The sequence below is a fragment of the Puntigrus tetrazona genome, chromosome 1, assembly GCF_018831695.1.
Source record: "Puntigrus tetrazona isolate hp1 chromosome 1, ASM1883169v1, whole genome shotgun sequence".
Taxonomy (NCBI): domain Eukaryota; kingdom Metazoa; phylum Chordata; class Actinopteri; order Cypriniformes; family Cyprinidae; genus Puntigrus; species Puntigrus tetrazona.
This window is the reverse complement of record NC_056699.1, coordinates 6,123,096-6,411,453: the sequence shown is the minus strand read 5'-3', so window position 1 is coordinate 6,411,453 and position 288,358 is coordinate 6,123,096. Positions and strand designations below refer to the sequence as shown.

At 36.4% G+C, this 288,358-nt stretch overlaps 17 protein-coding genes across 25 annotated transcripts; 10 read left to right on the top strand and 7 right to left on the bottom strand.

Annotated features, from left to right (window-relative positions):
• Positions 1-48,953: 48,953 nt before the first annotated feature.
• uncx4.1 (Unc4.1 homeobox (C. elegans)) lies at positions 48,954-53,626 on the bottom strand. The gene is made up of 3 exons (XM_043242026.1): positions 52,607-53,626; positions 51,745-51,920; positions 48,954-50,194 (listed from the first exon to the last, which is right to left on the bottom strand). Exons 1-3 carry the CDS (start codon positions 52,866-52,868, stop codon positions 49,262-49,264), a joined length of 1,371 nt encoding a protein of 456 aa, XP_043097961.1. The 5' UTR covers positions 52,869-53,626; the 3' UTR covers positions 48,954-49,261.
• Positions 53,627-60,952: 7,326 nt separating this feature from the next.
• Positions 60,953-71,607, top strand: ubn1 (ubinuclein 1). 3 transcript variants are annotated; one of them, XM_043241716.1, is made up of 18 exons: positions 60,954-61,396; positions 62,187-62,469; positions 62,997-63,098; positions 63,184-63,282; positions 63,368-63,508; positions 63,627-63,724; positions 63,851-64,274; positions 64,347-64,417; positions 64,512-64,641; positions 65,627-65,745; positions 65,887-66,000; positions 66,086-66,229; positions 66,663-66,713; positions 66,878-66,917; positions 67,023-67,478; positions 68,041-68,278; positions 68,633-68,731; positions 70,754-71,607. In XM_043241716.1, the coding sequence occupies exons 2-18, from the start codon at positions 62,257-62,259 to the stop codon at positions 70,804-70,806; spliced, it is 2,592 nt and encodes an 863-aa protein (XP_043097651.1). In that variant the 5' UTR covers positions 60,954-61,396; positions 62,187-62,256; the 3' UTR covers positions 70,807-71,607. The 3 variants fall into 3 exon arrangements, with proteins under 3 accessions (XP_043097638.1, XP_043097646.1, XP_043097651.1); XM_043241703.1 differs by having other exon boundaries at positions 60,953-61,396; positions 63,627-64,274; XM_043241711.1 differs by lacking the exon at positions 68,633-68,731 and having other exon boundaries at positions 60,953-61,396; positions 63,627-64,274.
• Positions 71,608-73,134: 1,527 nt separating this feature from the next.
• Positions 73,135-77,517, top strand: zgc:136472 (uncharacterized protein LOC678514 homolog). Its single transcript, XM_043241973.1, has 11 exons — positions 73,135-73,354; positions 73,872-74,078; positions 74,216-74,349; positions 75,097-75,234; positions 75,325-75,432; positions 75,521-75,646; positions 75,754-75,951; positions 76,358-76,478; positions 76,576-76,757; positions 76,953-77,042; positions 77,136-77,517. Exons 1-11 carry the CDS (start codon positions 73,189-73,191, stop codon positions 77,196-77,198), a joined length of 1,533 nt encoding a protein of 510 aa, XP_043097908.1. The 5' UTR covers positions 73,135-73,188; the 3' UTR covers positions 77,199-77,517.
• Positions 77,518-80,926: 3,409 nt separating this feature from the next.
• LOC122342505 (proline-rich protein 18) lies at positions 80,927-81,793 on the top strand. Its single transcript, XM_043236339.1, has one exon. It carries the CDS (start codon positions 80,927-80,929, stop codon positions 81,791-81,793), a length of 867 nt encoding a protein of 288 aa, XP_043092274.1.
• A 1,319-nt stretch (positions 81,794-83,112) lies between these two features.
• Positions 83,113-84,380, top strand: gng13a (guanine nucleotide binding protein (G protein), gamma 13a). The gene is made up of 3 exons (XM_043242402.1): positions 83,113-83,515; positions 83,646-83,743; positions 84,087-84,380. Exons 2-3 carry the CDS (start codon positions 83,646-83,648, stop codon positions 84,190-84,192), a joined length of 204 nt encoding a protein of 67 aa, XP_043098337.1. The 5' UTR covers positions 83,113-83,515; the 3' UTR covers positions 84,193-84,380.
• A 69-nt stretch (positions 84,381-84,449) lies between these two features.
• On the bottom strand, positions 84,450-97,484 carry chtf18 (CTF18, chromosome transmission fidelity factor 18 homolog (S. cerevisiae)). 2 transcript variants are annotated; one of them, XM_043241683.1, is made up of 22 exons: positions 97,268-97,484; positions 96,661-96,825; positions 95,381-95,501; positions 95,051-95,276; positions 94,868-94,960; positions 94,733-94,785; positions 94,426-94,567; positions 94,108-94,320; positions 93,381-93,478; positions 93,158-93,281; positions 92,908-93,044; positions 92,650-92,743; positions 92,462-92,560; positions 92,220-92,350; positions 91,492-91,615; positions 91,009-91,233; positions 89,827-89,976; positions 88,645-88,775; positions 85,847-85,991; positions 85,528-85,644; positions 84,837-84,900; positions 84,450-84,724 (listed from the first exon to the last, which is right to left on the bottom strand). In XM_043241683.1, exons 1-22 carry the CDS (start codon positions 97,353-97,355, stop codon positions 84,594-84,596), a joined length of 2,871 nt encoding a protein of 956 aa, XP_043097618.1. In that variant the 5' UTR covers positions 97,356-97,484; the 3' UTR covers positions 84,450-84,593. The 2 variants fall into 2 exon arrangements, with proteins under 2 accessions (XP_043097618.1, XP_043097625.1); XM_043241690.1 differs by having other exon boundaries at positions 96,661-96,801.
• A 1,196-nt stretch (positions 97,485-98,680) lies between these two features.
• On the top strand, positions 98,681-111,538 carry ern2 (endoplasmic reticulum to nucleus signaling 2). The gene is made up of 22 exons (XM_043241694.1): positions 98,681-99,018; positions 100,628-100,745; positions 100,913-100,946; positions 101,635-101,707; positions 101,780-101,852; positions 102,156-102,278; positions 102,904-103,008; positions 103,124-103,391; positions 103,575-103,653; positions 103,730-103,883; positions 104,833-104,960; positions 105,563-105,691; positions 105,811-106,027; positions 106,253-106,343; positions 106,425-106,614; positions 107,827-107,926; positions 108,106-108,305; positions 108,464-108,611; positions 108,875-109,002; positions 109,082-109,205; positions 109,357-109,424; positions 110,029-111,538. Exons 1-22 carry the CDS (start codon positions 98,959-98,961, stop codon positions 110,197-110,199), a joined length of 2,781 nt encoding a protein of 926 aa, XP_043097629.1. The 5' UTR covers positions 98,681-98,958; the 3' UTR covers positions 110,200-111,538.
• Positions 111,539-111,931: 393 nt separating this feature from the next.
• On the bottom strand, positions 111,932-116,705 carry plk1 (polo-like kinase 1 (Drosophila)). Its single transcript, XM_043241895.1, has 11 exons — positions 116,003-116,705; positions 115,316-115,484; positions 115,063-115,207; positions 114,848-114,941; positions 114,425-114,647; positions 114,193-114,259; positions 113,918-114,018; positions 113,677-113,754; positions 112,903-113,057; positions 112,633-112,815; positions 111,932-112,520 (listed from the first exon to the last, which is right to left on the bottom strand). The coding sequence occupies exons 1-11, from the start codon at positions 116,363-116,365 to the stop codon at positions 112,314-112,316; spliced, it is 1,785 nt and encodes a 594-aa protein (XP_043097830.1). The 5' UTR covers positions 116,366-116,705; the 3' UTR covers positions 111,932-112,313.
• A 2,567-nt stretch (positions 116,706-119,272) lies between these two features.
• Positions 119,273-122,724, bottom strand: rasd3 (RASD family member 3). The gene is made up of 3 exons (XM_043242291.1): positions 122,637-122,724; positions 120,250-120,378; positions 119,273-120,143 (listed from the first exon to the last, which is right to left on the bottom strand). Exon 3 carries the CDS (start codon positions 120,117-120,119, stop codon positions 119,484-119,486), a length of 636 nt encoding a protein of 211 aa, XP_043098226.1. The 5' UTR covers positions 120,120-120,143; positions 120,250-120,378; positions 122,637-122,724; the 3' UTR covers positions 119,273-119,483.
• Positions 122,725-122,876: 152 nt separating this feature from the next.
• On the top strand, positions 122,877-130,281 carry palb2 (partner and localizer of BRCA2). Its single transcript, XM_043241605.1, has 13 exons — positions 122,877-123,117; positions 123,348-123,394; positions 123,693-123,752; positions 123,878-124,013; positions 124,256-125,608; positions 125,903-127,368; positions 127,472-127,627; positions 127,917-127,999; positions 128,180-128,341; positions 128,453-128,569; positions 129,435-129,522; positions 129,602-129,750; positions 129,837-130,281. Exons 2-13 carry the CDS (start codon positions 123,356-123,358, stop codon positions 130,042-130,044), a joined length of 4,017 nt encoding a protein of 1,338 aa, XP_043097540.1. The 5' UTR covers positions 122,877-123,117; positions 123,348-123,355; the 3' UTR covers positions 130,045-130,281.
• A 556-nt stretch (positions 130,282-130,837) lies between these two features.
• Positions 130,838-134,397, top strand: ndufab1a (NADH:ubiquinone oxidoreductase subunit AB1a). Its single transcript, XM_043242379.1, has 5 exons — positions 130,838-131,030; positions 132,018-132,146; positions 133,686-133,773; positions 133,963-134,069; positions 134,156-134,397. Exons 1-4 carry the CDS (start codon positions 130,872-130,874, stop codon positions 134,052-134,054), a joined length of 468 nt encoding a protein of 155 aa, XP_043098314.1. The 5' UTR covers positions 130,838-130,871; the 3' UTR covers positions 134,055-134,069; positions 134,156-134,397.
• A 2,305-nt stretch (positions 134,398-136,702) lies between these two features.
• On the top strand, positions 136,703-143,791 carry si:ch211-14k19.8 (mucin-4). 2 transcript variants are annotated; one of them, XR_006251170.1, is made up of 11 exons: positions 136,703-136,983; positions 137,421-137,777; positions 137,975-140,128; positions 140,243-140,313; positions 140,758-140,816; positions 141,210-141,367; positions 141,481-141,640; positions 142,282-142,473; positions 142,648-142,832; positions 143,394-143,550; positions 143,626-143,791. XR_006251170.1 is itself a non-coding variant. In XM_043241649.1 (11 exons), the coding sequence occupies exons 1-11, from the start codon at positions 136,941-136,943 to the stop codon at positions 143,698-143,700; spliced, it is 3,648 nt and encodes a 1,215-aa protein (XP_043097584.1). In that variant the 5' UTR covers positions 136,704-136,940; the 3' UTR covers positions 143,701-143,791. The 2 variants fall into 2 exon arrangements, 1 of the variants encoding a protein (XP_043097584.1); XM_043241649.1 differs by having other exon boundaries at positions 136,704-136,983; positions 142,648-142,869.
• A 161-nt stretch (positions 143,792-143,952) lies between these two features.
• cacng3a (calcium channel, voltage-dependent, gamma subunit 3a) lies at positions 143,953-149,032 on the bottom strand. The gene is made up of 4 exons (XM_043242036.1): positions 148,814-149,032; positions 147,327-147,410; positions 146,831-146,971; positions 143,953-145,837 (listed from the first exon to the last, which is right to left on the bottom strand). Exons 1-4 carry the CDS (start codon positions 149,022-149,024, stop codon positions 145,071-145,073), a joined length of 1,203 nt encoding a protein of 400 aa, XP_043097971.1. The 5' UTR covers positions 149,025-149,032; the 3' UTR covers positions 143,953-145,070.
• A 1,673-nt stretch (positions 149,033-150,705) lies between these two features.
• Positions 150,706-178,418, bottom strand: prkcba (protein kinase C, beta a). 2 transcript variants are annotated; one of them, XM_043241842.1, is made up of 17 exons: positions 177,861-178,418; positions 177,336-177,367; positions 167,752-167,834; positions 166,132-166,243; positions 165,485-165,613; positions 163,658-163,814; positions 163,428-163,562; positions 163,248-163,344; positions 163,016-163,162; positions 162,065-162,238; positions 161,883-161,974; positions 161,465-161,527; positions 160,847-160,985; positions 160,682-160,762; positions 160,465-160,572; positions 160,241-160,381; positions 150,706-154,297 (listed from the first exon to the last, which is right to left on the bottom strand). In XM_043241842.1, exons 1-17 carry the CDS (start codon positions 178,019-178,021, stop codon positions 154,145-154,147), a joined length of 2,004 nt encoding a protein of 667 aa, XP_043097777.1. In that variant the 5' UTR covers positions 178,022-178,418; the 3' UTR covers positions 150,706-154,144. The 2 variants fall into 2 exon arrangements, with proteins under 2 accessions (XP_043097777.1, XP_043097768.1); XM_043241833.1 differs by lacking the exon at positions 150,706-154,297 and adding an exon at positions 157,757-158,325 and having other exon boundaries at positions 177,861-178,374.
• Positions 178,419-180,271: 1,853 nt separating this feature from the next.
• tlr2 (toll-like receptor 2) lies at positions 180,272-185,056 on the bottom strand. Its single transcript, XM_043241721.1, has 2 exons — positions 184,628-185,056; positions 180,272-184,060 (listed from the first exon to the last, which is right to left on the bottom strand). Exons 1-2 carry the CDS (start codon positions 184,720-184,722, stop codon positions 181,693-181,695), a joined length of 2,463 nt encoding a protein of 820 aa, XP_043097656.1. The 5' UTR covers positions 184,723-185,056; the 3' UTR covers positions 180,272-181,692.
• Positions 185,057-185,339: 283 nt separating this feature from the next.
• socs1b (suppressor of cytokine signaling 1b) lies at positions 185,340-190,850 on the top strand. Of its 4 annotated transcripts, none has more exons than XM_043242322.1 (5): positions 185,340-185,620; positions 185,721-185,791; positions 186,170-186,262; positions 186,418-187,548; positions 190,056-190,850. In XM_043242322.1, exon 5 carries the CDS (start codon positions 190,124-190,126, stop codon positions 190,691-190,693), a length of 570 nt encoding a protein of 189 aa, XP_043098257.1. In that variant the 5' UTR covers positions 185,340-185,620; positions 185,721-185,791; positions 186,170-186,262; positions 186,418-187,548; positions 190,056-190,123; the 3' UTR covers positions 190,694-190,850. The 4 variants fall into 4 exon arrangements, with proteins under 4 accessions (XP_043098257.1, XP_043098240.1, XP_043098248.1 ...); XM_043242305.1 differs by having other exon boundaries at positions 186,381-187,548; XM_043242313.1 differs by having other exon boundaries at positions 185,534-185,643; positions 186,381-187,548.
• A 15,457-nt stretch (positions 190,851-206,307) lies between these two features.
• grin2ab (glutamate receptor, ionotropic, N-methyl D-aspartate 2A, b) lies at positions 206,308-272,831 on the top strand. Its single transcript, XM_043241594.1, has 14 exons — positions 206,308-207,081; positions 207,640-207,824; positions 211,259-211,654; positions 251,066-251,661; positions 260,498-260,612; positions 262,693-262,895; positions 263,168-263,333; positions 264,309-264,462; positions 264,564-264,689; positions 264,890-265,119; positions 266,788-266,948; positions 267,080-267,267; positions 268,131-268,369; positions 268,791-272,831. The coding sequence occupies exons 3-14, from the start codon at positions 211,274-211,276 to the stop codon at positions 270,570-270,572; spliced, it is 4,341 nt and encodes a 1,446-aa protein (XP_043097529.1). The 5' UTR covers positions 206,308-207,081; positions 207,640-207,824; positions 211,259-211,273; the 3' UTR covers positions 270,573-272,831.
• Positions 272,832-288,358: the final 15,527 nt, after the last annotated feature.

Here is a 288,358-nt window from a genome sequence, read left to right as displayed (position 1 = left end):
GTTAAATACTGTAATTACATTACTTTATATAATGTTAATATACCAAGCTATTAAAGTACTAAAATCTGTTTTGTACATTTGAAATATACTGATAACCACCAAATGCAGGTGATGATGAGAAAGTCACTCACTTCCCTGTAAATTTTACAGGAATTTACTGTTGACCGTTTAACGGCTTTTTACTGTAGCATTTTAAAAAAATTTTCAGTTAAAATCACAAATCAGTGATTTTTTTACAGTGTGGGTGTAAATATATATTCAATTTCGAAAATTGTAAGTATATTCAGAATTCCAATATGAACTTAAAACCATTTTATTTTATTATTCTCATAATAGCATTTTTGTTAATTATGACAGGGGCCAATTTAAAAAAAAAAAAAAAAAAGTATAATTTTGCAGACTAATGTTTTGAGTCTGTTTAGATGACTTCACAAATTTGGGGCCCTTCAGGATTGGTTCCTGCACCGCTCTCCATCATTTCTCTTCATGACATCATATGGCCTGGAGCTTCAGGCTAGGTTAAGCCAGGCAATTACCTACCATTTGATTTTAAAGGCTCAGTCTCTCATTTCTCACACGCACGCTTGTCTCATTGACTTTAATGACCCCGGGGCTTTGCTAGTTCTCGTTTCAAATCAGTTCTCCCTTTCTTACTCTCACTTTCTCCCTCCCCCCATCTCTCCTCTACTCTTTAACCCCTCTCCCCCTTCTTTTGTGTGTTTCTCTCCCGTTCCCCTTCTCATTTTTATCATTAATTATTAGTCACTCTCTTTTCTCTGTGGTGCTGAGCTGATGACAGCTAATTAAGTGTTGGCTGGTGCCTCCCTCTCTCTCTGTCTCTCTCATTTCTCTTTTCTCTTATTTGTTTCTTTCTCTTTCCTCCATTTTTTTTCTTGCATCTCATTGTCTTTAGCTCTGCTCGCCATCTTTATTTATTGCAAATGAAATCTCTGTCCATCTGTCTTGTGCTTCTAGAGATCACCAGTTGTGCACCGCACCGTCTCATGGTTAATTACATCTCCTAATATGCTCATTCACTGCTGCAGGCATTGTCAGACAATCTCAAATTAACTCTCACTGACAGTAGCGTGTGTTATACTATCACACTCATTTGTCATGCTAACATTACAATGCCATTTGACGCCATATTACTGATGATGGTGCTGATGTTGTCATAGTTCTTCAAAGAGGTTGTAGATCCTTCATTTCAGGGTGGCTCTGTTACACAAATGTCACTGCGAAGCTTCATCGTTTTCTTTTTTAAATGGGCAACTGACATCCAATTTTTTTCTGTAGTGTGTGTGTGTGTGTGTGTGTGTGTATATATATATATATATAAATGTGCAACTGACATCCATCTATAATTATTATTAATATTATTATACAGTATTTAAATTAAATATAAATTATATATATATATATATATATATATATATATATTTTTTTTTTTTTTTTTTTTGATTGACCACATTGATCACATTTCAAAATGTATGTAGCTATAAATATACACAGTATATAATAAAATATAAATAAACACGCACATAAAAAATATTTAAATGTTTGTACATTGTATATTGTATATATGTATATTATGTATACCTAATAAATATATGCAATGTGTGTGTGTGTGTGTGTGTGTGTGTGTGTGTGTTAACAAATAAAACCAACAAATATTGATGTTTAAATATTCCAAAAAATGTGAAAGCCCAAAAATTATTTTTATTACTCAGAAATTTAAAACTAGGGATGTTTTGTTGAGATAAATTGGAAATGAGACTGGAAAACAGCTTAAATAAATTAAAATAACAGTGTGTCACATTAAGAGCCAACCAAGCATAAGTACGCCAAAGCCAGCTGGACAAACATAGCTGGAGCACAAAACTGGTTTTGGTTAGTTTGGTTTCTGATGGGAGGTAAAAATTCCAAAGGTTGAAAGAAAAAATAAAGTAAACTATGGACCTTTAGTGGGGAAGAAGAACGGCATGTAATGTCTGAAAAAGATTAGAAAAGTTAACATGGAAAAAAGATGTGTAAAGAACTGATTAAATTAAGGACTGAATAAATTCACCAGTGCAGACTGGTTTTCTCTGATCCTCTGTCTTTATTTCATATACGAAAAAGGTCTAGTAATAATAGGAGAGTGCATTAAACTTTATTACATTTGTTAATCTGGTTCGACTTTCCTTTTCTGAGCACAAACAGAGTGTGACACGGAACTGAATGATCAACACTAGTAAAAGCTGCTTCATGTGCTGGAGTGGATTAGTTCTGTGTGTTATGAAGAAAAAGAAGTTTTCCTCATGATGAGGTTCACACTGCATGTAATGTTTTGGATGGTACTAATTGCACTTTCTACCAATTTGTACTCTCGTATGTGTGTTTGCAAGTTGAGAATTTTTTGTCGGATCTTACATTGCAAACTAACACAATCTACAGTAATATTTACACCTTTGGGTGTTCATTAAATGTGAGATAAAATGAAAAAAGCAGACGTCTAGTTGATAATCTCTTAGTTTGTTGTATTGTTCCGTGTTGCTTCATACACATTTCTTTTCTCTTTTACAGTTCCGGCTTGTTCTATTTTTCTCAGACATTTTTTACTGGAATCTCTAATCCCACAGCGTTGGCCCTGAAATGGTTATGGAAATTTGCATTATTTATGGATTAAACTCAAAGCCAAATGAAGCATATTGACATTATGTCTCCAAAATAGAATGTTCCACTATAATTAAGCCCTAATTCTGTCATTTTTCTGTGGTAGAACTTGGAAAACATGGAAAACTGCAGAATTTCTTGATGTGAATGACTAAAAGTGAATTGCATTTGGACTGTTTTTACGATTCACCCTCCTAGTTTTTCAGTGACTCTTACTACATTTTTAGTTCTGTAACTTTTAAAGACTAAATATACTTGTGTTGTAATTTAATCAATCATTTTAAAGTTATTGTTTCACATACGCTGCTTGACTCAACTTTTGGTATAGTTTGGTTTAGCATAAAACTAACAATATTTATTTTTATAAAATGTGCCTTATATGTTTTATTAAATATATTAAGGTATAGGAGATGTAGAAATATACACATTTATTTATTTTTTAAGTTTCTTTAATAAATTATACAGCCTTATAAAGACGTGTAGAAATTTGTGAATTTTATAATACGTTTTAAATAGAGATCTTTAATATTTTATCCACTATATTTAAATGTAATATAGAAATGATACATTTTTAAATATATCATTATACAGTATATACAGACATACAGTATGATGTGGTAATATATTAGTTTCTATTAGTCTTAAAATGGGTTCTTGGTTATATTAAGACATCATGTACTATATATATATATATATATATATATATATATATATATATATATATATATATATATATATATATATATATATATATATATATATATATATAGTAGAAATCTATTATCTATTAATTTTGTATTTTAAAAGAGATCCTTAATATTTTATGCTCCATATTAAGTGTGATTCTTTACATTTTGAAACATTATTAAATTTTGTTTTTACAGTATATAAACACATATTTTATACAGTGTATCTACATTTTAAAACATTACCTTTTTAAAGTATATTATTACATACAGTATATAATGTAGAAATTAGTGCTGCCAAATGATTAATTATTATTAATTGAATCCAAAATAAAAGATTTTAAATAAAAGCTTACATAATAAATAAGAGTGTACTGCATATATTTATTATGTAGCCTTTGTATAAATAAAAGCACACGCATGTATATATTTAATAAAATATTTTGTTTGTATATTTAATATATTTTTATATAATATAAAATGTATACATTTAAATATTTTCAACAGGTATATACTGTATATGTGTGTATTTATATATAAATTACAAATAAAGTACACGTGTACACAGTACACATGCATACATTATGTAAACAAAAGCTTTTTTATTTTACATGTGATTAATCGTGATTAATCGTCTGACAGAACTAGTAAAAATATAGACATAAAAAGTAGGACTATCTTTAATATTTTATAACATATATAAAGACATACTATATGGGTCTGGTTAACAGGAATGACCTGCTTGCGTTGTGTTCACTGACCACAAGATGGCATGAAGCTCTCTGCTCTGCAGCCCCTTGTGAGCCCGAGCGAGAGCTTTTTCAACACCCACTGGTGTCCAGATGCTGCTGTCAGCACGCCCTTACAGCATGTTACCCACCACGCACTTTCTCTCGATGTACTCCACACACACACACACACACTCGGAGACAATGGGAGGGGTGTGGACCGCGTGAACCGTGACTCCCCCATAATTACTATCCGCCCAGTCTCAAGCTGCTCCCACTCTGAAAGAGAGAGAGAGAGAGAGAGAGACAGAGGGAGGGAGGGGTGAGGGGCAGGGAGCGAGAGTCCGACCATTGGCCTGCTTCACCCTTTGTGTGTGAGTTTATGTGTTCATCTGACTTGCGTCTCGCTGTATCTCTGGTCTCTGTTAGAGCATGTTAAACATGCCTGGAGGCAATCAATTCCCCTTTAGCCCTCACACACACACACACACACAGCCCCTAAGCTGCCTTTAATAACCTGAGGCGTTGAATCACTGATCAGGAATCGCAGACAACACTCTATACCTTTACAGCTCCTTTACTGAACAGCAGTGATTGTGTTTTCGCCATTGTGTGCACACCGTTTTAAGATTCACGCTGAATATATTTAATTTTGTTAGTGGTGCTTTCTACAGGGATATGCTAATAGTGATATGCAAGTGATCTTAATTCGACTTGAAATGTCCAGCTACATAAGATATGTAAAAAAAATAATGCAAATGAGGTATTATTATTATTGCAAGGCCATATTATGGTAAAGTTTCAATTAGTATCTTAATTGTCACCGCTGCGTCACAATTAAATCCTTATCTGATCATGACAAATACTAAATAGACATTTTACCACTATTTTTTCTTACAGATTAAGTAGGAACAGATTAATATCTGTCAGAAGTGCACCTCAAAAGAATTCTCACCATTCAGAAATTAAATAACAGTTGCTTAAAGCTTAAAACATCACAGTTCATCCCGTGAAAACCATTTTTAACCGTGGAAACAGCACTTCAAAATCATATTGCAAAATGAATTTGCTGACTTGTAAAAAATTTAAGTTTGGATAGTGGGAATGACAGTTTTTTGTTTTTATTTTATGTTATATTTACTTTATGTATATATTATTGCATGAAACATTGTGCACTCAGAAATCTTTAGTAAATTTATCAAATAATTTCAAAATTTGTACATATTCCAAAAAAACATTTTTACCTTCTTAAATGTATTAATATTATTTCTATCTAGTGACATTTTTTTCCATGTATCCTATAAATTTGTGGCCATATTAATTTTATTTTAGCATAGTTTGGGAATCATGTATAAAAATGTAAATCTTATTTATTTTTAATTAGAATTTTTATTGATGAAATAACCAGAACACTTTACCACAGCTGTAAGCAAACACCTTACAACCATGAACACCGCACCATCGCTTACATTTCCTTTATAAATATAAAGTCTGTTTTATTTTTATTTTATTTTCTATGCATCGTTTTATATTTGTGCACATATAAGATAATTTCCCAGGGAAGGAAACCCAGTAGAGACTTTGAGATTCAGTTTAGAAGTGATTTGCGGTAAATCTACAGTAAAGTACCTCAAACTTCATTTAAACACGAACAAGTGTAATGCGTTCATGTTCAATTACAGTATTTGTTGGCTCATTGATTGCCTGAGCGTAAGACGTCAGGTTTTATGATGAGAGGCCTTCATCTGGGCCGATTATTGTAAGAGTAGGAGTTAAGTGTGTCAATTTGCCCAAGAAAAACTCGGCACCCAAATGGGGTCAAGCCCTGAGATGTGAGACGTTTCCCTCCACTCTACGCATAATTGAAAAATCTATTTTACTGAAATGAAGGGGAAGTGGTGGAGGCGAGGGGGAAGAAAAGAAAGAAAGGACGAGACTTCAGCGGAGCTTTCTCAAGGGGGATGGGCTGAAGGACGGCAAGAAAAAGATGAGGGCGGGGTTGTGTTATCATAACCAATATAATAGCCATAAATTTAGTGTTTGTTCGGGAAAAAACACACCATATGTCATCGTATCTCTTCTGAGTTATTGCTTTTAGGGGATTTTCCAAGAAACTGGCATTTCTAATGAGAGCAAGAAAAGGAGAGCAAGCACGAAAGGGAGGCACAGGGGGGTTAAATACACCTGATCTCCGGCGTTCCCCTGGAAGCCAACCTCATTTGTGTCTTGAGTTATAGAAGCACAACCAATCCATTTATTAGAGTGATAAAAATTCTTTAAATAAACGTTTTTTTTTTTCTCCCTTCTCTAAGAGCCTCCTCTCTCATCCTCTGTTTCTCAGCTTTATCTTCAGGATGTATGATGTGTTTTATATTAAAATAGCGAGAGCCTGAATAATTTTACAACTGGCACATTTAGGTTGCATCGGCCTAAATATAGTAATTCAATAAAAACGTCAAGCATTAATGATTTCGTGAAAGATAAAAAGCGTTTTAAAAACATTGAATTGCAGCACAAACACACACACACACACACACACACACACACACATATATATATATATATATATATATATATAGTTACATAGATATAGTTTTTTTCTGGGACTGTTTCTTTTACTCTTTTGCCTTTGTGAGGGAAAGAGTGGGAGGAGCTGCTCACACCCTGGGCAGTGGAGATTAGTTAACACCTAATCACCACTTTAACATGGCTGGGGAGAGTGAAATGAGAGGGGAGGCTGGAGAAAATTATAGTGTCATTGTCTGCTGATTCCAAACAGATTTCAGACTGCCTTTGAATCGTTTATTTATTTACGTTTGATTAATCCATGCTTCGCGTTTTCGGTCTTATTTATCTTGCTTCCAATTAAATGATACTTACATTTACAAATCACGTTATTTATAGATCGTACCGTTCGTGTGGTGCATTTTAATAATGTATTCATTCTGTCAATAAATAATACACCAAGCGGCAATACAACAGCATGTACCGCAGCTGTTAGAAAAGCACCACTTACCTTTGTGTAAATATGACCATGTTTGCGTAAATAATAATTAGTCAGGAAGCTACAATCAAGTGGGTGGAAACATTTAAACTTTTGTGTAACCTTTATATTTCACTGAATATAGACGAGTAGTCTTTTATTGGTGTAGCCGGATATATTCAGGCTGATTCAGTCTCATCAATATGTTTTGCATTTAACTATGAAGCACATTTTAGGTGAACATTTTTCACTTTTATTTTTGTTTTATCATCCAATCGTCACATAACACAGATCGACCCACCGAGCAAATCGACTGTCAGATTTACTTTCTTTGCACGAGACGCCGCGTATTAACTAATTAATGTTAATTGAATATATAAGCAATATAGACCTGCTTAATTAAATTCTTCCATCGAGCTATTTTAAAGGAAAGCGAATTGTGGCCTGTGATTTAGTAGGCAGGCAAAAAAAAAGTAGAGTTCGCTGGTGTTAATGAACAAAATAGATGGTAAAAAAAAAAAAAAAAAAGCAATGGTAAATGAAGAATTGTTTTTCCATTTGCCAAAGGCAGTTTGATCAGAGGGGGGACAGAGATTTAGAAAACCAGGGAAATCAAATAATAAAAACTAATATTGGCCTCTCTCATATAAGATGTGTTAAAACTTTAATGGAGATGCGTCTCTGTGCCAGTTTAGGAGTGGAGGATATTAAATTACACCTTGAATTTAAGTAATATCTCAGCGTGAGGTAAAAGGCAGCATTTTATTTAAAGGGCGTCTAACATGAACTCAATGACGGATTCACTGGACAGTTAGTCATATAATACACTTAATTGTAAATGCGGGTTCGACGGAAGGCTCAATACTTCTAAATAACGTAATCCAATACGAATTACATTTTCAGGTTTAAATGTAAATTTTATTTGACCTAGTCCTCTACAAAAGATTTGGCTTGCAGCCTAAAATGCGCTTTGTTTGGTAACATCTATAATTGAACATATTTGATTAATTAAGCCGAATTTGTTAAAACAACATATGTTGCTCTTATTTTATAGCAAAACAGTCATTTTACTACATCGTGTAGAAATAGCTCTTTAAGGTATCGACTGCACATTTTTCGCTTTTTCTAGAGTAGCTATTATTAGTATTAAGCCTCAGGCATTTAGACGTACAAATGGCGTGTCCACTAACAAGCCGGCAGACACTTGTGGGCAAACGCAGCGGTGTCTGCTGACGGTATTGTGTCTTAAGTAAACAACAGTTGTGTGTGAACCGGATTTGACCTCATTTGCCAAATCAATGGTTTTAGCAGACACTGGCGCAGTCCATGATAAAAATGACTCAGGTCAACCGCCACAGGTTTCAGGAGAACAAGAGAGAGTGTGTGTGTGTTTTGAGTGGCGCGAGGAGGTGTTGTTAGACTCCTGTGGAGAGAGTTTACAGCTCACAATGAGAAAAACACACTGAATGCTTTAGCGAGAAGCACACACACTCTCGCATCGCAACATATTTACAATTGCGTAAGCATTTACACTAATGCCTGTGATTTTGCATTGATTGCGGACAGATTGCATTAGTGCGAGGTTGAACCGATTACAGATTGACTTGGAATCCTGAGAAAAGAGTCAGAATTCTGATAAATATTTATTTTTTGGATTTTGTGGCAGAAACAAGCTTCCTCCTCCTAACAAAACGTGGCAAAACGTAACCTTTATAGTACCGGAATATTTTTGGAGTACCATGTAATGCTGCATACTTTGTGTCATAAGAATCATATGTGCATGCACAATATTACATGTCCTGCATGTAAATTTGCATTAATCTGTGTTGAACCTGTGCAGTGTGCGATATGGTGTATTTTATATGACATAATTGCTTTGATCTTAGAAGCATGTACTTTCGTAAGTAACTTGCTTGATAAGTGAAACTCAGCTGAACTTAATTGCAGGTATGAACAAAACGTAAAAATGTCATTTGATACTGTAATTATTTTTATTTATTTATTTATTTAAGGCAAGACACTGCAGGTGAACAGGTTATAAACAGGTATAAAAAAATTGTTATTATACATAAGATAAGGATTGATTGATTGCAAAAATTATTACGTTTTCTAAAATGTTACATTTAAATATGCAAATAAGGCATTGTTTAATGAAATATGTGGTAATTTGCATACATTTCTACAAAAATCTAAACACTGATTGAAATCTATTGACACAAATAGATAAAACTCTATAAAAGAAACAGTTAACAGTGTCTTTTGGATGTTTTCTTTTCAATAATAGCTCAAAATCTCAAATTTGAGAGGTGCATGAAAAACCTGCAGTGTTTTTTCTCTCCTTGAACCACAAACAAAAACTAAGAACAAGAACTAAGATGAATGGATGAATCTAATTCAGTACTGCCTCCACTGAGAGCAGCGAAACTTCACCAATTAGAGGAATTTGGATACAGCTGAAAATAATGGTGAGCCCGTGTCTGTTGAGTTGTGGTAGTATTAAACACCTTATAATAATTTTACATTATAAAGCTATACTTGTTTCTGTAGTTTTTGGGTTTTTTTCACGTCTCTGTAAAAAGGGCTGTGGTTAATATGTGAAAACGTACTCGCTGGAAATGAGGGAGAGCTCCACTCGTGTTTTTTTGCCTTCGTTTATTCAGGGAATGGAGGAAAAGAGAGAGTGATTGATTAGTCAGAGCTGTCAGACTATCAGTCGAGTGGAACCCGCAAATCTCCGGTCGCTCTGTGTGTGTGTGTGTGTGTGTGTGAGAGAGAGAGAGAGTGAGTGCATTTCTTTTTTGTTTGTCTGTGTGCATTTCACTGCGTTTGATCGTGTAATCCATGAAGAATCGTCCCTTCCTCTTCCTCTAATGATCAAAGCACAAGCTGTCACCCTTCAAACACCTTCTGACCCCCTAAACACCCTGAAAACACACACCCCTGCATGCGTAGAAACTGTTTTATCCATTTCTCCCACACATTTACATAGCAAATCATTAAGAAAACTGACTATATTTTCAAGCAAGCAAGATTAAAGGCTACACGGATGAATATCGCTATATTAATAATTCAAAGATCAAAACTTGCAGTCTTTGCAGTTTTGCATATCATGTTTAACTGTTCTGATGTTTACATTGCAAAGACGTCAGTTTGTTTACAGAATAAAATGTTACTCTTATTCAGCGAGGGTGCATTAAATTAATCGAAAGTGACGTTGAAGACATTTCTAACGCTACCACAGTTTCCACAAAAATATTAAGCAGATCAAAAAATCAGAAAATCTGCGCGTTAGAATGATTCCTGAAAGATCATTTGACACTGAAGAACCATTTTATGATCTGAAACTATTTGCCTTTGTCATCAGAGGAATAGATTGCATATCAAAATTCATTACATTTTAGTTATTAAAATTCTGTTTGTTTTTCAACACTAAATACCTAAAGTGTAAAAAGTAACCTTATTTTTATACACAGGTTCTACCTGGTCTAACATAATGTGCTCTTGTTGATACAGTGATATTAAATAATATTTTGTCTTGAACAAAACTAGTTCATTTAGATTTTAGCACATGAAGTGCGTTTTTTAGGCTACGTGACAAAACCGTGCAAAAATGTGCTGAAAGGTTTGCTTGCGCTAATGCACACTTTTTCAATTGAATTAAACATAAGGGTCTGTCAAATCGGAATATGTTGACACTTTTCCAAGGGTTTTATGATAATATAACATGCTCTTTCCAATCAGCACACGCTGACCTTCAAATCTAATTAAACCAGAGCGTTATTTAGTGGCAGGGGTTGAGTTTTTATGCAAATAAATGATTCTTTAACCTGTGCGTACATCCAAAGAAATCCACTCTCTGCATCATAACAGGGTTGACCATGCAGCTAAAGTGGTCTAATATGTTACTTATTGGAGTCCCTCTCGTTTTGCGGCTGTGAAATGAAATGTCTTAATGGATGTTTTGGGGGAGGGGGAGCTTTTAAAAGAGGGTCGTTTGCATTCATATACACACTGAAAAGCCATTACAGTAGGAACACACTCGCACAGGTTGGCGTCCCCTCTGCTGGGGCAGTTTTAATGGTGTAAAGCATTCAATTAAGCTCATTTACCTTGTCGAAAGAGTGTTCAACTAGAACCCTAGTTAAAAGGATAGTTCACCCAAAAATTAAAATTCTCTCTTCACTTACTCACCTTCATGTCGTTCCAGACCCATCTGACTTTGATTCTTTAGTGGGACACAAAAGTGAGATATTTTGAAGAATGTTCGTGCTGTGTTCCACAAATAAAAGAATGAGAAAAGATGACATATTAACTTTTATGTCATATTTTACTTTTATATGTATGTATATGTATATGTATATATATATATATATATATATATATATATATATATATATATATATATGTGTGTGTGTGTGTGTGTACATATATATATATACATACACACACACACTGTGCATATGTATACTGTGTATATGTATAATGTATATATAGTATAAAGACACACAGTATATATTTTGAAAATATTTACATCTTTAAATGTATACATTTATATCATTTGTATTATCTAAGAATATATTTAATATTTAAATCTTTATATTAATATACATGCATGTGTGTGTACATAATAAAGATAAACAGTACACACACATATTATGTAAACAAAAAGTTTTATTTTGGATGCAGTTAATCACAATTAATTGTTGCCCAACACTATTTCAGCTTTATTACCATTTAAAAATAGTGCTTTTTAGTTGTAGTTAATGATAATACCCTGCTTGGCACCTTGGAGTTCCATAAAAATACTGTACCATCGTAATTTTATTTTATAACATTATCATTTTTATTTATTTATTTATTTATTTGTAGTTTTACAAATGTACAAAATATAACACTATCTAATAAGTTTCCAAACATTAGGAACTAAAATTCATTTATCTCAGTTGAATTAGAAAAATACAGTTAAAGTATTACATTTATTTATTAAAATTATTTTCAAGTAAAAAGAAATGGACGTGAGGTAACATAAATTAACAGTGAACAATTTTTATATTATATTTTTATGTTTAATTATGTTAATCAAGATTGTATTACTGTAGTAAATGCTGAAGCTAACTAATATTAATAAATGTTGAAGTATTTTTCAGTGTTAGTTCGTTTTAACTAATTTTAACAGGTGAAACTTGCCCTATTTTGTTGTTTGATGATGATGATGATGGTCAAGGCTGCTTTAGGTTGAAGAAAACTTCTTGCGCATGTGTCTATTTTTTTTCTCAGTTTCATGCATGACAAAAGAGGCATTGAGTTTTCGGAGGACCACCTGAAGTATCTTTCTGCTTTTCGCTCTCTCTCTCTCACTCTTCCGCATAGGTGAAAATGTATTATCCAGTGGAGGTATAATTTATTAGACGTCTCTGGCCCCCATGGTCCTGTCCTCCTCTTTTCCTCTTCCGACCGATCCCTCTCTCAGGTTCATCCCTCGCTCATGTTACCCTGTCCAAAAACAATTAGTGTTTCAAGCAGAGGGGGTTACAGCTTCAGGTCTTTGCGGTTGTGTGAGTTTGTGTGCATGTGTGCACGGTTGATGGGATGAGAGACGCTACAGTCTTCATTCCCACCCGGGTCGCTTCCGTCCAGAGATTCGACCCTTTGACCTTTCAAAAGCATCACACAGTGAGGAGTCAAAAAGTCATGAAAAATATCCGGTCGCTGGGACATTTGTCTGCATTGGTGTGCTTGATCTAACATCTGGATTTGTCCTTTTTTATCCTGGATTGGTACAAAGAGCATGTACTATATTAGTAGTTACTAAAAGGGAAATGTTTTGTTAGTGTTCTTGGAAATATCTTGGTGTCCCATAAAAAACATAGAGTTTAGATACAATGGTTTTATCACCCTTACATACAGTATAAGCACTGTGCCATGATTTCAGATGGTAATACTGTGAGGTAGCCTATACCATGGTAATTAAATTTATGTGGAATAGTATTTACATGGTATTTTTAAGAGTACTACCATGGTACAGTCTCAAAATACCATGATATTATACATATAGGTACTTTTTGATAAATATGTGCTAAAAATCTGTGAAATATGTAAATGCTATGGTTTTGTGAATTTAATATTCATTTGAACTAGTGCTTTCAAATGATTAATCGCTTCCAAAATAAAAGTTTTTGTTTACATAATGTATGTATGCTATTTATTATGTATATATTTTAGAAAAATAGGTTTATATATTAAATAAATAAACCTATATAATATATATATATATATATATATATATATATATATATATATATATATATATATATATATATATAATATTTTTATTTATAATATAAATTATAGGAATATAAATATCAACATAAAAACTTTCAAAGTATATGTGTAAATATAATAAATATACACAGAACACACATATATGCAAGCTAAAACTTTTATTTTGTATGCAACTAATCATCTGACAGCACTAATTTTACCATTACATTTGTACCCGCTTGCTTACAAAGCACCATGGTAAAACGGTTGTTATTTTTAAAAATGTAATATATATATTTTCCCCTGTGTCCCCGCCCCGTCCTGAAAGGTCAAGTTAATTTTATTTTCTCTATAGCGCCAGATCACACCAGAAGGCCTTTAAAGTTTCCTTTCCTATAAAACAGGTCAATACCTTGTTCTTTTATTAAACAAACTAAATAGCCTCGTGTTATTTATCTTATTTACACGACGGCATCTCATTTCGGTGTGTCCACATTACATGGTCCCGCTCTCAACCGTGCACGCAGGCAGAAGTTGGGCACAATCCCACTCTGATTTGTAAATATTACGCCACAAAAAAGGCTATTGAAATATAAATTTTGCGTGTCTCTGTGGTGCAGATGCACGGTTTTGTGTACTACTGTACTGAAGCACGCATGAAGCTTCCGCTGATATTAACATCTGCCTTCTCACTATGACGACTTCAATACATGAACAACATCTCCACAGCTGCTCTGAGCGTCACTTCATGAGCATATCCTCATATCATATACACACAGAAATGTAAAGGTATTCCAGGCAACCCATCAAAATAAAAGCTTGGTTTATTTCTTCAGTGTCTTTAATTGTAATATTAAATCCCATTTATTTTCCAAAATAATATTATATTTCTGAGGGGAAAGGAAAAAAATCTATTATAAGAATAAATAAAAATAGTTTTATGCATTCAAATACATAGACACACTAAAGCGCAACATTTTGTAACAATAAAACATAAGGTTGAAAAAAACATTTGACAGCAATTTTATAGTAATGTGATTTTGTTAAACTTTTAATAAATAGATTGTTTCATTATTCTAATTAATTAGACATTTTTTATTAACAAAAAAACCATTAAAAAGGAGTCCAGAAAAAATGTATGATTAGATTTATTATTAATCAAATTATTGTTAATTAAATAAAATTTTATTATATTTATAATATTATAATTTATAATAATAAAAATATGTTAATGGGTTTAGATAGCAATAATGCATTTGCTTACGGTACCTTCGCTTGTACTGTAAATACCAAACAATTATATGTTAATCAAAAAAGTACTAGATATCAGTGTACCATCTTATACCAGTGTTGTACTGTTTCATAGCCAAGATCGGATCAAGTACAGGATATCAGGATATCATCATGCACTCTCATAAATTAAGGTAGAAAAGTCGAAACTGGGGCAGAACCTTTTAAAAAGGTACATGTTTGTACCTAATCAGTTCATTTTGGTACCTTAAAAGTACATATTAATACTTAAAGTGTACATATTTAAACCTAATAGGTACAAAAATAGGTACAAAAGGTACCACCCCAGTGACAGCTTTTGTACCTTTATTTCTGAGAGTGTGGCGTCTCATTGCGTTCTCATTGCCCTCAACACTTACAGTTATGCATTATAATTCTCTTTATGTTACATTTAACGAGATCCCTATACTCTACCACAAATCTGTAAACCTTGATGTCTGAGAAATGCTAGGTATTCCACCTATTGTCACTTTGACATTGACTTCATAACATATATTAAGAAATCATCGAATGAAGTACACACACCGTCATTTCCACCGAATCCCTCACCCAAAGACACACACAATCACACACGCTGCGAGCGCAATCCTCCACCTCGCTGAGATAATGCCATCTCGGAACGTGAGACAAGTGTACGAAATTTCAATTAGAAAAATGCAATTAAAATGACGGAATTAAACCCTGCTAATTACTCCTCCCCCCTTTAACGAAGAGCTCTGATTAATTATGCTCTTTTAATTTGCATTCCATGTGGAACTAATTGACATGAATTGGTTTTAATTATTTGAGAGGGTGTTTTTTCAACGGCAGCAGTTGGAAAATTTATCTGACACGCTCACCGTGGGAGTTAACGTGTCTTCTGTGTGCAACGTATAGGGTGAGGAAAGCCATATTTTCTGCATGCGCTTCTGCGTGATAGAGTTTTTATTGTGTGTGGGCTCTAGACAACAACCTTATTGCATATTTATCTTTACAAACCTAATTAACAGTAGATTTTGATTACGCTTGATGGGTTACATTGTGCAGTTGTTAAAAGTATTCGAGTGTGCATTTAATTTTCAGATTGTTCTATGCACCTACACATATTTGCCCAGATTGCTTGAGCAAGGTAACATCAGTTACGGTTATCTCTGTCAGAAGCTCATTTGCCAGACATTAAACATTTATATAGACTAAGAGAGAGCCGTACACCTGAGAAAAGATGAGTCTTTATTTTCTGCTGAAAGGCTGATTATCTTTTGTTCGGTCTTGAAACAGCACCTCTGATAATCTTCATAGGAATCCAGGGTCCAGCTCTCCGGCGGAGTTCACAGGTCATACAAATAGTTGCTCTTCCTTGATTGAAAAGAAAAGGTTCCCATGAGCCTTATCAAGTGTGAAGAAGTGAGAAGAAGAGAGTGTGTGAAAGACGGGGCGAGAATGCACACATTCACTGAGGTTCATTAGTACTTTAGGCGAAAAAACCGGAAGAGACGGAGAGACAGGGAATAAAGAAAGTGAGAAAGTGACATTTTCAGCTGACTTTTTTTTTTTTGTTAAAGCAGCTTAAGTTTAGCAAGCAAACCTCTTCATTGGCCTTTTGAGACTGTGGCTTTATGGTTCTTTGGAGATTAATTAAGTTATTGATATTACATTAAAGGTGTGCAATATGTAATATGATGTCTGAATCATTAATTAATGACTCGTTTGAACGGTTTTGTTTTAATGAATCAGTCCTGAGATTCGCAAAACATGTACACATGAGGTTTGAGCGACTTAAAGGAATGGTTCATACAAAAATGAAATGTGCTCACGTTTAGGCCATCCCAGAAATGTTGGATTACACCACTTGCTCACCAGTGTTTTTATCAGGTTATTGGACTCTCATTCTGACGGCACCCATTCACTGCAGGAGATCTTTTGCTGAACAAAGCGCTACATTTACTCTAGATCTGTTCCCGTGAAAAAACTAACTCAATTACATCTCAAATAGCAAAAGTTCTATCCAGTAGCGCGTATTGGTTACCATGGTAACAAATATACATTTACGCTCAAACTGTCCACCATTTGCAACTTTCAGATGACATCTTTTTTCATTAACTAATAACACTTTAAAATAAGGTGTACACTCTTTATTGATATTTGTTAATGTTAGTTAATAAAAATACAGTTGTTCGTTGTTTATTCATGTTAGGTAATGGTGCATATACTTATGCATAACTAATGTTAGCAAACAAAACTTGTGATTTTAATGATGATGAAATTAACATTAACATTAATAAATGCTGTTGAAGTATTATTTATTCTTACTTCATGTTAACTATTGTAGTTAACTAGTGTTAACTGATGAACCTTGTCGAAAAGGGTTACCTTTTAACAGAACACAGAATGGAAAGCACAGGATTGTGGGATATCAAAGGCAACGGAGGATACATCTATGCTTCCTTCAAAATTCGAACAGAAGAAGGTACCTCTGGAAACAAGAAGTAAACCAGAATTTGGACGGGTCTCGATGCCTTCCTGCCTTAAAATGCTGCCTCCGAAAGCAGCGTTTTAGAGCTTTGGGACGCAGCCATTGATTGTTTTACAGGAGCTTAAAAATTAGGTTGTAAAATTTGTCTGGCTGCAGAAAGATGTTCTGTGCCGAATTGCTTTATGCTTTGCTTATTAAAACGGTTTGTTTGGTCCAAAAACAATCTGATTCAATTTGAAACAACCAGTAGCTGACATGGCTAGCTAATGTGTATGATTTAACAGCATGCATTAAATGCTAATTCATTTTTCACTACATCTTATGCAGACTTCAGCAAACGATCCAGTAATTGTTGCTCACTCACACACGCAGACACAGATGGCAGGTTGTAAAAAACGATTCCCCTTTGTACCGCCGTCATAATAGATCCTGTTAAATAGATAATTATAATACCATATGAGAAAACTCTCCAACACCCAGCTCATGATATACAGTAAGTGTGAGCAGATGACTCCATGAAGACATGAAGAAGTGAAGCTATAAATCCAGCCGGATGGTTGGGGGAGAGGGGGAACTTATCATTATGCCATAATTCTTCGTCCACTGGGAATGACGCTTCCGATGTTTGAACCTCCAACACCCTCTGCTTTTCCTCCGCCTTAGTTACTCATTCACTCCTTTTAATTGCTTGAGTCAGACCCTCATTGACTTACAAGACCGTAATAGGTTGCAAAATGAGATGTGTTCACTTTTGACAGAGATGAAATAAAATCTAACGCTCACCAAGCTGCATATATTTGATCAGAAATACAGCACCATTGTTAAATAATAACACTACAGTTGAAATAATGAATGATAATAATAATTGTATTAATGCATGTGACTGCAAAGCTGAATATCGAGCATCGTTGTTCTCCAGTCTTCAGTGTCGCACGATCCTTCAGAAATCATTCTAATACGCTGATTTGCTGCTCAAGAAACATTTCAGTTTATTATCTATGACAATGTTGAAAACAGGTGTTTTTGTGGAAACGATAATGCTTTTTCCAGGATTCTGAATAGAACAGAATTTATTTGAAATAGAAATGTCTTCACTGTCATGCAACTTCTAAATTCTGCTGATTTAGCATGTAGAACATTTAAGCGAACGAATGCTGATTGACTCAATTATTTACGCCTTCTAAAATCGTAAAACTGCGCTGGTTGTCTTTGTTAGGGTGGTTGTTTCGAACATGCCTTAGTATGATCTCATGAGTATTTGCGCGTGTGTCGATATGAGAGATTATCGGTGTATGTGTTCATGAACATGCCAGTGCAATTTAAAGCCACCGTATGAGCAGAAAAATTAATTAGACAGCTTAAACACTTCTGATAATGCAGATGTGTGCGTGTGTTCATGTCTGAGCGTGTGTGCATCCAAGCGGCTGTTTGTTAGTTTTCTCTGACCTCCACTTCAGGATTAATATTTAATTAGTTTGCTCAGGCTAGGGAGAGGCACTTATTAACCCAATATGTCAATCTGACAGAGGCGGTGAGGGAGCCTGAGAGAGAGGAGAAGGAGAAGGAGGCCGGGCTGCTGGAATATCACAAGGTGTAGTTGTTTACATGATCCACATAAACACCTCGCAAATATCATTTAATCTTTCCACAAAGTGGAGGTATGTTTTCAAACCGGTTCCACGTGAAGTCTGCACTGTTTTGGCAGATGGACTCAGGTGCAGTCTGAGAAGTAGTCTAAATAGTATTGTGTTCAGTGACTTTCATCTAAATAGCTCTGAAAGAATCTTGTTTTGCCACGCTTACAGGCTCATTATGTGTTACTTTCAGAAGTCCCTAATGTTAATTTATTTATTAAGTATTTATTTATTTTCGCAAAAGACTGTAGTAGATGTATCTGCTTTGTCTGTTAAAAATGGACAATTGTTGAGGTATACAAAACTTAAAAGTATAGTACTTTAAGTATTTTGGTCTTTGATGATAAATGTTTGAGATTATATTTTTTATATTTTTACCTTGGTATTAACTGGTCTCTTAGTGTCAGGGCAATAATCTGAGAAACAATATTTAAGACAAATCTTTATTTGATCTCTAATTGCATTTTTTAAGACAAACAACTGAGATATTAAAGATATGTGGGGAAACATATAATAGTGGCAGAAATTATGCCACTATTATATATTATTATAATTAGCAATACACAATAAAGCACTGTGCAAATGCTTCATTCATTCAATAATGCTTCAAAATTTGTGTGTGTGTGTGTTGGTATTTGTGGTTTATGGGGACACAAGTTTGTTGAAGGACATGGGTATGATAGAGGTATTACAATTTGAAGGTGGTTTATGAGGACATAACCAATGTCCCGTAATTCAAAAGGCTTTAAAAACATACTAATAGCACATATAGTTTGTACAGTATAAACGTATTACACCTGTGGAGAATCCCCATGAACCAAAAAATACCAACATATAAAAAATAAAAGTATGAAGGTAACGGAAGTCTATGGAAAATCACCACCGAAATGTTATGAGTGAGAGTATTAAAATAAAATAAATTTAAAAAGAATGCCACAGCATTCTAATGTCACAATGTTGTGATAAGTCACATTTTAAAATGTTCATGGATAGAAATATTACAAGGATGATGAAATTGCTAACAATCACTTAGCAAAATTATGAAAAATTATAGCCCCATCTACATTTAAATCTACAGTTTTTTTTGATAATGTCAGCAACAACATTTTGTGTCAAAAATATTTTTCGCAACAATTATTCTTGACAAGGCCAATGTCAGCATGAACCTAAAGACTGTGGAATTAAATTAAATTCTAAGGACAAATAAAGAAATGTATCTGTTGAAACGCAAGGATTTTAAAAAGCTGATCAAATTAGTTTTCTGAAGCATTGACATTTTTTAAAGCCTTTTATTGCCTTTTATTCGCATCCGCAATTTCTTTGTTTATCTTATTGTGTACGATAGCATTCACAATATTTCTTTGAATATATTTGCTTTGTTGACAAGTAGTAGTCATTTCTACAAATAGGTAAACACTGCGTGACCCACAGAGGCTACATATCACTCGCAGATACACAGATAAAGGTGTTTTATAGATCCCTGAGGGCAAATTCAGAAGGATCCTATCTGACATTCAGGAGTATCTGGTATCGTAGTAAAACCATGCATGTCTTTGACCATGTGCGTGTATGTTTGTGTGTGTGTGTGTTTGTGTGTGTAGAGACTTATAATGGAATAAACAGATATGGCTGTTTTAAAGCAGTTCAGCATATCCAGATCTATGTTCTGACATTGACATAATCTGACTTCTCCTAATCTGTATCCGCCATCACTCCTTTAGCAGATTTTTTTCTTTCAGCCTTCTGCAGACAGTGCACCGCGACCATGTCTAGGGAATAATTTAAGGATGTCACTCTCCTGTCGTATTTGACAGTGCAAGATGTGTAAAATTTTGACATCTGTTGTGAGATTTACATGCAAAATTCAGTCCCTGTGTGATCCTCACTTTGCAAAAAATAGCACTCAAGAAAACATCTCAAACGCTTAGAATATTATAATACTCTTTACCGCCATATGTGGCGAGGCTATTAAAAAGTTTATTTAAAACATCTGTATTAAAGGTTATATTTCGTTTTTACGTTTTCTATAGCTTGACCTTAAGTGAAATCTAGTGAACAGTCGGGGAAAGATATAGACGTGTAATTTTAATTCATTAGTCGTGTTTGCTAAAGCTTTTTTAAGTGATAACACCTCTGTTGTTGCTTGATGGACAATGAAAGAAAATTGCTTTGCAGGAAATAGGGACCTGAGCCAGTAGGCAACTTCATTGCAATGCGAAAAAAAAAAAAAAAAAAAAAGAAAGAAACGTTCATGCAGCATGGCAAATGCATTGCAGTGCCCTAGCAACCACCACTAACACTTTAGCATATGGCAACAAGATTTGCATGGCAACCACCACTCGTATTTTCTTCAAAAATGTAAATATATAATTTATGCATGCTTTTTTCCTTATTAAGTGAAATAATAGAGTGTTAATGGATATTTAAATCACATTAAATATGCATGGCATATTTTGGTGAGAGTTCATGTGCAGGGGTGCTTGCGTGTGTGTGTGTGTGTGTGTGTGTGTGTGTGTGTGAGAGAGAGAGAGTACACATCAGATAGCATTAGCTGATGATTACTCTCCGATGTTATGAGATTGATGACTGTTAATTATACACACAATTAGTCTCCTAATTAAACATTTATCACGCAGTTCAGAGCGTGAGGGGGAGAGAGAGCTTGAGTTTATGATGGCTTTCATGCGACATCAAGTATGTGTGCGTGCATGTGTACATCTGTTTTTGTGTGTGTGTGTGCGTGTGTGTGTGTGTGTGTGTGCGTGTGTGTGAGGTTAAATTGCTGCTTATTCCCCCCCGGTTGGATTTCTTTTTTCCTTCCTGCAGGTTTCCAGTTTTGCTTTTCTTCTGTGGTGTTTTTGTTTTTCAGGGATGAAACGACCCATCGGATGAATGCATGTCAGAGAAGTGTAACCCTCTCTCTTTCTTTCTCTTCTTTCCCTTTTTCTCACTCTCACTCGGCATCCGGAGTTTGCAGGCCTTTCTTTGTGATCCGTGGTGGATAATGGTCATTCCTGCTGCTCTAGCAAACAGTGGATCAGGAGAGCATTTCCAGGTGACCAGAAAGAGACCACGACCGAGAGAGAGACAGCGAGGGAGGTCGCTGTGGCTGAAATACGTGGTACATGTCGATACCATGACAAACACAGGAATTCAGTATTTGTTGTGCTAATTAATACTGATATGTATTAATAAAGTATAAAGTATTCTAAATGAGATTTTAGCGATTTCAAAAAAGTTAGATTTCATCAAAAATACACGAAGAATGCCGGTGAAGCATTTATTTATTTTTCTCTTTATATGTATATTGATGTTATTAATATTATTCTGTAAGTTCTGTTATCCTGAACTAGTAATACAATACTGGTATTTGACTACATACTGACATCTAATAGCCTGTTTCCACTGATTAAAAAGATCAGAAAGTTTATCTCACAATTCATACTCCAACAATTCTGTGAAAAAAGAATTGCAAGATATAAACAAGAAATTCCGACTTTTTCTCGCAATGTGCGAGTTTCTATATCAGAATTCTGAATTAATATCTCACAATTCTGACTTTTTTAATAGAAAAGGTCATTGTGACACAAATATCACGATTACCTTTTTAATTACGTTAGCATTTAAGTAATTTTGCTGCTAAATGTCTCTGATAAAGAAGAAGTATTAAGCTGGTCATGTGATCTTATTGTATCACTGAAAAGGAATCTTGTGTTTACACAGTGTTTACTAAACCATACCCTAAACCTTACTCATATGGCAATTGCTTAGTAGACTATAACACTTCTTTATAGTATATAATATAAAAATGTTGTACTTTTTAAGACTGTGCAACATTTAAGGTAACTATATTCAGATCTGCCTCAATACAGCTATGCAGCAGCTCAATCAACAACTGATGAATAAAATCAAGTGCGTGCTAAGGTTTTTTCTTGTTCGACAGTCATTCTGAAACCTGAATCACAGCTTCTGTTTTATGATGACTTTAAATCTGAATTAGTCACCCTAATTCATCTGAAGGTCTGGTTAAACATTTTCAGTCACCAGCTGTTTCCAGGGGACTCTTTGTACAAGGCACAATAAAAAATGTCTCTAAAAATTTAGGTTTTTATCTTCTGTAAAATTCAACTTCTGAAAATGTACCGCTGTATCTATTTAATGAGTAAACATTTAGCCAAGATGTGCTGATCTTGTCCATGTCAGTGGTTAAAATGCCTTTTAAGTACCTACATGGACAAGGTTGAGGAACTGTTTCAACGGTGATAAATTAAAATCTTTTATGTTGATCTGTATGTTCTTTTTCCCACAAAAAGAGGACTATCATATATCCTTGGGTGATATACAAAATATAGCTTCAGTCTCTCCGGTGGACCACCTTCTGCACCACCTGACAGATTTAAAGTGTGAGAACAGAGAGATGGCCTTACTATTACTATTCTATCACTGCTAATATTAATATCATTGCACTTTGATATTTCCACCAAGTTGCTCAATGATTGTCTTATGCATATGCATTTATGTAGCGCTCCAAGGTGCTTCAAAAAATACCGTGGTATTTGCCTTTGAAGAACAATCATGTTATATGGTACCAAGTCAAAAAAAAAAATGTAAAGTTATATTAATCGCAGAAAGAATGCATGTCATATGCAATATTGCACAGCTTTTATTTGAAGCTTTATATACTTTTGTACTTGTCTTCAGCTTTTTTTATGAAAGGAAAAGTGTGTTTACACCAGGAAAAGACAGGGGGAATGTGTATGTGGTGTGTGTGTTCGTATCACTGACAGCCGAGCGAGGTTATGAAAACAGTCATTCTTCCCGTCATCGCTCCATAGCCGGTGATTTAGCGGCGAGCCGTCCCGGTGCAGCAGTAAAACGGCAGGCAGAGATTTACAGTGCACTCTGGGATATCACTCAGCCTGGGGGCCACCTTGCCTCATCGTCCCAGCTCACCTGCTACTGTGTTTTACCAGCCAAGCCTGAACACCCCCTAAACCCCCCAGACCTCACACACCTCAAACCCTTTGGACCACATTCAGAGGGGTTAAGCCTCTGATTGAATCACCAATCAGGCCTGATTAATAATAGCTTGTGTGTGTGTGTGTGTGTGTGTGTGTGTGTGTGTGTGTGTGTGTGTGTGTGTGTTGGTATTTGTGGTTTATGGGGATACAGATTTGTTTGATGACATGGGTCTGATAGAATTATTGCAATTTGAAGGTGGTTTATGAGGACACTGCCAATGTCCCGTAATTCAAAAGGCTTAAAAGACATTTTTTTGAAAATCTAAAAATCTTACAGAAATACTTCTAGTTTCCTGTAAGGGGTAGGTTTAGGTGCAGGGCTATAGCACATACAGTTTGTACAGTATAAAAACCATTACACCTATGGAAAGTGCCCATAAAAAAGAAACACTAACGCGTGTGTGTACACAACCAGACAAACAAACTACACTTAAAAGAGTTGAATTAACTTTAACTAATTTTCAACACTTAAAGTGGCATGAACATATGAACATAAAAATACCATGTAAAAATTTTTCATTGCTAATTTCCAACTCATTAGAACTCAAATGATACATTTTCATGTGTCTTCAAATATTACTTTTTTAATTTGACAGGTTTTATTGTCAATAAAAATAAAAGATAATAACATTTGCTTTGAGGTCAGTTGTTTTTACATGCATGTTTTAATACTTAGTTTGTTCGGAATATTTGCAGTTTATATTATTTCAAACTTTTTTTTCTCAGCCCCAGCTCCACAATTGTTTTGAAACCATTTAAAGGTTAATTGTAATTCCTTAAATTCACATTATATTTACCTGCATTCAGACACGAGTGGGAGTGAGTCAAGTTATTAGATGGAAAAACAATTTAAGCATGTTTTTATAGACATTCAATCACGTAAAAACTAGCCAAAGAGCTGTAATGTCTGGGCTTTTGTAATCTGTTTTATACTTAACAAAATTGCTGTTTTTTTTTATGTGATTTTCATTTATAATGAGGTTATTGCGGTCCATATGAATATTGTCATTTATATTTCAACAATGCATAATCAACATGATTTATCTCTTGAAAATGACTGCTTTCATTTCAGTTTGTTTCATCTGTCAGATCCTGAAGTCTCTGTAATATGTACATTCCCGTTCACTGCTGTCATGAACTGCTTATGTAAGTTGCACAGCGTGACTAAAGAATCGCTGCAAATGTGTCATGCATGGCAAATATCTTTCCTCGTGATCTTTTTTATATCTGCTATTTCTATGCTAACAATAATTGATTATGTCATGCCTCAATGCATTGTCTGTCACATTTTCTTCAGGGGCAGCGTAATTGGTTTGGCATGCTTTCTCCTCATGGTCTGAATGCTTACTAGATGACATTACTGGTGTTACTTTATCCGCTGGTATCTCTGAATGTATTCTTTTGAGACAGCAGCTGCTTTCATGTGCTCTGTGAAAAGGTCCCGTAAAGATAACAGCACACATGTGAATGCACAGCATAAAACTGATCTGCATGTTTATAGATCCGCAGCCCAAATTAAAATGTTTTAGCTTTAGCATTATTCTTGATGATTCTTAATGATTATTCGGTGCATTTTTACTACGTTTTTTGCATTTAATGACCACTTTTAGTCACTTTTTTAGTGTGAGGTTTTAGACGCATTAAAAGGAAAATTCTATAATATAAATTTGCTTAAAATGTACTCACCCTCAAGCCATCCAACATGTCGATGAGTTTGTTTCTTTTTCAGAACAGATTCGGAGAAACCGATCTACATCTTGGATGGCCTGAAGGTGACTAAATTAGGATTCAGTACAAAAAAAAAATTTTGGGATGAACTACTCCTATTATGTTTAATACATAATATAGGGTTTTGATTTGTGTATCTAATTGGTATGGTGTTTTTCTCCGCTGTCTTTCTCTGACTGGTTGGTGTTGTTTTTGTGTTGTTGCTGCTGGAGAGAGCATGTGTTTACTTTCCTCACCGTGTGTTTACCTCAAACTACAGGCCCTCTCGTAAATGTCGACATGAGGCATGAGTGTGTGTGTGTGTGTGTTTGCAAAAGTGATCCTCACCAGGAGGGTGTGAACAGGAGCGGAGACATAACCCTTGATACCACCTGTTTCCTGTTTTCAGGTGATCAGTGCTAGATTTGTTGGACAGGGCCGAAGATCAATTGGTCACAGATACCCCCTATCTCCCCTCAGTGCGGAGCGTGGGAAAGTCTGATTAGGTGAGAGTGCTTGCGTTTCAGCACTGATTTTTCTGTTCGAACAGGTCAAATGCATATAGCCTACACATAACAGCCATTCCGTCAATTGAATTATTAACGTTAATACTGTGCATTTATATTGTTTGTGATCAGCACTGCTCGAAAAATACGGTAAAAACACTAGTACTGTGAAATACTAAAATAATAATTTAAAAAAACATATTTTAAATGTTAGAATGTAATTCCTTTGATTGAATTTTCACAGTCATATGATTTTCCAGAAATCATTTCTGATTATTGTCAATGTTGAAAACAATTAGGTTATTAGAAAGTTGAAACAAACAGCATTATCTGCTCTTTTCAACTGTCACTTTCAACAAAAAAAGGAAAGGAAATATATATCTTACTGATCCCAAACCTTCAGTTAGTAGTGTGTGTATACATTTTGGCAAATTGGTAATATGTATGTATGTTAAATACATTTGTACACTGTTACATATTCTGCATTGTGCTGCATTATGTGCAACATCATATGTATTACTATATATACAGTAGGTAGATGTATTTTCTTTACAGTCTTCACAGGTCAAAAACTCCTTGTCTTGTCCTTGTCCTACTTTTTATCTATATTCCTAATATCTCTATTAATATGACCCATTGCTACAAACCACATTTTCTGATAAAAATAACTAATTTATTCTCTTTTTAGCTTCATAAAGAGACAATTATGTGGGATATGTGCTCTTCATTCAAAGATGTTGTACCAATACTGAGACTCTAATAGAAGTATGACGTCGTGCATTTCAACCTGTAGAACATGTCCAGACTTGTTCATTTTGTCTTTTCTTCTCCCATAATTACCTTCGGTTCAAATCAATTTCAAACCGAACACTCAATTTACTGAAGCCAAATTCATTAATTTTGAAGAATACATGAATACATGCAGCACTTCAAGAATAAAGTGCATTTCTAATAATGTCTATATCTTAGTATTGATTATATTGAAGACATTTAAAAGCTTATAAATTGGACAAAGTGATGGATGGGTGGATGGATGGACGGATGGTTGGACAGATGAATGGATGGACGGATGGACGGATGGACGGATGGATGGATGGATGGATGGATGGATGGATGGATGGATGGATGGATGGATGGACAGATGGATGGATTTGGTCGAACTGTGCTACAGAAATGCTAATACCATGGTGTTTACCATGTTCTTCTGAGATACATCATAGAATATTATTGTATTGTCACTTTAATCAGTGGCACATGTCCAAAAAAACATGGTATTATCATGATAATCATTGTATAATGTAAAACCTTAATTTAAGAGAGATATTGCGCCTGAGTACACTATACTGAGAAACAGAAAGAAGTACTGAGAACAAGGTCTTTTATAAATTATGTTACTGAAAACACTATGTGTCAGTTTGGCAGCTGAGATTTAGTTAAGGTAGAGTGAATTGTCAATATTTTGAGATGAATTTCTCATATTCCACACCAAACACACACACACTCGCTCAGCAGGGTGACCATTTTTCCTGGGTCAAGGAGGTACATGGGAATTATCACTTTTGGAGACTCTCACCTGTTTTCTTTGTGACCATACAAATCTCTGTGTCCCACGTCCAGCATGTGAAACTGCTGTGTGTGTGTGTGTGTGTGTGTGTGTACGGACTCAGACATATGTCTTTCAGATGGTGTCTGTCACAGTGATTTAATGTTCAGGAGTGTGTGAACCACAGAACGAATATATCAGTATATCAGACTGCAACTGATATTGGAAATGTATTTGTTGTCAGACAGCTCAGAATCATGGTTATATAGGTTTTAAATTGCTTCAAATGTCTGAATATTTAGAAACCAGACATTAAGGAGAATGGGCTGAATTACATATGCGTTAAATTTACGTTATTTTATAATTGTTGAAATGTTACTACTACTGCTATTGTCCTGTTTATTTCCCCAAATCTGCTTTGAAACAATATGCATTTTTTTGTATATTGTATAAAGCGTGTTATAAATAAAGGTGACTTGACATGAAAGGTTGGCAGTGCGTTCACAGCATGCTGTGATGCAACAGATGGGAAGTTATCATTAGATAGCATTCATTTCTTTTGCATTATCCTCAATAGTTATGTGCGACAAAGAGAGCAGCAGAAAGTCCTCCAGCAGCTGAGTAGAGCATACAAATACTGTGCTGTATATCTGAAGGAGTTTCTCTTCATCATCTGTGTTTCTTTGGCCATTTCCTTTAAAATCCCCTTTTTAGTTGATCAGCTAGGCCTGCACCATCCTGGCTTATCCATTGTGATGTGCTGAAACTACTTCCAGGACAAAAACGTAAGAACAAAAGCTTTCATAATACCATCATAATCGCCAAACTTAGATTACATTTTTAGAAGAAAAAAAAACTGATGAATCTCATTTTTTGAGGGAACATATCCAAAAATTGTCCAGAATATGTCCAAATATTTGGTCATAACTTGTGGAATTTGAAAAGGCTGGCCATTTTTGACCCTGGATCAAGTCTAAGTGGGATAATGGGTGTATGCGAGAGAAGTCAGTAAGTTTTAGTCCAATGCAATAACTTTAACTAGCATACGAAAAATTAAGCATAGAAAAAGCAAATCCTGTCTAGGTCAAACTGGAATACAATATTTAAGTAATACCGTTTTCAAATTCAGAGTTTTACCTGAACCTTCGGAAACGGATTTAATGCGTTTGGTATTTTTTTGAAATATGGATATTCTGCAAATTGCCAATGACCGGGCACTGCGCAGTTTTAAAACCTGAATTGTACAAATCAGGAAGTGATGCGAGTGTTGCCTCTAAATTGCAAATTGGACCGCGCAATTCTTGATCTTGCAAATGTGTTCTGAGCACCTCCGTTCTGCAGAAAGCAGGTGATAAAATCGTAACATTAATTGCAATCTATAATGAGCCCAATTTGCATAAAAAGCAGGCGTGTTTGCATATTTAGCACCTGGTTAAACTTGATTACGAATTAAATTTTGATGCTGTAATACAGCGTGCAACTGCTCACCGAATTCCTTCTTTCGTCTCTATTTACTCGCCCTCTCTTTTTTATATAAATGTCAGTTGTACATTGTGCGAGTGATGATCTAAAAGCTTATAGGGAGAGAAAGGTCAGTCGTGATGGTTAATTGATTTTATAGCGACATTGGAGGAGAGTGGAAGGAAATTGCTGTCTCTTATGAGTCCCATTTTACCCAGGGCTAACATGACACTGTGACAGTATTATTTGGCTCAGCAGTCAGGGAAAGGCGGCTATCATATTGCTATTATATCGCCCATCCACAATCATTTAGATTACACACGCAATTCTCTCGCATCAATTACGTTATTATAGCCAAAGACATTCACAGACAAACTGAGAATTGTAATGCAAAGCCTATAGCAGGAGCGACACACACTCGCGCTAACATATCCACTGTTTAGGGGGAGATTGGGGTTTTATTGGCCGAGCCGGTGAAGCGGGACTGCCGGATAATGGGTAGTTATCCAGGCCGCCGTTTCGGCAAGTCTTTGCGAATAAAACGCAAGAACCGCTGTAATCGGAAGCTAAACAGGACTTTTTTTTCCGGGGACGCAGGGGTGTTTAGCCCCCTGCTGATTGACCTGGATACCAGGGGCCCCGGCAATCTCTTTCCACTTTACAGAGAGAGAGCACTGTCAAGGTCAGCCGAATGTAAAGTTAGATGGAAAGGGAGATTGGAGGGAGATGCTGTTAGATTCACTATATCTTTCTGTTCTCTTTCCATTACAGTGACTCATATTCAGTCTGACACTAGACTTTAAACCCCGGGATGGAGGATAACGCGGGAACAGAGAAAGCTCACAGCTGTCACTCATGGTGATTGATTGGCAGGGGCAAGTATGATGGATCACTGGAGCTCATTTGATCTGAAGCATCCCAGTTGTGTGTTTATGCATAAATCAATACGAAGGAAATTGCTTTAGACATTATGCACTAAAAAAAAGATTATTGGAGTGCATTTTACAAGAAAATACTATTTATTTCTACTTCAATAATTGAACATTTCAACATTAAACACTTCACACATGTTTAAATAACAATAGTACGTTTGTGTCAATAAAATGTAAAGTAAAATAAAAGTCAATAACTTTGTTTATACATTAATAAATATGATTCGATGCAACTGTTTACCTTTGTATAAAACTTCCTAACCAGATAGTAATATCTGAAGTAATATCTGCAGTATTGTTATATCTGATCTTAAATGCGTTTTATGATTAAGATCACAGTGAGTTCACCTTCTGAGCTCTGAAATCAATAGCTGCCACTGTGTATCAGTACAAGATATATGAGCTACTTAAAGCCACACACAATCATATTTAAGCACATGCATTGCCATTGCAGATCCAACAAAGCAAAATGACGATTAGTATTTATTGAATTCAGCGATTTGTTTATGTATGTTCACATTAATGCATGTTGTTACGTTTGAAATGATTATAAAATTCACTGATTAATATAATGTGATGTTATGTGGTACACTGCTTTGGTTGTTGTTGTTATTAGAAACTAATACTTTTATTTAGCAAAGGTCACATTAGATGATCAAAAGTAAATACTTTCACATTTTTAACAACTCCTTTTGAGTAACGGCTGTAGAGAATAAATTAATAAACAATGATTGCAATAAAGAGCAATTAATTTACATTAATAGTGTACCTTATTTTCACAATATTACTGTTTTTACTTTATTTTTTTGATAAAATCAAATATTTAATTCATCCTTGGTGATCATAAGACTTTCAAAAAACTTTGTTCACCCAAAACATTCAAAAAGTAATATATAAAGGTGCGTATGTGTAAAAATATGAAACATAAAATTTAAAAAAAAATTTATTCTATGCTCAGATCACGCGTGCATTAAATGATATTAATGCTTTCTCAAATATCTTAGTTGTCATTACGTTCTGCATGTCCACTGCAAAGATGATTGTTTTCATTGTTAAAAGCAACGATTAACAAAGATGCATATTTTAATGCCATTAAGTCGTCACGACAGCTCTAATATATGTTATGCATCAAGATGCCAAATGATAATTGCGATACCTCAAATGGCAGTAAATTTGAGGCATTTGCATTTTAAACACCATTAGTGTACTCAATTTGTTCTTGAAAGAGATAGGAGGTCTTTTATGTTAATGGAGATAACATTTAGTATTATTGCAACTGTATATAATTGACCTCATATGTGTTTCAGGGATATGTTTAATTTACTACAAACTGGCACATCGTAGGGTTTTGAATCAAACCGAGGCAGCATCAAGTCAATGGTGAGCAGGCTATGCCAAAACAACAATAACCATTTTGAATGCACTTTTAGATCATCGCTACGGCAACATAATTAATCCCACAATGTAGAGGAAAACGTAACCGAAACAATCCAACCTGAATTTCAGTAAATGACGACTGCGATGCTTATCTCCACTTTTGTTCTTCATTTCTGACCAATTCCAATTCCGCCGGTCTTCTTCATTTGGATTTCAGACACACGGCAGTCAAATTAAAGCTTGCTGGAAAGCCAAGTACCTACTTTGATTCGGAGGGAATTAACATTAGCAAATGTGTTTCATAAATTAAACGGCGGATTAATTGATTCATTGATAAATGTAATGACGTTCTTTTCACCAGCGACATCTCTGTGGCAGAGCCTGCGTAGTCTATTCATCTACAGGGATACGAGAACTGACAGTAATTACTGCAGATGAGGCGACTGACAAGCTTATCAAACGGGATTCAAAAAGCAGCAGCTACATCAAAGAGGCGCAATTTATACACATCAAAAAACAGCTTTAGCCCCCAGTGCTTCACTTACACACTTACAGCGCATCAAACAACTTAAGTGCCTGTGCTTCACTCCAACAATGCAGTCTCTCGCTCTCTCTCATGGCTATCACTCCAAGTACCTTGCGGGACATATATCAAATAGTTGTTTTTAGGAAAAGCGTCAAACCACTGCGTGAGGACTTTGCAGTGCTTTGCATGCACCGTTAACGCAAAAGCAACGCAGTGTGTGATATTTAACGTATTTTTGAATTTAAGTAACAGATCAACGATCAATCAAGTGTGGCGGATTTTAATTACTATCTAACTTCCAGTTAATACTTAGCTAATCACAAACGATCTGAATATAAATGACTAAAAACACTGTTTTGATTTGCTCGGCGATTTAGAGACGGACAGATTGGACAATGATTTAATCTTTTGCTTAATTAGCATTTTTAATGAGGCAAATGTAGCTTTGGATCGACATTGGTTTAAGGGACCCTAGTGAAGGGCTTTGTTGTAGGTCCTCAAATGATCTGTCTGCAGTGGTCTCGCTGATTAAGATGGCATATTATATAATGATGACTTTTTTGAAGTTTGCTTCGACATTGCTACCTTAAAATAAAATGTAATTCAAAAATAAGCTGTCCCTTTAAGAAATGTTTTGTCCAAAATTAAATAAAATTGTTTTTTAAAAAAATATGCCTTATACTTACCAGGGTGGCATTTTTTTAAATAAAAGAAATAGTAAAAGCAGTAGCATAGTAAAATATTATTCTAATATAAAATAACTGCTTTCTATTTAAACATATTTTCAAATGAATTTATTCCTATGATCCAAGCAGATTTTCAGCATCATTACTGCAGCCTTCAATGATCCTTCTGAAATCATTCTAATATGTCAATTTGATGCTTGGTTTTTATTAGTGCTCAATTACGAATTATTAATATGAATTATTGATAAAACAAATTAGTTTGTATTTTTTGTGATCTTTTCCGGGGATCACTGAACAGCATTTATTCGAAATAGAATATTTTTGTAACCTTATAATTGTCTTTACTTTCATTTTGATTCAAATAATGTATTTGGTCGGTTTATTTTAAAACTGTAATTTTCCCTTATTTTTTGGTGTTATGAAGTTATGTATCACAGTTTCCATACATGGCAGCGAATATGTTTACGTGCACATATTTCAGAATGATTTCTGAAGTTAATACATAAGTATAATAATATTTAAATATCAAAACATTTAAAAATGTCCTAATTCCAGTGAACTTTTGGATTTTTATTGTTTTCATTTTTAAAAGAACATGCTAACCAGCAGTCATTTATACGGCTCTTTTCCTGTTTACCTCCTGCTTTGGGTTCTTCCTCTGTTTCTGTCTTTCTTTTTTTCTCCCACACTCATGTGGAGTTAAGAGCAGGTCTAGAGTAATCTAATCTGGCAGTCTGTTTCGATGGACACTAACAAGTGAGAGCTAAAGAAAGGCAGCTCTAATGTCTCAATCATTTACTGCTCATTGGATTCTACCTGATCTACTCATGGGGCCACCGCTTAACGGAGGAAATGCATGAGTGTAACCATCCGGATCAACTCATTCATGCGTTTGAGAGCACACACGTGTGTGTACATGATTGACATTGTAAGTCTTCTTTTAATTTTACGCCAAGCCGATTTCCTTTGCGCTACCCAGAAACCATATCTGCACGACGGCTGTCTTTTGAGAGACTAGTTGCGTCCCAATTTACATACTATCCAGCTATGTGCAAGATGAGAATTAGTGCATCCCAAATCATATGAAAATCAAATGTGCGCTTAAATAGCATGCCCGTAAAAGTGCATGGATTGCATGACCTACAATTTGTGATGGATTTGTAAGGTGTGTATCCAAGCATGCTCTTTGGGCTACTTTTTCTCGCAACACCTTGCACAAAATAATTATTTCTTTTGTATGTTTTGAGTGAGAATAAGCAAGTGACGCGACCTCAGTCTGTTACAGTGTATTTTAATGTATATAAAGCTTAGAAGTGAAACAAAAAATTAATTTGTAAGGTAAAAAATGATAATTTTTTACCTTACAAATGAATTTTTTGTTTCACTTCTTTTGAACTAAAACAATATTGCCTCCGTTTTGTGGCAGACATATATATTGACAGCAAAATACATATTCTAAATTGGAATGCAGTTCATGACTTTTATTCTTGAATTTTAAGATATGTTTTAAGATGTGTCACACGTATGAGTGTAACAGGAAAAAAGGATGCTGAGAGTTTAGTTTTCTAATTCATAAGATTAGGAAACATGCACTAATTGATTGTTCTTGATAAAATCAGGAATGTGTATAAATGATATGGTTCACCCAAAAATGAATATTTACTGAGAATGTATTCACAGTCAGGCCATCCAAGATTTGGAGGAATTTAGCATTACATTACTTCATCAATGCATCCTCTGCATTGAATGGGTGCCGTCAGAATGAGAGTGCAACAGCTGATAAAAACACACGCACGATCCACAAGTAATCCACATGACTCCAGCCCATCAGTTAACATCTCGTGAAGTGAAAAACTGCATCATTAAGATGGTTTAACTTATAGAAATACAATCCACTATCCATAATATTTCTGTCTCCAGTCCAAAGTTTATGAGTGAAAACAATTCGAACAATATTAACAAATATGCCAATGGATTTTGATGTGAGACATCCCTAATCCTACCCAATGCCTAAACTTAAATACTACCTTACTAACTATTAATAAGCAGTAAATTAACTCTTTTTTTTTTTTTGAGGGAAAAGTCGTAATTATTAGATAAGTGTTACCTATTTTAAATGTTTTTTATCGGCTGTTTGGACTGGCACCCATTCACTGCAGAGGATCCATTGTTGAGCAAGTAATGCAGTGATACATTTCTTTAAACTTGTTCCGAAGAAAAAAGATTCATTTGATAGGGAGAACGAAAGCAAAGTTTTGTATATCCTGGTTATTCAAAGGTGTCTCAAATATCACCTCACATTCAACTATAGTATGGTAATCCAGTTTCAGAAAGTAACCAACTACAAGGAAGCACAGAGAGCACTTCTTTTCAGCCCCCCTCTCTCTGTGTTTTGTGCCTCGCCGTCTTTTCTTTTTTCACTCTCTGATAGCTGTTAGGTGGTAGATAAAGAGATTGGAGTGTTTTATTGATCTGAGCGTCCAGACTACAGCAAGACCAATGACCTCCAATCAACACCTGCCAAGACAGTTTAGAGCTCATGTTCTGAGAACGCTCACGAGAGCACACACCTATACATAAACACCCCCATCAGTTTCTTTCCACATCGACAAGCGCTCAATGAGCTAATCAGGGTTAACGAGAAAGTATGTACATTCAGAAACGCAGCTCAAACGCCAATTGAAATTGGATACAGCGTTACCACTGGTTGCACTTCTGAAACATGCTGTCCTACATTATGCTCATCTCAGTTTCATCCCCTCCTCCCTCTTTACACATTAGTTAGCCAATTACTGAGTGAGACTGGGGAAGAGGTCATATTCTCCAGAGGAGAGGGAAGTGTCAGACACCGCTAGACTTATATGCACACACACATACTACACACTAGAAAGGCAACCAATAATTCCAGATAGATCCTGTGCCTGGACATAGATTAAGTGCATATTTGTTTTTGTAGCTCATTCATTATATTTTAGACAGTACACAACTTACAATAAGTTACAAAAAAATAAAAATAAATAAATATATATATATATATATATATATATATATATATATATATATATATATATATATATATATATATATATATATATATACTGTTCATTACACTCTTTATTTGTATTTATATTTTTCATCTTATTTTAGCAATTACTATTATATTATATTATAATGGTGCATGCCTCTAAATATAAAATACATTTATTCTGTGAAGATGATCAACTGTACCTTATCATTAGCATTACCTTATTGCAAGGCTAAGAATACAAGCTGTAAATATCAATATGAAATATGATTTTGAGTACATTTTATGTGAGAAGAGCTGTGACTGAGGAATAGAAAAACTAATAACAATTCCATATATGTGCCTGTACATATATTAAGTGTATATTTGGTTTTGTAGTACATATTAGCATTTTTAGACAGTTGCTTACAAAACTTACAAGATATACAGTATATATACGTAATATATACTTAGTATATACTTAGTATATATATTAAGATATATACAGTTATTGGCAAATACCAGGGTTGCTAATATAATATAATCAGCTACCTACCCTGGTGATTGGCATATATTATATTATTTTAGATTTTGATAATAATCAACTGACTGTACATTAGGCTGCTTGCAATAAACACATTTAGTGAAATATGAACTCAGATATATAAGAAGTTGTGATAACACGTCCTATGATGCCTGTATTTATAATACATTATAAGGGTATTCCTAAGGCATTATAATGAGTGCATAGTGCATTATAAATAACTTTATAAGATGTTGTATCATCTGATGAGTATGCATAAGAGCATTTTTAATGTGTTATGATATTTACTTATTTGTGGTTATAACTTTTATGAGAACGATCATTTATAGCGATTCATCCACTAAAGTTACAATAGATTATATTATAGTTATAATGCATTATAATTCTCATATTTTGACGTTTTACTACTGTGCAGATCTTAGATAAACAATGTCAAGATATGATATAGTATATTGTAAATGAAGTAGATTTAATATGGTGTTCATTGTGTATTATAAATAATCATACTCTTATTATAATGCCTTAGGTATACAGTTATAATGTGTTATAAATACAGGCTTCATAGAAAGCGTTATCGAAAAATCGTTCGCATATTGAACAATGGTGAATTAGAAATATATATATATATATATATATATATATATATATATATATATATATATATATATATATATATATATATATATATATGAATCTACTTAAAGTTAGTCAAGTAGTCATGTAAGTTTTTTAATTTTTTTTACTTTTTAAATTAAATATGCAAAATAACTTTTTTTTGTACAGTTTCCATCAAACTCTTTTCTTTTCTTTCCATTTTACACATAATGCTTATTCTTTTTGCCTCAAAAATGCTAATTGTTCCATCAGCCCAGAGTTGGTCTTTTCTTGTATGTTGTAGTATTTTGTGTGTGTGTGTGTGCGTGTGTGTGTGTGTGTGTGTGTGTTTTCTATTAGACAATCAGTTTCTCTGCCTTGCCAGTCCACTACCCACAATTCCAGTGCTGCACTGGGACTTTCCTGATGAAAGAATGTGAGTATGTGGTTGTCTATTAAGATATGTAAATTTCTAATCTCTCAAAGCCCGCTTTCACACCATCCTCTCCCTCTTTCTCTCTCCCACTCTTCCCTCGCTTCTTTTTCTCTGCCTCTCATGTCAACAGCAGTATTATAGTGATTTGTGTAGTGTATTTCAGAACTGTCTTTTGAGAGCACAGCTCATTGCTAATTAGAATCATAGAGGATGAACAAAGCTGGATGTCAGGCTTTAATTAGTACACGCACAAACGTATATTTCAGCGCACACGCTCTCCAGGCAGGTATTCACAAACACTTTATGCACATCAACACTTAAAACGCAATTATACTTCTGCCAATCACACCTCGCTGTCGTCACCGTCGAAAACAGCTGCACTGGGGTCACTGTAATAGCCCTGCCTAGGAAGGGTCCTTCTGATGTGCCTTCCTGGCATCTTACTGGACATCACAAAGTCTGTGAGCCCAGAGCCTTCTCAGAAGGCAACCAACCTCTCTCGGACAGTTCTGGGAAAAATTCAACGAGATCCAAGGAAGTACAAATGAGATTAGGACACGGAGAGGTGTGGACAGTGTATCATAATGACGTATGTGAAGCAAAGCCAAATATGAATGGTTTACGTTAATTACGTAAATGCATTGATTTTAATGCAGATGGTGCTTCGCAAGGGATGGAAGTGCAACAATATGCGGTTCTGGACCACAAAACCAGTGTTATGCTTTTATATGCCAAAAATCATTTTAAGTAAAGATCATGTTCCATTGAGGTATTTTTTCAATTTCTTACAGTAAATATATAAAAACGTAATGTTTGACTAGTAATATGCATCGATAGGAACTTCATTTGGACAATTTTGAAGGCGATGTTCTCAGTTTTTTTTTCATATTCCAGATACTCAAACGATAGTATCTCGCCAAATACTGTTCCGTTCTAACCATGCTTCAAAAGGAAAGTTAATTTATTCAGGTTACAGGTGGTGTATTAATCTCAGTTGTGAAAAATGGACACTTATGAGCGGTTTTGTGGTCCAGGGTTACATATGTGAAAGTGGTGTATATGCACACACCATTCAAAAGTTCTTCGAAAGTCTTTTTATTCACCAAAGCTGCATTTATTTGGTCAAAAATACAGTAAAAACTGTAATATTGTGAAATATTATTACCATTTAAAATAAACGTTCCCTTTGTTAAATGTATTTTTAAATATCGTTTATTTCTGTGATGTTAAGATGAAATAATCCGGTCTTCATGATCCTAGAAATCGTTATAATATGTTGATATGCTGTTCACAATATACATTTTTTATTATTCTTTGATGAACATAAAGTTAAAAAGAGCAGCATTTGTTTGAAATAGAAATATTTTATAATTTGTATTATAATATTATAATAATATTTTTAATAATTCTTAAATTATTATTCATTAAATGCTTGCGTGCTGGATAAAACTTTGAATTTGTATCAAAAATATAACCCCGCTGGCAACAGCCTTTGGAACGATGGTTTATATATAAATTGCGCGTTAATAGAATATCGGCCAATTAAAAACCTTTGACAGATATATTGGTCTATTAGGAAATGATGGAGTTCCACTATTATAATACAACACTCAGACAATAAAAGATAATGCAGCTAATAAAACTGGGGAGAGGAAAATGTAACTCGGTGTGGAGCATTTTAACCAGATAAAGAGTTTGATCCAATATGTGGATAATGTACAAGCTGCTCAGGGAGACATAATGCAAAATTCAATGATGTAGCATGTTCAGTAAAGTAACAGTGTAATCCGAGGGTGTGAAAACAGAATAGTAAAGGAGACCGGGGCTAGTTGTCACGCTGGGGATTTCTCAGAAGGATTATATGTCAGTACTTTGTAAGGTTTTGGAGTCTAGTTACTCAATAAGTGTGATTTCTTCAGCATTGGTTTGCTTCAAACAAACTTCCTTGAATTTTTTGTGATTACATTTACTCAAAATTTGATCTTAAGATATAGGTATTGGTGTAAAATTGGTGTTTTTATTGTCATTTTAAGATGTCAGATGTTTTTTATAAGTTGTTTTATATGTTTAAAAACAATACATTTTAATACATGTATTAAAAAATAAATAAATAAATAACAAAAATGAACCCAGCATAAAAATGTGACAACTAGAACAGGTCTACTCTATATGTAAAAGAAAGAAAAGTATTATTACTAAATCAATGTATGTGACTGCATTACTAAACCACTTTTATATATATATTTTCATAAATATATTTTGTACATTTTTTTTCTCATTAACCATTAACATTTTATTGCAATTTCAAAGCCATATCAAATCTCCATTTTTTCACTCTCTCTCGTTCTGCCTCAGGTCTTATAGGTGCTAGACGGGGAGACATTTAATCGGCCGAATCGAGCTTTCATATCTATTACAAAAATCAAATAATGCACCATGATTTACTCCCCCTAGCAACCAAGGCGCAGAGCCATAGCAACTGGCATAGCCCGAGGTGCTAGGTTTAATCAGGTTGAAAATATTTCAATTATTGTGTTGGTTTTTGTGTGTGTGTGTGTGTGTGTGTGTGTGACCTAACTCAGGATCATTTTGATTTGAACAGGTAGGAGAAATAGTGCGGTAAGAGGAAATAGAATCACTGGCGTTTTACCTTCAATATCTGTTTGTGTTGAAGTGTGTGTGTGTGTCGGACCGGTGACATTTGATTCTTGACTTTTACTGACAGAATCTGTGGACAAAACCGATTTGAAATGAGGCTCCTCGCTCTCTTTGTCTCTCCTTCTCTCACTCTTTCTGTTGTTTAGTGTTAAATATTCACGCAGCTCGTTCACAGTCCCTGGAAGATGCATCAGCTCCCATTTAGCACTCGGGTGTTTAGGGAAATACCATCCGAAACCTGGAAACCTTTAGGGACTAAACACAACTGGCAAAGATAACGCATATAAAATGTGTGAGTGCACGTGTCTGTGTATGCGAAGAAGTGGAACTGTGTGTGCTAGCTCCGTGTCCTTGGTAGGTTGCGCACTAAATGAGCTATGGCTGTTATTACTGTGTCTGCTCACCCTGGCGGCCTGAGCGGAGTTCAACCTGACATTAGTCACGCCTAATACCGCGAACCGCTGGAGTGCTTTGCCTAGAAGTCCAAAAGTGCTGCTGCTGTTGTAGAGCTATTAGCATACAGGATTGGTGATAATTAAAAGTAAAAAATGAAGCGTTCTAAGACAATAACCATGTAAACATTGTTAAGTTAGCTGTTAAAATGACAAAGAGTTGTCATTAGGTGCCTAGTCTGCCGAGTGCTTTTTTTATATAGTTGTTTAAAATTAAGGCACAATTCTATTGGCTGATATTTTAGACTGCAGATTTTAACACTCCTTTTTATGCGCAATCAAAATCGCATTAATAATCAATAAAAGCGGCACGCAAAACAGTTTAATATTTGATTGTGCGTGTGTAATGAATCCTTTGATAACACTTTATTTTACGGTTACACCTATTAGTTGCTTATTAGCATGCATATTACTAGAATATTAGCCATTTATTGCCGCTAATTAAGCACATATTAATGTCTTATTCTACATCCCTAATCCTACCCGATACCTAAGCTTAATTACTACTTTACTAACTATTAATAAGCAGCAAATTAAGAATTTACTGAGGAAAAAGTCGTAGTTAATAGTTATAATAATAAGTGAAATCTATTCTAAAGTGTTACCGATCATTTATATATTTTATATTAACCATGCAATTTGATTATAGTTAATAATTTTTGCTTAGTTGATTAACGGCACTGGCTTAATTATAATAGTAATGTGAAAAGTAAGTATTTAGGTTATTATTTAGCTCGTGATTTCAACAGCAATGGGTGAGCTTAACTTTTATCTTTCTTTAACCATTTGTTAACTTGTAATTGCATTTTTACAAGAACGCAGTATTGAGATATTTCTTTCCCTCTCGTGCATTTTGTCATTTACTCTAAGAGATGCCATTTTTAGCAGATGCAGTAATTGAATCTGTATATCATAGTTCATCATAACTCCCAACTGTCACTGCTTGTAAACAGTATTATTGAAATAGAGCTCAACTGGTTTTTTTTTGGCTCTTATAAGTTTAAGAGAGAGAGAATAAGGGATAGGAATCAGAGAGAGAGCTCACATCAAACCCTTTTTAATTGCAGGAGGACTATGCCCACTGGCCCGCACCAAAGCAAATGGAAACTGAAATAAGATTTGTCAAATGAAACATTGGAAACAATGGACACTATTTAATTTAGCATATGAGTTATGCCAGCTTAAAACCCATTATATCTCATGGACTTGAGCCAAAGTGTGTGCCTGTGTGTGTGTGTGTATCTGTTCTTTTCATATTTTTTGCTTAAATGGATTACAAGAAATATAATTGTTTACTAATGCAATACCAGTGAATGTTTGCTTCATTTTCCCCTTCAAAAGAATTTTATATTAATGGGATCTCAGTCATTGGTTTGAGAAAATTTCTGCATTTCTCTCAACAGATTTTCAGTATATAGCAAGTAAAAATTTCATCAATATCCACTTTACTGTTAGCATGTGACCAATAAACGAATCATTGTGTCTGGATAAATTAATTGCATTTAAACCCAAAATTCTCACAATGATTATATCCATGCACTCATTAAAAAGAGGTTTTTTTGATGGTTCCGTTAATTTGGCATCTTTAATGTCCATGGAAACTTTTCACTGCACAAAAGGTTTTTTATAGTGAAAAATCTGAAAAATCCAGATCTTTTGAATGTTCTTAACATGAACGAAAAAGAGCATTGCTTTTCGCCAAAAAAATTCTTAAGGAAAACTGTTTGTGAATTTGTTTTTCCGCTTTCACTTTCTGCAGCTTCTTTAGTATTCAGGATTGGTGACAAATGTTTTACTTCACTGTGATCATCCCCCACATGCTTCAGACCGGCCGATGAGTCTTCATCATAAAACAGCCCAATAAACTCCTGAATACGATCAGTTGACTTGCGTGTGATTGAGCATCATTTAACGCTGTTTTAGAACTTAAAGGCATAGTTCGCCTAAAAACGAAACTTCTGTCATCAATTATTCATGTCATTCCAAACCTGCAAGTCCTTCGTTCATCTTCAAAAACACAAATTAAGATCCTTTTGATGAAATCCAAGAAGTGTACCGATATAATCCACAAAGTAGTCAGTTCGCAAGTGTGCGTAAAAAAAGTATTCTTGTGGTTTCATACATTTACTGTCACATATTTTGTCCATCATCTTGGTACTTTCCTGGGCTTTTAACATGGTAGTGTCTATGGGATGATCATAGTGCTCTCGGATTTCATCAAAGATATCTTAATTCGTGTTCCCGAAGATGAAAGAAAGACTTATGGGTTTGGAACGACGTGAGTGTGAGTAATTAATAACATTTTTTAATTTGCGCTGCTGGTGTAGTTTCACTTCGTATAGTTTTCTAGACTTTAAAACTTGAAAAGTCTAAAACTTGTTGTTGGCCCGCGAATTCTCTTAGAAGTTTAAAGCCAGTCCCTGAATTTATCTCCGTTACTCTCAGACTTCTTTGTCCTCGTGCAATCACACACACACACACACCTGTGGGTCTGATCTCTCGCTCACTAAAGGGAAGGGCAGACTGAATCTCTCTCTCTTTCTCTCAGCAGATGCTGGACTCGTCTCTCCCTGCTGGTCCTGGCAGGCTTTGGTGTGGCCAGGGGGTCAGTGTAGACCAACCCAAAGTAAATAATTAGTGATACTGGCTGGAGCTCTTTGTCTCTGTGCATGTGTGTGTATGTGTGAGCGTGTGTGTCTTAATTTGGCTAAAGCTTGCGGCCGTGAAGAGAGATGTCATTATTTACGCCAGATTATGGTTGCCGGGTGCCACCAAGGGAGTCTGTTGCCCATTCCACCGGAAAGCAGGCTTAAGCTGTTTATTTACCATTCCTTCTGAGTGTGTGTGTGTGTGTGTGTGTGTGTGTGTGTGTGTGAGCGGAGGTTGGCGTTTTTTAATACGCCTCATCCTCCATTTAACAAGCACTTCAGTGCATTTAGAATGAAATTAAAACTAATTAATTGGGTCTAATGTGATTTTTTTTTTAATCATTGTTGTTTTTGCTGTATTGGGAATGCCCATTTAACAAGCAAACCTGCCAGTGCTAATTAAAAAAATTCTATAATCAAATTGATAACACCTTTTATATGCTATACACGCCGATATTACATAATCAACCATATTTTGCTACATTTTGACTATTTTGCCATCTTCCCATATGACACAAGGTGTGTCTGTGTGTGTTGTTTTGTCCTTCTGAAGCGTTTCGTGCATCTGCCAAGTTTAAAAACGGATGATTACTCGACAGAATTACTAAGGCTTGTTAGAATTCACCCTGGCAGTGAAGTAACTTTGCATTACATAAGCTGTTTCATAACAACTTGCACTCTGTTAAAAAGGCCCCTATGTTTTAATATAGTATTTACTGACGTGTTGGTCATGCCTACGAAAACTGCAACACGCACAAAGCCGCTGAACGTGCTGCATTTCAAATTACGTCTGTTTTTTTATTCAATTTAAGACGCAACATTTCTCGATGAACTATATATCACGTTTGTAAGACAATTAATATTTTTCATGTTTTTGTAATAGTTTAAATGCTCACTAAGGCTGCTTTATTTGATTGCAAATGTGCTAAAATAGTAATATTTTCTGCTTAAGAGAGAAAATATTGCACAATGTAATGTATTCATCCCTGTGATAGCAAAAAACGATTTTTCAACAGCCGTTCTAAATGTACTACGCATATATTTTATCAAGGGGTCATTCTTTCCTTTCTTTGTGCTTTTCCGTTTTCATTTTCTATCTCTCTGACCCATTGCCTTGCATTGATTTCCCCAACTTCATTCCTAGGTCAGTAGATCATGGTTTCCTGGTGACAGATACCAGGCCAGGGGTATAGAGTGGGCATGTGTGTGTAAGACTGGGCCCAACTGCTCTGCTCTGCCCTGCCCTGGCTCTCCCCTGGCACAAAATAAAGATAGCCCAGCCTCAGTGTGTGCCAATCTGCTACTTCTCCCCATGCCTTCTGTGCCAGCACCTCAACAAGTTTACAGATGACTGGTTCACTATCTTCTTTGACATGATAAATCCATAATTTGGATTCCATTGGTCACTTCACGCGTATATTAGGCTACATTCATTTAAGAGAGCGCGGTACGTACAGGGTTAACCGCGTGCGGCCATCTCTCAGGGAGTAATTCTTAAAATTGGAGAAGCTTTAATGAAACACATTTGGTCAGGTGATAATAACAGAATAAGGCTGGAGAAAAAGAATCGCGGGTGTGAGATCGTTACCAACACCAACATGTCCCACGTAAAAGGCAGGGGGGTCAACTTTTAAAGAAGTATATACCTCTCCGGTCTAAATAAAGACTTGTGTTTTTAAACATTTTACATTTGATGTACACTGGTTTGATGAGTTATTAAATCGGATTGATTCACGAGGAAAGGAAAATTGGTTGGGGGCGCAAAAAAGAGTTTAGAAGAGTTTAGAATTTATAATCTTTTATCCCAACGAAACAGCCATGGAATTGATTTAAAAGAAAATCACACCAGACGAACATTTCAATTTATGCAAACCTGTAATAGTGTTTGCAGTGCATCACATTCAGTACCTTGATTCGATTTAACAGTTTTGATTTTTCCATTAGCCTGATGTTCGACAGACAAGTGTTTTTTCCTGGCGTTTATCGAATAAATAAAAGAACATAATATAGAAATGTTTTATATATATATATATATATATATATATATATATATATATATATATATATATATATATATATATATATATATACTATAGCCTATGGGAATATATTTTTTTAAAGTTGGAATTTGTTTTGAAGACATTTTATTCTGTTTCTGTTACGAATTGACTCATTCTGTCGAGTTTCGACTCGCTCTTCGGACGCGTCTTCTGTCGCTCTTTTTCTGTCGCTATCCGGGTTTTTTTGTATCATGTTTTTGTTTTATGCGTGTTCTAATGTAACGTTTGATACTGGAAATACGATGCACTGTTGCTATGGTTACCACTTCAGAGCAAAGCGATTTCTGTTCGCAATTAAAGTAAATTAACCAATGATAGACCTACTTCTTTTTTCTTTTCTTTTTTTACAAAAAAATAAGAAAATGCTTTTTTTTTGTCTATATAGTGGGCGGCTTAATGTAAATAGTTTTAGATTTTTTTTATTGAGGCTAAATAGCCATTATGCTAGGCTAGATAGATTTGAATTGCATTAATCCTTTTAATTCGTTTTTAAACTTGGCAGATGCACGAAACGCTTCAGAGGGATAATCTCAATTTCATCTTGAACAGAAAAAAAAAATTGCTTCTCTTACTCATCTACTCTTAATGTTAATTCACATTAGTCGACCATCTATGAAGGGCATGTTCAAAGCCCTTTAGGCTACCTCAAAATATTAAGTGAAATATTCTTCTGTTGAGCATTGAGCGCCAGGCTATAGATGAATTGTGACAATTTAATATGATAGCCTACCTGTGCTTTAGGTCCAATTAAACAATGAGGACCCATCCGTGCGCAAATGTATGTGTGTAAGCCTGTGTATTTGCACAGTGATGTTGAATCGATTTGACACCTCGGGATGAGGTAGATCTTATTTTTCACGCTCGTTTCAGGCTGTTGAAATAATCTGGTCTCATTAGTCGACCGGCGAACTGGCCTGATTTATCCAGACTGTCAGTGACCCTGTAGTACCTCGGGTCCCGAATCAATCACCGAGCTTGAACGGCTAAACCTGAGACCAAAACGTGCTTGATTTATCTACCAAATTACCGAGGCCTAAAGACACGACCGAGGAAATTGTGCGCTACTCCCTCAAGCGGTGCACCATCGCGGGCCGACCCCCACTCAAAGGACCCCAAAACAAATAGTCGGGGATCTCGCAGAGTGCAATAAACGCGTTATATTAAGTACGTTTCGGACGCGTTTGCAAAAAAGTTACCAAAATATTTCATTTCCATTTCTCACCATGCCATCGATCCAGCGCTTTTAAGTAACGATCAGCATCGAGCAGTGTATCAGCGAGTTGTATTATTTATCAATTTATTACGTGCTGTCATATCGCAGTTATTACAGGGGGAGACCCAAAAGTAAAGGTGAGCCGAGCAGGTTTTGTGTTTGCTCCAGTTTCAGTGTAAATATGATGCCACGTATGCCAGCTTTGAGCCATATAAAGGACTGTAGCTTGGATTTTGTGTAACTGGGATGAGTGATGAGTTCTTAAGGTCTGTAGCTGCCATTGCTAATTATGTAAAATTTGCTTTATATCTCTGTCATTTCATGTTGTCACCTACGTTTCTGTTTTCATGATTTCGTATTTAAAACATCACTTTCGTAACTTTATTTCTACGGTTATAATGTCTCGTGCTTGCCTCTGGATTAACGCGCGTTTTAATGGTATAATTTGCGTTAGTCCTGAGAGCTTGAGATTCTGTGGAATATTTGTACTTTGTGTAATTAAAAAATAATTGTATGTAAAAAATAAAAAATAAAACGTGAGGACCAGAATTAACTCTGGAAGTAAATGGCAGATGAAAAACTGACCAGACACGTTTACGCAGACAAGCGTTTCTCTTAAACATTAACAAAAAATATTAATGTCTAGAAAATCATAACACGGACGTGTTACGTGTCAACTATCCATGCCGCCTTAGGCTTAGATGCAGCTTCTTTGCCGCCTTTGCGGTGTAAATAAACACTGCACGGCCTGTCCAAAGAAAGCAAGAGCGAGAACTGACGTTGATGATTATCCGCGCAGAGGTTTTGCTTTTAACTAAAATTGTGACGTGCAATTAAACGAGAAGCTCAGCCAGCAGTAACGAAACTTGATGCTCTGGTTTCAAAACACAATGTTTTCGTCCGTCCTCCGCGTTGAGGTTTTAATGGGAAGATTTTAAAAAGACAACCCCGTTGTCCGTTGCCTGTGCAGGCGGCTCTAGGGTGGCAATCCCTCCCGGGAGAAAAGAGGAAATGAGATACGGAGATAGAAGGCTACGGGAGGTGGTAAATTAGCTGCCTGATCCGCACTCATTGGCGCATACACTTCCCCCATTAACTCGCCCTGACAGCCGCGCGCTCTCCACCACCCCTCTCCACTCGGCACCCAGGGCATGGCGGCCTTGTAGATTTATCATGCGGAGAAATGAATGTATGATGATCAGTTAAATTGAAAATCAGCAGCCGGCTGTCGATGAGAAGCAACACCTTCGTAATTAGCGAGAGAAATTGCGGCTTACGGACAGATAATAGCGTAAAAACAATTTACACTCCTCCCTTCTCCGCTTATAACGAGTCTCGTGGCTCAAACTGAAAAGTTTTTACTCCCTGAATCTATAAGCCGAGTTCATAACGTGCGCGAGACTAGATTACAGCACCGGGGGCCGGGTCAGGCCTGAAGAGAGCCCGCGGTATCATCAATTCATTTAGTATAAATCAATTCATTGTTTGTCTTAATAAATTATGCCTGCTAGTGCTTGCCGGATTCCCGGCGAGTGGCCGTGCATTGTAATCAGGGATCGCCAGACCCTCATCAACTATCAACTCATAGAAAACACGCCACTGTAAATATAGGCTATACGCTCGTTTCTACCTACGCTCATAACTACACTAAAACATTTATGTTTCTCCTCGCCGAAGTAGCACATCCCCCCAGAGATGATCCCCTTCTCTCATTATTTTTTTCCCCTATAAGCTAGGTCTCATGCAGTGCAAATAACAGTAACCCGAAATAAGAAATTATGTAAATGTTATTAAGGCTGGAAGATGTCATTCATGGGGTAAAGCTCGAGTCCCTCCGTTTACTTTTCATTTATTTGCAAATACAGAGGCTCAATGAGGATGACCGGAGGGTGGCGGTTTTACGCGATGCTGCCCGCTCGTCCAGAATCCAGAACTGTGCGTTGAGAAAATCTTGTTCGGAAATGTGCTAATTAAAGGTTTTGCTTTAAGAAGTCTAATTAAAATCCGTTTCAAGCCCACGCTGCGACCGTCTTTCCTCAGCCCCCCCTCTTCCGATCACCATATAGTTATTGATTCGCTCGAGCCCCCCTAATATTTTAATATGCTTCAGCGTGCCATGAGTATTTAACCCTATAGGAAAGATTATTAGACTAAAATGGTCTATGTGTGTGTGTGAGTGTTAAGAAAGAGAGCGAGGGAGAGCGTGTGTGTGTGTGTGTGTGTGTGTGTGTGTGTGTGTGTGAGAAAGAGACAGAGAACGAGGGAGAGGGGGGCTGCTCTTTTATAGAGCGACAAATGATCAATAGGCCGATAAGGCAGGAACATCAATGTACGCGACAGAACAATGAGGGATATCATCGAACATCTATCTTAATATTGCCGCCTACGCGTGCCCTGACAGGCCCGTGCGCCTCATGAAAATTCCACCCAGCGAATCACCCAGGCTTGCCTCAATGTGCACAAACACACACACACACACACACACACACACACACACACACACACATCCTCACACGTACGCTCGCAGCTGCCTGGGCTATTATTTCCCCATTTCAATCTGACTCGCCAGCCTTTCATGCTAATTCTATTATTGTTGGAAGTTTATGTGATTTCATATCGCAGGAATCGGTAATGTATAATAACCCTTCAGGCTAACAGAAAAAAAAAAAACGTATCCTCCCAGCCGCCACCGGGAAAATAATTACTTTCATATCAAAACTCCACAGGAGCTGACCGGGTCCTACCGCCCGCGGCGCGAGACCTCATTTTAACCGGAGGTTTTGAATGAATGAATTTGTTAAAGCAATAAACACGAGCCTGCTGTACAGCAGCCTCTCAAAGCGATAAACAAAACAGACATGCTTAACTGTAAGCACTGAGGTGGCGATACAGGGTCTTTTCTTTCACAATATTTTATTCTTATTCTTATTATTACTTATCAAAATGTTACATATATAAATATTTTCGATACTTTATAATTTATACAACGTTTGAGGACGCGTTGCTCGTGAGCCGGCCTGTTTCCTCTCAAGTTCCGCGGAGAATCGGAAACAGACGTTTTAAGCCGACAGTTCACCTGAATCAAGGATATCCGTTTTCGAAAAGTATAAAAAAAATGAACGTGTATACAAAAAAAACGTATGGTTATCAGCTTTGGAATCGTGACGAGTCACTTGGCGCCGCCGCTTCTGGCCTATTGATATTTCAGTCCATGTCGACGTCCTCTCCGTCTGTATTCGTGTCAGCAGAACCGCGCGTTTTCGCGTCTGAGTATTCGGACAGGTTAGGAGAGGTGCTTTCTTTCTGGCTAGAGTTTGTGGACTCGGAGTCGTTTTCGAACTTTCGCGGCGAATTCGATTCTGCATAACATTTCTCCGAGCTTGTGTTTGAAGTTTGCGTGGAAGAGTTCTCGCTTTCTCTTTGCAGCTCGTCGTTCGTGGCACGGGCGTCCCTGCACGAGTGACCCATGCTTTTCTGGTTTGAGGTGTCCGTCGTGGGACAGCTGTGAGCCGAGTTTCCTGAGTCCTGACTCGGTTTCATCGCTGTCTGGGGCACAATGAAACCCAGCGGCTGGGTAATGGGATACAGAAGGAAATGGCCTTTGCCGACCAGTGGTCGCTGCGGCGGTAACTGAGAGAAATCCAGGATAGTTTTTCTCCTGGGACTTGAGTCGGCTAGTAAACTCTCCACGCTGAATGGGTTGAGTTTCTGGAGCGTGGAGGCGCGTGTGATGCCGCTCGAGTCCATGCGCTCCGCTGCCTCGTTGACTGCACCGGCTCTTTGGTGGCGTGGATGTTGGTCACACGTATGTTCTGTTTGCTGCCGGTGCGCGCTGGGATGAGGCCCGGGCTGCGGAGTGGACTCGCCGTCGGTGCTCTGCGATACTCCACTGTCACTGTCAGATCCGGGCGTGTGGAAGAGCTCGCCAGCCAAGAGCTTGTTCTGAGATTTGAGCAGCTTGCGTTCCTGTTTCCGCTTCTTCTTTTCCATGCGCTCCAGCTCCCGTCGCGCGATCTCCTCCGGGTCCATTGGTTCGCCGCTGCAGGTCGTGGGGTGAGAGTTATGAGCCGGTCGACCGGGGCCTTTCTTCGTATTCTCCTTTTTGCGCCATTTAGCTCGCCGGTTTTGAAACCAAACCTAAACAGAAAAGGTTGTTTAATCTTCACTCAGTTAAACAAGCGGGTAGGGCAACTACCCAGGGAGCCCTTGTTATACGTCACGTGTAATTACTATTATAACAACAATAAATGATGCATTATTATAGCCTAATCCTATATAGCAAGTGCATTTAATTAATATCACTCACTACTTAAATATACACAAATATAAGTGTGAGCATACATCAGGTTAATGAACATAGATTGGCAAAATGATGTTTGAATAATTGCACGATATTTCGACTCTTCATCACAGTATTATCATGTAATCACAAACGGCATTTGTTTATTGCGTTCATTTAATTAAATAAAACAGCAATAGCCGATTTCTCATTACAAAAAAAAAAAAGAGAGAGAGAAAGGTTTGACAGTCTGACAAGATGCTAGGTTTCTCAAACGTCTTGTGTTTCTGTTTGATATACATCCAAGGCTCTCCAACAACAGACCACGACTTGGACAGAGAAAATGTTTTCATGGAAGCATATTTCATAGAGCCCACAGCCACAGATGCGCTTGTCTTAATTGTCGATTGATTCAATGTAATGGCTCACTCTCGGTCTTTCAATTAAGCCTGCTTCTTGCGTGGCTAATTTGGGCCTGTTCCCCTAAAGTTCATTTAGGCGCGTATAAGCGCTAGGACAGATTTGGCCCAGAAGAGGCAGAGAGCAGCAGGCTCGCACCTCACACCCAGGCCCCTCACATGGCGACCGCCGTCTGTTCAGCGCTGATAACGCGACGGTTAGCATCCACCAGCAGGCTAAGAAGCGCACTAACACAGAGACATCGAGGCTATACATGACAATGGCTGTGTGTATACACGTAAATGTTAATGTCGTTAAAATCTGCGAGCACGCGAGCCCAACGATAACGCGGGCTAATCTTCCCTAAGAAATAAGAATAATGCAAAGCTAAGCTTTTAACTCCCCAAACAAGACTGCTTCTCATCCAGAAAAAGCAGACAAAGGCTGCACGTTCATCGCTTACAGAGTCTTATTTGCAGCCCACTGGCCTATTTTAATTTAATAAGCGTTTGCAAAACTGATCACAAGTCATTTTATTAACTAAAATGTGAACAAAGGTGTTTTAATGCATTGTAAAGCAGGACGTAAGTAGGCTGTCGTTTTAAAACACTATCCAGCATTTTAACAGAAGGAAATTATTAAATTGTTTATAATAATCTGCTTTAAAATGCATGCAACTAGTGATCAGTTAACGTGAATAAATCGTTATGCAAATCAGTCTGTTACGTGGTCTATCAATGCTTTTAGCAGATTATATATTGGTTGGATAATTAGCATGTAGAACTTAGCATTATTTAAAAATGCCTGTGCACTTGGAAAAACGACTAAAGGCCTGTTTAAAATGTTTGCATTTAAAAAATATTATTACACAAAGCTAACACACAAAAAATGTCTATACGACGCATGAAGCGCGGCTATAGCTAATGCTGTGTCTGATTGATAATAAATAGGCCATTATTATAAAGGTCAGTGAAAGATTTTGTTATGACAAAAACAAACCATCGTTTACCTGAACACGTGACTCGACAAGGTCTAGACGCAGAGCGAGAGCCTCGCGCATGAACACGTCCGGATAATGGCTTTCGTTGAACGCTTTTTCTAGTTCCTCCAGCTGCCAGCCCGTAAAATTTGTACGCGTTCGCCTCCTTTTACAACCAGGGCTTTCCTTGTCGGGGTCTCCGGCATCTAGGACCACAAAGTGTGTCAGAACACGCGCGTGAACACGCACATATACACGCTCCAGTACTTCCACTTGGAACCGTAGCCTATGCATTAAATTTCGTTGACATTATTTAAGACATTGCAATTTTACAAAAACCAAATAAAATAAAAAAGCCAATAAAATACAATAATGAAATATCACACACGTGCAGTGTCTGAAGTGCCGGCATAACTAATTAAGTGTGCTTTTAAAAATATAGGTAACAATATATTTTTAATTGCAAGTAATATGAATCCTAAAATACAGGGGGTTATTGTTTAACGTTGCATTTTATTTTACCGCATTTTCAGACGTTTATGAAGTGGCTGTTTTATAATCCGTATACGCTTGTTTACAAAGTCTAGAATTGCATACAGAAATTAAACATAAAACAAACGGATTTAAACACACGAAAAAAAAATCTGTAGTGAGGAAAAATATGACATTTCATTATGTATTAGCGTATTAGATACCTGGCCAAGTAAAACCGGCTAACTTTACAATTTACCTGAACTCATAAAAGTGAAAGCTATTTATAAAAAAATATATATATTTTTTTTTCTGACGAGAGGCCTCGTGTAAATATTTTCCTAAAACTACTGACAATATGACTGTATATAGCCTGTTATATTCTGCATGGAATGGACGAAGCGGATAATCATTCACTCACCGCTGAGTTTATACTGATTATCCCCGTTTACGCCGCAACCAGATCCGAGCAACGGGTTGGAGTTTGCAACAGACGCCGAGCATGATCCGTTTAGTAATCCGTCTATAGAAAAAGGTACAGCGGCCGCCGACTGTAGCTGGTGTCCGGAGATATCGTAAACGTGATGGTGACCGAGGTGATAGGGGAAACCCATTCCAACCATGCCTCCCAAAGAGCCTCCAAACTGGGCATGAGGATGCTCGAGGATCCGGCTATCCATCATTGCATCTCCGGAGTCAGGGAAGCGTTTGTCTGGCCAAAACGAGCTCCGAATCTTCCCTCAGAGCGCACGCAGCAGCCGCGAAGGGACGTACGGCGTTGACATGCTTTGCGCTCCCGACTAAGGAATAAGGAGACCGAGGCAGGCGCGCGAGGTTTTCGCTCTCTCCTACTTTGTCAACATCAACTCTCCTCTCGTCCAAATAACTAGCTCTCGCGCTGGGGAATTCGCGACCAATGAGGAGCGTTAATCGTCGGTGACGTCAGCGCCACGACACGAACGTTTTCCATATCGATTGCTAATTATACCTGACATCCACCTCAATAAACAATACCAGCGCTGTCACAACACGACATGAGACATCACAACTAGGCGAGAGGGAGGAGAAAGGGGAGGAGGCGAAACCGGCAAATTGATTGATTCCCGACTACGTTCTAAACAGCCGCTACATAAACACACAACGATTCCGTTCCGATAGCTAATTGTTCCGCTCTGAACGCCACGCTAGTTCTACAAAAGCAGAATAAACACACTAACAGCCGAAAACGCCAAGTACCCCGTATCCACTTTTCAAGGAACGCCTGGCTCTCTCTGAACGCGTAAAGCGATGTTCTCCTATTACGCGGAGGCATCGTGCCCTGAATAGAGTGATCCTAGAACGGACCGAGCGTCACCCTCCCTGTCGCGAGCTGTCAAGATGAATTTAAAACTACAAGCGCCTCAGCCTTTCTAATATCTACACGCCGGCGCGCTCCGCATCGTTTCAGCTCATTTCCACAGTCCTGATTACTGTGGCCACGATCTTGGCAGGTGTTATGAAAAAATATCTGAAGGTTGAAACAAAAGTGAGTCTGACAGAGTGCGTGGAGGAGGGGGGGGGCTATATGAAAATAAACGTGTTTTCATATTTCGGTATAGGGCTTTTAGATGATTGGGACACCAAAAAAACTGACATCCCTGACATTTTAAGCCATTTTCAAGTCCACTTATCATTTGTATTTGCAAGAGGGGGCTGTGGTGGGAGAGGTTCGCATTCATCAAGTAAATAATAATAAGAAAAAACATAAAATATTATTTCATATAATTATTGCGCCCGTGGGTTAGTGTAAACATGTACAGAACGACAATGCGAACTAAAAGAAACAGCTTTTATCCGAATGTGATTTTAAGTATAATAAAGGTTCCCTGCCTCTATAAATGGTACCTGTAAACCCTGCCCTGTTTTTTTTTTTTTTTTTGGAAAGTGTGTGGTGTGTGGTGTGTGTGTGTGTGTGTGTGTGTGTGTGTGTGTGTGTGTGTGAGAGAGAGAGAGAGAGAGAGAGAGAGTTGGTTCTGAATACAGGATGGTAATCAATCCTGTTCATGTATAAAGTACGTACACGGGACTTTCCCTCTCCCTGCTCTCCTCCTCCATTACCGAGAATTAATTCCACTTTATTTATCCAATTTCTCCAGCTGCCAGAATGTTAATTTGAGTTGAAATTTCTCACCGCTCGCTCGCTCGCGCTGACCCTCAGCAGCACCCGGATGGCGTGTAGTAATAACCTAAATCTTTCAACAGAGAGGCGCGATAATTGTTACCTTATTAGCATGCAAATTGTTTAATTAATATTATTAAGAAGAAGCATATAATCCGTTCGTCACTTGACCCCGCAGTCTGTTGGCTGGCCGCCTCTCTGCATTTCAATGCGTTCATTTCAAACCGGCACTTTCTAAAAAAAAAAAAAAAGAAAAGAAAAAAAGGGCCTCTCTCTCCACGAGCGCCGGTCGTTTTCAAAGCACGCGTTCCCTGTGCGAGCGCGCGTTTGATGCCGCTTGGTTTGTATCTCTCTCCCCTCCGCTCTTTATCCCCAAACATTTCATCACTTCGCATACAGGAATTATGGAAATCGTTTCATTCTGCCCCTCCCCGGACATCTAAGTTCAATAATTGGCTTCTTGTCGTTTGCTTTTTGAAAACCGCTTCTTGAAAGGGCACCCCTCCGGTTCTGAGCGGGCGGTATCCGCGAGACGCGCGCGGCTCCCGGGTAGACAACCCTTGACACGCGGCCCCTGCGAAGCGTTGCGAGGCGCCCGTTGTTTTTAATCCTGCGGAGTGAGTGTGTCAGATGTGCGTGCTTTAATTAACTTGATAATAATACGTACGCGAGCCACGCAAAACCCAGGGTTCAGTGCGCTTCCTTTTTTATCACGCTTTCGCTACCTGCAGGCCTGCATCTAATGGCAATATGATATAATAAATAAAAATAAACTTGCATATGGAATCAACACGTTGATTTAAATTAAATGCAATGCTTATATGATCCAATCGGCTGTATATATATATATATATATATATATATATATATATATATATATATATATATATATATATATATATATATATATATATACTGCATTGAGAACACTTCATATGTGGCTATTAAATACTTTCATATTTGCACGTTTGGATAAAAGCAATTTAAATAAGTTAAAGGGTTTATATAGCCTAGTTATATGCAGCCTGTTAACTTCAATGCAGAGTTCAAGCAGAAAGATAAAAAGGTCTGGGCAATTCATAAACTCTGAAGCTTGAAACAAGGTATTTTTAAACGATAATCGTAAATAACCATTAGGTTCGAATAAAACATTTTAATTAAAAATCAATATACTACTTTTGAAGGTCTTAATTGCTAAATTAACTTAATGTGGATTCATCTGTAGCTATCAAAACCCGAGCCGCACATTAGTCGATGTACAGATAATTAGAGCGCGAAACGTAAATTAATTGTTGAAAGTCATTTGATCCACAAACGGAACCAATTAAAGTGTAAAATGATTTTCCTTTCTGTGTTTGTGTTTCACTCGAGCACAGAGTTTGGTGTTTTAGTAAGAAACTAGGCTATCCCACCAGGCAAATTTCCTCCTAATCCCGCTCAGCTAATCATGCAATTAAAACTTTCCCGCGCGCTAATTATCTACAATTGTTGGGCTGACTGCAGAGAAAGCAGAAAGTAAAAGCGATTGATTCCGAGTTTTAATTTACTGCATTCCTGACTGACTGAGAGAGAGAGAGAGAGAGAGAGAGAGAGAGAGAGAGAGAAAGAGAAGGAAAAAAGTAATTCCCCGCCAAATTACCTTATTCAGCCTTGACAACCTACAAAGCCCTTCAGAAATCTTACCTTGGTCTGCATTTACGAGGAAGGGCAAAATGGAATCCTTTTAATAACAATAACTCAAACTTCTATTAGAGCAATAATTTCATTTCAATTAAAACTGACTTATCACCTTTTGCTAAAACGTGCTTAATATGCCAAAAATTATCAATGCTTGACGGACCCGGAGCAGGGATTGTCTAATTGTAATCAGCGAATCGAAGGTGCTTGTCGCTTCCCGTCGCCTCGCGCTGGTATATGCACGGAAATAGAACTAATTTACTCGCCTCCCCGGGGAAATCCACTGAACAGATTAACATTTTCAAAATATAGTAATGATATCATTTGAGCAACGGCGACGACGCAGGTTTTTCCGAAGCCTTTGCGAGAGCAATTTACATATTTTTACAGTCCACTATTTTCCCCCCGTTAATCACTTTTGAAACTGAAGGACGCGTTAACGCGGTGGCAACTCGCGCGTGGGAGCGCGCGCTCCTGCGTGCCTTTGCGCCCGTGCGCTCTGCTTTCGCGCCGAAAGCGTGTTGATTCTGTCCATCTCCGTGAAAAGCGAGGAAAACGAGCGGAAAAGACCTGCGACACGACTTCGCTTACGATGAAGCGCACAGGTATTACAGCTGTCAAAAACTTCGGCTGTCTTGTGGAAAAAGAAACCGTTCCTTTGTCGCCACCTAGCGTTGAGCGATTTTATGACGGCTGGTTTAACGTACTGTAAAGTGCCATGGTGTCAAAAAGCAAAACTAGGATCCGTGACAAATAAGGATGTCCAAGACAACAAAAAAAGCACACACACTTGTTTGTTTATATGAATCGTGGGGACTTTCCATAGACTTTTATTACTTTAATACTGACCAAATTATATTTTCTATCCCTCACCCTAAATCTGTCCGCAACGGAAGATCTGTTTGCATTTTTACAAAAATCATTTACTATTTTTAATTATTATTTTTTCCCCTCGTGGGGAGCGAGGGCTGGTCCTCACAATGCCTCGTGTCTGTGTTGGTTCATACATTTCAAAATCCTTTACAGAATTTATTGCAAAGAATCAACGTAAAATGATTTAATAACGACCTAATAATTTTCTAAAAAAAAAAAAAAGAAAAAAAAAAGAAAACGTTTTTATCAAATACCATGCATTTTTGTTAACAAACCTGCTTTTTCGTTAAAAAGGAAGAAAAAGAAGTCACCATCCTTTTAAAAGAGACACGACAATATAGTGTATTTTTGTGTAAGTTGGTTACAAATTTTTTTTTTAAAGAATGAATAGCCTAAATTTAAAAAAAAAACTATAAATGGTTAAAAGTGTTAAACGTCCATCTCGTACTTTTCTTTCTGCCAGCAAAGCCCTATTGATGGTGACAAGATAACGACTCTAGACCATTACAATCTATTCCATCAGACAACTCTTCTTCTCTTATCTCTCTAAATAAACAAATTTCCTTGGCGTCACGTGACTCGTGTCATACGCCTGGATATCAATCAGGGTCTCGATGTGCGCTGACCGCGGTCTTTCGCGAGGGCCCTGAATAGTTAATATCTCTTTGTTATCCACGCTGTTCTAATCCCCCGGTGGCTCGCGGGCTCACGGTTGTTCGGGTCTGGTAAAATGAGGCATGGGAGGAGGAGCGTCAACTATTATTTTCGGCCGGCGCGGCCATCTGCTGCACGCAGGAAACCCAAAACCCCAGAGACGCCCCAGTATCCACACTGTAAACTAGCGAAGATGTTTTAATTAAGGCGAGGCAGGTTAACTCTGCTGCTTAATGAATTGCTTTCGTTGGCCTCCCCTTGTCGTCCAGAAGTGCTTCTTGTCTCGGCCTCCTCCAAAAACACTGTAAAACAAAATCATCTAATCCTTGTCCCTGAGCAGGGTACCACAGATACGAATATTTGGGGTTCTTTTTCCTTATTTAAGACACCTATGTAATAATCATACCCTAATATGATTGCTATTGGTGTGTCCGTGTAGACACTCAAAATGTCCACGTCTTTGTAAATGATTATTATGTACAACCTTTAAAGAGTACAGTGGGTAACTTGTCAGTAAATGCAAGAGATTATCACAAGCAAACGACAGGTTACACATCTAATCATTTAATTAGACATAAAACTCTGAAGATGAATTACTTTTTTGTTGTTGTTTTTTACTAATTATCTTTATTTTACTTAAAAACTTCTTTTTTTTAGTGTATCACGTTTTAAATGAACATTAGCCTGATACAAGTAGCCTATATTTTTTGTAAACTTTATATAAATAATGTTACAATACAAAAACAAAAATTATATTTTGTTCTCCAACGTTTTGTTTTGGGAGTTTTCTGTACCAAAAGACGGTCCTCGTTGACGTTATGCACAGTTAAGCAAATTAAAGGAGGTATACATTGTGCGACAGAATAATTAGACGAGCCTATCAATTAAATACATAATTGTGTTTATGGAACCCAAACCTCATTAAATGCACTTAATTTTTTAGCTTAATTAGGCTACTTGCAGAGGACTCTCGTGCTAGTCACAGCGCTTCCTAGTGGAGATCCGAGTCATCCTCCATAAACTTTAGATCGGCCTATGCGTACAGCAAATTACAATCATATCGTAGCTGGACTTTATAGCAATTATGATTATACTGCACACATCTATCCCGCTAAAACGTGGCGTAGCACATTTAGCAGCTGTGGGAGTAAGTCTCTTGGCCAAAACTGAAAAAAAGCTCATTCTAAACCGAAAGTCAAACTTGTTTTACATAAAGCTTTTTCTTGAACCACCCACTGATGGATGCATTTGGCCGTCGTGCTCCGATCTAACTGGTTAATTAAAAACAGCTCATGTTTGCTCAAGTTAATAAAAGGACTAAATTATTCACTTTGGGGACCCGAGTCCCAGAGCGCCTTAAATCATCCCGGGACAATATTGTAACTCTCTCTGCGCTCTGATGAAACGCTGAGGGGTCCTGTCACTGGTCGGAACCCCCTCCTCACTTTCCATCTGTCCCTCTTTGTCCTCCCTATAAAGCGTGTGTATTTTAGCTCATTGTCTTTCGCACATTTATTGACACCTTTTTTAATTCGGCGCTTCTGTCGGCCTTCTCAAGCCGCGGGGCGCCAATCTCTTCCGCTCCATTAGCTCATTGAAACAGGAGTCTGGTTAAACAAAAGAGATGCAATCTGATCCTCTGTCTTCTCTCTCTCTCTCTCCGAGGCCATGCACGTCTCTCTCGCACGCCACGGGTTTTCGCGCCCTGTTTGTCGGCGAGGCTGGCCTGTTCGTTCGCGAGCCAGCGGGGAGGGGGATCTTATTAGCATTAAAAGCCTACACCGTGAAATTCATTTATAATTGCTAGAGAGAGAGAGATAGCGAAAGCATATGCGTCCCGAATTACGTTTGAATAAGTTTGTGATATGTTAACATGGAATGGAATGCGACAGACTGCAATTATGACGCCTTTGTGACTGTCAAATTCGATTCATAAGAGCCTGCTCCACGGCGAGCGCCCGTAGAGAAGGAGCTGAGGTGAATCTTAATGTCGCTAAAGAGAAGGCTTAGACATTTCCACCAGGAGGAAACGAAAAGCAGACCGAGACGTTTTATATGAAGTCCATAAAAAGGACCGCCTTTATTGCCAGCGTTTCTTGATGCTCAATCGGCGTGAAATGGCTTGACGCTTTAAACCGATCTCGTCTATCGTTCGCGTAGTATTAGAGGCACTGGTTGGTGGTGAGGGTGAACCAGGTGTGCGACCATCTGGTCCAATACTCGCTTTCACTCTCCAACAACGAAAAGTTTCGCCCTTTTTAACAAAAAGGGTTTGAGATGTGCAACGTACGCCGTGCTGGACCAGGTTGCGGTTGTGAAATAAAAGAGCTGACAGTGGTCAAGTGTGACATGTTTTACTTCAATGGCACTTCGAAGGCCACCGATTTCCACAGAAACAGATGCAGCAAGTCTCTCCGCTAATTTTTGTCATATCTGCCGCACAGCATGACGTCAGGTTCAAATTATTATTCGGTATTCTGTACATGTCGGTGTGTTTCTCTGTACAAGTCATTGTTTTTGAATTATCCAAAAACGACAAGTAAACAATTTAACAGGGCCTATTTAGAGGGCCTGAGTGGCGAAAGGTTTTTAATTAGTGTCACTGTCATTTCCACAGACTTTATTTGTGACGCCCCACGCCACAAATTAGCAGTTGAACGACCACCGACTCCATTCGGTCTTAAGAAATCTGCTGCCATCTATTGGCCATCTTTTAGAAGCGTTTCATTAATATCAACGTCACAACACAAGTCCGTTTCTTCCCTGAACTGGACCGGATGAGAGTATAACGGGCCATGTTTTCCACATGATAGAAATATATTTATAATGCTTGACATTTAATAACTTAATTGTAATAATAATAAAAAAAAAAAGAAAGATGGAGAGACAACTTCTGTTTGAGTGAAACAGCATCTTATAAACACGTCAAACACTATATTCGAACACATTGCAGTGTTTATCCTTGTATTTTTAGTGCATATATTCAGTGCATAAAGACTTCTCTTCGAGCATTTAGTGGTGAATGTCTGTTAACTTCGGCTGTGTCCGTTCAGTACCATGGACAGCGACAGTGTTGCTTTTGCGCGATAAAACTGCGAATATCGCACACATCAAAGTAGCCTACATATTAAGCCAATGTTAGGTAAAAAGCAAAACGTGATGCCGCGTTGGTTGCGAAATTTATAACGAAGATAGCCTATGGCAAATGAGAAAAGAATGAGAACTCAGCAGTAACTGTCTATTAGCCGTCTATTCTCCAGTCTCAGCTGTTGGCGTGCATCAATGTAACCACAGTAATGACAACATGATTAACGCATCAGTACAATAATGTTCCTTTCCTCATGAAAAATTCAGGCGCAGGATGATGACGACTAGACTGACTAGACCCGGGTCCGTCCAATGACAGCAGGGAACGGTGATTTTGGAAATAGTTGTGGGTGTCCATATCAGTGATGAAATTTCTCTAGTAACAACGCATCGCTACTAATATAACTGATCGTCAATACCACATCGAACCAATACGGAGCCTCGTGATCGCCAAGGTGAACCGTCGAGCGATACAAACCGGAGATTTAAAAAACCAAAAAAAACAAAAACGACTCCCGTCTCCCGTTTGCGCTTTGCATCTGAAAACGACAATTCTCCATTGCCATGATAACTCAAGCGAATGCTTTGTGGAGAGCATCCGACTATCGGCGTGACAACGGCTGCGCGCTTCACCGAGGGCCGCGGAGATAGAATGAAACGAACGCTTCCGAAGAGACTGGACGTTAGAGAATTCATCAGAACATGCCGTACAAGACGGCGCCTCAACGATTCACCGTTACATGACATGGATGAACATCCGTGGTATGTTTTATTTATAGCTCATTCCTACAGATGCGGTGTATGTATCGGTAGTGGAACCAAACCGGTTCCGGAAGACATATTGTAAAACACAAATATATACCCGGTAGCGCACCGGCAAGCGCAATACGCTGTAGAATGTATTAATTCGTAAATATTTAGTGCTAACGTTTTATCGTACATAGTCATTATGACATATATATTTTTAATTATTTAATTATTTTTTCCCCCACTACGCAGCAGTTGCGTCATGGCGTCACGCGAGATGTAAAAAAAACCTTACTTTTTACTTTAACAGGCCTACATCTTTCGAAGTCAGGAGTTTACCAAATGAACAGAGGGACAAGTAGGCTACAGAATAATAGGTCACAAGTTTTAAAGTTTAGCTACTTACCACAAAACATATTAGCAGGCTAATAAAAGCGCTTTAAAATACTTGGTATCTGTGGGCTGATTTCTACTCGTGCGATTTATTTTGTGAAAGCTGATGGTGAGGTTCAAAAAAGTGTCTTCATTCAGTTTTGAATCATTTACGCACGTGACATTTTGACGTTGGCACATATTAGAAATGTAAAAAAAAAGCCCGACACGTGTAGTGCAAGGGGGTTGTTTATTTTGCTTTTGAATAAACAGAAACAACAGAAACCAAAACGTTGTTTACTTCCCTTCGTCGTTACTCCACATCAAAAAAAAAAGTTTGTAAGCTGAAGCGCAGGCCTCCAGGAGCATCGAGTAAACGCCGCGCGCGCTCACCTCCCTTTTAAAGTGACGCTTGCTTCAATTGGCTTCACAGGCTCATAATTAATCAACCAAACGCGCACCTGTTCGGGAAGAATCGCGGAGTGTTGCTGTCGGTCTGAGCAATGGCCGCGCCGAGAAGAATTCATCTCACCGCACTCTCAAGCAATGCACGCTTTCCTCTTCCCACCGTCCCCAGTGCCACCGACCAGCCCGTCAAACAGGGCTTACCGGCGCCGGCACCCCCGCATCCTTCAACGAGAGTGGAATTAAAACTCTTCGAGTCGAATGAGCAACGCTGCCCGGAGTTTAGCTACCCGGATTTGATCAGCGCAAAAGTAAACAAACAGCGACACTGATGTACTTTCTGAATTTGTTATGAAAATCATGATTTTTAGGCATTTATAAGCGCAATTTCTGAACTGTTTGCAAGAAATGCAAACGAATATAAATGATTTAAGTTAAATTATTTTTAATCAAAATATTTTTTTTAATTTTGTGGGAAAATAGTCTCGAATTAAATACCTTTTTGATCCAGAAGTGTTAGCAGCAGTAGTGTCAAAGTAAGCATCTACCTTACTGTTTAAATTTAGAATTACATTTAATCTTTAGTAATTAGTGTGTGTGTGTGTGTGTGTGTATATATATATATATATATATATATATATATATATATATATATATATATATATATATATATATATATATTAGTGCTTTGATACAATTGTTAAAAGCGCTCTATAAATAAAAGTGATTGATATATTATTATCTAACTCTAAATTTATCAACTGATATGTGTATTTTAACAGTAACCAGTTAAATAGGATTTAATTGCATTTTTCAAGTCTTCTTTTCTCATTATAAGGAAACCACTGAGATAAAGAAACCTCTAACGTTAGATGAGGTTGTGGAGAACCAGGAGAGAGATGAACTGGAGGTGCTTGTAAAAAAGTTTGAAGCAAAATATGTGAGTATAACCTCTGCCAAGATTTACCGTGTTAGTGCTGCGGCGACGAAGTACATTTCGAAAGTGACTCCATTTTCTTGTTTAGGGTGGAGCTGGCAAAAGAAAAAAAGACCGTTTACAGGATCTGGTGGATATGGGCTTTGGTTACGATGAATCCGATTCATTCATTGACAACTCTGAGGCCGTACGTTTAGTCATCGCCTCTGTTCCCTCGATAGAACAGCACGCGAATGTTTGACTCAGGTCTTCTTTTTCTGTGCATGCCGCAGTATGATGAGCTTGTCCCAGCTTGTCTCACCACCAGATACGGAGGCTTCTACATCAACTCTGGAACGCTGCAGTTCCGGCCAGCGTCTGATGAGGGAGAAGAGAACGAGAATGACTTTGAGGGCAGCGGTTTTAAACCTAAGGTGTTGTAAAAAAAAAAACCTGCATCTCCAGCTGTATGCAAAAGATTGTTTAGGACATGAACACATTTATTTGTCACCATACTTTATTATGTCTTATTTGGTCCGATCCCTTTCTCAGAAACGAAAGCTTAAGCAAGGAAAAGACAAGAAGATTGGGAAGAAAAAGAAAGAGGAAGACATGCTTGCTAGGAAGGAAGAAGAGGAAGCAAGAAAGAGGTTTTCGCGGCTGGATAGATTAGTGTTTACTACCCTGAAGAAAACACACTTTCCAAAATATCCTATAGGAGTAATCATTGATTCTTTTATAAATGCCCTCATTGTTTGCTTTTTCCTTCTTCTCAGCACCCTGCCAGACAAATCGTCTGCGAAGAAGAAGAAAAACAAGAAGCCGCTGAGCATCGACAAGATGCTGAAGAAGTTCCACAAGGAAAAGCTCCAGCAGCTGCAGATGTTCAACTCTAGAGAGAGAGATGCTCATGCTCTCAACGACGCCATGCAAGCTGAGGTTCAAGAACCGCCCATATCAGCTGACCCCCTTCTCACGCTTATTGGTTCTGCCAGTGCAGATGACCTCCTTCAGGCGGTCAAAGCAGCAGAGCAAGACTTTGACTTAGATGGACTCCTGGGGGAGCCGCAGAACATCTGCTCTCCAAGCCTGGAGGACAACAGAGAGGCTCTGGTAGTGTCCGTCACTGAGAAACCCCCTACATTACTTCCCGATGGTCTGCCGCCTATATTAGAGGAGCACATTAAGGAACTTTCCCAGGTATTATTTGCTCGTACAACTTTTGCAGGGATATGCAACTTGCTCTCATGCATTACTTATTTTGGTGTTTAGGCTGTCAAGAAAATTGAAGGGCAAAACAAGATGGAAACTTTGTCTTCAGAACTCAACAGTGTTCTGCTAGAGTAAGTTGCATTACGTTTACTATATAACAAATCTGACTTTGTATGTTAAGCCGGTGCGCTGTCTTAAATTGATTCCTTCTCTTCGTGTGTTCAGTGTGGAGGTGAACTCTAAACAGCTTAGCGGCAAAGTGCGCTCCAGAATCTTCTCCTATTTGGCATCACAGCTGTCCTGCAGCAAAGGCACTCTGGTTAAAAGAGCCAAAAAACTCCACAGTCTACAGCAGGTCTGTGAACTTACAAAAATGATGCTTCATGGCGTGACATGGCTCTTACTTTTTTAATTCCTTTCTTGTTCTTGTTCTTGTTCTTGTTTTTTTTTTTTATATATCTGATTCATGAGTGCGGTTTAATCCAAAATCTTGAATTTTGAAAACTAATTATAATAGATTTAGAAAAGGTTCCAAAATGTATTATTTAAAGGTTTGAGGTCAGATTTTTATTCATTTATTTTTTTTAAAGAAATTAATACTTTAGCAAGAATGTACTGAATTGGAACATGATAAAATTACGATTAATCACGTTCAAAGTAAATATTTTTATTGGCATAATATATCTGTGTGTACTGTGTATATTTATGTGTGTATGTGTAAATATATACAACACGATACAGCACGGCTATTACCGCTTCACCAAACGGTTCTGTCAACAATCAATAATACAGCATAAAAATGTTCAGTGTGTTATGTATTTCAGCAAAATTAAATGTCTGTTAATAATAACATTAGATATGCTTCGCCAGACACTTTGGCTTTGCGTCGTTCCTAATTTATTCACGATACAGCACAGCCTCTCCTCTACCTTATTGCTTACATATAAATTATATGAATATAAACATTATATATATAAATATTTCAAATATAAACACATTTTTCTGGGTGTGTATTTATATATTCATAAAAAATATACACAGTGCACACACATGTAAACTATCTTTTATATTGGATGCAATTAATCTCAATTAATTGTGTGACAGCACTAAAAAATGCTAAATATTTCATATAAACGTTGTTCATTTGAACATTTTTTCTAAAACCGTAACAATTCTACAAATATGTATTGCGTTTTCAACATTAAAATTACATGTGTATATAAAATTATTATTATTATGTATTTTCATATAACAACTCTAAACATGTAAATGGATGTGTGTGTAACTGAAATCCAGTTTATTGTCTTTGTAAGCTTAATGCACTGGTCATGTGTTATCAGGATGAACAGCTGCGGGAGCTGCTGAAGAAGCTGGAGAATGCGGTTGCCAGGTCCATGCCAGAACAGATCACCCGTTTCCAGAATCACTGCCAAGCTCACTCTGAAGCCAGAGCTGCCAAGTAATAAGTCATTTTTAATGTTTAAAACCACGATCACTTTCACTGCATCACTGTATTTTTACTGACTTTTTATGTTTTGCGGTTTTCTATTGGAATGCAACTTCGATTTGTAGTATATGTATGTTCTTTTTGTGATTTAAGACTTGAGGCTGAGAAAGAGAGGGTGATTGATGGCTCTGATGAAGAAGAAGAGGAAAGGAGTGGAAAACGAGTGTTCGGGCCTCGCAAGAGGTTCAGATGGAACGAAGAGATCAGGTCCAGTCTCTCTTGGGTGTACAATGTATTATTCAATTATATATGTCATCAGTATAACCCAATATCACTGTATGGACTTTTACAGGGAGCTGCTCTTTGAGATCGTCAATTTGAAGATGATTATTTATGATTCCGAGTCGCTTGCGTGCTCTAGTTTGGAAGAGTATCTGAAAGCATTCCTAGAGGCCGATGTTAAACCACTTTGGCCTAAAGGATGGATGCAATCCAGGTATGCAAAGCAAATTATTAATACTTTGATATTTTGAACATAATTAAAATTAAGGCCAAGTTAAGTTGTTCATCGTTTACAATTGACAAGTAATTCACAGTAAACTTGTCTGTTGCTCTTAAACACTGAAAGCTGAGGTTTCCAGCATCATTACTCCAGTTTTCACAGTCACATGATCCTTCAGAAATCATTCTAATATGCTGATTTTCTGCTCAAGAATTCTTCTTCTTCCTCTTCCTCTTCCTCTTCTTATTATTGTTATTAGTGTCTTTACTGTCACGTTTGATTAAGTGAATGCATTACAAAATCAGATCTTTTGCTTATCAGATGAAAAAGAAAGACTCAACCATTACTGTTCAGCCCTTAATATACATGAAACCTTGCTTGGGGATAATTGTTATTAATAACTTTATGTCTGTCCTGTTCTTAATAGGATTTTGCTTATAGAAACACGAAAAGCCCATGGCCACATTACTGGTGTTGTGTAAGCTTGATTCTACTACACACTTCCTAGATACTGTATTATTCATCCCTTCTGAAGAATATTGTTTATAATGTTTTTTTTACTCTGTTATCAGAAAAGACGAATGTACACCTTCCTAGTTAAATAATTAAAACCCAACCAAAACCTTTTTTTTTATTTTACAGGGCAAGGAAAAAGCCAATAGGTACAACAAAACTAAAAAAGGTACATCAGTAAAAACTGCAAACCCCTGCATGATGTTGCATTCTGTAGTAAAATAGGTGGAAGTCTGGTCCTAAACCTTGCTCTTTCCAAATGTTGAATGCACAGGTCAGCTCCACCCCTGAGGATAGTAAGAATAATCCAGAAATTCAGGGCCCACCAGCACTTAAACGCAAACGCTTGAGCGTACCTGTGAGCATGCAACCCGAAGCCACGCTGAGCACCACTGCCAAAACCCCCTCAAACACACAAACATCTGCCGCCTTCTCCACCCATCTTCCTAATCAGAACCACAAGGAAGGTAACAAGATTGAGAACCATCATACCAGCACTCAGAGAAGTCCGGTGACGGCAGAGGGAGCTGGATCAGTCCAGATGATGTGGAGCAGGTCTGCTGTGGATTCGGATTCAAAGCGGCTCCAGACTGGAGAGAGGGCGACTCCAAAACTGACGCTGGTGGCTCCGCCGGATGGTGCTGAGGGAGACTGTCCGTCAGTGGTGCAGGGAGTGGCCAGGCTGCTCACCACGACCTCAGTGGGTGACACGCCAGTTTCTATGGCAGCAGTAAGTCATTTCAAAGAAAAATGGAAAAAGGACACACATTGGTTGCTTCTCGGATGCAAGACATGTCATTTCTGTTTGGAAATCCTTTTTCTTAATCCCAACTTGCGATCTGGGATATAATTTTTTTTGCCTTTCTACTAATAATGATAAAAAGGAGAGAAAAAAAACATTACTTTAACTAAAAAAGTAACAATACTTCTACAGCATTTATTAATCTTAGTTAATGTAAGAATCGCAATTCTTCAGAAATCATTCTAAATATGCTGATTTGGTTGCTCATGGAGAATTACTTGTCAATGTTAATAACAGTTAATATTTTTGTCCTTTTTTTAAAACATGTTTACTGAAAAGAAATTTCAAAACAACAAAATTGATTAAATGTTATGTAACAAATTTTAAATGTTTACTATCAGTTATGATCAGTTCAGTACATATTATGTAATACAAGGTTTTTGGTCAATTCCTTTGGAGCTTAAATAGGAAAGGATTTGTCTGAAGTACTGAGGTTTTTTGCACTGAATAACACTTATGAATAACACAATTTTCTTGACTTGTGTTTCAGGCAGCCGGTGAGATCTCCTGTGGAAACCCAGCTCTTCCCACTCCTTCTCTATCACTCCTTCCATCCTCTTATCCCAGCACGGTACAGCCGGGGGTTTTACCGAGCTTTGCCCCCCTGCATGCTCTCCCGTTCCCTGGGCTCAGCCCTGGCACCAAACTCCCTGGACAGCCTCAGGCCTGCAAAGGAGCTGTTTTTCCTGGCCCAGCAACTGGAAATTTCCAGCATGGTCTCGCACACGGTGAGCAGATATTGATCCTGAAAATAACCATGGAACTTGGTAAGCATCATCTCCGTTTGTTTAAAGGTGGAGTGTGTTATTTATGCTCCAGTTACAGCACAAAATAGAATTGATTCCAGAACTATTCTAGCATTTTTTTTAAATGACACGCTTCACCTTTAGCTACATACAGGGGCTTAATAAATTCATAATCTGTCATGATCTTGTACTCTTGTCTTTGTGTGCAATGGATATGGACGAGCTGAAGCACAACTCTTGTGTGACGTTTAAAAGCACTTTGCACCATCGCTGTAATGTTACATTTGTCATCCTGGTGTTTTCTTCTTCTTCCTCCTCCTCTCTTTCCTGTTTCAGGTAACTCCATGCTGTGCTCTAGCACGCTTCATCTTCTCTCTGTCCCTGTTTCTTCTCCTGCTCCTCTTCATTCTTTAACACCATGGCTCTTTGGTTTAGGTAAATCTACACGCCTTTGGGAAAGCCCACAGGGATGGTTGAAACGGCCTCACATTGTTTGTGTTCATCTTAATTAGGTCTGCACAATATATTGAAATAATAAAAACTATAAAAATACAAAAAATTATTACTATTCTTTAAATTAAATTAAATTTATAGTGTTAATGTAAAAAAAATTTTTTTTCCAATATTGTGCAGCTCTTGTTTTGATGTTTGCTTGCTTTTATGTATCTTTTTTTTTCTGCTTTTTATTTAGACCGTTTTAAATTTAGCTTTTTTTTGCTTTCTTTGAAGTGTGACAAGTAATGCATGAGTCTGAGTTTTAGTTTAGTTCATCGTTTCTAGTGTTTTATATATAGATGCCCTTGGTAAATATGAGTAAAGGCAAATTTGCATTGTTGTTCTTTCATTCAAAAATTTCATTGCAGTAAAATTGAAAGTATAAAATCTCATATGAAAGAAATGTTTTTTTCTAATGCATGTTGGCCAAAATGATTAGCATCCCTAGAAATTCCTAAGAGTAAAATAATTCCATTTTTTTTTAGCACACCAGGGAGCAGGAAATTGTACAGTTATTACTTATGTTCCGCAGAATTATTAATATGAGGAATATAAAGGCCTAATTTCCTTATTCATCCATTACAATGAGTAAAAACAAACAATTAAGTAAAAAAAAAAATTGTCACATTGAAAATTTCTATTTCTACCATCAGGGCAATAATTAAGAAGTTACAGTCAACTAAAGATGTTACAAATCTGCCTAGAAAAAAGAAGAACGTGTGTCTATGTCATCATAATGCATGGTGAGAAGGATAGTTTGAGTGGCCAAAGACTCTCCGAGGATCACAGCTGGAGAATTGCAGAGATAAGTTAAGTCTTGTGGCCAAAAAGCCTGAAAAATACAGAAAAGCTCCTACATGACCATATGTTGTTGGGGAGGGTTTCAAGTAAATTTCATCTCGTGCATGTCCAGTTGTCAGACATGACTGGAACTTTGAACAGAAAAAAATAGCTTTTCGGCAGCAAACTCGCCAGAAAACTGCTGGATCTTTAATGTTGTAGGCCTGTTTTTCTGCCAGAGGTCCTGGGCGTCTTGTTCAGATGGATTCTGTGAAATACCAACAGATTAAAACAAATCTAAACCCGGCTGCCTCTGTTAGAGCTTTCATCAGGACAGTAACATTAAAAAGTCCAAAAAGCTTTTGTTCTGCAAACTCTTTAGCCATTCCAGGAGAAAACTCAAGGCTGTTATCTTGGGAAAAAGACGTTGCAATAATTGGGTACCAATAATTACTATGAGAAAGCATTTATTTCACAATGAGATTTCCCCCCGTTTTCAGTTGTTTTATGTCAGTGACGGATTAGAACTTAGTAATTTTTTGAAGGAAATTTCTAAAGGATAAACAGGGCAGATTTATTTTCACAGTCGCCTTTGCTCATATTTACTAAGGGTGCTAACGTTAGTGGAGAGAACTGTAGTAAATAATAAATGACATTTTTTTGATGTTATAGTTGAAATAAATGCAAAGGTACACTATTTCTTTAAACAATAAACATTTGATTTCATTTTAGTGTTTTTAGACATCATAAACTAGACTTTATGATTTCATTGTTCTCGTTTTGTAGTGTTTTGAAATCAACATGAAATCCAAATGGACTCCATTTACTTGTAATACGTTTGTACATTTGAATTTGAACTTGTGTAATATGTTCCTCACTCATTTTCCAAATCAATAAATCGCATAAATTAGCCATGCAATATTTCAAATTCAAATTTTATTTGTCACATACACATACATACATGGTACGACATGCACTGAAATGTTTTTTTACAACCGTCCAGCGTCAGAATATATTTAAAATGATAAAATATTGTCATATGAAGGAATTGTCAAAATATGGAAGTAAAGTGGGTCATGAGTGCCATTTCGTGTTGATTGGTTCAATTAAGCCAGCATTACATTGAACAATCACATTCAGCGTTATTTTAAGAAATTAAATAACGTTTTGTTTTTATGACAGATGGAAGCCAGATGCACACAGATGGTCTAAATGCTCGGAGAAAGCTACATTAATGGCCATTAGAATGAAATGAAAGATGGCTGTTACCTAAAGCAAAATCTGCTACTTTTCGTATGATTATGAAGATGGAGCTGACAGAACGTGGATCTGAATTCAAATTTAAAAGAGAAGATTAGGAGACATTTAATTTGTATGTTTTAGAATCAATCTTTTTCAAAAAAAGTTTATTTGGATAAAAAAAAAAATGCACTTATTGAAAATGGACATAAGGACTATATCTATAAATCTTTTTGTTTTTCACAGTATTGATTATATTTAGAATGATTTGACCAGCCGTGTGACCTCAGTGCAGTGATATGCACTTGTAACGCACTTACTTTCAACTTCTAAGGCAGATATTTCTGTATTCTACACCTCCTTAATTTCCATCTCTCTCTCTCTCTCTCTCTCTCTCTCAGAGGGGATCTACCAGTTAAGATCCACAATCCTAACTTATTTATGAAATTAAATGAACGGTTAATTCCAGGTGGTGTGGGTTTCCACGCTACAGTGTTATTTTCAAATACATGTTTGCATTGAAAATATAAAGGAGCTCAGAATCTGTTGTACTAGTCAAAGCCAGAGACTGCACTTTTTCTTGTTTTCTTGATGTTGTTGTTGTTGTTGGACTGGGTAATGAAAATGATGCCAGTGTAATGATCTCAGGGCTGTTTAAGTACGGTGGCCGAGTTATTGAGTAATGCTGCAATATATGTAGAGAACATGCACTCGCTTTTGTTTTTGAACTTACTGAAAAATGACTTTGAAAAAATATTTGAAGGTGTAATGTGGAAATAAAGTTTCCTAAAATATTCTATTGTTGACATTGTGTTGTTGCGGGTCAGATTTTCTTTAGTTTTGTAGCCTTTTTGCCATTTTTATACATCCAAATGTTTAAATTGAATACTGCCTTGTCAAGCCTCACTTTGTATCTATGCAAAGTTGGAAAAAATGACCTGAGGTGAGATTTTAGGGGTGTGCAATATTGACATATTTCTCAATATATTTTTTTTATGTTATCGATAACAATAATTAGACCATATTCAGACTGTATGTTTGTGCTGGTATCTTAAGGGCTACCATAGACAGTTGATTCAGTAAGAATTAAACTTATCTTTGCAATGCAGGGGAAACACAGAAGCCCATTTAGATGTATTGTTTAGTGCAGAACATGAATGTATTTATCCTGCAGTTACAAATGCATAAATAATGTTTTGATATATTAAACAAAACACTGATATTAAATTATTTAATTAATGAAACTTTAAATGTAGAATTAAAACCGCCAGTAGAAGGCATCATATAACTGTTAACAAACGAGTCATTGCGATTGAACTGAATCTTTTAAACGGTTGATTGATTCATGAACAAAACGTCGCCATGCTCCCTGGAGACGCAAAACAGTGGATGTGTTTGGAATTATTTTTGTGGACGAAATAGAGTAGTATGGTGTCTAAAACGTAAGTATCTTAACATGTTTTTGAACTGCAGTTTTAAAAGAAATCTATATTACGTTTTGTAATCGCGGTCATTTTTGTATAAAGAAACGTCACAATTTGTGTGATATTAACTATGTAAAATTATATACGCATAAATTGTCTGTCCCCATATTTAGAATTTTGTGTTTGTTCTAAATGCATTTCAAAATCATAATCTAGAGAACAATCATGCGGTGAAAGAACTAGTGCGCACGCGCACTAGTCAACACTTCACGGTACTCGATCATGTCAAATCACACAACAGTTAAGAGATTAACAGGCGATATATTTCGCACACCCCTAGATAAAATACTTTATATGGTAAAAAAAAAAAACATACAGCAATCGGATCAAATTATTCATTTTAAAGTAAACTGGTTTAAGCTGGTCATGTGATGGTCTTAAGATGTTTCGACCAGTTAAAGACCGGCAAAGGACCGTCTTAAACCAGCATCCCAGCTTCAGAACATGCATAACCAGCATATATTGTTTTTTTTCAGCTGGGTTGTTCAGTTTATTCAGATGGAATCTGAAATCCTTTACAAAGAATGGCTGTAAGGCTACCCAAATTCACTGTGAAATCTTTTTGTTGCAGTGTTTCAGTATCAGACTAACGCTGACTTTTAATGAACAGTGACCTCTTTTGACAGATATGTCTTGGTAACTGATGTTTACTTGGTCACTGATGTCTTAATGGAGTTCAGACTTTGCCATGTGCACTACAGGGATTTATGCACAAAGCAAGAAGCTATTGTTCTCCGTCACCCCCAGACTGTTAGACTTTTATCTCTCTTCGTATTGGCTGTAAAGGGGCAATTGCCAAAGTACACACTGATATCGCCTATAGATACACGCCTTTTAATGTAGCGCTTCATACTTTCTCACACACCCAAAGGTCAGAGAGTCAGTGAAGGCAGTATGAAGGTGTACGTTGCGCTTCGCCTGATCTTGTGCTTGTATTTACGCAAAGCTCTGGCGGAGAGCGATTCCAGTGCGATCCTTGAAGACAGAGACGTTCTAGTGCTGACAAAAAGCAATTTCGAACGAGCTCTTCAACAGCACGAGCAGCTATTGGTCCATTTCTGTAAGTATATCTTGTGTTTTTATGGCTTTCCTGTCATAAATCCAGCTCCACAAGGTGACGAATCAATACTTCAACGCAAAGTGTAGCAGTAGGCTACTTTTTTTGTAAATGTAATGCTTGTTTTTCTTTATTAAGACCCCTCCAATTGTTTCCGAGAGATTTTAACATGAATCATACCTAGATGAATAATGGTGGCGTGGGGTTTTGCTTGAATTTTATTGGAAAGTTGCTGGTTCGATCTCCGCAAGGAAGGAACCATGAACTATCACCATTGCGCCTTTGAGCCAGTAATTTAACTTTAGTGGGTTTTTGCCTTGGATGAAAGTGTCTGATGAATGACTGTCTACTTGCTAATGAAGACACATAAGCGTATAAAGAAGACAGACTGGAAGTGAACTGGAAGGCAAATTAAAGTCAGCACATTTGGGACTACTACAAAATGCTCTTTTGTACATTTTACGCTGCGTGTTCGCAACAAGGAGTAAACTGTTGCAGCTTGTTCTTGTACCTGCTGTAGACGCGCCTCTTTCTGGACAGTCCCTTGGTTCCATCCTTGAGTTTCGAGAAGCGGCCGGTGCACTGAAGGAAACCGAGTCTGATTTGAGACTGGGAGGAGTGGATGTGAAAAAGGAAAAAGATCTTGCTGCATCCCTTAACGTCAAAGTAATACCATCACTACGACTGTACCTGTCTGGAGACAAGAACAACCCAGTGTACTGTCCTGGTAATGTTGAAAGATGTGCACTGATAACTTTCTGTCCTTGTTTAATGACTCCTGTGCCTTTCCAAACTCCAACAGTGGGATACGTTCTTTTTAGGATCAGTATTTCATAATGTTTGTTGTGTGACTCCACCCCCTAGATCTTAAGAGCTCCGCCTCCATCCTAACGTGGCTTAAAAGAAGAAAAGGGCCGAGCGCTAACATCATCAGTAATTTCACACAGCTGGAAAAATTTATAGGGGAAGATGAGCTTGTTGTGCTGGGATTATTTAAGGTAATTAGCTAATTAATTTTAGTCTTTTTATTAAGCTATGTTCAATTAAAAAAAATATATATATATTTTCCTCTCCAGTTTTATTGGTTCATTTCAGTCATAGCCAACTGTTTGCAGAAGTCTTGTAAGGCATCATGTTTTATTTTTGACATAAATATATTTTATTTAATTCCTATTTATAATGTTTTTAGTGGAATGACTTTGAGTTGTTTTGGAAAATTGTTCAAATGATTTCAGCTGATATGGATACATAACTAAAGATGCTTGCTTGACTTTTTGTTCAGTGATTTTTTTTATTTAAATACTTATTGATGCTTTAAAGTGGCAATGTAATACCTTGTCAATTAAAAATTAAATCGTATTTATCATGCCTTTCAGTGATTGTCCATATTTGATTAAATTATTTTAATTTTGAATTGTATATTCATTCATGATTCAGCCACATAAAGACGTATTGAAGCCTTTAAACATCACTATTAATATTTTGAAAAATATTTAAATGAAAGTTTCATTCATGAATTACAAGTGTCTTTTGTAATTTCCTAAAAGAAGTTGCAAAAGAATAATTTCAATAAAGATTTATTCATGATTAAGGCATAACTACATATTTTTAAGCTTTAAAATGTTGAAAAATGTTTAGCAAATTTAATCAAATTATTTCAAAAGAATCGAAATGAATGTACCACAAAGATGATTTGTTGTATTACCCGCTTATAATAATGCTCATCGTTCTTCACACTACTGCAGGATCTCGAGGAAGGCATAGTGAACGTGTTTTATGAAACAGCCGCTGACATTGCTGACCTGCCCTTTGGGGTAACAGGACATGATGAGATCTTTAGCAAGTATGAGATTAGTGGAGATACTGTTCTTCTCATAAGAAAGGTAAGAATTTCCCAAAAATGTCATTAAAAAAGTATACATTTTTATAGCACATCCTGAATTGTCTCATCCCTGTATACATCATTTTCTTAGTCTGAACCTGACAAGCAGTTTGAGATGCGAAGCAGCACCGTGAAGAAAGATCTCGCTCAATTCATCAGACTATATGAGATGGAACTTGTGACTGAGTACAATGGCAGGGTAACCTTATTTAGGTATTTTTTACATAGGCATTATGATACCTGGATGTATAAAAGCAAACACCTTTCCTTTTATCGGTTCCTACCAGACAGCATCTAAGATCCTGAACTCAGAGGTGCTGAACCATTTTCTTCTGTTTATTAATAAGACTGAGAAAGGATTCGAAGAGATATACCATGCTTTTAAAACCGCTGCAGGAAATCTCAGAGGGAAGGTCAGTGCCCTTTTGGCTTATTTAGACATAAACCACGTAAAATCCGGTACACCTCGAAGTCAACAACAGAAATGTCCACAGAAATACAGTATGATATTGTTTTTCAGGTTCTGTTTGTGATGATTGACGTGAGCGAGGTACGGAACGGACGTGTTATGGAGTATTTCCGTGTGAGGTCAGAAGAGGCTCCTCAGGTCCTTATGGTCAATCTGTCAGACCACGTTCAATACCAGCTCCCATCTGATCAGTTCGACACACAAACTCTTTTAGAGTTCTGTCTCAGTTACCTGGGTGGGAAAGCTAAGGTGAGTATAGAGAGAAAAATGAAACAAGTGCATTTTGATGCTTTCTATATTTTCATTATCGCACTGTAAATTAACTGAAATTCCACATAAATGTAAAATTTTTGTATAAAAATTTAAATCAATTGAATTAAAACAAAAGCTAAAAAATACTTAATTAAAATTTAAATAAAATTAAAAATAAATAAAAAACATCTGTATAGATATATATATGTGTGTGTGTACATTTATATATAAATGTTTTGTTGATTATAATTTTATTTATATATAAAACATTTTTACATTTGATAACTGAATACAATTTCAAAAATATTATATTTATATAACTAATATAAAATGTATAGAACTCAAACAGCCTGTATTATTATTGTGTTTTATAAGCATTTTATTATTATTGTGTTTTATATAGCCTAAGCTGCAAAGTGAGCCAATTCCTGAAAACTGGGACACACAGCCAGTGAAAGAGCTGGTTGGGATGAACTTTGAAAAAGTGGCTTTTAACCATAATAAAACCGTCATTGTCTTGTTCTGTAAGTACCTCAAACGTTTTATATTTCAAGTAATCTGTGTTAATCAAATAAGGTGTTAAACATGATCATTTTAAACATGAAAGCTGTATATCAACAGATGCACCGTGGAGCAGTGAAAGTCGTGCTCTGTTTCCACTGTGGGAGGAGCTTGCTGAACATTTTAGTGAAAAAGATGATGTTGTCGTTGCCAAAATTGACATTACAGCCAACGACATAAACCTTCATCTAGGAGAAAAATACCCATCGATCAAATTTTTTCCTGCTCTTTATTCAGAGAGGGTAAGCAGTCTGTTACAACTAACTGTAACATTTCTGCGATTTAGAATTGAATATCGATTTTAAATCCATATCTACAAAAGTCGTGTTATTAATAGTTTGTGTGCTAAAGAAATAAGTTGTTTATTGTATTGTTAGGACTGTCCATGATGTAATACTAATATTTTATTATAATAATCATACTAAAATGTTTGCCAGGTAGTGCCATATTCTGGCAAGAGGAAGCTGAAACCTATAATAACATTTATGAAAAAAGAGATTGAAAAAGCCAAGACGGACAAGGCAAAGGTAAGATATTTCTCTCTCATAATAACAGGCATGGATTGTTTTATTGATTTATTTATTGTGCACGCTCATGCTAAGCTTGTGTATATGCTGCAGGAGGAGGAACGGAGGAAGAAGTATCTGAATGAACAGAAGGCTGCAGTAAAAGAAGAACTCTGATCATTCAATGTAACGGCTATTAGAACAGCTTTATTGATTTGTTTTGAACGTTTTAGGTGTATACGACCATTCAAAGGTTTGGGATCGGAACAAAGTTTAGTATGCTCTCAGATGCTACGTCGATTTGGTTGGAAAAACAGTAAAAAGTAATATTTTCATATATTTTAAAATGTAATTTGATGCAAAACTGAGTTGTCATTACTCCAGTCTTCATTCTAAGGTGCTGATTATCTGCTAAGGAACATTTCTTCTTAAATTGTGCTCCCAAATGTTTTTGTGGAACCCATGACATAAATATATTATATATATATATATATATATATATATATATATACTGACACTGTTGATCAATTTAATGCATCCTTGCTGAATAAAATGTATATTAATGTATTTGAAAAAGTAAACATTAATAATTGAAGAATGTAAATAATGACTTATCCCCAAACCGGTTAATGCACTTATGACTGTCTTTACTAATTTAAAAAATGTAGTACGTTGAAAATAAAATATTGACAGTGCAGCTCTTAAAAAAACACTGTGGCATACTAGTTGACTATATCAAGATATTTCCAGTTTGAACAATCTTATGAGCATATTTTCAATATGTTTGTGTAAATGTCTTGCACTTCCCATAGTGCATCCTGATGAAAATTTATACAGTTCAAAAGATCCAGAATCTAGTAAGACAGGAATAGCATTAGTCATACCACAACGGTAGCAACGTAAATGGGATATGCAAAAGACTGGTAGACATCGGTATAAAAAATACTTTGAAATAAGTAATATGTAGCATGATTAAGATAAGTGGAATCTTGCATAAATCAGAAAGCAAGCTGGAAGCTGGAAGCAAAGATACGAACAGAAGGTGCAAATAACATGACATTAGAAGTAATAGCTGTTAGGTAGTGAACTTAGAAGAATTAAAATAAGTTATCTAATAGACACAGGAAACTTCTTGAGAGTATAAGGAATGATTTTATCCTTCTCACTGTCACTCCACACTCCAGTTGGTGGCGCTAATGCACCAAAAGTGGGCTTGCTCTTTGCCAACATGTTGTTTTTTTACCTTATTGAACAAAGTGAAGTACAAGCATAAATGACCGCTAAACGACGTTACAAAACTGTGTTCAATTAATTTGGGTTCCTGCTCATGTTGGTGTGAAGGATGTTCTGGGTTAACAAACTCTTACGATTAAAACGGGCTAACAAGTTCCGTTAAGAAAAGCAGAAGCTAAAGTATACATAAGGAAATATGCGCAATCAGTATGGCATGTATTGGTATGGTATTGAAAGGAACATGTATATAATATACAAAAACAAGTTAGTGCTGGGTGGAGGGAACTAAATGAAGTAGTCCTATTCTTGTCTGAAAATAGGACTACATTCTACATTGCTAAGCTACATTGTTTAAAATTTAACGGCATCCGCTTTGACTGCAAAAGGTGACTTTTACTTTTTATGCCAGAAGCGGCATTTTGCGTGTAATAAATTCTGTATTCTGTAGGGAGAAAGGCTCTATTTAAGGGATAAATAAACCGTTTGGGCCAGTGTACATCGATTGAAGCAGTGCATTAATATGGAACGGTAAATAAACTGATTTGGAACTACTTGCATACCTGCCAGCCAATCAGAATCGAGTATTCAGACAGACCGTGGAATACGAGCATGACTTTGTATCACAAGTTTATTAAAGAAAAAGTTTAAAAAGTTTATTTGCTTGTTTTTTTCTTCTCATGCTTTATGGCAGTCCTTTAGGCACGTATTCTGTTCCTCACTCCAGTCCAGTCGGCGGCGGTAATGCACCTATTGGTTTCTCCAATAAACACCAAAGAAGACGAAAAAGAAAAACGAAGCGCAGATAGGAGTAATATAGAAAGCAGTGATCGCCAAATTCACTGCAGAAACTATCAGTGCAACAGTGCCAAACTTGCCTTTTATTGTTTTCCCAAAGACCCTGACAGGCAGCCTAATTATTCACAAAGGTGTATAAAAAAACAGCACACTGATTATACATTAACACAAGGAATTTCACTCTGGTCAACAGATTAGAAGATATATAAAGATATGCCAAAAGCAAAAACTAACTGTAATGTGAGGTAAGTGAATAGGCTGCATGTAAATATCGAAAACATTATAAGTGAACCTCAGAGAATGGTTAAAAAAAAAAAAAAAAAAAAAAAGCAGTTTATGACCCCTTTAATTAGGAGTCAGTTATAACTAAAATATACAGAGAGGGGAAACATTTTAAAACCTAGTTAAAAGAGTGCAGAAATATATCAGATGCAAACATCTGTAAATAAGCCTGCACTTAATCTTAATGTCATGTGTCAAATTTTATTTGTGACCTACATGTCATTAGAAAAACCTTATGATTAATATTTGAATGTATTATATAATGTTTTTCCAGAACAGTTATGCTGTGCCAGAGTGTGACGTGAAGGTGACATGACTACTGTATTGAGTGACATGAGATGAGGTCACGTGGCTAGGTATTTGACCAGTAAGGTTGTGGGGAAATTCAGTCAGTGATGGTCACTATAAAGCCAGTCAGTATAAAGCCTTTACCACAGATATCCCTGCTGATTTACAGTACACACATTCCCTTAAGGACAAAGAGTACACCCCCCTTAAATTAAGAGAGAAGAGTCTTACAGTGCCCAGCTTGGATTTAGTCATAGCTCTAGAGTCTAAATAAGTGTTTATACTTGAACCAAAACTGGCAAAGGTTTTCACTACTTACATCTTTGTATGTTAAAGATGATAAACCAGATAAAATTAGACGGCTTCACTTTTAAAAGCTCAAAAGTCATAACTATTTTGATTTTGTTTCTTGAAATCTATATCATTAGAATTCTAATTACTTAACATAGGCATCAAACAATAAAGACATATTTTTACCCCCAGGCAGGCAGTGTGTACAGGTGTAAACTCCAGACCCAGAAAGAAATAACCACAAAACTCCTAGAATGCCATGATAGTGACAGGTCTATATATTTTCCAGAGCAATGAATTGACATCATTGTCTACAAAATGCTGATGTCGGATAAAAATTAGCATCATGAATACCGCATGCTGTCATAATCAGATTTTAAAGACACTGCATGCAGGAAGACCCTTTACCTCATCCCAAAAAATAAAGATAGATAAGTGTAAGAAAGACTATGTGACCTTTTAAAGAGATTAGGTTCTGTAAACTCCAAAATCCTTTAATTGGGAAAACGCTGCGTGTGACACGTGTGGATCAGATACACTTACTAATGCTTGACAGGCACTTTGATTTACAATTATATAAAGAACTCTAGGCCTTTTTTTCATTTTAAAATTGCAACCTAGAACAACAGAACAAAAAGTTATTGTTTAGAACAATTTCCTTTATTGCAGGCGGTAATGCAGGGATTATGTATGTGAAATTACAATACTTCACTTTTATCACAAATGTTGGGTTTAACCACTGTGATAGACTGTTTGGTAAAAAAAGAGCTTTTGTAAATCAACTCTCATGTGCATTATTACCCTTACAATCAGACAGTTCAGGAAGACTGCACTACTGCAGTGAATGTTTACATCTCAGTCCGTTACGTAACTCTTAAGCTGCACGTGTCAGGCTTACCTTCTCCAGGGGATCTACACATCGTCCCGTTGCCAAGCCCCTTTTCCATTACCCTATAAAGAGCTAAACTATCCCTGCACGCCGTTTCTGCAGTGGCTGTGTCTGAAGAAAGAAGTGGATGTTGGGGGCTCTGGAAATAGCAGTTAGTCCTAAACATGCAAAAGATCAAGTCTCTTTTTTGTCGCGCTACACCTCCAAAACTGAATTCTTATCCTACCTGCTGCTCTACCTGGTGAAGATGCCTTTCCCGCCTGTAACAAGACCGCGGAGTCTTCCCAGCTCGGGCAAAGAGAAACTTACAGGACCGTCGCCTATCATTCCGGTCAAAGCCGCGGAAGAGAAAAGTTCTGTGAAGGAACGGCTCAAGAAATTGAGCAAGAAGGCCACACCGCACAAAAGCAAGCTACCTACCAGTCGAGCCCCTTCTGGCATGAGGATGGAGTGTAAAAGCACTTGGATTACTACTTCACGACCCGCTGCTCCTCCAGGTTCCTCGACTCCAACTACTTCTGGCAATAGTACCTCTACAACCAATTTGGCAACAAGCTCCTCAGTGAAGTGTTCTAGCAAGAAGATGTTTCCTGTCAGCGTTTCATCAACAAACATTCCCACAAACTCTTCATCAGGATCAGGCCATGGACTGAATAGTGAATCTAACTTCTCTCTCAACTTGACTCCCGAGGCCACCTTGCTCCTGCAGAAACGTAGTCGTGAGAAGCAGCTCCGTGCCGTCCGTAGCACCGTAACAGCACCGCACCAGAAAGACCGTCTGTCTGTCAAGTTAAGTTCTCGATCCCACATCCCACTGAAGATCTCTCTACTAAACGATCGTCACCGGTATGACGATGTGGAATACGAGGAAAATGAGCAGAGTGTGGATCAGAGCGTTCTTCTGAAATGTTCTGAATGGTTGCGAGGGGTGGAGAACGCTGCTGGAGCTACGACCCTGGGTAGAGTGGACAAAATCAGCCAGAAGAGCATCTAATCGATCAGATGCTCGGTGTCCTCTTTTTTGTGCCGACTTGAGAAAGGTGGTAGTTTTGAGTAGTGGTTGACTGATATGGGTCCTGCAGTGGCTGATGTTGAACTAAAGAGCTGGGTGCCTTATGGCTGATAGATGCAATTGATTACTTACAATTCAGTGGCAGAAATGGATGAGCAAAAGTTATTTAAAAACATTTGAACATCCAACGTTTACATTTTACAATGACAGTTAAAACATAATTTGTTGTCAAGGCTACTGGTATATTTTAGACCTGAAGCACATAAAAATAAATGTCTGGTTAATGGACAGAATTATTGGCTGATGTTGCAGAACATGGCACAAATAATGCAAAGGTCATAGGGGTTTGACTCCCAGTGAATTAAAAATAAAATGCATTGCTTAAATGCAATTTAAATCACCATGAATAGAAGCATCTGATAGATGCATTATGTCATGAAATTAATCGGCCTGGGTAACATATCAGTTTATCACATTCTTGTGATATTTTAAGAGGACTGGACATACTGTGCAGTAACTATTCCTAAGTGGACAACCATGATTTTTCACATTTATTTTTTTTTTGGTTCAAAATGGAAGGAACATTCAATCTTGTTCTGGGTATGATTTGACCTATAAATTATTTATGTAAGATTATCCAGAGTTAAAGTGAAATATCCGACCTTACAATGTTGTGTTTATATTTTTGAATTGTATTGTAAATGTTCTCGTGAAGAGATTTGCACATTTAACATTTTTATGGGGATCCCCCTCCCAAAATGTATTAATTAAAAACATTGATTCAAACATATATGTATTCATTAAAAATTGATCAGACCAGGAATAAAAAGTTTCATTGCTGTCTGTAAGAACACATCAAGCCTTAACTCCACAATCAAAGAGCACACATGACTTTGGTGTTTCTATAAGAGGCTTAAGCGACATGCTTTAGACAGACTTAGCAACTAACAACGTCGCTCACTCGTAGCACTTCCTGATCTCATTAAGAGACAGGTACCTTCACTTTCAACCAAACAGCAAACACGGCCCTACTACTGCATGAATCCTAAACAGACATGATAGGAAGTAGAGCTATGAGCTAAGCCATAAAATTTTACACTATTTTAAAATGCTGTTTATTCCTGAGATGGAAAGATTCTACAAAATCTTACTGACATGGTAGTGTATGTTTGAGTCAACTATTGTAAAATTCATGTGTTTAAAATGCTGTAAATATAATTCAATTACAGAAATCATAAAATGTAACTTTTTTTAGCAAACACACTCACTTTATTATGATTTTTTTGTGGCATTTAAATACCATTTATGGACGTTATCAAGTGACTACTACATGAAAAACAAGTAGTCTCATGATATCACCACAACGTTCATTCTAAAGTTTATTGTCTCTGGAAAACACTAGAAAGGACTATGTGAAGCCAAATGGGACGTTTTGCATGTATTTTACATATAGTCCAATGAGCTAAACATCCCTCCCATTACAACTCACGAAGCAGAGTGAGAATTTGATTACCAAAGTAGTTTGAATGCTGCATAACCTCAAAAATAGGTGTGTATCTCAATCTCCTTCACGTAAACCAGAAATTTACAAAGGGGAAAAAACCCTCCTCTTAAGTAGAACAAAGCATTCAAACTCAAGCTATTTGCTGGAAGACTCCTGAAAATTTCACTCACTTCTACGCTACTTAACTTCACCTTAGCAAGGTAGGCCAATTGTATATTTTGTATACAATTATTTTGTATTGAAATGAAACTACCTAGCTATCATTTACAGATAATTCAGCTTTGAGACTTTGACGTAACATTGAAACAAACAAGATGGATGATATTTTAGATGGATGAGCTGGATGAGACTCAGCTGAAGAACCATGTGGACAGTCTGAAGCAACAGCTAGAGTTTAAGAGAGAGAAAACATCCATCGCAATTCCAGAGTGAGTAAAAAAAAAAGGAAAAAAAAAAGTCTACTGCTTTGGTTTGTTTCAAACCAGTGATTTCCAGCTAAGTATTATATATATATATATATATATATATATATATATATATATATATATATATATATATATATATATATATATATATATATATATAAAAAATTTAACAGTATAAAAATCTTAATAAATCTGTTCTGAAAATATTTTAAATATTAAAATACATATTTTGATTTGTGAAGTTGTACGTTTAGTGAAATAAATCTAGTAAATGATAACCCTACAGATATTTTGTGTGTGTGTGTGTGTATTACATTCTTTCCTCCTATTATACATTTATTTCCAGCTTAATTAAATGGATTGAGGAGAAAACAAATGAGGATCCATTTCTGAATCCAGACATACTGAAGGACAACCCGTGGGTGGAGTCAAGTAAATGTGCTATAATATAGTCCTAGTGCTGAGCTGTCACTCATCACTATGGCAACTGGAGCGACTCCACCCATGGTCATGGTTACACTGCCCAACTTTGACTAGGACAAACATGCAAATTTAAATCTGCTTTCATGTTTATGTTTATCATGCCACGGCATATAAAAAAAAAAAAACTGTTGTTATTTAGTGAAAACATGTATTTATAAAAGTGTAAGACAACTATACAAGACAATAAAAAAAAAAAAAAAAAACAGCAAAACAAAGATGACCCAGTGCTTTTCTTTTTCACACATTGTAGATGTTTTGGGTTTTTTTTTTTTTTACTTTTCAGTACAAGGTTCAGAAAGTTTTTGGTTTTTCATGCATTGATTTAAGGTAAATTAGCATGGGTTTCATCCACTTTCTCACCCACATCACTTTAAAGTAACTCCCGAATGTAAACGTTTCTGCGCACTGCATTAGACACACCTTCATTGAAACGAAACCATACATCACTGTTACCCACAGCTTTACCGATATGCACCACTCCAGCTCCTTTGCCATCTTCACCTACAGAGAGAGGAGAGACCAGCTCATTTTTAGCATTCAAGTTATGCACAAGAGTATGAACATGTGTATATATATATATATATATACACACAAACAAACAACAACAACATACTTGTGGTGGTGACCACAGGCTTCTCCTTGGGTGCAATGGCTCGTCCAAAGAAATCCAATTCAGGCTATAAACATGGAAAGGATAAATAAAGTCGTCAAGCGTGAGTGCTTCGACCCTGATCCACTATTAACCCAATTAATCTTGGATTATTATGAAGCATAAGTCAAGCATATGCAAAGAGAGCCAGTATGAGGATAATCATATAACATGGTGGCACAGAATCACTGTAAAATGGATAAAGGGGAGAATTTACTAAATACATCAAAGCAAAAACAAACATCTCTCTGGTCTGGCATTTTTAAACTAGGTTGCATTCAATCTATAACTAACACTGCAGTTTGTATATAATTGCTCGATTTGTATATAATTCTTATTCCTGGTCTTATCAATTTTGAATGAATACATCAGTGTTTGAATCAGTTTTTAATAAATACACTTTTAATATTTTAATTTGCTTTTTTTTCATTTGTAAATATTATCTGCAATAATAGAAAACAGATCTGTCATAAAACAATTTCACACAATGCCAGAGTGAAGTTCACCATCAGTTCTAGCACTGAATTTGCTATGGTAACAATCAATGATGGACTGCACTTGAGGAAATTAGAATTTTAAAATGGTATTTGTATGAGTATAGAAGGTTTAAGGACAGATGTAAAGGATTTAAGGTGGTTTAATATAGATGCTTTACCCTGCTTTCCACCACGGTCTGTTTAACAATGTTCTCCAGCCTCTGCTGATGGTTCCTGCTTGTCTGCTTCTTCACTTCTGTTTTCTTCTCTTCTTGGTTTTTATTAACTGCCTCTGTCTAAACACACAGAACAAATACTTTACAATCTATGCAAACCCATTTAGAAACATGCTCTCGTGTCTCTATTAGTGGGTATTAGTTGGCATTTAAACTATTTTAATAACACACACACACAAACATACAAGCTTACATTATAAATAAAGATGTTATCATGCAAGTGTGCATATTTGTGTACAGGTTGTGTGTGTGTGAATTTGACCTTATGTGGGTTTCGTTTCTGCTTGGCTTTCTCCACCCTCCTCATCCTCTCCAGTTCTGTCTCCCTTGCAATCAGCTGCTTCACCTGATAGGTTAACTGCCTCCGAGGTGGCAAACCCGTAAAATGCACCACATCTTCTACATTGCTGTGGAAACACACACAGGTTATTTGATGTATAGCAAGTCCGTGAAAACAAGTAAATATAATGACACAAAACATTTTAGTATTTAATTGTATTATTGGGCACTACTGCAAACAAAGGAATACAACAAGGAGGGATATGAATAATGAAGAAGAGACGGTTTAAAGAGTGGAAAGCGGGTGAGCTGAATAATCCATCTTACTCAGAAGGTGAAACACTCTTCCAGGAATAGAAGTAAATTAAACAATATGTGCAATACACACAAGCAGATGAAAATCCAAAAGCAGGATTAGTTGTGCAGGGTATTCCTGGTCACGTACACAAAGTCATTTCTCTAGGACAGCTGGAGAATGTTGTTTAAAAAAAAATGCAGTTCACATGTTGTGTTTGATTATTTCTCTTGTATTATATTGTTAGTGCTGTTTTCACACTAAAATCAAATTGTTGTTCCATTTCAAAAGAACAGGACAGGACAGCAATAAAGGGTTGCCAGTGAAGGTTGGATAAATCCCAGATAGTTCGATATCTGCTGATATGCCACTGCACGTCACATTTAAACATCAACGCTACTTGTGTTTTGGCAGGATTGAGCAATAAAAATTTGGATTAATTTCACAACATGATCAGTCAGAACAGCACAATAATTACAAAAGAGAGACGAGATTGTATCTTCCATTCAGGCCTCCTCTTGCTTTACAATGCTGAACCATCTCCCATCAATGCAACTGCAGTTAGATTTCATTGTCATTCAACATGTGGCATGAGAATTGCACAATCCTCAGTCCGTCTTGTTATTCTCCAGTGGCATGGCTTCGGTGTGGTTACTCAGCGCTTGTTGAAGGAGAGCTCGATAAGTGATGGAGGGAAGATACAGGAAAGCATAAACAAGCAGAAGCAGCAACAGGGCGACCAGCAGAGGAATCCCCCAATCAGAGGTGACCAGCGTCTCCTCGCAGCGGGCCTGCAGGAACGACTGCTGCATGATTCTACCGCACCAATCAAAGAGAGAACACGGCCATAAGAAACTTGAGAAACATGTTATGTGTCTAGATTATACTGCCCTAGCTAATCTAGACTAGAAGGATTAGATTCATTTTAGTGCATTGTTAAATGTCAATGACAATCTACAGATGTATTCATTTGATTCATTTCCAAAAAGCCATTATTTTGAACTGTCTGTTTCAAAGAGGATAAAGTAGTAAATTAAGTAGTAAATATTACTCTTTTATCACATACTATTGCATTTAGTATATTTTTATATTATAATATGTGGTCCTGGACCGCATAAACAGTCATAAGTCATTATTTATAAATCAACTTTCCATTGATATATGGTTTGGGATAAGACAATATTTGGCTGAGATACAACTATTTGAAAACCTGCAATCTGAGTGGGGCAAATTACTTTTAAAAGATTTTATTTAATTACAGTAGGAAATTTACAAAATATCTTTATGTAACACGATTTTTCCTTAATGTCATTATGATTTTTTTTTTTTTTTAAATAATAATAATTTTGACCTATGCAATGTATTTTTGGTTATAATATATCTTAAGACATTAAAAAAATTATAACTTGTATTTTAAACTAAAAGCAGTAAAAAAAAGAACAGTAAATAAATCAGTTAATTCAGAAATTATGCATTATCTGCATTAAATTATAAAAAAAAAAAAAAAAAAAAAAACATTTTCATGGTTTCCACAAAAAACGTTAACCAATGTCATGTGACACTAAAGACAAAAAAGAAAACTTTTTTAAAACTGTAACATTATTTTACAATATTATTATTTTTACTGCATTTTTGATCAAATTTATACGGCCTTGTGAAGCATAAGAGACGTCTTTTAAAAACATTTTAAAAAGCAAACTTTTTGAACAGTAGAGGATGTACACATTAGCATTTCATTGAACATTAGCCATATCAGAATCATCCACTGAACAATTACCATTACTAGACTATGTTAATCTTTTTTACAGAAATTCAAACTAACATTGTAAAACATGAATGCTCAATGAATAAGAGGCAAACATACAAGATAAACAGAGATGCTCTTCTTCAGTTCCAGCTTGAACTCGCCGTTTAAAAACCAATCCAATAGCCCCAATTGTTCCCCTTGCTTATCTTCTCACCCCTGGTTTTTATCCACCTTTAGCTCCCTCAAGCAGACTTTTAAAGGTTCAGCAGCAAGTGCTCCACGCATGACTGTCAGAGCTTGTTTGTGAACATTGTCAGCATCATTTCCATCAATCAGTGTGAGTGGTAGGACGCAGTAAGCCACAGAGAGGATTGTAGGTCTTTTTATATACTTGAGTGATGAACATGTGCATCCATGCATGAGGCAAGTAACAAAAACCTACAAGTTCTCATCTGAGAGGATCGGCAAAAGTGAAACAGAGGACGGAGAATAATAGAAAAGGGCAAGAGTAGGGGAGGGAGAAACAGTAATCTGGAGCCACAGCCTAATCTTGCATAAACCGTGATGAACAGGTAAACACATACAGAATCTCTCAGCACAGGGTGTTATTGTGTATTCTTGTGATGAAGTGTAAGTTGCACTAAAGTGCAGACAGACAAGCATGGATATGTGCCTAAAACAGAACAATATGTTGAATGAGTCTGTAGATCAGGTTAATGTTGTATGCGCATGTACTCACGGCTCCAGAACGTAAGTGTACTGTCCCTCGGGTGTACGGTCCTGTCTGTAGGTCAGGTTATAGTTGATCATGGTGTCAATCAAATCATAGAGCTGCTGCTTCTCCCTAGTGCTGTAAAGCTGAGGGTTAACCTGTAAGAAACGCATCACGTGATCCACCAAAGCTGCATATAACTGATCAAAAACACAGTGAAAAATAGTAACCTTGTGAAGTTTTATTTCAGTTAAAAAAAAATAATAAAAATTGTGTATTAACATGTTTTAAAATATTATTTATTTCTGTGATGCTGAAATTTCAGCAACATTACTCAAGTCTTCAGTTTCACATAAATCATTGTTATACGCTCTGATTTGATGCTCAAGAAACATTTCTTAATATTATAAGTGTTGAAAACAGTGTTGTTTATTTGTTTTTACAGAACTTATTCGGTTTTATTAATTTCGAAAAAGACATTATTTTGAACTGTCTGTTTCAATGAATGAAAGTCATCACCTAAAAGAAATTTGACCAAAATCTCTACAGCAAACAATTGAGTAAATATTACACCTTGTTAAATACTATAGCTTTCGGTGTATTTTATATTCTTTTCAGAATATTTTATATTTATGCTTATAAATAAATGTACTCATTAAATTCAAAAGAACTTTTTTAGAAATGGAAACCTTCGGTCACATCATAAATGCCTTTACCGTCACTTTTAGTCAATTTCATCCATTTAATTTTTTTCCAAATAGAAAATCTGACCCCAAACATTTAAACAGCTGCATATCTTGCATAGCATAATTATAATAAATAGATAATTCTACTTTCTGGTATGTTAAGTATACTTCTTATTGTGTTTACTATCGTGATGCAAAGCAGGCTGAATACTACAACTAATTTTGTAATTTCTACCTCTCTTGACCACACACTGAAAAAGATTTTTGTTAAAACCCTTTTACCTTAGAGATAATTACTAAATATCACAATTAATTACAAAGAAATGGCAAGTAACACAGACGTGAAATTATGTAATAGAAAAAGCATTTTCTTGTAAAGCATTATTTAAAGCGTTGATGAATATTATTTTTTGTGCTCTGCACTTTATAAAATAGACATAAAATGTTTTTGTAAACTTTTTGCCGACTGTATTGGCTAACCATCTTCTTGTTTGTTTACACTGCAGACTTTAAATCCACTCACCGGCCGCAGTTTGGGGGAGATGAGCTCCAGAAGAAGGCTGAGGATGTCCAAACAGAGACTGTTCATAGAAATGCGGTTCTGTACAGCGGGCGGGATGTCATTCAACATGGCAAGCAGGGCGTTCTTGGTGTGCTGACTTTTGGTGAAAGCCTAGAAATGAATTTAAATTTATTTATATGAAATTTAATACCGTTTTCATTTTACAATGAAAATGATAAATGTTATTATCATTATATAAAGGTGTCACCCTATCTTACATCAGCCAACCCATACAAACAAAATCATCTGTGTTTCTCATTGGCCGGTTATCTGAATGCACTTAAAAAGAAATATGTATTTTTACTTTCTTCCTATAACATTTGAGTTGACGGACTGTCAAAGTGCATGAATTTGTTATGTGGTGAAAACTTGCAAAATGCCTCAAGTTAATTTAACTGCTGCAATCAACTGTAGCGTCTTTAACTTTTTAAATATAAGAAGTGCATAAGCATATTCGTGTTTGCTGCCAAATGAAGAGGATTCATACTCTAAAATGAAATTACAAGAACTTTTTTAAAAACTACTCTTTTGGTTTAAGGAATTCAATCAGAAATGTAATTTATCTAACAAATTATATTTTAAAATCTACAAATGGTAAATAGCTAAATGTACTGATAAAAAATAAAGCACAAGCACTGGGGAGATTTTAACAAAAGTGGAACATCAACAAAGCCTAACTAGTTTAAATGCATGTGCAACTAAATCAAATTTGCTGCAAAAAGAAGCATAAAAACATTCAATTTGTAAAAGCATAAATTTTGTAAAGCAAACTACTTACAAAGTATTTTCAGGATTCTCTGATGTATATCAAGTTCAAAAGAAATGTCTTTACTTTTGCTTTCACGTTTCATCAGGTTTAGTGAATGCATGCTAAAAACAGTATTCGTTTTGTTTAAAAGACCTACATGAGCCCAAACTTTAAATGTTAATGTGTGCGGAAAACAGATGCTAAATGGTATAACATCAGTCACAGTCGATGGAGACACATAAGGGCTGCGTTTTGAGGTTTCATGGTCAAGTGTGTAACTGGGACAGAGTGCTTTCATTTGATGAAAGGTAGAAAGGGAACGACAGGACATTAGGGTATTAAGGATAAAGGCGGATAGACAGCATGTGGTCTGGTTGTCTATCGCATTCTCTCACCTCGTAGTGACTGTGTGGATAATTGATGCGTGGGACCGAGTTTGCAGCATATAGGTGGTGGAAGGCAGCGGGCAGGAAAGGGAAGTAGCGCATGAGCGAGTAGTTCTGTCCGTGTAACACACACTCATTCAACAGGTCAGAGAAGCACAACCAGTCAAGACCTGCGCACACACTCAACATCCCAGGGTCCTTCAGCTTCATGCTCAGGAAGTTATCGTGCAGGCCCTATGGAAGAGAGGGCGTGAATGAGATATTCAAAGAAAGAAAAGAAAAATTTTGTTGTCAACTTTAAAATTTTTGGTTATCAAACATTATAAAAACATGACCATATCTATTTGTGATGAACTACTTGGACATTTCAGTAAAGCAAAGAAATTCAAGCATTTTAAATGTAATTTATGTGTCTCAATGCTTTTTTTGATAGTTCTAGTTTTTCAGATTTTTTCTTCAATGAAACCCAAAGTAGAGCGTGTCTGTAATTACCTGAGTGAGTTTCTCATGCTCTCCATTAGATGAGACCAAATGTAAGATGTGCTGAAGCCTTTGTGTGCCATCTTTAGGTCCCACCTCATCAAAACCGCTGAAAGGATCTCCACCAATCCGCTTCCTAAATCACCACAATAGCAAACAATTACAGAGGTCATAAACTGAAGAATGCAGTATAAAAAAAAAAAACTTACTCCACTTAATTATTTCAGGTTTTCTTTTAACTTTTAATATGAATTGAGTGAAAATATCTCCAAGTAACACTGTATCCCAAAAAATCTGATGAAAATTAATTAAATAACAATGATCTATTGGTCAAAAAAATATATATTTACGATTATTTTTTAATAGGGAAATGAATTAAAAAAAATTACATCTGCATAAAAGTGGTATAAACATATTTATGTAAAGTATTTAAAATTTAGGGGTTTTTTTGCATTTGTTGAACAAGACTTTATTATTTTAAATGTGATTTTTATCTAGTGACAAGTGATTTTTAAAAACACACATATACTCAATTACACTCAACTAATCCATTTAGTCCCTTCATCAATAAGGTCATAAATATGCAAGAACAATCAATGTTTAAAAAAAAAAAAAAAATCTTAAAATATCCTGTTTAAACACAATATCATGCGTTTAAGATCATTTATTCAAAAATATTAAAGGGAGGGCTGTGTGAAAAGAGCATGTGCCTGAGTATAGCATATTTTGTTTTGCAGTACCTTTTCAGTCGAGGAAGCTGAAAGATTTCCTGCCAAACTGAGAAAAGGCCCTTGTTTTGGTCTTTCAATCCCACGGAGACTGAATTGACACTGCGCTGATCCAAGTGCTTCTGTCCACGGCCGTGTAAAAACTGCACACACATAAACATGAGCAAACACGTTTTTTTTTTTTTTTTTATCTATAAGCATAGGCAAACCCGTATTTTAATTCTGACATGTTTTAAAGCACACATCTCTCTCACCTGTAATGTATTGATGCAAGCACGGATGTCATTGTCAGTTTTCTCACACAAGGCCATCAGAGTTCCGGTATCTGCTTTCATACCCTGCCGCCTTGTGATCTGCAATCCGAAACAACATCATGCATGGGTCGACATTCAAGCATTTACAAAAATCATACTGTACGTATATGAGTGCATGTGCATGTCACCTCTGCTAGTCTTTGAGCCAAGCGGGAGGGCAGAGTCTGGGGAAAGGCCAATAGGAAAGCTTGCTGTCTCAGAGGCCTCAGAGCTGGAACATACCTGACAAGTACGTTTTTTAATATCTTATTAAAGTAAAATTTTTTACGAAAATATACAGCATTTTTTAATTGCTTTTCCAGTTAAATGGGTCACTAACACATTTATTTTTTTTAATCCTTACTCTACCAAAATGTTTACTTATGCCCCTTAAACATGGTACTTACAGGTCATTACAGATGCAGATGATTGGTCTAAGAAGCACAGATTGCTTCTTCTTTTTCTTTTTCAACGCATTAACACCCGACTCTTCTTCTTTGCTATCTTTCCGGTTCAATGTCGCTATTAAGATATTAATGGCAGCCTGAGCCGATAAGAGAAAAGAGGAAAGAGGAAAAAAAACAAGAGTAAGAAACAGCTACTTTGAGACAAGCTACTAAATTAAAAGTAAACAATGAAACTGAAAGCAGGTATTACAGCAGGAGCTCCATCAATTTCATCTATAATAAGGCAGTTGGGCTTTTCATTGGCTCCCAGGACTGACTTCATCTGTGTTGCGGTATCAATACGTTTCTGGAAGAGCTCTGCACTGCGGTCATCGCTGAGAAGAGAAACATGCTATCAGCTTGTGAGCGTCAACAATTATATCTGTATACTTCTAATACAAGGTTTGTCACTATCGGGGCTTGCATCCTCTTACCTAGCATTGATTTCTACCACATTGTAACCCGCATGCTTTGCGATAATGTGTGCTAGAGTGGTTTTCCCCAGTCCAGGAGGACCTGATAACAGTGCCACCTGTGTAATATGACACACACAGTTTCACAAATAGTATGACACGTACATTTAACATGGTACAAATAAAAGACGAGGATTTATCTGAATTCCTATGTAACTGTACACACACATGACCCATACTTTTTGTATGTTTTAGAGCTGAAATGTTATTATTTTGCAAGGATGTTATTTCTTAATGAAGTAAAAAAAAGAAGAAAAAATTTAAGAAAAACATAAAAAGAAGAATTACACACCTCTTTGTATTACATTCACTACTTTTCTGATTGTGAAATTATGTTGCACTCAGGCTATCATGCAGCTTATGTTCATATTTTACAAAAAAAATCACCTATTCACCGTCATACGTCAAAGCAAATAATTGACAAATAGGTTTAACATTTTAAATATTTATCTAAATATAAATTAAAAAGACAAAATAATAAAATAAATATATATAAAAGTAGAAATCTATTTTATATAATATATACAAATAATATTACATAATTAAAATCTACACAAAACAAATCTTAATATATAAAACATTAAATCTAAAACTTCTAAATAGTTCCCAATGTAAAGCTCAAGTACAAATAGAAGATGCTTAATTTATAAAAATCTTAATATAATATAATAAATCTTGTTTTACTCACCTTAAATTTAGGTCTTTTGTACTGGTCGAGCTCTGCCTCTAGTATCTCTTCTGTCATTTGGGACTTGGTTTTGAAACGCTGAGACTGGTTCTGGTTTTGAGCATTCGTGAAATTCGATCGGACATCCGCAGGGGCCGAACGGGGTTTTCTCTCTCGCCCGAAGACCACAGTGTCCCAGAGCTTCAGCCACTTCAGCAGACAGCGATTGGTAAACTACAGAGACAAACTTAAACAATCACAAGGAAAATTCATTCCAATATCATTTATCTTCAATTGCAGAGGTTAGTTTTCAAATGAACAAGCGCGTCTATGTCTCACATCGTCACTGAGTAGATCAGTATAGTGCTGCGGCGAGAACTGATCCACCCACAGACGAGAGGACGAGCCTTCATCTTCCCCGCTATCACCATCAACTCCAGAGTCCGCCTGCTCTTCTGCTAGAAGCTCTGAATCTACTCCGCTAAAACAGCAGTAAAATAAACAGTTCTGCAAATTACAAAGATTTGCTAAAAATGCACTCATCCTCAGGCCATCCAAGATTAAATACGTTCCTTTCTTCATTGGAACAGATTTAGGAAAACGTGACTTATAAAAAATAAATAAATAAATAGAAACTAAATATCACCTATTCATGAGCTCTGTCAGCCTTTGGGACTCCTCCAACACTCGCTGATGGCGCTGAGAAAAACAAAACAAATTCAGACAGATTTTCTCCGAATCACTATTTTAGGTTTGTTCACATGTGCGCTCATATTCTTACTCTCTCTGCAATTTGTTCTTTCAACACTTCTATGGGAACCGTTAACAGTCCTAGTCCATTCAGAGAGTTACGGAAGGCTCTAGGGTCCGGTGCCTGAGAAAAAGCATTCAAAAATCAATAAATAAACTTAACGCATTGCGTTCCCGCTAGCTGTAAAGTAATATTGCTTGCGGGGTGCGATACCTTTTCTTCATCTTCCTTTTTGTTAAGGTAGACTCTGTTTCCCATGGAGTCTGTGACAGTTATGTAATCGCCGATCGCAGGGGGCCGTTTCTGGGCATGGTGTCTTGCTGCGGTAACCCGCTTCGGTGACTCCTGCAAAGATACCAGTCCACTGATATCTAACACACTGGTTGTTATTTTTGTGGCTGCTGGTCTATCTGGACTCAGCGACAGAGAAAATTCAGGCCTGTAAAAAAAAAAAAAAACATACTTTAACACTCAGCAATCAATGATTGTAATGTTATGATGTGAAATGTGTTCCATGCAGCTGCGATGTGCAGAAACCTTTACCCATCTCTTGCTGGTCTGTCGTAAACCTCTGGGGAAGATGGAGGGGTGATGTCATCACCGTTTTCAACATCAAACTCCAGCTTTTTTGCCACATCTTGTCTCCTTTTCTTAGGTTTTGGAGCTTTGAGAAATCGCAGACCTCATTAGACACTTTTACTTTTTATACACCAAGTTGAAGTTTTTGCAACCGTTTAAATTTTTTGGGTTAAAGGAACACTCCACTTTTTTTTGGAAATTGGCTCATGGCCCATCTAAGCTGAATTTTACCATTTTTGAATCTATTCAGCCGATCTCTGGGTTTGGCAATAGCACTTTTAGCATAACTAACTAATCCAATTGGACCAGTAGCATCGCGTTCAAAAATCACCAAAGAGTTTTGATATTTTTGCAGGATATCACTGCGCCTGCTGCGGCCATGGTACGGCAGCAAACTTCCTTGATTATTACGCCAGAATGAGAGTATAGTTCCAAGTCATATTTTTTTTTTTAATTCTGGCTCTTTCAAGCTTGGTAATGGTTGTGGATAGCACCCATTATTTTGAAGCTCCATAAATTGGATATATCCACAAGTACTGGGATGTACAACTAACCTATACGCCTTCACAGGGTTAACACTCCTCTATAACAGATCGATGGGTTTTTGACCTATGACTCGTTGTATGTCGAGTTAGAAGTCAGCCAAGAAGCCAAAACTCTGTGTTCTCAAAAAAAAAAAAAAAAAAAAAAAAAGGAAGTCAGTTATTAACAATAGAAAACTAGAAATATATTTGTTATAAAAACCCACCGATCGGAATAAAATCTAAATAATGGCTGCTATCCACGAGCATTACCAAGCTTGGAAGAGTCAGATACATTTTTTTTAAATCTTAAACTGCGTTTGTTTGAAAGAAGAAAGTCATGATATTAATTTTCATTTTTGGCTGAACTATTCCTTTAAGTTTGTTTTGAAGAGATTAATACTTTTCTGCAGCAATGACACGTTAAATCAAAAGATATAATAAAAATAATATTACAAAAAAATATTATAGCACAGATGTTTTCAATACCGATAATAAATGTTAGGCTTACTTAAGCCCCAAAGCAGCATGCTGGAACGATTTATGAAAGATCGTGTGACAATGCCTGTTTTAAGTTGAAATAGTAATGTTCACAGTAATACTGTTTTTTATTTGGGGGGGGGGGGTTTGGGGTTGGATGAATTTTTGGAGAGAATACAAGAAAACAACCAACAAAAAAATCTTACTGACATCAATCTTTTAAACAATAAAAGATGCACTCACTCAGAGATTCCTCCTCACATACTGGAGGTGAGATGCTCTCAGGACACTCTTTATTCACAGATTTTCTCAATGGCACATCACCGGACACAATGGCCTCCTCAAACGTCTGTGCAATTGGCTTCTTATTGCGGAACTCAGAAACTTTTGCAGTTGAAGGTTGTTCACCTACAAATACAAAGAAACACCCATATGTTTAAAATTAACAAACTATTTTATTATTTATATGTCAAGTGATCGTTAAAAATTTTATGAAACAACATAGCTAATTGCTTGAAATATACTGAAATGGTAAATTCACATTCATATTTACACATATACATATATATATATATATATATATATATATATATATATATATATATATGTGTGTGTATGTATGTATACACAATATATCGCAATATCATTTATCCTTTTTTCACAATAAAAAAAGCAATGGCATTCAGGTATTCTATTCTTCAGAGAATACCGTGGTACTACTATGGTACATATTTTCTACACGAATCAGAAAACTAAGGTGCGAAGTAAACTAGCTTTAATACTTTTAGGAAGAGCAGTCGGTCGTTATACCATCAGACAGAGAGCTGATATTAACATCTGTCTAACTTACGTTCCATTTCAGCCATGACTTCCAATTCATCCGCAAACTGTTGTTCAAAATCATCTTCAATCCCGTACATTTCGTCATATTCGTCCATGTTTGTGGTCTCTTGAATGTTTTGACAGGAAATTTACAGGTAGCCTGACATATGAATAAACAACCAACAGAACGTACATACATCGACAACTGAAATGTTCGCGCAAAATTTTTGTGTACGTAAACGTACTTCCGGTTCAACTGGACCTACATCCGCTCGATAAAAGTCCTAGATGGAAAACATAAAATATAAAATAATACATCAATGTAACATTTATATTACAAAATAGCCTGTTTGAAAAATATCAGCCTTTTAAACTGTAATTTTTAATGTTTTATGATTACAAATTACAATAGATAAAGTTTATGTTAAATAATGTGATTTCCTAAATACTGCATGCACTAAAACAATGATATGCATGATAAACAGACTTTAATGTATTTTAATGAAATCTGTCATTCCCTCGTTTCTCTTACTTCGGATTTGCAGACAAACTGAGGGAGCGGGCATTATGTAAACTTTGACAAGCAGAAATATTCAATAATTTCGCTAGAACTCAAGGGTTTTGCATATGTCCCAGAACGCTCCTAAAAGAGTTTTTATTATTTTGAATGTACTCAGGTGAAGATCTTCATACAGCTTGCTTGTGAGGTTATGTCAAAAATACACAATATAATGTGAAAGTAGACTAAAAATATTTGTTATATATATATATATATATATATATATATATATATATATATATATATATATATATATATATATATATATATATCACACTAGCCAACATTTGTCCTAAAACCCAAAATCTAAATGTTTTTCTTGTCTTTTTTGATCCACTTCAAATGTTGACTACTGTATATATACAAAGAGCAACAATTAACTGGAGTGAAGCTTTTATAAAGATTGCTTGTGGGCTTATGACAAAAATACACAATGTAATGTGAAATATTACATTATATCAGATTAATTATACAGTTTAGGCAGGACGTATATTTCTTGTGCTTCAAATAACTGTTGAGAAAACGACTGGACATAAAAAGGTTACACGGTTCAGTACGTTGTTTCTTATATTTAATGAAGTAATAAAACATTATTTGTTCGGGTGGCACTAAAATTACAGACAAATTTGCTTTTACCCACTTAATAAGCAGAGAGAATATTCTGTTGAACGTCGAAAGTAAAAGAAAAACAGACAGAACGGGCCGCGCTGTCATCAATTGTCAGGGCCAAACTGTTATTGTTCCACGTGTTTTAAAACGACGTCCACTTTCTCGAAACTCCGCCTTTCAACCAAGCGCAGCGAGACGCCATTGGTCAGGAGCGCTGTCAATCAAACAAACATGGCCGCGCCTTCTCGTTTTCTACTGTGGGCTCTTTGATTTGAGTGACATCACCAGTTCCGTCCCAACGCGGAAATGTGCAATATTTGTTATTATAATATAGGGTCAGTTGTCTGGCACGTTACAGACATATACTGAACCGTAGCAGTACTGTAAGCGATTGAGCATGCCGCTGTGAAGTTTTTCCAGTGCTTTGTGATAATGGCGTTTTGTTGGAGGAGTTTGGAGCCCTTTCGACCTTAGCGTATATTTACTGACACGGACCTAGAACACGCCGCAACTTTAACCGCAGACAGACCTGTCAGATTCAAGGAGAAACTATGGACCGGAGACATTTGCTGCTGCTGCTGTTGCTTAGCTTGGCTGGAAACGTGTCACAGGTAAATAGGGGGAAATGGATCTCGTGTGTTTACCACTTTATGTTGCTGGTCACCATAGGGAATGCACGGGGACAGGGATATGTGTTCATCTATTTTTGGCTACGCAGAGGCGGGGTGCTCTGAGGTTCCTGGAATGATAATTACAAATAATAAACAGGAATAAAACAGCCATACCATAGTGTTATTATTTGATATTATTATTATCATAGTGCTGTTTTATAATTAAAAAAAGTAATATAGCGAATTCGCTAATATTAATGAAGAGAGCGTGCGAGTCTGATTCGTTTGGGAGAGTCGGTTCGTTTGAACGAACCCGATTCACTAATAATTTAGTTATCGCTCGAAAGCCTCCTGCGCAGGTTTTAAAAATTTATTTTGTATTAAACTAGGTAGGGTTTTATATTATGGATTTGTTTAGGTACAGTAAGTCTAATGGATTTTCTGTATTAAATATGTGCCATTTTTGCGGAAATGTTATTTTTGTAAAGTTTTATAATGGTATTCATAATATTATTGTCAACTGCATTATATCTATCGCACGGCTTTATTCCCTTGCTTTGACCGTGGTTCTTTTCGACCGGATCATTGAAATTAATCCGATCAAAAAACCGATTCGTTCATTGTGTGAGCGATTCAGGCAAGAAGTTGGAAACACGACCCTATTAACTGAGTTTATGAGCTCATTTCAGTACGTATTCTCACAATAGTGTCATATTACCCCAACCTGAGCACGAGACCTGCATAGGCGCGCGCTTAATAGGCTTTGTACTGGAGAGCTCGCGCAATCTATGTCGCATTGTTCCCAGAGCGGGTGCGTGTGCGTGTGTTATAACAAGAGTTCCCGTGAACGTGTGAGAAAACAGAGTGGTGGCTTTTAAGGGATGTTGTGCTATGTGATGATTTCTTTTAATCACTTACTGGCCCATAATATTTGTATAGATCCAGGATTAATTATCACATCCTACAAGAAAATTTTATATATTTTGTACTGGTGTATTTTAGTGGAGCAAGACAGTTTTGCAATGTTTCTGCTCGTTCTGCACAGTGAACTTTATTATACATTTCGGGATAAATATGGAGTCATAAGGGGGGCAGATAAACAGTGAATATATGACGGGATTCAAAAATGTAAAATCCAATGCAAAGGAATAAGACATTTGAAACAAAATGTAAAAACATGCATGATACTGTTGACTCATTCAAAGTTGTCATTCTCAGTCATATAATATCAGGCAGTTTTTTGGTAAATATAGGAGTGGTGTTGAAAGAAGGATATCCTGGTTAATAGCTGTTGACTGTTAACCATGCTGTCTAACACAAACACTCAGAAGTCTCTGAGCCTACGTCAGTGAAGACCTCGCATAGACATAGTTTTTTGTAATTAGCACATTTGCTTACAGACATGTTGTCATTATTAGATTTAAAGCTAAATGCGGTTTTAACAATGTTGGCCTTCACAAGTGTAGCCAAACTCACGCACACTCAGTCAGTCTCAAGAGAACGCGCTGTGAGTATTTCCGTATACATATCAGGTAGCGATTCGTTTTAAATAGTCTGATATCTGCAGTGTGGTGTGTGTGAAACGGTGTTTTACTGGTTTCTCTTTCAGTGTGAGGGAGGAAGTTCAGTCTCTCTCCCAGAATCGCTGCTCTTTGTTTCAACACTGGATGGAAGTCTGCATGCCGTCAGTAAACAGACAGGAGACATCAAATGGACCCTAAAGGAAGGTGTGTTTGTATCTGGATGCATGTATGCGCATTATGACAAATGCAAAAAAAAAAAAAAAAATATTATGTCGAGCATTAACACAAATTTAAATTTAAAGTCATGTAATTATTGTAGTGTTATTATCTGTTAAACATCTTCCATAACCATTTTACTCTCTCTTCTCTAGATCCCATCATACAGGTTCCTACTTACTTCCAAGAGTAAGTGTTTAACAGCTTCAGAATCTAAATGAATGCACACTACTGTATGATTTTTACACGTTTTTAAAAGTCACTTAATAAAATAATAAATAAAAAGAAACACGTTATTGCAATACTGTGAAATATTATTACAGTTTAAAAGAAACATTTCTATTTTACTTTATTTAATTTAATAAATTAAATTAATTGAATTAATTTGCATAAATAGAATGTCATTTCCTGCAATGGCAAAGCCTTTTTTTGTCTGCCATTACTTAGTTTATATTACTTCTGTGTTACATAATAAATTATTTTAATGCACTAATTTGTTCCTTAAGTAACGTATCTTATCATTATCAATGTTGCAAACAGTTGCATAAAACCATGAAACATTTGTTAGGATACTTTGATAAATCGAAAGGTCTGACGAACAGCATTATTTTGAAATGGAAATCTTTGGTCGCTTTTAAACAGTTAAATGCATCATTGCTGAATATAAAACAAAATATTAATAAAAAAAATTAAAACACTCCACATGTTTGAACGATAGCATCTTGGTCAAAATGTAATAACTTGCTTTTTGTATACTATAATCAATAGCCAAAAACAATGAAGTGATTGTTTTAAAATTGCATTCAGGTGTCTCATAACTTTGGAATGCAGTGCCCACTTTTATGATCTAACTTTAGTTGTCGGTTTTGTCTTTTAGGCCAGGCTTTTTACCGGATCCCAATGATGGCAGTCTGTATGTGCTTGGGGGCAAACGCAAAGAGGGTCTGATGGTGAGTGTCATGAGAAGGGGTGTGTTTGTCAGAGAGTCACAGCTCAGTCGTTTATATGACTCTTCTCCACAGAAACTCCCGTTCACTATTCCAGAGCTGGTCCAGTCTTCTCCCTGCAGGAGCTCCGATGGTGTGCTCTACACGGGTAATGTCAAACGTGTTTGTAATGTTTTTGCCGAAATCAGTGTTTGATCTGTGTGTTTTATGGTAATGGAGATTTCCCACGGACGTTTTTAAATGATTTTCAGCTCAGTCTGATCTTTTAAAATTCTTTTTAAAAAGTTTAGAAGTCATGGATATACTAGTTTTGCTGAACGAAACCCGGATGCTTTGATGAATAGAAAATGCTTTGATGTTTACACTACGAACATCAACACATCAAGTACACGTCTGAGACAGGCTCCATGGCCTTGCACACTCTCATTTACTGTATTGTGTATTTTCCCAGGTAAAAAACAGGACACTTGGTTTGTGGTTGATCCTCAGACAGGTGAAAAACAGACAAGTCTGAGCACCTCCTCTTCAGACTCTATTTGCCCTTCTGCCCCTCTGCTGTACATTGGTCGCACAGGTCTGAACACACTTACATTACCTGAACCTCTTCATGATAACAACCTGAGTCATTAAGTAATAATCATGTAATAATTATTTGAAAGATTTTTGAAAGAAAGGAATACTTTTATTCGTCAAGAATGCGCTGAATTGATCAAAAGTGAGAGTAAAGACATTCAGACATCGGAACATTAAAATGTCATAAAAAAAATTCAAAATTAGTAATAATGAGTATTACGTGACACTAAAGACTGGAGTAATGATGCTAAAAAAATCAGCTCTGTCAATTAAAAAGTCTTCATGTTTTATTGGGTTTTTCTGTTAGTTAGTTTTATTTTTAGTTATTATTTTTTCTTAATCAAAATAACACAACTGTAATTTGAGGTTAATTGGAATGCACAATGAACATGATTTTTGAAAATGGTTCAAAATTAATTTATTTGTGATTTCGCAAGTGAACTCTTTTAAAATATATAAAAATTAAAAATATAAAAATATAATATATATTTTAATTGTAATTATATTTCACAGTGTTACTGTTGTCTCAAATTAATGCAGCCATGATAAGCTTAATATACCTTTTTCAAAAACTACATAAATCTTACTGAAACGACACTTTTGATTGGTTGGTTGTATGTCTGCAGAATATATGATCACCATGTATGACACGAAGACTCAGGAACTCCGCTGGAACGCCACCTACAACGACTACTCCGCGCCTCTTTATGATGACAAAAAATATGAATATAGTAGGTCCTTCACCACGCATGCACAGATTTCACAAGCCAGACTGTTGAATTTGTTAATGCGTGAGTATGTTGTTTTTTTGATTTCGTCACATTTGAGTGTGTCTGTGAATCACAGAGATGTCACACTTTGCGTCCAGCGGGGACGGTCTGGTGGTTACGGTGGATCGGGACTCTGGTGAGGTGCTGTGGATGCAGAAGTTTGATTCTCCAGTGGCAGGGTTTTATTTATGGAGTCAGGACAGTCTGCGGCGAGCTCCTCATCTGACGGTGGCAACCGAAACGCTGCGTTACCTGACCTTCACTGCGGAAAACACACAGTCGCACACCATGAAGTGGACCTACCAGTTCACAAAGGAGAACCACAGCACTAAGACTCAGCTAGTGTAAGAAATTAGTTTTTAAAAACCCATTTATTTAAACGGATAACTCACCACCCATCACTTTGTCATCATTTACTCACTCTTGCGTGCAAAACCTGTATGCCTTAAAATGCAATTAACTCTAAAACTAATCAAGTGATGATTATTATAAAGTAATTATGTATTCATGTGTGCATATTTTGATAGTCCTACTCTCTATGTTGGCAAGACGGACTCTCATCTGTATGCTTCTACCTCTCTTGTGCACCAAGGTGTTGCAATAGTGGTAAGTTTTGCTATACGTTTTTCATAACCAACAGTAAAACGTCCTTTTTAATAACTTTATTCTGTTCCCATGGCAGCCAAAAGGTCTTACACTTGCACGCATTGAGGGGCCAATCACTGCTGGCGTCACAATGGGTAATGGGCGGCCCGAGTGTGAGATCACACCCAGCACTGACGTGAAATATCCACCAGGAAGCAGCAGTTCCCTGCAGAATCAGTGGCTGCTCATTGGTACGGTCAACACTTTTTCTCATTTCTCTTCATTTGTGCTGCCATCCATTTAATCACAAATGCTTCTTTGCATAACACTTTTATGTGTACTATGTATGTTTATTATATATGTAAATACACACACGTACAGCATATTTTTTTGTTTAGTATTTACATGTATATATATTCTTATATTTTATATAATATCTACATATATTTAACATATAAACATAACATATATTTCATAAATATATACATGCATGTAATTTACATAATAAATATACACAGTATACACACATATATTATCAAAACAAAAACTTTTTGGATTTTGGAATTGCGATTAAATGTTTGAGAGCACTACTCTTTATATATATACAGACACTGTTACATTATTATGTGTACTTCAAGATGCATGCATGTGCAATGCTACAACACCCAAAGTTTGAGTTTTAGTTCAGTAGTTTCAGAATTTAGGTTTGTATAGTATATTTGAGTAAAATATGCCCTAAAACTGTTCTAATAAAAAAACTGTTGTTTTTGTTTTTCTCTCGAATGGAAACATGTCATCTCTCCATCACATGATATGTGGATCTGAGAAATCCTTTATTGTATAAAACTCGAAAAGCTAAGATTCTCAATTTCGTTATCTCTCAAATCTTTTCATAAAACCTGGAAAGCTTTTTTAGACTCCATAAAAGGTTTGCTCTGTTCTCTTCATACCACCACTAATACGCATTAATTATTTTTTGTTAGAAAGATGAAAGAGGAATGTTCATTTATTTTTATGTATTTGCTTATCTTTGTTTATTTTTTTTATTTCTTTTTATTTCATTTCTTTTTATTTGTATTATTCATTTTTCTTGCATTTCTTAATGTTTGTTCAATCAATATCAGTTATGTTTTTAGAAAGACTGTATTATATTAATGCACATGTAGCTCAATCGGTGTGTGTTTGTGTGTGTGTGAGCAGGTCACCATGAAGTCCCCCCCTTGGCTCACACCACCATGTTGAGAGATTTCCCAGAGAACCTGCAGCGCTCTGGTGATGTCATCCCACCCCGAGGTTCTGGTTCCTCTTTCCGTTCTCCCTCTCACCCAGTGAGTCCAACACACAATTCAGACAGGAATGAAAAAGGCTGCCGTTTATACACCTGCATGTTGTTCAAAGCCTTCATTATGTTATTTCTTTTATTAAAACACATAAAGTGATATTTTGCATAATGTTTTACATTGCTTTTTCCATAGACCATAGGCAATTTATCAAGGACCCAACAATATTCGTAATAAACAATGGCAGTTTTATTTGACAACTACATAATGGTTCAGTTTAGAGTAGAGGACAAATAGAGTATGTTTAAATGCATAAGTGCATTGATCTAAAGGTGTGGGGTAGTTGCAGAGGAGGTGTGTCTAAGTTACACAGAAGTAAGCACAGAAAACCTTACATGGCTCTGGCACCTTGATATTATAATTGATTGTTTTTATAATGACCATGCAGCTGTGTTTTATTAAGATGAGAGGGGGATTAACAAACATGTGGGCTGTACTATACGTTCTTTAACTGATTGGTTAAATAAATGGAAATTAAGAAGATGGTAGAAGAAATTTTATGATTGGTTGTAGGCCAGTGAATCTCATGCTTGATGAAATTGCATGCGTTCCAAACAACCAAGCACATACTTGTCATCTTGTATTTACAGTTGCCACCGGTAACAAAGCACAGCTCCTCCCCTGTGTTGCCAGACTCTTTGACCTCTGACCCCATGACTGTGCTGGTGGTGACACTGCTGCTGGGAGCATGGATTGCTTTCCTGCTAACACACAAAAGGGTTTGTAGTAGAGAATGCACATTGAATAATTAAAAAAAAATATGTATAACATTTATATACGTAAGCATATTATATAAATAGCAGGCATAAAAACTGTTTGTTCTTCTCTTTTTGATTAGCCTGTCAGAAAATCCCAGAGATCTGAAGAGCCAGTGGACTCCAACCCTCCGCCATTGTTGACCAATCAGAGCACTAACACAGAACCCAGTGCTCCGCCCTCAACCTCATCTTACAACAACAGCCATTCAGAGAAGACTAGCTCTGTGGCATCCAATCAAACTCAGCCATACTCAAGCAAAGACTCCGCCCAAATAATGACAGCTGGCCAATCACAGAGTACAGAAACTATTCCATGTATCTTTATATCAACTATTGAGCTTTATTCATGAAACGCAAAAACTAATTTTTTAATGAAAGTACACTTCATGAATAAAGCCTGTTATTTTTTTCTTTTATCCAAATAAGCAGTTTGTTTAATTTACAAGCCTGTATGTTGTTCACTATAATTGAAGTCTTTTGATATTGTATTTTTTTTTATTGTGTTTAACTCGTACTCTTCAGGTGATCAGCCTGACGTTGTGGAAGTTGGTAAAATCTCTTTCAGTCCTGCTGAGGTGCTGGGCCACGGGACAGAGGGAACCTTTGTGTTCCGGTGGGTTATTATGGATTGTAATGCTGGAGTTCGGTGGGTTGGTTGTTCTTTACCTTTAATTCACTGGTGGTATCCATGCAGGGGTCATTTTGACGGTCGGCGTGTGGCAGTAAAGCGTATCCTCCCGGAGTGTGTGGAGTTTGCAGAGCGAGAGGTTCAGCTCCTCCGTGAATCGGATGAGCATCCCAACGTCATCCGTTACTTCTGCACAGAGCGGGACAGACAGTTTACTTACATTGCAATAGAGCTGTGTGCTGCTACACTCCAACAGGTCTGTGTGTGTGTGTGTGTGTGTGTGTGTGTGTGTGTGTTAGAACGTAAAAGTTACTTGTTTACCTTTTCACTGTTTCATTGTGATTTGTGAAGTCGTCTACATGAGGCAGGAACATGAGAATTGTGAAGTTAGAGTTAAAAGTGACAGAAATAAAAATCAAACTGTGCATTTAAAATTAGGCTTGTTGCACAAACAGTAAAATTTAATGTAACATAGTAAATTATAATATACACATTATTTTAGTATTAGTAATATTATAGTGTACTTTCTATTAATAGGGTTGAATTAGGGTCATTAAGCTGTCCTCATCAAAAGAAATATACAAAAGTGATTAAATGTAAAGAGCATATTAAATTTTAGTAAAGCATCTAATTTTAGGAGTTTAAACCATTCAGTGTAACACAATATTTATGTAACATGCTTATTCTGACATATTACAATATGTAAAAGAATAAGGGAGTAAAAATATTAATTGTTACACTAAATAACATTTTAGTGGGTGTCTTCGGTAAATCATGGAAAACTGTATATTTATTTTTTGGGGGGGCAGAACAACAAAAAATTAAAGCAGTACTACACTTATTGTTTTTATGTTTAAACTCTTTTATTTTTATATTTCCAGTTTTAACTTTTAAGTTTTAGTCATTTAGTTTGTCTCTTTCTTAAAATCTTTAACATTTATAATTAATGTGTTTATAGTTTTTCATCAAAATGTATATTTTATTTATGTATTTTAATTATTAATTATTATTATATTTAATTTTTTGTTTTAGCAATTTGAATACTTTCCTAACATAATAATGAATACATTTCTATTGAAAGTTTTTTTAAAAGTAGGATTTTCATCTGTCATCTACATTTATATTTAATTTTAGATTAGCTTTATTTGAGTCACTAAAAAACACTTTTTAACTAAACAAGGTTGCAATAATAACAGTGAGGCAGATGCATGCTTACATTTTTAGATGTATTCTCTAAAAATATGCAATTTGCAATTTTAAAATATGGTTTAAGGATTTAGATATTTCTACTAAAAAGCAAGACAAAAACTATGAAAATTAATTCGACTTTTGCAATATGCCACTACTAATAAAACAATATTCTTACTTTACAGTATTATATTGTCTATTGTCTATCTACCTTTTCATTAGTATAATCAACTGATTTGTTTCCATGCACCCTGTTTGGGTTTTTCTTTCTTGTATGTAGTATGTGGAGGACCCAAGCTGTCCTTATTCAGACCTGAACCCAGTGTCCCTGCTGGACCAGACCATGTGTGGCCTCAGTCACCTGCACTCCCTCAATATCGGTGAGTCACAATTGCCATAGCAATGATTCTAATCTTATCTTCCTTCCTGTAACCTCTGCAAAATGCATGTGGTAGTATTGCTTTGCATTAATATTTATTAATTGCTATTGAGTACCTGGATGTTAAATGCATACACGGCCCCATCGTCATTTGTAATTATGTGTCCTTGTCATTCTCAGTTCACAGGGATTTAAAGCCACGGAATATTTTGCTCTCTCTCCCGGGGGCATTGGGTCGAGTCCGGGCGGTGATCTCAGATTTCGGCTTGTGTAAGAAGCTTCCAGATGGTCGCCATAGTTTCAGCCTACGCTCTGGAATACCAGGAACCGAAGGCTGGATTGCCCCTGAATTACTCATAAATGCTCCGAAAGGCAACCCTGTATGTCCAGCAGACAAGCATACACACACACACACACATCACATGTTCAGTTTAACAAACACATGCGGTGGTCTACTTTTAAAAAACTCACTAAATAAGATATATTTTGTATAAGTTTCCTGTGTAAGTCTCTTTACGCTCTGTTTTTCTGTCTTTAGACAAGTGCAGTAGACATATTTTCGGCTGGATGTGTGTTTTATTATGTGACATCCAAAGGACAGCATCCTTTTGGTGACACTCTGCGGCGTCAAGCTAATATCCTCTCTGGAGTCTATAACCTTGACCACTTTATGGAGGATATACATGGTTTGTGCATGCATGAATTTTTTAATGCATGTATTTCTGCTTCAGATGTGTCTGATTTTGTGTAGACAATGCTGTCATACCATTTTTTTATACTATTTAAAAATATATATATTTTCATCAACTAATAACTAATAACTCTTGGCTGATTAATGCGTTGCATATAATAAATTAGATAAAAAAATTCATCAGTTGTGTGCATGCACTGAAAAATCATATTGTAATAGCTTCCTTCTAAGTATTTCTGGCTGTTTTGGTGTTTGCAGAGGATGTGATTGGCAGAAATCTGATTGAGCGGATGATCAGTCCTGAACCAGAAACCCGTCCTTCAGCAGCGTCTGTCCTCAAACATCCCTTCTTTTGGAGCCCAGAGAAACAACTGCAGTTCTTTCAGGTGTGTTTGTGTGTGTGTGTGTGTTCTTTGAAGGGTATAGTGAGAGAGCAAAGTGCTAAGGCTGTTCTTTTGACTCTAGGATGTCAGTGACAGAATAGAGAAGGAGCCAGCAGACAGCGCTATAGTGGGCCGTTTGGAGAACTCTGGCAGATTTGTGGTAAGAACCAACTGGAGGATGCACATATCAGCACCACTGCAGGCTGGTAAGCACCGACAATTACCATTACAGTTTTATTTTGTGGAAATATTGAATGAAATGTGTAATGTTTTAAAGCCTCATGAAAATGAAAAATGTTTAATATTTTTTTTCATGTGCATATGTTTGTCTAATATACTACTTTTTCCATCTGGCAGATCTTCGAAAATTTCGGACGTATAAAGGAAACTCTGTGAGAGATTTACTTAGAGCAATGAGAAATAAAGTAAGTGTAATCACTAAAAAACTATTATGTTTTGCATGTTTTCAGTGTAATTTAATAAAATGTATAATATAATATAACATACACTACCATTTAAAAGAAACCAGTTCAAAAGAAATTGAGTACAAACCTTTCTGTTTTAACTGCTTTAGTATGTTTGAAAACACAATTAATTCCTATGAGGAAGATCACCTTTAATCAATTGGATGTGTCCTTTAAAAAAAAAAAAAAAAATTGTTACAATTAAATTATGAATGGTCATAATATAATGTTTTGTAATATATTGTAATATAAGATTTAAAAGTTGGGGTATGCTTATCAATGCTACATTTATTTGATGTAAATAGAGTAAAAACAGAAACATTGTAACAAATTATTATATTTTAAATTTTTATTTTATTCCTCTGTTGAAATGTATTCCTCTGAATTTTCACATTAAATTTAATTTGCTGAATAAATAAAGTTAAATTATTTTTAAAAAATTATTGTACTGCCCCCAGACTTGTGAACCTTTAATTATGAAAGACTAGACTAGACTAGAATAGAATAGAATAGAACAGAATAGAATAGATGGCTTCTATAAAAGTCTTGTAATGTTTTTCAACAGAAGCATCATTATCATGAGCTCCCACCAGAGGTTCAGACGGCTCTCGGTGAAGTCCCTGATGGCTTTGTGGCATATTTTACCTCCCGTTTCCCGCGGTTACTGCTTCACACGCATTCAGCCCTTAGCATCTGTGCCCCCGAGAGACTCTTCCACCCATACTACCACCACTGAACATCCACAGAGACATGCTTGTTTGTTCCAAACTGAACTGGAGAGGAAAAGTAGGATCCTTGAGGAAACAGAGACCTCGAGGACCGAACCACACACTGTCGATGTATAACTCTGTACTGTGAGCACATTTCATTGTAGAGTACTACTGACAATTTTCTCCTAAACACTCTTGATTTTTATGCTTTTACAGAAACAGGTTTTAGATTAACCCAAAAGGTTACTGAGTGTGTAAATGGGCTTTTATAGAGCTGCCGTTCTTTGCTGCTGGTTTCATCACATCAACCAAATGCCATATTTTACCACTTCTGTTTTTAATTCTGACTATTAACACACAAGATTACTGAATTGCCAACTGACTACTTATATTGTTAATAGGTAGAAAGTAAAGTATTTTCAACACAGAGACATGGTTTCTTAAAGGGATAGTTCACCACAAAATTTTCAAAAAGGAGTGAAAAATATATAAATGTGATCGATTACGTGTAGGATATAATAACTTTGTGTGTGAAATTGAAATTTTGGGTGAACTATACTCGTAGGCAGGTTATATGTTTGAAAAATAATAAAAGCCAAATCTTCCACTGATATTTGCAGATATATGACACTATTTGATAATTAGTGGACTTTAAAAAAATACTAGTTTGTCTGTCATATTGTACACCACGTGTACATTTATATGTATTTGTGTGATTCAGATGCATTGGGACTGGGATTGGGATTTTTTTCTTTCGTTTTTACTTTGTGTGGTTTTAATTGCAGCTTCATGCTACATTTCTGGATGTGTTATCCTCCACCACACATTGCAGCTTCATCCTTATCTCTCAGTGTTACAGCTTTAAAACCAAATATTGCGAAGTGTTTTACAACCTGCTGTACACTAGTTTTATACTGCTAGTTTAAAAGAAATGTCTTTTTATAAATTAAGTGTTGAGGATTTTTGCCACTGGAAATACTGGTGCCTTTGTTTTTCTACCCAGTGAAGATTAAATGTATTTGCCAGCAAAAAATCTTTTAAATTATTTATGGCACAGATCAAAAACTCTTATACATGATTCAGATTAATGTTGTTAATGCTGTTATGGATTTCCATGGCATAAAATACTGATTCTTTCAGGTGGTATTGACATACTGTGTTAATTACAAGTTACTTTAAAAACACATTGGCATTACCATTATCTGTGTACAATAACGTGGTAGTAGCATGGTACTTTTTTGCTGCATCTACTACAGGTTACTAGTCAAAGTTTTAAAGCTAAAAATGAAACCTTTTTATACTGACTGCCCTGCAAAACATTTCAGACTGAAATAGAATCCTAAATAAACTGTACCTTTAAGTGTTTGATTGTATTTCTCTACATTTTCTCAGCTGCTTTTAAATTTGATTTACTAGTGTCAATTTTTAGCATCATTATTCCATTCATCACTGTCACATAATTAAGAAATCGTACTAATATGCTGATAAAGAAACAATCAATAAGGGAAATGGGTTCACAGCCAATTTTTTCTTGTGCTTTTCTAAAGAACAGCATTTATTTGAAATATTTCATATTATAAAAATTGTTTACACATTTTTAATTGATGTATTAACTTTTAATTTTATTTTTTTAATCAATGTCAGATGTTCACATGTGTATGCATCTATATGCGCACACAAAAAGTAGACCCTCTTCAATATCTTATTAGGAGACCAATAGATCGCAAGGTTTCATGTTTGATTTAACACACCAAACACTTTTTCAATACATCTGGGTTTTAATTCAACTCAATTATAAACCTGTAATTGTCATTAACAGTATCTAACAATGAAAATTCTCTAAAAAAGATCTTTATTTTGGAAAACCAACTTTTCAAATATTCTCTTACACATTAAAAGATTAAACGTCCAAAAGCTTTTATACACAAGAGTCAAAGAAAGTTAACAGACAAGATCTAAAATATTAAAACATGTACAAGAGCATTCACATGATACAGCGAGCTGGCATGGTCACAAACCCGGAAAAATATAAGAGTAAACAGATCCAGAGGAGGAAGTCATAGTGTAGAACCCAGAAAACTGACAAGATTGACTGCGGAAATGTCAAACTCAAAAGCTATACAAATGTGACATCAGTGGGTTAACGGGCAGAAGTAGCAGCTGTGCCGGTGCTTTTGCAAGCCATGAGCTTCTCCACCATGTTACGAGCGTAGCGCAAACGACTGGCCAACTCTTTACAGCACCCAAACTCCTCAATTAAGCTCATCTTGTAGGTGTAGAACTCCCGCTTCTCGTTGATGTACGTCACCGCGCCCATCAGTGGACACAAAATAAGCTTAGTGTGGTCCTGTAGGGAACAAAGAGGAAATGGCTCAGTCTTCCGGTTTAGCTACTTGCACATCTTGTTTGACATCAAAAAGCACCCAAATCAAGCACTTGACCGATTTTAAAAGTCTCACCTGGAAGAAGTTGATCTGCACCGTTCCGTTGCTCAGGTGTAGGACGATGGCGCTCTTTGTGCGGAACCAGTGGCGGAGGTAAGGCAACCGGGTCAGTTCATCCCCATCACGGGGCGTTATGTTCGCCCCGGCCTTCAGCAAGTGCTCGCTCATGTAATTTCTGAAGTACTTGAGAAGTGTAATCTACACCAAAAAAAATTAATTCATAAATATACATTTTATTTCTTATATCAAATGTCATTTGTTGTATTATTTCCAGTGCACACAGACCTTTTTTGAGAGTGCAGAAGGGTAAGAGCGAACACTGAGGTAGGATTCTGCAGTGTTGCGGTCGATGTATTGCAAACTGTCACCGTCAGCGTACATGATCAAACGAGTGGAATCGTTGAACAGAACGCCTACGCTGTTATCACACAGCTGGTAACCTATTAAGGGGAAAACTATTAGCATACAGGCAATATTTCTGCAGAACCCACAAGTAGCGTCATTTATCACAAAGCTACAAAATTTCATTCTTGCACATAATTGGAATGATCACAAAACATCTGAATAAAAGCACCATTTAAAAATTCTGCATGTTCAAGAAAACTAGCACAAATATTAGTGGGGGGGGTGGGGAACCCGCAGTTATGCAAGACTGGCATTTTTTCCTCTACATAAATTAAGACAAAGCATGATATTTTGGACATCAAGTATCCAGTAAAAGTTTTCGTGCGGATTGCTCATTCTTTTTGGGTTGATGGATCTTTGCACTAAACTACAGCTAGCAGTAGTTTACTCCACAAATAACCCCGATACACCTAAATTGTTATTTTGAACTGCAGTTCTCATTTATCCAAAATCCTAAAAGGTTTCATTAATTAGGGTAATTGCCATAATAAAATTTCCACAGGTCACTGTAAAAGTTCAAAGACTTGCCTCATTTCAACAATTTTTTTTAAAGTGAAGTTACATGTTTGCCTTTAAAATAAAACTTCAATGCAACTAACAAATTCCACTTTGGATATTTGTTTTGAGCATGTCACTGTCAGTATAGGGTCTTACCAAGGCCATATTTGTCAGAGTAGTCGACCCATTTACTAATCCAGAAGATAGGAATACAAGCAGGGTCCTCTGCTTCCTCTAGAAAAGGGAAAAGAAATCATTGCACAGTGCTTGTTAATAGCATTTAGCCATATTTTTGTGGCTTTATGTACAATTTTATAGATTTTTTTTTATCCTAGCTCCAACTCCTTTTTCCATTAAAACATATCAGCTCTTCATTGTCAGAAATCCATGTGATTACCTTGTCTAATAAAGTCTCTCTCAGACGGTCTGGCCGAATTGAGGCTAGCCAGTTGCTGCAGCATGTCAGTTAGATGACAGTCAGGTTGTTCAGCTCCATCCCTGTACAGAAATGTAGATAAAACCATTAAATACTAATATTACCATACGTTTATAAAAGGGATGCAAGTCAGTTCACAAAAAAAAATAAAATAAAAATGGATTTGATACTATTGGCCAAATCAGCGTTCAAAAAAAAACTAAACGTTTGATAGCATCTACAGGGATAAAACTGACCTTTGCTGAAGATCTTCCCTTTGTGGCTGCTCCAGTTTCCCCATTTTCTCAATAGGACTATCTGTTCCTGTACATACAGAAGATAGATTAAAAGGCAACTGAAAAGGGAAAAATTTCACGTCAAATATTCCTAAACAGATTTTCAGTGAAAAAGGGGAATGCCAAAAAAACTAAAGTAACTGTGCCCAGATAAAAGATATATTCTAAAAAAATAATTCATCTACACACATACCTTTATTAAGTGATGAGAGGGGTTTGCGAAGGAGGGCGGGATCCAGACTGGAGGGGGCGATTGAGAACCTGGGAGGTACAGTGAGACAGGAAGTGGGCAGCCGGAGAGGAGCATAACCAGAGGTGAAAAACTCATCAGCCAGCAGATCGGACACAGAAGGTCTGCGAGTAGGGTCAGCGTCCAGCATCCGGCGAATCAGAGCAGCAGCTACTGGATTAATGTGCTAAAACGCACACACACACACACACAAAAAAAAAGCATATTTCAACCAATCTGACATTTAACAGAAGTTACAAAATCTAGCAAGTTGTCTACCTAAATAGAATTCAAAGGAATAGTTAACAGGAGAGACAGTTAACAAATAAAAAATGGTTTCCATTTCAAGCCAACATCGAAGTATAACAGGTGACGCAAAATACATACTTTAGGAACCATGTACTCGTTCTTCTTGATTCTGATGTAGGTTTCCTTCAGACAGGAGGTCTCAAACGGTGGCTTTCCAACCAACAGTGTATATCTGATGAACATACATCTCCATGAACAATCACTCATGATCGGTTACAAAAAAATCCCATAAGAGAAAGTTTCATGAAGTTCACATCAAATGTTTTTGTTGTATAATTCATCATCGGACTTACAGAATGCATCCCAGTGACCATACGTCTACTTCAAAGCTGTGGCCTTTCTTGCAGAGCACCTCTGGGGCAATGTAGTTTGGAGTGCCACACAGAGTCTTCTTTCTCTCTCCATCAAACTCAATCTTGGTGGCCAAACCAAAGTCACCTAAAGAGAGAGAGAGAGAGAGAGAGAAAATGGACATATAGTCTTGATTAAAAAAAGGTCAGGGGGTTGGGGGAGGGGGGAAAGGCAAAGAACAAATTTTTCCCTCACCGATTTTTACATCCATGTCATCATTGAGGAATAGATTTCCAAGTTTGAGATCACGGTGGATGACCCGGTTATTGTGCAAGTACAGACAACCCTGAATAGTCTGTCGCATGAAGTATCTGGCCTCAGGCTCCGTCACTGCCTTCCTCCGCTTGTGCAACTCAAGGAGAGACTGTATGGAAAGCATAAAAATTAAGCACCAAAATATAGCCAGACGTGAACTTCCAACAAACCTGTTTTTTAACTTCACTTCCTTCACAAAAATGGCCAAGAGGACTAAAATTCGTCAAAAGCGAAAAAGGTAAGGAAATTCAAAATATTATTTGAATTTACAGAATGCACAAAAGAAAAAAGCTTTTATAAGTACACATAAATAAAAGTGATTAAAGTAAATATGTATTGTTTTTGAGGGATCTCTGCGAGAAACAAAACCAACTGACGTCACATCCTCCCGTTTAAAATCCACTAGCGGCGTAAGGGAGAAAGTTGAAGCTCTTTCAGCTTAGATATAGCATATAATAAATAAAAAAAAAGACGTGCGTTTTGAAAGATCACACTAGGTACCCGTTACTCACAACAGAATGTTATATTTTACTGAGTTAGGTTTGAAGCGCTGCTATATATTATCAGCCACTGACAGGAATACCGACCGTTGACGGTCTGTTTTCAAATCGGTTTCCCTGATCTTACCCGTCTCCGACAGATTTCCAACACCACGTACACGAAGTCATCGTCTTCAAAAAAGCCGTGAAAGCCCACGACGTGCGGGTTATCGAGACTCTTGTGAATGGCGATTTCTGTGCTCATTTTCTCTTTCTGGTGGGGCTTCAGCAGCATCGACTTCGGCACCACTTTCCCCGCAAAAACCTCCTTTGTGTCCACATCTGTGATCTCGTAGCATTTCGCAAATCCTCCCTTTCCCAGAAATCGACCCCTCATGTATCTCTTCGTCGTTCGGGGATCCACCAGGATGTCAGGAATCTCCTTCAGGGGAGCGGATTTGGGGTCGACGTGTGCCGACGGTTTCGCCGACTTTGCGATTCCGGCGCTCATCGTTGCAAGCTTTACAAGACGAATCGAGCAGAATGAGGGACCCTAGAGTCCTGAAAAATAAATAACTATAGCGAAGTCCCTTGCTCTTTGGTTCTTTATGCCGAAACGCACGCACGCAATTCACCAGTCATCCACATCCGAACCACAGAAAATTACATTTAAATAATAACTCCAACAACTCGAAAACCCGCGATATACACAGCGTCTTGTCTAAAAGATGTATATTCGCCGGCTGAAGCACGCGTCAATAGACATAAATTAAACGGGCATAAATGCTGTGCGTCGGCCCGCTGCTCAGATGGGAATGAAGTGAGTCGCTGCTACTTTTTGAATTGTGCTGGATTCGTTATCTCCGCCTCTGATTGGCTGCTGCGATTTAAATTCTGACCAAACGCAGCGAAGCATCATGGGACTCGGCGTGCGCGTTCTGAAAAACTTTATTTGTGTACTTCGGATATTTAACTTTGGTAAACGCTGCGCAAGGTAAAAATAGTTTTCGTATGAATTTTACTTTATGATTTATAACATTAATCATGCGTTTTATTGAGTCTATGGAGTATAAATACTACTCAAAGTCCACTAAGTTGTAAAAAAATAGTTATTATTTTAAATTAATAAATTAATAAAATTAAAATAATAAATAATAAAATAATAATGAAAAATAATTTAATTAATTCTTAATTAATACTTAATACTTTAAGTAATTAATACTTTATCTTACAATAAAAAAACCCGAAAAAGTCTAAATTACCTGATGATAAATTGAATGGTAAATATATACAGCATTTAGCTTTATACATTGTTCTATTTGTTGAATTATGCCACATGTGCCCTTTTTGCGTTTGTATACACATTCATTCAAGCAGGTGTAATGTCTGTTTAGTATCTAACCTCGAAAAGTAAATGATCTTGCTCTAGTTTTTAATCTAGCCAAGTTATCCCACGTGCTTTTAACACTTTGTGTATCTTCGGCCATTTGTGTGTGTGTGTGTGTGTGTGTGTGCAACTGGTCAAGTAAGGGCATGCATTTAGCTTGCGGAGGGAAAAAATACCATGTAACTTATCATTACACACGTTTTTATGTTTGTACAAGTGTGGGTGTGAGAAGAGGATAGAAAGCTAGATAAACAGAAAGTTTGCCCTTGTGATACAAAACCAAAACAATGTTACAAGGTCAGTGAGCAGTAACAAACAATGTTATATTCAATGTTTTTGACAATTATTAATGTTTATTTTAGTGCTTAGTCGATATTCAGATGATGGTATTCAACTATTTCTCACAGCTTCTTAATAAATGAATATGAAAAAATAATAATTATGCAAATGTCTGTATTTTCATATAATCAAATAATTAAAGAGAATATATGACTTAAATAAGCTGTGTAGGTGTATATTTGTGAATTCTGTGAAGTGTTTCCTAATAAGGGTGTTTACTGTTTTTCATGACCGCTTTCTCGCTCTCTTTCTCACGACTTTCTCCTGTCTAGTCCATTCACAAGTGCACGCATGCACCCAACATTTCCTGATTAAAACATTACAAGTGTCTCTCTAAAAGGTTGTCATGGCAGTAAGATAATTTTAGCGTATATAAAAAGGGGTTGAATGGTTGCATTGAGAAAGGAAGTACTTAATGTTTGCATAAAACATGTCACCCTTGTTGAAAGCTGAATAAATTACGCACAGACTATATTAAACAATTTTAAAATACATCAACCTACGCATAGTTACACGGTCAGCAACTGCTATAACATGTAACATGCCTTGCATATAGTGATAGATCAGATGTTTGTGCCATTATTTTTTACATTTTTATTTCATTTTGTTATTGTGGTTTTTACTTCTGTTCATACATAATAATAATTATTACTGTAGATGTAGCTGTAAAGCTGATAAAAATCAGATTTTTGCTTGTACATAGAATAAAGCTTTTGGAACTGGTGTTGATTCAAAATAGTTGATATGCTACAAACTAACTATGTTTTAATGAAATATTCTATGGTCAAACTCACACAACTGGCCACTATAATGTATATATATATATATATATATATATATATATATATATATATATATATATATATATATATATATATATATATATATATATGTATGTATGTATGTATGTATATGTGTATATATATATATATATATATATATATATATATATACATACTACATTTGTTTGTGAAAAGTTTTGTCTGAATCAGTAGAGAAATATCCAAATGAAAACCAACTTGTCAGTACATGTGCATTATTATAAATATGGACTCATGTCGTGACCAAAGCAACAACTTAAAGTTAAAGTTAATGGATCTGTTACACAGCTTTGTTGTTAACTGATGGACTGGAGTGATTTGGACTACTTGTCTATTATTGTGATGTTTTTATCAGCTGTTTGGACTCTCATTCTGATGGCACCCATTCACTGCAGAGGATCCGTTGTTGAGCAAGTGATGTAATGGTAAATTTTTTAAAACCTGTTCTTATGAGGAAACAAACTCATCTAAATCTTGGATTCATTTTGTGAACCGTTCCTTTACTGTACTGATAATGTCGAGGTGTTGAACAGACTAATACAAACAGAAGGCCATCTGGAAGGTGCAGAGCTGACTTTATTTCCTGAGAAAAGCTCAGGTCATACAGCATAAGTAGCACAGGCCTTATATGCAAAGTGATATTTTGTGTTGAACAGCAGGATAGCTGAAAAAGCCTTTTAAGACAGTCCTTCATTGATCTGACCAATATTATGACAGAAAATGTCATCAAATTACTGAATTATTATTCTTTGATGCTTGGTTAAACTAAAAAAACACATCTGTTGTGTTTGTCTACTTTAACCTAAGTAGGTCATTTGATATTGCCTTTTATGAAACAAGGTAAAGAATGCACAGAGAACATATATTGATTAGAACATCATTTGCATTTATTCCCTCATAAAATAACACTTTGGCTCTCATTTAACGAGATCAAACATAGGCAAAAACCTCTTTAATGATTATGATAATGCATCAGACCCATTCAGTCTCATTAAAACTGTCCAACATATCTGTGGAGTCTACTGATCCAGACCACTTAAGCATCAGTATGATGCACAACTATAATATCACGCGAATGTCTATTAAGACAAGATACAGCTGTTGTTCTTCTTCAACGGGGGCTTTTTCCGCGTCTCCGTAAGTTCTCTGCTCATTGTCTGCGTTCGTCTGCGCAGTGCCGGGCTCACGCGGCTCGGTAACTTCATCTGTTGAAGCAAGTCCCGAAACACGCCGTTGACGTTCTCTCCGGTGCGCGCAGAAGTCTCCACAAAGCCCGCGCCCCAGTCCTCCTCCACCGCGCGCATCACCTCCGCAGTGGCCTGGCGACCCCGGCTGCCCAGGTCCGCTTTGTTCTCAATCACCGTGATTCCAGTAAACTTCTCTCCCTTCACCTCCAGGATCTCCTCGCGGAGCCGCTGCGCCTCCTCCAGGGAGTCTGGCTGGTCTGCGGCGTACACGAGCGCAAACGCGTCCCCGGTTCGGATGCACAAAGCGCGCATGGCTGGGAAGGAATAACTGCCGCTCGTGTCCAAGATCTCAATGCGCACCCTCTCGCCGTCTGTGTCGTACTCAAGAGCGTGAAGCTCCTCCACGGTGCGCGTGTATTTGAAGTCGAAGCGATCTTGCAAGAAACGGGTGATCAGGGCGGTTTTTCCAACCCCGGCGGCGCCCAAAAACACAAAGCGCACCGTCCGACGATCCCGCACCAGCAAAGACATCGCTTCAATTGTTAAGTTCGTAGTCTAGAAGAGATTCAGTAAGACTTACAAATCTAAAACTTTGTCTTTATGCCATCGAGAAACGACAATGAAGCGTTGACATGAGGCAAGGATGCTGCCCTTATATTACCTGCGCGCGTCCTACGTCCTACTGGATGCAGCCAATGGAAACGCGAATGACGCGACGCGTGGGTTTCCGTGTTGTAGACTTTGTAGTCGTTTTTGAAATTATTCAGTGATTTCTGCTGAGGTTAGTAGGCTGGGGAATATTGTTGAGGTTCATTAATCTCGCGCAAAAGCTGTTTGGTGTTTTAAACATCAGTGACCAAACAGGTAGGTTTTTAGTATATGCAAATATATAGCTAAGGTAATAAGGTGATAATCACGACAGTGCCTTATAAATGTAACAGAAAATGCCCGAACAGGACACAATTAACCATGATTTTACAACAAAAAACTATAGTCCAAACCACAACCACAAATTAACCATGCATGGTTTTGCTACACTATAGTTTATGAAAGGTATTTTTTGTAGTAAAACGGTGGTTATGCAAATATTAATCAGTGCGCCAAAAACAATGGTTACTTTTACTATAATAAAACTGTGGTTAATTTTTGAGGGGTGCTCCGCATAATAACATGACTTATTTAATTTATCCCATGATAAAATTACTAGGCCTAACAATTGCTGAAACATAAAAAATAAAAAATAATCTGAAAATTTATTAAATGCATTTATTAGAATTTCACATTTTTGGATTATATTTGTGGATCATGTATTTATGTGTGGATCATGAATTTTTGCAAATCTTTTTATATTTGTAAACTATTTCTATTTTTAGAAATACAAAACAGTTTGAAACCCCTCTAAGTCTCCATAACTGTCCCCCAATTGACAAACAGCTTCATCTCACAAAAGGGAACGTTTATGTAAAATGTTAAAGTTTATCACAGTATACTTAGTTATTTCACATACTATTTTTTTTTTTAATTTCTTAAACAGACAGTTTTTTTGAATTTACAAATAATGTGCTATTACTCCTAACAGGATTCTGACTTGAGGACGCCTGACTTCTTGTAGGTGTGGTTTGGCAAATTATAGAAAAGTGTTCTACTCTGCCCTGGATAAGCCTATCTGTCAGCGGGGTTAATTATTGAACTAATGTGTGAACAAGCCTATATTATTTGATGTCTAATATTTAATCATCTTTATCTTTATGCATGGCTGACCTTTCAAAGACTATCATAAGACCAGTTTAATTAGCTTAATTAGTCATCGTGCTTCACCATTCTGTTGAAAGCTTACAGAAATAAAATAGGTAAACTGTTCGTAGGGGAGTTCTATACATGTTTAAGCAAGGCTGTAAAGGTTAGAAACCCCATCCTGAAGTGAGGTATTTCACATTACTGTGTTTCCTGAGCTCATCACGTCAGAGATGATTTTCCATACATTGCATATTAAAATCATGGTGTCAGACGGTAGTCATGCCAACACACAGTCACCTCACAGCGCTGATATTTTCCATACAAACACCATGTTTACGCAAGTCTGAAGGCTAAATGCAGTCAGTGTGACTTTATCTGTCCATTTCCCTATTAATCTGCTGCTGTCCTTTAAACTATCTGGGACTAACATGAAAGGATGATTAATTGGGCCTTCAGTTCTTCCTTTTCTGCACATTGCTATCTAGGTTATTATCTTAGTAGGCCTAAATTTAGCATGATTGTATTTATTGAAGCAACCTTAAGATAAGCCTATTTGTGTTGTTGCAGTTTTGTGACATTAACATATTGGAGACACATCTGGAGACAGCACATTAAGGCACATCTTAAGATTGCAAATCATACAAATTATCAAGATAAGGAGGTTGCAATAGTGCAGATAAGACCCACTCAGACGCAGTAACGATCAGTCATTTTAGCACCTCTCCTTTTCAAATGTTTAAAGTAATATTTGCACCTAAATAGTATTGCTTAAAATTTATTCAGTGTCAGGTAATCAAGCTAACGTAGATGGCTCTTTTTTAATGACCTGTTCTCTCACATGAAAATCCACCGACATATTTATTAAGAACAGTTTTTGGACCATTTTCATTGTTTAATGCGTGCAGATTTCTCTACCCCACTAAATCACACTAGATAATGTTTTGACTAGAGAAAGCAATATGAACATATTTCTTGATATTTTTGTTCACAGCTTTTTCAATTCACAAGTAATTAAATGAAAGACTGGAGCTGTGGATTATTGTGGTGTTTTTATCAGCTGTTTTTCTCTAATGAAGAAACAAACTCATCTACATCTCGGATTGCTTCGTTATTTTGTTAACTACACATTCATTCAGTTTTATTGGATAATTAAATGACATAATCATTTAAGTTGCTTATCACGACCAGACGCTTCGATAAAATCTAACAGTTTTAGGCTACTACACGTGATCTTTATGTACCTGACTCCTTTGAAAAAAATAAAATCAAATTCTGTAGCACGATTCCCATTAATGCAAACAGACTATTTACCAAGCTAATATTTAATCTACTTCACTGTTAATACAGCGATGAGACAGAGAAAACAGTTGTTGAATCCGAGCCCTAAACCTACTGCTCCTCTTACTAAATCTGCCCTAAATAGCATTGAAAACGACTAATATCACAGATGTTTAAGATGGATTGTATGCAGGCTAAATAAATACTGAGGGAAACAGACATTGCTACAGAGTACCGATGAGACGGATTATGCACGCGTCTGTCTAAATCTAATCCTTGCTCTCTTGAAGGCCTTTTAATCCTATTATATTTTATATCCTGTTATAAATTACCTTTTTGTTTAATCCAGTAACACTAACTTGAAGGCCAGCGAACGTGATCTGTTCTGTTATCGATTGGTTTCGTCTGCAGCCAGAACTCGCGGGACGGTTGAGTGTGGCAAAATATTCCGCAAGTCTCGTCAGGTTAGAAACAAAGGTTAAAAACAACTTTTGAGCTTAAACCTTTCTCCTGGGTATGTAAACAAAACTTCATTTTATTGAAGCTCATTGTTTGACTAGCCAGATATGTGTTTATCTATCAGCCCTTGTCAGTCAGATGACGATGCGGTTGTTTACAGTCTGTTGTGATTCTCGTAATGTTTTTTTTTATATGTCAAATGTAGCGTTAACTTATAACTTACTTAACGTGCAAACACCTGCATCTCTTTGCAAATATAGAATATATAACATATTAACATATTAGTTTACAGAATGTCAGAGGAGATTCTCCCTAACGAAGATAAAGAGACAGTAAGTTCATATGTTTATATATCTGTGGAAGCACCGTTTGACAAAAGTTGATTATGCTAACGGATAACTGCCATGGTCATGCTTTCTTGTTTTGGACTTGTTTGAAATACATTGGAGTGATATGTTAATACTGTAGTACTGTACTTTATGGCATACATGGTATAGTGCCATGTAACTATCTGATATCCTCACTATACTACCAGCAGTACCTTTTATATTATTTGTGTAACTAGCATGTATTCATGTTTTTACCTAATATGACCAATATAAAAAATATTCTTTCATTTGAATGTTTTAGCTGAGAAGACGATTGGAGCAGCTTAAGCGAGAGTATGAGAAAACAGCACAGAGACTGCAGGTAAAGAGCATTTATCTTTAAAGTGAAGTTAACACAGTTACACTGAATTGATTTCTGCAGTGTTTGAATGTAATATAACTGAATCTGTTAATGTATATTTGTGTTGTTGTTTTTTGTTCGTTTAGAGAGCAGAGCGCCATGATGCCATTCGCAGACTTACACAGACTGACTCACCACACACATCTGAGCCATCTTCTGTGACTTCATCGATGCAGACATCAGAATATTCAGAAAACCACGAGAATCTACAATTACAAACCAGTAAGGATAACTTCAGTGTAAAAGCATGAATAGAGACAAACATAACTGATCATATTATAATTTAACACTGTAGAGTCTATACCATAGCAAACTACATATGTGCATATAGTCATAGCCTCAGTGATGACCATTGTTAATTGTAAAGACAATGTAAAAAAATGCTGTTAAACATAATAACGCCTATTCAGAAGGTAAAGATTTCCAAACACTAATAAACTGTGTTTTTCTTTTTGCTGTCTCAGGCCTTATTGCTGAAACAATCAGCTCTGGCTTTAACACTGTACCAAAAATCCCCGCCATCCAAACGGATTTTGCTGAGATTATGTCCACCCCACCTTTGTACTCCCCAGTATGCAAACGAAGCCCCGCCCACCGCCTGCGTTCTAAGCGTAGTCGACTACGTCTACGGAACAAACAGCAAGATTCAGATACTGACATCGGCCAAGAAAAAGTAATAGATGGAAGTGGAGAGAGTTTTGTTGAAAATGTGGATACTGAAATAAAGGAGAGTAGTGACTGTAATGAATACGAGAACGGTCTAAAAGGAGTGAGAAAATATGGTAAGATGGAAGACAAGGACTGTGAAAAGAAAAAAGAAATTGAGAAGATGTCCGCTGAAAGGGAGAAGAACCAGGGCAGGCCAATAGACATAAAAAAAGTTGGTAAAATTGCTACGCCATCACAAGAACTGGAAAATGATGTAAAAAGAGTGGGACATTGTGTATTAAACTGCTCTATGAACCAATCAGATAATAGACTGCCAATAGTTTCAAGTGAAGAAAATCAGATTGTTCAGTGTAGCCAGGAAAAGGTTAACCTAAAAGGTCAAAAATCAAACTCAGATTCAGCTGTGTCTATCCAAAGCTTGTCTTTCCTTCCATCTTCTGAGGGAGTACAGATTGCTGACAAATCACAGGAGATGCCTGAACAAACTAACCAGATATTCAAAGACACAAATAAAGGTTATGATGACAGGATAGACACCAAAACATCTGGCATTCTAGACTCTTGCACGCTGGTTGAGGGTTTACCGTTTCCCGTGGAATATTACGTTCGGACGACAAGGCGCATGGCTGCATCTCACAGCTTTGTCGATCTAGATGCTGTCATTTACAGCCAGCTCACTGGGGGGCGGGGCAGACGCAGGCTCAGCCAATCACAAACAAGTGCTAGAGGTCACATGACCCCAGAGCATTCAGTCCGCAGGTCCACTGATCAGACCAGACGTGGTGGAAAAGGTCAGAGAGGGAGAAGAGGCCGTCCAAAAAAAGCGCCTATATGTGTCAAAGCTGATCCTGATTGTACAATATCACAACCCCCTGGCGATTCTCAAGCAGTTTCAGAATCTCCTACAGAATCAAAGGCCACGTCTCATGCTGAATCACCCAGCCAACCAGTACTGGTCCTTGAAAGGCAGGAGTCTCAGGAAGTCCACACAGTGAGTTTAAAGCCAAGTCCAGAACAAGGAGTCACTCAAGATTTTAAGCATCTTCCAGATTCTCAGCTTTGCATTGATTGCCAACTCCTCCCGGATTCAAATTTGTACCCTATTTTCAGACGAAAACGTGGCCAAACTGAAATGGCATCTCAGACAGGTACTAATAAAAACAGATGATCTGACTTTCTATATTCTTTTCTCTCTGTGTGTTGTAGCATGCATTTTTTTATTATTCTGACAAATAATTATTTATGACTCTAGCAATGTCACGGTCATTGGTTCGATTCTCAGGGAATGCATGAACATGATGATAAATATACATTGAATACGATAGAAGTGCATTTGGATTAAAGCATCTGCCAAATGCATGAATGTAAAAGAGAGCTGTTGAACTTTGTGGAACCATCATATTATAGGTAATACATGTTTGTGAATGTGTTTTGTGTTTTAGATCAGTCACCTCTTCTGCCATCATTAGCTTCACTTATTCAGGCCCTTCAAGAAAAGGATGAGAAAACCGGACTGCTGGTGGCTGTTGATTTCCAGGATTTCCACCTACCTGATGAGGATTTTGGACAACTGAAGTTAGAAAGATTGCGCCTGTCCACTTCAGTCGTAGAGCCCTTCATACAACGTCCCATCATGTACAATACACGGCAGAGCAGCAGGCGCCAGAGAACCAGCGGGAGAAAGACTGAAGCACATTACCCAGTGGGTGAATTATTTACTCCAGAACCCCTAACTATCTCTTCTCTTGAGGATAGTCTGCCTCTTTGTCAGTCAGACCCCGATGACCAATCACAGACAGAGATTCAAAAGGACCTCAACGCTGTAAATGAAATAAAGACCTTCTCCTCAGATTTGATGGACAGTAGACAGATTATCAAACCTGAACCAGACGGAAACGTAAATAATGAGAGAAAAGGTGAGGTCCCACTTAAATGCTCAGAAACGAAAAACAGTAATGAGGTTCAGTCACAAACAAAGACGCAGCATTCTCACATGCCCCCGGAGAACAACTCGCCTTGCCCTGTGAGACTAAGTTTGAGCCCATCTCTGACTTCACATACACAGAAAGGTCAAGATCCTGTCCTACCATCTTTAGGAATGTCCCCTCAATTTTTGACATCAGGTTCACCATTAGGACTCCGGTCACCTCTCTTTTCTTCCTCTGGTCTCCTTAGGTCTCCTACTTCAATTACACCTATGGGATGTAGGTCTCAAGAGTCAATCTCAGTTAAAATAGGGGACATCAAAAATTGTATCACTGTAAAAAGTGGAGATCAGGGAGGTTCTAAAACAGAAAATCAGTCTCAAATTAGTCAAGAAACAAAAGTTCAAAATACTGTAAAAGCACGGCTTCCATCTCAAACCAACACTCCACCAGGATGTGAAAACCTAAATGGTCTGGAAATTGAATCCTCACGCATCACAGAAAATGAACAGAAGTGTGAGTGCAGTCTTGATACGGAAAACAGGCTTGAGTGTAGAAATAAGATCAATTGCACGCAAGAAAATGAAGTTCAATTCAATACTTCTGAACCAGTGGTTTTAAAAAATGTCTTTGAATCTGAAATCCAAACCAAAAACAATTCTGAAACGGACGTTGAAACCTGTAAAGTCTTTGAGCTTGGGTCTGAAACCCAAAGTATGGGCTTAAAACCAAATTTGACACTGTTACATTGTGGTAAAACATCTGGAGCTGTAGGTCAAGCTTCTGTTGAATCAGCTTCTTTGGACACTTATCAAAGAACAGAGAGAAAGACTGGTTTTGATGATAACTGTACACAGTCAGAGGAGCAAAACACCGTTCCATCCAACAACCGGACATTATTGCATGAGGAATCCCTAACTGGCACTTCATTAACTGATAAGGTTCATTGTTCTGCAGTCCTGCAGGAGATGCACACTTTTAAGGTATAAACAAAAAAATATTTGTAGACATGTAATGCAATAATATCTGCTAAATTGTTCTAATGTCTGATTACCTGAATATGTCTGGGTGTGATGATTGACTCAGGCGCTGGAGGGTGGATGCGTGTTGGAGTTGTGTTTGTTGCAATGGCCATCGGAGGACTGGTGCATATGTGTGGCAGGAGAATGGAGCGTTTGCCTTTGGGCTCAGGTGAAGGGAGTGAAGTCGTGGAGTCTTTTACACACCTGGACATTTGCACAGGTAAACCAATTTGCTACAGCACTACAGCATACATTCAAAGAATGGCAAGCTAGCAATTCTTTGAATTTATGTAGTAGTTTACCCAAAAATAACAATTATGTCATGATTTATTAATTAGCATGTTGTTCCAATCCTTGAAGACTTCAAGACATGAATTAAGCTGTATCTAAAAATTGCATTTTATATATATATATATATATATATATATATATATATATATATATATATATATATATATATATATATATATATCATACCTCTGATTTGACTTTTGTATTTGTATCTGTAGTCTGTCATGTCTTTGCATGGGATACCAGACTCTTCGGGACTGCTTTGTGTCACTCTGGGTCACTTGGAAATCACAGAGGCCAGGTAAGATTGTAAAATTATTATTGATTAAACCAAAATATTGTTATTGTGGTAAGGAGAATTGTAAAATGTTTATTCTTTTTAATTCGACCGATTTTGCACTGCATTTAGACATCTTCGAGATGTTTTTTGTGTTTGTGTATCTCAATAAATGTCTTATTCCCTGTGTGTTCTTGAGTGCAGAATTCTTTGCTGTCCGAGTATGGATGGACCGTTCTCTCAGAACGCAGTGTGCAAGGACACATTACAAGCAGTGTTGGGTGTGTCTAATTGTCGACTTGTGTGTTGCTCCACCCCTGGAGATCAACAAAGAGTCAGTGTGTTAACAATGACTCAAGATGGAAGGTAATAAACCATTATGTGCATGTATAACAGCTGTCTATGAAGCATTTTTTAATGTATCATTCACCTTAAATATTTATGCAAAACTATTTATCATTTACTTGCCTCATTCAGAGTAAACAGCACTCTTCCCCTGGCCTCTGCTAAGCAGAACATACGGACACTAGCAGCTGTCGAGGGTGAAAAAGATGCTCTGATTGGTTGGACAGAATGTAAAACTCTCCTTATATGGTGATTAATTTGGCAATATTAAATCTTAAACATCCTTGAATGTCTTTTTTGGGATTTTTTTTATTTTTTATTGTATCCATCCTGTGCATAGAAAGGATTACAATAATGCAGCATATCCTGTTACTGTATTAATATACACTGCAGAAATAGTAGTATTTTTATTATTAATAAATGAACACTTTACCCAAATATGTAAATTTGTTCAAATGTACTTCCAAGTGCATCCAAGATATAGATAAGTTTGTTTCTTTGTTGTAACATGTGGGAAAATGTAGTATTACACAGACTCTTCCTGTGCTTGATCTGTGCTTATTTTTCTCCTGATTGAGATGAGACAACTTTTTCACTAGATACAAAAATTATGGAAATAGGACTAATATTTTAGGCAAAAGTAACTTTATGAAGTTCTTTATGGATCTTAATGAAACTTCTTAATGGATTTGTTTAAAAAAAAAAGCCCACAACCTTTCACTGACATTTAAATCTTGTGGACCATTGTCATGTTTTTTATTATTTCTTTATTTATTATTCTGACGGCACCCATTTACTTCAGAGGATCCACTGTTGAACAAAAGATGTAATACTCAATTTCTCCAAATCTGTCCCACTGAAGAAACAAACTCATTTACATTTTGGATGGCCCAAATAATTTCTCAGCAGAGGTTAATTTTTTGCTATTCCTATTAGGGGGGTTTTGACACTGTACTAAAATGTAGATAGATTTTGTAGTCAGTTTTGTAAATACTTGTCAGTAAATTACTTTTAATACGGTTTATATCTTGTTTCGTTAGTATTTTAATTTGTATAATGTATTAATTGTGTAATTAATTTGTATTATGGCCTTGCTCACATTTGTGGATTTCAGGAACCTGAAAACAGGCCAGCTGCTGCAGACTATATACCTGGAAAAGACTTTAGCCGTGACAAACTGCATGAAGGGATATTCTTACAGAGTGAGTGAGTTTATTATACTTTTGTGTGTTAAAAGAATGAGCATGTCCCAGTGATAACCTTGCGCTTTCTTTCCTGCAGGGTGTGCTGTGTGTGTTGCTTCAGAATGCAGGAAATGTATGTGATGAGGAGAGTAACTCATCTCTTTTTACCCTGATTGCCACAAATCCTCTCACCGGCAAACATATCACACTGACCTCTATCAACTGCCCTGATCAACCCAAACAACAGTAAGATTAGAAGTGATTATGTCTTTTTGTATTAGAACATTTACAGTATGTTAACAGTAAAGTCGAATGAATGTTTCTTTCTCTAGGTTAATAGATGGCGATGTCCTGGGCTCTTGCTTGGTTGGTGTTTTCCAGTCTGGTCATCTTGCAGTTTGGGATCTCAGAGGAAGTGTAGCTAAAGTTGTTTGTGTGCTGGATGAGTTGTGTCGACTAGCTCGTTGGGCAGGGCCTGATAAGATGCTGACTGGATATCTGAATGGAGATGTTAGCGTGTTTCGTTATAAATCTACATAAACACATCATACATCTCTACTCAGCAAAATGTATGCAAAATGACTTTTATTACTTGTTAATAAAACTAAAATGTGTCAATTAGTGCCATTGTGTAAAAAAGGTAACATTAGCAGTTTGTTGATTACAGTTAATATAAGCAAAACCAGATAAATATTTTGTACTGTTTGAATGTGATATGTAAAATATTTTTTACGAAATAAACATAAATGACAAACACTTTTAATGCTTTTAATATTGAGGTTACAGTTTTTAGCTGAGAAAATGCCAAATTGTATTATTTTTATTGTCCCCACTCCACCAGCTAATATGTGACACTGGAGCACAAAACCAGTCATAAGTAGCATGGGTGTATTTGTAGCAATAGTTCATTGTATGGGTCAACATTTGAGATTAATATTTCATGAAAATATTTAGCAAATTTACTAAATATGTCGAAGATTTGTCAATTAATATGCATATGCATTTATCTTACAAGCAATTTTCTTAATTTCTTTCATTTTCAAATATTGTCCTATTCTAGAAAGAATCTCAAAATTTAAAAAAATTGACCCTTGTGACTTTGTTGTTTTGGATGATTAACAGCTATAACGATTTATATATAGCTTTAGACCAAAAGAATACTAAAGAGCTCGCTCCGCTTTTATAGTTGACCCGTCTATTAATCTAAATTGAATTGTTGATGGTTTACATCTACAATTTTTTTTATTAACATGCAATAAAGTATGTTTATTGAAAGTTACATGTTTGCGTTCCTGTGACAATATAAACGTAAGAAGTCGCGCATGCGCAGTGGTAGCGTCGTGCATTGTGGGAGCGGATTGAGAAACATGGCGGCGCGCATCGTTGTCCGGTGTGTCCGAGCACTAAACCACCGTTCTGTATGTTTTAACCGTGTCACTGCTGCCTCGACATTAACAGCAGCTCCACTCACCCAAGGACGAACATTTTCAGGGCTGACTACTGGACACAAGTCTCTGCCGGCGCAGGTATGTTTTAATGATCGACTCATGACATCCAATGACCTACCCGTGTCTTTAGTAAGAATGACTTCAACGTGATAGACGAACATCACCTCGCTATACTGCTACAAAATACTTTTAAATCGACTGGCCTGCGTGTGAATTTTAGGATAATGTTTGTAAATCAGCTTAAGTGTTATCATCTTTATGTAAGTTATATAGATCATTGGACTGGTCTGTGTGTTTTGTTTTATTAATTTGCTCTTTTGCTGTAATCGTTTATGATAAACGCAGTTATAATGGTCTATATGTACGTAAAAATGACATTATCAATATTCCTGAGATCGTTTAAAGGTGGTTTTGCTATATATTTATGTTTTATATAAGATGTCTGCATCAAAAGAAGTTCGCAAAAGTGATTTTATGTCCATAGAAAAAGCGCGTTAAATGTAAAGTGTCTGCTTTTAAAGTTTCACATAAATTATTGGAAATTAAAACCGTCAAAATTTGGTTGAAATAATCTTTAGTAATAATAACAATAGTAATTATTTTGTAAAAATTCAAACAACGTTCTTATTCTGACTTGTACATATTAAAATTCTAAGAATAAGGAAGCATATTCAATTTTATTGTGTTTTAAATAAGTAAAAGAAAATTACTGACAAATGGGCAAAACCTAGTGGCATTTTTGTGGGTAAATTTAGTTAAATCAGAGAAAAATGTCATTTTTATTTATATTTTCCCTTTTTCTTTGTTTTATTTATATATATATATTTTTTTACTATTATTATGAACCTTCAGTTCATTATTGTTAATAAATATAAATGTAAAATGTACTAAAAACGAATTAAACATAAGGCTTTGGCAACTGAATGACTATACAGAATTGAATCAATAAAGTATACCCAAATAGAAAACCAGTACACATTTTATAAATAATAATACTGCTTCAGGTATCTGTTGAAATAGTCTACGTAAAATGTATTTTCTAAGATGTTTTGATTTCTTTCGTAGCTCTCCGGCAGTTCACTTCAGGTTTATCAGTGGAGGAAGTATGGTGGCTTGCCCCCATTAACCCTAGAGAGTGTCCAGGACCGTGTCCTCTACGTCCTGAAGCTCTACGACAAGGTCGACCCTGAAAAGGTAAGTACCAAAGCCTATAGAAAGACCCTTTATTTTACAGTATGTGTTCTTCCCTGGTACATGCATAGTAAACGGCTTTGACCTATATGCAAGTGAGTGGTAACGCAAGGTACTTGCCTGAAGTGTATGAACATGGTAACAAATGAGATGCACCGCTGTACTTAACAGCGTACATGCATGCTAATTAGTTTGTACGTACAGACAAGTGTGCATCAGAACAGTCTCTTACAGGCAGTGCATGTACATGGTAAATAATTAGATGCTGTACTTACTAATGTCTATACATGGTAAATGTGTATGGGTACAAACAGGCACATCCTTACAGTATCCGCATATAGTAACTAATAAGTCACATTGCCGTACATACTAATGATATGCATATGGTAAATGTGTAGCACCTACAGAAAAAAATGTGCTATTATGTGGTAACAAACGAGACAAATACTGTACTTGATATACACGGTATCCTTTAAGTCCTAAACTTAGCAAATATAAAGAGGACTATTTTCAGTTGCTTATGTAGTGGACTGTTAATGCTAAATTGCTTTCCACAACAGTTCTTAAAAAGTTTGAAGAACTGGTAATTCCTGTGTTTATGTTTATGTAAAATGGTGCACTTTATTTTACAGTCCTATTTCCACATACTTACTGTGTAGGTTCTGGTGTGTGTGCCTATTAGTTAATGTACAGAATAAGTAATGCGGTTCTCAAGTTGAAGTGTATAAACGTGGACCAATACACTTATTGAGTAAGTGATGGTAGATGGTAGATGGTACATAGGAAGTATATGGAAATAGGACTGTAAAATAAAGCACGCCGTTTTACACAAACATTACACAGGAACTACCAGTCCTTCAAACTTTGTAAGCACTATGTGGAAAGCAATTTAGAATGAGTCCACACTTGTTTGTAAATACTACATATTTACCATGTGCATACCAAGAATAGCACGCGTCTTGTTTGTTGTCAAATTATAGCACATTTTTCTGTAGGTGCTCAAATTTACCATGGACATATCATTAGTATGTACAGTAATGTTTCTTATTGGTCTTATTAAGGACGTGCCTATTTGTACCCACTTGTCTGTAAATACTATACGTTTACCATGTGTATACATTAGTAAGTACAGTATCTATTTAGTTAGCACGTACATGCACTACCTGTAAGAGACGGCTCCGATCCACACTTTGCATGTAGAAACTAATTACCACGAATACACTACTATTATATGCAGCCATGTTACCATGTAAATACACTTCCGGTAAGTACATTGTGTTTCCACTCAGTTGCCTGTAGATACAAGACATTTGTACCAGTGAAGTACACTTACTGTTAAATATAGTGCTACTAAGACACTTACACAAGAAATACAAGGGACTTTTTTTTATATTTTCGATCAGACGGGCAGCATGTTTGGTTGAAATATTTCAAATTAGCTTGAAATATACCACACTCTGCAGATTAGAGTTTGATGATAATTCAAAAGTGCTCTTTTTTTTTTTTTTTTTTTTTTTTTTTTTTTTTTTTTTTTTTTAATAGCTTCAGGTTACATCTCATTTCATGAAGGATTTGGGATTGGACAGTTTAGACCAGGTGGAGATCATCATGGCAATGGAAGATGAATTTGGTATGTAGATTTTTAATTCCAAGTGTAATGCTTCTCCCAATATGACCATTGCTTCGTATTTATGCATTCTTTAAATGTATGCATTGGTCTTGTTGGCGTATCAGGATCAAAAGAAAAATGGAGATTATTGTGCCAGGTTATGAATGTGTATCCATCTACCCAGTTGATGTTGTTCGCTTTTATGCACAGGTTTTGAAATTCCCGATGCTGATGGCGAGAAGTTGATGACACCGCAGGAGATTGTTGACTACATCGCAGACAAGAAAGATGTTTATGAATAAGCATAAATAACCAATGTGCGTTTAATTACTCTTCACATCATTTCAGTCATTTCTGCTGAACCTTATTATGAACACTTGTTTGTTTGGTTTTTTTCATCCAGATAAAGATAATCCCATCGGATGACGAAAACCACGGAGCTTTTGTCTGGAACTGTTTATGTTTCGGCTGTTCTTCATCATTCTTTATTCTTTTTGTATTTAGATACATGTTTAAATCGGTGTTCATAGTTTTGTTTGTGGCTGCTTGTGATTTGCAGCTCTGCGGCACTGTCTGCTAGATACATGCACAAGCTCCTCGTTCCTTCAGTACAATACAAAAAATAAAGACTCTGAAAAGACTGTATTTTTGTCTTCGGATAAATGCATGTGTCTGTTCTTTCATATAACTGGTCAGGGGTTTGTTTTCTTGATATTCTTTGTTTTTCTGATATTTAATCCCTGTTTTAAGACAAAATCATAGGGTGCTTATAAGAATTGTCTTAATATGAGGTAGTTTATCATTCAGAAGTTTGGGGTTGGTACGGTTTGAATGCTAGGTTGTATTTATTTGATCATAAATACAGTAAATACTATCATAATTTAAAATGACTTATTTCTATTTTAATATAATTATATATAAAATGCAGTTTATTCCTGTGATGGCAAAGCTGAATTTAACTCCATCGCTCCTGTCTCTAGAGTCATATGATCCTGATTTGCTGCTGATTTGAAAGAAATAGAAGTTGTGTATATATACATGTCTTTACTGTCACTTCCGATCAATTTAAAATGTCCTTGCTAAAAAGAAGTATTAATGTAATAGGAGTGGCTGTATTTGGTGTTTAATATCACCACCTACTGGAGATTTCTTATAAGTCAAAATTTTTACTGCAAGACTTTCCAGCGTTGGAGCCAAGAGTTCAAACGAGTTACTTTAGGAAACATTTCTTGTCCAGTACTTAATCTTTAACCCCTGATGTTAATGCTAATAAAACTAATCGAATCTTCCACTAATAACCTTTAATTTACCCTAAACAACATTAAGTTGCTGAGATTTCTTGCAGTGTGGCCTTGAGATAGCGATACTTTAACATTCTGGTTCACATTTGCAGATTAAATCCTTTTAATGCCATTTCTTAAGTTTGAGTATTTCAGAATGGGGTCCTCAGCATAAAATGACTGTGACTGTATTTCCTTTCGAATATTTAAAGTATGAAATATTACAGTGAAAAAAAAAAAAAAACTAAATGAGAAGCATGCATGAAGAAAACAAATTCAGTGAGAAATAATCTATCAAAATTTAGGACAAAAATACAGTTTTGATTATTTGTGATCCTGTCGGTGCGTAGCAGAAGCCAAGAATACATTGTGTGGGTGAAAATTATCGGTTAGGTTAGGCTATTAAGTAAAGATCATGTTCCGTGAAGATATTTTGTAAATTTCCTGTTGTAAATATATTAAAACTTAATTATCAGTTGGCAATACGTATTGCTAAGAACTTCATTTGGTTACCTTTAAAGATGATTTTTCAGTATTTCGATTTTTTTTGCTTCTTCTCATTCCAGATATTCAAACTGTTATCTCTGTCAAATATTGTCCTATCCCAACAAACAATGGGTCACATTTCTGATATAAAAAAGTAATACGTCATCATAAAACCGTACATTGTTCAGACTTGAGCTTATGGTGAAGGAGAAGAATTTTGGTTGATGTTAAGTTCAAAAAGGCTTTAATTTTAAAGACACTACTATCTCATGGACTTAAACCCATGTTTCCTTTTCAGGTGTAATAAATCCTTCTCCCTCCCTCTGTGTTTATGTGTGTGTTAGTATTTCAGTGGACGTCTGTGAACGTACCTCTCACTGTGATGATGAGAAGCTAGGGAGGGACGCTCCAGGCATTTCCTCCTTTTTTGAGTTTATGAATGTCAGGATTTCTGTGCATTCGGAAGAGCGTGAGCCAGGTTTTAAATCCAGTGAGATCTAAATTTAAAATGAAATTAACTTTTTAAGCAATTGAGTTTTAATGTCGCAAAATAATATGGTAATTTATAGTCAATACTACAGTGTTTTTGAACGATACTAAAGTGTATTATACTTTACGGAGGGGTGAGAACCAGGAAGATGAAAGTATCATTTCACCAGCTTTACAGGAGAGCCAAACCAAACAAAAAAAGAAAAATCATCATAGTTTGATCTGGGTTTGTGCCCTATTTTCAAATTTTTAGACAAATTATAAAGTTTTCTACCACAGCAGCTATAGACTTAGCACAACAAATTAAAGTATGTTACTATAGTATGGTTCAAAACACTATAAACAACTGCATTCGTTAAAACTGCTGTCTAAAAGGTTACCTCTTGATTTTGAGACGCAGACACTGTGTCAACGATCTCTGAATGACCTTCTGCGTTAATCTATTTTCTAGTTTGAATTGGGAGCACAAGCTCGTCAGGGGAGCGCAAACAAACACTCTCTCTGTTTTCTTTCACACAAACACACAGCCTCGACAATTAACCTAATCTTGCAATCTCCCCTGTCCCCTTAACGTTTTACCGCTTCCGTCCTATTTTCCCTCTTAAAAAGATGCCTAATCGTAATCATATGTCCGCGCGACGCCTTGTTTTCTTCCACCACCCCTTGGGCGAGCTCGCGCGCTCACAGAGGCGCGCACGCGCGAGCTTCATAAAGTGAGCCGAGGTCGTTTCAACGCGCTTTCTGCGGCGGACTGAGGGATGAACTTGACTCTTCTGTGAAGGTCTTTAAAAAACAGAAAAATTATATTAGTCCTTGTTACACATACGTTTTTGACTAGTTAATATATCAACATCATATTTTAGAATTGTTAAATGTTCTTTATGGAATTAACTGTGGGGACGGATTCCTTCCTGGAATGTTTTGGCTCGCAAAATGCGTCGTTTCGTGTATCTTTTCTTATTTATTTTCGCTCCAGGTAAGACGACAGTTTTTTTTTTAATTTTTAAAAAGTTTTTTGTAAAGTATTTTGGTTGATGTTAAGATCAAAAAGGCTTTAATTTTAAAGACATTCCTATCTTATGGACTTAAACCTATGTTTTTTTTTTTTCAGGTGTTAAACATAACAATGTTAATGCACCACAGATTTTACACACGTAGTAAAAGTACCACGGTACTTCCAAGCTATGTTTTTATTTTTGAACATGCACATTGATAGTAGGCTACTTGCTATTCTTGGGTTAAAAGTAGCAACCACAGTGACATCCCTTACAAAAAATACTGTTAAAGCACGAAAGTACTGAAACTTTAAAATATAAAATGGTATTAAATGTTATTACCTAACTTTGTACATACATAAAAAATGTAATGTTTCTTAACTTATTGAAGGTTATGATGTTGACGTTTTCTCTCTAGGTAACGCACTGTTGAACTTGAATCAAGACTGTGGAGGTAAAATTCTTGGAGAGAGGAGCGGCTCAATTCGGTACTCTTTACACTCAAACAGCCTTTTATTTAACAGAATTACCAGTGACAGCGCAGAAAAACTGTTGGACGTTGCCTGCACTTGGATTATTGATGCTTCTGAAAATCAGACTGTTCGGATAGAGGTCATTTCTGTTGGGAAAGACGCTCGTATTGGAATTAAATTTGGGAATGGGAATACACTGATTTATGAAAGGGAGGAACGGGCGTTATTCTCTGGCACTGGGAGAACCATCATTGAATGGAGTGTGAGAAGGACTGAAGAAACATTTGCCACATTACATCTGAGTAAGTCACTTAAGTACCATGCCAATATTATATTCTTAGAAAAGATTATATTTTTTTACCAGCCCCAAATCAGTAGTGTGGGTGAAAAGTATAAGAGCAATACACATGTTTGTACATTTCCCTTAGTGTTGGAATCTTGTGTGTTGAATAATCTCTTAATTCTTTTTTCCATTCATGTGCATGTGTGTTTTTCTCAGGATGGAACTCGTCAGAGGACCGTCACACTCTTGCTTTGATTCCTTACACCCACTCTGATGCTGACCCGGTGTCTCCTTCTCCAAATGGCTCCAACGATGTAACCTACACCCCTGACATTCCAGTGAGCGGCAATGCAGCCCCCAAAACACACACTCTCAGGGGTGAGAGTATACAGAAGGGCGGAGGTGTGTCTGACCTGGACGATAAGCGCAGACCTCTCTTTCCGCAGGAAATCACCAACAATGGACAGGAAACGGCTGAAGCCTGGATCTCCGACCTCACACTCACTAGCACACATTCTTATTCTGATACACAGACCGGCTCTGCCCTTGAAACACACATCAACATGCATACAATGTTGTCTAATGAACCTTCTTTATCTCAGTCTTCTACTGAAATCCAACCACCATTGGTGTCTGTACAAACTACACCCAAACAGATAACTGATGTGGCAAAAACAAGTGCAATTTTAACCACAAGTGATGTTGCACACACTGAACTGGATAGAGGAAGTTCACAGCCCACACATAAACATGCATTTACCAAAATACAGCCCAAAATGACAAAAAGAGATGATCCAAGTTCAATGTTTCCAACGTCCAGCTTTATGACTGTAAGTCCGCATTATAATCAGCCATTTGATAAAACCTCTAAACAGTTTCTTGGTGACAGTTATTACAAGTCTAAAGCAACCACTTTGTTGCTCCCAAAAAGGGATGGGTTTACGATATCAGAGAATGTTGGGACAAGTCAATCTGATTCAATTTTTTGGAGTTCAAACACAATGACAGATGACAACCGACATATATCATCAGAGATGGACAGGACAGATCGCTCTCCAAGGTCAACTAATCCAGATCAAAACATCACAAACCAAACCATCTATGATGATTCAGAAATTACTACTAGGACGCCTGCTACTGTGTCAATGTTTCCAGATCAAACCCACACGTTAACATTTTCTGTTGAATACTCCATGTCTCCAAGCGAGCCACCAATAAATGTCACTCAGAATGAGCCAACAACCTCAGGCGAGATCTTGCACTCTTCATATAACCCACCGACTTTGACTTCTTTGGAAGCATCAACCACCCACGTCTCACACACCTTCCAAAATCAATACGATACAAGCACCCAAGAAACCAACTCCGCATCTGTGTCAATCTCTTACCAGACATCACACGACACAAACAAAATCAGTGCCTTCACCACCTTCCCAGCTGCCATCCTTCCAGACCTGAGTCCTACTGAGAGTCCTAGTACCCCAGAAAAGGATGAGGGTCTGTCACCATCTGTAAGTGATTGCTTTGGTCTTGCATGCACTTCGTTTTTACCATCTACAGTACAAGACAAACAAGAAAAACCCATCACCAGCTCTCCATCAATCTCTTTGTCGAGTCCTCAGATTAGTCCTAATGTGACCTCTGACCTCATTGTTGAAGAAAGTATTACAGTGGGATCTGAGAACCAGACTGATGTAGAAGAACTCGATGTTACTCCATCACAAGTCCAGATTACCAATACAAAATCAAGTATGCATACTGAATTCCCTGTATACACATCTACACCTCAGCATTCACCAACATTTTTTGAAAACACACAACGAAATGCGGGATTTTTCGATGCAACTGATATCAGTGAGATGAGTAGTGGTCAAACAGTGAGTGACCCTACTCAGACTGAAACAACAAGTACAAAGACCACACGAGACATTCATACTGAATCAACAGAAAACATGAATGGCTTTACTACTTCATTATTGGAAACCACAACTCCATACATCTCTCAGGTCAGTGCAACTGTTCCAACAAGCACATCTGTTAGTACCACCACTTCACATTGGGAAACTACAGAGGCCTCGGTGGTTCACAAACCTTCATTAACTACTCAGCAGATGAATCCACATGCCACGTCCACAGAAACGACTTCAGTCCAGGTCCAGACAGACTTTCCAGGACATAAACCCAGCACTGTCAGACCTCCCCAACATATGACCACAAGCTCTTATCTAATTAAGACAAAAGCATACACGGTATCTAAACAAGCAGTGACTCAAACATCTTGGATTCATTCTACTGTATCCAGCTTTGACAGAAAGTGGCCACATGGACACCATTATTTTATAGTGAACGACCAGCCAGCAATCATCAAGGGTGAGTAACGTATCTGTCACTTTTGCTTTTCAGTTTACCTCTAATGTTTAACTTCTCTACGTTTCTTAAAAACTTTATTATTTTCCTGAAAAAAAATTGTTTTTCTATTTTTAGAGAAAACATTTCAAGTACTCTTACAGATTGTCCTGGAAGACGATTATGTCCCTAGTATGAGGTTGCTTGAGGTGAAGCCATTTAAATTACTTTATATACTCTACCATTCAAACCTTTGGAGGCCATGTGAATTTTTATATTTTGAAAGATGTCTTCCATGCTCATTAATCTTTTATGTATTTAAACATATTTTATTTCTGTTATAGAAAGCTATATTTTTGGCATTGTTACACACTTCAGAAATCATTCTAATATGCTTAAGAAACTGCTAAATATTTTTGAAGAAAGTGTGATACTTTTTTTCAGTATTCCTTGAATAGAATAGAAAGTTATGTATGAAATGTAAATATTTTATAACATTATAACTATGTACTTTTTAAACAGCTAAATGTGTCTTTGCTAAATTTGAATTCATTTACAAAAAAAAATGGTACCAACCCCAAATTGAAGCACACTCACATCAGCAGATGGATGATGGTGATTTAATTGCCATTACTCTTCATCCACTTCTGTAGGTGGAGAAATTTCTGCAGAGCCTTTCTGGATTTCAAAATCAACATGTGAACTGGCACAGGTTAAAAAGTTTTACTGTATATATGTTGTCAATTAATTTATTTAGATACATGCACTGTGGGCTAGCGGAGAGACTATATTGCATAAATAAATTTATTTCAGTGAGTACTTAGGATTCATTTTAAATGAATGTTTTTTTTTGTTGGTATATATATATATATATATATATATATATATATATATATATATATATATATATATATATATATATATATATATATATAATATTTATAATTCATTTTTATTTAACAGTTAAAATATAATTTAAAGTATTTCAGTATTTCACAGTGGTTCAGCATAGAAAAATGTTGAAATCCTAATTTAAAATATATAAATGGTGGATGACGCATTAAATAATAGATTCTATGGATTTTGTGATGGTTGTTTTCATCAGTGGCCCAGTTCTGCAAACACTAGTTCAGTTCCAAACAGTGGAAGCACTCTCCTGGCTAGAAAGGGTGGAGTCTCTGTTACAAGAGGCGGGGTTAAAACCACTGCCCAAGAAAGGAATACTTGTGGGTGGAGTTAGAGTGAAGAATATTACTGTGGGAGGTAAGTGTTCAGTGATGAGTTAACAAGTTGCATCTATTTTAGATATCTATCTCAGACAATCAGTCCACTTATCACATTATACATTTGTTTCCTTTCTTTCTTTCTTCTCTCAGGTTTGCAGACAGATATTTGCGAATGGCTATTCGAATGTCCATCTGGGTTCCAGTGTGTTTCTTCAAAGGGAAATGCCACTTGTACATCTGTTTGCCACTCTGAATACTGCAAACATCAGGGCATCTGTGTCCATCGTCTCGGGCAGCAGCCTATGTGCCAGTGAGTTCCATGTACAGTTACATGCAGTGTAGTTTTGCATTGCATTTGCAGCATAATTGGAACTCATTCTGGTCAAGACCTGTGCATTTATTTATAACACCGTAAAGCTAGACATATGAAATTATAGTCCAAAAAATATATATGATAAAAGTAAAAAAGCTGGTGTGTTTTTGATACATCATGACTTATATAGTACAAAACATTATGGAGTTCACACAGGATTTTATTCAGAGGAACACACTTTAAATCTTTTACTAAAATTGTACTGGCTAAATAGTTTTGAAAGACCTTCATAATAGTATAGCAGACTATTTGAAACATACATTTGAACATTATTTTTTTTACAAGATGATGTTTAATCAAATAAACCTAACTAGCACGAAATGTTACATCTTACTAACAATATAAAGAGTGTTTTGTTTTACTAATCAGTAATAAGATATTACAGTAAGGACATAATTTGTAGATGGCTTTACAATTATATAAGGCTAAAAAGGCTACATGCTAAAAAGTTATAAATCAGATGACACAATGCATGTAGAATATTATGTACAACAATCAAATCAATTTTGTACATCAAATATGATACAGCAGGCTTTATCATGGTACAATCCCGCTGACCAAACTCTCTTTTTCTGAAGGTGTCCCGTTGGAGAGGATTACTGGTTTATGGGCCAGCGCTGTGACCTCCGCATGACCCGGACGCGTTTGGTGGGTGTGTGCTTCGGAGTACTGGTCGTTGTCGCAGCAGTCATTGTTCTTCTGTCTTATCTCACAGTGCGCCGTTTTAAAACCATGCTAATGCAAGCCAAAGTGGAACAAACACGCAGCAGGTATCATTCACTTTACACATCCACACGCTCAGCTCCAGTTGCCTGGTTTTGTTATTGGAAATAGTTTGCAGGACATCATTGGCCAGTAAAAACAAACCATGGGTTGTGATAGCGCCGCAGCTCAGGGGTCGAATGTGGGAATAATATTCCTTTGTCTTCTTTCTGTGGAAAAAGTTATCGCAGATTTAATCACTTCGATGAGCTTTCGGCTCGCTTTTGGGGAAGATCCTGGCCCGGCTCTGAGGACTCGTTGGATAACCCTGCCTTCACCCGCTCTGATGAACTGCTACACTTAAGAGCACTTGACCGTACCTGCTGTTACCACGATGACACTCTTTCTGTGGTATCCACATACCACGGTAGTGGAACACACCTCAACACCATATATCCTCACGGGTACTGTAAGATTTGTTAATTATTGTTTACCATAAATATTTGGGCACATGAATTTCAGCAGCGTGATACACTACTGTTCAAAAGTTTAGTGTGGGTAGGATTTTTCTCCTATGTTCACAATGGATGTATTCATTTGATTAAAACACAGTAAAACTGTAATATTGCGTAATATTATTACAATTTAAAATAACTGTGCTCTATCTCAATAACTGTTATAATATAATTTGTTCCTGTGACGCAAAGCTGAATTTTCAGTATTATTACTCCAGTATTCAGTCTCATATAATTCAGAAACCAATGTAATAATATTTTTTATTCTTATTAGCGATGAAAATAGGTGTGCTGCATTTTTTTCTTCAGGATTCTTTGCTCAAATGAATGTTCAAAAGAACATTTATTTGAAATAGAAGTAATGTTTTGTAACAGTAAAAGCTTACCCCAAATGTTTGAATGGTAGTTTATGAAGCACCGTAGTATTACCATTTACATTTACATCATTTTTCCATGTATGTTTGGGCTTACAGTTCTCAGTATGGTTGGGATCTTAGCAACTGTAGCTTGGCGGATGGTGTGATGGATTCTGGGAAGGCTAGTGACCTGTCAGTCTGTAGCTGGCCGATCGAGCCCATTCAGTGGACGCCATTTCCATTGCTGCAGCAGCTCAACAGGAATACCACTACGGTAAGACTCGTACACTAAAGACTCGATAACTATGTTGCTGTAATGGAATGACATATAACTGTTCTTCATATCCAGGTAAAAGTGTCCCGTCCCCGCTCTTACTGTGAAGGCATGGAACTTGTAGATTTAGAGAAGAGCTGGACAGCATAACAAACTCTGGTCAAGTGAGAGAATATTTCATCTGTTTCAGGAACACCGTTGTTGTTGCCAAACTTAATAAAATGTATTTTAAGTGAAAAAAGACTTGTTTGGGATCTGCTTCCAGCGTACTCCACCATTGCAATGTTTAGTGTCAAGATTTTTAAAAAACTTTTTTTTAGATAATACTTTTATTCAGCAACACATTAAACTGATTAAAAGTAACAAACAGATGTCAAATAAATGCTGTTCTTTTTCATTTTTATTAACAAAGAACTTGAAAATATCTCACAATGTATTTCACAAAATATATTACCATTTATCCACTTATTCTGAAAACAGAACATATTCATATTCTCCTGCTCTGCTTTCCAAAGATGTGACAACAAACCTGACCATTGGCAAATAATTGAGGTAGCAAGACACCGTTTTCTGATTGCAGATGTAAAAGTTTTAAGGTTCGGTCATAGTGATGCATGACCCAGACACTAACGCCGCCATTCTGTTCTGCCCTCATTGAGTCTAAAATCAATCCACTTAACCCTGTTGCTCCGGGCTATCCATCTATCCTATCAGTTGTATTGTCAGTTAATTTGTATTTTAAAAAAACTGTACGTTAACTTACCCAATCCAATAGAGCACATACAATGTATACTAAAACCCGAATGCGCTAAATAATCATAATAATAGTCATAATATGGATCCAGAAGTGATGAACGAGCCAGGGAACCCTTTTTACATTTATGGGGTTCTCAGAAATTGCCGTATTTATACTTCTCGAGAAACTACATGAATGTTTTTGTTTGCGATCCCATTTGCTCCAATAGCAAAATAAAAATCACAATAGTGTTTCTACGACTTTACAATAGAGAGGAAACGTACTGAGAGACTGATGAAGGCGGTCAGAAGAGAAACCTGTCAAATTTGCTGTCACTCCCACACACTAGTTTTCTATAATTTTAATACCAAGTTATTAAAACACGAAGTGTAGCTTTATAAGTGTACATGCCATTTTTTAAATGAAAATATAAAATGCTTTTTTTTTTTTTTTAGATTTACGTTGTCAGTAAAAGCATCAGAGAAAGGGTCCAGTGTGTTTTGACGTAACAGTTGCCGTTTGCTGCTCACGTGGCCATTAAGAGTATTGCATCCGGAAAAGTTCACTGGGAGAAAGAAGCAGGATCGCTTCTGCGTAAAGACAGCAGAGGGCACAATAAACAAACAGCACCATTGTTTTCAGAGTCAGATCCACTTCATGTTTTACATATAGCTAAAAGCAAATAATATGCACATATTCAGTGAAGGAATTAGCTAATATTCACTCGGACCTTTCATATAGCATAATATAGCAGCATAGGTCAAACCACTTTTTTTTTTTTTTTTTACACCGGAGTTGTTCTTCTTGACGCCGTGCTACTTTGAGACATATACGAAGGCTCTTTTACAGAGTTTTGCACGCGTGCATTGTCATTCCCAGAATTCTGCGCATGCACTGGGCTTTTACTGGGGTTAACTGAGTTCAGTTTATAGTTCTGCGACAGCGCGACTCCATTTTCAGGTTTGACAGAATTTAGTCCATGCGCGTCTGATAACGCAAAGCCTTTCTCGGTGCCCAACGAGTTCTGTGCGTGCGCAAGCTCTCTTCCCGATTTCAACGAGTTCTGCGTGGCGAACGCGTGGGGATTCGCAAAGCTGTTGTTAGCGATGACAGAGTTATGAAAATGCGCGAAGCCGCGGCCTGCGCCGACGGTGTTGTGCGCGAGCGCGTGAGCAGCTGTTGGTGGAAGTCCGCGTCCCAGCGCGTAAAGCCCGAGGTCGTTCCCGTGCCGGGCCGGAGAGGGCTCGCGCGAGCCCGAGGAGCGGTTTTGACCCTGCTTCCAGCGGTAGCGGGAACGGTAGCTGGTCGAGCGCCGAGGCTGTAGGGAATGCGTGCTGGTATGGAGCGTGCGATGCGAGCGCGCTCTCAGCACGCGGTGCGTGTCGATGAACAGGTGCACGGTCAGGACGCCGACCGTCTCCGCTATGATGAAGGAAAGAGCCCCGCAGTAGAAGCTCCAGCCGTACCAGTGACTGCGCTTCGACTCGCTCTGGTTAGGGTCGCCGGCGTTGGATGAGATGTACACGATGATGCCAATGATGTTGCTAAGGCCTAAAATAAGAGATACAGTAAACCAAGCTTTTTTTGGTTACAGGTTTCTAACCTAACTGTACATTGGGGGCGGTTTGCAAACAACCGGTGATCTTATGAAAATCATCTTAGGTAAATTATGTAAACAATTCATTTTCCCCTTAAGAAAAAATACGTTTTTTTCAGAATAGACATCAAACAGACCGTAATTGTGGTTTTGGTTATGAAACGTTATATGGAAGCCCATTTATGCCACATAAAATGTTGAAAATTATTGAGGCATAAATATGAGATTAAAGTAGCCTAGGTAATGCTGAGATATACATGTGAAGTCACAATTACGAAATGAAAAGGTAGAGATTTCTAGGTTGAATATCTACCAAAAAGTCAATAGTGATATAAAAAAGTACAATAATTAATATTACCAAAAAAAAATCATAGTTATGAAAGTACAAGACAGTACCGTGACAAATTATGCAACTAGTCATAACCAAAGACATTAAGGTCAAAATAATGACAAAAAGTCTTCATTGTGAATCAAAAGAACAAAATGTTGTCATTATTTTGACAATTAACTCAACTAATTAATTAAATCAGTTAAGTCAATAATTTCAGTTGTTATTAAGACCTTAAATAGACCTTAAGATATTATTACCTTTAATTAATTTGCTCTTTTTACGTCACTATTAGAACTTTTTATCTCGTATGTTTGACTCTTCATGTCTTAAATTCACTTTTGTCATGATTTTGATTAACCAAAGCCTAATTATTTTTCTCACGTGTCAGAAATAGGCTTCCATTTCATAAGAATAACACATAGATTTGACTACAGTGGCACCTAATTGTCAAAAGCTAAAACGTTCAAGTAATACAAGTAATGGTGCTATGATTAAACACATCTCAACATTACAGTGCTATCGAGCTGCTTCACTATGTGATATATTTATAATTGATACATTCGGAAACATCTACGGCACATATAGACAGGCAAAACCTTTGAGCATATGGACATACCAGCTGAGACGAAAAAGATGCCCGCGCTCAGGATGACATTGTGTCGGCTCTTGTAGAACTCACTGGCAGCTACACACACTCCACCAATGAACAGCAGTCCCACACTCAGTATAGGGAAGAGACTAGAGGCGCGCACAGCACCTGTCACACAAACACACAAATTATAACTAATCTCTAACAGTGTTTTTTTCTCCAATCTATATACTTGATGTTACGCTCATTTTTTATTTGAGCTCTTTTACAGCACCTTTTCAAAGCACTTACAGTGCAATGGTTTATATTTAGCATACAATACTGTCATCTCTAAACATTACTAATGTCATTTTCATAATCACGCATCATTAACAAAGCTTGGCGCAATAACGCAAATGTTTTTTCCATGCTCATTTATCCACACCTGGAATTTACTCAAATCAAATGTAGCAATTTCCCACGCTTTTCTATTCTTGCACGTGCTCCACCTTTAACCGAACGTGAAACATTTCTAGATACTCACGCAGCAGATATTCCGCAGCATCCTGTTCGTAATCCGCATCCTCCGGAAAATGATCGATGTTCTTACAAACCCCTTTAAATATGCCTGTAAGAAACACCAGACACTTGCACAATCACACACGACTAATGCCAATGCCATTTTCCACGTGATTGGACTAATGCTATCAAATCATTAACAATATCAATATCCTCCAAAAACTAATTAGACCTTCTCAAAACACACCGACTGGGCATCTTTTGTCTGGGCATCGTTTTCTCTTTCCCTCGCCGTCATTCCACATAACAAACATCATGAGCAACTACTAACAGAGATATACAGAAGCCGAAATATAGCTAAAAAAGGCCTAAATTATTAACAAGGCTGCCAGCGCTCTCTGTTTTGTTGTTGTGTGTAATATAATACAAAATGCACATGCATCTGCATTTGTAACAGCTCCGTTTCTGCATCTCTTCATCTGCGTAAATGGTTTTATAGAGAACATCAGTCGAAGAGAAAGTCTGTGCCAAACATCTTTCATAACCGTCTACTCGTACTCTAACCATCTCTCGCATTCACACGCGTAAAGTGAACGCTGCCACTTTGGTGCCCTTTTAACAGAGCGAACGCTTCATTACACTTTCCATTAAAAGAATTGACGTTGAAGTGATATAGGTCAGAAAGTAGGAGAGGGTGTGAGAGACGGGTCGAAGCTGGAAGAATGCGTATTGTGTGAGAAAGTAAAAATAATTCGGTCGATAATCAGATAAATAAATCAACCCACGGGAAAGGGGTTTGGTTCGGTTCCAACTTTTAAACATCTGTAGGCATCTGACACACGAGCTTTAGAAAAAAACGTGATGTGTGGTAAAATGACGGCGTCGGTAAGGTCATTGTAGTGAATGTGCACTGTAGCCTATTCATGAGTAGTTACAAAAACTAGCATAGTACATGTAAAAAATAGGGCAATGGTGGTATAAAAACACCCAAAACAACTAGTAAAACCACTGCAAAATGAAATAAAGTACACTGTAACCTGAAATTGTTACCTTAAATAGCTATTTTTAGGTGATTTAACTCATAAACAATCGCTGGTATGATTAGCATAGCATAACAATGATTAAAAAAACAATGATTAACGTAACAATGATGTTATGCTATTGAAAAAAAGAGGTTCATTTTAGATGTTATCATTTACAAATTTAAGCGTATTAGTGTCAATATTCCAGTAGCCTAAATCTGTAACATTAAATCTCCACCGAGTACTCATAAAGTGTCAGAACTTTCGTTTAATTCTTGCATTGGTTTACTGAAATCCAATCAATTCACAATGATTTTATTGCAGCTTTGACTAATTCCAAGCGCTGTTCTATTGCAACGACTCATTTGACTCAACTCAACAACAAATTAAAAATCATAAAATCACAGCTTGAGGTAAAATATAGGTTATTGTAACGTTATCAGGCTTATGGGTGTAATAAAAAGCATTATATCACAGTTTTTGAAGTTACCTTCCATGCAGCACTGTCTCCAGAGCCCCGAGTGTGTAAGCACCTCTTCGTTCTTTCGGTTGGTGTCGTTGTCATTGACGCTTTTGGTCCTGCAGACTCCACGCGAGTACAGCCAGTAGTCGGTGCCCACCGCGATGGTCATCAGGCTGAAGGCCGCGAAAGCCCCCGCCGTGGTGAGGAGCATCTGCACTCCACGGTTACACACCTTCATCCTGCACCCGGCTGTCTGGCATCAGGGTACACCTAGCACGGTTTATCCATATTCACGAGCGTCGAAGAAGTCTCACGCGCCTGCGACCGTGAAGTTTTCAGGAAGTTTTGGCACGCGCTCCTCATGCTGTGCGCTTTTGCGTGTAAAGCGAGAGAGATCATTCATCTCCTTCATTGAGGTACGTCCTCGTTTTTAACGCTCCGAACTTACCTTATGCATTCAAAACCAACTCCAAGAAAAAACTTTCTCCCAAAAGACATCACGACGGTGTTCTCGATATTCCCTCGGATAAAACCGGCATGCCCATGACTGGACTGTGTTCCCATATGGATCATACTGAGGTGGGTTTGGGCTGATTGTGGATGTAAAGCACCGCCTCTCTATTTGCGCTCGATAGTGTAGTATACAGCACAGATAAACGTATGCAATAAAGGTTCGGTACATTTTAGAGCGTGCACAAACGTTCACATTTATTTTAGCTGGTTATTTAATTACCCTGTGATTTGCATTAACTTTGCAATTAGCTGGGACTTTTAAATACATATGCGTATAGACCATAAACTAGCTAGTATAGACGAGATTAGGCTAGTGCATATAACACTGAAATTACACATTTTATTAGTTTATAAAGTCGTCCAAAACGTACACTATTGTTGTAACAATACATAAATGGCTAGACATCGTTGCTGTGGCATGTTTTTGCAATGTACAATATTAAATACTTCTAGATACTATTATTATGATGCTCAGTGTTGAGGTTTCTTCGGAAATATCTTAAATGTGATACGTGGTGTAACTATTTAAATTAACCTGCTAAAGTAAAATGCAACTGATTTAAGTTGATTAGGTCTATTATTTTTCTAATTTTTTCTGTTGTTTGTCATTTTCAAACCTGTAAACCAGGCAGGGTTAACCTCGCAGAAGTACTGATTTTGAAAACAAATCTTTGCATAGTTATGAAAAATACTGTCATCTAACAATGACTTGAAAAAAGAACAGTTGATCTTAAAAAATAAAGCATATGCATAAACCTAAATAGGAAAAATAAAAGAGTTATCAAATAAGCATGTGTCCTATTCTGTATTCTAAACTTCTGGTGTTTTATAAAATCAGCTAAATCTGTATGTGTTTGTGTGTGTGTGTTAGCAAAATTCAAATTTAAGTCTTTTTGTAATCATTAATGTTCATAAGTAATTAATTTGATAACACATTTTTCTAAGTGTGATAACTGATTATTACTGGTCACATATATTTTTCTTGTTAACATTACATTATCTTCATTATAACAATAATTGACAATATAATTGCATAATTACATGCAAGTAACCCTAAACCAAACCCTAATCCTAATATAGTAAGTGCATTTAGTCAATTAATATTACTAAATAATCAAATGTATAATTGCACTCCAACAAGGACACCTTAAAATAAAGTGTAACCTTTTTTTGCAGTTAAAGTATGTAATTTAGTACCCATATTGTAGTCTTACTGTGAATATAGTAAAGTGCTTACTAGTACTTTGACTGATAATCAATATATAACAGAGAAATCCACAGACAGTGCCCCCTATGGTGGTCCAGCAAAGTTAAGCAGCAACAATATTAAATAGAAAAGGCTGAATGGGCCAATAACCTTAGACCTGGAACTCATAACCTCATAACAAAAATTACAAAAACGCAGATTGGCGTTTGAAAACTTCAGCTTTAATAATCCACATAGCATAAATAAATTACATGCAAAATATCTCTGTAATCACCAGCGATAGCCCTCCCCATAGCCAACCACTGCTGCTGTCTGGATGTTATGTCGATGTGTCGTTGTTGACATGCATCTGTCTTGCATAGTATAAAACTTGTTTTGGGGGAATTGACACTTGTACAGGAAGCCCTTTAAAGCCTTCATCATTAAAACATGATAGAAAAACTAAAATAATAACCGGCTACTAAACAGGGCCAGGGTTTACAACATTACAATGTGCATGTTTGTTCGAGGTGTGACAATTACCTTAAACGCGTAAAGGCCACATTTACACTCACACACATGCTGAAGAGATTTAGTTTAGGACGAGGCTGTCAGCTGCACGCTATTTTATCTGAGCTTATGTTAATTTTTTTCCACAGACGTCCAGTTAAAGCAACTGTACGCAGTTCTTGTGTGTTTTTGCGACTTTGGAGCCCCCTGGAGATGAGTGAGTGAAATTCACTGTCGTAAATACACGTGCATTTGATGCTGCCGTAAAGCAATCCACCCTCATCGCCAATTTTCAACCAGTTCAACATAGAAGCTCTCAAAAAAGCTCTCAAAAATACACGACTGAACGGGAAGAGGAAAAGAAACAGAAGCTACTTGCCTTATTAAAAGCCAGTGATGATTTTGAAACTGTATATCAAACTTGTTAAAAACATACAGTTGCTTTAAATTAACAGCTTTTCGATCATTTTTTCCCAGCTTCCACATCTTTGTAGTTCAGGCTACAGGTCTTCGCAGATATTTAACCCTCCATATACATTATACAATAAATATTTTACATCATCTTTATACATTATTCCCACTTTTCCAGTTATCACCTCAGGAAAAGCTGATTATACTTACATTATCACTGTTTACATGATCACACAATGTGTTTTCATTTGGAAGACTAGAATACTTATATTTCTATTTCATATATCTAATTACAAAATAAAACAGAAACGAATAGAAATGGTCACACACCATAACCCTTATAAGGATCTATGCTACAACAGATCCAACCATTACTGACACACTTAAGTTAATAAGTTAACACCGAGTTAAAGAGCAAGGGCTCTACCAGGCATGCATAGGGTAGACTAAAACTCCTTGTGGAGTCTGTTTAACACAGACACATTGCACATAACGAGCTCCCCGAACACTGCAGATTCCTGCACAAAAAATATATGGCACATTAGGGTTTAAGTCAAGACTGGTACAGTAGCTAATGTTGTAGTTTTTCAGCTCATACAGTATGAATCACATTCTCTGCAGCCAGTGATATGCATGAAACAACCCCTGATGCCAATTCAGTAAACAGCACTAATGCACTTTATCAAGGATTGCAACCGCATGCACCCGTTCAAAACCGAACTGAAAAGAAATGGTACAACTCAATGCTTTAAACAGGTTGAAGGTGAAGAAGATAGCACTTTTTTTTTGGAAATAGACTCATTCTCCAACATCTCCCAGAGTTTGTAAGTTGAGTTTTACCATTTTTGAATCCATTCAGCCGATCTCCGGGTTTGGCGATAACACTTTTAGCATAGCTTAGCATAGATCATTGAATCCAATTAGCCCGATAGCATCACGTTCAAAAATGTCCAAAGAATTTCGATATTTTTGCTATTTAAAACTTGACTCTTGCATTGTGTGCTAAGATTATTCCGGCATAATACTACAGAAGAGTCACATTTTAAATAGGAACATTTTTTTAATGCAATGCTACTGGTCTAATTGGATTTAATGATTTATGTTAAGCTATGCTAAAAGTGCTATCGCCAAACCCAGAGATCAGCTGAATGGATTCAAAAAGGGTAAAACTCAACTTATTAACTCTCTAGAATGAGTCTATTTCTAAAAAAAAAAAAAAAAAGATATTTAAAGATATGTCTCTATTATCCACTTTTTCATAAGCCTAATTTAATTTAGTGTTATTTGATGCTACAGTCATTGCTATTTGCAGTTTATCTCTTTGTGTCATGATTGCAGAAAGTTTCCTTCTCAAACCAGAAAGTTCCCTTCTCTAATATGGTCATTATGCCTATAAAATCCACAGAAAATCATGCTTTGGAAAATAATTATCACATGAAGTTGAGTGTCAAACTTATGAGAAAAGTCATAAGAATGACATAAAAATGACAAAAAAAGTAATCACTTAAAAAATAACTAATTGTAAGATAAAATAATGAAACTGAAAGGAGAAAAAAATAAGCTGAAATTATGATTTGATTATTATTGTCATCTCATAAATATGACTTTTTATGTCAGAATTATTACTTATGTTATGAATACCCCCTCTATATTATAATTATGATAATTATGTCATAATAAAAAGAACAAGAATTCCCAGAGAAAATGTAACAGAAAAAAGCAAAATCAATATGGTGCTCTCAGAGTTAAGTTAAAGGAATAGTTCAGCCAAATATGAAAAATTCCCCATATTTTAGTCATAAACACCTAGGATGGCTCCAGGGTGAGTAAAATATGCTGTGATTGTATTTTGTCTGTGAACTATTCTTTTAATTAATTGATTTAATAAAACTGATATCAGAGCAATCAACGTATTTCTGGCACCAGAAATGTCGACCGTTTTCATGTAAAACGTTGATTTATCCACGTGCTTTTGAGTTGCATGTCATTTATAAATCAACCCTGTTGTAAAATGGTTTTCAAATGGTTTATCATGATTCAAATAATGAATTTTAAGAACATCTCACGAACAGAAGCCATTAAGCTGGGAGCAAACCAAAGGCCATACGGATGTCATTATTTGCGTGTTTTGCTAGAATGCAAGCTTGAGCTAAGAGTCTTAGACCTAGCTGACAGATATCAACCATTTAAACTAACTTCTAGTGCTCGAGGATATTTGCTTGTCTATTACGTACTGATGCACGGGAACTTCACTTTGAATTGGTACCAAATGCTTTACTAATTTAGACCAGATTGCAACTTAAACGGTTCAAGGTTGCGTAAGGCCTAATTAGCTCTGGAAAAGGCCATTACTGCTGCCTGTTGTCAGGCTAATTCATTTGGAAACGAGGGGGTTGCAGAAAAAAGCTGACTGAATCTACGGAGCGAATGTGTAAAAGAAAGAGGTAGGATAATTCTCATGGAGATGAAAAGACAAGAAGACATTCTCATTGAGACTATGATTACACTCTTTTATAACCGTTCTCTCTCCTCTGGCGAATTCATTTCAGAGTTTCTGAGGCCTTGGTTGAGACTGAGTATAATCCTGGTTTGGTTCTGTGTGAACCTGCTGGGTTTGTGCCTTTTTAGGTGAAGAGAGAGGACAATCAAGATGGCACAGGGACAAAATAACGCTTTCTGGGTAATAGGACCGTCTCCTGCTCTCACACCTGTATGGAGCGATCAACTGGAGTTTGGTGTTAAACCTGAATGACAAACTCAGGGTTGGTGTACGAGAAGCCTTGGAATTCATTTTGGTCCAGATTCATAATGAAGAGTTTATCTGTTGGTGTCAGCTCAACCGCCATCTTGGTGAACTCCTTGTCAAAATTACCTGTGTCACGTCGATTTTTCTGAAAGAAAAACAGAGAAAGAGCGTTATGAGTGTGACCACGAATGTGGATCATTTTTCACATGCATCACTAATGGTCTAGTAACCTGAACTCAGGTGTTAAAGGTCAAATATCAAGGGTATTTTACGCATTTAAACAATATATATATGTATATATATGATTTTTCCTGTCATTTTTTTCAGGATTCCGATGAATAGAACAGTAAAAAGAGCAGCATTTCTATAAAATAAAAAACTTTTGTAACATTACTATTGTACATTACATAATATCTTTACTATTGTTTATCAATATAATCTGCCCTTGTTCAATAAAAGTAAAAATAAAAAAATAAGTTTTGAATAATAGTGTACATTTTAACATTCATTTGTATATATTAACATTAGTTAATTACTGTAAGAGAAGAATGAACATTTATTAAAGCAATATTTTTTTAGTAATTTTGTTTTGTATATTATACACTTAGTGCTCTTAAAAAAAAATAAAATAAAATGGATCATTAACATCAACCACTCAGCAAATTCAGCAAAGATTTTGTTGGCATTTTGCATTATGCATCACAATCAAGACCACTATTCTTATAGCAATGCAATAAAAAGTCAACACAAAATCCCATTTGCAACCTAATTTACTTTCACAGTGTGGCCTGTTTCTGTGATAAGCAGGATATTCAAGAAAAACTTATTTTTGCTGAAAAATTGCCCAACAAAAATGCTATTAGAGTTAACATGATCCAATAGACCACAAACTAACATCAGCAAAAATTTGACAATTAATTTTGGAGACACTTTGGAAAAATATGCCAAATCAACCAAAACATGCAGTATATTAAGTCATGTTGATTTTATGTTGACTTTAAATCAGACATTGGTGATTATAATCATCAACTGTAGAGACAACATAAAAAAACTTCACAGAGGATAATCAGATACTAAAAGTCAGAGAAAACAGCAAAAAAGACCAAGAGGAAACTGATGAAGAGGAACCCACAGCTTGAAGTTACATTAGAATTAAAAACTCAAGACAAAAATAAAAAAAGTCAAGTCTGGAGGAGGCCGAATTAAACCACAAACAACACGGAGGGACAGTACAGAGGAGAGCAGACTACACCGGAAACGTCTAAAACACAGCCATGAGTATGAGATGAATGTTTTTCACATTAAAGTCCAACCATCAGCTGGAGACAAACAGCTCAAAGTTCTGCTGAACACATAAACTAGGAACAGAGAGACACCAAACGCCCTTTCATTTAAGACAGAGGACAATCAAGACAAAGGCCTACCTTCTGCTAGATGCCCAAACCAGCTCAAGAATAAGGGCCTTGGAGAGAAGCACTTCTTGAGATTCTGCTCCCTTTACCTACTCAACAACTGCGCCATCATCTCCTCATGAGACCCAGACGTCCAAACACACAATTTCACACTCACACAAAACACTCTTTTTGTTCTCATATGGATCAGCTGTTTGCTGATGGTTATTTAGCAGGTATGCGATTAATCGCATTATGGTAATAATTAATATATATATATATATATATTATATATATATATATATATATATATATATATATATATATAATTTTATTCACCATGCATGCTTTCAATTCTTCAAAAGTGAAAAAATAAATCAATTTCAATTTCATTTTTTTATCAAACATCAAAGTTTCGTGAAAAAAATGCATCATGGTTTCAACCAAAAAAGCAAAGCTTGTTTCTTGAGTAACAAATCTCCATATTAGAATGATCTCTGTGACACTAAAGATATTACTGCTTTTACTGTATTTTTGATGAAATAAATGCAGCCTTAGTGAGCATAAAATGTTCTTACTGACCATATATATATATATGATGTAATATATGCACACTGACAAGCAACGCATATATATACACACACATATATATATATATACATATATTTGCAAAAACAGATTAAACATAACATTATAATTACAAAAAAAAAAGTTTTTTTAATGTCATCATGCATTTGTTTTGTGTTTTAGCGTTTTTTAAAAGCTATTTTTGCAACCTAGCCATAATGACCCAACTACAGTTTAAGATTAATTGGAATGCACAATGAAAAAACATTATTTTTAAGAATTAAAAAAAAAAAAAAATTAAATTGTTTTTGCAAATGGGCTCTTCATATATGCTGATATTTATTGTATGTTTACATTTGTTGTATATTTTGCATTAATTTAGCATTTTGTAGGTTGGAAAACATCTTTATACTGCTGAATTCTATTTACCAAAAAAAGAGAAATATTGTTATCTAAAAACTATAGCGTATATTATTAACTATACTTAAAATATCAGTATTTAGAGACATAATTTCACCACTGGTTGTGTATGCAAGAATAAACACAGAGAAGGAAAATATACAGACATACAAAAATCATTAATATATTCCAAATACATATTCATATATTTTTCTCTATGGAAACAGTCTGTCCACAGTTTCACAGTAATCAGATCCAAACACTGCCAGGCATAGATAACAAGTCAAAAAATATCATACATCACAGATTTGGCAGAATAATGACATAAAAGATATGTTCTTGTAAGTAGTCACAACATTTTTATCATGTTTGGAATTGAATGGTTTCCAGTTGGTTTAAGGATGGGGTTATGAGTATCCAAGCAACACTGGTTGGAAAACTACACGTTGCATGACCAGCTCCTAAACTTTAATCTCTGACTTGGCACAGTTTCACACAAACACACGTACAACACCCAACCGAAAAAAAGCACTAAAATGGGGTGACCCAGTAAACATCCTGATCAATAAGCGGTAAATGGTTCATCTGAGGCACACGGCTTGTGTGTGGGGAGAAAGAGAGGTTTGGCAGCTATATTTATTATTCTAAAAGATATGTTTCATCAGAGACGATGAGTGAATTTCACAAAACCTCTAGAGCAGGTCTAGGGCACATTTCACCCCAAAATAAAAAGAAAAATAATAAAGAAATGAACTGATAATGAATAAAATTAAGCCTATTTTTTTTAAAACCAATTACAATGATTCTCATCACATTGGAGTGCAATTTATGTCTGATTCTTAAATTGTCAAACACACACATATACATATATATGCATATACATATATATATATATACACACATATACAAGTAAAAACTGTATGTGTCGCATCCAAAATAAAACTTTTTGTTCACATATGTATATTGTGCATACTTACTATATTACTACATACAGTACATATCCTAAACATATTTACATGTATATACATTTATATATTTATATTCTTATACATAAAAATATTGAATATATAAACAACATGTATATGTATGTGTATATATAGATGCCTGTGTTTGTATTTATATATACACATAATAAATATACACAGTACACATACATTTATTCTGTAAACTTTTATTTTGGATGCAATTAACCGTTTTACACACACATACATACATACATATATATATATATATATATATATATATATATATATATATATATATATATATATATATATATATATATATATATATCTCAAATAAAATATCTGGGGGTGAAATGAGTCCATGACACTGGATTTATCCAGATTCTCAAGTTTTTTTTTTTTTAACTCTTAAAACTACAGTCTATGATATACAAGCATCAAATAGTCAAAATCTCATAAGGCTGCCACACATTAACACTTCTAGTTCTTTTACAAAGATAAACAAATCTCTTTCCTTGATCCTTTTAAATCAAACGAAAAAATAAAAAATAGTAAGCAGGAAGGAATAATATGAATAGAAATTACCTCCATTCCTCCATCAATCTGGATGAACTCTCTCATTGTCTTATTCAGATTATGTAAATTCAAGATCTGTAATCTCATTGGTCCCTATTTTTGATCTTGGCTAAAACTGGCTACTTGGATTTCACAGATGCAAAATTAGAATTAATGTACGAGAAGCCCTGAAATTCTTCTTGGTCCAGGTTTTGAATCACTTCCTGGTCAGGAGGGGTCAGGACGGGAGGATGGCGGGTGAAAAAACGATCAAAGTTCTCTGCGTCTCGACCGCACTGTGGAGAAGACGAGAGAAGAGATATGTGGGATGGGAAAATGATGGTACGGCGTGAGCAAACAAATGAGGAGTTAATGACAAATGGGAGCTTCAAATGTGGGAAATTAACTAAAAGAAAAATTCAGATGTGTGATAACAGTAACACTACTTATATAGTATGAGCCTTAATTAAGTGAATGTTTAATGATAGAAAATGATGAGCACATAGCTACATTGCATAACAAAAAATATATGCACATACCGTCAGTCAAACAACTTCCTTCTCTTGTTTTAACAAAATATTTCATGCACATCATTTTCTGTGTTAGAAAGATATTTCTGATGCTGCTTATTGTTGTGCTGCTAGAAGACAACACTTCAGTTTTCAGGCAATGAATGTGCAGCATTCAGAAAAAGGTGACATGTGGAATTAGACAATTCCAAGTGTTCAAAAAGAAGCGAGAGGGTGAAGAGCGGGGATCGTGAGGAAATAAGAAGGGTTCTGTATCCAAATCACTTACCTGCGGATGGGATTTTAATTCACTACATAAATGCTTATTCTTTGAACTCACCTCACACATCCTTAATGCGGAATTATTTGGGGCGGGGCTTGCTACAACTGGCCAATCAATCCACAGTCAAATGCGTCATCAGATATATATGCTTAGACTTTATCGCAAAGAACAAATACACGAGCTAACTTTAAACTGAATCAGGCAGCATTGTTATATAGAGATCCATGCACATATAGGTTTATCACAAAGAATTCGAAATAAATCAAATCGTTAAATCAAACTTGTCAGAATATACTCGTATGCAATCTGTTAACTGCAGGGGCTTAGGAATGATCCGAAAAATAGGAGAAACATTAAACAAACACACAAAAAAAAAAAAATCATCAGCTCATCAGCCTCTCCACATGATTTCAAATGCCTAGTTGCCATGGATACACTCATTCGAGATACCATTTCAAAGCTTAAATAAAAAAATAACCGGCATTACTGTCAGTTTAATAATTAGACCTAAACTTTGTTGCAAACTTTGTAGTCATGCGACACTGAAGACTCACTGGATTAATGATGCTTAAAATCCGGCTTTGCCAGCTCAAGAATAAATTACATCTTAAAATATAATAAAATAGGATCCAGTTTTAAATTACTCCATTATTTTTAACTGTAATAATATTTATTTTACAAGGTTTTTTATGTATCACATAATCCTGGTAAAAATAAATAACATATATATATATAATATTTGTTATAATTTATTTAAATTAAAGAAGACTTTTCTTCTGTTATTTAGCAGTATGGTTAACATGCTGTGCCAGACGCAGCTTGGGTCATGAATATGAATTAATTTAAGTAATGCAGATGTTGGCAGAGTTAGCAGTGCATTACCATTAATCACTTGCACATTGTTCAGCCAAAGCAGCTGGTTGGTTTTGAAACAGCATATGTATCATTTTATTATCAAAAATTTTGCTTTATGTCTTTAAAATGAATGCAGTTTATATATAGTCTGGTTTAAGTGTGCAAATACATTTTTGGGTCACTGTATATCCACATCCTTATTCAACCTGCAACACCCACGCAGTAAAAATGCTTAATTCTTAAAATGCTCCATTATTGCTTTCTGCAGCATTACTGTCTTAATATGAAAGCTTCACTGCCTCACATATCTTTTTTCATAATCTTTGCGGTTTAACAGCAGAGCATGAAAAGACGCTTTTTTCTTCCTGTGCTGAGCATTTTGTAACCACAGCTTCTTGGCCACATACACCAAATCCTCTCTAAAAATGAGGAGCATAAATATTGCATATTCTCCATCACTAAGAACAAGAAAAGTGTAAAAAGGACGATATTTTATAGCCACGTGCTGCAATGCACCCACCTTGTAACACACACGCATACACACAGAGCTGCATTTTTACTTACTGCTTTGGGTTTGAAGGGAGGTTGAACTTCCTTGTTTTGCAGTTTTTCCCAGTCCATGTAGCGGAAGAAAGCGTGTTCCTTAATGTCTCGCTCTCCCTCCGGTCCACAGCCCAGGCGCTTCCCTGGATGCTTGGTCATCAGCTGAAGTGTAACGGCGTGTGTTAGTGCATGCAAGCACACACACGTACGAATGTATAAAGTGTGTGTTTGTGCGTGTCGCCTACCCCCTTGCATATAGCCACTGCTTCTTTGGACATGGATTTTGGGTAAGACACATGATGCTCCATGATGGACTGGAAAAGCTCGTCTTCATCCTCGCCATCAAATGGAGGCTAAAGAAGATGAAGGACACTGGCATCACCGCATCTATCACAGTTACATAAGTACCACTGACAATGGCTCTGAATTTAGACCCAGAAGGATAAGGTGGCATTAGTTTACCTGTCCTGCCAGCATTTCATAGAGGAGAACTCCATAAGCCCACCAGTCCACAGACTTGCCATACGGTTGATATGCAATGATCTGTAACACAGGAGAGTATATGCATATATGCCTTGTGCGCACTAACATAGACTCATATACACACACTAATATATTCACACACACCTCTGGGGCAATGTAGTCTGGAGTGCCACAGAAGGTTTTGGTTGTAGACCCATCGAACATGTTCTCTTTGCACATGCCAAAATCTGCTATTTTAATGTGTCCTTCAGCATCCAACATCACATTATCCAGTTTCAGATCTCTACACAAACACACACAAGTACAATTATTAGAGAGTGATTCTTTACTAAATCATTTTAGATTCAGTGTCAGCATTTTGGTATTTAACAAAAATGATAAATTAACAATTTACATCACAGTGGAATACTGAAAAAAACGTTATTATTATTATTGCATAATACTAGCGCCTGGTTTCACAGAAAAGGCTTAGCCTAAGCCAGGGTTAGGCCGTAGTTCAACAAGACATTAAAGTCATTTTTATAAACATGCCTCTAAAAAAAGCGTTACTGGTGTGCATCTTAAGACAAAACAAAAGCACTGTTTTAAGATCAGTCAGTGCAAGTTTATTTTAGTTGAAATAGCTCAGGTGTCCATTTTAACTAGGCCTAGGCTTAAGCTGTGTCTGTGAATCAAGGGAAATGTGTCTTATAACAAAATATGAAATACTGCGATAGTTGTAGAATTTTAAGCCTAGATTCACAAACAAACAAATCATTTCACCTGTAAATAATGCCCTTTGAATGAAGAAAGAACAAACCAATGGCAATTTCTGCAGCATAGAACCTGATGGTGAAAAAAAAAAATAAAAAAAATCTGATTTGTGGATAAATGCAAGTAATTTTGTTGGTTAACACGGCATAGCATTCATATTTAAAACACACCGATACCCATAAAACACTTTGTAAGCATTTCTAATGTTTCTGGTAGATCTTGTGAGATTAAAAATAACTTTTCTATTTTAATATATTTATAATAATAAAAATGTCCATTTTTCCTCTGATGGCAAACCTGAATTCTAGTACTATCCTGTGCCATAAATAAATGTATAATTTTAACAAATTAAAAAAAAAAAAAAAAAAATTTCAATAACACATTGTTTTTAACCGTGTTGTCTTTGTTTTTAGTAGTGAATACATACACAGCATGGGGTTCCTTAAATTTTCCCGCTTGTTGTATTTGATACATCAAATCTCCACCATTGATATATTCCATCACAAAGTAAAGACGGTCCTACAAACAACAACACAATTGATTATGGGTTAATAATGTGTTTTTCATGTGTCTGTGAATCGGCTCAGTCCAGAGACGTGTCATGTGTACCATGGTCTGAAAACACGAGTGGAGCTGGGTGAGGAAGGGTGGTTTTCCAGAGAGAGCGAGGACTCTCTTCTCCACCATAGTGCACTCCACATCATCATCCTGAATGACCACATCCTTCTTCAAGATCTTCACTGCGTACAGCTCGTCTGAGCCTTTACGCTCCGCGAGCATCACCTAGAGAAAGAGGAGCAAAAGAGAACATGATTATTAGGGTAATGACATAGAAATTTACATTATTGACTATTAAAATGTAAAAACCACCGTCTTAAGCAATTATGTATAACTGATTTTATGATATTAAAATGGCTATACATAAATCCTACAAACCGCAAGATGTTCTGTTAAATATATATATATATATATATATATATATATATATATATATATATATATATATATATATATATATATATATTGCAATCATTGCCCAGCTCTGGTAATTACGAATGATGAGAGATTCTTTTTTTTTTTTTTTAAACTAGTCTTTGAAAAAATATTTTATGAATGCTAACCATTTTTAATTATTCATATGCTCCTTACAGTTGCCTTTATTTCAATGAAAATACAGTAATATACGGTAAGGTTATATTTTGACATTTTATTAGAATTAACTTTTCACTATTTTAAAATGTAATTTATTCTTATGATGGTATCATTACTACAGTCTTCAGTGTCACATGATCCTTCAGAAATAATTCTAATATGCTGATTTGCCACTAAAGAAAGATTTCTTTTTATTAATAAATATTAATAACAGTTTTTGTATTCTTTAAAAGAAAGCTAAAAATAAACAGATTGTTGTAATTTCCTTTAAAAAAAGACTTTTGAACTTTGTTAGCTTTGGCAGACCTTACACTAACTCTACTGTGTGTGTGTGTGTGTGTGTGTGTGTGTGTGTGTGTGTGTGTGTGTGTGTGTGTGTGTGTAAATGAGGATGTGTACATGAATGACCTTGCCAAAGCTGCCTTTGCCCAGCACCATGATGAAGTTGAAGTCTGAGAGCTTCATGCGGTCTTGGTTCCCATTTGCATCGTATTTGGAGATGTCATTCTTTGAAGAGCCATCTGTATTCTTAGTGCCAGGGCCAATTTTGGCTCTCTGGAGAGTTTAAAAATGTCAATTACTATCAGAACATTGTCAGAAAGGGAAGAAAGATACAAGTAAATCACAAATTAAAAGAGACCTCAAATTTCTGCCGCAGTTCTTCATTGCCCTCTTCTCCGTCTGGTGGAACGGGAACGTTGAAATACTCCCCTTCCTCTTGGCCCAGCAACTTAAACCTAGAATGCAAACAGATGAAGAGGACGGTCTCAGTCCTGGAGCGCTGAGGTCTTGTGTGTAGGAGGTATCTGGTAGTGCTTACCATCCATCAACGCCTTGTTTCTGCAGCTCAGAGATGCCAAAAGACATGGACCCCATGAAGTCATTTCTGCTGGTCAGATCCCAATCCCACACCTCCACTGACAAGCGCCTGTCTTTATCCGTATCTTTGAGGTTACTATAGTAACACCACGATGAAAACATCGCACACGTGAAACAAGCATCCACCTCCACTCCACACTTATTAACGCACTTGATTTATTTGCCACTCACAAGCTGAAGTGTTCGTCCCAGGTAGGATTGAGGGAGCACTTGATGGTTTTGGTCTTCTGCTTGCTCTCGTTCTTTGGGTCTGGAATTAATTTAAGCTTGACGTATGGATCTGACAGGCCATTTGGATCCATTGGCACCAAGTTGAGAGCTTCCTTGACTATAATATAAAATGCAGAAAAATATCACTTGAAAACCAATAGATCAAGTATTGCGTGAAGAGCTTTTTTTAATAGATAAAATAGTTTTTAATTAGTTGCTTATTAGCATGCATATTACTAGAATTTATTAGTGCTAATTAAGCACATATTAATGCATTATTCTTTCATCCCTAATCCTACCCAATACAGAAACTTAACAGCTTCCCTACAAATGAAGAATTTATTGAGGGAAAAGTTGTAGTTAATAGTTAAGTGTTACCTATTCTAAAGAGTTATCAAAAGCTTAAAAATAAAACTAACATTACTAAAACTGAAGTGTAACAAATTTTAGCTAAACAGAAGCTAATAAAAACAAAGTAACTAAAAACCTAACCTTGCCAAATAACTGAAACAAACCAAATGTTTACATTTTCAATTCCGTTTTTGGTGGGGAGGTTGTTGTTACTATGTGTGGTTGTCAGGCTGTTGTGGGGGTTACTATATTTAAAACACTGTCATCAGCAGATTCATTTGAAAGAATCCGGAAGTTCCCTATAAATGAACAGTGAAGTACATGAAACTTCTATCTGTACGCTCAGGCCTCTAAATGTAGCTGTGGAGAGCCGACGGATGGCTGAGCTGGTGTGTGTATATGTGTGGGTGTGTGTGAATGGGATATGGGGCAATCGTTGGCGGATTGATCTCATGTTTCCAGAGGATGCAGTTTCTGCCCGAGGCAAAAAGAGCTGAGAAAAACACAGACTCGTTTAGAACACTTTGTTGCCGAGCCCCGCGCGCGAGCGTGTTTTTTCGAGTGGATAGAAGCCTTTTCATGAAGACATATTTCGCTTTTTCTAATCAAATTTACCACACAAAGACCTAGAAATCCTCTTTAGCTAAGCCTAAAACATGCAAACGTCGCCATTATTGCAACATCTCCATTCAATACAGTTGTACTGGTTTGCATGCTTAGCGGAAATTTTCAGATAGAAAAGCAGTTCGCTTTTTGCCTTGCTGATGTATTACATATCCCACAACAGCACTAACACGCACAATGAACACTGGCGATATTTGCTTATAGCATTACATATTCAAAACCAGTGCAGCTGTGGCTTCTGCAGTTTCTGAACAAAGCCCTTCCTCACTACTCCAGTTAAATTATTAGAGCATTTGTTTGAAAAAGCTACTGAACAATTATGAAAATGATATAAAAGTCACATTGATTCCAGCGTTTTTAGAAGCATATTGCTTTAAAGTCTATAAAAGCGATGTCGGGTCTACATATGCAAGCACTGATATCGTAGCCACATAGTAGTTTCAGGGGTTGTAAAACGTTATTTATATAGTATCATCTAAATGAATTGAATCCCAACAAATGATTTAACAATAATACCTAATTATACTGTTTATTGTTCCTCAAAATAAAACAGGATTAAAGCAGTCAGCAGTGGGCTTAAACTAGTCTAAAATGGTTTTCAGGTCTAAATTGGTTTTAGCTGGTCCTCTGATGAATGTTAGATAGTATGCTGTTTTAAGTATTATGTTCAACAAAGCTGCATTTGTGTGTTTGTGCGTATACACATACACACACACACACACACACATACATACATTACATACATACACACATATATATATAGATATATATAAATAAAAAAATGTGTGTGTGTTTGTTTGTGTGTGAACTCACCAGTCACGGTGAGAACATTATTTGTGATACTGGCACTGATATGCAGCCGTCCTCTCCTCTCGGTGTGGTCTGTTCCACACAGGCTCGGAACATTTTCCACGCACCGTTTATGAATATTCATCATACAAGCTGCAGAGAACCACACATAATTAGATTGACAGCATTACACATGCAGCGTTTTTTTCTCACTCACTACTTACTAAGAAATGCCCACACAACCACCGCAGACAACACGACACACACACCCTCACAAACACACAAAGATCCCGCCCACACTAGCCAACAGACAGAACGCTAAACAGACAGCTGTATTTACATGTATACTTCACATTAAATTATTTAAACAACCGAACAATTCAAAAACAATTCATATTTACATATGCCTAATGTGTATATGTTTATAGTCATTTTTTATGAGTATTTATGTAAGATTTATTTTAATCAGTTAAAAATACATCTATGTAACCATATCTGTAGTCTCATACAGGACATAAACATGTTGCATTTCAGGCGTCATGTCCAAATGATCAAGCAGATGAATAGATCAAATAGTGCATTATGTAATGCATGATCATAACCAGCAGAGGTCACTGTATGAGGGCTTTCACTTGTTCAGTGTGTGTGTGTGTGCACAGGTTTAGACTCACTGTCACATTTCATCCCCTGGTGTATGAGCCCGTACAGTAGAGAACCACAGTGGTCACAGAACGTGGGGCTGGAGTATGTGTGTACCTTGAACCTATGCTTACTTCGAGGGTCCTGTAACATAAAAACACTTTATCAAAATAAGAAGCGACCTCAACAGGAGAGTGAAATGACTAAACCTTAGCTTACAACAATAATACTTACATTTCCAAAAGATGAAAATATATGTGTGAATATATTGTGTTTATATATATATATATATATATATATATATATATATATATATATATATATATATATATATATATATATATATATATATATATATATGTATGTGTATGTATGTATATGTATATGTGTGCGTGTTCCTTCTTTCAATTCTTTATACAAATTGAGAAGTTCAAATTGAGAACCATCTCTTACTCCCACTTGAACAAGTAAATATCTGAAATAACAAATACATCTGCCTAAAATCACTGTCATTTCATTTACAGATTAAATTAAAGCTAGTGAAAAGTGACAGTTATAATTCCAGCAAAATACAATCAGAAACAGAAGCAATGTACCTACACTAACAGTGTTATTCTAATATCCCTGAGATTTTAACATTTGTTATTTAAATTTTAGTTTTGCCCTTTTAAGTAATTTTTAAGTTATTTTAAATTATGAAATTGGCATTAGCAGCCACCTGAATATTTCATTTCATTCATTATTTATTTCAAGAAACTAAATTTCATCCTAGGAAGTTTGGCAAAACTCGAAGGTGAAGTTTGCCAAAGTTCAGCTGCACCCATGTAACTGAAAAATCAAGCAATGCAACTGATAGCAAGATATACAAGACGGAATTTAACAATGAAGTCAAATCTGAGGAACTATCTGAAATGTTATGATACATTCCTACAGCTAGGGGGCGCCAAAGCAGAGTCCCAAAAAGAAATGCACTGCAAAGATTACTACTACTACAAAAAAAAATTTAATGCAACTACGGTATGTGTAGAAGCAGAATTTTGACTGTTGCTTTTCCTTCGTTGAAATAAATGCAAAATGCAAATTCAACAAAAACTAATTATTCAGCACCGTCTTTGAGAGTCAATGGTAAAAGGGTCAAGAATCACAGCTTTCCTATATGTCAGCATCACACAGTGGAGACGCAACAAATATCACTTGTGAAGTACACTATTGTTCACAGAAAACAAACACAATTGGCTGCAACGGAGAAACAAAGCAGAACACAGGAAGTGCGAGTGTGCGCCTGCCTTTACACATATAGGGAGGAAGCGGGTTATAAATAGAGATTAGAGAAGAGAAAACTGATGCCTCTGCCTGTTTGCATGTGAATATATAATGCAAGCAAACACATGAGGAACATGATTAGTGTTAGGCTTCATTAAACAGTACATAATCAGTTACCGCTGAATAAATATTTAAACTGCTCACCAAGCAGTGTGTCTACATAAGTGTGTGTATGTGTGTGTGTGTGTGTGTACTGCTTAGTCACAGTCAACTGAAAAGGAAGTGTATTTCACTATCAGAATATATGGCGCAAGAGAAGACAGAAGGGGGGTGGATGAGGGTGCAGGTTTCGAGTGCATGTGTTGATTGTCTTCACAGGCTTTACTTACATCTGATGCGGGGCCCTTGTCGGCCCCAGGGCAGGTGAAAGTAACAAACTCATGGCAGCGTTTGTGGACCACGAAACAGCACACTGGGGGAGAGAAAGAGAGAGAGAGAGAGCTTATTTAGAACATTTTATTACATTTCCATCATTGTGCACAATATTTTACAGGAAGACAGCACAAGCACAATTTTAAACACAGGTTTGTTGGGCTTAGACGGTGCGACTATAAACATACTGCTCAGAATGAAGACAAAATGTCAAGTGTTGATGTCGCTGGTTCATAGCTGGTAAATGTGATAAACTACCCCGGTGGATATTTGTTACTCCATTAGTGTTGAGTAACGTGGTGGCATTTGTTTGCAGAGGTCATGTGATTAGATGTTTTAGACATATTTAAAATAGCTCAAGTGTCCAAATAATTTAGTTACTGTTACTGTTTGTGATATTTATGAAAATATTGACATTTGTGCAGCTGCTTGTGCTGTGTCAGTATTTTTACTATTATAAAATATACTGTTACTATTTCATAATATACTATTATAAAATTTCTTAATGTTTTGAAATAATTTAATTGACCTTTTTGAGGTTCATAATTTTTGTGAGTGTTTTATATTTCTTTCCAGTTTCAATAATTTAAATTTCAATAATTGTAATCACGTAAACTTAGTCAATATATTATTATTATTATTATTATTATTATTATTATTATATGTAAACATGCATTTTTTTAACATGTAAATTTTACATTTTATTACCTATAAATACACACTATAACTCTACTATATTGTTAACTTTCCGATTATGAAACAATTGGAATATATATTTTTTTAATTTGTTTTTACTATACTCCAAAGTTAAATTTTTACTATGGATTGTTTCAAATATATTCCTATTTAGTTTGCAATTTTTGTTATTTTTTAAGTCCTAATATTTATATTGATATATAAAAACCTTTATAACTATATATATAGTTACTCCATGCTGCACATTTGAGTCTTGTTGCTTCAGCTGCACTGTAAACTTGAGCAAAACATTTTGTCTTCTGGCTTATATTTGCATAATTGCTCGATTTGCCTGTTACTTGATCATAAACCTCACAAGGTTATAACAGAACGCGCCTCTGAAAATCTCATACTCTTTAAACATTATGATAAATCACCAAAACCCCAAACTCTCTGGTCAGTGCAAACAGAATCATATTCAGCACAGCTGGTAAGGGTCAAAAAAGGGTGATATTCACACCTTAATCTCTGCATACAACGTTAAACTAGTATTAGATCAAACTATGAATTCGTAACAAGCTACAAGAATCCATATTTCTAAATAATGATATAGGACTAAATTAACTTAATTATGAGTAATGCATATAATGATAAATGTATACAATGAATTCACTGTAAATCGCTTCAAAATGTCCGTCAAATTAATTTTAATGTATAGGAATCTGTATCAGAATTAATATTTACGATATACACATTTTAAATAAGTTAATAATATTTTAACAGATAATGCTCTTGTTCAAATATAGCATGGAATGGGATAAAAACGCTTATTTTTATTTTAATCTGCTTATTTTTTTATAAAAATCAGTCTAACAGTGTGGGAAGTAAAGCCTATAATCATAAACTGCTAATGATCATTTCCCAGCTAAGCCCTGATCAGCACTGAACCCTCCAAAAATCCTCTTCTTAACAAGTATTTTTGTCTTATTTGTATGGTTAAAACATGTAAAAAAACCTTGACTAATGTTCATTTTACTTACTTTTCCCATGTGTTTTAAGTTAATGGTAAATTAACAAATCTGACAGAACATTAAAACAAAATGCAGCGTCACTTCAAGTAAATGTCTTGCTTTGGAATATTTTTTTTTTTAAATGATTATTATTTGTGAAAATCTAAACAAAGAGACCAACTATCAAGAGAAATGCAGTAGGCGCAGCTTACGAGGAGTAGTTTTGGAAGTAAAAGGAGTCTAGCTTGTACACACTTATTACTTTTTTTGCAGGTGTCAAAGATCAGATTCTTTGAATAGTTATGATGGTTGAATGACAACTTTCCTGTCAAGAACATGCCCAGGCATAATTCACCCAAAAGGGAAAAAAATAGGTTAAACACAAAAAATGGTTAGTGTTAACAATAACAATAAGTGTAATACTGCTTTAAACTGTTTTACTCCAAAAAAATATCTGTTTAAATTAAATGCGATATGGTTTTTGTTTTTCTGAGCCAAACGACAAATATCACTTAAAACACAATAAAATTTGATATGCTTCCTTATATAAATATATATATATATATATATATATATATATATATATATATATATATATATATATATATTTTTTTTTTTTTTTTTTTTTTTTTTTTAAGTCAGAACAAAATTGTTTTTTACACTAAAATAATATAACATTATTTTAACCAGAGCTTGAAAAGTTTAATTTTAACAGTATCAAAATCCAAGGTTTAATCTGTCTATATTATTTAATAGACTTCAGCTGATAAGAACTAACAATAAACGGTTGTATTTTTAATCAGCTACCTTTAACTAACAAAGATTAATACATTCTGTGACAAATGCATTGCTCATAGTAAGTTATTGCTTATGATATAGTGTCTTGAATGTATTAACAGATATTAGCTAATGGGACCTTATTGTAAAGTGATTTACATTTTCTCAGGACAATGCAAATATATAAACCGTGCTTATAAAAATGACAGCATACATTTCAGCATAACACATTGTAAATGTTCCCGACAAACAAAACTGGCCTGACAATCATAAAGGAAGAGACGACAGTCAGATAAACACACACGAAGCGTCACAGACAGTCAGACTTTAATCACTGGGAACTAGCATTCATTATTAACCAGACTATTAAATATGTAGTGTTCGACAAATTATTTATGAGGTTGATAACCCAATGGCAACTGTTGCCAATCTGTGATTTAGCTACAATCCTGTTGCACAAAAATGCTATTTCTGTCCGTTTCGCACAGGCACGTAGTGTAGCTTTAAGCCTGGACGGACCAGGTAACTAGACGGGTCAGGTAACATAAACGCAGGGTTAGTGGTGAAGGAAGGAACCGTGGCATGCAGTGAGTGACATTCCAGCCACTGGAATGCATGCGTAGTTACATAAAGGACGGTTGAGTCACAGCGGCCAGACCGAAGCTAAAGGATCTCCTCGTCACATGTAAACAGTCCATTTTACTCGGCACACCCTTCTTCTTTTCTAGAAAAGCATTCCAGGACATTCCCTCTTTAATCTGTCAGTTGTTGCCTAGCAACAAGACATAAGGGTTAAAGAGTGTGGATCTGTTCTCTCCGCTAAATGTCAAGTTTACAGTCTGCCTCAGTTTAACTCTTAACAATAATCACAATTACACACATATGATAAGATGTGTGCAAAGTGTACACAAATTTTGACATGTGCATTTTGTGCACTTATGTTGGTAAGATCTTTTTACCCTTTTTGAAATAAGTCTGTTAAAGCTGGATTTGCTTGAACAAAAATACAGTAAAAACAGAATCTTATACATCTTTCTCTTTCTCATTACATTTTAGCGTGTGATGTTTTTAATAAATTGTGAACAATTTTAATGTGTAAAGCTGAATTTTCAGCCTCATTACATCATTTATTTGAAAAGATCTTCTGTAATATTATAAATGTATTTAAATATATTTACTGTCACTTTTGATCAATTTAATGGATCACTGCAGAATAAAAAAAAATATTTCAAAAATAAAATAAAATAAAAAAAACTTACTGACCCAAATGTTGAACAGTAGGGCCTTTTTTAATATATTTTTTTTTTAACAAGGCATTTGATTTCAAAAAATAAATAAAGCCATTTGAATAAATCCTCAAAAAATAAATAAATAAATAAATAAATAAATAATATAATAATATATAATAATAATAATATATAATATATATATATATATATATATATATATATATATATATATATATTCATAAAATACTCACAAAAATACTACACTAACTTTAAGTATTCCTAATGATTCAACAACCTGGTTTCTCCCTAACCTATGTTTTATAGAAAAATCATACTTTTTCTGTTATAAACATTTTGAAATATAATTTAGCATACTAGTTTCACCTCAAACTTTTTTTTTTTCAAACTGACCAGAAATGACTTATGTGGCACAGCTTCTCCAGTTCACACCTACGCACTTGTGTACTGATATGATAAGCCTTCCAACCATGACGTCGTTCACATGCTTTCTTTGGAAGCCAAGCAAGTTCAAACCTGAACGCTATAAACCTTTGGTGCATCTCAAACAGTAAAATATGCGCAGCAGTGAAAGAAAATCTGCTTTTGGACGGGCAGGATAATTAGATGACGGATTACAACCTAGAACATTGCCAGAACCCTTGCCGGTTTAACCCGAATTGCCCTTAAACTCCTTGGACACTGAAGAGAAATAAAGAAAATGTCAATTGCGTTTGCAAATTTCGACGCCACGATGCTGAAGTGTTACAGTTGCAAGGACGTTGCTCTGTGGTTGTTAGAGAGTTCTGTATGGTTGCTAGGTTGTTCTAGGATTGTTCTTAGATTTGGCTCAGATCTAAGGGAAAAAGAAATGCTTCCTGTATCGTTTTTTTGTTAGTGTCAAAAGCTACGCATCCTATTGAATCAAACTGTAATGCATGCTGGTGCGAAATCCGCCGCCGTTTGGTAGAAGCAAGCCAAATTAATTTGTTCTGAAAGTGAAAAGGTTGCGTGACATGCTCCAAGTTTAGTAAACTCTGTGCAATGATAAAATACAGCGCAGACTACACTACACTACAATATAATATATATATATATATATATAGCTATATATATATATATATATATATATATATATATATATATATATATATATACATATATATATATATATATATATATATATATATATATATATATATATATATATATATATATATATATATATATATATATATATATATATATATATATATATATATATATATATATATATATATATATATATATATATATATATATATATATATATATATATATATATATATATATATATATATATATATATATATATATATATATATATATATATATATATATATATATATATATATATATATATATATATATATATATATATATATATATATATATATATATATATACATATATATATATATATATATATATATATATATATATATATATATATATATATATATATATATATATATATATATATATATATATATATATATATATATATATATATATATATATATATATATATATATATATATATATATATATATATATATATATATATATATATATATATATATACATATATACATATATACATATACATATATATATATATATATATATATATATATATATATATATATATATATATATATATATATATATATATATACATATACATATATATATATATACATATACATATACATATACATATATATACATATACATATATATATAAATAAAAAAATATAAAAAATACATATCACATGAAAAGAAGTGCTGAAGAACATCACCTAACACCTAAACTTTAATACTGAAAAGATTACTTTGGATTTGTGATAATAAAAAATAAAATAAATCAGCAAGGAGTGGCCGCAAAGTAAATAAGATTCACTGCAATGTAGACAGCTTCACTGATTATAATGGGAGCATTTGCAGCAGTCCGTAACTTTTGTGAAGCTCAAAAGGCTGCTTGAAACCCAATAAAACTTGCAGTGACAGCTCCGGTGATTAAAATGGGATTGGAATGTTCCAGCGTTCTTTTCTGCTTGTAATATATTCAAAATTTAGTTTGTTTATGACCCTGCGAGCGCGAAAATGCTATTTCATTATTTAGGCACTAGTGATTCAGAAATAAACAAAACTGTGCTTAAAATCAGCTTTGAAATTCATCGACAACCCTAAACTTTAAGGTTTTGTTCAAATGCTTGCCCTAGCAGTCAGTACTAATAAAAGGAATTACAGTGAACACAATCCACATACAAATGGCGAAACTAGGCCTTTACACACATTCATTATGGAATCTCTTAAATCCCACGGCTATGCATCTTAATTAGAGCCGAGGTCCTTATTAATGATATCTTTGTGTTCAATTATTGCCCTCCAGTCATTACAGATGTGTGATTACAGAAGGTTCATGCAGTCAGTGATGACGGGGTTCTGCAGCAAAGGCCTGCTATCAGTTTGTCTGTCCCTTTAAAACTCTCCAAGCAACCTCAGAGTCCGTGCAGTCGCTATCATAACACTTCCAAACACTGCATTCAATGTTCCATTAGTGTAGAAGTCGTGCACATTACTGTAAACTAAATCTTGCTGTTTACTCTACAGCCATTGTCTGCCGAGTGCCAATTTCTTTTTGGATCAGACAAATGAGTAAACAGAAGCAGGAACGCAAGCCATAAGATCAGAACAGTATAGAGACTTCATGGGATGGGCTGTTTAGACTCGAGCTTGTAACCAACCACAAGTTAAAAAAAAAAAAAACAAACAAACGAACTAAAAAAACCCACTCAGAACACCTTACCAACCACATAGCTGCACCCTGGCAACCACTTGCTGTTGTGAATTTTACACAGGAAAACACTATTACAAGCAAGACATCTTACTTTCAAATTGTTTTCGATTACCAAACAAAACGTTTTAACGAGAAAAAGACAATAAACGGAAAATAACCCGTTTTCTAAATGTCCAGGAAGCAAGCAATTAGTCGTATCAGATTTCAAAAGTTCGAAAATACTTTCAACCATTAAGATCTCCATTTTCCTCCAACTTGTTTACCAAGGACGTAAGGCTTGAATGCCTCTGTTCCCAAACACTAGGATATGAAATATCCTGTGCTGAAGCTAAATGACAAATGCAGTTTTCGTCTAACAGTGGGTTTAGCTAAATCAACTTGCTTAAAACAGATATTTATTCTCATTTTAAGCATAAGCTGACTTCATTTTCTTCAACAAATATGGAAGACAAGTTTTTTTTGCAATCAAAGTGACCTTTAATGCCATTGTTGATTTCTTGTTCTTAGATTAAGGTGAATTAAGACTTTTAATACCCCATTTCTCTTGTCTTTTAGCTCATGAATATTTTACTTAGCAGACAGTTTTCTACTCCCCTCGAAGTGTACGCATCAGTGTAGCAAATTTGCATATAAAGTCATAAAGTAAATAAAAAACAATGACAGCACTTTTTCGAACATCCCATTTTGGCACCGTTCCATCTTGTTCAGGCCTGTGTAATTGAACCCGAACCTGCTTGAGATTATAGATTTACATGCACGCAGCGGCACAACAAATACATGTTTTACAGTGGTAGAAAGATCAATAATGAATGAATCTGTGACGTGATGGCATCCTAAAAAGCATTAGATTAATACGAGCATTTTGTAACATTTCAAAACACGGCCTTCACTTCAACCTCTTGTTTGCATTTTCACCATCTCTACGCACCACCTCGCTCTCTTCACCTCGTTCTCTGTCTGCAAGTATTTGCCAGTAAAATTAAATGGTAAAAATAGCTGTTGTGCTGGTATCGGACACATCTCTTTGTTACCTGAAGCAGGTCAGGGACACACAGCTCTGACCTCCTCTCATATACCTTCTACCAATTGCAAATACTTTCAAGAAAAATAAGAAGAGTCAAGAATGAGAAGTGAAATTAGTCTTGATACATGTTTTTGTAAAAATACCTATTAATATTTGCATTATGAATGCAGAGAATGCATGAAATCGCTAGGCAAACGATGCTTTAGTAGTACAATGGTAGTAGTTTCAAAGCAGCAAAACTAAATGCCCAAATGAATGACTAAATGATTGTATGATACAGCAACGTAATTTGGCCAAAAGCAGGCTTCTTTGTTCAGTCTGCACATGTGCACCATGATCAAGATGGATGCCTGATCTACGCTTTGATCAATCAGTCTTTATCGCTTTTAAGCTTGCATTCGTGTGCCTGTGTGTCAAGTAAATGATCAACATTAACTGTTAACATATCGCTGCATCAGCAACAGAGCCGTCGGGCCCTTGCCGAGTACTATAAATATATCAACAGAGCAAATATGTCTTTCTGCTGGGTAAACATTAAAACTGCCAAAACGAATGCAGTTTTTTTTGTATGACTATGCATTACAGCGATTATTTAAAAATTGGCGTTAAATGATAAAAGATTTAATGTTGGCAGGCTTTCGTATGACGCCGGAAGGATTAACTATCAGAAACCTAATTCACTGCAGAACGCAATATTAGAGATTGCAAAGATAAAGAGCCTTGGAAGCGAGATGTCTCTCCAAGCGTGATAAAATATGTTAATCAATTCCATAAATTCAGAAATTTGGTGGAGACCATGTGGAGGCAGGAAACATGGGAGCGAGGCGTTATTTCCGCAGACAAGCCAAGCAGTCCATTTGTACGGAACTCATTGTGCTAAATCACGCAGATGACAATTTCAGTGTATTACGGATAACGCTTAGCACAACGGCCGCTACTTAACTATCAAAGATCACTCGCGTATCGTCGAGTGTTTTGGAAGCACATCGGGAGCAATTTAACATGTTTTACTTCAGTGAAGGTCGATTGAAACTGAAAGATCTGCTGAAAATACACCTTTCCATACAAAAGACCCGAGCGTGGTACAGGCAAGGCAGTTCATTCAGCCACAGTGGCTAAAGCAAGTGAATGCTATTTTACAGTTGACTTAAGTGCAAAACATTGCAAAACGTGTGATGACTAGCCCTGGTTTCTTCTACTATGTATTCGCCGTCTCAGTAAAGTAGAACTGCAATGTAGTAATTGTAGATGATGTGTTTTTAACAGCCCATTAATGATCTGAGTAGGAGGTGATGTGTTAAGGATAATGCTGCCAAATGCCAGTATAATGGCAGTTTGGGCTTTGACATTCATAGCAACAGTGCCTGAATATTGTAATTCGCATCTGAATGTTCACTTCGTAGTTCACATGGGGAAGTTGTCACCAAGGGCTATACTCAGCGATGCCAAGTTAAGAGGCAAAAGTTCAGTTCGGTTACAATTGCTTTTCTCTAGCAGTGTTTTTGCATGGAATTAAAATAACGGTGCAAATGTGCAATTGCGGCTGAAACTTTAAAATATATGCCTATATAGAAGGAAACACACAGTGGTGAATAAGCAACGACAAAGACCGTATGAGTATGTTTTAACGTTAATTTTTAAGATGTGATCCACATGGAGGAAAAAGCAAGCTTAAGAGTCAGCGAGGCGTATGCAGATCATGCAAAATAAAATGCTAAAATAGTTAGAAACTGCCGTGTGGGTTGGCTGTGATAACTAACAACTGTCATTCTTAATTTCTTCAGCTCGCCACTAGAAACCCAAGAAGCTTCTCCGTAGCCTATCTCTTCCTCAAACACAGGCGAATGAAATGAAAGAACAGCGTAACCACGTTTTCAACACCGCTTGCGCTCAAAAGGCAAGGAGCTGGCAAGTAACTGAAAATAAACAGTTGCAGTCATTGAAAATGCACGGACTCAAATTTCTCTAGAGGGCAAAAGAGTCTTACCTTGACACTGGAAGCCTTGCTTGCCGAAACCCCTGCAAAAGAGACGAGAGACTGCGTGAGAGATTACAGCACAGAAACCAAATCTGGATGCATTCCTCTGCGCTCAGCTGCAAGACGCGCAGGCGCGCCATATTCCGCAAAATCGCCAAATCCATCTCTACGATGATGATGATGATGATGATGGCTTAATCATAACGAGACTGATTTCTCGTGATAGCCAGTTAACATTTACCCTCGCTCCAGCAGGAAAAGCGCTTAAATAAACGTGTTGCAATCGCATAACACACAGGCGCAACGAAATCTAAACATCTCGTAGAAGTGCGGCATTGCGCTGGACTCGTTGCGCGAAGCTCTTGTCTTTTCCGTCTGCGCTCGGCGTCTTTGTTCAGTGTTGACAGCACTGCGGATGTCTGAGAACGTTCAAACGCTTTGGTGTTTTTCCTGTCACGAGCATCAAGTGAGTCACCTGTGCCCTTCGCGGCCGTTTACATGCAACAACACATTCGCGTCCTCCGGCATACTCACCAGATGAAGTCGGTGCAGTGGCTGCAGAAGGTCGGTTGCTTGAAGAAGCGTGCGATGAACTTGTGGTTCTTCACTTCGTGCACGTTCTTCTGCCTCAGCGCGCCCTGCCTGGCGAAGCCTCGCGCGCCCCCCGCGCCCTCCGCAGCCGCTGGGTCGGCCATGATGGGGACGGAATGGATGTAGTGGGTAGAAATCTCCTCGACTTGTAGCCTGCGCCGTTGTACGGGGTCTTGCTCGGCTTGCGCTTCGCTTCCCGGTTGGTCGGCACGCGCGCGCGCAAACGCCTGCCTCTCCCCAGCTGACTGCCGTCGCGAGCAGCGGCGCTTCAGTCAGCGAGACGCTAACCCCGCCCCCTTCTTGCAGCCGTTTTCAATGACTATTGCGGTCGAGAAAACAATTTGTTAGCGCGGCCCGATTGAGAAGCCCGTCCAAAAATGGTTTCCGAGGAAGCTGTCGTTGGAAGGCGGTTGAGCGAGCGCCCGATGCACAGCACTTGTTGATTTGGCGCATTGCAAACATTTACTATTGTAGCTTTCCGCCAAGACGGTTAAAATAATATTAGCACTGAAATTGTGCTACGTGGTTATTATTCATCACTGTCGTGACATGATAGCTATATGATCTCTAAAATGCTGTTTATGTATTTGTCAATCGACTCATTTATTTAGAAAAGGGGTTTTCCCAGAATTCCCCGAGCTTACAATGATGTTAGATTTTTTTTTTCAATTATTATCCATTGTACAGTTGAAACAACTGTACTATTTTAATTTTTTTTTTGTGGTTCAATTTTGTAGTAGCTTATAGGGTATACCGTAGTATTGCATTATTTTTGTTTTTGGCATTTCTGTAGTTTACAAAGTAGAGCCTATAATGTAACCTATAAATCTTGAATAAGTGGGTTTGGATAAAATGCATAAATATGCTAAATGCATAAATATGCTTTATAAGTTTCCTGCTTTTCTCATGTGTAAATGGACATGGATGAATGGGTTTACTGTCATAGTTGCAAAAAATTGCTTTATTACTCTTCATTTTTAGCTGAGCTTGTGAAACATTTTCATTTGAAATGTTAAACATGTACAAACACATTTGAATCCAAAACAACAATTAAAACAGAAAAAAAATTGTGCGAGTGCGTGCACTTTTGCAGTTATGCCATGTCGGGTTACAGACTGTCCAAGTTTGGGCAATATATGTGGGTTGAGTAGAAAAATACATATGAAAGTAGTATTGCAACTTTCCTAGTCCCGTTCTTTTTAAAATATCTATTTGTATGTAAATGCAAATGCTTGTTTGGATGATTTATGTAATGTATGTAATTTTATGTAAGTTATGTAATTTTAGCTATGTAATAAAAAAATTACTTACAATGATCTCAAACAAAAGTATATATGTATTAAACCAGGCATGAAATCCGGTTTTGTTTGTTTGTCCCAATATTTATTTTAGCTGTTTTTTGTATAATAATGTTGGTCTAAATTACCATTCCAATTCATGAAACCAGTTTAGATAATACTGTATTTTATACTGTACTTTAAGTACAGTTAATTTAATATGTTACTTTAATATCTTTGTCCCCATACTTCAGTCACAAATTAAAGTTCAGCGTATATATTATGCGCCTCAAAAACCTTTTCCCTCATGACAGACTTGAGGACAGTCTTTAAACTTCTCGCAGGAAGTTAAGGATTCCGTCATGCACAAAGGTTCTGCAGCTATGATGAAACCTCGAGAAACCTTATAAGTTATTTAGAGACCAGTCTTTTTTGAAAGGGCTCTCAAAATGGATCAGACCGCAATTCTGAAAAGCCCCAAAAGCCATCTCAAGTGTCTTTTTTTTAGCTGTCATGTGAGTGATAAATTGTTTCAGAAAAAGTTTGGCCCTCAAACCTGTAATTTTCCATTAAAAATAACAGCTGCTCATAGCTTTGTGTGCTTGTATGTACAAATAACATTTTAATATTTGCAGACAGGGTGGTGGCCTGTTTGGTTTCTATGGAAATTATTTTAATTCCTAAGAACACTGTTCTTGATTTGGCATGATCACTTGTTCTTTTGATCTTGTGCTTTCACTTGCACTTGCGAGGTTCGTTTTTAAATGAGTAGCAATTCTTTTAAGTTCTTTTTTTTTTTTTTTTCCAGAAAATGTTTCGGTTCTCCTTCCAGCAGCATTTGATTGTGGTTGAAGCCTCAGTGGTCTATGAACTGATTCGAACCCCTGTAGTGGTGACCTAAATGGTTTACTAAAATCACCATTGTGCCCTTGAGAAAGACACTTAACCCCAGGCACCACCAAAGGGACTGTCCTTGCAATTACTGTTCAAGAGCAAAGCTTAAAATGACTGAATGAGGAACATTTCAGACCTTGTTCTTTATTTGTAGCAAAAAAAAGAACACCCTTTTAATTTTCATTAATTCTGCCATTTAGCAGACACTGACCTGCATCCAGAAATTGACCCATAGAGAGATATTTAATATATCCAGAGGACTAATCTATATTCTCACGTCATATTCTGTGTATGTATTGTACATCCCTTACTGTCTTGATGCAGCTTAAGAGCAGATGCTGACCAAGGGCTAATAAAAGACATTTGAGTTTACAAACAAACACAAAAGATCTCATCACTGAGGTTTGTCCTCACATCATCCAGCCTGACGGATGTGATCACTGTTAAATGTTATCTTACTCTGAGATACACTGATTTTGATTTCCGTCTGTAGAAAGTACTTCAGGAGCCAAGAAATAAAAAGCAGTATGGTCACTAATTACCTTGTGATGAATGCTCCGGTGGGTCACCAGGGAGGTTATTTGTAAGGACTCAGTCTGTGATTACATTACTAAAACGCGCATGCATGACCCTCACCAATCAGCACTGTACCAAAACCATTTTCTTTGAATCGCAAAAAAAGCATTTAATACAGTCGCTGTCAAATCATTGCACAAAATGACATGCTTGGTTTCATTATGAGTACAATCAGTATGAGAATAACAGGTGAAAAACAACAACAGCTCTGATGTGGCCTTCATTTCCTCGCAACTACTTTCACTGATCAGATATGAGCTTACATGCTTCCTACTGTAAGCAAAATTCATCTTCAACGAAAAATCTAAAAAATATCCAACAGATGGCGCCAGAGTCACAAAACACTACTTAAACGTTGTCAGTATCATGTGATTTCTGGAAAAAGAGATCTAAAAACGGTTCAAGACTATCAAAATAGACCTCAAGGCTCCGTTAAAAAGTGAGAAGTCTACAGTATCTACAGAAAACATGCTAAAAACGAGAGAATAAATCTGAAATAATAGGATACGAAGGAACGAAAGTCAACAGAAGAGTAAAATTGTTTGTGATTTGATTTTATAACAGTTCATTGCTGCTATTGACACATACTGTACATTGGCATTTGACTTAATCTAATGTTATTTGCTTATAGGTGATAAACAGTCGGTCACTGCACTACTAAATAACATGACAGATAACATCTCATTGTTACATCTCACATTACACGAACACATTCTAATGAGAAACATATTTGTCACGCTAGTATTGTACCTATGTGCATTCACAGTGCTGTTAGCGCTCTGAACACAAAATGTGAAATAGTCCGTAAAGTAAGAATGGGCCTATGTATAAAGTAAAATCAGGCACATTGTCTCTTTTAATGGATTTGAAGGTTTTGGAAGGTTTTAAACTTTGCAAATGTTAAAATACATTTTTACTTTTGTTAATTATATATAGTATTTATTAATATTTTGAAGTAGCTTTTATTTTTAGATTTTCAGTTTTGCTTTCAGTTAACAATGAAATGATACATGGTATATGGCAAGCCTTTAAAATTCATCTGTTTTCAGGGCGGCTCTCAGATTGCTCCAGAACTCGCTTCTCTTTTCCTCCTCTTCAGGCCACTCCAGATACGTCCTGGAGTTCATAATCTTCCTCAGCTTGCAGAAACGCTTGGGAATGGTCTCCTTCTTGATTGGTTCTAGAAGTACCAGAACAGCGGAGTCATTGTGTTCATCGACTATGCGGAAATGTGAGAAGTCCAGCTCGTAACGGCACCATTCGCTGGTAACAAAGTGCTCAGACAGAACAAAGAGAGTCCGATGGCTCTTCTCGATCGAGTCGATGATGTTGTCCACAATCCAGCGGCCCGGCTGGAAGTCCCGCTTGTGCAAACACAGGGCAAACGGGGGATGAGCGCTCTCTAGCTCAGGAACAAGGATTTCCTCGACCCACTCAGCGTCGTGTTGACTGTAAGATACAAAAGCATCATAGCGGAGCTCTTCGGCCAGTCGACCAACTGCAGGTTTTCTTTTGGCTTGTATCCATGCTTTAGTCATCTGCAGATACCATATAACGTGAAGCTTATGGCAGGTGACAGCAATAAGTCCAAGCGCTATGATAATCACAGAGCAAAGCACTGAGACGGCAGGGATCATATAACACTCGAAAACGGACAATCTGACATCGTCAATAGCATCACCTCTGAGAGTGAATGGAGTGTCGCACATGTAATGGCGACGACCATCCCTTAGTGTGATGAAATGGTCAACATCCTGTTTGAAGAAGGATACAAACTCGCAGGAGCACACAAAATTGTTATCACCCGCTTCCAAAGTTTCTAGGTTTTTGAATCGAATCAAATCAGTCCTGTTAAACATCCGCAAGGCGTTCCTTTGGATAAGCAGCGTCTGCAGCCTGGGAAATAATTCCCCCTGTGGGAGTTTAATAAATCGGTTGCCTGTTAGTATAAGTGTAATAAGTTGGGGAAATCTTTGGTTGAACACCATCAGATCGTTTTCACTGAGATCCAGGACCGTCAAGCTAGAAGGCAGGCAAGGGGTCATCTTACGTAGCTTTGTGCTGGAAAGGTTTAAAAATCTGAGTGTCGCTGGCCAGCTGCATTTTTCTGGCATGGAAACAAAGCTATTATGGCTTATGTCTAAATACGTGAGGCTCTTAAGGTTAGTGGCCAACTGAGACATCAGCCCAAGAGATTTTAAAACATTTTGGCTCACGTTAAGAGTGACGAGGTTTTGATATGCACCAAAACTCGTAGATAACGTCGGTGCAATTGTCAGGTCCGAAAGGAGGTTCTGACTAAGGTCCAAATATTCAAGTTTTTTCAACAGGAAAGTAGTTATGGGAGGAATTACAAACACCGTGCCATTGATCACAGACACCTTGTGGAGATTCACCAGCAGAAATCCCAACTCCTTCATGCTACTGAACTTAAAGAACCCTTGGATGTCGAGATTACGTATGTATGCAGTATGCAAGTTTTCATAATGTGTGTACGAAGCTTTCTGCCAAAACCCTTGACCAATCAAATGTACATCTTCCAGACCAATGTAAGACAAAGAAGAACCATCCATAACCATAAATAAAGAGGTCATTGCTTCATCCGTTGTGGTGCAGTTTTGAAAACTCAAGCTTTCAGTCCCACCGTCTTTCACCGCTTTAAAGGTTTCTGTGGAAGTGTTCGTTCTGAGTACAACATCTTTGATAGTCAGCAGAGTTTTAGGGTGTGAGACGTCTTGAAGAACCTTTGAGACTATTTCTGGATCATTCTCAAATAGACTCTGAAGGCTCAAAGAGACTAAACCGATGGGGCGGGCTGCTTTTAAGCTCCCGTTCTCATATGACCTCAGGTTACTGGCAATGAATGTCATCTCATCCAGATGAGTGAGCCCATCTAAGCCATTCTTGTATACTTCCTTAAGTGAAGGGCTACCGAATCGTAGTGTCCTTAGGTTAAGGAGTGACTGGAAAACAGGAGCAGGTCCCAATGTGGTATATGGGTTTCCTACAAGGTTCAGTTGCTGAAGAGAGTTTAGCTCTTGGAACCAAGACGAGGAAAGATTTTTCAGGTTGTTTAAGGACATATCAAGGACTTCCAGCTTATGCTGAGATCTGAAAGCCTCCTTGTGTATAAACCTGAGCTTGTTCTTATGCAAATTTAGGCTTTTCAGGTCACTATATGGGTAGAGATCATTAATGCCAATAGACTCAATTTGATTGAATGACAGGTCAAGGTCAAGAACATTCACTGGGACTTTTGGGACCTGTTGGAGATGATTTGATGAACAGTTGCAAAAATATGGCTTATCACAATTACATGTCCTGGAGTAGTCAAAGACTTGGACTAAAATTAATGTAAAAAGAATTACAGACTCCTTTGCTTCCAAGGTTCTCTTTCTGCAAAAAAAAAAAAAAAAAAAAAAAAAAAAAAAAAATTAAGTAAAAATGAATAATTAAAGATGCATAAAATACATGAAAAGACAGTACACACATAAAAATAGGGCACAATGTCATGCAAATTACATATGTACTATGTATCTATGTATGAAGAAATTTACTGTGCTGATTTTTGCACTGCATGGCATGTTTATAGAGTTAACTGAAATGCCCATAAAATTAATAGATAAAGTCCTGGCAGAAAAAAAAATCTGTTTTCAACATTGCCATAAATAAGAATCGTTTCTTGAGCAACATATGAGCATAACAGAATCATTTCTAAAACTGAAAATTCAGCTGTGCGTCACAGTATACATTTAGCATACACAAAAAGAGAAATGCACAAAACAGAAGTCCTTGATTTCTGATCCAAAGCGGTCAGTCAGTCGATTCACTTTCATTTCGTTCTATGTCTATAACTCAATATCGCACCATGTATAATCGCAACTTATGATTACAGTCTGAAAACATGCTGAAAATTAAAGCACTACCGGTCTCGCATATTCAAAACAAAAAAAAGTGGATTACCTTACTGCCATTATTATGTCTGGTATTCTTTTCTTTGCAAACGGCGGTTTGTCCGTATAACAGAAATCAACCATGCACAACACAGTGTGAGTCATAGGAGGTAGTGAAACTCAGTAGCCTGATTGAAACTTACAAAATCATGTTTCTTTTATCAGGAACATAGATTTTAGGGAACCACCCACTGAGGCCAGTCTCAGAGCATGAGTATATAGCTTGGGTAATAAGTATTCAATGACTTTCAAATGTTTTGCACAGGTTTTATGCAAATAGTTTTTTGTAAAACTAGCCTATTTCATATATATGTTTATTTTCACTTCACTAAACACTGCCTTAGAATTAAGGATTTGAAAAGAGGAAGTAGTCTTTTTTAAGCAAGGTGCGAATTTTACTATATACTACTATACTGATATACTAATTTATACTAATTTTACTACAGTATATCTATACCAATCTTGGGGTTATTGCAGGGCACACCAAGTGATTTTCATAACCAGCTTTAATTCAAGGCACTGGAGACATTTTTCAGAAAATAATAAAAGAAAGAGAAGAACCCTGTGATGAAATACTGGGATCATAGTGCTGAAAACACATCTTGCAGGCTAATTGCAAAAGGATATTCCGAATCTGGATGGGAGTAGGAGAGGCTAATTGACATTTTCAAATAAATAAATAAATTAATTTCCACTTGAGGAACTGCTTTAGCGTGTATGCCATTAATTGTTTACTGTTACACAAGTCACAGTAAAGGAAGTTAAATGAAACTGGTTTATATACCAATACATTGCCTCATTGCCTCTATAACTTCCCCTGACTGACCTCGGACTGGCGCTTTAAGTAGTTTGCCTAACACCTCAAAGTCCCGCCTTCGGGCCTGCAGCCATTGGCTCAACGTCTCAGTTGGGGAATTTTAATTGGATGCTGAGCTGACGTTTAAAAAAATCCGGAACTAATACTGCGTCTGTAAACAAACGCTGCATGTCCTTTGGAGAAACGGTATGTTTAGAGCGATTCATTAAGTATGTTTCAAAACATGTTATCATTTGCAGCAGGACATCCTGCAGACATGGTTTAAAACTGATTTCGTTTTCTACAGACATGCCGACCTCCCCCGTAAAGACGCGGATTCCACTTACGAGTTTGGGTCATCTTATTAGCGAAGTCAAGGTAGACAAATAACTTTGCTAATATAAATCATAAATCATAATTCAACATAAATCAACCATTCTTGCTGTCATAATAAAATAAATAAATAAGTCGGTAAGTAAAATATAAAAATGGCAAAGTAATGTGCGTATATATATATATATATATATATATATATATATATATATATATATATATATATATATATATATATATGCAGTTTTATATGTATAAAAAAAGGTATAAATGTAGTATTTAAAAAAAGGTATAAAAACAGTAAACATTTCATGGTATTTTAAGAAATTCAATAATATGTTAGGTTCATTCAGTTTGATATTATCACCTAAAACCTATTACACAATAATTCCTTTTCATATTAAATGTATCTTTTTATGACAGCGACAGCTCTTCGGGATTGATCCACCAATGCCAACAGAACTGACAGGATGGAGGAAGCACTTTAACAGCTACACATTACAAGGACGCAGAAATGTAAGATCATTGAGGATCTGTCAGATTGTTGCATGATCGAAGACAACAATAACATCCTCACTCACGTCACTTGTATTTAAATGTGTCACCCCCCCCAACCCCTTATTCCCTTTTCCAGTTTGTTCTTGCCACATATGGTGTTCTTGCACTCACAGCTGCCGTCTACATGATGAGACACAGCAGGAAGGAAGAACATGAAACAACATCTGCCTCCTCCATAAACTACAAATGGAAAGTTAAGGGAGGTTAAGAATACAAGAAATTATTCATGATCACTACACGAGTGGACCTTGGTTAATGAAGCTCACTGGCCAGATGTTTTCCTCTTCTATCATGCACACAGGTTGTCATTTAACATAAAAATAAATAAAATCACAATAAACTGTAGACCAATGAAGTCCCGCTTACGTCACCAAGAGAAAAGTCTGTTGCTTGTGAATAATACATCCGTGCCTGGATGTATGGTTCTCAATAAAACCCATAACATTGCATGTGAATCTAGATAAAGTGAATGTCAATAATGTTTTAATAGCCTTGCTGTACTGTTTCGTTTATTAGGTGTTGATCTGCCAGTAGAGTGCAGTGCAAGCTTATCGTCATGTGTGTTTCTTGGAAGCCGTTTGCTTTATGTGTTTTAAAGGCAAATCGTGTGGTTACTTCAACAGCTGTTGGTTTTAGGTTAGTGAAACTAGCATGCCAGAAAGGGATGTTTTCCTGTAAAGTGAAATGCTCAGAAACTATTTCAGAAATAACAGCGCTCTTGTAATGTGTTTTTTTCCCCCCTGCTTTTTGTTTCAGGATGAACATGTCATTTAATTGTGATCAGGTGTCATTTTGAAAGTCAGTCTTCCTTTAAGTGTAGTTGCTGTGAGGTCTACAATATTCCATTATTATGCTAATAAACACATGAATGAGGTACTACCCATTTTCTGTAGTAAAATATGTTTCTGCCGTATGTTTTACCAAACAGTTATGTCATCTACGTATCTCTGACTTTTCAAATACTTTCGCCTCGGTGTGATGCATCTACACCTGAATCAACTGAAGTGAAACTGAAATGAAAAATCTGTGTGCACCTTTGGTGGGATGTGGTAAACCTTTTTCTTTCCCCCCCTTAAAGACAGAGCGGTATCCTACTCAGCTGTAGTAAATATTCTTTAGGTGAATGTGCAAGCAGTTGCATTAGAGCTGTGGTCTTTTTGGTTTTTGTGGCTCATCTCGTCATCCTAAAGGTCCATTCAGTCCTTTGGGTGAAAATTCATCTTTGGATTCATCTGCAGTGCAAGGTATTTTTCTCCTTGAAATCTGCAAGCAAAACATGCAAATTATAGCCAAGATGATTTATCTTTGATTTATTGAGTGCTAACTATGGCTCAAACTAAAATATTTGTTGAAGGTTTGTTAAGTCGAAATTGATTGGAGAGTGTTTTCTGAGAGGCAAAAAAGACCTGAACTTAATTTAGGATGAAGTGCGGTTGTGCTTTGACACTCAGAGATACAGTTTATCAGATGTTGTTAGAGATCGTCTGATTACTACAAGAGTCTGAGGCAAGAGAGAGCAGTTAATCATGCAACATCTGTTTAAAGTCAAAATGTATTGAGTTATCAGTGAACGCTGGTGCTCTAAAACAGACTGGATGCTTTAACATTGTTCATGAGTTAATTTCAGTTTTTCCCCCTTCTAGGTAAAAATGATACAGTGTTTGTTAATGGATGCATCGTGTCCGTAACCATCACAGACCAACATAGTGGATATGGTCCCTTAATATTAAAAATAAGAGGTTATCAATATAGGATTTTTCAGCGGCGGTTCTTATAGGCTTTTATATTCAGGTTAATATTAATGTATTTTTCTGCAGTGGTCTGAAAGATAATAATAATAAAATGCTAAACACAAGCTATATTTGCACTAGAGGATGCCATTAATTTACATTAGTAGGCTATCATTTCAATAAGTTTCCAAATCTACTAAAAAAATAAAATTTTATATATTAGATGTGTATATGCGTGTTTATGGTCATAGTCTTAAAGGATAAAATTAAACCATTATAAAAACCTGGTACTTTAACCTCTTAACCTGTCGTAAGACACGTGATTTAAAGTAAAACATGCCGAAGTGAAAGCGAAACGGACTTGCGTTCAAAACAGCAGGCTCAATAAACACTTAAAATACACGCTAGTGAACACGACCTGCAGCGACATGGCTATAACAAGATCATCACGTTCATTATTTGCCGAATCATTAAGACATTCGCCATTTTGAAGGTATTTTTTTTAATAGAGATGCAAAGAGAGCTGCTAAATAAATCCAATCCCTTTCCCAACTCTACTGTTTCGCTTTTGTCAGCGTGAATAAAATACATTTAAACGGCGTAACGCGTGCACGAACCCAGACGTGTTTCCTTCACACGGAGTCTGACAGTTCTTGGAAGAGTCCTTCCAGTTACTCGTCTGTTATAGGCGAGACCTTTCTTTTAAGCTTTCGCTTTCGTTCTTTTGTAATGGTCAGCCTATGAGCGGAGAATAACTAAAAATGCGGCATCGCAGGAAATCCTAACGCAGTTCTGGAGAAGTTTGGCGTAGACAACATCAAACTGCATTTGCGGTAAGTGGGCTAGAGGTGTTTCATCTGAGACCGGACTGGAGGTGTTTCTTTCGCCTTTAAATTCACCGTGACGTTATCCGTGGATTAAGCGCCGCTTTATGGAAACCTTTTCATTACGCGTGCAGCTTAATGGTTATTCCTAAAAGTGTAGGTGACATACATTGGAAATGGAAATCGTTTCACTTGTTGCTCAGGAGAACCGTTTTCATATAATGCGATACCTGAGGTGCTCTTTCGAGAATAGCCTGTACGTAAGCTATGTACTGGTACTCCAGAAAAAGAGAAGAAAGGGGCTTCGCTTTTCCTGCTAACCGTTAAACGCTTATTAGACCACATACAAAATTCAAAGAAATTTCAATAGCCAACCAAAAACGCCACATTTAGCAGCTTTTACGTTTCAAATATATGTTAAATTAATATAAGACGTGTTCATATAGGCCTAAATTAATTTACATTTTTCTTTAATATGTTTGTGATATTTTTGATACGCTCGGGGGACATCATTCTCTTTTGTCGCTGAACCGTGACAATGTTTTCCTGTAGAGAAAAGTATCGACTTCGTTTTGCTTACAATTCTGCACTCTTTTTGATTTCGAAAATGCGGTGTAACCAACAGCCATCAAGTGCACACTAAAATATTAAAACACGGTCCTCACTGTTGCCTTTATAATCATTATGTTTTCATTTTATTTTTTTTAAACGAACAGCCTACACTTTTAAAAAGTTTTTGAAGTTCCTGTATGATGCCATAGAAGAACCATTTCTTCATCTAAAAGGTTCCATAAAAACCTTTAACATCTGCGGAACCTTTCTTTGTTGCTGAAGAAGGTACTTCATATTAGATAAGAAGAGACAGGTTCCTCTTTGGCATCACTGTGAAGAACCTTTATTTAGCAGCGAGTGTTTATAGGGTTACTCCATTTGACCTGAAAAAAATGCACCTTTAATTAAAAGCTCAAGTGATTTGACAGGCGTCTTCTGTATTTTATGGTTTTCTTATCAAATGGCACCAATTATAGGCTATGTTAGTTACACCACAATGACTTCGCATAACATCATCTACATAGAAATGATGAGCTTTCTGTTTTGTAATGAAGAATTTAATTGGTAACACTTTCGATAGTCCACTCGACTGTGCGAGAGCCATTCCCACCTCTTGATGTTAGAACTCTTTGTTTGCTTAAACAGGCGCCGCAGAATCGTTCATCTATGTCGTAGGACCATGGAGGAATGGTATGAGTGTGCCCTGATTCAGAATGGTCCAGCATAATGACACTGACCATGCAGTCGCGCCACAGAGCCCATCCAAGCTGGCCGAGTCCCCTAAACCCTGTGCTGTCCTACCAACACACTTCCACCCCTTTCGGGACCAGCGGGAATGTGACCTCATCACCCAGGCGGTGGATTACTTGAAGCACAGTGGATTTTACTGGGGCCCCTTGGAAGTAGACGAAGCTCACTTTCGACTTGCCAGACTTCCTCTTGGGACATTTCTGATCCGGGACAGCATGCAGGCAAACGTTTTCTTCACTCTCAGCTATCGGGCCCCCGAGGGCCCGACCAGCGTGAGGGTGCTCCTGAAGGACGGAGGATTCAGTTTAGCGGGAAGCAAAAATACATTCTCTTGCCTTTTTGGCTTGCTAGAATACTATATTGCGTCCCCCAAAAAGAGCCTGAGCATGCCGTATCGCGGAGAAGCGCCGCAGAGCCTGCAAGAACTGTCGAGGAGAGCCGTGGTGCGGAGTTTGGGGAAAGATAGTATTCAACATCTCCCCGTGAGCAAGAAACTGAAAGAATTTCTGTGGTTGTACCCTTTTAGTATATGAACGTGCGTCGTTCGCGTGTAGATGTTACAGACGTTGCAGCTCTTCGACAAAGTACGATTTATTGGAACAGCTATCCCAAAGTGCATTTCATTTGGCGGGGTCACATTAGAGGAAATTCTGCAAAATTTCACGGGGCGAGAAAAATAGCGTGTGGAGAGTCGGCTGCGACTGGTACTTGGTCAGTTAAATTTGAATTAAGTGTAAAATGATTGTCTGCTCGCACAGAAATGACTTTAAACCAACTAAATTTCTTTTAGGCGAAGTGGCGAATTTGCGAATTGGCCAGCTGTGCTGATTTAGTTAAAGCAGGCCGGATTTTGCCGAGGTAATGCGTAGGATTCTGTACTTTTCACTGACCCAACGATAACATGTACTGTATTTATGCGTGTAGTGATTGTTAGGACTATTTTGCGATATTAACAGTGCACTACAAAACATTTGTATTTTTTTAACGTGCAGTAAGATCGGAAACAGCACCACAGGCCTTCAGTTGCTTTATAGCAGTCCCGCTGGTACTTGGTCAGTGCAGAATTTGAATTCGTGTAAAATGATTGATTTAATAATTTGGTTATACCTTAGTATAATACCATAGTATTGTCTGAATGTAAACCACTGACCACAAGTCGCTGGTGATGTCGTTATCAGTATGAACATTTGAATAATTTTTTTTTTATATATATTGGTACATATATACAATATGTAGGCTATATAATGTATCTTATATATTGTATAGCAACACATTCTGCTATGCAGAAATATGCATTTCACCTAGTGAGACAAGGGTTTTATTTGTTCAGGATTGCTTTTTATTATTAAAGGTAAATTATTTGATGTGACTCGAGTCGATTTTGCTGTTATCTCTCTCTCTAATGATTTCTCTTTCACTTCTTTTGTTCTAACGGATACGTTTCTTGTAATTGTGGCCCAACCCTAAAAAGAATCAGTAACCTCTAACATATCGACTTTATAGAAAGGGCCCCATCTAGGGGAAAATATGAGTTCTGAATTCAAGCAACACATTTTTATCTCTTTTCAATGTGCACTTCTGCAAAAGAATGACTATTTATTGAAATGACCCGATGTTACACTTGAAATGCACAGTTCACTGCCTTCAGGTCGTCTGAAGGTCGTAGCTGTGTTTACGTTTTTGCGTCTGTCATCTGATGATCGCGGCTTAAAAGCCACAAACCGTGCGTACAGAGACTTATAGAGGTCACATCCTCGTAGGCGAAAGTAGGATAACTTAGACAATTCCTTTGCAGAAGAAAAGAAGGAAAGAAAGAAAGCAAATGGAAGATGAAGTGCATTCTTGTTTTTTTCAGGGCAGAAACCTGAAACAAAGACATCCATTGTGATTCTGTCCCGAATACCTCACATGCCTTATGCAGGAGACTGTCAATCAGCAGATGCTTTATCTGCTATAGTATTATTTATGTATATAAATGTATCTTTATTTGAAGTTAGCGTTTACTTCCGCGGTTTTAGTTTTATTTAAAGGCTGTCGTAATTTTGTAGCATTTTGACATTGTATTTTGTTTTAGTTTTAATAGCACTTCAGTGTTTAATGCAACATTTCCTTCTTGCATAACACATGCTTCTTTCATATCCCAAAAATGACAATGAAAGTACATTAAAATGAAAATTGTAGTTCTTGATACGGTCTGTTCAGTTTAGTATGTGACATGCATGTGAACATGAAACGATCCACGATGAGAGCATTGTCTAAGTGAAGAGTCAGGTGATTAAAAAGGGACTTAAAAAGGATTAAAAAGTAAACGTGTTTCATAAAAAAAGGAAGTGTTGGGGGGGGCTATCCTTTTAATAGGAATAACACGCATCAGTGAATCATTTACAGTAAGACAAGGACAGTTTTGATTCCCTGTTCTCTCTGCTTCAAGCTTTTATTACTAACATGTATTGTATACATTACCAGTCAAAAGTTTGGAAACAGATTTGTAATATTAAAAAAAAATTTTATGCTCATCAAGGCTGCATTTTGTTTGATCAAAAATACAGAAAAAATAATATCGTGAAATATTTTTACTATTTAAAATAATGGGTTTCTATTTTAATATTCTTTTAAATATAATTTATTTCTGTGATGCAAATCTGAATTTCTACTATGCCTTAATTATTGATGCTTTTAAAATTGCTTTAAGTATGATTTATTATTAGAATTGTCATTGTTGGCAAAGTCGTGAATGGCAAATATTTGCAATACTTTTTTTCAGGATAAATAAAAAGTTAAAAAGAACAGCATTTATTAACAATGTAAATCTTTTTCTAACAATATAAATCTTTTCCATCACTTCTCATCAATTGAACGCATCCTAGCTGAATAAAAGTTTTAATTTCTTTTAAATAAAAAAGAATAGAAGTTTACTGACCTCAAACGTTTGAATGTTATATTGTAAGAAAGGATTTATATTTGAAATAAATGCTTTTCTTTTTAAACTTTTATTCATTCAAGAATCCTAAAAAAAACATCACAGGTTTAAAAGAAATATTAAGTAGCACAGCGGTTTCTTGCACTAATAATAAATCATCATATTAGAATGATTTCTGAAGGATCGTTTGACACTGAAAGGAAATTTAGCATCGCATAACCGAAATAAATTAGATTTTAAAGTATATTGAAATAGAAACCCATTATTTTAAACTGTAAAAATATTTAACAAAATAATTTTCTTCTGTATTTTTGATTAAATAAATGCAGCCATGATGAACATAAGAAACATCTTTAAAAATATGACAAATTTTACTGTTGCCAAACTGGTAGTGTATATGTATTAAATGCCTCTCAAATACATAAAAAGCATACTGTATTTTAATCAAGAGATTTGTGAGTTACTTTCATTTCTTTATTTTTTTTGCAATGAATGATTAAAGCTCTTTGATTTACTTCTCTCGCACTTCTACCTTAAAGACACGAAGCTGAACAAACTTGTTATAGTCTTTCTTATTGTCATCCATCTTTTAAATCCTTTAATCCCTATGAAAAACAGGAACCTCATTGACCTCATTCAGTTAAAACTAACAGTTGGATACAGGCTCTAATACTATCGCTTACTTGAGGTTTAGTCATATTTAGTGATATAACCTCGTTTAAAAATACATATATATATTTTCTTTGAACGCACGTGAGAGAAATTATTATTAAGCCACAAGGGGGCACTGCTTCCCACTACTACATTGTTGATCTATCAAGTTACATTTACCTTGTGGTAATTCCTTGGATTTTACTATTTTGATGAGACGTTGCTAAAAGCTACTAAATGGGAGCTTAGTTAGACAAAAAAGCTGATTTTAAAACCATAAACTGGGAGCAGAGGAAACAAGACCGACTCCTATAGCAGCAATAACAGGGAAGGTAAAAATATTTATGACCGAAGTGATATTTGCACTGTTCAGGAAGAGCTTATGCATCTTAACAAAAATCAAGTGCAATGAGGTTTTTAGCAACAGCTATAGTGAATGTATGTATGCTCACCACTGCACAGTTACATGGCCCTTGATAGCACATCTGAGATGTGATACATAACAGTCTGACCATAACGACATAACCATATATCGCGATTTCGATATTTACTGGTGCAGCTGCTGTTGACCAAGCATGGGCTGTGTGTTTGTCTGTACATGTTATGAAAGGTTCACCGTCTTAAATGGCTTCGTCACATCAATGGTGTGCTTCGTTGAAAGAAAAAGAAACAAATGTGACACTTTGCAAAATAACTCTGCAAAACTGGTTCCACTACAAACCTGTGATTTCCCAGAAATCATACAGCAGCATTCACATCAAGGAAACAACAAGTCAGCACTTATGCTTTTATTCAACGGATAACTATTCTGGATTCTTGCACTTCAAATGTAATGTAATTTAACCAGGCGGGTTTTTGAAGACGAGAGCAATTACATTAAACTAGAACTGTCTGGTTTGTTTTTGCGGTCACTAAAGGATTGCACGCGCAACCGAACGCTCCGATTTAACTGAAATACTTTGTGGTACATTGTTAGCATTTTCATTTGACAAGTTGGATTGCTTTAGGCCGTGCGTATCTGTTGCAGCGATTGCATCTTGTCAATGGTTGGAACAACACCTTGGGCTTTTCCCAGAGCAGAGAATGTTACATCACGTCATTTGCATAAACATCACAAAGTATTTGTCTATAAAAATAAACTTCCAGCTATATGTTTACTGACAAGGTGATTAACTCAGACACTATAAACGTATCGGATCAGTTTCACTCTTAGCGTTTTAAACCTGTCAAAGGGTTCAAACGTATCTTGGGCCCGCAGCTTTCACGTTTAAATTGCCATTGCAGAACTTCTGTGGATCCTGGTGATTGCGCTTGGTTTTCACGCTCCTTGCTGAAACACATGCAAATGGTTTCTAGGACTTAAACGTTTTTTTTTTTGGATGAGAGAGAAAGTCTCAATTAATCTTTCTAATTTTAGCTCTGTTTTGATAGCTAATGTTCTGCAAAACTCTGGAAGTTTAGAACCAATAAAATGTATCACCTAACATAAAAAGATTTTTTTCATGTAGCAGATGAACACTGAGAATGTCTCTTTGTTTGATTTGACCCAGATGAGTCACATTGAGAACAAATCTGCATTCTTTAAAAAACCAATAAGATGCCCTCTTTCGATAAGGTTACCTGATGCCCTCTGGTGGATAATATTATGGATGTTCTTCCTTTGTTGGATATTTCTAATCATTATTGAAACCTGAATGCACTCAATAAACATCTATCACTATTTATGCAAAAATAAATAAATAAATAAATTAATAACAAATATATGCAAGTATAAATCGTCAGCTGCTTTATGGTGGGAAAAAGATTGCACACTCAAAAAATTATATTTTTTATTAAAAGGATAGTTTCCCCAATAATTCAAATTTGTTGTAGATGAGTTTGCTCTTTTTCAGAGCAGAAGCATGAAGCATCACTTCTAAAGTGAATGGGTGCCGTCAGATTGAGAGTCAATTGAGAGTCTCATTTCAAAGCCTTTATAAAGTATGAAGATGTTTTAAAAATGGCTAGCTTTAAAAAAAAGCAATATTCGAGTTAAAATGTGTGAGATTGAAACAAATTGGTTTGATGATAAATATAGAAGCCGAGTAAGTGTGTATTAGTACTTTCACACACATCTACTTATTTCATGTTTCATTTATATATGACCGGTAAATATTCACCACGTTAACTTTTACATGAAATTAAAATCCATAAATATTAAGCCTAAAATCAGTGCAGTAAAGCTGTCTTCCTGACTTCTTATGTTATTCTTTCTCTTGCGATTCCCTGCCTTTGTGTCATTCTGATTGGTCCATTTGTCGTTTTTTTCTTCTTCTCCGCATTGTCTCTCTCCCGTTCTCACTCTCTCTCTCTTTAGCATGTCAGTTTTGCAGCCATGGAGTCTATATGTGGATAATGATCTTAGTCATTCTCATGCAGAAAGAGAGAGACATTGTCCAGGTGAAAACAGTGTAAACGGCGATAGTGTAAAGAGACGGCAGCATAAGAAATGTGGGTTTGACACTGTCAGAAAAACACTCTTCTCACTACCCACATATATTAGAGAACAACTGACACTTCGCTAAAGCGTACACGTATAGAGGATTGCTGATTGAAGGTGGCAGTTCCAGAGAAGTTCTTATTGACAATAAAACAAAACCATAAATTTGAGAGAGAAAATACACTGTCAATTACACTGACTGTGTGAATGTAACCTTAGACTCCACTAGGTTTCCACATCTGCATTAAATGATTATTGAGATGCAGCTCAAGACACATAACTTACTGTAGACTCCAATAACAGTTTTGAAGGCCTGCATGTATTTGCAATACCTTGTCAAATATTAGAATACCTGCAATTCAAACTTGAGGTGAGTCATACTTTTACAGACTAAACATTGAGTTTTTACAGTGCAGCAAAAATAATCAGCTGCAACCTGGCTAACAAAGAAGGAGACGCTGAAATATTGACAAATGTAGGGTTTTTGCAGGTAATAATTATTAGTTGAAAACATTGAGAATTTTTGTGCTAATTTATCTTAATGTTTATTGCATTATTTTTGTGCCTTGTGAAATATGTAATATGACATTCTGTTGTACCTGAAACATTGTTACAGTATTTTGCAACAAAATTACTGATCCTGTTTTTCTTTTAAGGATTTTAAGACCAGAAACATCAAGACAGAACAGGAGACCTCTTGATGTCCAGATCCAAAATAAAAACTATGGAGTTATCAATGTAATTGACATTTTTTTTAACAATAGCAGCAACACTTTTGGAGTGGTAAAGTCAGAATAATCAGTAAGTGGAACCGAAAAGAATAATAATGTTCATTTTGCTAACGCATTTTGGCACACAGGCTGAAAGGTTGTAGTGCCAGAAGTGTGCTTAATGAACAGAAATACAAGTCTCCCAGCAGTCATTTATAAAAAAAAAAAAAAACGTTTAAGAATGTTGTCACATTATTTTCAATGTTTCCAAACCCAGAAATTCCAATTAAATTTGGACAGAAATGTTGTCTTTTTGTGAACATAGACATGAATCTTGAAAATGGACACAAAATAAAAACAAAGACTTCTGGGTCCACCAAAGAGGCTTCCTTCCCCTGTGTAATGTTATGAAAAAATACTGTGCCAAAAACACTGGAAATAGACTGTGTCTGTTGTCTGAGACAGTAAGCGGTGACCCAAATCCAGATCAAGACATCAAGCGAAAAGAACCAGACCAATGCCATGTTCATGTCATCTACTGAAGCCAAATACCAAGACCACAAGGTTAGTGTCAAAAGTCGTTTCCTTTGGAAAACACCAAATATCCAATATACCCCTTTTCCCACTATGAGTACTTGAAATTGACTTTACAAATGTGGGGTTGGTTATGTTATGTTATGAATTTAATACAGCGTCTCTGGCGTATTTTGGTATATTCAATACACTTTATATTGCGTAGTGTGTGCAGGAGTGTATGAGTAACACAACAAATGTGGACTTTGTTGCAGATATCTGAGCTACAGAAGGCCCAGGACTTTGGGGAAAAACTGTCCCACTCAGAAATCCAAAGTAGGTTATAAAGTAACCAAGAAGCCTGAAGCACAGCCCTTCTGAGATCCTCTACACAAATATGCTGTACAGTGAGATACAAACAATGTTTTTTGTCATTTGGACATACTTGGACAGAAACAGATTTGTGAACTGATCGTGTCTCGGATGAAATGGGGGAAAAAAATAAGCTCTTCGGAGCATTCTCATTCTTCACTGCGATTTAAAATATTCCTTCACGAATTATTGCTTGTTAGAATTCGAACATGATCCCGGCTGTAAGCCATGTCACACTCAGTTGTCATTAATGTCAGACTCTACGACAGTCAAGACTTACGCAGAGACTCGTCCAGGGTTTTACACCATCAATCGGTGCATCATTTCTCGGTGACGTAAGCTGAATTCAGACACAATCTCTGCTCTTAAATTTAATCAAGGCAATAATAATGCAACTGATGAAGGCTGAAATGTCTGTTTTTGTCCCTGGCTTTAATTTCAATACAATATATTAGAGTGCAAAGAAGGATAAAACAGCAATGTGTGTCATCAGGTTGTGTTCAGGATCTTGACTTGAGAAACACAATGCAGGATTGTGCATCATTTCAATTTCGTGAGAGGAAAAATTTTGATTGCAGTTGTCATTAATCTTTGGCTGGTGGATGTGTCAAACCAGTGATGAAAAAAAACAGATATCAGCATGATTTTTTAGCATTCACAAAACTACCGTTACTTACGTTACACATGACATGGATTCGCCTGTACTCTGAAAAATATCTGCATCCAAAATATCCAGGTCCAAGTTCATTCACAATTACAGTCCAAATATAACAACTAATTTCCTTTGTTGTTTCCTAAAACTGAGTGGTTAAAGGTCTTCATTTACTCACCCCCAGGTTATTCCAAGCAAATACGGGGTTCGTTATTCTCTTGACCACAAAAGAAGATCATTTGAAGAATATGGCTAGCCAAACTGTTGATGGTCCCCACTGACTTTCATAATGTGGAAACAAATATGGAAGTCAAAGGGGACCATGAACGTTCCCTTTAACTCAGTATCTAGTTTATGTGAACTCACATTTGCGAATTGTTAAATAAAAAACGCAAGTAAGAACGGTCAGTAACAAGTCATAACACAGACACACATACACAAAGATACATAGATAAAAGTGCAAGAAGCATTATTATCATGTGCAGACACCATTGAAGTTAAATAGTGGAATAATAGCCCGAGTGTCTGAATATGTGTGGTTCCTGGCTGTTGTTGGATCTGTGGCGTATCCAGGACACCATGTGTGTGTTGCGTCAGAGTATGTGTTAGGCCCACGCGTGCTCCAGATATTGGCTCGGAGTAAAACTGTCAGTACAGAAACTGTGGAGCAAAGCACATGCTCAATACAGTGAGCCATTCAGCTTGATGAAGCTAACCATGCAACCCTAAATTAACGGATTACACTTAGATGAATACACACACACACACACACACACACAAGCCGTCACACAAGCCCTCATTAGATCTGAGCGCTTCTTAATAAATCATTATCAGACAGGACAGTGAGTCTCCTCCCTCAACTTAATGACCAGCTGACTTTTACAAATGTCCTTCTGCACATCCTCTCTCTTAATGGCTAAAGTGCAGTGACACTGGGGTTGCGGGATTGTAAATCATTCAAGTTAGTGTCACACACTTCAGTGATTTACACCCGTAGAGGGAGTCCGTTTAAGCTTTAACAAACTGACTATTGTGTTGCATGTCGTGAGCTAAAATATGTTGTATTGACTTCCATTGACCTTGATAACAGTTAGAAGAGTCTGGTACCTAAAGGGTCGATGTAACATGCAGTAACAGTAGGCTGGGATGGCAAACTCTTATTAGTTAAAAAATGAAGTATTAAAAAATTACTTAATTTTTTAATACTTCATTAATTAATGAAAATTACTGTTTAGTATATGACATGAAGGAAACTAGGTCCTGCAATAGGCCATACGATATCATATGATAATGTTTTGTATACAATTTGGTTTTTTTAGCAGCAGCATCAGAATTGAAAAAAGTAATAACTGTTTTCAAACAGGTTTCCAAACAGTCCCTCCTGTCTGCCAGGTATAGACTTGAACTAATAGAGCAATGCTGAAAGCACCACAGAGCCACAGTGTTTACACTCTTTGGGGAAATCAACCATGAATGGCTTATTTATAGCTGTCTCTGCACATTAAACTGGGATAGAAGAAAGTATTTTAACATTGAAAAATTTAAACACGTCTTCTTTAATGCTGAAGAAAAGACAGAAAGTCAGTAAGAAAGAAAGATTTAGAAGTTCTAAATAGCTTTTCAGATCAAATGTATATTTTTTTTTATCAAAGTATAATTATCATGTATAGATAGCGTATAATTATCATCACCTAAAACACATCTCAAGCAGAATAAAAATTATATTTTAATATAATTTAAATATACATTTTTGTTTATAAATGGTCAATACTTCCTAATTAAATAACTGTATATTTAAAACACATTATTATAAATTATTGACCTAAAATAAATAATACTAATCATTTACATTAAATGTTAATATTAATCATACACTACTTTTCAAAAGTTTAGGTTCTGTAAGATTTTTTCATGTTTTTGAAAGAAGTGACTTTTGCTTGTGACATATACTGTAAAAACAATATTATTGAGAAATGTTTATTTCCATTTTATATATTTTTATTTGTTTATTATTGATATGATATTATTAGTGCACCGCTGAATTTATAGCGTCATTCTAATATGCTGATTTAGAACATTTCATTATCGACAATGAATATATCATTGTGCTTAATATTAACATTTTCTTCAAGACGCTTTCATTAATAACAAGCTGAAAATACCATTTATTTAGATATTTAGAAAATATTTAGTAACAATTTGAATTTTTTCAGTTATAATCAATTTAATGGATCCTTTCTGAAAGTAAAATTAAATATAATTTTATGTCATCATATTATTTTGGTGTACATTAAGCCACATTGTTAACTCGATGCTATAGTTTTCAGTATCAATATATGTCTTTTTAGTAAACATAGGAAGCGCCAATTACATCAGACAGTTCAGACTTGATACACTAATCAAATCTTAAATCTACATACAGTAGTAGGTTCCTGCAGCTCAATCCCCCAGCCACCAGATGTCTCACCCAACTCTGTGGGGTGCTGTGATTGAATTGGGCACCTGTGCTTTGTTTACTGTTGGGGAAAGTTACTTTTAAAAGTAATGCTTTACAATATTGTGTTACTCCCTAAAAAGGTAACTAATTACACTGCTTTTTATGGAAAGTAATGCGTTACGTTACTTTTGAGTTACTCTTTAAATGAGCGGGGCCAGATTGTTTGTTTTTAATATAATCATTTCTATATATAGCAAATGTAAAAGCTTTTTCACACCAAAAAGTGTAATGAATAAACCTTAGGCTAAAGGAAAAGTAAATTCATGTCTGTACAGTAGAATACAGGTTGGTTCAATACTCTTCAGCTATTAAAATACAATGAAGCACAATTGTTAGCCTAAAGTCAATTTTGCTTATTAGTATGCTTTATATACTGCAAAGAGCCTATTGAAACTGAGCTTTTCTAGAAAACGGTGTCTCTGCATTCAGAATGAAATGCCTTTAGCTGAAAATTAAATGTTTAATCTTGTCATTATACAATACTGACACTCTCTTCGCCAATTTGATACTGTTCAGTGCTTTGACACAATATATACTGTTAAAAGCACTATATATTATTGGTGATTGATTGGGATAAAATGGGATTGGATAAATTTTTTATTAACATTTTTAATTATTGCAAATTATATTTAATTCATTTTGATGAATGCTAAATATTTTGTGTGTGTGAATTAATGCATATTCCCATTTATTCTAGAACCACATTGTATTCACACACAATGCCTCTGACCTTTCCGATCTCTCTCAACATGGCGACAGGAATCTTGTCAGTAAATAAACGGAAAAACAAAGTAGCCTTGCTTTTTTGAAAACCTAACTCATATATTTTCTTGTAAATTAAAAAAGTAATTGATTACGTAACTCGCATTACTTGTAATGCATTACCCCCAACACTGTTTGCTAGTATGTCTATTAAGTAGCTTATATTCACAGTCATCGATAAGTCTTAATAGTGTGAACACACATAGTTGAGTCGCTTTAATTGCATTCTGGTTTGTAGTACTCGGGTTTATGCTATATTTGGATTGGTTTCTCTTATGTAACTGATTACTACTGAGTGTGCCTGCCTTATTACAATGATTACTGCGCAAGCCATTCTGCTTATTTTGCTCTCTGCAAGAGAATTCTCACTTTGTCACAATCTGATATATGCAACAAGGTGGGAACAGTAAACTCAAATGATCATAATGAAATAAACCTACTTACAATAAACAGCATCATTTGAGCTTGTAATGTGGAGTTTTTCTTCATTATGCATCTCAAAACTTAAGCTGGTTAAGGTATGGTTAAAACTGTGATGTTTGAGGTCATTTTGGGTTGCAGTGGTATTATTCCTTGTATTACCGTCTTAATCATATGGTGTTATAGTGATTTCTGTGCTGGAAACAAGAGCATATCATTGTCCAGCTGGCTGTTTATGAGTTCTTGCAATATTGTACACCTTACTCATTAGTATTCAGAAGAGCCCTCAAATTCTCTCCCCATTCATCTCATTAATTGGATCATCTGACTGAAATTACCATCATCAAAAAGGAAATTATCCTATAAGTACGTTGACCAGATGTCACATTTTTTTGCCAGAACAGTAGGCCTAACAAAGTAGTTGTTTTATATATGGGACAAATTTCAGACCAATTCAGAAACGTGACATGGGTCTGAAATATGTTAATGACCTGAAGACAAAAAAAGGATCTGGTTCAGTTATACAAATGCTTTCAATTTAAATATAGACATTTTTCCCCCTCCACTCGTCTATAATTGCATATACCTAAAACTGCAAAGCTGTCTATTTTTAATATAAAATGAAAATTCTAATTCTGACCATGTGATGGATATCGAATACACGGCGCTCTGAAAACCTCAATAGTTTGTCTTTAATATTTAATGTACTGTATGCATTTGTGATGGTTTTTGTTATTGAATTAGTAACACTGTTGGCCTGAGATGACCTCTGATTTAGTATGTATTGTTTCTTGGAAGATTGCTTGGCAGCCTCCACGTTGCATTGTGATAATACTGCATCCATTATTCAACATCATTTCACACTGTGCACTGTATCATTCTGCACCGAAAGCATAAAGCAGGAATCAGTGTAATAAATTGAAGTATTTACTACGAAATTGGACATCCTGCAAAATGACATCGCAAATAAAATGAGACAATAAGCCTTTTCCAGTGAATGAATCACTGCATTCGAGGACAAATGAGGCTGTTTTCTGTATTATCTAGCGTTATAAATTAGATAAAGATAGGTTTTAATTCAAACCAAAAGCTACAGATCATTTTAAAGACATTATAAACACCCTACCGGTCTCTCGAGCTTATGTGCAGAATGTGATTTTCACAATATGTGCAAAAGCATGCATGTTATACGTGAGGCCATGCACGTGCATTAGGGCTCGCCGAGTGCATTTGTATTAGTATGTTGTGTATAAAGAAAGATGCATTGGGACTAAGATTAGATTTCGTGTAAACTAATTGCGTCTGCAATTAGTTTCAATATGTTTCATGACTGCATAATTAATGTTATAGTAATTGACGTCTAAGTGTTTAGTTTTGAATCGCTCAAGATGTCACTGGTACAGATAAGGTGCTAAAGTGCTAAAGTGTAAAAGTTTACTCTCTGACTACTTAAACTTAAAAAAAAAATGATGACTGTTCTGGAGATATTATGCTGTGTCAAAGCTAACGCTGTCATGCAAATACTACTGTTAGAGTGAAACGCTGCTGTTCTATTGGGCGAATGTATGTTTGCGAGTGTGTGTGCACATTTGTCTGTGTGAAGGGGGGTGTGAGTGTGTGTTTTATGTAATGTAGCATGGTCTGTTTGGTAACAAAAGTGGTGACACTGAAAATTGGGTTACCATGGAGACAGAATTTTCCCACTTTTTGTGCTCATGACAGACTCATGCAAACCTCTCTTCCATTTCTTCTTTACTCCTTTATTTCTTAATTCCTTCTTCATTTATTCATGAAGTTGTGTATATTTTGTGACGCTGTAGCCGTTGCCTTGCTGTATTTAGCGCTCGCTTTATTTCGTCTGCATCGGAATTACAATTTATTGATGTTTGGGGAATAAAACCTTTATTGTAAATCCAAACGGTCCAAGAAAATGTGATCTTCATTAGTCAACATGAGCTTTGCGTCTATTGCCCGAGCATATCGTCTCGTGTGCAGCTCGCTCCTTAAAAGAAAATGTGCCTAAAATTTATTATTTGTTCTCAGTCGTAAAATTGTTTCATTATGAGCTTTCTGGATAATTACCTGCGACTCCTTTCAAGTCAGTTCTGGGCTTTCATTTAATAAGTAAACAACTCCTAATTTGACCCAGTTTAACTCTGCATTAGGGCTGATTTAATACAAGCAAATAAGTGCTCGTGTCTTTGAGTGATTCACACGCGGCATAAAAGAATTGTTAATAATTGTTACGGATACTCTGGGGCTTCGATACTGCTTCCATGCCCACATATAAACGCAAACCCGTGTTTTCAAACTACACAACAAATTAATGAATAGAGTGGATACCTAGCAGAAAAACATGCGCTTGTTAGATAATTGTATCTAAAGCCATTTACATTCCATACGTTTTATCAGAACGCTCAACCTTGCCCTTGTTGACTCCATTCTCTCCTGTTTGAGGCACTGAGATTCTGCTACTGTAAACGTTCTGAAACATTTGCTGATGTGATCTGTATATGAGATGATGTATGATTTGAAAAATAAAAGGAAAATCTTGCCTGCCAAAGCAAATCAGAGTTCCCTCTGAGCCATGAATTTGCATTATTTGCTCAAGCAAGCAGATAATGGGCATAGGTTTCCAAACTTAGATACACAGACATGGATAATCACAATGGACCTGCTGTTACAAATGGTAAAGTTTATCATCTTGAGATTTGTTTACTGGACTGTAAAACATCCTTTTCCAGCCTATTCGGAAAACACGATCATGGGCCGAGGGAGACAAAAAATGCTGGGGGGAAACAAATAGTAGCAGTGCATTAGGACGTATATGGGTTTAGATAAGTCAGATCCACTTTACAGTGGTTTGCATGCTTTTATTTCTTCAAAATCAAGTTGCGGAAAGTAGGTTGTCAAAGTGGGTAATTTCTAAATACGAATATATAAAGGCTGACCTATAAAGAAGTAATTATAATGCTCATGAGGACAAACAGCAAAACAATGAATGCTCCTGAGGCACAGCTTACGGATGCATGCCTGCGTGTGTTTATGCTAAATGGTTAAATGATATATATGTTAAATGGTTTTGTAGTGTTACATCATACTGAAACGTAGTTTCCTGGTAACCATAAAATAGTGGGCTGGCTGGTCTGTGTTGTGAATGTCAGTATAAAGCGCCAGAAATGCTAAAAAAAATCGATCTTAATGTTTCAAATAAGGTTTAACCATCTCTTTTAGAAATATATTTTAAATATATCGTTTTTTTTCAGGGTGCACCAGTGGCAATTCTGACTCACTAGTACCCTAGGCGAGATAAGACATGACTAGGCCCAGGTTGTTTTTTTTTATTAAGCATTTTCTGTGTTATTTTGGGGAGAGAATCTTCAAAATTAATTTTAATAAAACATTGCCGAGTATTGTGCTCTTATTGGTTAAAGAATCAGATGGTGTTTCATTTGATTAATTCTTTGGTAATCTGCTGAACTTTCTGTGAAGCAGATTTTGTAAGGTTAGACATTACCAGAAGGCAAACACTTAAAAAAAAAACCCACAGTAATGGTGCCGCTTAATTTTTAAAGATACATATATTTGCATTAAAATCCACTTGGCTCAAAAATCTGAGGGGACACGTGCCTTCGGAATATCTATACTTAAACACGCGGTCATAAGCTTAAAGTTTAAAAGACTTTAAATAGACTTGTCAAGCAGTTTTCCCTTTGACTGGGTGAATGATCTTAGAGCATAAAATCATTTGATTTAATTGCATGAGTTGAGGATCATAACGTCTCCCGTGGTTTTCCTACAGGGAAATTACACAGCTGGGAGCGTCTGACTCATAACGAACCACCAATTTTGGCGCAAACGGAGCAAGCCCAAAATCGCCGTTTTCATTGAGACAGACAGGAGTCGGTTCGTTGAACTGTTTTGCTCTCTTTAACACGTGGAGGCGACCGTGGATGGGACTTGGTTTTGCAATATCTAGCGGGAAAATGACTTGTTTACTGAGGCGTCGTGCGATTGAGAATTTTCCACAGTTTTGACGCGCCCATCGCGCGCAAGGACTGTTAATGGTGCTCATTATCATTTGACTGTATTCATGTGTGTGATGGAGAGAGAGAGAGAGAGAGAGAGAGAGAGAGAGAGAGAGAGAGAGAGAGAGAGAGAGAGAGCCTCAATCTACTCGAGACATGGAGTGTGCGCCTAGGAGCAATGGTCTGTAAAGTTGGATGGAAATATGAACGCGCCTCATAACCAAATGTTTTCCTCAAATTTTTAAAAGATAAGACCGGTCCTTGTGCATCGACAGGCGGAAAATCGGTATATGAAACGTATGTTTATGTTTAATTATAGGTGGCAAGGTAAGAGAATTGAGTTGAATTTGGCGCGGAGCGCGTGGGAGGCATTGGCAAGTACAGTCTCAATTCAGCGCTGAGATGTTAAGGAGCGTACATGCGCTCGACAGTTTGCCATGATGTCTCGAGTTCAGTCGATGGTGTCGCAGAGGAACCTCTATCCAAAATACACCTCATCCCCGTTATCGACGTTCTAACGACTGGAAACGGCGCGTCGCTGTTGTTTTTCCCCAAAAGGATGCGATATTGACGGAATCCCCCTCAGAGGCGGCACACGGACCTGTTCCACAAGCTCCACTGCGGAAAGCACTCGGCTTTCAGAAAACAGATAACAGAAATATTAAGGTGAAAAATCCAAGTGGTCGTTGTATGTCGACTGAATCACTCAACGGTTTTTTCCCTTTTCCTTTTTCTGGTTAATCTGCGTGAGGAACGGACACGGTAAACACAAGGACACTGGTGGAATTACGCCGTTAAGAGCGCCGAACTTGACGGATTTGTTTATAAAGAAAGATCAAGGTTATACGATGAAGACCACCGAGGACGCGCTTTAATTTCCCGACCGGTGTGTTGGACATGTATAACGGGGATATTGGGTGAGTTGCTCTCTTTTTACTTTCAGTAAAACATCAAAGAGCGTGTTTATTTTCCCTTACCAAAATGTGGGCTCGCGCACTCGCAGCCGAGCGGGAGTCGTCGGTGCTTCCCGTTGACGAAACCGTCGGCTTATTTTTGTGACGGGAGAAATTATTTCAGCCGCCTTGATGCGCAACACCTGCTGCGCGAGCGAGCGCCCTACATAGAGACGAACCCCGCGCGCGCGTGAGGGGAATACCACACCGGCCGTTATTTAAACACGCCGGGTCTCTCACACACCTTTCAATCACTGTCCACACTCTCGACGCTCACCGATAGGTGTTGTTTGAAACCCGCTTATGTGCGTGTTGGAGCCAGCCTCCGAGGTGACTTGGTTCCGTGCGGGGGAACCGTTACGCTTCCACGCAGATCAGTTTGCCCACTCGCGAAGCCTCTCGGCGTGGCTTGTCTCTCGCAGACCACTGAGCACGAGCGAGAAGTTATAGAAATGCACTAAATAATGGGTTCTGTCATTTTTGCTACCCCGGTGTAAGGATTTCGATTGACTTTTCCCCCAGAACACTGAACACTTAAGCTCCCGTCAAGGTGGTTCGCCGAAGGTCTGGAAAAAAATGCGCCGAGAAACGCGCCTTCCCTGTGAGGAAATCTTGGTGGATAGCATTCACAAGACGTCGGTCAGTTTCACAGATGGCACATTTCAACCACGGCGAGTCTTCTTCACTGACACCTCGTGACACGCAAGGTAAGATGGGTTTTAAATATTGAAGGTTTTGGTAATAGGTGTGAAGCGGCTGGGAGGGAGATCCGACAGGGGGCGCCGTTGTTTCGCGGGTTCGCTCTAAACGGGGAATGAGGGACTTGCAGATTTGGGTGCAGTCACGTTGTCCAAGCACATTTTTGATGTTTTCCTCTTGCTTACAGGACCAGGCCTGAAATAGTCTTTCCTGCAACGGAGGATACTATTTTAGAAGCTGAAATATTTTTTTTTTAAACCTCCCCCTTCCTTCCCACACGTTCATGTATAGAGACTTATACATGTCTTGATAAAATGACCTTAACTGAACGCCCAGATATAAACGGCGATGCATTCTTACAGTTGCTATATCGGGCCAACTCTTGTGATGCCTTAGGCAAGCAACATAATTTAATCAAATACGTGAACGCAGACATGAGCACTTGGCTAATGCGCTGCCATGTTGAACATACTTAATGCGCTCTTGTGGTGGTACCAAACGTCAGGATTCAAGGGGGCAGTGGAGTTACCTTAAGTCTCTTGCAATTAAAATGAAATTGGCTGTAATACGTACTGACTTTAAACTCGCATAGCAACTGTTGCTTCACCCTATCGGCAGCTGACCTGAAAGAGAAAACGGACTATGTAGCACCACAGATTTCTATAAATTTTGTAAACCGTCTGCATTCAAATGCATAGGTTCAATTTGTTTTGGACCGTAAACGGAGACTATAGGAGCGTACGTGCTGGTCAGGAAAAGAGATGGATGGGGGAGGAGGACCTAGTGCAGGTGCTTATTTTGAGAGTACTCGTAACTATTGACCCCTCCACCTTTCCACACAGTCAAACTCAGAAATCCACCCACAACCTCCCCATTCGCTTGCGAAGAGAAGTGATCTCAGCGGTGATATTCTGCTAACAGAGGAGCCGATCTGCACTTGGCACTTTATGCTGTGGTTTTGAATTATGAAATATGGGCTGTGACAGGCCATCAAAACTGTGGTTGGTACTTCCAGGCATATACTCAAACCTCACTTGTACAAACACTCCTATTGGCAAGACGCTTTTGGCAACGTTGCTTAAATTTTGATGCGTAAAAAATCCATGGGTCTGTTTTTGTATGTAAGCGAAACGAACTGTCTTTATTTTGATCCTTGGCCGCTCTTCAGTTGCATCCTGCAAGCTTAGGGTGAAGGTGACGTCTTATGTGACTGAAAACATTACCCACCGTTTACTTGTAAAACGTCCAACAAATATGACATGTGCACATGCAGGACGAGTGAACGAGATGCAGAGTGATGCACTGCATTTGCAAACGCTAAGTGCTAGTTCGGGGTAGACTTTAGGGCATGCTTGCTTTGCGGGCGTAGCTCCGTGAGAATGCCAATTATGGACGTTAGCAAGTATACTAAATGAGAAAGTTACAGGGGTAACAGAGCACAACTGCCTGTCTCTGGAATCTCTAATGTGGTCATTGAGGCATGTACCACTTTTGGACCCTCACAAACTACCAGTGCAACCATCAAGAACGCAATTAGGCAATTATGTGATTGGCACTAATTAGTATGCTTCACAATACAGCCGAATGTTTAAGCTGTCAGAAGCCAAACCCGCTTACTATCTGCTATAAGTGTTTGCCAACAATTGAAAAATGCATCAATAAATTATTAGTTTATCAAGTGTTAAACAAGGCTTTGCTTAATTTATTATAAAATGGCATTGTAGGAGGAATTATATATTGTATCAGTAACAGTCATTCACTTCTGCTCATGCATAATAAAATTTGTATATTAATTGCATATATATATATATATATATATATATATATATATATATATATATATATATATATATATATATATATATATATATAATTGAGTCCTTAAGAGACTTTTTATTTATGAAAGGCAGATAAAATTATTAAAAATTAAAAATGTGCTGATGTTGAAAATGTTCATGTCTATTAATTCTCAACTATCCACATGTATAGTAAGTCTTTGCAAAAAATATTCCATCTAATATTCCAATGTAGGACGTTTCTGTTAAGCTGTGCATTCATGAGCTTCTGCATTAAGCTTTGTCCTTTGTTGAGGACTGGTGATATAAAATGGTAGTTTTCATAGTAGCTGATGGCAGCACATTCTTATCACATCATTCATTGCTGAGCACCCCAAACAAAATCCCAAAATTCAAGCTGTGGAGGCTAGGGTTTATTTCATTTTATTGATTTTTGTGTCATGATGAGTATTGATTTTAAATTACATGCCCTGGCACATACAGTATATTAAGAGATTTCATGATGCTATTGTATATATGCCCTGATTGTGTGTTACCAGTGTCCTTCTCTACCAGTCAAATGAGAAACAGGATACTTGACTCTACTAATTAATATATTTTTGTTATAATTCTCAACATCGCCTGAGTACTTTTTCATTTGTGGTTATTGGCTATGGCTCAAGGTAGTCGGTGAATGAAATGGAGGTACGGATATGACTGATGACTAAACTCCAGGGACGAAGCAGGTGTATCCAGTGACATTTCTTAGAGTGAAAAGTTCAGAGTGAATTCGATCAATCTTGCTATCAAAGAATGTTTGATAGCAAAGTATCTCTCCACCTTGATAAAAGGATCCAAATGAACAGAAAAAAATCAATACCCCCTTTTAACTTAAAAGAATATTGTCAGTCATTCACTCACTGTTCAGTTGTTCCAAATCTTTATGGTTTTTCAATAAAGGAGATTTATTGGAAAGATGTTCACACTGCAGTTTTCCTTACAGTAAATATTGAATAGGGTTTTAGAGTGAACTATTCCTTTAAGCCATAAGTACAGTTTCCTTCATTCCTAAGTTGACTTGTACATTAAATCTCTCGAGATTGAACCATCTTTGAACCGCTGACATCAGCGCACTTAAATTTAACCATGTGTAAGCTGTTCCTTACTCATGAAGTTATAATGCATTCCAGTTAGTGCATGGTTTCATCAATTATTACTATAATTTAAGAGACAGCTACACTAGCCATCTGGAATCATTCAGGCATCAAATTCCGCCTAGAATCGTAATAAACTATTGAAGAGTCCTATCAATTAGATGGGCCATTTAAATGCGACCAAGATGACATATTGTAAGACAGTACATCAGCGTTAATTGCTAATAAGTGAACCACTGTTCCATTTAACTGTTTAGGCTAATTGAAAAGTATTGACTTCTAAAGATTGAGTAGCTGAACAGAGCACCATATCATCTTAACCTTTAAAAGCGTGTCTTCCGGATTCGCTTCCCAGTTCCTCTACCTCTGAATCATTGCATGCAAAGTAATAGGCCGAAAGTAATTTATGAATGTAATTTACGTTATCTGATTTTGGGCTAGTTGAGATCGGGTGAAGCTGATTGGTGAAAGTCGGCTTGTTTTGAATGATTTTAAAACTTCTCATCTTAACAGGGGCTGAAGCCAGGAATGATGGGAGCTGTAGTCTGCTTGATGGTCTTATGGGCTTTGCTGGGTTGGTCGCAGGCCGCAGAGAAGCCTCCATCCCTGAGTGTAGCGGTGATACTGGGCCAAACCCCAACCGTATCCGAATCAGCCCTGCGTCCGGTTCGTGGGATTGGTGCGCCTCTGGATGTGACTGTTCTCAGTGTCCAGGTGAACCAGACGGACCCAGGAAGCATGCTTACGCACCTGTGTGAGCTCATGTCCCGACAGAGACTGCACGGGCTGGTCTATGGAGACGGCACGGACCAGGAAGCCGTGGCACAGATGCTAGACTTTGTTTCCTCTCAGACTTCCATGCCCATACTGGGAATCCATGGCGGCTCTGCCATGACAATGGCCGAAAAGGTAAGCATTCATTACTCCCTTGCTGGCTCTATGTGCTGTATTTTGACTTTGCATTTACAGCAATCCACCGCAGAATATTTCATCATATTTGGCATCATTTGGATGTTTTCCACCAAGGCCTAAACAGAAAGCTAGATTTCTAATATTCAGTGCCATGTTTTGGATTGTCTAGCTGCGTGGCATTAAACGAGACACAATTCAGATACCTGACAGATTTTCTTTATCAGTCATGCCATCTGCATCAGATATAGCCTGACGGATTGCCAGTCTTCCTGTCACTGTCCCTCTGTCTGTCTATTTGTTTCTGCAAAGTTGGCAATGAGCTGTGTTTATAGCAAAATCGGTTGCAGTTGTGTGGGTGTGACAGAAACTTGAGGCCGGGGTAGTGACAGAGCTGCCTCAAAGAGTTTAGCATCAAAGTTTATGATCACAAACCGATTCATTGGTGCCGTCTTTATTTTGCGTTAAACATCAATGATTTTTTTTTTTAATTTTTAATTCATTATAAAACGAATACATTTGACTATTAGGCTATTGCTACACAGTCTTCATACCAACGAACCGTAGAAACTTCTTGTAGACGACCATGTCATCCCATTGCATCATCTGGCTGAGTTCACTTCAAACTACCCTTCCAAATAGTGATTTGATAATTTTAGATGAACGCACAATCCCTTTTAACAGAGATGAAATGCAACCACAAAGTAAGTGGACTGTGCTAGTTTGTCAAAGCTTGTGGTTAGAAACGTTTCTCACTTAAACCAGACAATGGATTAGATGTTTTAATTCTTATGTAAGGTTCGTTTTTATGTGATTTAGTAGATTCCTTTTAAGTCCTGCTTTAGTATTTTGTTTTACTATCTGCTTATTCTTTCATTATATGTATGACAAGTTATTTGTGATGGCAAGTGTATATATTGAAAGTTGCTTAGAATTCATATGGTTCAGATTTTTCATTATCTAATTTCCTCTGAGCGACATCCTCCAACTTTATATGTGACACATTAGGCCCCGGTGCTGCTGTAGAGCTTGGAGGGTAATAATTGAAGAGACTCTTCAGGAGGGAAGCGCTGCTTAGGGAGTCAAATGCTGGGGCTGATGTGAATGAAACTCAAACATTAAGAGGCCCCCTGCTTGCTGTCTCCCATAACACTTCTCATCCCTTCTTTAAATCATCTCCCAGCGTTCCTTTTGATACCGAGGCTGATACAGCCTTGGCTGTATTGGCTGTGCAATAACATGTCAAGCACAGTGCATTTGCAAGTCTGAAATAAACAAAAATAGAAAGGCAGAAAATATCACAATTACTGTCAGATCCTTTCACATTTAATAAGGAGTCAGTAAGATTTTTTTATGTGTCTGTAGGAAATGTGTCATCCACTCACCAAGGCAGCATTTATTTGATTAAAATACAGTAACAGTAATATTGTGAGAATGCTATTACAATTACAGTAACTGTTTTTATATACATGGAAAATGTTTAATACATATGTAATTTATTCTTGTGTCGGCAAAGCTGAATATTTCAGTTCTTACTGTCACATTTAGTGCTCAAAAAACATTTATCAAGTTGAGAACGTATAATATTTTATTATTTTCCAATGTTCCTTTATGAACGGACAGTTCAAAAGAAAAGCATTGAGTTGAAATATAAATCTTTGTAAAATTCTAAATGTTTTACTGTCACTTTTGATGTTTTAAGTATAATTTGTTTTTGTTTTTTTAAATCTGTCAGATCTGATTGGGCTGATCAGAATAAAATGCTTCAGCGTCAAATTAGTTAAACGAGTTAACTGTGTTAAATTGAATAAATTTAGTGTCTAGACATATTTACTTGGTTTATCACACATTTGCTATTTTAAATTTTAGTTTTTGCATACTTGATGCTATTAGCACATGACTGAAGTTTTTTTTATTTAAATAACAAATTTGATGAAAATTAAGTCAAGAATATAATTGTACTATACTGTTAGTATTTCAGTATTATAGGTAGACCCGTCTCAGTTATCGATTGTCTGTTGATCTCTAAGTTCAGAACCTATTATAGTAGTAATTCTTTTCCCTCTTGAAGCACAAAAGAAGAGATTTAAATAAGAAGGCGTTAGACAGAGCCATGTAAAGATTTTTCAAAATGTGTCATTTTGGTTTTTCATGGAAAAAATGCTACAACTTTTAAGGGTGGAGTAATTTTACAATGCCATAATTTTAGATTTTGTGTGAATTATTGCTTTATTAATGTTTCAGAATGGCCTTTATCTCTATAGTATTATACATCCTTTCTCTCTTGTACCTCTGTGTCTCTTGGCCTTCTTTGATCAAGTTCAACTGCATGTCTTTTTGCGGTGTACTCTGGGGGGAACGTGAGTGTGTTTTGAGAGTGAGGGTCCTGGAGGATGCTTCGCTTCACTGTAAACCCAGATTTTCCTTCTTATGTTATTAAAAATGAAGGCGCCGGGACGCATCTTTTTATCCATGTTTCCACCTCTGATCTGGGAAAGAAAGGGCAGGGAGCACTACCGTACACTGAGGGGGCAGGACTGAATATTCGATGAGCTGCTTTATGTGGTTTGCATGTTCAGTTTCTGGAATGAGATCTGGGTATATGCATTTAGGGTCTATATGAGGGGACAGAGAGAAAAAGAAAACTGGAGGAAAAGAAGGAAAGAGAGCCAGACCTGGAGAGTTAAACACTAAAGCTGTTTTCTGCCCCATTGAAGCTGCTTTTATCCCATCTGTATTAGAGAGGTGCATTATGGGAGAAAAGAACAAAATAGAGGGGCTGACATAAATTAAATATGTAACATACACTTACAGGCGGACGTGTACAGACACACACAGTCCTTTTCTTTTTCGCTTATCCATCTCCCACACACTCTCAAATTTTCTTGTTATTCATTTAACAATAGACTGAGGTTGCACTGGCACATTAGATCATATGATGTCATCAGCAGTGCCAAATAAGTGCCTGTAAAAAACACAGTAACTCACAGAAAACCCACTCGAAGGGTAAAAGCCAACTCGTCTCTTAACAAGATTATAAGACACTTTGCTGATGTCACCGTGACATTAGTTTGATGATGTCAGCCACAATAAAACTCTTATTCACTGGATGGGTTAATGTTACTTCTATGTTTTATGTTGTTGTAGCACAAAAAATAAATATTTGAAATAAAATATGTAATAAAACAGAGGGCATCTTTGTGATTGAAAAATGAATTTCAAATCATAATGTATACTACATTACAAAGGTTTGGGGCTGGTAAGATTTTTTAAAGTTCCCCTGTTATGCTATTTTAAGGATCCTAATATTGTTTTGGGTTTCTCCTATGATTTTGTGATTTGTTTTCTGAAAATATGCATTTAACATCACCTCATTTTCCAACAATTCTCAAAACAATTCTCAGTTCTATGATTCAGGCTCTCTGAACGCCTCCTTTCTGTGAGCCTTCTCTTCTCTCATTGGTCAGATGGCCCAGTCTGTTGTGATTGTTCTACTGCTTACAGCGCAAGTCCATTGCCATAGTTTTGTGTTTTGAATGCTCAATAGAAAATATAAACATCTATTATTTTGTAAAACTTACAGGCCCAGTGGAGCCAGCTAGTCCAGAATAAACTGGTTACTGTCCTTCAAGAGCAAATGGTCTGTGAATACCGCAATGAACTCCCTGAGATTAGAAAAGCAGTTGTCAGTAAAATGGCATGTTTGAGAGCAGATATAATTGTGCACAACTGGCCAATGTAGAACATAGATGGGCATTATGCAAATGTGTTACCCTGCATAGTCAACGCTAATGACTCGATTATGCTGTTCAGAGTTGATTTTTTTTTGGAGAGACATAACTTTTCTTATCATAAAAGTTTAGCTTGCATATTATTTGCATTAACATGATGCTACATTACACACTGCATAAAAAGGCAATATTTAAGTATTTAGTCTTTTTCCTCCAGTTTGAATCAGTTTAACACATTTTTCTTGAAAAAGCATCTAGTATCAATAAAAAAATTAACTGAATTGTAGTGTATTTATTACTAAAATTTTTACAGCACGAAAATAGTTTGGATGTTTTTGTGTCATTTAAGATGTCACTTTTTATTTAGCTTAGAACAGCATTCTGTCATTTTGAAATACCGAGCCAGCTCTTGTTTACACTTCACCTGTGTTCCTACATTCCCAAATGCCCCCAAGGAGGGATCACTACAGCTTAAGTGAAAGTCCTGTATAAGCCAAAATAAACTTGTCCTTCGTTATTTTGTGTGATGTATCGCTGCGCTTCAAGCAGACACCAAAATAAAGTTACAATGGCGGACCTAAGCTGGAATGTAATTTAAGATGCTTTACAAGACTCCGGAATGGTACACAGTGGACAAACGATCTGCCATCGCTCAATACTGTATGATAAATCCTTCTCTCTCCTAACAGTAGCGCCTTGATGGCCACCTACTTATTTTGGGCTGTGCCACAGTGACTCACTGCAGTTCTTAGACGCTGTTATAGATGGATTTGGCTTACAGAGATATGTAATTAGAAATTAATTTACATTCAGTTACTGTCATTAAGAAAACGGATAACAAATCTCTAGCCAAGTCAGTGTCACCTCAAGTCAGGTTACAGGGAAGCTCCCATACTGTATGTGGCGCTTTCAACTATAGGATCAGATGGAGCTTTACAGGTTTTTTTTTTTTTTTTTTTAGAAGATAAAGCTTTCAGACCTTTGTCAAGTTTCGGGCTGTCCCTTCTTCCTTTAATCTCTGCAATCCCTCTATATGTGAACCTTCCTTCTCCCCATCTCTCTCTCTTTCCCGTTCTTTTATTTTCTTTCTCTATCATTCTTCCTTCAGGGTTTATCAGAAGAGAGGGTCTACACAAAGGATCCCTCTCCCTGGCAGACCACCAACACGTCTTTCTCATCCTCACTTATTTTCTTTCTTCCTATTCCTCTCGTCACTTCTTTCCCTGGGGTTGTAAAGGACAATCGGCTAACATGGAGATTGGTGGCTGCATTCAGGGCCGAATGAGGTCATTTTCCCTCTTAGCGCTGCCTTCACTGGAAATGACAGTCTATTTGGGAGAAGAACGGGCAGAACAACTCGGAAAAACCTTTGAAAGCAGCTTTTAAGGGCTAAGTTTAGATTCCCTGTTCCACAGCCTTCTGCGTTTTGTGCGACACTAACTTTATGAATATTGTATAGTGAAGTAGACACACAGGCTAATTCATTTAGAGTGAAACGTTAACCTCATAATTCCTACTGTTTTTCGGATTTGTCTTGGGCCAGAGGCTTTTCTTTGTGTGTGAGTGTGAGAGACTGAATTATAAAGACAGGCGATGTGAGTTCGAGAGATTATGTTAATATGTTGAATCTGATCTTTTTTTTTATGCATCAGGCAGCTTGAGTTGTCACCAAAAATTATATTCTGAATAAATGTTCTTGTTTTAACAAAAAAAACCTTTGTGAATTTAATTACAAATAATAATAAGTTAAGGTCAAATCACCATATTAAAATGATTTTTTAATGATCATGTGACAATAAACAGTGGAGTAATCCATCAGGAATAAATTAAATTTCAAAATATGTTAAAGGAGAATTTTTTTAAATCTATATAAATAAATTTTTACTGTATTTTTAAACCAATCAAGGCAGCCTTTGGTGAGACTTCTTTTAAAGATGACACTAATCTAGAGTTTACCTTTATTTATTTTAGGTGCTGCTTCATAGAAAATGTCCATGTTTGGTCATAATGGTCTAGCAGTCATCGCATGATCAAAGACTGCCTGGCGTAGGATTAGATGCAGAAATGTGTAGCTGTTCAAAGCGCTGGGCCACAGTAGCTGTGTGTGGGACTGATCACCCCTTATGATTCACTTCCATGCTCTGTCTGTTCAGGCAGAATTGCATTTCTCACTTTTCTATTACCAAACTGTATGTCAGTACATGTACATTCTCCAGATCTTTTTTTAAAAAAAATCAGGCTGAGAAACTGAGGAAATGGTGAGATTCTACACCATTAAATTGAAAGGTTCCAGTTAAATCCATTTACTCTTTAATGTTTTTAAAGCAACTCTTATAATCAAGGCTGCATTTGTTTGAACAAAAAGTCTAAAAACTATAATATTGGTAAGTATTATTACAATTTTTTATTATTTACAATTTTCTCCTCCCATTCTTCATTAGTTTACTGCCCCTTTCTAACAGTTCTAATTAATTACTACACAGAACCTTTGAACAATGTACATGGTATTTAAAAAAACATATTATAGCATTACATTTTTAGTAACAAATTTATTAACAAATGCACAAAGCACTAACCAACATTGGGTAATATGCATCTAATATGCATTTAATTTAAATCCATTGAATATTTAATAAACATTACTTTGTCAAATTTAGCTGTGAGATCCTCTGCATTGACAGGCCGTATAAAAATGTACTCCGTTTAATCAGTCCATGTGAATTGAACACTGACAGAAAATATGAAATCTGTTTTTCTTTTTTTTCAATTTTTTTTTTTTGTTTTAATTATTATGGTTTCCATTTCTTCCATTTTAATTTCTCTAAGTGAAATTTTATTAATCAGAAAGCATGTCAGATTAATTTAAATCATGAAACTTGCGATATTAAACTGCAATTTATTAAACATTTAACCAAATTTTGACCTTGAGCATCACACGCGCTACAGTAAGTGCGTAACAAACAAACCTGTGCTTTTGTACCATTCATTCACACAGAGACACAGGATTCATAATGAAATGTTTTCTGTGTAATATTCACAGGCACTGGACACTAGTTTTGTGTTTTGATTTGAGTTAAGTGTTGACCTACTTCTGATGTGGCAAATTCCGAGACATTCCCAGTTATACAGTACATTCTCTTGTTAGAACATAAAATCTTGTTTGCTTGTATGCTTGCTTTTTTGTGTTAATGTCATATTCACTGTGTTCTGTGTAAAATTAGTGCTACTCTGACTACAAACGGTATTTACTTCCTTTTTATTTGCATTTTTAACAGCTTCTTTACTTGTGAAAAAAATTCACAAATTTCCTTTTTAAATATTTTAAATTTACTGGTGGTTTTTTTATGTCAGCAATTGTTATACATATGATCACCCACCCTACTCTTGAAGATACTGGCACTGCCCATCAAAAAAAATATATTGGTCGACCACTAGATCTTAGTGTATAAGACTGAGTGAAAGTGCAAATTCAAACATTTCTCATCGAAAACTGCAGTTACTAATTTTAGCTTTCATTTACTGAATGTCAACAACTGACTTTCATTAGTCCCTTTGTGTTCTCTAAGTAATGCCTTTGGAGAAACAATTGATAAAGTGAAGAACATCTGAGGATTCCATTAAGTCTCTTGCACTTTGAAAGAGGAACCTCTGAGCAATAAATGTTTTCATTGGCTCAAAACCAATAATAAAGAACCACCTCTCCTCAAGAACACGCTGAAAAATGATTCTTGTCAATAAGGGGGTTCTTCACTTCATCTAAGAATCAGTGAACAACCTTCATTTTTGAAGAGTGTATCTGAAAGACCCTGCACCGTACAACCTTCCTCCGTTGTGCCCTTGAGCAAGGCACTTGAGCCCCGTCTGCTCCGGGCATGCTGCAGTTTGGCTGACCTTGCGCCTCATCCCCTTCCTCAGTCTGTGTGTGCATGCGTTTATGAGTCTGCCAGAGATTTACAGAAATAGAACTTTTTATGCACATTACGCTTATGTGACGTATCATTATCGTCCTTTGCCCCGTCATTTTATTTAAGTGTTAGCTCAGTTCATGTCCAACAGGAAATCTTTCACTATTAATTAACTGACAGCATGCTGCACTGTGCTACTGTCAACAAGTTTTAATGGATGATTATGCAATCATATCAGCGCATCACATGCCTGATCTGTATCTCATCAGCGGATATATACATAAATATGTATTTATGCATGTAAATACCTTGACGGCAGCATGTTAATTGCACAGTTGTTGCTCCGCAGGTAGTAAATGTTATAGATGATTTTAGTAATGTGCTGTTAACCGATTAAATATTATAATTAAATCAATGACCTGACATGGCAATTAACTAATCAAATTTATCATGTATGTTAGTGTTTGCTGAGAAAAGCTCCAAAGATAATAAAAAGACTAGATGATTAAAAGTAACTGCAAGTGTAGGTATTCTTATGGTGAAAGTGCGTTAAGTCACTGGTTCTCAATTCCAGGCCAGGAGACCCCCAGCTTTGCACATTCCGCATGTCTCACACCTGATTCAGATCATTAGCTCGTTAGAAGAGAGATCAGATAAGAGGCAGGGGGTCCCCAATAGTGTTTATTTTTTTCAGCTATTTTCAATTTTAGCCTTAGGGCTCTATTTTATGATCCAAGCACATAGTCTAAAGCATAGGCTTTCAACCTTGTTTCTGAGGACCCACTGTCCTGCAGCTGCAACCCTAATCAAACATACCTGAAGCGCCTAATCAGTCTCCTCAAGATTGCTTGAAAATACACTTGCAGGTGTGTTGAAGCAGACAGGACAGTGGGTCCCCAGCAACAGGATTGAAGACCTCTGGTCTAAAGTGCCAGCTATGCAGGTACAGGTACAGGTACACCTTTGCTAGTTTAATGATGGGAAAAACAGTCAGTCTAAAAAGGTTGTCCCCGTTCTCTTAATGAGCAATGGGTGCGTTTGCATAACATGTAATAAACCAATCAGAGTTTATCTCCTACTTCCTATAGGAGCCAGTTGTGCTCACAATCTGCTATTAATTTGGGGGATTTTGAAAGACTAAACGTCTATCCAGAGAGGAAACGTAGCTGCTTGTGCACAAGCAAGTTGGTAGTCTAATTCTGATACATGCAGTGACAATCCATTATGGCATGTAGGCATTTTTATAGTTGTGTAGCCTACACAATAATAATCTTTTACAGTGTAATCAAATGTGTATGCTTTGTGGACCCACCTTTAGGTGCATAATACAGTCTATGAATAATAAAAGAATAGTGCTCACTGACCGTGTTAAATGTCTTTTGTTAGTTTTTGCCTTAACCTATAAATTTTTAGTCAGGTTTTAGTCATCTAAAAATCTCAGTATTTTAGTCTAGACATTTTAGTTTAGTCAACCATGTCCTGTTTTTGTTTAGTCAAGTTTTAGTCAAACTCTTGATGAATTTTTTTGTTACATTTTGAGTAAATGTTAGTGCCATCTTTAATACTGCATTGTAAAATAGTCAAAGTTATCATCTATTGGCCTCATCTTTTTTTAACTAATCAAGCAAAATCAAATTAAAATTGCAGTCGTATGCAAATAAACCAATTTAGTTAAGAAACTCTAGCTAGTTTTTTTTTTTTGTCCATTGGAGTGTCCTCTACATTCCTTCAGGAGTACAATAGAAAGTAAGAGAGGAAGCGAGAGAAAGATGGAGTCTTCCCACTATGCCGCAGGCAGAAATCAGTTTTTTATTGACAAGTGGACATTTTACCAACTGGCTTCAAAAGGTAAAATGTTCTTTTGAAATTACGAAAAGTCAGATGACTTTCTCAGTCCAGCTGCGTTATGTACTTCGAGAAGGGCAAAGAAAACATATTTGATTTACTAAAGGTATACAGCATACATACAGATGACTTATTTTTCATTGAACAGCAAAAGTGTAGCATGTCTGTACTCACGCAGCTTCAGAATATGGTTGTCAGTCCTGTTCAGATTATGTTCATGCACAATTCAGTTATGAAGAGAAAAATCTACTGTGTAATGACAGTGACTACCTTTTAAATTTCATGACTCACAGCCGTGTTTTATGAAAAAGTTAAGTTGTTGCGGCATGAACTGCAGTGATCTAGTCATTGACATGCACATGACATTAGCACGTACGTTGTGGGTTACTCTTTGCTGTCAATCACTGATGTTAGGCCTGTCAGCATCTCTCCGGTTATGAAAAATGGTAGTGAATGGGGTATTGTGTCCGAGAGTGAGATAAAGCCGTTACGTGTGGGGAATATGTGGTGGTAGTAAAAAAACTGAATTGCACCAAAGCAGAACAGAATTTTACACGCATCTTAAAGAATAGAAACGTCTGGAGTTGCCTGAGATGCCAAACTATTTAGAATACAAAATATTTTTTATAGATGGTATAGAAATAAACATTGACATCTTTTATGTGCTGTCGCTGTGGTTACAGGTTTACATACATAAGACTGTTGCCAAAAGGAATTGAAAGCATCCAGAGCAGACAGTACACAATCCACTCTGGTTAGCCATTTTATATATATATATATATATATATATATATATATATATATATATATATATATATATATATATATATATATATACACACACACAATTCCACTGAGTTCCATTTTAGTTGTTTATCATATTTTTTTATCTAAATAAATAATATTAAATGGCAGTCTTATGTAACTAAACAAATGTAGTTATGAGACTCTAAATAGCTTCAGAAGTACAAGAGGCGAGATGACACAGCTGCATGTCTCGCTACAAATATACATACAGTAGTCAGCATTTGAAGTGGATCAAAAAAGTGGATCAAAGTTGTCCTAAAACAAGAACACAATTTTTAGATTTTACAAGAACTGAAGTTTTAATCTACTTCAGATGTTGAATTAAATATAATATTTTTATATTTTCTTCCTGAATAATAATAAAAAGTTGTTGTTAATAATAATAATAATAATAATTATTATTATTATTATTATTATATTACACTCTGTATTAAAAAGTGTTCATGCTGTGTGATGTACTAATCATAATGCAGCAAGAATGATAATATTGTGAAATATTTCAGTTTCAATGGTTTTCTATTTTAATATATTTTAAAATGGAATTTATTCCTGTGATGGCAAAGCTGTATTTTCAGGATCATTGCTACAGTTTTCAGTGTGAAGAAATCATTTTCATATGCTGATTTACTGCTCAAGAAACATTTCTCATATTTTCATGTGCATTATTTGATGAATAGAAGATAAAAAAAAAAAAACACATTTATTTAAAATAGCAATCTGTTGTAATATTTAGTAAGTCTATTCTAAATAAAGTACAAGTGCAAATTAGAATTGTATTTGACACCAAACTTAATTTCTACATTTTTTTTTATATTTGTTATATATACTTCTCATCTGTCATCTCTATAAAAGTAGATAAATTGTCCATCTTGTGTTGTTTGGTCAATATGTTTAAGTAACGCGTAAAGGCCAAAGATATTTGTAATTGTGAAATGACCTGAAGTGCTTTGTGTTCGCAGCATATGCTATCAGTGAACTGAACCATGAACTTAAAGCTTAATGCTTATTATGGTTTGCTTATCATCCAGTACTGGTGGTTTGGTTTTGACATCGCAGTGTGTTATTTAACTCCGCAGCTTCCAACCTTTTAAAAAATGTCTTATTTTATTGGTTTTTAAAGAAATATCAGTCTGCTTAGTACGAGTTTGATTTGTGGTTTTGTGTGTATTTGTGTCTCTGTGTGTGTGTGTGAAGGAGAGAGTTAAAGAGGTGAGGTTCTCTTATGCAAGTCATGGGCTCACTGCGCGTGGGAAGTGTGCAGTATAAACACACTCGCACACTAACAAAAAAAAAAATCAGGGAGAGAGGGAGATACAGTAGCTCTGTTCCATTTCAGAACAAGAAAATTTTTCATTTATTAGTGTTAGAGATGCCATTTTGCCAGCATTCCTGCTGAGTTTACTCTGTCGAAGGTAAACACTGTATTTTCTTTAAAGCTCAGCTATTAAAGAAGCTTTGCCAAGAAACTTATGAGTAGTTGATTCATTTTTTTATCAACATCAAGATTGTAGGTTAAAATGTACAAGGTGATGTGCATATCTTATCTTATTTTAACTTCCCCGAAGGATTTAATCCCAGCTACACTTAAGATTAATATGGCACTGATGAACATTAGGTAGAACAAAGGCAGACTAATTGAGAGTTATTTGCATTATCTCAGGGTCTTTCACAAAATCACTAGTGACATTAAGGGAATGCACTTGCTGAATGTGAAAATGTCTGGGAAAAATGTAAAGGGATAGTTGTAATATGCAAACCTATATGGAATTTTTAATTTTAAGGAACATTTAGTGTTTTGGTTTTAAAGTCAAAACTGTTTGGTTACTAATATTCTTAAAAAAAATTATTTGTGTTGTTCCACAGGAAAAACAAAGATGTAAGGGTGAGTAAATGATGGCAGAATTATGATTTTTGGGTGAACTATCTCTTCAAAATGAAATGTGAAAATGAACATTCTCTGGCTTGGATATTCCAGATCTTAATATCTGCTGGGGTGTTTGGGATGATTGCCAGGACATCGCTGTGTGGTTGCTAATGTGTTCTGAGTTGTTTTTAGTGTGTTGCTGTGCAGTTGCTATGGTCTTCTGGTGTTTGCTAATCTAAAAAGCCTGCCCCAAAGTCTCTGATGTTCTACTACCTAGATAATGGCTCTCGCTCTTTCCCTCAATGAAAGTTTGTGGTACTTTTACACCAGTTTTTGCCTGCCCTAGGCGCAAATCATAAATCTGATCACTTAGAAATGTAATAGCACACCTCTCCTCAGCAAGCAACATGATTTGTGGTTTCATCTGTGTCTGTAGCACGAACACATTACACAATGCATTTTATGCCTTAACCCAAAGCAGGAAGAATAGTGTATGCATATGTATTTTGATTCAGTACTGCATGTGAATGTCCGTAGTTTGAATAGCACAATTAGCAACATGAATATAATGTATAATAATAAATAGGTAAATGTTTATAATATTATGAATCAGTATCCAATTTATTTGTTGTATCTAAGAGTGCGTGACTCATGAAACGACTTAGTCCTGCAGTCTTCACTCCTACAATCACACAGTTGGTTTGACATGATTGGTTTGACCTCTACCAAACAGATACAGAGAGCGAGAGATATTAAAAAAAATAAAAGAAAGCCTTTTAAACATTCTGAACCCCCACACAAAGACAATTTGCAAAGACAAATAACATTGCATTGCAGCTTCTCCATTTGGTTCAAATGTAAGTTTGCAGCTTTTCTCAAGGTCCAAACATCTATGTAGCCAGTAAAAATGTATAGAATCCTATATTCATGGCATTCCAAAGCTGTAAGAACCAAATCAGATGTCTTGGTAAGTGAACCATTTAGCCTAGGAATGATTCTTCAAATGTAGTTTGCTAAATCCAAGGTGAACTTCTGAATGTCAAATGGTTCTGTCAGATGTTTTGTAATAGCCAGCTGTGCGCCACAAATAATACATCTTCCTTGAACTAATTAAACAACTCCTTCAGGCAACACGTCACAAAAAAAACCCATGTTCAGACTGAATAACTGTAAGTAAAGCGTAGTTCCCTTTATGGATGAGTGACTCAACGATATTACACAGTTCATTAGTGACTGATCCCTGGTCCATTTACAAAACTTGTTGAAGATTTTTAGGCCAGAGACAGCAGCCGTTTAAGGATTTTTAATGGTTGACCACTGGCTTGCTCAATCGCTTGTCTCCTCATGCGTGGGATCTTGACACCCACCCAAAATTTTATTGCTGTTAAATGCTTTTTACTGCAGGCAGTTATAAGAACCCTACGTGCTTCTACTTTTTGTCGATAGACACATCTTAACTGCAGGAACCCATAGGAATATACATTTATACCACATTTGATTTTATACTATAAAAATATTTTTCTCCTCTTTTGACTAGCCATGTCAAGCGAAGGGATAAGTTAGTTTCTATTTTAGGGAGTGCTGCCTACTGTAAAACCTTCCTGATTCAAAATCACTGTCCACATAATTTTATATTAAACATGGAATATTTTCTGATTGGCTGTGATTTGTGTCATGCCATGCAGCATTTTCACTTTAAATGAGAAGAGATATTACTTATTGCTGGAGACCTGTCATGTTATGACTGGTTTGGACAGGATGCTCAGCTCTTGAAAATAGATTCTACAGTAGGTCTTACAAGACATCGCATCAACCATGCCTTTTCTATTTAGTAAAAGAGCGGGGAGCGTATTGAACAAAGTGTTTGGAAAAACAAGCCTGACTTTTAATCTTGATTTTAGCGTTAGCAGTCATAGGCATTTCTAAACGCTCAGTTTTACCAAGAGAAAGCTTCAAACTCTTTACGTTCATGAGGATGTGACTAAATTGTGTTAAATGGTGCAGAAAAACAACCAGTAGGAAAGAAGAATCGCAAATGAGATTTAGTTAATATCTCAATTGTTTCTCCTAGACAGCAAAAGGATTGGAAACATTTTGTATTTATTTATTTTTTTTTTGAAGAAACTCTTTTAAAACTCTGAAGTTTTCTGAGCTGCAAGAGAAATGTGTTATTATTATTATTATTATTAATGCTGTTATTATTGTTGTCTGCTATGTCTTTTTCTGTTTAGTAGTGTAGTATTAAAAAAAATTCGCAGTTGCTTTAGTCAAAAATCAGTTTATTTTCTTCGCATTTCAGATTGTTATTATGGGTTTAATGCATGCAGGGTCAGACAGAACAAATGCCAGATGCATTAGCGATTGTCTGATTGCAGCGCAGCATATAGCATTAGCGAGTTGACCGACTCCCCAGAGTTCAGAGTGACAACTTAAATTGCTGACTTTATTTCCTTGAGTGCCCTACATCTGCTGGAGATTGGATTCGTTTACAGGAAGTTACAAAAACAACATACAGACATTAGGATCAGCAAAGAGAGAGAAAGATCTGAACGAGAGTTTAGAGGAAAAGCACAACAAACATATGGACGGAAGGAGAGAGGAAGGGAATTACAGAACAAGACAACAGGGAGAGTGGGATGGGGGAAAAAAGAAAGGAAACACGAAAGTTAAAGTCTTTGAGAAGAATAGTGAGAGGGAGCGGGGAGAATTCAGAGAGAAGTGAGGGAGCGTTCTGAGAATATGAAACACGGTTTTATTTCTCATCTGATATAAAGGATGTTACTCCTCCAAGCCACGCTTCAGTGAGGAAAAAGACACCGCGAAGGATGAATAAACAAAAGAAGTGTCATCGAATCTGAAAACTAATTACAGCCTGACAGAATAAAGCTTGACTGTTCGACTCTCCTCCGCACCAGTGAGGGAGAGACGCAGATGAAGACGTATAGATCGAGGGCCAGATGATAAATATTAGAGGATCTCTAAATACAGGCAGCATCATCATCTTTATATCATCGCCCTGCGTTCCCATTGACTCTCAAAGGCCGCGTTTACAGCCGATCGCATTTTTCAGTGCTACAATGAATTGAATCTAATTTATATAAAAGTAATGCGTTGAGAGAGGGCAGATGAGAGACGAGGGCGATGAATTTAAATGCTCCCTGTCCTCGGCGCTAACCACCTCTCTTATCTCTGGCAAGCGGCGTGGTGTCGCCACGGTGTTGCCAAGGCTACCGGAGCAATAATGGGGTGTTGTCACCGTAACTCCAGCTGTTGCTGTGAAGATTGTAGAGGACTTTTCCCCGGGAACGGGATTACATGCAACATGTGCACCCACAGCCTAACACGCGTGCGCTCGCAATCACACGCTTACTCTCGAAGGGCTCTCAGAGCAGTGGGAGCGAGAGATCAAAATCGTTAGGATGTACTCTGCCGCTCGCGTGTTCCTGCTTTATTAGAGTTATTATACCAGAAAAGGATAGGAAACCACAGGGAGCTTCTCTGTTTCAAAGCTGTTAAACACACGCACATGGGAGCGACACAGTGAGAGATGTATAGCAGAAGAAGGGTTGAGTGAGGGAAAAATTTGTTGGTTTTGATAGTTTGATCTTTTTAATGAAGCCCTCATGGGGTCGAGCCAAACACGCATGGCATCATGGGAACTTTTTCAGCCGTATCATTCATCCCTTATATTGCAGTGCATCGTATATTCTTTACATTATATAATCGTCTTTTGAGGGATGTTTTAGACAATCTTCAGAGACAGTGAAACCTGTACCACGTAGATCTACATGTACAGCACTCACTTTTAATTTTTTTTTCTCAAGTAAATTGTCAAAACAGTTTCATTTTTCTGTCAGGAATCCGTTCTGATTTGCAGTAGATTGCAGAGATTTGGTTGTGATTTGTTTTCTTCTTCTGCTGTGTTACAGTACACTATGCTGTGTTGTTTTTTAATCTCGTTCAATTTCCTGTTAAATTCAGAGTAGGAAACTGGCAGCTCTGGTTGCCAGAAATTCACGCTAAAAATACTGTGACAGTGTTTACGGGATGGCATATTGGTTCCTGTATATTTGACAACTTTTAGCTGTGTGTTTCATTAAGCAATGTAAAGTTAATGTGCCAAACTATGTGCGCTGTTTACCCTGAAATGGGCCAAAAAACCATGGTAATAATGCAGTTGATAAATTATGTTATAGCATAAAACAATATATATATAGTGAAAATGTATAATTGAAGGGCAGGGATATGAAAAGACAAAATATTATCAAGGTAACACACAAAACTGATTTAATGCAATAAACATGAATTAAATAATGTGTCTTACCAGGATTTTTCGGGAATATGCTTTTTGCCATATTAATTATACAGCTGCTCATAATTTTTACTATATGGGGAAAAAAAATCTAATTTTGACACACTGCTAAAAAAATAATTGAAGCTGTAAATGAAGCAAAGAGTATTGAAGAGTATTGCTGTCAGTCTTTGTACTTCAAAATGTCACATGAAATTAGCTTGAAATGGATAAAAAAAAATTCCAATTACATCCTACTTTTTTTTCTTTTCAGTGCATATTTTTACAGTAAAAATACATATAATATGGTGTTAAACCAACGTAAAAATATCTACTCTATTCTAAAAGTTTTGCATAGTGTAGATTGGTTTTTCTTGACCTTTTTTGTCTTTTGTTCCCCCACAGCCCTATTAGTGAAAACGAGACTCTTATACCCATTACACACTTTTTTTTTCCCTTTTCCTTTTCCTAAGGAACTGAATAAATCATGAGAAGTTATTTTAGTCTTTTCTGTTTTATTGATTTAACAAAGTAAAATTGAAATCTTTCCAAGGACCCCCTGGATCCTGTTAAGTGCCCCCTACTTGGGAATTACTGATGTAGACCGTTATGTGATTTGGCTGCTCAACATTCATTCAGATTCAGATTCCAAACCATCCAAATCACTGAAGAGTAACAAAACCTTTTTTGATTGACGTTTGTCAGTTGTGCAGTCAGCAGCGATGTCTCTGCATCAAGCATTCAGTGGTAACACTAGCTGACCTCTTTTTACCGCAGAGTAGCATGAATTTAAAAAGGATATTACATATGCAGAGGGCTCACGAAAACTGTTATTCACCAAATTATTCTTGCGCGCAAATTAATATACCATAGCAAATGAACACGAATGATTCTTTTAACATGCTAACAGTGTTTGCGTAAGTCTTTGGCTAACTGCTGGGTGTGTTTAGGCATAATACAGCAACCAGCAGTGCGTTAATGGCGTGGCTTTGTGTGTGTGTTTGTATGACAGAGAGTAGAAAAAGTAAAGTGGAGAAACAGATTGAGAGAAAGAGAATGGAGTGTGTGTTTTAGCAGCAGCAGGGCTTTGTTCTAATGGCTGGTCTCACACTGTGCTTATCAATGCCGTACAAATACATTGAAAGACAGCAGCGTGTGCCACAGCGATATGCTTACTGTCACAGCAAAAATCCACTGAAATATTGATTACCCACAAGCTCAGGTCACACACCCAGCCCTGTCAGTCTGACATTGTTCTAGTGGTCCAAATATATTTGATGGATAAATGTGTTCATTATACTGTGCGAACCGTTTTCCAATATATCAATATAATTTTACAGTGATTCAATATCATTGCTGTTGAAGGAAGCTATGAGGTTAGCATAAAATCAATTTGAGATTTTGATAACAAAGGGCATTTTAAAGGTCAAGTGAAAGACACCATCTGCACTTCATATATTGGTTTTAAGTAGAAAATATGGTCTGAATTATGTTCATATAAAATAAGCCTATTTCCAGTTTGTGCCAAATGAGAAAAATACATTTTAATCAAATTGCAATGTAACATCCAACATTTTTATTATTATATATATATATATATTTTTTTACGTTTAGGAGGTTTATATTAGCCAATGCATTAAGCAATGCATACTAACAATGTATACTGTTTTTGATTTGATCACGAATAAATAATGAACAACATTTTTTTTGTTAATTAACTTTTACCTAGATTCCAAAATGCTGTAAAACAAACCTTGTAAATGTTTAAAAACTCAATATTGTTAGAAAAGGTTTGTTGCAGACTGTATGAAAATAAATCTGTAGAAAAACTTTAGAAACAGCAGAACAAATGTTACTGATAAATTCTACAAGTTTACAGACATTTGTACAACTGAATATTCAAAATTCAAAATACAAGTAACACCTGGGAAAACAATGCCTAAAATGTATTCATATTGATGATCGATTCATTTAACCCTGTCTACACAGACATTTCTGAGATTCTACATATATTCTGCAGTACACTAGAAATTGTTTTTCAAACTTTTTCCAGATCAGGAGAGCGCTGCTAAAAAAAGTTTTTTTTTTAAACATTTAATATCCCAGGAATAAAAGATAATGATAAACTTCAAAATCCTCAGCACAATGAGGTACTTTTCAAGCTGGTCTAAAAGCAGTCAAAGGAAATCATAATTCCCAAGAAATTAGTCAGGATCCTGTTTTCGCTTTCATCTTGGGCTGCTATTGGCTGGTCAGCTCTGAGCTAAGGTCTTTTAGCACAACCTTTGCGTGGATTGCGCACCAATCTCAATATGTCACAAGGTGGGAGATGAAAGCTTTAGAGCCATTAGTACCACGGGATGAAAGCAAAGCGGGAAACTGACGGGTTACCCTATGTGTCTGTTAGATTCCACTACATATCTAGCATGCGAGGGACTTGCAGCATGGGGCCTTTTTTATTTTCAGAATACCAATTTGTGCAGGCAATTTAAAGATATTATTATCTGCTTAATTCTGCTAACAAACGAACTCTGTAGATTAGTCCATAAGAAGCACGAGTCATAATATTAAGTGAATAAGAAGTGCTGACAGAGGTAATTATTCCTTTTCAGGCTGATTTGTAGTGCATATGTGATATTTCAAATCTAATTTGGACTTGAGTGGAAGGAGCTAAAAGTTAAAACTTTAGGGTATGCACTAAATGGTGCAGAAATTTGATTTCGGGATTTGAGATACGGCACAGAAGACTGAACTTGTACTTTAATGAGAGAAGTTTATCCCCATTTGCTGGTACATTTGGTCCAGACGGGAAACTAGAGTTGTCGGAAGCGTATTGTTCATTATTCATCAGTCCTGCTTCTAAATCTCACGTATAGTTCTAGTGTAGGCGTTCGCAGGGGTCAGAATGCATAAAATGAAAGTCATAATTCATAATGCAATACCTAAACTCGGTAACAGTGCACCAAATAAACATGTGACCTATTTGAGAAGCTTTTTGTTTTATTTGCTTCATATGTGCATTCAGAGTCGTACAGAATGTTTTAAATGAACGGTGTTTGACAGTCTATAATTTTGTACTTGACACTGATTAAATTTTCCAATGCCGTATGATGGTATGGCAGGAAAATAATGGTTTTAATGTCTAATCCGTTTGGAGTTTACCCAGGGGGAGGGATTTCTGGAGCACCTTGAAGGGCTCTGGATAATCTGAATAAACCAAATTATTTGCAGTGCAGAGACCCAATTCTTTGGATCCTTCCAGTTGCTGTGATTGTGTTGGTCAAAGTAAATGAGTGACTGCAAATCCTGGCCTCTGATGTTTCGGTCCACTTCATTATGAAGTGTGTCAGTTCGTCTTTGAAGCTGCAGTAGCAACATTTGTCAAGTTGCAAAAACATTCCAATGCATCCCAGAGCCCTGTGAATTATTTAGTGAGTTTGAGGTCACTTAGTGAGGACCGACATCCAGACGTCATGATGTTGCACTACTAGAGAGCTAGAGTAAATTCAAAATGAATGGCCATTCAAGAGCAAATTTCACCATATAATTTGACGTGCAACAACTCTTGTACATACTGACAAGACGTTTTCAGCTCCTAGTATTTTTCTTTAGTTTTATGTTAGTTTTGCGCCTTCCGTGTGGGTGCATGTGTGTGAGAAGTGTGTAAACCATCAAGTCATGTAGCTCCCATTAGATTAGTATGTGTGCATGTGTGTGTGAATAGATATGCTCTTGAGTAACTTTGGTGTTTTATTCATGAGCACCCTGCAGCAGCTATTTCTTTCCATCAGTGAAGTCTTGATGCTCTAAGAATAACACACTCGTGTTCACACAAACACTAGATTTTGTACTTCACAAGAACGGAGAAACCCGCAGATTATATATGTCTTTCATAGACTGATTGATCATTATTGAGTTCCACTCCACTGATGGACTTACATTAAAGGGAGGATGAAAATATTTTGAGATGTAATTATTAGGATGTATATTATACATGCCATTCATCCACTGTAATAGTATGGGATGCATATTGTGGAAACTCGCTGTGTAACCATTTGCAAGCTTGAATGGAGATTACATTATTATCTGTATCAGCACACTTAGTGAACTCGAATTCAGAATTTTAGTGGACATTTAGACCAAATTTAGGTACATTTTCTATTATCAAAAGTGCAGCAATGTAACAAAAAAAATGTCACCAAGACTGTGTGAGTGGGGGAAATAACATTAATCACTTGACCACTAACAAAACAGTTATTTAATTATTGTTTTAGGCTAGCCTTAGCAAAGCACCTTTAAAAAGCAGCTTCACAATGTTAAAGAGCTAAATAGCAGAATCAGAAATGCAAACCTCAAATACAAGACAAGTATAAATTATGCAGTAAAGCAGATAAAAGTAGTGTCATTATACAGCTGTAGTCATTTCAGTGTCGATTTAGTTTAAGTAGTTCATGTAGTTACAAATTAACATTAAAGTTTTCTATTTCAAAAAATGTTTTTTTAAATTTTATCAAAGTGTCCTGTTTACTGATTAGTGCTGTCAAACGGTTAATCACAATTAATCACATCCAAAATAAGTTTTTGTTAATATATACTGTGCATACATATGTTTTTTTATATAATAACAAAAGCATTCATGTATATATTTAGCAGAAATTTTGTTAATATATTAAATATATTGTGTATATACAGACGTGGACAAAATTGTTGGTACCCTTTGGTCAATGAAAGAAAAACTCACAATGGTCACAGAAATAACTTTAATCTGACAAAAGTAATAATAAATAAAATTCTATAAATGTTAACCAATGAAAGTCAGACATTGTTTTTCAACCATGCTTCAACAGAATTATTAAAAAAAAAATAAACTCATGAAACAGACCTGGACAAAAATGATGGTACCCCTAACTTAATATTTTGTTGCGCAACCTTTTGAGGCAATCACTGCAATCAAACGCTTCCTGTAACTGTCAATGAGACTTCTGCACCTCTCAGCAGGTATTTTGGCCCACTCCTCATGAGCAAACTGCTCCAGTTGTGTCCGGTTTGAAGGGTGCCTTTTCCAGACTGCATGTTTCAGCTCCTTCCAAAGATGCTCAATAGGATTGAGGTCAGGGCTCAGAAGGCCACTTTACAATAGTCCAATTTTTCCTCTTAGCCATTCTTGGGTGTTTTTAGCGGTGTGTTTTGGGTCATTGTCCTGTTGCAAGACCCATGACCTGCGACTGAGACCAAGCTTTCTGACACTGGCTAGTACATTTCTCTCTAGAATTCCTTGATAGTCTTGAGATTTCATTGTACCCTGCACAGATTCAAGACACCCTGTGCCAGACGCAGCAAAGCAGCCCCAGAACATAACAGAGCCTCCTCCATGTTTCACAGTAGGGACAGTGTTCTTTTCTTGATATGCTTCATTTTTTCGTCTGTGAACATACAGCTGATGTGCCTTGGCAAAAACTTCGATTTTTGTCTCATCTGTCCACAGGACATTCTCCCAGAAGCTTTGTGGCTTGTCAACATGTAGTTTGGCATATTCCAGTCTTGCTTTTTTATGATTTGTTTTCAACAATGGTGTCCTCCTTGGTCGTCTCCCATGTAGTCCACTTTGGCTCAAACAACGACGGATGGTGCGATCTGACACTGATGGTCCTTGAGCATGAAGTTCACCTTGAATCTCTTTAGAAGTCTTTCTAGGCTCTTTTGTTACCATTCGGATTATCCGTCTCTTAGATTTGTCATCAATTTTCCTCCTGCGTGCCACGTCCAGGAGGTTGGCTACAGTCCCATGGATCTTAAACTTCTGAATAATATGTGCAACTGTAGTCACAGGAACATCTAGTTGCTTGGAGATGGTCTTATAGCCTTTACCTTTAACATGCTTGTCTATAATTTTCTTTCTGATCTCTTGAGACAACTCTTTCCTTTGCTTCCTCTGGTCCATGTCGAGTGTGGTACACACCATATCACCAAACAACACAGTGATTACCTGGAGCCATATATATAGGCCCAATGGCTGATTACAAGGTTGTAGACACCTGTGATGCTAATTAGTGGACACACCTTGAATTAACATGTCCCTTTGGTCACATTATTTTCAGTGTTTTCTAGGGGTACCATCATTTTTGTCCATGCCTGTTTCGTGAGTTTATTTTTTTAAATAATTCTGTTGAAGCATGGTTGAAAAACAATGTCTGACTTTCATTGGTTAACATTTATAGAATTTTTATTTATTATTACTTTTGTCAGATAACAGTTATTTCTGTGACCATTGTGACTTTTTCTTTCATTGACCAAAGGGTACCAACAATTTTGTCCACGTCTGTATATAAGAATATAATTACGTATATAAATATAAATACTTTCAAATATACTGTATGTGTCTGTATTTATGTATAAAATAAATAAGTACACATTCATATATAATGTAAACTAAAACTTTTCATTTTGATGGGATTAATCACAATTAATTGTTTGACAGCACTAAAAATGTTTTTAAGCACCTGATCAGCATATTATATACTTTTGGATTCAAGAAACCTTGATTAACATTATTGGTGGACATCATGGAAAAAATTAATTCTACAAAAGTGTCCAGTAGGTTAGTGATAGCACTGCCTTTTTTCGGGCAATTGGAAACCCGGTATTTCTGAATTATGACTCTGACCATGTTTCTGTATGAGAGGAAGAGAGATTCACAGAGAAGAGCTCAACAATAATGATGGTCCGCTGGCCCGGGGGCAGTGTGAGAGTGTTTTAGGCCAGTTGACACAACTGTCACAACTGTCTCTGCTCTGTCACTGCATCCCACGTCTGATGATCATGCACATTTGTTTTAAGCCTTGCTATAATTTTTGTATATAAAACTTCACATTTCATGAGTCTAAAAATGATGCTTGTAAAATATAACAATACATGCTAAATATGCTGTGTTTTTATGGTGGTCCTAGTAAAAAATATTGACCGAAAGAGTACCAGGGCAGCTGAAAAAAAACTGTTTTGCCCTGTAGGAGGAATGAAATAGGCTGCATAAGCTGAGCGCCTTTCATAGATTTTGGCCAGCAGGACTCTAGACGACCCCTTGGTGAAAGCAAGGCACAAAGTAATGACAGGAGACGGAGAAAGAGAGAGAGACAGTGCCGCCAGTGAGGTCAAATAAAAAAGAAAGAAAGAGACAGAGAGAAAAAAGGGGCTTAGTGCAGACTCCCCTCTTTGAGACTGAGCCGTAGTTATCTCTGCTAACGTTTGCTTCTCCCCATAAAAGAAAAGAAAGGTAGAACCACAATGCATAATCAAATTCAGTGTTTTTTTTCTTCTTTTTTTTTAAATTGAGGTTGTTAGTAAACACAACTGATATACATTTTATTAAAAAATATTTGTTTCAGTCTTACTGCATTCCAAATTTGATATTTAATTCTGTGTTAATCACTTTCAATTTCTGACTTAAAATGTTTCACAGACATATTCTTTAAAAACTACTAGCATGAAATATTAATTATTATATATTTTTTATTATATTTGTGGGACTGCCAAGCAAACACTTTGGGGCATGTTCACTCTCCACCGTGTAGGGCCCAGAATGATTTGCTGTGGCCCTGTATAGTGAGTTTTTAACAGATTTGGCAGAACAATTACAAGAGGGAGACTCTTAATGTGCAGAATTATGCAGGTGTTTCAGCTGTGCCAAATAAGCTGGCTTCCGCGTGCTGCTTTTGATTCACTTGTGGATGTATGCTTACATACAAATGAAATTAGTGAATGTTTGGTCTGATATTGTCATACTGTCATCCGCTCACTCTCATGTTCCTCAGCATGTATGATTTTATTTGATGAACACAAAAGGAACACAAAAGAAATTTCGATTTAGCTGAACGGCCATACTTTGTGTTTTCCACACATGGTGGTGACTGCAGCTGTCAAACTCTGGGGGGGGGAAAAGTCCATATGACTGTGCACTACATAAAGCCAAATGACAAATGAAATGTGTTTTGATTGAGAGATTTTATGAAAGAAAAATAATTATTTGGCACATCATAAATAGATCAACCGTGTAATTGATTTTGATAATTTAATGATGCTTTTCTATTTTTTATTTATTTTTGGTTTATTAATTCGCCCATCTGTTTTTCTTTCAAATTATTTATTTAAATTTAACTAAAGAATTAAGCCAACCTTCTAAAAGCCTTGTTTGGGAGAGAAGAAAATCTGAGGCTGAGCAGTCAGATTTGTCAGATTTGTTGGGTATCTGTCCCTTTAAATGCAGTGTAAATGTATGTTTTAGTGTGAACAGTTGGATTCATTTATAAACTGTGTCTACTAGGGCCCGTGTCTGCTTCTGATTACTCTCATAACCTTTGCATTTTTCAGTTCTCACCATATGCTGCCGAACCTCTTGGACCCAGGAAGGCCACAAGCTCTTTTTGGTCTTTATTTTATTGGTTGTGTTTTTCTGAGGTTTTATTCTAAACCATTAAAAGTGGAAAAGTGCAGTTATTGCTTTAATGTACTTCTACCAGATCTAACCCTAAAAAATTACCTTACCCAATAGTCAGATTATTTCAGTCATATTGAAGAATCTTTTTGACTGCAGTAAAAGTAATTTCTTTAAATTTTTTTATGCAGTATAAATCAGATTTCAGATTCAAATCCAGACATAATTTGCAGTTCACTAGGTGAGTCAGATTCTGTTACCACTCTAGATGCTTCATACATTTATTTGATTCACTAAACACAAGCAGTTAAGAGTCATTTGAAGTTAAAGTACACTGGTCACACTGTTTATTCTGCACTTTAGATTTAGTTAGTGGCACTGCTAAATAGTATCACAGGTATTTTAATGTCGAGTCCCATTCAAAATCGTGAAAATTTCTCAATCCAGTCTTGGGAACTAGACTATGATGGAATGTTTTTCAGCTTTGGCGCCATCCTCATTGTCTCCTTTTTATTTTTCCAAACCATCACTGTGATCTATTTCATGCACCTGCTTCTCCAATGTGTTTATCCAGGCTTGAACTGAGCCAGCTGCTTCTCCATTGCTGTAATCGTCTGCACCCTTGCTCAATCTTTGTTACCGCCCTTTTATCCCACTTAGTCTGAAGCATTACTCGTAATAATCTCTATCATCAATTATCCCAATGCAGTGATGAGTGAATCTTCTTGTATTGCTTGGATGGTGCTTGCTGGCTGTAGCTCAAGAGATGACAACTTGACAATATTCTAGCAAGAAGATTAACTTGTTACTTGAGTCAGTCTTAATTTCCTTCACTTCTTTCAATAAGACACTGACAGATTTTTTAACAAAATAAACATCGAGGCTCATGATAATGGCTTTCATTTAAAACATCAGGGAGTACAGCTTTAGCAGATACGGGAAAGTCATCTGTAATACTGCTCGGAATCTGCTCCAGCGGATTTGACGGGAAAACTCTTAATGATTTCTGTTGAAGAGAAGGCACCCTGCCCCTTTAAATGTATGTAATAGGCTACATTTGAACTTAAATGGTTTAACTGCACTTACTTTAATTTTCACATCCGTATTCTTACTGCAGTAGAACATAAAGTACTGATAGTTGTACACCATTTAGTGAAAATTTCAAAATTGCAACTGGATTGAACCTAGAGTGTTTTTTCTTCGGTAAAGACCAGAATTTCACAATGTTTTAAAATAATTTTTTGTTAAATCTGCAGATCACACATAATATCAAAGCAAGAAACTATTGCACCTTTTAAATTTCTTTTTAGCCAGCTGTGGTAATTGTAAGTGTTCACATTCATTAATTTTTTATCACTGTTCTATTCACGTACACATTAATTCATATTTAGTCATGTACTATTAATGAAGCTTTTGCTCTGATGTTTAAATTAGAGGTTTCTGTAAGGTTTGCAGTGTTAGGAAGTTAGTACACGGCTTCTTGGAATAGTCTATTCTGATTGGTCAGGTGTGGCATACTGAGCTGTACTGTTTATTTGACTGTCAACCAGTTTCCTACAGTTGTGCTCCTTTCATCTCCCTTTAATAAAATGGTCTCATTCTTCTAAAATAATCAAAACCTCCACTCTTAAACCATCTCCTAACCATATGCAACAAGATTCCAGCAACAAACAATTTGGCTGTCCACCCTAGACGTGATGCAACAATGTGACTTGACAGAATCAATCAAATATCACAGTTATTAACTGCAGAAACTCACTGTACTCCCAAAGAAATGGATAAGTTTAGAATCTAATTTAAAGATTGTCGGTTTGCGTTTGAGATTTAACTTACATGTTTGATATATTTTAAGATCTAGTATGTAAATCCAAGATGAACTAGGTTTTCAGTATGCCTTTAAATGCAATGCAAAATGATATTCAATCTCACGTTAGACACTTTTAACATTGAATCAGTACCTGAGATTATCACTTTGCATAGTTTGTATGGTGTTGCTCCAGCCATATTATCAACTCTGCAGGAGTAAATAATGTTTCCAATCAAGAAAATGAATCCTTTTTAGCGATGCCTTTAACAATCATTTATACATTTTTAAATCTGTTGTAGCATACGATGCATCCAGAAACAATATGCTAAATAAATTGCCGGATTGGTTTCATAACAACCAGCGAGCTCGAACAGTCAACACATAGTAGCAGTTTATTATTTATTATTTTTTATTTAATTATATATCAAATTGTTATATTTAATTATGACTACACATTTTTACAACCCACAGGCTGAAAACCACTGCTGTTCCTAATTTCACTTGTAGCATTTAAAATTAATTTTTTATTATTTTTTTTGTAAACAAAATAGTAAAATTTACTATTTTTACGAGTAAGTAATATAATTTTTAACTTGTTGGTCATCATTTTAATATTGGTACAAATTTAATAGTTTTGTACTACACAAGTTTTTTTTTGGAGCAAATACAGCTACTAAACATTTGTTGCACTGTACTTACCATACTGTAGCTTGATGTCTTTTGCCTTGTGGCTTAATAGCTTGGCATTGGAATATGCAAATTATTCCTAACAGGTCAATAATCATTTACATAGACGTCAGATAGCTAAATTACAGGAAGTGTTCCTTGGAAAAAAAATGGCTCCCTCATAAGTGCCTCAGATATTGGATTTGGATGTTTTGTGGAAGTGGTTCCTAATGGGCTTTTTTAATCAAGCTTAATATACATTTTGCTTACATTGCTGAAGCAAGCTGTTGGCTCAAACTATTTTGCCCTCAGCAATCTCACCAATAGCACTTACGAAGATTCAGTGAATGTGTTTTAGATTTCAGACGCTAGTAACATGTCATTACCACGCAGAGACACACTTAATATGGCAGATGCTCTTTTAGGAAGACCGAAAGGAAGATGTTGATTTCACCTCTTTTAACACAGCACGATTTTAATCATTGTTTGGCGGTCAAATTAATTAATTGGCCTGTCATGTGTTTGGTTTGTGTGTGATTGCGACGTGATGAAGGGTTTGGTAAGTGTCTCACAAATAAATGTGTGTGGGGGTGTGAATGATTTTGATTAGATCAGAGTGAAGTCTTTTCTTCGGTCTGTGAGCCACCTTGTAAATGTGTCTGTTTTTGTCTGAACTGGATAGGTGTTTGCTGTCATGTGCGTCTCTAGACAGAATGTTGACAGAACATTACTCTGGGTAAGGTTAAATAAACATGAAACTTTGATCTAACTAATGTGACTTGATTTTTAAACACGTTCTGCATACAAAAACAGGAAATGTTTTCTTATCTTCATGCCTGTGTGTTAAGGCTATTATAGTTTTGTATTATACTACAGTATATACTATTTTCTGGTTTGCCACATTAATTTGATTTTAGTTAGTTTCAGCGTATTTTTCATTTTGTAGGCTCATTTTGTATTTTTTTTCCTTTCCTTTTTTGGTATCTTAAGCCCTGTTTAGGACTGTTTTTCACAGACGTTTTTCCACAGACATGGTTTTAAATCCATCTGAAGCAAGCGCATTTGTGTTTTTCTCACATAACCTTGGCAAATTATCTAGTGTTTTTCAGCTAACTCTGGTCCTCTGAGAAATCTAATCCTGTTGGGATAGAAATATATGTGATTGTGGTATAATATTTTTCACAATGCTTCTCCTCATTTATTTTGACCTTTATCGCAAGCGTATAGTGTAACTAAAGCTGAAAACTAAAGTTGTTACACTGCCTCATTCACCTTCGCTATGAATTTGGACCTTTTTCACAACTTTCTGTTGGTGATTTTAACTGGCATCCCATCCAATTAAACATATAATTAAATCAGAGTCCAATTCCAGAAACTGCTTAGAATGGCCACTCTAGCAGCATTGGGTGTCATTCTCACCTTAATTCTGTTCTTCCTAAGTTATATTGAAATGTAATGTGATTTTATATAATTTGCCATCAATGGGTTTTGTGTATTTTATTATACATGCATCCAGAGCACATGTTCTTCTGTATTGCCCACATCCAGGCAGCAGATATGGTATTTTTTTATATAAGAAATGTAGACCCAGTTCCCTTACAAATTATAATGTGTAATACACTGATTTATTTCCAAGTGCATAACTGTCACTCTTCTGTAGTTTTAAAAACTAATCCCATAAAATTTTTATTAACTTCACTTTTTAGTCATAGTAATTATAGTCAGTTAATATACTGTATGAGTTCCTTAGGGTATAGCGCTTGGGTTGAGGACAGAAAGAAATGATCACAGAATTTTTTCCCCCTACTCCTAAGGGATTCAGCTGAATATTCACAGTTATTTACCTCTAAATTAAGCAAAACATTTGAATGTGAGATAAAGAGGTACTTTTTAAAAGCTTGATAAATCAGTAGAGTTTATATATACGGCAAGATGCAACAAAACTAAATTGCTCCCATTATAATCAACAAAACTGTGCTTGCAGTGTAGACATTCTGTCGGATTTTAATTGAAGCGATTTATGTTACGTCGCATCACTTCTTTGCAGTGTAGATTTGATGTGAGACGATTTTTTTCCCCATCATTACGGAAAGATTTTTTTGCACAATTCATGGAACTTTCTTTTTCACTCCCTCTGTTGCTATTCACAAATCTACACACAGGTCAGAATGTCCTTTGACCATGCAATAACCTGAACGTTTCCAAAAAACGTTTTTTTTATTATATTATTTTACATACAGTAATTTAAGAAATCCTAAATACAACTTTTAGTTTCATTCATTTCATTCATTTTGCTTTTCATGTATTTTGTGTCATTTCATACCTGGAGTTAACCAGAAAGACTTGCGTTCCCATGAGGTTTCGTTTTTGTTCTCCAGAGTTGCCTTTTTGCTTTCTTTTGTATGATGTTCTGGGTCTGCTGCATGAATTTTATGTAGTTGACCTACCTGGGAATACTGGAAAGGCTGCTTGGCATGCCAATGCTCTACTGACAGAAACAGGAGAAAGAGCAACAACACGGGTGCAGCCAGCCATAAATGGTGTTCCTGGCATGGACCAGGGTTAAGGGCATAACAGCAGTGGTTATAGGTAGGCTTGCATGAAACTAGGCAAAAGATTGGACAGATTTCCTCATCATTTGCATAACTTCCACGGTTTCCACATAAGAAGCTCTGCACAAGCATCTGCCTCCTGCATGTTTTTCCATTCATGTTTTGAATTTGGTAATACCTTCAGCTATCAATAAAGGTCTATTCACACTAATAATGATTTTTAGCAATAAAATGAAAAAGTTTTTTGGCAATCATGGGCAATGCAAGCTAATTTAAAGCAGCTTAATATCATTCAAGTCAGCAACAAGCCAATGTAGCCACTCCACCAATGGTCAATGAGATTCAATCCAAGGAGGTAGATCATATGCGCTTTAAGTCAACATAAAAAAACTGAGTATGTTTACATGCTTAATTTTGTTCCTGGTCTTCTTGTGCATCCTTGGTGTTTGTTATTCCAAAGAACAAGTCTTTAAAATATTCAAGTAAAATATTTACTTGTTTTCCTTGTGAATTTGCCACATTTTGGTTTATAACACCAACTTTTCACAGTCCTTTCAATTTCAATGGATAAGTGCTGAGTGCTTTCCAACTTTTTGTTTATACTGTAATATCCATCTTCAAATATATGTCACATTGCTGAAGTAAAATGGGTTGTGAATGCCATTTCATTTTAACTTTAAATCCATTCTGCAGATTTTCCATCACAATCAGATCAGAAAATGTGCAAAGACATGAATTCTGTGTGGACTTAGTCATAGGTAGTGGTTAATGAGATTTGAATATGATTTTTTTTTTTTTAGTTCTCATTACTTCTGATCTAATAAGACAAGGCATTGGAAGAAATGCTTACTTTGGTTGAATTGCACCATACGGTATGAACTAAGTCTTTAAGTCGCATGATGCTTCTGCTCTTATGAGTTTATTGGACTTTGAGTTTTCCACAATAATGAAGTTCTAATGAATTCTGGGATTTTGAGTATTTGGGGGTTTGAATGGCCCAGGGGGAGAATAATAGAGACATTAAAAAGGCATTGTTTCTGCAAGCAGAAACAATAATGTGTTTCCGCTCAAAAAGAGAGACTCGGCACCGAATGCTAATGTACAGGCGCACACACATACATGTATTTCTGTATGCATACTGAATACTAAATTATATAATATATTCTACTTTTTTCCGAAAAAGAGACCACATAAGTGATAAGTGACACATGTGGCAAAATATAAACACTGCCTATATCTCTCTCTCTCGTGTGTGTGTGTGTGTGTGTGTGTGTGCGCATCATAGTGGTATTTGATGGATGAGTGGTTGTTGTGATAAAGGGCTTTAGGAATGGGGAGATGTCAGGGTGGAGGTGTGTGTGAAGTGAGAAACGTTACGTTTTGATAGCTGAGAGTATGGTTAGGTGGATGATGGATGGTTAGAATAAACAAGTACAGTGTTCTGATGAAAGGATGTTTTGGAAGAGCTGTGGAAAGGATGCAAGATCTGCTTCATGGTGGCATGTTCGGATGGAAAGATGTTAGAAATGAAAGCGCATTTTGATACCTAAATAAAAAAGAGAATTGATTTGAGGACAGGGGGAATAAAGTTCTCTCAAAAGTGACAGGAGAGACAACGAACCTCTGTATTAAGTTACTTTCATAGAACACTTTGACGAATACAGATTAATAAATGAAAAAGGAGGAATAAATAAAGTTCCTGTGACACCTATAGTTAAAGCAAAGATAACTGGTATAATGCACTCATTGCACGATTGAAAACATTTAGATGCCTTTTGGTATTGGCTTATAGTGGGCTCAAAAAGAGGATTGTTAGATGAAACAATAGAAGGATGAATGGATGGATTGATCTATGGATAGATGGATTGCTGGACAGACAATGTCAGACAGATGGGGTGCTTGAACACTTCATTTCCCAGAAAAATGGGTATATAGTGGGCCCAAAAAAGGTTGGATAAATGAATGGAGCACTATATGAATGGATGGAACAGTAGATGTAAAGATAGATGGGATGCATGAGTGTTTCCCACTGGATTTTGTGGGAAAAATAAAACAATGTATGGGAAACCCTGATACATGGATGGATAGAAAATAGATGGATGTGTGCATAGATGGATTTATCTATGGATTAGTAGATAGCTGGATAGACAAAAAGTAACAGAGAGCAGGGCGCTTCAACATTTAATTTAACTGAATGTATTACCTGTTAAATGTCTTTTTCCTTTTACATAGCCAATTCAATTTTAAAAAATAAATAAATTACACATTTTTCATAGTTGAATTTTGCACAACCCTGTGGAAAGTCTTAGTATAGTTTAGCAATTATTCATTACCTGAAGCTAAGAGCTCATACTGTAGACATTGGACATGTTCCTTTGTGATGCTCTGCCAGGCTTGTATTGTACTGTTGCCACCTTTGGTGCCTCCTTGTTTGCTGTCATTCTGATATCAAAAACACACAGTTGGATTCAGATTAAACAATTGTTTTAAACATTTTTTTTGTTATTTGTTTGTGCCTGAACGCTCATAGGGTGCCTAAGCAGAGTTATAGTCAAGCTGCCAAATACAGTCCCATCCAATGATTTTTAAGGCATTCGTGTGGATAAGAGCCAACAGTTTAATCGCCAACAATGACAAATTGGAGAGGACCAGTAGTACCCATATACCATTGATCCCTGGGACATTATTCACAGATGAAATTGTGTGGTTTGGTACTGTCAGGATCTTTCTTGCTGCACATTTTTCCTTTCTGTCAGTCTGTCCAGGTCTGCCGTTATCTAATTTATCTCTGTTTTGCTATCTTAACTGGCTCATTATCTCCTACTCCTGAGGTTTCATCATTTGTTATAGCCTCTCGGTGCAAGAGTAATTTCATGATACTAAAATCTTCCATCGCTGCCTTCAGCGAGTCTTTACAGAGGCAGGAATCAGAAAGAATCCCAAGACACGATATTATTATAGTGTAGTTGGGTCATGATACAATGCACGTTTGAAATCTCTTGTTTTTGTGCAGTGTAACCTCGCTATTAGATACATTGTGATATTTTTGTTGTATATTGAATGACTTGTAAATAAGATCACTAAATTGCACATGTTGTATAGGATTTGTTTTTCCTCTGTACTGCTAAAATTAATGTACACATGATTTCAGTATGAATGAGCATTTACATTTTTTTTGTTGTTGTTGATATGTGTAATTTTTCAATATTATATACTAATATTGAATACATTAAAATTATGACAGAACAAATGTGGAATTACCTAATCAACAAAAAATTGTTAACCCAGAAAATGTTGTATATTTTCAATTCTTGTAAAAAGTAGCCACCTTTTCCTTTTATGAGAGCTTTGCACACTCGTATGTTCTCTCATATCAGTCACATGAGGTAGTCACCTGGTTTTCCACCAGGTGGAAAAAAGAAGCAGTTCCCAGAGAGGTTGAGTACTTGTTGGCTGCTTTTCCTTCGGGTGATTGTGGAGGCCAGGAAGCAGTGTTCCATCACTCTCCTTCTTGGACAAATAGCTCTCACATAACCTAGAGGTGCATTTGGGGTCATTGTCCTGTTGGAAAATAAATGATGGCCCCACTAAGTGCAGACCAGACGGGATGACATGTCACTGCAAAATGCTATAGTAGCCATGCTTGTTAAGGGGTTACTCCACCACAAAATGAAAATTTTGTCATTAATCATTTACCTCCATGTCGTCCAAATGCGTTAAAGCTTCATTCATCCCTTGAATGCAATTTATATGATATTTAGGATGAAAACCTGGAGGCTTGTGACTGCCCCATTGACCGCCAAACAATTACAACTGTCAGTGTGCAGAGAAGCATGAAAGACGTCGTCTGAATGCTCCATTGGTGGTTCAACCGCAATATTATGAAGCTACGAGAATACTTTTTGTACAGAAAGAAAACAAAAATAATGACTTCATGTAACGATTCACATACTCAGTTCTGTGTTAGATGCAATGGAAAGATATGTCTTGAAAGTGTATTTAAGCTTTGATTTGTACAAATTTGTAACACAGACCTGCGAACATGAATAGCGTCCACCAGATGATCTACAAAATGGCACTGCAGAGATTTCACGATGCCGAATCATTATATAAAGTCATTATTTTTTGTTTTCTTTCTGTACAAAAAGTATCCTCATAGCTTCATAATATTACGGTTGAACCACTGATGGCAGATGGAGCATTCTTTTTTCAATGTATGAACCTTGACAGTGGTAATTGTTTGGCAGTCACAAGTCTCCTGGTTTTCATATAAAAAAAAATTTCAAGGACAAACAAAGCTATTACGTGTTTGGAACGACATGGGGGTAAGTGATTAATGACAAAAAAAATAAATTTGGGGGGTGGAGTAACCCTTTGAGTCACATGGACTATTTTTATACTCGGTCAGAAAGCTCTTGGATTTCATCGAAAATATAATAATCTGTGTTCTAAAGATGAACAAAGGTCTAACAGGTTTGGAATGACATGAGAGTGATTTTTGGTCTAAACTATCCCTTTAGGGAGGCAAGAAATGTTACAAAATAACATTTTGTTATTTTTAATTCATAAAAAAACCTGTTGGCGAGTGTAAATTGGGGCTAAAATAGTGCAGTGTGCACTCGTCATAAGTTACACCTCATCTGAACTTTAGAGAAAATGGAAATCATGGCACTATTGTTCTCAGTGGGTTTCTTGAGGTGGTAGATATATTTGCAAGCTTCAGGGTCAGTGACAAGGTCAAGCGTTGTTAGTCGGCACCATGTACAAGATATCAGTCTTGTGTTCTATCACTATTATAGATGTTATAAACAGAACAGTACATTTGATTGCAAAAGCTTCATGTACCTCTGTGTACCTGGACTTTGTGAGGATCAGTTTCTGACTGACGGATCCCTTGGCTCTAATATATCTTTATGAAGGTAAGTTGAAGCCCGAGGGCTCACAGGAACTGGCTGGATGGTGTTGGATGTCAGTGTACAAAAAGTGATCTTTTCTGAGTGTCCTTTCTTGATCTGATCTAAGAGGTCAATGGTGGAACAAAACCCAATGGCAATGACAGAGACAGGTCATCTAGCAGAACGCCTGAGGTACCACTTTCATGCCAAGGAGGAAGTACTGTCCAAATCGCTCCTATCCTTTGCTCTTCAGTGATCGTCAGAACTCTTTAGAGCAGGGGATGCTAAAGGGTTGAACATGGTCAACCAAAAAACAGCAAGTTATATTGTTGGCTCTAACTTAGATAATTGGCTGAGTGCTGTCTAAATTAATATACATCAATGGACTATGTCTTTTATCCTCTCAAATCATGCCAGAATGAGTAGGTCATTCCTGACTACAGCTGTAATATGTTTTTTTATTGTAGAATATTGTAAAATATAAATATAATATAATATTAAAAATAAAATGTCTTTAATTGACAGTTATTTAGCAAATATGCTTTTAATTAATTAATATCAATTTATTTAAAACATTTTAAACAACATATACATAACCTCAAACATTTGTGGATTGGTACAATGAAGGATGGCATTTGTATACATTATTTTTATGTGTCTGTAATAATTTTAATGCTGACATTTATATTTAAGTTAATAAAAGCAATCATTTGCTATTTATATAAGTGAATTTAAGCATCAATAAATTATAACACAAAGAATAAAAAAATTAGATTTTTTAGGCTTATAAAATAATTTCTTTCAAAAACTTGCTTTGCATTTGTTGTCATAAAACACTTATTCTAAAAATAAAAATAATGAGTGTACATTTAAATATCTAATAACAACCAATACCAATAATCTGAATCATTTTTAATATTGGCTGTTTACCAACATGCTACTGTTACAGTTTTACTAAAATATTGAGAAGCAAGTCAACCCTGAAATTGAAAGACTGCTTGGAACCAATCATTCTCCTGGTCCAGAAGTACTAGGAGTGGATGCTAGTCCCTTTTCCTGTCCTGAGGTCCTTTTTTTTTTCCTTTTTTTTTATTTGGCTGTTTTTGTTTTTCCCCGGGAGTGTCAGTCACACAGTTGTTCAAACCCTGACCAGTCTCTGCTGAGTAATAGCAGAACAGGGTGCTTTTTCTGTACTTTTGCCGCTTTGATGAAGTGAGAACAGCAGGCATTTTCCACCAAAAAATAGGATTGCTTTGGGACATATAGAATACATTCAGAAAGATTTATTCCAAATGTCTTTAGTGCCACAGTAGCTCATTACTCTCTAATGTGTTTAAGCGTCTGTATTTAAAAAAAATATGACCGTAGGACAGCAAACTCCCAAGCGTTGTATTCTGAATCATAATGCTAACAACCATCATAAACAAATCAAATAATCTTTGATAAACTGTATTTTGGAAATACAAATATGAATGAGCATTTGAACTTTTATATTTTATATATATATATATATATATATATATATATATATATATATATATATATATATATATATATATATATATATCAGTATGTAATGGATGGTAAGCATTAGTAAGTATGTGTGGATAATCAGGATAATCTCTGGAGTCTGTCCGTATCATTTGAGATTACTTCAAAACATCCATGCAGATGTTAAATTATTAATGTGATTTTTAAATTTGCATGGCATTCCAAAGCTGGAAAACAAAAAGCAAAAAAAAAAAAAAACACATTGTTCCAACGATTATACTGTATATCTTTGTACTGGCAATCAAAAAAATGTTTTCATTAAGCAACATTCACATGCAGCATTATCAAGAAAATGGCAGCTCCAAGGTCAGGACATGTGGACAAATGGGTGACAAGATTGAAGAAGCGTTTAATGGAAGGATATTTCCATGCTCCGACCCTCGTACCCTCTCTGATTAAAGCAATTTCCTGGCTCGCACATCTTTTGTGTGTTTGTTTGTGTGTGCATCTACCTGCAAACCTCCAGCTCTGCAGCTAAATCCTAACCCTCTTCACATGCTTATCAACCTCCTGCCAAACTGGAAAACCTCTCAGCACCTCAAGTGCCCAAAAAAAACCGTTACGTGTGAGTCCGTATGATTAATTTTCGAAACCTGGTCTGAGAGCGGGTGTTTTTGATTAGATGCACTGTATGTGTGTGCACACATACATGGCTATATACGCACAGTACAGTACGTGCACCTTGGCTTATATTCGTTTACACCTGAGATTTGTGTGGGCCTTCGTGTGTATGTGTGAGCGCGCCCGAGCTGTGTGCATACCTCTAATCCAGTTTCATCCTAGAGCCTCTTAAACGCTGAAGTGCTGCATTCAAAGTGCAAAAGGGACCATCCAAAACATTGAGTGCAGCCACTACATTTGCATTGATTTATTAACTCCTCAGTGTATCTGGGACACAGTTTTAATGTCTCCTGAATTGTTTGTGTGATATATTTTTAGAATGTGACATAACTGGTTTATGTGAAGTTTGGTGCTCGGTTTTGGATCAGTGGAGATGTATTGCTTTGTGACTCAGTTACGAGCTGAAGATTAAATTTTCTCAGTGGGTTTGGTTACAGTGAAGTACAGTTTGAGGAGCATACATTTGCCTCATGTAAATTCAATTGCCTTTGGCCTCTTTATTTTATTCTGCTCAAAGTATGGTGCTAATCCTCGGCGAATACCTCCTCCTTACCTGTTTATTTGCGTATCACTGTTTGCTTAAGCTCAGTATTTTAAATCTGTCACAGCACCATGGTGGACAGATCAGCGTCTGTGTGTTTGCACAGCGCTTGAACCATGATATTCATAAGCTCCATTGTCGCTCGTTTATGTGTTTGTGTATTCTGAGATATCAAGCTGTCACCGCACAAGGATGCAGTCATTATTCTTAACTCAGTCAGTGACTCCAGTGTGACAGCGTGCAGCAATTTCTGTCTTTCTCCCCTCTCCTGTATTCAGCGGCTCACTGTCTGCTCCTGATGCCTGCCCTTCTCTCTTTTGCTCGTTCCTGTTCCCTCTATAGACCTTTTCACACTTTCACGTTCGCAAAGCTGAAGGCTTCAGTAGTAGGGTAAAGGAACTTCTTCTTTATCGGTGGCAGTGAGAAAAAGCCTTTCCACCGTTTTCAAATATTTCTCAGGGGTGACGAAACAAAATGATTTCATGTTCTACTGCTGGATAAAAGCACTTATTTTATGGTTTAAAGCAAGAGTACCTAAAGTAATACACTTAAAAAAATCTGCGAATAACATTGCATTAGACACAAAATATCAAAGTACACTACCATCTCTTATGTTCACCGAGGCTGGATTTCTTGATGAAAAATACATCAAAAAGTGTAAAGTTATGAAATATTAGTATTTTGATATTATGAAAAATGTTTCTACAATTTAAACTATTTTCTATTTTAATGTATTTTAAAATGCAATTTATTCTTTTAATTGCAAAACTATTATTATTGTTAAAAACAGTTGTGCCACTGAATATTTTGGTGGAATTAATTTTTGGATTGAATAGTAAAACAATAGCATTTACTAGTATTACTACATTTTTAATGTGGGAGTGTGATTTTTTTTTTTTTCCTTAAAATAAATGCCACATATCCATGAATAGATGTTAAATATGTCTTACAGTAAGTGTCCAGATGCTTTTTGAGGCCAGTGAGGCCATGTGTGAATAGCAGTTGTTTTTATTAAAGAAATACAAAAAATGCAATATAAACAAGGCTACATATAGCACATTAAGCAACATTAGAGAAACAGGGGCATGCATCACAAAAAGCATACATTTATGGATAAAAATTGGACACAGGGAACAATAACGTTGCACGGAGAGAACAATGATGTTCACATTACTTTTTATGCCCTTTTTATTTCATATACATTCTGTGGACATTTTAAAACACCTTTTTAAATTGTTTAGATAAAGGCATATTTCTAGTCCCAGAATGTATACAACTAGATAGACTGCAGATGTGATTTTGGATTTGGATGCATAAAAGCAAAGATGGAAACATTGCTGTGTCTGCAACTACATTACATTGGAAGAACAAAGGAAAATAATGTGCTGCAACAGCATCAGGGAAATGTAAGAAGTAACATTAGTTTTTAAAACATCTCTTTAGACCTGAGCTGGCTGCATGAAATCCTCAGAGAGTCACCTGAATAGTGTGCAGCTTATCGTTTTTCTTCATGGGCTGTAATGCTCTCTCTGAGAATCACCTCGTTATTTATTTCTTCAGGTACTGTTGTACATTTCAAATGGAAGCGCTAACACTAGCTAACATGTCAGTATAAGGAAACACTTTAAAATGTGTTATTGCTCCTGTTCAGCTAAGATAGTTTAGTTGATTTATCAGAACTGACGATTGTCCATTGGCAAGAATGCAGGTGGAAGTACAATTATCCAAGTATCAGAGTCGGATGTGACAACACGCAGTTTGTATTTCCCTACATTTCTTTATCTAACTTTCCTTTTCTGTCTTCACTCCTACTCATGTTTCCCTTTCTCCTTTTCTCTTCCACCACCTGTTCTTTCTGGCTCTCCCTCCCTCTTGCTCTCTCTCTCTCTCTCTCTCTGTCTTTCTAGGATGCCAGTTCTTCATTTTTCCAGTTTGGGGCCTCCCTCCAGCAGGAGGCGCTGTTGATGCTAGCTATAATGGAGGAGTACGACTGGCACGTCTTCTCAGTGGTCACCACCAAGTTCCCGGGTTTCCAGGAGTTCATAGCCACTGTCCGTGTCACGGTGGACCACAGCTTCATCCGTTGGGACCTTCAGAGTGTAGTAACGCTGGACGGCGTTGGCGAACCAGAGGACAGAGCCCACGTACAGCTTAAACGCATCCAGTCGCCGGTCATCCTCCTCTACTGCTCCAAAGACGAAGCGGCGTTGGTTATGGAGGAAGCCCGTTCGCTAGGGCTCACTGGGGCTGGCTTTGTGTGGATTGTTCCTAGTCTGACGACAGGAAATCTTGAACAAACCCCGGAAGCCTTTCCGACGGGAATGATATCTGTGGCGTACGATGAATGGGATTATCCCCTGGAGACACGCGTGCAGGACGCTGTGGGAATTATCAGTTCCGCCGCCGCTGCCATGTTCAGAGAGGAAGGTCGGATACCTGACGGAACGGCTAGCTGCTACGGCCAATCAGAGAAGCCGGAGGTGCCGCCAAGTGCTCTGCGCAGGTAAGCACGGATTGCTTACGGTTGCATGCATGGAAATCTGTTTGCATAATGAAATGGATACACATGTACAAATACAGAACTAACCCGAGGTAAATCCTTACATATGTACTGTGCAATTAAAATTTTTAAAATTTTAAAAAGAGAGATTACATCAACGTTAACATGATAAAGCACAGTCTTTTTCAAATTCATGTAATCTCAACATACTCATGTAGATGCTTCATGCTGTGTCTTTTGGCTCGCCTTTCAGTACTACAGCTTGGCCACCTACTTCTTTGGGCAAGCAGTTTCCTTTTACAAGCCTCAAACTCACTGGCTAACAGTGCTTGTAACTCAATCCACCAAAGTGGCTAACATGGGTTTCCAGAGTACATTATTTTGCTCTGTAATAGGCACACTTAGAAATGAGAATAGTACTTAAAGAAATAAGTAGTACTTTTGACAAATGTGTCAAAATGATCTTCACTACATGAGTGGACTAGAAAAGCTGTTTCACTGTACGTAAGTGACCCTTTCATTGTAGCTGTCATGTTGAAATAACTTTGAATGAGTTCTATAAACTTCTAGAGAACAATTTTCAAATTTTTCTTATTCACCGGTCAGTCCGTTATCTGGACAATTTAGAGAGATTTTGGGACTAGAAGAGAGGCTAGAGCCATCATATTTGTTGTTTTTGAAGACAAATAAGGACAGGCTACACATCAAGGGGTCAAGGTTTGGCTGGTTAGCATGGTCCAGTTAGCCCCTGAGTGACTTGTAAACAATTGTGTCTGGAACTGTGTGGCTGCGAGCGAAGATGGCAGCATTCAAATTGCGTACTTCCAAGAAGACCACGCAACTGGCATTGAAACGAATGCTAACGGACAGCTTTCTGCAGGCATTACAGACCTCCGCGCACTACGAGACACAAACTCAGCACCCTTCGCGAGGCACAAATTCATGTACACTCTAACCCATAGTAAGTCCATTCTTGACAAGATGTCAGCAAACAATGTGGAGGAAGGTCTTGCGATTTGCAAAGAATGGGGAAAAAGAGTCAAACAATGTGGACGAGACAGTGGTTGAGCATACGTGGGCAGTAGCTAGCTGCCACTTTGATGTTTTTTATGTTGTTTTTGGCTTCCTACTGCCTCACCCTCCTTTTGCTCTTTTTCCCCTGGAAATCTCATTGGCGGTTTGACATTGCTGCTCAGAGACGCACAAATGCACATATTTTTTTTGACGTTTCGGCTAGATTTCAAACATGTTTGTGAGTGTGTCACAAGTACACACACTATGCATGTAGTATGTGTAGTATCCATGAAGATCCGGGGCTTAGAGCATAAAAGTGTGACAGGCAAGTCCTTGTAGTGTGCATTGAGCTTGAAACATAAAGGTCAATAAAAAAAATCCTGAATGCCTTAAGGCAAATGGAAAAATGCTAAAATAATAATTAAAATAATTTTTCTTTAGTCTAAATTATATCAATTAAATTGCTAAAAAACATTATATCACTAACTAAAATCAATTTGTTTTTATTGAAGAACATGAGTTTTTGCAACTTCTGGAATCATAAAATCATTCATGGTTCATTACTGGAATAAACAGTTTTCTGTTAATAAAAATAAGCAGCTTTGGCGTAATTATAGCAGAAACTTCTGAAATATATTGACCTACTTTGGGGAATATGGGGGTCCTATGTTCAGAAAGGTTGAGAACCACAAACTAATCTAGATATTATACAATTATCTAACATAATAGTATAACATACATTAGTATTAACTTAATGCATCCTGAGGTGTGTAAAGTGTCTGAAATATAAAGTCCTAAATATCTTAAATGGTATAACAAAAGTTTTCATTATAATTTTAAGTAAATCTTAAATTTGGGGTTTTGAAAAGCGGCACTTGTGATACATTTGAATGTGATTATCAAACTTCAAAAGACTTCGGCTTAATTGAAAGTGAATGCTGCATATACAAACGGCGCACTGTGGATGTGGATTCTACGGGCTTGTGATTCCACAACAGTTTAAAATTAATGAATATTTTAAATTTATGTATATTAAACACATTTTGTGGATAAACATTTTATTAGGGTCAACAGTTATCTGTTTATTACCTTTCATTATTATCTTTATCAGCAGACTTCAATATCGGATGACCTCTAATTCATACACTATGTATTGATATATTGAAACATAAATTTATTCATCAGTATATACTGAATACGTTCTGAATATTTTAAACTTGCTAAATGTATTTAACTAAAAAGTAAAAAAAAAATGTATTTATTTTACAATCGTTGATTTGTTCTATTTGGACAAACTGTATTGTTTGTATTTGTGCAAACGTCTAGAATTTAATTTGGAAAAAATCTCCAGATCTAGGTCTCAGCTTTCTAAGCAGTGACAAACAAGGAGTTTTTTTTCAGCCACCACATTTTCTTGCTCCATTTGAGAGGTGCTGGATATTTAAAGAAGCACAAAGATTGCTATTTTGGATCCCATTTAATTCCTCCTGCCCAATTCCTTTTATATCTCAGTGATTGGATAGGTTTTCAGTTCCGTTCTGAGCTGCGAGGGGCAACCTTGTGATGTCTACATCGGCCAGGAAGACGTTCATAACGCACACGGTAGTCGAAAACAAAATCTACTGTTAGTTTAGATTGCGAAGGCACTTGCTGTGGCTGTTTTTTTCAGAATGCACAGTTATCAGGAGTTGCCATTGGTTACCATCAGTAGCTGTTTGCAGCGTTGGTATCCGTCTGCTCCGAGTAGGTGTTCCTTTTGATCTCTCCCTCGTTGCTAAGGCTGTCTGTATCTGGGACACTGCAGACTCTTCAATGTGGGAACATTTTGTATGACGCCACCATCCACGGAGCTAGAATTAACCTTCGAAATGCCTCCAAGAAAGATGGATAGATGCCTCGTGATACTTGTAATCGCAAAGTACGCAAATATAGTGTAGTGTGAGCAGTGGAATTTATGTAACACAGAATGATCATAAAAGAGAATTATGGTGCTGTAATCAGTTAGTGTGATGTCAGTGAAAGTTGGAGAGTATCTTAAAGCAGTCGTACATATACATATAGACACAAACCAAAAATACTGCATCTGAGTAGCAGGTGTAGTTCTGGCTGTAGTCCTTCTGTCTGCCCTAAGGGCTAAACCCTATTTCTGACAAATGTACTGTATGTGTTGTCTTAATTAAGTCTGTTACTCCCCTCCCGCACACACACACACATATGTATACATACAGCTGTCCTCGAACGATAACGCCAGCAGTTAGTCCCTATATTACAGACTGTCATATATTGTCAGAAGAAACATGCTGATATAGATTATTCTGAAATTACAAAATATTTAGTTGTTCTGAATATCTGATCCTTTTATTACGATTATATATTATAAAAGTTTGTTTCAGTTTAGTTGATGAAGCAGCATTTCACATACTTGTGCGTGTTTACCCTTTCCAGATTGACTGCCTATGCATTAGTAGTAACAGTAAAAAGTAATAATAATAATAAAAACATTGCTTAATGTGACTGCCTTTACTAGTGAATCGTTCGTTCAAGCGATTTGTTTCAAAACACTGATTCATCTAGCAATGAAGCAAATGGCAGTTTTTATACAATATGTGAATTATTGAATCTTTCTGTGAGTCAGTTTTTAAAAAAAATGTAATAATTATTTCTAGTGAATCAAAAATAAGCCAAAATTATTAGTAAATGAGACCTAATGAGTTGGCATGATGGTGACTCTTAAGGTAACTTGTTTCATATATGAAAAACCTTAACATCATAATGATCTGGAAAAAATCATGTGAAGACACATTCAGTGCCTTTTGAAAATGATTTCTCTCTTTTATGTACATTACATATTTCATATGAAAGAAAAGTAGAAAACCAGGTCACTGTCAATATTGATGAAGCTCTGTTTTCGAATAATTTTCGAATAAACCTTGTAATTATGTAATATTAAGTGCATTTTTTTTGTTCATATTAATGTTGTTATTGGCCATATTTTCTAAATCTAATATCGGTCGGCCTCTTCCCGTTATTATTTCATGATTTGCAAATATCTAGGGTTGCGAGGTCCATATAAGTAAATAAACTGATTTCATTTCGTCACATGTTCTTTATAATCAGATTGACTCGTGTATTTTTGTAGTTTTGCTCATCATTAATAAAACGACAGTGCCTGTTATTTTCTTCATCCCTAGTTGTCAAGGTTAAGTTTAGTTAGTTGGAGAGTTCTGTAAGTTCTGCCCGTGTTTGTGCTTATCTGACTGTTGTTGTGAGCCCAGCACAGACCTGCTGTATCTGCTCAAGCGCAAACACAACAGCTCCTTTCATAAGCACCTCCTGCAACATTATCACCTTTACACAGAAGACGCTGCCACGAGGCTGACAAGTCTCATGTTTTAAGCGCTTGAGTGATTTCACAGCCTAAGGCAAAAGTGTCTGCCTTTTGTTTTGCCAGAGTTGTGGCAACTCCTTTACTCCAAATTATTCACAGTCTGACACATTAACTGTTAATAGCATCGATTATCATCTGCTCGTCTAGAGCGCTGCTGTTTGGTTTTGTTTTTTTCCCCCTCACTCAGTTTAATGCACACGTACTGTATTCCTCACTGTACAGATTTAAAGTCGACTTCATCTGGGGGTTTTTTCAACGCTTGATATACTTTTTAAACATTAAACACCTTAGCGGTGCGAGCCTTGTATTACGGGAGCATGAATCTGTTTTCCATCAGACATTTTCCTCTACGCTTACTGTCCTTTGATTCTGGTCTTGTTTACTTGCCTCGCTTGTAGGCAAGGCAGGATCTCTGAAAATCGATTCTGAAGCATTATGTTGTAGCTTTCCCTTGTTGTTGACCTCCTATTTATTGTCTTTCAGTGCACAAAACAAGATAATAACTGCTGGGCCAGTTCTTATTGGTTGCATTGGATATGGCAGCCTAGGTATTATTACTGACAAACCTGTGTTTACTTACATAGTCTATCTTAGCAAAATGCCATTTAAAGGTTTCTGATACTTAGTTAATAATACAGCATTTTTTTGTGTTTATGATTTGACAAAATGTACAAGTTGTCTTAGCTCTTATGCAAATGCTATTTAATCTGTTGATGTTCAACTACTAACATTTTGGCATTTATTTATAAACTGGACAAGCTGGGGTGTTCTGAAAGAGTTTTAACATGTTGTTGCTAGGGTATTCATAGTGGCATATAGGTAATTATGACAAGCCAATCATAAACTATGTAAAAAAAAAATGCAGTTATTTCCATAACCACAAATGTTGTGTGTATTTAAATATAAAAAGCCTAACATGCATTGTAAAGTGCTCGAGTATTGCTTACTAATTAATGTAAGCAAATTAATAAAGCAAATTCTATTTTGTTTTTTATGCAATCATTTAAAATCAATGAAACTGAAGAAATAAAGCAGCTATGGGTGATGAGAGAATGAAGAACGTTGAAAAGACTATAATGAAATATACTTACTATTTTTATTAAAAAGGAAAAAAGAAAAAAATGTGAGAAACAGACAAGAGTATATCTGTGTTATGGATTTCATTTTATTTGATATTTGATTGTATTTTTTGTTTTGTTTTTTATTTTATGTGTTATTTTATTTATTTTATTCGGTTCTTAGGTGAAATATTTGTATTACAAAGCCTCATTTATTATTCAAGGATTCCAATATCTATGTAAATATGAAACGACTTCATCTTCATCTGAGCTAAATGGTCTATTGGAATAATTTGTCCCATTGAGCCAGAATTTCACTATTGTGCCAGCATCGTTAGTGAACATACGCTTTAGCGCAGCACTAACAAAGACCTGACCAGAGAAAGATTAATAGCATTTGTGGCACCATGTGGAATTATGATCACCTAATATGCATTTAACTACATCTAATCTGCGACTAACATTTCACTGTTAATTGAGATCATGCATAAAGAGGCTCTGTGTACAGAAAGCCATTTGAAATGACATTTTATAAACCGCAAACTCTCACTGACATAATTAGTTGTGAGCTTTCAATAATTTCCAGAAGACTGTGGAAAATAAAGGTCACCCTGCGCAGTGTCTAGTGTATTATACTCTCCCCTGTCTCTCCGTTTCTCAATCAGTCAGATTAGATGCACACAATGATATGTTTGCTGAAGAGAAAATTCTGTGACGGCTATGACAAAAATACATTTTCATTTTTTGCGCTGTGGAAATCTCTAATATATGAATAAGACACACTTACAAACAAACAAACACAACAGAAGCTGTGTTTAAGTAGCAGGTGTAGCTCTGACCCTGTTCTTTTCATTTCTGCCTGAAGCTAAACCCCATTTCCTAGTTATGTTCTTGTTTCTTAATTAAATTCCAAAGAGAGTTTGTGTGTGTTTGTGCCATCTGAGTAGTGCACAGCTGAGCTAATCTTCATCGTGCATTACACAGAGAAGGCAGGGATACAGTATTGAGCTTCTATTATTCTGACAAAGGAAAGTTGGCGAAAGTATTCAGTCCCTTTCGGATTAGTTCACCCAAAAATGCAAATTCCGGCTTTATATACTCACCCTCATATCAAGCCATACCCGTGTGACCGTCTTCCGCGTGATTCAGACGGAGACATTATGAATAACGGAACTGGTCGTTCATTTCCATTTCATTACAGTAAATGGAGACTGAAGCTTTCAAGCTTCAAAGGACGTAAAAGCACTGCAGAAGTATGATAGTAGTAGTCAATACAACTTGTGTATTCTATTCCTAATCTTCTGAAGCCATATGATAGCGTTATGTATAATAGTAATCTTCCCCTCCTGTGAACTGTTGAGTCAGACTGTTTTGGTGAACTGGATCAACATTTAATTGGAAAAGATGCTGATTGTTTTTCCAGGAGATTTAGGGCAGATGTCAATATTTTAATTTTCTTTTGCTTTCCATGGAAGAAAGAACATTTATATGGTTATGGAACAACAGGAGGGGGGAGAAAACAACAGACTTTTTTTTTTTTTAAGAGAATAAATTCTTTAACCAAACCATCTTTTTATTAGTACAAATCATTATTTGGGTTCCAGTGATATTTGTACTTTTAAGAATCGAAATACTAAATTTAGTTAAATTGAGTTTTTAAAAAAAAACATTTATTTTTTAATTGATAACAATATGATGTTTGTATATATGGGTGTAGCTTACAGAAGCTCACAGGTCTGACAACCATAAAGTGTTTGTGAGTTTTTACAATTTTTAACCAATTGATAACTATTCAAAAAATAATTAAAACAAAATATGCTAGTAGATACCAGTGAGTCATTATAACCTTTCATAGATAAACAAAAATGTCACAGTTCCAGGATAATTATTCAGGTTGTTAATCTAAAGGACAGCTGTGAAAATGAAGACTAAAGAGCATTCTAAATATGTCAGCGATAATGTTAGACAAATGCTTTAGGAAAAGGTTACAAAACAATGTCCAAATCTTTGAATGTCCCAGCGGTGTTAGTTCAATTATGAGGAAGTGGAAACTACCACAAACCCCCCCAGACGCCATCGAGAAAAGGTCATCCCTCAAAAGTCTCTGCACAAACAAGCAGATTTGTAAGAGAGGCCAGAGATCACTTTGAAAGAGTTAGAGTTCAACAGTTGAGAAGAAAGTAAAAGATTGAATGAGCAGTCAAGCATTATCATAGTGCCATATGGGTGGCTGATGTAGCAAAAGAAACCACTTTGTCAGATGTAACTCGAATGAAGTGTTCTTAGAAAATGTTCCCCATTGCATCTGGGAACATTGCAAGAAAAATTAATTAAAGGAAAAGTTCACCTAAACAGAAATTCTCGCATTATTTACTCACTTTCGTGTTGTTTGAAAAGTGTGACCTTCTTTCCTACATCAAACCCCAAAGATTAATTAAAAAAATTCAAAACTTAAAAGCTCTGAAAGGGAATGGAGTCTGTCAAGCTCCTAACAGGAAGCAACATGAAAACTGTCCATGCAGAAGAAGAGAATTACGAGTGAATAACAATTAAGTGTATGGCTACAGAAAAAAGAAGAACACGCTGAAAAAAAAAAAAGAGAGGCTTTTTCTGAAACAAACAAACAAGCATCATATTTAATAACATAAAGGTAAATTTACAACATAAAGGTAAATTTGCAGATAGTGTCATCCTATTACCCTGAACGGCCTGGAGTAAATCTGCCAGAATTCAATTAAAGGGCAAATGAATACCTCTTACATACCCCAAAAAATGTTTGTCTTTGTAGCAAAGGGCGGACTACCAAATATTAAACTGTGAAGATACAGCTATTGCTTCAAAACGGTTGTTGCTGTTGTTCAGAATACGTCCAACATCCAACAACAAAATAAGTTTTAATGCATTGAAAGAATAAAAAACTGTGCATAATTTGTCCATTTAAAATAAATTAGTTGAGGGTCTAAATGCATTTGCAAGACTCTACGTTTGTGTTTGCTGGCTCATTGCATTTAGTGTTTGGCTACGAAAACACAGAAGAAGGATGGACTGATTTGTTTACCTCATTTAAGATTACAAAGGCAATTTAATGTCTTGCGAAAATAGATAAGACAACTAATGACGTTCAATCAGACATTATTTATGTTGTTTACCTTGGATCTTTTCACTTATATTTCATTAAATGACTTGCATTTTACCCCAAAACAGTTTGGAAGAACATTTAGTCAATGAAAACGTCTTTGGTCCTAACACATTATGATTTATAGATAGATAGATAGATAGATAGATAGATAGATAGATAGATAGATAGATAGATAGATAGAGAGACCTTAAAGCATGTCGTAACTTTGCTGATATTTTTGGATTTTTTTGTTTGTTACAGATATATGATGGGAGTCAATCTAGGGGGTAGAGATCATTCATTCATGGACGATGGCTACCAAGTCAATCCCAAGCTGGTTGTCATTGTTCTGAACACACAAAGGGAATGGGAGAAGGTAAGAACCTTTAATCTTTGTATCCTTCCCGAATCTTCATTTTCTTTTATTAGCTCTGCCTGTAAGGGGATTCTGGAACCATAAGCAATCAATATTCTGTTTACTAGCTCAGAGCCTTTCTGTGACTGTGACTGAAAATGTGCTGGACTTTGCTATTAGAGAAGAAGAACATTTCATTTGTACTTCCCTTTTTTCAGCCTGGGGTTTTTTTCATGCACATGACTTAAACTATTGTTTACTTAGTCATAAAGAGTCAAAATAGCCCTTATTAAGGCATGGGTTTCAAAACGGATTTATTGCAAGCTTTAAATTGGAATGCACATGTGTCTCCATCCAATTCGATTGCGCTGGTTAATGCCCTTTTTCCTTTCTCTCTCTATTTTGGCTATTAGCAGTAATAATTTGCTTATTTTTTGTACAGTAATCTATTCTCTGCCTTTGCTCCCTTTCTCTAATTAGCTTTACATGTTCTCCTATTCTATCTCGGCGCTTCACACACTCGTTTTCGTAATCGTTTGCTCACTCATGCGTTCTTTTAATGAGTTGTTATTTCTCTGAGGTGTGTTGGATGCTGTGTGTTTTGACAGTGCCCTGCAGTGTGTGTGAAGACACACACACTCACATTAAAACCCTGCAGTGATTGTGTGAAAAGTGTGACACTAATCATTTCTCACTGCAGCGGGGCTAGAACAGAGTGTGAGTCGATCGTGTTATCGGAGCTTATAGACGAGCACACGCACTTGACGGAACACATAACTGCTGCATGAAGAGTGCAGTGCACATACATGGGGTAAACTTGACACATTATGTTGTTACACTGCTAGCTGACATGGCATTTCAAGCAGCAACAGAAAAAGCACACACACCTGATGGAATGCGTAACTATTGCATAGAGTGCTGTGCATATAGATGGCGTAAATTTGACATGGCAGTAGTCGACATGCCATTTCAAGCAGCAACAGCAGTATCTTGCAGTGTGCCATGCTATCAGGAACTACTTTAAACAGCTTTTTTCCTTTTGTAATTGGCACACATGCAGTTTTAAGGCACTTTTGTAATGCTTAAAATTAGTTCGTACCCTACAGGACTATTTACATCTGTGATTTTTATTGGTTTTGTATCAATACCCCAATATTGTTTTGGACATTGAGTTGAGTTGGCTAAAATTGTTTATTGTACGAAAGTAACATTAACATTGATTAATATTAGCATGAACTACACAGGCCAAACAATGTGCGAAATGATTAACATGACATAGGCTGAAAGGGAAAACTGAGAATTTTGCTAATGCATAAACAGCAGCAAAAGTGTGATTTATCAGCCTAACACATGGAACAAATACCAGGCCAAATATAATATTGATATTAGTCATATTTTTATAAATGACTGATGAATTTGCACCAAACTACCATAAAGTTTGATTAGACGGCCTTAAACAATTGACAACAAGAGATATGGGAAGCATTTCCCCCTTCGTTTTAAAACTTGATAAGCACATTTATTTTTCTGTCCTGACTGTGCACATCTGTAGGCTAGGTTAGTGTTTTATTAGTTGGATTTTGTTGTTTTTTCCCCTCGTTGCCAGTAAAACTCCATCAAAACAGGCCTGCAAACAATTTCTAGGCTACAAACCACCAGTTGAGAATTTCCTGCAAAAATTCAAAAGATTTAAATAAATAATAAATAAAAAAAAAAATATATATATATGTACCGTGTGTGTGTGTGTGTGTGTGTGTATATATATATATATATATATATATATATATATATATATATATATATATATATATACACACACCCTAAAATCTAGATGTTAAAAACATTCTACAAGAGGGCGAATAAGGAAATAAGAATGACTGAAAGAAAAATAGACCTCGGTCTCAGTCTTTGAATGTGACTTATTTGCTTGCTGGATAAAATATACAATGTTTCTCTAATAACATTTCTTAGCTTTGCTTTGAAGAGCGTAAAATCACATTTTTGTCCCCAAACTTATAATAACAATAATAGAGGCCACTTCAGACAACCTCCAAACCTTGTTTATTTGTGAGCCAATATTTGTTTGTGTGTGTGTCTACAGATGGGACGTTGGGAAAACCACACGCTGAAGTTGAAGTTTCCAGTTTGGCCACGTTATAACTCGTTCGGGGACATGGATGCTGATGAGAACCACTTGAGCATTGTGACTCTAGAGGAAAGACCTTTTGTTATAGTGGATGATGTGGACATTCTTACTGGCACATGTATGCGCAACTCTGTACCTTGCAGGAAACATATTAAAGAGTGAGTTTTGTTTATTTAACCTTAAAGAAAAGCTATAGCAGCTCATACCAGTTTTGAATAAACTAACAGGTTCAGTAGCCATTGTACATCTTCTGTCTTAACCTTTAGCACGAGAGCTTTCTTTTCCTGGGGAATACAGAAATAATTGTGCAGTCTCTAATGTGGTTATGAACTTTTGTGTGTGTTAAATTTAGAACTTATTAGATTGAGTTATCTTCAGTCTTTCTCAGTATCAGCTGTTTTCTATATTGCTGTTTCTGTATATGCTACAGTAATACCACGGAGGGATCCTATATCAAGAAGTGCTGCAAGGGCTTTTGTATAGACATTCTGAAGAAGATTGCCAGAAATGTAAAGTTCACCTATGATCTTTACCTGGTCACAAATGGCAAACACGGCAAGAAGATCAATAATGTGTGGAACGGCATGGTGGGGGAGGTTAGTCACTTTCAATAACCTTATGAATTTATCATCAGTTTAATTGCAGGCACATAGATGTCAGTTTTACCTGGCTGTCAATGTATTTTTCTGTCTGTGTGTCTATATTAATCTATCAGGCTTTCGTCCCCCGCACTTTTTTGGGGGAAAAAATGCTTACATATTGGTTTTCAAGGGCCAATGTTAATAAATCTAGATTTGAATTCAATGAGATGTTTTATTGTATAAAAAATAAGGTGATTTGAAGCATTCTCATGTATTTATTTTTTCATTCATACCAGTCCAAAAAAAACTAGCAGTAAGATGACTTATGGCGTACCAGGAAATCCACTCAAATCCACTCAAATCATTTTATACAATAAACACACAGATGCGACAATATATTGTTTGTGTTTTTCAAGTCATCTTCAGGTAATAAATAAAATATAAAAATAATGTAGTACTTAATACAGTACTTTCAGCCTTATTCTTTGATTAAAAAATAGGTATAAAAAAACTTGTAAAAAATTGTATCTATCTATCTATCTATCTATCTATCTATCTATCTATCTATCTATCTATCTATCTATCTATCACGTTATCTGTGTCAATCTAATATGTCATCTGTCATGTCTGTATATCAGTTGTTCTGTCAGTCTTTTGTTCCATCTGTATATCAGTAATTTTCTTGTCTCTTTACTGTTCTCTCATTCTATTATATCTGTCTGCCTCTCTGTCATTCTGTTTATTATTCTATCAATCTGTTGTTCTGTTTGTCTGTATGACTGATTATATATCATTCTGTCTGGCTTTCTGTTTTTCTATTAGTCTTTCAGTCTTTTGTTCTGTATGTCTGTCTGTTCTAGCGCTATCTATCTATCTATCTATCTATCGCTTTGTCTGTGTCGTTTATCTGTCTGTCTGTATTCTGTGTTTTTCTGTTTCAGTCAGTGTGTTTTCTGTGTCTTGATGTGTTTTTTCTTCTCTGCTATATAGGTAGTCTATAAAAAGGCTGTAATGGCTGTGGGCTCATTGACCATAAATGAAGAGCGGTCAGAGGTCATAGACTTCTCTGTCCCATTTGTCGAGACAGGCATCAGTGTGATGGTGTCACGTAGCAATGGAACGGTGTCGCCCTCTGCGTTTCTAGGTAATAGATGAAATAATATCTTTGAAATCCCTCTGGAATCAGTGTGTTTTTTTATCTCTGCCTTCCTTCATGCATTCTCTCTATTCTCTCTCCTCCCTCAGAACCCTTCAGTGCTTCAGTGTGGGTTATGATGTTCGTCATGTTACTCATCGTCACAGCAATCGCTGTTTTCCTCTTTGAATTCATCAGTCCGCTCGGTTTCAATAGGAACCTGGCACAGGGCAAAGGTATGATACACAACCTCAACCACACAATCAGCCAACGTCTGCTTTGAAACAGCCAGAATACGTAGTTAAATTTTAAAATACCAGCATTAAAAATTTAAACAATAAGCACCTGGAGTAACCTGTAGATCCACAAGACTCTTATGACTTCCCACTTATTCTTAACTCCTACTCACTAACTTTCTTGTCTTGTATTTCTGTAGACCCTCATGGACCCTCCTTCACTATTGGAAAGGCTGTCTGGCTGCTGTGGGGTCTGGTGTTCAACAACTCAGTCCCAGTACAGAACCCCAGGGGCACTACCAGTAAATTTATAGTGTCCGTATGGGCCTTTTTCGCTGTGATCTTCCTGGCCAGCTACACTGCCAACTTGGCTGCCTTTATGATCCAAGAGGAGTTTGTGGACCAAGTAACAGGCCTTAGTGACAGAAAGGTAACATTTTGTGTATCATGAGCTGTCTTCTGCCTCACAAACCTATATTTATGTCTGTACCTGTACATTAGAATGGAACTAAAATATGTGCCAAGATTATCTGATAATTGTTCTGCTATTTAAATGTTTGAGATGTTTTTGAAAGAAGTCTCTTATGCTTAGCAAGGCTGCAATTATTTAATCAAAAACATTAAAAACGAATTATTTTCTATTATAACATATTTTAAAATGTGATACATTTCTGTGTGCACTCCAGTCTTTAATGTTTCAAAGTTTTTGCTGATCCTTCAGAAATCACTGTAATATGCTGATTTGCTGTTAAATAAACATTATTATTATTATTATTATTATTATTATTATTATTATTATTATTATTATTATTATTATTATTATCAATATTTAAAGCAGTTGAATTTTGAATGAATAGAAAACTTGATGAATACTTGAAGAACAATCAACATTTATCTGAAATAAGCTTTTTACACAACATTATACACTATATAATTTGAAAGCATGATGTCAGTATTTTTTTTATTTTAGAAATTAATGCTTTTATTTAGCAAGAAAGCTTTAAATTGATCAAAAGTGATAAAGATATTACTGATATTACAAATAATTCATATTTATGAATAGTAAGAATATCAACAAAAAAACCTGAACAGAAATCTACTCAGCTATTTTTAACATTATCATCATCATAATAATCATAATAACAAATGTATTTTGAGCCGCACATTTGAATGTTAGAATGATTTCTAAAGAATCATGTAACTGGAGTTAATGTAAAATCATGCCTTGAAATCACAGGAATAAATTACATTTTAAAATATACTCAAATAGAAAACAGTTATTTAAAATTTCATAAATATTTCAAAATTGACGTACTTTGGAGCAAATGCAGGCTTGGTTATGCAGAAGATATAATTATAAAAAAAATTAAATAAACTTTTAATGACCTCAAACTTTTGATTGGTAGTATATGTAGAGAACCTTTTAGGTAGTTAATGTGTTTTTTACTTTAATCATGTCTTATCTTGCATAGGGCACTGGCACACCCTAAGAAAATATATGCATACACCCCTGACAGCACTTGTCTTGTTGACACTGAAGTTCTAACTTAATATAAATATACACCTACATTTATAGACATCATCTTACTCTGGCTCTGCCAGCCATCTTAGCGATTATTTGTTGCTGAGCTCAGCACAAATCCATTGTGAGATTACCTTATCTATGGATGACACACTCTGTAAAAAGTAAAAATATGCAGTTGGTGCTACAGAAAGCTATTTCTATTTCTGCTTCTTTTTTTTCTTTTTGCTAGTGTAATCTAATGTATTCCAGTTCATTCAAATTGTAATAAATAATTTCTCTGACTTGAATAAAACCAGTTAATTTAGATGTTACCACATGAAGCACATTTCTCAGGCTACCTGACAAAACATATTTTACAGTGTGCTGTCTATTTGGCAGCTCGCTAGCTTTTGAGAAAGCATCCGTATGTCATTATAAATTTACAAGATGGAGCATCTGAACTACACCAGTTACTAGGTTTATCTCCCTGGATATGTTTCTGTATTTGAGCTTGTATTGATTCTCACCATGTAACTCTTAAACTTGCCCTCACTGTTATTCATGTAATTGATGTATTTTTTCTATCTTTTCTAGTTTCAGAGTCCCTATTCCTATTCGCCACCGTTTCGCTTCGGGACCGTGCCTAATGGGAGCACAGAGCGAAACATCAGGAAAAACTACCCAGACATGCACCAGTACATGGTGAAATACCATCAGACTGGAGTTCAGGATGCACTGGTCAGCCTAAAGACGGGGTACGGCTGGGATATGCATATTATTAGCAGTGCATGGTCAACAAGAATACTTCTGGTATATGTAATGTTGCTATTTCTTTATATACAAATATATATAAAAACCACTAATTGTGCTTTTTTGGTTTGTACAGTAAACTGGATGCTTTCATATATGACGCTGCTGTGCTCAACTATATGGCGGGGCGTGATGATGGCTGTAAGCTAGTAACTATTGGCAGTGGTTACATCTTTGCCACAACAGGGTATGGCATTGCCCTGCAGAAAGGATCCTACTGGAAACGACTGGTTGACCTTGCTATCCTCGGGATCATTGGAGATGGTATGTTTTCCTGCATTGCTACCTATTGTTCCCTTATTTTCATGACCTCCGTATTAAACACTAGCTCAGTTCCTAACCATACTGTGGGTCCTTGCTCTCTACGGTATTCAGCATCCTAAATGCAATGTAACTTCATAAAAGATTGATTTGAATCAAACTACAGAGAGAAAAAACACTCACCCAGATGTGCAGCATAAAAATCATGAAGTGCATTCAGTTGATCTGACCTTGAACATGAAACACTGATTCTCATTGTAAAACATATTCAAATAGCAAAATGTTATTTTAAATTGAAATTATATTTTACAATATTACTTTTTGTTTTCCCTGTATTTTTGATAAAGTAAATGCAACCTTGGTAAACATAGGACACTAAATGTTTGAATGGCACAAAAAGGTGACTAATAGCTAGGTCAAATGTGCAATTTGCTGTTGTCGTTGAAATAATATGCAAATGCAAGTTACAAATAAAGATTATTTTGTGTTTAAATAAAGATTCATTTTAGTGTTTTTACTTAAACATTTCACATTTAATTAATTTAATTTAAAAAAAATAACTAATTAGTAAATAACTAAATTGTGTAGTTCTTTTAGATGAAACCATTCTGCTATTCTTGTTCAATAAAAGACTGTAACTAAAAATATAGATTTTTTTAGTTGCATTTAATTTTTTATTTCACAATGCAACATTATTTTGCTGCCTATTTAACAACCTTTGCATCACTTGTTTGCCTGAAAAGCTTAAAAATGCAACCCAGGTAAACAGCTCGCTAGTGCTTGGAACAGAGCCAGAACGTGAGCCTGTTTTTTTTCTGTGAATCTGTGCATAAGCATTAACTGTGTGATGTTGTGTTGTGTATTAGGTGAGATGGAGGAGCTGGAGGCCCAGTGGCTGACTGGTATCTGTCATAATGAGAAGAATGAAGTGATGAGCAGTCAGCTGGATGTGGATAATATGGCTGGTGTGTTCTATATGCTCGCGGCTGCCATGGCTCTGTCGCTAATTACTTTTGTCTGGGAGCACCTCTTCTACTGGAGGCTACGTTACTGTTTCACTGGTCTCTGTTCTGGTCGGCCAGGAATTCTCTTCACTATCAGCAGGGTATGTCACAGAAACAATACGGTAAATTAACTAGAGAGGTTCCGTTGCTAAAGGCAACCATTATCTGCTCAATCTTGACATATTAACTTGTCGTGGTGGCTGTTTACCACAGTCATCTTAAAGCTTCATCAGTGGATTGCTGTTTATGTGCTGACAAACATTTTTTGCTGCGAAATAAGAAAGAGCTTATATAACAGAATATAATAGCACAAGCCACCATCTCTAGAATAAAGTTACAGTGTGCGGTTGTTTGTCACAGCTGGATATATTACTTTATTTCATTGGTTTATAGAGTTTCAGACCCCAGAAAAAATACAGCAGGACTATATTGAGAAATATTGTGCTAATATATACTTTTTGGTGTTAGCCCTGCACTTATGCACTTCTTTTATTAACCTTTTCCTTCCTGCTTCACCTATAGGGCATTTGGAGTTGTATTCACGGTGTCCATATTGAGATGAAGAAAGCCCCAGAGCTGGACTTTAGCCCTCAGGCCAACATGTTACACCTTCTGAAATCGGCTAAAGAGATCACCACCCTCGGCGTTACTTCACCCAAACGGCCCGTGAGTAGCATTCTCCGTCCTACCACGGGCTTGCTGGAGATTATGGATGGAGCAAAAGGCAACAACCTTGCCCAGAAAAATGCTCCTTATAGCAATGCCAGTACCATGCTCAGCAACCGTCACAAAGAGCCACTTAACAATACTCTGTTGCCAGGGCAACGTGCCCTGAGCTTGGCAGATGCTCAGCCAGGTGTTGCTGGAAACGGTGGCTCAGGAGGCGGAGGTGAGACCGCTCGACCCCCAGCCTCCAAGCCACGTGCTCTGTGGAAGAAGTCTGTGGAGACTCTGCGGCAGACCCAAGGTCCTGGGGGTAATTCTCCTCCATCTTCCCCGCAGCCCACTGAGACCCTACCTATGAAGAGTCAGCGCTACCTGCCTGAAGATGCGCCCGCCCGCTCAGATATGTCAGATTGCTCCGGCCGCGTGGATTTGCAGAAGCAGCACAAGTTAAAAGAAACGCTTCGGAAACGGAACCGCCTACCGCGAGATCTGAGCGACGTGGAACTTTCAACTCTGCGCAGCCAGCCCAGCCAGCAGAGTAACCACAGCGCTCAAATCTACTCTCAGAGCAGCCAGGGGAGTCAGATTTATACCATTGACTCTATTGATCAGGAGCATGGCCTGCACTACCCAGATATCTTCAGTGATCACCGCGATAACAAGCACCGGCCGCCCTCTTCCTCCGAGCAGCAGCCAATCCTGCAGCTCAACAGCAGTCTGCTCTCCCAGGCCCATGAACCGGACGTCATGCAAACCGCAAGCGCGAAGGATAAGAAATACAACACGTATGGAAAGCCCGGCGGTGCAGGGACCATTACCGGCGGGCCTGGTTCTACTCAGGATCCACGACAGACGCACTGCCGTAGCTGCCTGTCAAAAGTGTCCAGTTACTCTGGGCTTTACACTGTACGGTCCCCTCAGTACCGCTGCGATGCCTGTCTGCACTCCGCAAACCTGTATGACATCAGCGAGGATCAGTTTCTCCATCCAGATGGACGGGGCATTGGCGGCGGAAGTGTTGACAGGGCCTTCTCTCCTTTTCTCCCTCAGCCTGATGCTTCCTTCACAGCCTATCTTCCCCAGAGTGACCAAGAGGGCGACGGACTTATTAGTCACTACCAGAACGAGGGTGTAATCATCCGCCAGCACTCGTATGAAAACCTACCCCAGAAGAACTCCTCACGGCGGGTCAGTCTGCAGGACAACACACCCTACGCCAACGTACCTTCGGCGACTCTGATCCCCGACAAGCCCCCAAAAAACCAGTCGGTTCACTTAAACCACACGCTTGCGGGGGTGGGTGTCAGCGGACTTGGGATCGGCCGTCGCAGCAAGTCGATGTATCCGGCACGCCCAACGGAAAACCCGTTCCTCCAGACGCTCCGTGACGACCAGCGTCTAGCTCACGGCCGCAGCTCCACAGACATTTATAAGCAGCTCGTGCCACTCACATTAGGCCAGGCTGATGGCAATGTGCTCGGCATGGGGATGCCGACCCCTGACATCTATTACTCCGAGCATGTCATGCCTTATGTAGCCCCTCCCCCTGTCGGCACATACACTGCTCCCAGGGCATTGAGCGCTGGGGGAGCTCGGCGTGTCTACAAGAGAATGCCGAGCATCGAGTCTGATGTCTGATGGAGAGTGCGATGTGGTCTGGAAGACTATGAAAAGACATGCATGGATATTTCCACCAGGATATGTGGAACTCGTGGAACTCTCGGCGGGATTGTAAAGCTTTTTGACTATAAGGCAAACAAGTCTGGAATATATTTTGTTTCCCTTCTTGGACTTATCTGTCTGAACAGAAGTCAAGTCAAGTAAAGTTCAACTTTACATCAGGTCCTCCCCTCTAGTCGAGCGGCAGCTCTGTGTCTTCCAGAAAACATCAGAAGTAGTGGGCAGGACGCTCTCGCGCCTTCGAGCAAAGGAAGAGCGGCAAAAGCTGCTTGGAAGTACAGGGGGCAGCTCCAAAGAGTTTCCTTTTTCACGCAACACAAGCAACCAAAAAATCGAGTAAATAAAAAAAACATGAGTGAATACCCACATTCTGCACTTTTACACACACAAAAACACACACACTCACACGCACATGCAAGAGGCACAAATGATCTCAAACTATCTCGACAGTGTAGGTATAAACTAGAATCTCTTTTGACCAAAAAAACCCAGAACATCATGTGCAGTGTAATTAGCATAAATAATGACAGGCGTGCACTTGCACACAATCACATGCTCTGAAATAAATAATCGCTTGGCAGATTCTAACCTGATTGAGTTTTTGGAAAGGCGGCAGAACATCTGTTACACTGTTTGAACGGCTTATAAATGCATGTACGAATGCATTTCGATGTAAAAGCTGCGCCGAAGCACGGTCCACAAAGACTGCTGAGTTCAAAGATTAGATTTCCATTCCAGCCTGAACTGTGACAAAATGCACTACCTGTATGATTAGTCTCGGGTATAATCTCTGAAATCAAGTACGTTAGAGGATTTCAGAGAAGGAAAACTCGATGCACACAAGGCCTGCAACTCGTTCGTGTCTCTGAGGACACCAAATGGAAAAAGTCTCTGACCCTCCCCACCCATGAATCCGTCCGTACCATGCCTGCATGCAGAGCGCAAACGCAGGAAGACACTCCTCTGCTCACAGCACAACAGTGTAGTAAGTGTCAATGTTCATTCATCTAAATTTTATCATGTTAAGCATATTTCTATAGTTGTCTAGAATATTGAAAAAAGTGATAGTCAATTTTTACAGTTTTCTACACTGCCAAATATTTGAAAAAGGTGTGCCAAGTGTATTTATTGTGTTATAGAGAGGAAATGCAGGGAAAACAGGTATACCATCTTTTTTGTGGTCGTAAGGGACTCAGAGAATGCGTAGAAAATGTAAAAGCCCACACCAACTAATGATGTCAATACAGAACCACCGATATAAAAAATTCCTGTTTGCCTCGAACACACAAACACATCACTTCCTGTAGAATCCAACCACATACTTCACAAATATTTTTGGTTGTTTTGAATTATAATGGTCGTTCCAGCGATATGCACAATATCAGGTTGCAATATTATATTTATGTATGAAATTTCCTAGTTTTAATATGTTTTACTATTAGTTCCTTTCATTTTACGAATTGTTATACATGTGGAATTAATTTATTAATGTGATTTAATTGCGTATATATATTTAAAAGAAAAAAGATAACAGCATGTTAATCTTCTCTATGGTCAAACTTTTAGAATTGTTCTTTTTTGATTTTGATGTGAATGGGAGTATATGTTTACAGTGAATGTGAAAATATGGATTCATCTCAGATGTGATTTTGATTCTCATTTGAATACAAACATAAAACTGTCGTATGACCAAACGCTTACTGGGATCACCTTTCTTTGCTGTGTTTTCAGTAAACGCGAAGTAAGGAGGTTAACCTTTCAGGGTACATACTGGCTTTATACATACCACACAAACACGGTTTGAGAATAATAAAGAATATATTGTGGCTTTAGAAAAGAGAAGCATTTTTCTTAAGGTCAGTCTGTCATATGCTACACGTCTGCCTCTAACCATTTCCATTCTGTATCCGGACAGGCCTTCTTGTTTACACTTTCAAGAAATATTCAAATTAGCCGTTTGTTTTTAACCTCATTAATGTCTATGAAATACTAGCATATTCATATTTTGGATTTCATACCAGCCTCCATGGAAAAGGCCATGTCTGTGTGCATCAACATCTCACTTGAATGTAGACAACAACAACAACTAGATCCAAGAAACAGTAGGATATTTTAATGTCCCGAGTAGATGGGTTGTGATTAGATTGTAGAGGTTTACACAGCCGGTATGCATTTGTATTTCCAGGTAGATTTTGAATAAATCTATTTGCACATTGATCTGTTTCACATCATTTTACCATCCCTTCCATTATGCAAATTTAGACCAATTTACACTTGCTTGATCCCCTGCTAGAATTCAAAATAGTGTAATAATGTTAAATTATGATAATGTCGAGTCTCATTCCTCACAAACATTGTGCTCTATTTCTGCAATTGGTAGCGATTTAGGATCTGAATTTGTCATAAAATTAAAGAGTTCCTTGTGTTAAAAATATGAAATTAGCGTTTACTGTAACTATAGTCATTTATAGGTTGAAAACGGACACAATAGCCAAATACGTGCAACATAAAACTCATTTGTCTCGCTATTTATATTTGTAATGTAATCATTTCCATGAATAAGTAACATTTAAAAGCTACTTATTTTTTCCCCATCAGGTTGTTTAGCATACAGCAAGTCATTTATGTTCTGCCGAAGAAAATGTAATAGAAAAAGGCAAATGGTGGGATTTATCTGCTACTGTTTTTCAAAATTCCCCATGAAATGCAGTAGTCAACATTTGAAGTGGGTCAAAAAGGTTAATTAAAATTGATAAGACGACAAGAACACATTTTGGTTTTTGGTTTAACGTTTTTATAAACTTTTAGTATCACTTGGGACTATTTAGGTTATTTTGAAAAGCCCAGTAACAGTATGGTTCATTCTTTTAGGTGAAATCTGACTCTGCTGAATCAAAAATCAGCCGAGTAGACAGACGAGTAGTCCTCAGGTTGTGAAACTTTAATCAGGTTGTTTTTCACACATTTTGGCCAAATATTTGCTTTGTAAAATTAAGCTACATAGGACATTTTGTTGTGTAAATCTGATTTGTTTTTCTCTGACCTAATTGTAGAAAACAGCTGCTTTTTGTTAAGTTAATCAGCTAACTTATAATCAGTGGGAAATTGCTGATTACATTACCACTTGTCGAGAAACAACTGAACAATCTTTTAGTCTCCTCACAAACACATGTGGTGCATATCCATGCAGAAAGCAGCACCACAATGTTGCACTGTTCTAAACCGTTAATTAGCATTTTAAAAAATAATTTTCAGCTTTCCGAAAAGTCAAATGATCAGACTTATAATGTCCATAGAAAAAATGTAGGGAACCTCTGACAACGATTCTGTACATTACAAAGGCCAATGTATAGGTAGTGTCAGTAAGGTCTATAACTTATATTTAATGCTGACAACCCTTCATCATTTTTCAGGTTTGCCTCTGTCATAAGCCTGGTCATGTTGTTGCAGGGAAACATGAAATAGCACATACCTTTTAAATTAAACATAATTGTGTAGATAACAGCTACATGATGGGCTTCTGGCAGATCTTTCAAAACAATTTTGCATTTGATTTTTATTCTTTTCTCTTTTTTTCCCTTGTAATTTGTAGTTGCCAAAAGATCCTGACAAATGTGGCATCTTGTGGCACTGCAGTTGGCTCAGAGAAGGAAGAATTGCTCTGATTTCAGCACAACTAGTATTTATGTTCTTAAAGGGATAGTTCACCCATTAATTCACCTTTGTGTGTTTCCAAACCTGTATCTACTTCTTTCTTGTGCTGAACACGGAAGAATATACTTCAAAGAATGTAGGTAACCAAAGTTGAGTTCCCTAGTTTTTAATTTTCTTCATCTCCTCCTCGATATACTATGGAAGTCAATGACTACCAGCAACCAAAACTTTACCATATCTTGTGTGTGTGTGTGTGTGTGTGTGTGTGTGTGTGTGTGTGTGTGTGTGTGTGTGTGTGTTCATTCATGCATGTGAGCACAACAGAAGAGAGAAAATCATACAACTTTGAAACAACGATGACTACATTTTTGGGTGAACTACCCCTTTAATAGTCACTTTATCAGCATTTTTGAGAGTGTCTTATAAAGAACAGCTGCATTATTCTACACCAATTTCTGCATAAAAAAAAGTCTACAGGTATCATTTATCTGTATACACCCACATAGATTAGGTTTTTTGTAAGAACAGCAAAGCTGCATTTATTGAATTAAAAACAGTAATATTGCGAAATATTACAATTTTAAAGAACATTTTCTACTTTAAAGTGTAATTTAGCCCTGTGAGGGTGAAGCTGAATTTTTAGCAGTCATTTCTTCTTCGGTCTTCAGTGTCATATGATCCTTCAGAAGTCATTCTAATGTATTCTAATAAATGCAGCCTTGATGAGCATGAGAGGCTTAATTCAAAAACATGATAAAACGTTTAATTAGTCCAAACTTGTGACTGGTAGCTACTGTATATATAATTATCAGTCCTTACAATAGCACAGATTAGTATTTGTGCAAGGTAGACTATATAGTACAAGTAGGCTGATGTCCTGACAATAGACTAATGTGTGTACACTGGGAATATACAGATGCTGTTTATGTTTACTGTTGTCACAGATATGTGTGAGGACTTTGTGGGATTGTTGTGTCTTAGTAGGCAATGTATCTGATTATTCATTCAGACTAATACCACTATTGTCCTGCTTAAAGGAGAAGTGTGTAACTTCATTAGACATTAAAACTGCTGTCATACGATGATCATTTGATGGTGTTGAAATTACACACTTTAGCTTTACGTTTTCTGGGATTAAAAAAAAGAATAATTTAATTTGCCCTTCTTTTGCAGTATCATAGAGAACTGATCAGATTTAAAAATCCTTCTTTTTGTTTTAAAAAACGTTTTTTTTTAATATAATGCATAATGTAACAAAATCCAATGATAAAATAATTTTCTCAATGTCTAATAAAATTCAGAAAAAAAGCAATTAGACTTGGTTTAACAAGTATTTACTGGCTGAATTGTATCATATAAAGACATATAATCAATTTTCATATGTTTCCTAATGCTTTTTTCCGCAGTGGTATTTCATAATGTCCATGCATCCATTTCTGTATCCATTGAGACCCTGTGGTCTGAAATAAAGGATAGTGATCATTTCTAGTTTTATTTCTCCATCACCGTTTTGTTCATAGAGGCTTAACAGACCGCTTTGCCTGCTTTACAGATTTCCACCAGATGTGACCTACTATTTCTTGAGAGCACTTTAATGGCAGGGAATGCACTTTGTAAGAGAACCTCAATGGGAGAATGTAAGTGCACTACAGAACTGTTTGATTTTCAATGGTATAATTTAGATGATTTTATAATGACTTGGGTTGTCATTTAACACACTTTAGGCCATACCACAGCATTATATGGTTCCAGCCCATATAACTAATGATACAAAGCATGTTACAGTGTTAATGAAATAGTACAAGTCCATTAATATTCCTGAGCATGGCTTATATTCATTTAATTTCAGTTAAAAAAATTTTTTATTTAATTTATATTTGTTTAATTTATTTCACTTTAGCAGTTCTGTTCACACTTTCAGTTAGTTATTTTAATATGTGAAAGTGACAGCTGGATTGTTTCTATTAATCAACGCAATGTAGTATTTCTATACTATTGTAGTATTTATATTTCAAATTGGCTTTGTTTCCTTCAATTTTATATTAGCTTAGATTTTTGTAATTTTTCATTATATATTTCTATTAGCTTAAGCATAGCTTAAACACTGTTATCCATTTTTATTCTTCATTTTAAACTAACTTCAGGTAGCTTCCAAGGCTTTATATGGTAACACTTTACAGTAAGGTTCACTATTTACTACATTAATTAACATGCACTAAGAATAAACAATTTATTAATCTTAGTAATTTTGGCATTTACTAATGCATTACAACATTAAGATTAGTTAATGCACCGTGAACTAATATGTACAAGCAATAAACAACTATTTTCATAAAACAACATTAACAAGAATTAATAAATAGTGTAATAAATGCATTGGTCATTGTTTGTTCACGGTAGTTAATACATTAATGTAGATATGTACGTTTACAAATGGCACCATAATTGAAAGTGTTACCATATATATTTAATCTACAGTTTTTCATCTACTATTCACATATTTATTTAGATATTTAATCTAACATTAGAACATTTATATATATTTTTAATGATAAGAACACCATAGCAATTTTTGTTGGATACTTAAAGCCTTTTTTTATTATTTAAGTACTCTCTCCATTGCTCTCTTGCCTGTTCTGTAATTTTCACGTTTTCATTCCATCTCTCTCTCTCTTTCTGTTTTATTCTTTATTTATTAATTACACTTTTGACAGTTATATTTATAATATCTGTTATGTTTTAATGCATATCAAGGACCAAACGCCTCCATACATTCCCACTCCGGAAATCTGGAGTCCGCATCTCTCTCAGTGTGTATGAATGTGTCATAGTGTGTTTAGTGATGCACACGGGTGAAAGCATTACTTTTACTCATCACTGGGCACTAAAAGGTCCAGATGTATTGTGGTGAGACTGAGAGGAGTCAGTGTGAAGGGCATGCGAGAGTCTACCGAAGGAGTTTTCAACATTTGTTCTGCTTCGAACAAACAGCCTCGAATACACAGGCGTTAATCTCCAGTCAGATCGTCCTAATCTAATTAATCGTGACATGATCCATATGCACAACTATATAGCCTGCAGTAAAACAGCACACAGGCTCTGACATGTTTACATTGATGCCTATCAGAAAAAAGAGGGGAGCTGGAGATAATTACTCACGCGCGTACAAGCACATGTCAAAAAAATAAAAGAACGCCGTTAAATGAATCAAATTTGAAGAATTAGCATAATTAAGGCCCTAATGTGGACATATGCACCGTTCCCTCCAGCAGAAGAAGGGCTATAATATGCTCACTCATTAGCATTTACACTCACACATGACTTTCATACGCTGGATTGCTGTCAGTAAGTACTGCAGAAGTTCAGTCTGCGTCTAATCACGCGTGTGCGTTTCGCCGCGCGACTGCGATCATGTGAGCGCACGTTCGTTTGAGCTTAAACGGAGAGGTCAGCGACTCCAAATAAATCTGAGAAGCGCGCCTGCCGTAAAACCCGATTAACATTGTATTATCGTGTCACTAACACGGAGCTCGTGAAGAAGTCGAGGGATTTGTTCCTCGCAAGGTCTGTGTGGGGGCTCGCAAGGAAAGCGAGAGACCCAGATCTATCCATTTTTAGATGTAAGTCATTTCTCATTGGCTTAATCTACTGTGAGACATTGAATGTTCATGTAGTGTTAGGTGTGTACTGTATCTCGCTCGTGTGGGTGTATACGTGTGTGTGTGTGTGTGTGTGTGTGTGTGCGCCAAACGGGAGGAACGGAGATGATGCTGATGAGTTTTCTTCTAGGTTGCAGTTTCGAAAGAATGAGTGTGTTTGTGAGCGAGTATTTCTGAGCTTTTGCCAGAAGAGCGCGCTCTGCCTACACATAGAAGAACCCATGAAAATTCATAAGGGCGCGACGCCTACTCTCCAATACTAAAAATACAGAGGAAGATAGTTGGAGGCAAGAGAGGGAGGGAGGAAGAGAGAGAGAGAGAAGGAGGAAGAGGATGACGTTCGGCGAGCAGGGGAGCGTTGCACACGTGGTGCACCATGCAAGGGTTTCTCCTTTCAAATTCCACTCTCAGAGTCGCAACCTTTTATGATCGTCTGCGTGTGTGTGTGTGTGTGTGTGCGTGTGTGAGCGCGTTTCGGATAGATGTGTGAGACTTTCCTTCCAGGCCTCCATATGTGGTGTGACCAAAACGCCACATGTCACTCATTATGTGGCGAATTAAAGTACAGGATATTGGAACTGGTGCACGTTTGAAGTCGACATGAAATTAAAATGGACCATACTTACTTTGGGGCTTTCTTGAGTTGAGTTTCTCTGTCACTGCATGTTATACCAAATTGTTATTTTTTAGCAATTCAGATATGCAGGCCCATTTTATATGATCCAATTCATTATAGATATAATTATGTTGAGGTCTACATTTTTAAAATATATGTGTGTGTTTGTGTGTAATATATCTCACACACACACACACACACACACACACACATATATATATATATAAGGATGCAATTTTATCAATTCCATATTATTATTATATTAAAGAAATGTGATATTTTAGTGTGCATTTACATCATACATTTTACCAAACAATAAATAATAATGCATAATAATTCAATAATACATTTTATTACATACGATGTATATAATTTTTTAACCAAGTATAAACACATGAACTTGGTTATTGAACATTTACATGCATTTAATACATTTAAGGTGCATAACCACGTAGGCATTTACCATAACATTTGACTTGTGATCTCAATGATTCAAAAGATGATTGCAGTGTATTTATGTATTTAACCTACAGTAAGGTATTTAATGCCGCATAATGAGTAAATTATAGTTCATTAAGAACCCCATCATAATGCGTTATGCATATAGGCTTCATGTGCAGTGCAAGTTATTTCATATTAACTTTGGAGGCATTTTAAAACTAAACAAGTAAACAATATTAAACCCACTATATTGCATGTGAACCCAATAATGTGTGAATGTGCGCTTCTCTGTGTGTGTGTGTGTGTGAGAGGAAGAATGAGTGTGTGTAGGCTTGCAAATATTTTTATGTGCCCAGAGAGTGTCAGTCTATGAGAATACATTCATTCATAAAGTCACTTGGGAAAGAGACCGCACATATAAAGCAAAGTTATGACTCTAATTATGCGTTCAAAAACACCAAATGGGAACTGTTTATGCAAATGCACATGCAAATTAGTGTTATTTTAGGTGAGTTCCCAGTTGGAGCCAGAAGTCAAAATGTTTGGATTAAATATAGTACCATTAGACATGCCATCGAGCAGAACGTGATGAAATTTCATTTCGATACAATAAAACAGTAATACTCTGTGGAATGGAAAGGACATAAATGGATGCATATTCGGTAAGCCTGAAGTGTATCTAACAAACACTCTCGGCTGCATGGCCAAAAGTATGTGAACACCGTGCTTCAATTAACAGATTTAGATATTTAGCTGCACATTATTTACAGGTGCATAAAATCAAAAGTGCAACCAATATCCTTTTCAGGAGAATGGAGCCCTTCTCTGTTTCAGCATGATGGTGCACAAAGTGTTTTACTGAGTCTGGTGTGGAAGAACTCGTGCAAAGTCCACAGCCCAATCCTACTGCACTCTTTTGGGATATCTTTGGCTGTGTGCCATACCCCATCACCCGACATCAAAATCTGACCTCACTGATGCTCATGTCTGAATGGGAGCAAATCCCTGCAGCCATGTTCCAACATCTTGTGGAGAGTCTTCCCAGAAGAACAGAAGCTGTTAAATGTTCAGCAAGCGCATATGGGCGAGATGTTCTGCTGTTTACAGATTTTTGGCAACGAAGTGCCAACACTTTAAAAAATTATTCAGTGGCTTTGTAAATATCACAAAAATAAATAACTAGCATAATAAAATCTCTCATTGACGTGAAAGATTGTGTTGGGCATATCAAAATAAATGGCTAAAGTCTGGTCTAAAATGTACACACGTTATTTAGAAAAAATACAGTTTTTAAGATATACTTTTTTTAATTGTGATAAATTTATATCAAATTATTTGAGAATGGAGAAATACTACAAGAACTACAATTATTACTCATTCTGTAAGAACAGCTTAAGAAACTGTCTAAACTAGACACAGTTAAAGTGTTAGTTTACCCCAAAAAGAAAATTAGCCTGTGTTTTACTCACCCTCAAGCTATCCTAGGTGTATATGACTTACTTCTTGCAGACGAATCCAATCAGAGTTATATTATAAATTGTCCTGGCACATCATTGCAATGGGTGGGCATTTCTGTTTAACATGCATTTTTCTAAGAAAAATATCCATATTTTAAACGTAATATAAAAAATGGCTTATATTGAAATCTTTTTATTTACAAATCCTCATTTTGTATTTTTAATTCATGACCAGCATTTTGTTTTGTTCTCTCTCTGTGTTCGTCACTAATCACGGTTTCAGCGTATGACATGAAATGTAGGTTGGAAATATATATATATATATATATATATATATATATATATATATATATATATATATATATATATACTGAACATATGTATATATTTTTTTAAATTATTATTATTTATTATTTTTCCAACAAAAATGCATGGATTTGCTACAGGAGGTCCAAAGCTGTGTTAGGCATGTTTTCTTATGGATATATGCTCTTTATTTGACGTGTTTTTGGGCCAATTAAAATTTTTGGGTGAACTAACCCTTTAACAATGTGCACAAAAGGGACTTTCTTAATTTTCTAAGCATGCTTTTAAATATATCCCGTATAAATAAAGTATAAAGTTTTTCATTTGACAGGGTGTTAACTGATGGACTGGAGTTGTGTGTTTTATAGATTAGTGTCATGTTTAGATCACCCGTTTGGACTCTGACGGCACCCATTCACTGCAAGGATCCACTGGTGAGCAGGTGATGCAATGCTAAATTTCTCCAAACCTGTCAAAAACCCCACTCATCTTGGATGACCTATTGGTATGTACATTTTAAATTTTTGCATTTTTAATATTTCATTTTATTTCAGATTTTAAAACAGTTTTACCAAACAAAGTGTGTTGGATAAGGAAGGAAATTAATGAGCTACTATTATTTGTAGAGTTGTCAAAATTGAAAAAATGTTTACACTTCATTACTCTTGCATGTTCGAGGTTTTCTTCTTTCTTTTTTTTTTTGCCTTTTGTGGATAAAAAAGCAACATTTCGTGTTTTGCTGGGCATTTCATGTAGCTGTCAGTAGATGCAAAGACCTAGTTTCCTCTCATAAATGTGTGTAAGAGAGAGAGAGAGAAGAATGTGGATGGGGATGACAAGACAGTGGAAAGTCTGAAACATTACGCAGGTGGCCCCCTACATGTTTAATTCATGACGAGTGTTATATATTTATTTTTTAATGCGATATCTTAACATTTAATATGTATCTCTTGAGTGTTGACTTGTCAGAGTGTGGGCTGCAGCGATGATGTCATCCTGACATCCTGACTACCCATGGAGCAAACTTCAGAAACAAGACGCACAAAGAACATCTCAATTAAAAAAATATCGGGTCATCGGGACAAAAGCTGCTGTTTGATGGCTGACAGTGTTTGTTTGATTGTTTCCGAGCCTCCAGGTTTTGAACCTAACGATACATGACATCCTGACAGCTTCACGCATGGTACCTATCAGTCACAAGACTGCAAAATGGGTCGTTCTCAGGAAACTGTGCCATTTGTGCCTGAAGTTCAGTTTCAGTTTGAAAAGGTTACTGCTGAATTTGCAACAAATCATATTTTTTGCTACTTAAACCTGAATTACCAGAGCCAGAACAGAAACATAGACACTGGGGAATCATCATACACCTTCTGAAATTCAGATAGGGGTATTTCAATTATTGGCTTTTTTATTCTTATATTAAAAATATAATTATAATTCTAAAAATATAAATGATGACAAAAAAAATTGTGATTCAATTATCCCTTCAGTCCTAAATAAATGATTACATAAAACTATAGTTATATATTGTTTCCTTATTTTTTCAACCCTGCTACACAATTTCAAATGTTTTGGGGCTGATAACATTAAAAGTGTTTTATGCCGACCCAATTATCAAAATATACAAAGTAATATTATAGAATATGACTACTAATGTTCTATTATATTCTAATGTGCTACATTTGAACATCTAATGTGAACATTTCTTATTATTATCGTGTTGAAATGCTGCGTGCAAACCACAAAATGTTTTTTTTTTGCTCAGTTCTTTGAATTTAACAGTTTAAAAAACTATAAAATATAAATCTTTTGTGAGTAAATATCAGTAGCGTCAGGTTCGATGTGCTTTATTATTGTCACGTCTCTGGACTCTGTTTATTGTTTTTGTCTCGTGCCATGTGCTCTCTGTGCCCTACCTTCCCTTCCTGTTAATTGTGTTATTGTCTTCACCTGCTTCCTGTTAATTTAGTTAATTACCTTGTGTATTTAAGTCCTGTGTTTTGAGTTGACGTTTGTCCGATCGGCAATGTCCATCCGATGTCCATACGTGGTTTTTGTTCTGCCTGCCTTTGTATATTTATTTTGCCCGTTTGGATTAAATCCATTTAAGTTTATTTCGCTTCTCGAGTGCTCTCTCTCGCGTCAAACCACCGAACGCGACAATTCTCAATAAAACATTAATACTATACTATTAATACTATAATAAAACATTTAATAATAAGCTTCTCTTTTCTAATGGGTTTTTGTGCCATCACTGTTAAAATGATTTGGGGTGAAATGTTACGAGATTAAAGGAGAGCACCAGACAACATTATTTCTTAAAAACAATCATTTTTAAAGTAAATAATAAATTTAAAAAAAAAATTGCTGATACCTGATTCTTGTACAAAATTCATTCTCTCAAGGTTTTTCAAAGAAAATGTATTTAGCATTTTAGAAAAATGACACTTTTAGTATTTGACTTTTTGCTTCAATTAAACCCATACATGCACGTGTCTGGCAAGCGAAAAGGTAACTTTCTAACTTTCTAACTCAAATGTCACTGTAAATTGGAAATATCCAGTCAAGTAATTCACTTTTGATCCAGATTATATCCTTCTCAAATACCCACCCTGTGATTTCTTCTTAAAATACCCTATAAGTCTCCCTAATTGCTCTCCAGGGGGGTGGATATCTAACCCTTGAATAATTTTTACTTTTAGTTCGCTTAGTAGACTTACCTACGGTGAGTGGATCCATTTCTCAGGCACAGGATGGAATAAAGGTCTATCAGTAATTTGAAGAGTGTGAAGCACTGGTCACAGTTAATTACCTCTGTTGGTGTGTGTGTGTGTGTGTGTTATAGCAGACTTTAATAAGCTGGGGACGAAGTCGGCACTTAGAACTTCTCTACCAGGGAGTCTCCATTAGACCTAATTGTGGAGTGAACACATTTTAGTAACAGATGGACCAAAGTTTCCAGTCGGCCTGTAATGTAAGCCCATAAACACACGCATACACACACACAAACACACACACTTAAGTAGGGCAACCTGACGACAGACCCAAAATGAGAACACACTGTCAACTTAAGCTGCCAAACTGCAGTAGTTGTGCAGCATATTTTTGCTGGTTTGGCAGGTGTTAAACCTTCAGTAAGTGTTTATGTGTATTTGAACAGGCACGGGGCTATAGTTAAAAAAAATTGCTTTCCAAAGCAGTTTCACGAAGACTTTGTCTTATGAGAACTGCATTTGTACTTTAGTGTAGTAATTTATGGCAAGCCGTTCGAACATTCAATCCAGACATATATTTTCATACTAGTACTTATTTTTTAGCTACTAGCTTATTCTTCGAGTAATAGTTCCTTTTAAAAAAAATACTAGATTTTATTCGTTAGATGCTAGTTGTTATTATTAGATACTGGTACTTATGCATTACTCAAGGGCTCCAGACCTCGATGAGCACGTCGTTTAACTCATAATCCCTGCCATTTCTGTTGGATATGGAAATCTTAAAACGGCAAACGCAACTGTGCTACTCATTCAGATAGCAAAAACACTAAAAAGCTCTAGTACAAAGAAAATAGATTAAATGATTTAGCGGCTTGCCATAGCAATTAACAGGCAGCGTTGGCAAAGCTTTTCAAACTCAAAGTATATACATATACCTTTCAAAACTTTGAGGTCGGTAAGGTTTTATTTATTTATGTTTTTATTTATTTATATAGATACTTCTTGTTTTATCGACGTGCAGTGGAGAGCGTACTGACATATTGCATCACATCCTGCTACAGCTGTACAAGAGAGGAACAGAGTGCTCTGCAACAAGTTATCAAAATGGCACAAAATATCATTGGTATAGATTAATGTTGGCGCAGAGCCTCTGAAATGATAGAGATCCCACTCACCCTGCACACCACCTCTTTGATCTCCTTCTCTCTGGTAGGATACAGCACTATTTACTCTCGTTTTTTCAAGACTGAAAAATAGCTTTTTTTTGTCAGAGCTGTATAACAATTGGACACTTCCCAATTGGTTCCCATTTAGAAATGATATAATTGCACTGCATACCATAAACAGTATGTTGCTTTTCTACTGTTCTGGTTTATTTGGTGCGTGTGAGGAAAACATCTTTAGTACGTATTTAAAGCAGATCCAGAAAGAGCAAGTGTTTGACTGTAGGAGAGAAGGAAATATATCGTACTTCGACTCTTTTTTGACCCAAGAAACTATAAAGATAAGTTCTCATCTTGTTCAGTTTACAGAGCAGTTGTACAGTCATAGAAACTGCAAACATGAGAGCAGAATATTAGTACAAGATTTCTGCTGACATTTTTAAATACTCTGGGGTTTTTAATGCTTTATTTAACATCACAGCCCAAATACTTTGAGTGGAATACATGGATGCTTACGTTTTGACATCACCACTGGGAAATAACCAGATTTTTTTTGGAGTGAGACCACTGAAGCTAAAATATTTATTTTTGTAATATATTAAAAGGAAAAAAAATGCTGAATTGTTTTACTATTTCCAATATTACTGTATTTTTACACAAATAAATCCAGCCTTGGTGGGCATAACATTTTTTTTTTGTTTAGGTAGATGTTCAAACTAATGGCAGAAAGTCCGGGAACTAAGGTTTGCCTAAAAGGACAAGTGACTGACAGTTAAAGCAACAAATCTTGTCTCGTTTTGTGCCGCATCGTGTTTCAGAGACGCGTGAAAAACTATTTGATGCGTTTCAGATGATTTAATCACAAAGAACAACAGCACACATAATGATTGTTTTCCAGAAGGTTTTCTGAACACACTTCCTGTCTGTCATTGGTCAGAAAACAGATTGCCCCGCCCCAAAATTGACATCACTGGTTGAGCCGCGGTTGCTATGCTGAGTCAATGTTCCTGTGTCATGCTGTGATCTCATTTAAACCATTTCTTCACCAAACACAAAGTCATAAATCACAACCACCATTTGTCATCCACAGAGTGTTTTTCTGGGATGTTTCCTACTTTAAATGACTAATAAAATAAAGAAGTCGAGGCAGAGCGGTCTGTTTATTAAATGTAAATGGTCTTCTCACTGAAGCTGCGCGTGAACATTAAACAGCCCTGAAGGGACAAATACATAATCACACACATTCACAGCATAAAGTCACTCAATGAATTACAGTTGTTTACGCTCACGCCGTGCTCCCGTTCGCATTTTGGCAAGCTCAGTGCGACAGGGAGACGTACAGAAATGTCAGAGGCAATCGTTTAGTCACCTCCGACAGAACGGGCCGAGATTTCAGCAAAAACATTTTGGATGTCTGACATCCCCTAGCATAAATGGACTTGTTTCGAGACAGCTGGTTGGACGCCGCCTTTAGTTAGCGCTGTTATTCTAGATGAGCAGCTTTCCATCTCCATCATAGATCTTTCACCTTCTCACAGCCGGATGCCTGGTCCTATACAGCAGCTTACACTGATGGTTTCCAACAATTCAACCGCATGCATTATTAAATTTCTTCCTACTGCGATGCATCTTCAAATGGATCTTGTCAGAGAGCAACTTCACAGAATGCTGGGTCTGAAACCCTCAGAGAATGCCGTAGGGTACCTTTAAGCGACCTGTGGGAGGAATGATTCCCATAGAGAAGCGCAACGAGCAGAAACCTAGTGAGGAATCAGACCCGAGGGGAGCCTGTCCTCCTTTAATTGGCAGTGGGCAATTACTGTACTATAGTTAGAGGTTGTTCAGTCTTGCTAACTCATTAAACATATATTAAGGGGTTTGGGATTACTTTGGGGTTTTGGAGACATTCGGATGGAAAAAAACAAAGAGCCCGAGAATGCGTGGGAGTAGCATGCAACTTGACAGCAGTTGGAAGAGGGTGTAGAGACCAGCAGGCTTCTTCTGTCGCTAACCAGAAGAGCGAACGCTGCCAATCCCAAACAACGCAGCCATTGTAGAAGTCAAACTGATCTACGGTAGGCAGAAGTGTGACGCTCGTTCAGTCTGAAGCACGTGGCACACAGATTATTGAACCATAATGAACTTTGTCGGTTTAAAATAATGCAGCACTTATCGCGCATTTGTCGAAATCTGAAAAGTCCAGTTTTGTTTTTGTTAACTAAAACTAAAAATTGCTTTGTATTTGCAGAGTGGATGAAATAAAATATAGATTTTAGATGCAAAAATGTCATAAGCTTTTAAAAAAATAATAACCATATATATTATAATTCACAAAAAATAAAACCATTCTAACACTCTTGTTATATGAAATTAAATTTTAAAAAGCTTCTGAAATAAAATACAATATATATTTTTAAAAAAAAAAATTCTTTGCTGAGGAATCTGTTTGAGAATCATAATTGTTAACTAGAAATGAAGATAAATATTAAATGAAATCAATTTCTTACATACACACATAGAAACAACAAATTAAAAATGTAAGTATAAAAATAAAAGCTAATAATAATATTAAATGCTGTAATATTAGCAAAATGTCACTATTCTCAGACTGTTGCTTTAAACTGAATGACTTTTTTATTAAAAATAGAATAAAATAAAATGTTGCTTGAGGTTTCTTTGTTTCATAGAAAAGTTTATATTTAAAAGCTTAACCGATATCCATATATATTAAAGGGAGATTAATTTACTCACCCTCATGTTGTTCCAAACCTTTATCAAGTTCTTACTTCTGTTGTATTGGTAAGCAAAAAGAGATATTTAACAAAAGAAAGAAACTCATACAGGTTTAGAACAACTTAAGATGAGAAAATGACAGAGCTTATTTGATTATTAGAGATTATTTTCATTAAACATGCACTTAACATAAAATGTCCTCGTGAATGAATGCACATGGATAGGAAATCACTTGATGGTTTAAATTATTAACATGATATATGAGCGTTCATGAAACAAAACAACAATCATCAAAATGAAAATTGAAATGCCACACGCAGACTTGTAGACGAAACACGAAAAGGAAAACAATCAGCTGATCATTTTATTGGAGAAACAAACTCAGCCTGACATCAACAGAGAACCCAAGCAACTATGCAAATAAAACTGGCAAACGGTCAAACAATGCAACTGTATTATTTATTCATACCCCAGTGCATGCTGGGATTCCTAGCACTCTGCGAAAACAGCATCTGTGCCGCTACTTAGTATATAGAAATGAAATGAGCATTTGCCACAGTTGTGACAGCAACTAGACTCTGAGCTGAGCCATTATGATACGAGCCGCAACGACTGCAAAATGCAGTTTTTTAATACTTTTTTTTGCTGTAAAGTTGCAGGGAGGGTCAAAGCGTGACTTAAGTTAGATTCAGCGACACATCACCCGCGCATTAGAACCCATTTACTACCCGCTGGGCCACGTCTCCAACAAGCTAACAGAATTTAATGGGAATAATGGCTGATTTAATTTGATCAATATTTTTTTTTGTCTGATCTCTCTCTGTAATGAGTGCCAGCTCATGTCATTTTGGGTCTCATGCTAGCTGCCAAATGTTCACACACATTTACTTAACGGGCTACAATAAAACATCTTGTGAGGTTCTTTTTTGACTTCTTAAAGTCTGATCTAACATCCCATTAACAATCACACATACACACACAGACAAATAGACACACAGAGG

Bases quoted from the DNA above. Each gene is read 5' to 3' on its own strand.
- uncx4.1 (XM_043242026.1), bottom strand. From the start codon at position 52,868: ATGATGGATAGCCGGATCCTCGAGCATCCTCATGCCCAGTTTGGAGGC. The intron at 51,921-52,606 runs GTGAGTGAATGA...TTGTGGTCCTAG, and splicing joins TAATCAGTATAAACTCAGCG to ATGCCGGAGACCCCGACAAG. The intron at 50,195-51,744 runs GTAAACGATGGT...TTTTCTGTTTAG, and splicing joins TTGTCGAGTCACGTGTTCAG to GTTTGGTTTCAAAACCGGCG.
- ubn1 (XM_043241703.1), top strand. From the start codon at position 62,257: ATGGCCGCGCCGAGAAGAATTCATCTCACCGCACTCTCAAGCAATGCA. The intron at 66,001-66,085 runs GTCCAGTCTCTC...GGACTTTTACAG, and splicing joins AGATGGAACGAAGAGATCAG to GGAGCTGCTCTTTGAGATCG. The intron at 66,918-67,022 runs GTACATCAGTAA...TTGAATGCACAG, and splicing joins GTACAACAAAACTAAAAAAG to GTCAGCTCCACCCCTGAGGA.
- zgc:136472 (XM_043241973.1), top strand. From the start codon at position 73,189: ATGAAGGTGTACGTTGCGCTTCGCCTGATCTTGTGCTTGTATTTACGC. The intron at 74,350-75,096 runs GTAATTAGCTAA...ACACTACTGCAG, and splicing joins TTGTGCTGGGATTATTTAAG to GATCTCGAGGAAGGCATAGT. The intron at 75,235-75,324 runs GTAAGAATTTCC...TCATTTTCTTAG, and splicing joins CTGTTCTTCTCATAAGAAAG to TCTGAACCTGACAAGCAGTT.
- LOC122342505 (XM_043236339.1), top strand. From the start codon at position 80,927: ATGTTGGGGGCTCTGGAAATAGCAGTTAGTCCTAAACATGCAAAAGAT.
- gng13a (XM_043242402.1), top strand. From the start codon at position 83,646: ATGGATGAGCTGGATGAGACTCAGCTGAAGAACCATGTGGACAGTCTG. The intron at 83,744-84,086 runs GTGAGTAAAAAA...ATTTATTTCCAG, and splicing joins ACATCCATCGCAATTCCAGA to CTTAATTAAATGGATTGAGG.
- chtf18 (XM_043241683.1), bottom strand. From the start codon at position 97,355: ATGGACGAATATGACGAAATGTACGGGATTGAAGATGATTTTGAACAA. The intron at 89,977-91,008 runs GTGAGAGAATGC...ATTCATTTCTAG, and splicing joins ATCCACACAGTCACTACGAG to GCTTTCACCAAAAGTCAGCA. The intron at 88,776-89,826 runs GTGAGTGGATTT...CGTTTCTTACAG, and splicing joins TCTCCCCCAAACTGCGGCCG to GTTAACCCTCAGCTTTACAG.
- ern2 (XM_043241694.1), top strand. From the start codon at position 98,959: ATGGACCGGAGACATTTGCTGCTGCTGCTGTTGCTTAGCTTGGCTGGA. The intron at 100,746-100,912 runs GTGTGTTTGTAT...TCTCTTCTCTAG, and splicing joins CAAATGGACCCTAAAGGAAG to ATCCCATCATACAGGTTCCT. The intron at 103,884-104,832 runs GTACGGTCAACA...GTGTGTGAGCAG, and splicing joins GAATCAGTGGCTGCTCATTG to GTCACCATGAAGTCCCCCCC.
- plk1 (XM_043241895.1), bottom strand. From the start codon at position 116,365: ATGAGCGCCGGAATCGCAAAGTCGGCGAAACCGTCGGCACACGTCGAC. The intron at 115,208-115,315 runs GTGAGGGAAAAA...CTCTCTCTTTAG, and splicing joins TGACATGGATGTAAAAATCG to GTGACTTTGGTTTGGCCACC. The intron at 114,648-114,847 runs GTATGTATTTTG...TGTGCGTTTTAG, and splicing joins ACGAGTACATGGTTCCTAAA to CACATTAATCCAGTAGCTGC.
- rasd3 (XM_043242291.1), bottom strand. From the start codon at position 120,119: ATGTCTTTGCTGGTGCGGGATCGTCGGACGGTGCGCTTTGTGTTTTTG.
- palb2 (XM_043241605.1), top strand. From the start codon at position 123,356: ATGTCAGAGGAGATTCTCCCTAACGAAGATAAAGAGACA. The intron at 128,342-128,452 runs GTAATAAACCAT...TGCCTCATTCAG, and splicing joins ACAATGACTCAAGATGGAAG to AGTAAACAGCACTCTTCCCC. The intron at 128,570-129,434 runs GTGATTAATTTG...TGTGGATTTCAG, and splicing joins TGTAAAACTCTCCTTATATG to GAACCTGAAAACAGGCCAGC.
- ndufab1a (XM_043242379.1), top strand. From the start codon at position 130,872: ATGGCGGCGCGCATCGTTGTCCGGTGTGTCCGAGCACTAAACCACCGT. The intron at 131,031-132,017 runs GTATGTTTTAAT...TTTCTTTCGTAG, and splicing joins ACAAGTCTCTGCCGGCGCAG to CTCTCCGGCAGTTCACTTCA. The intron at 133,774-133,962 runs GTATGTAGATTT...TTTTATGCACAG, and splicing joins GGCAATGGAAGATGAATTTG to GTTTTGAAATTCCCGATGCT.
- si:ch211-14k19.8 (XM_043241649.1), top strand. From the start codon at position 136,941: ATGCGTCGTTTCGTGTATCTTTTCTTATTTATTTTCGCTCCAG. The intron at 136,984-137,420 runs GTAAGACGACAG...TTTTCTCTCTAG, and splicing joins CTTATTTATTTTCGCTCCAG to GTAACGCACTGTTGAACTTG. The intron at 140,129-140,242 runs GTGAGTAACGTA...TTCTATTTTTAG, and splicing joins CCAGCCAGCAATCATCAAGG to AGAAAACATTTCAAGTACTC.
- cacng3a (XM_043242036.1), bottom strand. From the start codon at position 149,024: ATGAAGGTGTGTAACCGTGGAGTGCAGATGCTCCTCACCACGGCGGGG. The intron at 147,411-148,813 runs GTAACTTCAAAA...TGTTTCTTACAG, and splicing joins GAGACAGTGCTGCATGGAAG to GCATATTTAAAGGGGTTTGT. The intron at 146,972-147,326 runs GTGAGTATCTAG...TTTGTGTGACAG, and splicing joins TGCTGCGGAATATCTGCTGC to GTGCTGTGCGCGCCTCTAGT.
- prkcba (XM_043241833.1), bottom strand. From the start codon at position 178,021: ATGGCCGACCCAGCGGCTGCGGAGGGCGCGGGGGGCGCGCGAGGCTTC. The intron at 167,835-177,335 runs GTAAGACTCTTT...TCTCTCCCCCAG, and splicing joins GCAAGGCTTCCAGTGTCAAG to TGTGCTGTTTCGTGGTCCAC. The intron at 162,239-163,015 runs GTCATTCATGTA...CTCTTTCTCTAG, and splicing joins GCAAAGGCAGCTTTGGCAAG to GTGATGCTCGCGGAGCGTAA.
- tlr2 (XM_043241721.1), bottom strand. From the start codon at position 184,722: ATGACTCACACTGTGTTGTGCATGGTTGATTTCTGTTATACGGACAAA. The intron at 184,061-184,627 runs GTAATCCACTTT...TTTTTTTTGCAG, and splicing joins GACATAATAATGGCAGTAAG to AAAGAGAACCTTGGAAGCAA.
- socs1b (XM_043242322.1), top strand. From the start codon at position 190,124: ATGGTCCAGCATAATGACACTGACCATGCAGTCGCGCCACAGAGCCCA.
- grin2ab (XM_043241594.1), top strand. From the start codon at position 211,274: ATGATGGGAGCTGTAGTCTGCTTGATGGTCTTATGGGCTTTGCTGGGT. The intron at 264,690-264,889 runs GTATGATACACA...GTATTTCTGTAG, and splicing joins GAACCTGGCACAGGGCAAAG to ACCCTCATGGACCCTCCTTC. The intron at 265,120-266,787 runs GTAACATTTTGT...TATCTTTTCTAG, and splicing joins CAGGCCTTAGTGACAGAAAG to TTTCAGAGTCCCTATTCCTA.